Genomic DNA, 234,124 nt, shown 5'->3' with positions numbered 1-234,124 from the left:
CTTTAAAGGTGTCTGATTTTTTTTTAAAGCCATAAGTGACAAGTGGATTTTTATGTGCAATTTCCATGTCCATTTAATGTCAAAATACACAGAATGTCTTCACGCAGCTGTTTTTATGTACAACATCCCTATCACTTAAAAACCTGACTTTTATCAACATTTTATATATAACATGGTGATAGCAACATTTATTTAAAAAATAAATTATTTACAAATTATTTAAATTATTTACAATTTATTACAAATTTAATAATTTGTTAATTGTTATTTACAAATGTTTTGACTTTTGTTCTAATAAATATATATTAATATCTGTATTATGTACCAGGCCTTGTACTGAAATATACTGTAGATAGAAAGATATATTATATAATAATATCTCACAGCTAAATGTAGCTGTCAATCCACATACTTACTTCATCTGAGCTGCATAATAATCCTGTGAGGTGAATGTTCTTATCATCACAGTTTTACAGATGAGAAATCTGAGACAAAGGCTTATCAACTTAGCCAGATCCGTATAGTAAGTATCTGAAGCAGAATTTGAATTCAAGACTCTTCATCATCCACCCCAGCTCTGTTGTCCTACTTATATTCTAATAGGTCAAGGACAGGAATAACTGATACAGGAAATATTGAGCTAAGGGCAAAGACTGGAGTGCTATGAGATGTAAGAAAAAAGATACCCTAGGGAGAGGGAAGAACTGGGATGGAATGGGGAGGAGGGGAGAGGTCTAGAAAGGCTCCTCGGAGTTGGAGGCATTTTGAATGAAAAGAGGAACTTTGACCAGCTATGAGCTGGTACTGGAATGGAGTGGGTCCATTAAAATGCTGTCCATTCCAGACATGGGAAGTGGGCAATGCAAATGTGAACAAAGGAGTTGGGCAAGAGAAGGAAGGAATGACTTTTATATTAATGCTTCAAGATTCAAAAAGGGCTTTAAATATCATTTTATCCCAGTAGCAAACCTGTGAGTCAGGTGCTATTATTATCATCCATATTTTTTGGAAGAGGAAACCAAGGCCAAGAGAAGTTAAATGATTTTCACAGGTTCACATGGGAAAGGCATACTATGCAGCAAGACTGTGCTAAACTGCAGCTACATATAGAAAGCTGAGACACTTCTACCTCAGGAAGCTTACATTTCAATTAGGGTTCTCTAAACCATAAAAATTGGTTCATATTTTATGTTCAGTTCAAAACAGATTGAAAGTTTAGGGAATATTTAGTTAGACAAAGAAAATAGAAGGGAAGATTGTAAAACTGAGAGGATCCTGGAGAGTAATGGTAGGGCAAATGGTCTCCTATCAAGGGGATAGGAGATTCAAATATTAAAGTGGAATGAAGTACTGGGAGAGGTAGAGACTGAGTCAGCATCCACCTGACCTAAGCAAAAAGGTGGAGCATTCCAAATCTGTTGGGAACTGGGCATTGAATCAATAAGAGTTGTTAGGGAAGAGATCATTGTGTGGTTCCCTTAAGTGGCAGCCAGTATAGCTAGTTTATGTTGCTGTTGCTTACTGGTAGTCTGTTGAGCATTACAGAAGCTCATCAGCTCCCCACTTCTCTCTAAGGTACATGCAGATCCAGATTATTGGGTCTGGCAAGTGGAGGTAGACAAACAAGTAAATTGGAGTCTGTTTGGACTCCAAGTTAGAATGACTAATGCTAGAATCAAGAGTTTATACTTTACTCTAATTGCAATGTGGAGCCAAGGAAAATTTTTCAGGAGAGAGATTACATGAATATAGCAGTTCTTTAGTAAAATTATTACAGAAAAAAATTGCTCGAATTGCTGTGTGGAGGATGAATTTAGGTTAAAAGAAATGACAGCCTGAACCAAATTTTGAACCTCTTCACAGAACCATCTTTGTCAGAAGCAGGGCAAGTATTATTATTCCTATTTTATAAAGCTCAAGGACCCAGCCCTAAATGGTGGATCTTCTTTACTTCACTTTCTAATGTAATGGCCTCCATGATTTGACAAAGGGAGATTTGGATTAGAATTGTTAATCCCAGCAGTAATCTGTGTAAATAAAGGCAAGGCTTCTTTATTCTCTATATTCAAGACATTTAGAATACATGAGATTCTCCAATTGCTCTTATTCACAGATGACACTGAAATATTACATTGAGCACTAAGACACTAGAAAACCTCTGTGCAATCTGCAGTAATGAGAAGACTGGACTAACCATCTATTTAGAAAAATAAAGTGGGTGAAATTACATATGATGACACGGAGCTCATTGAATTAGTTCAACAATATATTGGATAGGTGCTATAGCTAAACAATGAACTGGCCCTAAATTGGGCAGGATTCTATAAATGGGCAAGATTGTTTTGGGGAAACTGAGGAATATTTTTTGTTTTTTTAAATAATCTTTTTCCTCAATTTTTTAACTTTTTCATAGAGTTCCAAATTCTTTCCCTCCCTCCTTCTTCTCCCCCCCACCTGAGATATTAAGCAGTGTGATTTGATTTATCGAACCATGTTTTTAATGATCATTGAGTATTTGCTCCTGCAAAACCCCATCTTTTCAGCCCCAATATTTTCCCTATATAGCTATGAATCATGGAACACTAGCACACAGTAGATGACAGATGAATGTATATGGAATGAATAAATAAACATTTTAATCTCAAAAGAATTTAAAACAACAAGTAGCTGCGTAGTCCTATGTAAACTGTACCATCTGAACCATGTTAACAATGATGACTTGTACATGAAAAGTAAAGGATTTCATTGGGGCCATGTAACAAGAATGAGAGACAAATAGGTTCACATTCTAATTGCTACACTGTTACTCCACAAGAGGAAAAAAAAAAAGAATAAAATTAAGGCTTCTGGATTATTGCCTGGATCCAGTTTGGAGAATTCATGGAAGGTAAAAAATGAATGTCAATCGCATGTGGTTGGCTTGAAATCCATGTCAGGGAAGGGTATGTTCACATCAATGGATAAAGAGGTAATAGAAGCACATAGAGGTGAAGTAATGGAGCTCTTCAGAAGGGTACCCAGGTAATAAGAAGAAGAGCCAACATTAGAACCCCACTTGACTGGTTCACAGTGCACTGTTTATTGGCTCTGTCTAATGGCCTCAAGTTCCCACATACTCTGGGCAGCAACATTCAGTCATTCAATAAAAACTGACAACTGCCTAACTGTTCTTTTCCCCATAAAGTCTTTTGGCTCCCTTTCCTTCCCTGCTGAGTTGAGTTAGTCAGCCTGGAAGAAATTTTAGTTAAATTCTACAAAGATACTCAGTCTCTACTACAGCCTCTTCAACAGACAACCCACACATTTCACTGATATCCACAGACTCTAACAAGCTACCTTTGTTTTTAATTGTGCCCAAGGAGGCTGCTGGTTTTCAAGGTCCTGGTACACTCTGGTCTAATTTTAGCCAAAAGGTTCTACATATGGGCCCGACTTTATAAAGAGTATCAAGGGCTCTATAAAATATCAGAATATTGAAATACTATATGGAACTAAATATTATATTTCATTTTTCTCTAGTTGTTTTTTTCTTTCCTGATGAAATAACTATTGATTTATGATTTTGCATGCATTTTCTTAAATATTCCAATTCTGGGATTATTTGAGCTCTAATGATTCAGATTAAGTAAATAGCATTTTTTTTTTCCTATTTTGGCTAGAAATCCTGAGTGTCTTCCCCTCCCAGATTGATTTTTTTTTTCTAGGTAAAAGAAATCATTCTTTGCCTCATTTCCCCTAGCCTAGCCTCAATCGCTGGATGTCGCCTAGAAAAACTGAGACCTGGGAAAGACCTTACATAGCTTAAAAATGACAAAGATTTCCAAATTGCATCTGGGACCCTCTCCAGTCCTTTTGATCTATAGCTTGTCACTGGACCCAAATGGTTCCTGAGGAGAGAGTGAAGGACTCCCCTCCACAGTAACACACAGAGACTTTTGTCTTCAAGAATTTATTTGAAGACCTCTTCTAAAGCCAGGAATCACACTACCTTATAAGGCAATTCAACACAGATCTAATGACTCTTCCTTTGTCCAGTTTTTCCTTTCTCAAATCATTAGTTCTCAAACTTTTTGGTCTTGATATCCTTTACACTCTAAAAAAAAATTTAAATGTTTTATTTATTTTTCCAACTACAAGTAACATAGTTTTCAACAATCAGTTTTAACAAGGTTTTGAGTTTTATATTTTTCTCCCTCCTTTCCTTCCCTCCCTCTCTCCAACAGAAAGCAATCTAATATGATAACCCTTTACATTCTTAAAATGATTGTGAATTATATAAATGCACATATAAACAGACTTAGATATTTTCTGTTTTAGAATTTAAGATGTCTTAGTATTATTTTGAAAATAATTTTGACCTTGGGGACAACCTAAAAGGGTCTCAAGTTTCTGCAAGGTTCCTTGGACCACACTTTGAGAATACTATTTTAAATCACCCTTCACAGTAAAATAAGTTTCCTAACGAACAAATCAAATCACATGATTTCTTCAAACAAGATAAACAAAATCTTCAACACCCACCATTGCCTATTTGATAAAATAAAAACTTTTTAACCTGGCACTCAGTCTTCCCTTACAACCACCTGGCTTCAAATAATTTTTCTAACTTTTTTTTACTGTTCTCCTCTTTATATACTTAACCTTCCAAAGTGATTTCACCATTCACTTCCCTGATTCTTTCTTACACTCTTTCTTGCAATCCTGCCATACCCAGGACAGATGTCTCTCACCTCCCCTACTTTTTTCAAAGATCAATTGCTACCTCTTGGAAGAGACAACTCTTCTGATCCTTCCAGATTAGAAATACCTCCTTTCTTGATCTCTTGGGTCACTCACATGCACTTAATCATTTTCAAATTTGCAATTGGTTAATATACATAGAGAGGCACATGAACATAGACACATAGGATCATTGTAGGAATTTTGAGGTCTTCAAGTCTAAACTCATTTAACAAATGATGAAACTGTGATCGAGAGCGGTTAAAGAATTACACATAGGAAACCAAACTTGGATTACAGTTCAGCCCTCTGATCTCAGATCCACTTTACCATATTTGTTGAATTAAAATGAAAAAGAAAAGTTATTTTGAGGTCATTTTACTTCATTTAATTTTTTTTGTTTAACCTAATTTTGCTTAACTTTTGCTTAAATTTATTTAGCTTCATTGTAATTTTCACTCATATATCAAAATATTCTTTCTTTTTCCAACCTGGTTTTTGGTTCTTTTTTTTTTTGTCCCTGGAGTCTAGAAACTTCTGCTAGAAACATTTTTGTGCCTCTGTCAGAAAGCAAGAGAAGAGAATGGGAATAGGTTTCTTCTCTATCACTTCCTAGATCAGAGAGCTAATGGAGATGGATTTTGAAGATAATGGTGGTATGATCATAGACTTAAAACTGGAGATAGTTCTTCCCACTAATCTCGTGGTACAGATGAGTAAACTGAGACCCAGAGAGGTTAAGTGACTTGTCCAATTTCTCACACAAGAAATAGACTCAGAATTCAAGAAGCCTAACTTCTAACTCCAAATTCAACAATCTCCAGTGCATCATGATGTCTATATCAAATAGGAATGGGTTCTTTACAATTCCTGTAGAAGTAGAAGACCACAGAATCTTAAAACTGTGAGGACCCTGACAGGTCACCTAATAACAATACTAAAAAACATCAACAAAAAGATACCATATGGTATCTTCTTAATTGTCACTATAATGAGATCATTTTTAAATATGGTCTATGATGCTGTATTACAAAATTAGTAGTTATGTTTACATTATGATTAAAAGCAGAGACTGATCATGAAAATAATTACAGTAATGAATTTTAATCATTTATCCTAGCAGTATTTCAACTTCCAGAATGTATATCATAAAAACAACTTCCTTCTAAACCTTAGTCAAATTCAGATTAGTTGGCTGTTTCAGATTCTATAAAATCTGAATTATACAGCAATTCCTGTTGAGGAAATGACTTTGTATTCTTATCTAAAGTATTAAAGCTCACATTGTTGTACTTTGCAATCATTTAAGTGGAACAGTGGTAAAAAAAAAATATGAGAGCATTTTTTAAAAAGAATGTTTAATGTGTAACAATTCTTCCATTAACATTTTGTTCAGATGCTTCATGGAGATCATAGGATAACAGATCTAGATTGGGAAGCAACTCCAGAGATTTTCTGGTCTAACTCATTTTTCACAGGAGGAAACAAGTCAAAGGAAGATAGGTGATTTGGCCAAGGTCATAGAGTATGTATCAGAAGCCGCCCCGATCCCACATTTGATTAACAATTTTCTAGTTGGTCCATTATAATAATGCTTCCTAGGCAGCTAGGGGGCACAATGAATAGAGTACCCAAACCTGTAGTCAGAAACTCATTTGTTTAAATCTGGTTTTGGACACTTATTAGCTGTGTGATTCTGGGCAAGTCACTTAATAGTTTTCTCATCTGTAAAATGTGGAGAAAGAAATGTCAAACCAGGGGTGGCTAGGTGGCGTAGTGGATAAAGCACAGGCCTTGGAGTCAGGAGTACCTGGGTTCAAATCCGGTCTCAGACACTTAATAATTACCTAGCTGTGTGGCCTTGGGCAAGCCACTTAACCCCATTTGCCTTGCAAAAACCTAAAAAAAAAATGTCAAACCATTCCAGGATCTTTACCATGTAAACCCCAAATAGGGTTTACAGAGAATCTAACACAAGTGAAAAATGGCTAATAGCAATAACAATAACACTGCTTCCTTAAGAACATAAAGGTAATACTGGTTTTTTTAAAGCTAAGCAGAGTGCAGGAATGATGGGACTACTGAATTGGCAAGACTTTGATAATGAATCTGGTAATAGATTGCATGTCCTTGTAGTCTTTGAATCAGCCTAGTTGAGTTTGGAGATGTTGATCATTTTCTTTTTGCTTGTATTCCTAACACTTAACACAGTGCCTGGAACATTATCTATCTTTCTTTTATCATTACTAGATTGATCATAGGGTGATGAATTTTTTGCAACAGTTGTGAAGACTATTCAATAAAAGTTTTAAAAAACTCTGATTTGTAAAAGTTAGGAAAATCCACACCAAGGAAATTACAGGTCCTTGACATTTTAAAGTATAAGAATTATGGGAAACAGTAGAGAAATCTAAAAAATGAAGAAGCACTCTTAGAATTTCACATTGCCATACAAGTCTTGAATATTACTAGAAATCACAAATGCTTCGATAGATTAAATATTCATTATGAGGTATTATTCTCTGATCACATCCCTTCAGTTCATTGCAGAAATCATTTCTTAGTCAGCTCTTTTCTTTAAAGATGAATTCTAGTAAATATGGAACTTTGAGTTTTTTAAATTGTCTTTATGACAAGTGAGATGGTATGTATGAAAGCATTTTGTAGACTGTGAAGGGCTATTCAAATACATGGTATCATTATTATTAATAACTTATCATTGTCATCTGATGTATCACCTTCAAGTATTAATCAACCTTAAATTACATCTTCTCTTGAATCACTCTTATGCCACTTGGGTGTTCAGACAAACACAAATAATAAGTAGGAGTAGTAATGGTGTTGTGTTAAGGTTTATAGTGCAACATCTATGTTTGTAACACATTTTACATGAGATTCCTGTCAGGTAAACTCATATTATTATCTAATATTGAAAGAGGCTCTTAAAGGTAAAGGACTTGGCTATGGCTCCTGTGAGTCAGTGGCACAGCTGTGATTAGATAGTTAAGTTCCTGATTCCAGTATTTGAACACAATGAGACAGATCACATTGCTTCCTGCATAAAGCAGATAAATGAGAAGAAAAATGTCCTAGTCATCTTTTATTATATATCATTATATTTTAATGTTCTTTTATTCTATTTACTCTATTTCATTCCTTAATCCATTTGTCTTAACTCCCTAAGTAATATCTAAAAAGCTAAAAGTCTAACTCCTAATTTTGTAGTATTATTCCTTCCTTTTCTAGATGAGGGGTAACTGAGGTTAAGTGAGTTGGTCATATAGTTAATAAGATGCAGAGGATAGGATTCAAACCTACTGTATTTCCTCATGTATAAGAGACATCTTAATTTTGGGACTGGAAATTTGAAAAAAAAATCAAAGTTATTGAATTCAAATTTTATTCATTATGAAATTCAAGGACCTTCTGCTCATAATTTTCAGGCATCTTTTGGGAAAGACTGGTGCATGGATGCATGCTTAGTTCATTCTGTTTCATGAACCTGAAGCACCAATTGTGTCCTCCTTTGAAATCAGTCACTTCTTTTTCATCAGCAATTCTTTTTGCCTTCCGCTGAACCATCTTTGTGGACACAGGAATTCTACCTGCCCTTTGCTTTTCAATCCATCTCTTCAATTCTATTAATCAGGCCATTTAACTGACTTGCCTCTTATGATCTTTTTCTGCTGCAGCGTTTTCAGTAAGGTTTCTTCTTCCCGTAGCCAGTGTCGGATTGTTTTCTCATTGACCAGACTTATGTTCAGCATCATGATTCCTATTCACTTTTGTAAACTGGATCACTCTGAACTTGAATTTAGCACTGTACAAAAATCTTTTCTGAACCATTTCTGGGCAGAATGTGGCAACATGTAACCTAATTATACAGGTAATGAATGCGAAACAATGAATGCAAGTACAAAAAAATGGGAAATACAAGTAAAAAAATCAACAGCCACTGTATAAGATACTTCTAGTTTTTAGACCCCAAATTTTTCGAAAAAGAGTGTCTTAACACATAGGAAAATACAGTAGGTTATCTGGTTCCAATACTATTTTGTCTCCTATATCATGCTGCTAGCTGCCTTTGAGTCGAACTCTACCAGTGAACAGATTTCTGGGTCAATAGTCATAAAAAAATTGAGCTTTGGCATGTGGCCCTGCAATTTTCAAAACTTGGCAATGTTTTGTAGTTATGACCCTTGGATTTACACAGTAATCCTTTGCTCAAAAAAGAACCCTCCTAGCTCTGATTGTAATGTTATTACAATGGTTTCAACATGGCTTCCTGATATTCCACAGCATCATATGAAGTTGTGTCTTGGTTTGCTCACATAGTGTTTTTGGTTTTTAGTAAAATGGAACAAGTTGGTCAGAATGCAGCAGTACTGAGGAGTTTTAATGGAAATGTTTTTTAGTTTGTAAGTCTAAATAATCAGTGTAGTGTTGTAGAGAGAATGGTAGATCTGGAGCAAAGAATATGGGTTCAAATCATGGCTTTCTCATTTCCTTCCAGAATGACCCTTTGTAAGTCTAGTGTCATCATTTGTGAAATAGAAGATAGAAGTCCTCAGATAGTTCTCTAAAGTCGTTTTTGGTTTTAGAGCAAAATCCAATACACTCATCCATTTATTTAACAACCATTGACTAAGCAACTATCCTTTGTATTATATTAGGCAACTAGGTGAAATAAAAATTTTTGTGGAACCTACAGTTTAGTAATAGGCTATACTTTGATACTTATAAAAAACTATACAGTAGCCATAATATAAAACACTGTGTGAGACTGAAGAAAGGAAACAATGTTCAATGGGCTTAGTAGAATGACTTAGTAGGTACTATATAAATGCTTTTTCCTTTCCTCTTTCCCCAGTGAGAATAATCAGGAAAGGTTTTTTTAAGAGATGGAATTTTATTTAATATCTGAAATGGGAGAACTAGGAATGGGCAAATCTATACTGAATATAGCATGTCATTCAAATTGGTGGTGATGCAAAGAATGGGAAAGGGAGTTGCATGAAAGAAGCCTGGAAAAGGAGGAAGGGGCTTCTTTTTTCTTTCTTTTTGCAAGGCAATAGAGTTAAGTGAATCAGAACCAATTATAGATTTAGAATGGATCCTTAATCACAGATGGTCAAAAAATGGCCTATTTTTTAATTTTTATTAAGAGCAAAAGGCCCAGGAGGCAGCTAGGTGGTGCCAAGATGCACAGGCTCTAGAGTCAGGAGGACAGGAATTCAAATTTAAACTCATATACTTGATACTTACTAGCCCCTCAGCTATCCAGGATGCTTCTTTTCCGTGGTAAAGTTCTGTTCTAAATCTATAATTGGCTTTGATTCAGTCCAAGAAAAATCCTTTGGTGTTCTAGTTTGGTCTAAATAAATAGCGTTTTCTAAAAAATCTAATTCTGAGTAGGAACTTAACCAACTTATCAACTAAGCTATAAGGAACCTTTGAATATATATGGCTAGCTTGGACTTGGAGGGTCTGTAGGTCAGAATTGATCCCTATGCTTCTTTTTCTTCTAATACCTCTAAAATCCACCTTATTCTAGTGGCTTACAAGTTATTAAGATACCTCATTCCTGCTACCTTCTTTTAAAAACTTTTCCTTTTTTGAAACTAAAAGTCTCTTACAGCTGATAATCTTAAAACCTACTTCAAAAGAAAGAAATGCAAAAATAGTCCTGAATTTCCTCATTCAATAGCCCCTTTTCTCTAATATCTCTCCATCTTTTATTTTCCTTTCAAATCTCATGCTACCCAGCTCAAAAAACAATCACCTTGGGGTCAATCAAAAAGTGAATCACCTACTTTTACTCATTGCTTTTGATTTTCCTCAACTTAATTCAGAATTTAACCTGTCGTTATAGATAAGTATTTGTTTCACCTGTAACTTAAAGGTCTGTAATGCCTTAGTTTTTCCCCTCCAAAATATATTTAAAAAGAGCAACAGAGGGTCTAGATTCTAGATTGCAGGAAGGGGAAGATGGGCTCTTAGGAGTCCAATTCTGCCTGGGTCACTAAAAAAAAACAAACCAAGGGGCGACTAGGTGGCGCAGTGGATAGAGCACCAGCCCTGGAATCAGGAGTACCTGAGTTCAAATTCGACCTCAGACACTTAATAATTAAGGCCTTGGGCAAGCCGCTTAACCCCATTGCCTTGTTAAAAAAAAAAAAAAAAACCTTAAATGAAAAAACTAAAGCCAAAGTATTCTGTAGCAATAATAACTCTCCTTTAAAAAGCCATACTTGTTAAACAATTCCTTTCTTGAACCAGCAAAATTGCTTACCCAATAATAATGGTAGTTTATAAGGTAAAGCAGAGATTTCACCTCTTTTTCTTTTTTCCACCCTCCCTTTCCCCTTAACTTCTCATTTCCCTCCTGCTCTCCAAGTGGTACAAACCACATTTTCTAATAGGCCCCCTCGTAAAGGACTATCCTTGCTTTCCGATCTCAGACCCACGAGGGACACCACTAATTAGACACAAATAAGATGCGACTAGCTGGAGACGATCAGCAGAAGAAACGCAACAGAATCAAGGGAAGATGAGGAAAAACTGGAAGGAAACAAAGCGGGATTTGGGCTGGCCCGTGAAGAACTGCAATAATCCTGCATTCCGGTGGTGAGCCGAGCACTCCGACTCGCCGGGGCTCATTTGCACCTCGTGATGACTGGCAGGAGGAGACAGGTGGGAGAGGGTAGGTAAGAGGGAGCGGGGCTGCGAGGGAAGCCTGTCGCATGGGCCTCAAAAGACGCGATCCCGGCCCTGCGTGTCTGAGGCACAGTGAAGGGTTAACGCTGCTCCTCCTCCTCCTCCTCCTCCGGGGGGAAACACCTCGCTGCCCAGCAGGGGGCGCGCTGCCAGGCCCGCGTCTAATTTTAAACCGCTCCAAACGGCGCCGGAGAAAACGAAACTGCCTCCGGGGCTGGGGGAGGGGCGGGGGCAGACCGGAAGTGACGCGCACGCCCGGGGCGGGCCAGGGGGAGGGGCCTGGGCGTCGGCCGGTCCCTCCCCCCGAGCTCAGAGCGAAAGTCGCCGCGGCCCGGACGCTATGTAGAGCGGGCAGCGCCCGGCCGCCCCGCCGCCTCCCCGCCCGCGAGCCCCGCCGCGGCCCCCGGCCCAGCACACGCCGCCGCCATGAAGAAACAATTCAACCGCATGAAGCAGCTGGCCAACCAGACCGTGGGCAGGCGAGTGTCCCCCCTCCCAGCCTCCCGCCGCGGGCCGCCCCGCCCTGGGCCGGCGTGGTCCCCGCGGCCCCGGCCCGCCACCCCCCACCGGCCGAGGCCTGCCTTCCCGCCTGCGCCGCCGCGGCGCCCTTTGGGGGGGCCCCAAGGGCTCAGCCCCGTGTCCCCCGGGAAAGAGGGGTTCAGCAGCTTCCAGAAAGTGGGGCGGGGAGGAGGCTGCCCGGCGGGCGCCGGACGCCCCGGAGATGCTGCGGGCCGGGGCGGGCTCCCGCTCCCGCTCCAGCCGCCGGGCCGCCTCCGGGGGGGGGGTCTCCGGTGATGTCACCTCAGGGCTTTGAGTTTTGTCCCCCCCAAAGGTGAGACTTTTCTGCCGAGAGACAGATTCCAGAGACCCGATGTTCTTGAGTTAACATTGAGCCTCGGAGGATACGCTGTTCCAGCCTGGTTTCTTAATGGTGCCCGGTGGTACAAAGTTTCTTGTTAAAAATTAAAGACAATTCAGATTTTTTTTTTCTCGAAATCCGGGGAGGGATTTTCACAGACGCTTGATGGGCGTGAAGTCGAGGCTGATTATCTCTTTTGGAAGATGACTGCTGCGAATGATTGACTTTAAAAATTGCTGAATCACAGATAATAGCGGGCAAAAACTTTTTTTAAATGTCAGATTTAGACAGATTCAACTTTTTTGCCCTTTTACTATTTTAGTGATGGTGTCACTGAATGATTAACAGGGAATACTGTAAATTATTAAGTGGCGGAGATGAAACACATTTGGAGAGGGCAGATTCTGTGATCAGGTATCTATTTGGATTGTTTTTTTTTTTTTTTTTGACTCTTGGAATTATGCGCTATGTATCTTAGATGTATGACAGTTGTCTTACTGCCCTTTGAATCGAAGGGACTATTTTGAGTGGATATACAGAATGTGTATTCTGTGTCATAATGGGAGGGGACCTTAGAAAACTGTCTGCTATCCAATTTTGCAGATGTTGTAACTAAGGTCTGTATAAGTGACTAAGTTTACAGAGCCCGTTAGTGAAACAACTAGGAGGAAAACTTGAGGTGCTTTCACTTCCATTTTTGACTACACCATACATAATAATATTCTTTATTCTGGAAAGTTACCTAAGTCTTTATTTTCATAACTCCTGTCTTTTATCAGTTAAATGAAAGTGACAATTAGGTTGCCTGCATCAAGTATGATAAGACTTTCGTCAAAATTTAACATTTGTTTAAAAACTTCCTCTGTTTTAATTTGATTTTTCACTGTTTCATTTCCTTCAACTTTTTTTTGCTTAGTTTGGTTGTTAAACTTTTCTCTTGCTCCACCCTGCTGTCTTGGTATGCTTCCATCTTATTTTCAGAATTAACCCCCTTCTTGTAAACAAATTTTGGTTGATTCCTGTTTTACTGGATGAAATTAAGGAAGGGTACATGTCACTTTCAACCGTTTGGATCCATTTTCCTTGTCTATATAAAGTGATGGTCTCTAAAGATCGTTCTAAATCTTAACATTGTGTGTTGTAACACCCCTTTTAGTTTCGTTGTTTTGTGACTTTTGAGTGTACTTTAAGAATTTGGTGGATTGCAAAACGTCTTCAGAAGTTCTGTTGACTAATTTTCTACAGGCTTTATTATTTATATCGCTTTTAAGGGTATTATTGCTGAGTAGTATGAAAACAGATTGGTTATTACTCAATTATCAGTTTTGGCCGGATTTGTTTTGTTCTGGGTTAGAGGTATCAATAATATAGGGAAAAGGATGCTACACTAGAAGCCAGGAGACAGGTTCTATTCCAAGTCTATCATTAACTAACTGTATTAGACAAATTGCTTCTCTTCTCTCATACCCCTCTCCTCCTTAAACTTAAATTGGGTTAGAAATTTGTAATCATTCAGCTCTATAAGTTTGATTCTAAATTTTACTGTTTCCTAAAGATAAGGCTAGTAGAAAGAGTAGTGGATTTAAAAACTGCTCTCCTTATTCCATTTGTGACCTTGATCACAAATTTCACTTCTTTTATCCTCAGTTTTCTCATTTGTAAAATGAGATTATCTCTAAGGACCCTTCCAGCTCCAAATTCTGTGATTGTGTGAAGTCTTGTTTTGATCTCTAGTTCTGAATCTGTTGTTAATTTACTGTCTGAACTTGGGAAAATCACTTGCCTGATTTGGGCCTCAGTTACTCTATAAAATCCATGATTGGACCATCTGTTTTAGTCTGAGGACACTTTTTTTAAGTGGCTTGCCCAAGGCCACACAGCTAGGTAATAAGTATCTGAGGTCATATTTGAACTCAGGTACTCCAGACTCTAGGTGTTCTATCCACTGTGCCACCTAGCTGCCCCCCCCACCTCTTTCTTAATAAAATAAAAAAAAATTCATTACTCACCAAGTAGAAACCGTTTTCTTCCATAATAGTATTTATATCAGTATCCCTTGATTGATAAAAACAATTGTGAAAAGCCACTATGAATTCAGTAACACTTTTTTATGTGATTTTTATCAACCACAGAGGAAGAAAGCAATTCATATTTTATTCTAAAAGTTTAGAAAGACATTCCCATCAGTAAGAAATGGGCAAAATTCATTGTACCACATGTTTTTTTTAATTAACTAAAGATGTATATATATATATATATATATACATATATATATATTTGATATATATATATATTTGATATATATTTGAATTCAGGTTTTTTTTTTTTTTTGCTGTAATTCCATTTGACCCATGGGTCCAGAACCATTGGACTAAATAATTTCCAGTGTCCTTTCCAGCTCCAGGATTTTGTGGTTATGTTCCTTAAGCATGTGGGAGAGAAGCCCAGATACCACTCTAAATTGGTTTAATACCCTTTGGGTAAGTAGGATGAGGAAGATGTTGTGCCTAGTGCTTCCTGAGATTTGAGACATTGTGGTTTAGCGGACAGGTTCCAGTATTCACCAGCTAGGTGACAATTGGAAAGTCACATCTCAAAGTTTCCATTTTTCCATCTGCAAAATGGGACTGTTCACATTTGCACTACCACACAAGGTGGTGAGAATGGTGTTTTTTAAAAGCCATCAAGTGCTTTATAAATGTGAGTTGTTATTTCTGGATTAGTACCAGTACTGTTGACCCAGCCTAATCGTGAGTTACTCTGGGAATATTGTGGCAAAAATGTATGAGAATTGTGGACTGCAGCCATGGAATGATTCATGGGTGGACCTGAAGCATAATTCTGGAACTTGACCTTTGACTGTTTCTATGAAAATAAATCTTTATTGCTAGATGCCAGCGGGAAACTGCAGCCATTGGAAAGTTGTTACGGGTGTGGCTCTTTCATTTTTATTTCACCAGAGAATCTTAAGTTTCTTTGAAATAAATTAGCATTTAGCAACTTAATTCAAAATATTCTCCAGTATTTGGTAAGATGATCAATTACGTGTAGATGTGGGAATTCACCTTGATGTTAAGAAAGATAGTGGACCTCTGTTGATCTAGAGTCATTGAGACATCCTTAGATTAGTCATTCAATGCTAAATTGAGAGACTGTCTTTGATTAATGAAGGGAGAGAAAACTAGAGAAGAAGTTGCATTGTGGTGTAGTGAACTGAGCCTGGATTCTTGTTTTAACTTTGCACTAATCTCCTGTGTGACATTGGGCAAGTCACGTTATTGCTTTGTAAAATTAGGTTGTTGATTTTTAAGTGAGTTTGTCCATTTCTGACTGATGTGGGGTCTTTTCCCCCATTTTTCTATAATTTTATGCAGAGATAAAGGGTGGAGAGAATGAATAAAGAGGTAAGAATTTTCTACTCTGTATAGAAGGTGGATAGTTCTTAGGGTGTAGGAATTCATCTTGGGAATAATATTCAGAAGGGGATCAAAGAATAGCCTTTTGGGTAATCTAGACCAACAGTTCTCAAAGTGTGGTGGTGGGGGGTCCACAAGGACAAATGGTTTTCATAATAATAGTTTAGCAATATTTTAATTTCTAATACAGTAAATATATAATCCCATATAAACCACTTTGGGTAATTTTTAAGAGCTTAAAGGGATCCTGAGACCAAAAAGTTTGACAATCTCTGATCTAGTCCAGTCTCTAGGTGAAGAAACTGAACTCTTCACAGATTATGACTTCCCAATTAAGTGTACTGGGATTCCTTAGGATCAAAGTAGATCCTTTAAGTGTTATTCCAGGGGGAAGATCTTTAGATTTAGAGGAGAGCTTTCTGTTCAGGACTTTAGTCCTGAACAGTGAATGAGTTTATTCCAAAGGGAGATAATGGGCCTTCTTCATAGAAAAAAGTTTCTGTCAAGAGGCATAATCTCAGAGAGAGAGGCATAGGGTTCACCTATCCCTGGGAAGACAGCTCAGAGGTTCTTATTCTTTCTCCTTAACTTCTCTTATCTTTCTTTTCCTCCTATTCCCTTCCTTTATTGAGAGCCACTCCCCTTGTGTCTCTGGCTTTAAATGGTCCAGTTCTGATTGAAAGTATGCCTTTCAATTTAGAGTTACTTTGTCCCTTTGCCAATTCTTGATTCTTTAGAGTCTGTAGGAATCAGGTAGACAGATAAGCAGGAATGCAGAAGAAATTGGCTCAGTTGTTGGTGTTTGGGGCAATGGGTATTCCTGAGTAAGGGTAAAGCATAATAGAAGTTTGTAGGTAAAGTAAGTACTTTAGAGTATGTGACTCTTGGGGTGGAGGTGGAGTGGGGGGGGGAGCAGGAGGTAATATTTGAAATTGGGGACCTTTTGTATGAAGATTTGATGATGACTTAGGCTGAATGCAGTAGTACTTCCTAGAGAGTAGATATCACACACTCCAGGTTGATTCCAAAATGAGTTCTTCACTTCTCAGAGATTTGAGAAACCATGTGGTAAATAGTAGAAGAAATGCCCACTAAAATCTATAGACCTGGTTTCTAATCCTAAGTCTTTGACTTGCTACTTGTAGGAGAAGGTAAGTCATTTCCCTTCGGCAGGTCTCTTTGAATTCTAAATTTATGTGATACTGTGACCTCTGGGTAGGGATTCACAGAATGTCCTGGGAGAAAGAAAACTTGGTTTTCAGGAACAGAGCTTGTCCTTGATGCCTGTCTCTCTAAATCTGATTTGGAACTAAACTGACCAATAAATTCTTGATTAAGTTTCTTTGAGGCTATGTTTTTGGAGTGATGGATGTCCTTAGATTTTGGTGACCTGATGTCAATAGCTAGTGATCACAGAATCATATATTTTAAGCTGGAAGAAAACTCACAAGCTCAGATCTAGGTCAGTTTTGGTTTACAGATGAAATCTGAGAGATTTACCCTTCAAACCTCTTTTAACTTTTTTCTTGTCATTGGCCATTCAGTCCTTCTGGGAGGCTCATTTGGCCAGGACCTATGACCTACAACTAGTTTATCTGATGCTTACCAGCCAGGCTGGAGTTCTGGGTACTAGAAGTAATTCCTTTGCAGAGGTAATGTGCCAGGATCAACTGAGGTGTTACTTTTCTCACAGACCTATGTGAAGGAATTTTGTAGTCCTCAATACCAACTTAACTTCTTAGGGCCAGAGCAACTCAGAAATAGCTAATACCTAGCTGGCCTCACTTAATGAGAAGACATGCTGTGTTCAACTGAGCCTTTCTCCATACTGAGTTGGAAGGGAGGGACATTGGAAGCATTCCAAAGGACATTGTTTCAGTGACATTTGTATTATGGAGATCTCACTGGTGAAAAGATACTTATTAGTCTTTCCTGGGTCGAAGCATGATATGTGGGATTTTTTTCTGGGTCATCTGTGATAAATCCATGTTACCTGGTTGAAGCCAAACTGGTATCCCAGAAAGAACATGGTTTGTAGGGTCAGAGGCCTGGATCAGAAAACAATGTACTCAATTTTCTATGTCATCCTAGGCAAGTCAATTTTTCTCTTCTCCAGGTTTCCCCTAAGTAAAATGAGACTAAATAAGCTCTTAGGTTCTAATACTCCATTACCTGATTTTTGGGAGTGGAGAGACAGAAATCCTTATATATTAGGGGCAAAGGGAATTCTTTTCTTATGCTTGAATACAGTTAAAAGGCATTCAAAAAGCCAATGCTTTTTGACACATTGTTTGTATGTTTAAAACTAACCATATCTTTAAAATTATAGCAGATTGCCTTTATGTTTATATAGTTCACTTTAAGATGAAATACATCTAATCTTGGTTCTTATTGATCCTACTAGCAGTTGATAATCTTAAGAATACTTGTAGTAAACCATCTCTGTTTTTTGTCCCTCTAACTTCCTATCCTGGGCCAGAAAGATGTGATATCAGGAAATAGCACCTCACTTTAGACTGGTGCTTTGCATTATTAGTCTTGAGAGGGAAGGTTGACTATCCTCTTCTAGATAGCTTCCTAGCTCCTGAGTCAGATCTTTGCATAGGGATTTTATTATTGAGTTTGAAGCACATGAAGTCCTCAACTTTGGCATGACTAGAGGTGATAAGGTCAACAAATTTACTACTGGGGAAGGAAGGGCACTCTCATATAGAAACATATGCCCTTTGGTGCATCAATGGCATACTTGCAGATGAAGATGCTGCATATAGTTCTATTTTAATGTGTTGTTCAGTAAGCACCAACCATGTCCCCCATCTTCCAGGAATTGAATCAGAGAAGATTTCATGTATGTGTGTGTGTGTGTGTGTGTATGATCTTAAACATACATAAAATCAAAAGTCATCTTGTGGGGGAGGAGGGGGAGGCACTAGAAATTAGGTGGAATTTGGGAGAGAGTTGAACTTTGAGGAAAAACTAGGACTTCTAAGAGGAAATGAGAAGGAAGTGCATTTTGTTTTTAGCCCTCTGAAAAGATGAAAATCACTTTGTATTTGTAATTTCCTTATTTTCCACTTTGTAAATAGTTCTTGGAAATTTTGTCAGAATTTTTTTGCTTAAGGAAAAAATAGATATAAATGATCATCAAGTTAACAATTTTCTAGAATCCTTAATAACTTTCCAGTCAGTCATCTGTCAAGCAATAATTTTAATTCTGGCATTTATGACCCCCTGAGAAGCAGCTGTTTTTCATGTAAGAAAATTACATGCCTTACAGACACCATTATACATTTCATTTCTCAACAGAGAGGTCTATGACAGAAACTTGTAGGTGAGAAAGATTGGCTAAATAAGTGTAATCTCAACCTGCTTTTTTTTTTTGTATAGTTGTTTGTCTTATTTTGTCTTTTGGAGCTAGACATGACTTTAGAAAAAATTTAGGTCAAATTTGCCATTTTAGCATATGGGCAAACTGAGTCTAGGGTGGAAAAGTGAGGTACTTATGAACACATAGAAAGTTTAGGATCGTTCTAAGAGAAGAACTTCTGAGTTCCTTACCTATTCCTTGTTCTTTCACCTCAACCTAATAGGGTGAAGCTTACACTTACAATGTGTAATTGGTGGTCATAATCTCGGGTAGAAAAACAAATATAATATGTGTACCTGGAACAGCCTACAACAATTCCCTAATTTCTGTACTAATAGTTCTTCCTAGCCTCCTTGATAAAGAGTCTCTGTGGGCTAGTATTTTGTGAGATAGATACATGCACACATGGACACATGTACTCTGCACATACACACGTGCCTAATAATTTCAGAATTAATTAATACTGGAGGAATAAATTTATATCGATGAAAACATATGCTTTTCTCTTTATATATCTTGTGATATAAATTATCAGAGCTTTTGACTCATATCTCCTAAACTTTGGAACTTCAAAGTTATTCACCACTTGCCCTTTTCTGGAAACAGAATTTTCCCCACCAGTGTGTTCGTAAAGGTCAAATCGAGTAATTTTGCCCAGAAAACAACATAATTATTTAATTGTACATATTTTATGAAGCATATGGTTAACTTAATCAGGTGGTCAAAAAGTATGTAAACTACTTTAAAATAAAAGCCTCATTGCATGATCCTAGTGCTGGGCCTCATTTCTCTCTGCTATAAAATGAGGATCGTGGATTACGGTCTCTAAAGTCTTTTTCACTTGATTCTATACTTCAAATTGAAGACTTAGAAACCTTGGTTTTTTGATACACTCTTTTCACCTGCTTCTGTCATTTGAGCCTGATCTTGACTTAGACTCTTATGACTTCAGAAACTCCCAAGCTGTTTCGAATTTGTAATTCTTCTTTCCTTTTGAGAACTCAGAACACTGATTCCTCATTAGGGACCCAGTATACAGAAGGGTTAGAAGACCTTAAATTCAAGTTCAGCCCCTAACATATTTTTAAGCTCTGTAACCCTGAACCGGTCACGTAAGCTCTCAGTGTGCTAGGCAAATTCTCTAAAGACTATAAATTGTAGAAGAATTATCAGGCTACATTCTGAAAGGGAGTTTCTAAGCCTTAGAGTTGCCAGACTTGATATAAGCTTAGATTCAGACAACCCCAAATGCCCTAAAACCTATGGAGAAAATCTGGTTGTCTTTTGTTTGCATTAGGGTAAACAAGGAATGGAAGGAGCAAGATGGGAAATGTGATGTAATTATTTCTTTACTTTCTTTCCTTCTCTGTATATATTATATACTCTTCTTTTTAGGAGAGCTTTGAAAATAAATTATAATAGACACTACTAGACTTTATACCCTCATTCTACTATAAATTTAGAAAGATTAAAGAAAACCATTCTATCTGTACAGAGCCAGTGTTTAGATAGTCTAGGAGTTCACATTAAGTATTGAAGCAATGCTTCAATGCTTAGTTTCAGTTTTCAAACTGAATTTGTCTCCAGAGATAACGAGCTTGTTTACTACAAAAGTCTATCTGCTATCTCTGCTTACTCTTAGGCTGCTAGTCTCCAAAACTTATAGTTTAATTTTAAAGGTGCACAGTTGCTCATGGTGAAAAGAAGTGTGGTTCTTTCTGTGATCAATTTTGATGACCATATAGAGAATATTTGCTTAATGTACTGACGACTTTAGCAGCCATTCAGTCACTTTTTAAAAAGCTTTAAAGTGGGAAATTTGGGAAGCCTTTTAAAAATAATTAATGTGTTTAACTAAAATAGTGTTCATTAGTAAAATCCTGTTTTTAATAGAAAATCTTAAGGATTATAAGTTTAGAAATTGTGTTTTTATTCTAAACTGGAAGAGGTTTACAGAATTGGAAAAGTGAGGAAATTGAGCTTTTCTAATCTAATATATGAATAAGCAAGAGGGAAGTAAAATTAGCTATACAAATCAACATCAAATGTAGTTTTCTGTAGAATAGTAGCATTTTGGGCAGCTAGGTAGCAGTGTATAGAGCACAAGTCCTGGAGTCAGGAGTACTTGAGTTCAAATCCTACCTCAGACACTTAATAATTACCTAGCTGTGTGGCCTTCGGCAAGTCATTTAACCCCATTGCCTTGCAAAAACCTAAAAAAAAAAAAATAATAGCACTTTGAGGCTAATTTTGTGTCCCTAGTACTCTATATTGCTTATAGGCTGCCTTTCATAAATATTTGTTAAATTAAATGACTTGACATAGTCCCTTGAATTTAACTGTTATATTAGATATTGAAATGATTTCTTTGAAGTCTCTTTTGTTAATCTGACTAAAATAGTTTAGACATTTATCCCATATAAATTTACCCTGGCCAGTGTTATTTCACACTAATATTTTTAATATGTATATAACCAAATGTCAGCTTAACGTCATGGGCCTTTGCTCCGGGTTCAAAGGGTCCATATCTTTCCTTATTCCTATGGAACTCGTTGTTCCATGTAACATATTTCATCTAATGTGTTTTTGTAGATCCAGCTGCAGGCATTAAATAGAGAATATCTGTGTGTGTGTGTGTGTGTGTGTGTGTATTTCTATTAAATTAGAAATATTCTATTAAAAGTAGAAAGTTTATTAGAATATTCTATTCTATTAATTGGTTATCTATGCTAAAAATTTTATTCGATGCTTAAGCTTTTTTTCTTTTAAGTTGAATAAAAGTATAATTGAGAGGCTATAATATGTTGTGAAGAGCTAGCCTCTGAATCAGTAATATCTACATTCAAGAGATGCAATTGATTGTGACTAGGAAAGTTATATACTAGAAAGTACTGTAAATTTCTTATGTTATAGAGGAGGTGCAGATCTACTTTGGTTGATAGCCCACCAAGATTTGACAATGGCCCTGAAAACTCAGATCTCATTCTAAAAATAACCCCCCCAACAGAATTTTTTTAAGTTTTCATTTTTTTAGATAGAAGAAAAATTCAAAATGTTATTAGGATAAAAAAATCTCCCAAATATTACCTTTAGAGTTTGAGTTGTTTAATCTATCAATGACTTAATCTTCAGTTGCCCATGATATGTATTGTAAGTTTATTATCTATACTACATTGAGATAATGTATTTTATATATATACCCTGGAATAGTGGGAAAATCATAGATTTGGAGCCAGAGGACCTGGATTCAAGTTTTAGTTTTATTTTTTGCCATTTGTGTGAACAACTTTGGGCTCCAAATGAGTACAATAGATTGAATTATACTACTAACTCCTGTGAGTCTGTCATGTATATCATCATACCCACATAATTCCTGTCACTTTTAGTAGGAATATTAACTGTAAAGAGTCTATCCAGCAACTAATGGCAAACTGACATCATTTTATTTTTAGACTTAATAACTATATAAGTGGATAAGGGAAATACTGATTTTCATGAAAACATTTGATAAAGTATTAAATGACACTCTTAATGGACCAAGATTGAGAGGTATGGACTAGATGATAAATTATATGGATTTGAAATGACTGATCCAAGGCAGTAATACCAATTGAATTGTGCAGAGATCTAGAAGTGAACTTCTCCTTCCATCTCTCATGACTTTCTGACTTTATTTTTTTATTTTTGTATCTCAGCACAGAGTAACAGTATTGGGATAAAATTTGTATTTTAGGACTTGTAGCATTTTACTCCCATGTAATTCTTACTGTTCCCTTCCATCTTTCTTACCAAGACATTTTGCAAGCTTGTCATTGTCTTTAAGAATAAGTTAGCATGGGGCAGCTAGGTGGCGTAGTGGATAGAGCACTGGCCCTGGAGTCAGCACTGCTTGAGTTCATATCAAATCTGGTCTCAGACACTTAATAATTACCTAGCTGTGTGGCCTTGGGCAAGCCACTTAACCCCATTTTGCCTTGCAAAAACCTAAAAAAAAAAAAAAAATAAGTTGGCATTATACAGGCATTGAGATAGAAGTCCTAACAATAAGGCAGTGTCTTTGTTAAGTAGGTTAATTGTCAAGAGGAGAGGAACATGGCCTGAATTGCATTTATTATACAAGTTTCCTCATTAAAAGTTATGTGGCATGAAGTAATAGAAAGAGCTTTAGAGGTCTTCATCTGCCACTTTTCCTCTAAACTTTACCGTACCAGTTTGTAGAAAATGTAATCTAATTCAATAATCATTAATTGGTTATTGCCAATTTACCAAGGCCAACCTTGCCACTGAGGAATAAATATAAAACTCTGCCTTCATGAAGTTTACAAATAACTTGGAATAGAATGTATAAGAGAAATTTGAGGAGAGGATATCTTGTGCCTCCAGCTAGATTGTAAGCTCTGTGAAGGTAGGGATTGTCATACTTCTTTCTTACCTAGTAGATGGTTCCCATTATCTCCGTCAGTCTACTGGACAAAGTCTTCCAGTTCTGACAGTTCTTTCCCATCCTGTCTTTCCACCCTTCAAAAAGTTCATCATATTTCAGTCACATAGGGACGTTTTATTTTTTATTTGATTTTCTTCCTTTTCAGTTCCCTCCCCCCCCACTTCCTTCCTGTCTTTTTTGTTTTTAAAAAATGGACACATCTGTTACGGGAACCTTGCTTTATCAATATAGATTTCAATCAATCTGCCACTTAATTGATAAATCCTAGGAAGTTGGTTGAGTAACAAAGAGGACGAGTGATTTGCTCAGGATCACATAGCTAATAAGTTTCAGAGCTTTTACTAGAATTCAGCTCTTTGTGATTCCAAGGTCAGCTTTTTTTTCCAGTAGAACTTTCTACTTCTTTTAATAAAATAATAAAATCTCCAGAAGGAGTTAAAACAATATCAGAAAATGACATACAATTAAACATTTCTATTAGTACCAATTGCTATAAGAAATTATGTAAAATTTTATTTTAACTTTAGGAAGAATAGTTAATTGGGTTCATTTTGACAGAATCATTGTTTGAGTTTGGATATAATTATCGCTAAATGTTATACTTTTTTTCTGTGGCACATAAATTTGTTTTTTGGGGGTGAATGGGGTTGTTTTACCAATTTTACTCTTTTGATAGTAATAAAGCATTGTTAGTGTAGTGTCTGTTAGGATGTGGAAATAACTTCATACTAAAGACCTGGATGTTTAGAAAACTTTTAGTAATCAAAGTTTTGTAGACTGCTTCAGTCTTGTTGCGGACCACAGACCTGCTGGGAAATATGGTAGTATCTTTGGAGCTCCTCTTTGGGGAATTGCTTTTAGGGTTTACTTCACATTTTTTTGAATAGACTTGGAGGCATGTGACCTAAGAAGAATGTATTAATAACATGGACAAAGAGTGTAATTGAATTTTACCTTTTTGGTTCCTCTGAGAAAAACAAACTTTTGGTAAGAAATACATAGAGTAGAATAAAGATTGTATTTATATGGTTTTACTAGTATTTAGAAATTACCTATTTATAACCAAAAAGTATATGCTGTTCACCGAGCATCAAAGTAGATCCTTGAGAGACTGATACTTGGCAACCCATAATTTGTTTCTTAGCTACCAGGGATCTTGTGCTTGGCCCTGTCCTGCTTAACATCTTTTAACATAAGTGATTTGGATAACATATATCAAGATTGCTTGCTCTCAGGGAGGGAGGAGGGGAAATTGGGACCTCAGACTCTTAGAAAAAAGGATGATGAAAACTCATTACATATTAATTGGAAAAAATAAAGTATTATTAAATGGGAAAAATAAAGTAGAAAATCAAAAGAGAAAAGAAAATACATCATTGATTTGACTAAAGATAGGGATGAAATGCTTATTAAATTGGCAAGTGACAAGAAACTAAGAGGGATAAGGGAACGTGTTAAATAACAGAAGCAGGATCCAAAAGATTATTTACATATAGGAACATTGAGCTAAATCTAATAAGATGAAATTGAATAAGGATAAGTAGAAAGATTTTGATTTGATCATAGAGCATAAAACATTAGCTTCAGGGTCAAATCCTGGATTCAAGTATATGCTCCATCATATAGTAGTTGTAGAACCCTAAACTGCTTATTGCTCCAGGCAAATCTCTAAGACTATTTTTGATCACATGTAGAGGAAGTCCCCCACATTCCAGTAGGACATTGATGTTCATTTTCTCCATTGTAGAAGTCACTTTTAAAAATTAACTTAAGCTCCATTAATGCAAGTGTAATATTCAGCACCAGAGAGGCTACATGTTCTACTTCCTTCTGATCTAGTAGGACTATGTCTGTAGTAGCTCCAGTTCTTAGCTTCTGGTGGGTTCCTAAGATCCTAAAAAATCCAAAAGACTTTTTTTAGTCCATTAATCTGTTTTTTTTAAAAAAATACGTGTTTTTTTTGTGTGTGTGTGTTTGTGTGTGTGTGTGTGTGTGTGTGTGTGAGAGAGAGAGAGAGAGAGAGAGAGAGAGATTTTAGAGATTTAATTTAGGGAAACCTGTAAGTTTTCTCGGAATGTTTTTAACCTTACCCCAATCATCCAAGAAGGAATTATGCATTAAGGCTGCCCTTTACTTTGCCCAAATGAGATTACATATGTATACTGCTTTGTGAACCTTTAAAGCACTATGTAAATGCCTATTATTATTATTATTATTATTATTATTATTATTAACTAGAAAAATTGGGATCATTATTTACCTTACCCTAATTATCTAAGTTCTGTCAAGCTTGGTGCTAGTTGGGAACTGGAGCATCATTTCTTCCTGTGAGACAGGAGGAAAGAAAAAAAGAATGGCAAAAGGTAGACTAGTTAAAAAAGACAAAGATTTTCAGTATGACTTTCAAGTATTTTATATTGTAAATGAAGGGATTGAACCAGAAGTTTTACTAAATGTTCTAAGGTCCCTTTTAGCTTGAATATTCTGTATGCTTATTCCTTTTACTTATGCAAAGCTTAGTATGTTTACTTCTCTCTTTTTGTTACTTTGTCTATGTGTTTATGTAATTCTCCAAAAACAAGATACTATTACCATGCCAAAGACCTGCCTCTGGTTCTTTTAACATTTAGTACTACATCATAGTGGCCATCTGGTATTGCATATGCTTGTGATTGGTCTACCATCTTTGCTCACTCATGCCTTTAATACTTTAGGAAATTCAATAGTATCTCTTTCCATTGCCATTTGAATACTTTTGAATTTGAGGTGTTCTTGATCTTAAAAAGATAGGCTTTGGAATCATTGAAGTTTATTTTTTTTTTTGTAAATGAAATTGAGTTGGTTTTCCTCTTATTTTGTTTTTTTCCTTTTTTATTGTTTTTGTTTAATATTTATTCTCATTTTGTATAATTTTTCTTATACATTAATAAAATATTCTTGTTTATGAGTAAGCAAAATACCCTCTCCCCCAAAAATATAGACTCACTTGGGTGATAAAGTAAAGAAAAAATTAAAATAAAAAAATAATAGTAATAATTGTTGGTATGGCCAGGTGGCGCAGTTGGACGGAGCACCAGCCTTGGAACCAGGAGCACCCAAGCCCATATCCGGCCCTGTACACACAACAATCACCCAGCTGTGTGACATGCAAGCCACCCCAACCTCACTGCCCTACATAAACCAAAAAAAGAAAAAAAAAGACCTAAAATAAAATAGTAATAATAGTAGGGGCGGCTGGGTGGAGGACAGAGCACTGGTCCTTGAGCCAGAAGCACCTGGGTCCAAATCCGGACTCAGACACCCAACAATCACCCTGCTATGTGGCCCCACACAGGCCATCCAGCCCCATTTGCCCTGCACCCCCTCCCCAAATAATAATAATAAAAAATGTGCTTCAGTCTGTGTTCCAACACCAACAACTCTGTCACAGGTGGATCACATTCTTTATGACAAGTCCATCACAAAAGTTAATTCCATATTTTTCTACCATTGCCATTGCTGATCGCAACTCCCTCCTTTCGTATTTCTCCACTACCACGTACTATATTTTCTCTCTCCTTTCACTGACTGCTGTAGGGTAGCTGAGTGGCACAGCAGACAGATCCCTGGCTCTGGGGCCAATAGGCCCCTCACCCCCCTCACCCCTTAGGCCCAACATCCACCTGGCCCTATGGTCCCGGACAGACCATCCAATCCCAGTCCCTTGCAAGAAATAAAAAACAAAATGTGTTATATCTGACCACTCTCCCCCCATGCTCCATCCTCTCCTCCATCACTCAGATCACCCCCCCTTCCCCCTGTCCCCCTTCTCTCCTTCTTACTACAGATGTCTATACCTCATTGAGTATATATGCTGTTTCCTCTCCTAATCACCTCTGATGAAAGTGAAGATTCCCCCTTGCCTTCCCCCCTTCCACATCATTGCAATAGCTCATTGAAATAAAGAAAAATTGGGGCAGCTAAGGTGGCCTAGTGGATAAAGCACTGGCCCTGGAGTCAGGAGTACCTGGGTTCAAATCTGGTCTCAGACACTTAATAATTACTTAGCTGTGTGGCTTGGGCAAGCCACTTAACCCCATTTGCCTTGGAAAAAAAACCTAAAAAAAAAAAGAAAGAAAAATCTTATTATATGAAATATCTTGGCCTATTCACCCTCTCCTTTTTCTTTCTCCCATTACATTTCCCTTTTTTCTATTGACTCCATTTTTACACCATATTTTTACCTTCAAATTCAGCTTTCTCCTTCTACCTGCTCTGTTAATTGAGAAGGTTCATATGAGTATTACCAGTGTCATTTTTCTGTACAGGAATATATACAGTTCATCGTCATCAAGTCCTCATATTTTCCCCTTCTCCAATTTCTATGCTTCACCTCAGTCCTGTATTTGAAGATCAAACCTTCTGATCAGCTCTGGCCATTCCAACAGGAACATTTGAAATTCCCATCTTTTTCCCCGGAAGAGGACATTCAGCCTTGCTGGGTAGTTGATTCTTGGCTGCATTCTAAGCTCTTTTGCCTTCCAGTATATTATATTCCAAGCTCTACATGCTTTTAATGTAGTTGCTGCTAAGTCCTGTGAGATCCTGATTGCAGCTCCATGATATTTGAATTGTGTCCTTCTGGCTGCTTGTGATATTTTCTCTTTGACTTGGGAGTTCTGGAACTTGACTATAATATTCCTGGGGGTTGGTTTTTTGGGATCTCTTTCTCGGGGCGGGGGGGGGGTCAGTGGATTCTCTCCATTTCTGTTTTGCCCTCTGCTTCTAGGATATCAGGGCAGTTTTCTTTTAGTAATTCTTTGAAAATGATGTCAAGGCTCTTTTCCTGATCATGACTTTCAGGTATTCCAATAATTTTTAAATTATCTTTACTAAATCTGTTTTCCATATCAGTTGTTTTTTCAGTGAGATGTTTCACATTTTCTTCTGATTTTTCATTCTTTTGGTTTTGAAGTATTGATTCCTGATTTCTGGTAAATTCATCAATCTCCCTGAGTTCTATTCTTTGTCTGAAGGATTTGTTCTCCTCAGAGAGTTTTCTTATCTCTTTTTCCATCTGGCCAATTCTGCCTTTTAAAGCATTCTTCTCCTCAATAACTTTTTGAACTGTTTTATCCATTTGACCTAAGCTGGTTTTTAGCATGCTATTTTCTTCAGCATTTTTTTTGGATCTCCTTGACTAAGCTGCTGACTTCATTTTCATGTTTGTTCTGCATCTCTTTCCTTTATTTTCCCAGATTTTCTTCTAACTCCCTCATTTGATTTTCAAAGTCTTCTTTGAGCTCTGTCATAGCCTGAGCCCAATTTCTGTTTTTCTTGGAGTCTTTAGATGCAGGAGCTTGTGCTTCCTCATCATCAGACTGAGTGTTGTGATCCTTCTTGGGCTCACAGGCAAAATATTTCTCAATGGTGTTCTTCTTGTTTCTCTGCTTGCTCATTTTCCCAGCCTAAGCCTGTTTTGGGGGTGCTTCCTGAGCTTTTGGGACACTCCCAAAAGGGTCTCAGTGTGTGAAGCTCTGTCCTCCCTCCTAGTCTGTGAATGACCACAAGTGCCCCCCTCTGCCACAGGACTCAGGTCAGGGGTGGCCCTGCTGTTCTATGGGGGGGGCCTAGACTGGGATCAGGATCTGAATGTGGTCAGAACCCCAGAGTCCTGTTCCAGGGGCAGAGGACAGAGCTCAGCAGTCTCCCTCTTCACTCCCCTCCCTAGGTTCAATGGGCTCATGCTCTGGGGGCTTCTGCTTACAGGCTTGCTTGCTTCTGTTTCCTGGATCTGGACTGCCTTGGCCAAGCTGCTTGTTATGTGCCCTGAGGGCTGGGCTTCATGTGCTTGCTCTGGCAGAAGTCCCCTGCTGTGCCCCCAATTTGTGCCTGGTGCTCCCCGGGGTGTAGCTCAGGAAACTCCCCCGCTTCTGTGAGCCTTAGCTCCCAGGGCCCTGGGGTTGCCGCCTTTTTGCTGTGGCGGGCCACCCCTCTGGTGGGCCGACCCTCCAACCCCAGGGAGCAGAGCCTTTCTGTTAGTTTCCAGGTTACCTTGAGTAGGAGAACTGCCTCCCTGGGTCCCTTTGTGGGTTCTGTCTCTTGAAAGTTTAGTTAGAGTCCTTAGTTTCGAAGATTTATGAGAGAGCGCCCAAGACAGGATCCGCTCTTGTGGCCATCTTGGCTCTGCCCCCTTTGTTAGTTTTTTTCTTTTAAAGATTTTATTTATTTTGTTTTACAATTTTTCCTCCTAATCTTGTCCCCCCCCCCCACAGAAGGCAATTTGCCAGTCTTTACATTGTTTCCAGGGTTCTTATTTAAATTTTTAGGGGGGCAAGGCAAAGTGGCTTGCCCAAGGCCACACAGCTAGGTAATTATTCAGTGTCTGAGGCTGGATTTGAACCCAGGTACTCCTGACTCCAGGGCCGGTGCTCTATTCACTGTGTCACCTAGCTGCCCCTCTTATTTAGTTTTGATCAAAGGTGCCCATAGACATTATCACCCCAGGATGTATTTATGTATTGATGGATTAATTCAGTGGGACATTTATCCAGCTCCATTCAGTTTGGGCATTATGTCTTCTAACTATCATAAATGAACAGGTTTCAGATCTATTAAAAAAAATTCAGACCATTAATGATGGGAAATTTGGTTGTGATAGCTTCATTTTTATTTCCCACAGTAAATAATACTCTCCTAGGTGTCTGCATTTTGGCACAGTTATATATGTGGCTATGTCTATTCTTATTTATAGGCTTTACAAAGCAGAAATTATACATTGAGGCTGCTTTTATAGTTTACTCAAATGAGAAAACAAATATACAGCTTTGGAACTTATTATTACTCAAAAGACTGGGGGAGGTAAGTTTTAAGAATATCTAAATTCTGTATTTACTTATGTACGTTCAGATACCTTTAAAGAAAACTTTGGTTGCTAAAAGGCTTTAGGTGATATAGGGGAAACTACTCAGCAGCTATTGCCTTTAGATGAATTTTGAAATAGAGAACCTCTGAAGCTATGCACAGGGTTAAACCTTGTTCTTTTTACTCTGACAAACAAGTTGACATCCTTTCAGTTTACTGTTTAATACACAATCACTCTCCAAAATACCCACCCTATAGGGGAAGAATACATGGGTAGGGGAATTTATTGGGGACTACTTCACAGAATCATAGGTTCATAAATCTAGAAGTGCAAGGGAACTTAAAGATTATTTTTCTGATCCTTCATTTTATAGATGAGGAAAGTTGGGTCCTGAGGGGTAGGAGATTTACCCTCAAATACAGAATAGTATATGGCAGAACCAGGGTGTAAACTTAGGTCCTCTGATTTCAAAATTCAGAGCCTTTGACATTGAATCACTGAAACTCAAAGTTGGAGTTACTCTTGGGTCAGTCCATCTAAACCATTTATGACCACAATCCCTTCAATCTTCTCTACATGTGGTTGTCTCTCCCTTGTTGGAAGACTTCCATTGATGGGGAAACACATTGCCTTTCAAGGGAAGTCCACATACTTTTGAACACATACTCTTTAGATATTTACATATTTTCCTTTCAAAATTAGGTAGAAGAGAGGAACTGCATGAGGAGAGTAAACAAAACCTTTTCCTCTGATAGCTGTGTAACCTTGGACAATTCACCTCATCTTTCTAGATCTCTGTGCTTTTCTTGGTAAAATGAAGAGTCTGGACTTAACTAGACAGTGTCTTCAAATACCTTTAAATAGTATTTAAATAGTATTCTGAGCTAGGGATGACAAGTGACTTTTTGGGCAAGAGTATTCCATCTTGCCTCAGAGTCTGTTTGGACTCCTGTTCTTTCTAGATCTAACTTCCTGTGATTTTGAGGCTTAGGAATGCTTTTACTTTATGTTTATATCATTTAAGGGCCTTTCTTAAGGGGATCTCTGTCAGCATGATTGAGATTATGGGAAAAACATTAGCAGATAGTTGTGGTTTGGTAGTTTACCTTAATTAAACATGGCGCATCATTTGTTTTTATTAACCACCTGGCCTTAAGCCTTGAGAAGACACAGGTTCATCCACTTTAACTGACAGGAAAACATTTGCTGTCCTTGGGAAAAGGATGCCTGTGATTGGCAGGATATGTGTAGATAGACCTAAATGTTTCTTTCTCTGCTGCTGCTGCTTTTTCAACCTACTCCTCAGCAGCTGTTCTTGGATGAAGAAGACAGCAAACTAAGGACCTGTCAGTTTTCACACAGTTGCTTTTCTTCCTGATTTCACTATTTTTTCTTTTGCCACTACATTCACCCAGTCTTCTGTGTTCAAAATCTTGATAATTAAATGTGTTAAAATACTCTTTATCTCTTTTATCCTATATCTTATCTACTTCCTTTTTGCCTCCCTTGGAACTCCCTGCAGTCACTGCCATCCACCTTAGGTATTACAGATTACAGTAGGTTTCTGCTTATAGAACTTTCCTCTGTGCTTCTGCCTGACTTAGCATCCTTGTTTGGTCATTTAATTCCTCTGTTCAAAAGTCTTCAGTGGCTTCTTATTTATGAGAAAGTTAGATTTAGGGCTTCAGAGAACCTTCAAGTTTAGTTCAGTCCCCTTATACAGATGAGGAAACTGAGGTCTAGAGAGGTATAGTGACTTGCCCACAAGTGGCTTGGAGTCTCAAAGACCTGAGTTGAAATGTGGTCTCAGATACTTAAAAAATAGATGACCCTGGGCAAATCATTTTTTGCTTTATTTGCTTCAGTTTCCAAATGGAAATAATAATAAGATAATATTCAGCTCTTGGCAAAGAGTCTGACCCAGCAATGTAAATATATGATTTCTTCACATCATCTTTATAGCATTTAACATAATAACATGATGAAGATGTGCAGTTAAGAGTTCATCTTCTTTACATTTCACTACACTGCTTCTATGCTATCTTTTGCCTACACTACAAATTCTTCACATTGTGATAGAACTCTATTCATTTAGACTTTTATCATATCACTCCCTCCCTTGTATTTGTGTTCTAGTTAAACTGAATTCCTCTCTGCATTACCTCCCTTCCTCCTTCCCCCTTCTCCAGCCTTCAGGCTCTTCTTGCTATTGTTAGTTCAGTTGACCAAATATTAAGGATCTACTCCTTGAGAGAGGGTACTAGGCTAAGTGCTAAGAATACCAAGATATAAACCAAGTAAACCTAGAAGCTTGTCCAGGGAGCTAGAGGGGGGAGGAGACAAGAAGCACAAAGCTAAGCAATAGAAGCTGATTTGAAGGGCCAAAGAGCATTAACAGCTGGTGTGATCAGGAAGACTTTGGTAAGAATTGGCTCCTGAACAGATGAAGCTTTTGATAAAGGTCAAGAGGCAGAGGGAACTCTTTTAAATTAGATTTTGGGCTGGATGACCATTGAGGTTCTCTTACAACTCTGAATTCTGTGACTCTTCATACAGTTTTCCCCCCTGTTCTTTGCACTTGTTGATAAACCTGATGGAAAATAATTTAAGGTAGGGATTAACATATACAGAAATAGAAGCTTAGCCTTTGGCATGGAGTAGGCACTAGTATAAGTTTTTAATAAAAGTTAGAAGAGTTAAAAATCATCATGAATTAGTATTAAATTGTTAAATGCAGTTTATTAAAATCACAAGTGAAATGCAGTTTGAATTGCAATGATGTGGGTTTCACTTCCTAGGAGAAAGTAAAGAGCACAAGTCTCAGTCAGAAGTTTTGTATTTAGGTCATGTGACTAGGCCATTACACCTCCATAAGTTTTTTCCACCCAGAACTAGGAGGCAAATAGATTTGCATTGCCTGCCTTGGAGAGTTACTGTGGAGAAAAACCTTTGAAAGTTGTAAAGTGTCCTAGAAATGTGAACTGTCAACTGTCTCTTGAGTGCTTTGTCCAATTACTCTGTCTTGCTTGTCTTTCTTCAAAGTTCCCCATCTTGACAAGACATTCATCTCTTTGGGTTTTCACTTACTGTCCTCCATTCCTAGAATTCATCCCTCATCTCTGCTTCCTGTTTTCCTAAAAGTCTCAGCTAAAATCCCACTTTCCACCAGAAGCCTTTCCTAAGTTTCATTCTGGCATCTTCTCTTTATTTCCTATTTATCCTGCATATAGCTTGTTTATACATAGTTGCTTGTATGTATCATCTATTAGATTGAAGTCCTGGAGAGCCAGATAATCTTTTGTATTCCTATTTTGTATTTCTAGCACTTAGGACAGTGCCTGTTTAAATTCTCATTGACTAGTGACTGACTGAAGGGAAGATACAATGGAAAAATTGGGGATTGAAGGATCTGAGTTTGAATTTTAATCAGGGTAATTAAGTCTCTGATTCTCAACTTCGTTGTTATTTTAATCTAAAATCAGGGTACTAGACTAAATGAAGTGTTTATCAGATTGTGGTATATGATTTTAGGAGACTTTGGTTTGAAAGAATGCATAGCTTTTGGGAATCAACTTTCTGGTGATAAAGATTCATTAAATTTAAGTGATATTAAAAGCCACAATAAATAAAATTGCAGGTGCAATTGAAGTTATTTAGATGTTCTTATTGACACTTCCAACCTGTCTTGAGTCTTAAATGTTTCTTAAAACTACAGGCTCCATTTTTCCCAGCTGTGATCAGTGGCCTTTCCTAATTTCTTCTGCTTCTGATATGTTTAATTTCTACTGTAAATTTTTTTTTAATTTTAGGTAATGGAGTTAAGTGACTTGCTCAAGGTCACATAGCTAAGCAATTATTAAGTGTCTGAGGCCTCATTTGAACTCAGGTCCTCCTGTCTCCAGGACTGATGCTCTATCCACTGTGCCACCTAGCTGCCTCTTAATATCCACTTTAAAAAAAAGGGGGGGGGAAGGTAAAGATAACTATGTTGGAGTAGGAAGTTAACATAGAAACTAATAAGCTAGTCTTCCTTCAGAATACTGAACTATAGACTGCTTGATGTGTCTTGTCCAAATAGTAAGACATTTTTGTGAACTGAGTATAATTTTAGGAAATGTTCCTGTGACAATTATTTGGGGAAAGGAGCAATGTGATCGACTAACCCAAGTGTATGGAGATAGATGATCTGGATTCAAGATCTGACTCTGCCACTCTGTGGGGTTGGAAAAGTCATTTTTGTGACCTTTCATTCTTCCTCTGTGCTTTTTCACTTGGAAATATATCTCTCAAAGGTTTATCAGCTTTTTTTGCAGACATTCTCAGATCTATTTGTCAGTCCTAACTTCTCTCCTGACTACAGTTTACCTTCTTTTACTGCCCATTAGATAATTCAAACTGGATGTAGTTAATTAATTTCAACATGTCTCAAAGTAATTCATTGTCTTAACCCTCCAAACCTTATCCTGTATCACCATCTTCCTAGTCATGCATGCATACAAGACACCTAGGGTTCATCCTTGATGAATCACTCTCTTTTGTTCTATTCAATTAGTGGCCAAATCACATAGATTATACCTTTCTGACTTTTTTGTTTCACCTTATATTGCTTCCACCTGGTATAGATCCCTCATCATTTTATGAATAGTCTATTGCAATAACTTGCTAGGTCTACCTTCCTAAATCTCTGCTGCAGCAATCCATTCTTCACTTAGCTACCAAATTGATCTTCCCAAAGCAGATCTGACCATTTTCCTTGTTCAAAATATTCCAGTGGTTCCTTATTGCCTCCAGGATAAAACAAAAACATTTTTTGTTTGGCATTTAGTGTACTTCATAACCTAGCCCCCCCTTTCCTTCTTCCCCTGCCCCTCCATCCAGTTTTCTTATACCTTAAACTCCCCCACCCCCACCCCCTTTGATCCAGTAACATTGGCCTTAAACAAGGGTATTTTGTTAGAGCATGGAACATTTTTTCTGCCTGACCCCTCTTGCCTGGAGCTTGCTCCCTCTTCATTTTCCCAGGTCCCTTCAAGTATCAGTTAAAGTCCCACATTGTGCAGAGAAACCTGTTCCAGTCCTCCTCAGTTTTAGGGCCTTCCCACTTTGCCCTGTATATATCTTTTTGGTGTGTTTTTTTGCACATGGTAGTTCCCCATTAATCTGTGAGCTTCTTGAGGGTAGAAACTTTTTAGCAGTGCCTTTTTCTGTATCTCAGGTATGTTGCCTTGCACACAGTAGTTATTAATAACTATTAGTTATTAATATTAATAGATATTAGTTATTAACATTATTAAATAGTAGTTTTTAGTTCTATTTGTAAAATGAGGTTAGACTACAAAGGGGATTTTAACTTTTTGGAGGTCATGGCACCTCATTAGCAGTCTGGTAAAACCCATTAGTCCCTTCTCAAAATAATATTTTTAAATGTGTAACATAATGTATAGGATTACAGAGAACCAGAATGCATAGCTTTTGGAGTCAACTTTCTGGTGATAGGGAAAGATTCATTAAATTTAAGTGATATTAAAAAACACAATAAAATTGCAGGTGCAATTGAAGTTATTTAGATGTTCTTATTGACACTTCCAACCTGTCTTGAGTCTTAAATGTTTCTTAAAACCAAACTGAAAGCTAGTGGTGATTTTATAACAGCCACTTGGCAACCATGACTATCTGTCTCAGGACCTCCTTTTCATTTTTCCTTGGGAGAGGCCTGCAAGAGATCTTTGATGAAAAGCATGTTAGAATCACCAACAGAAAAGCCTGAGCAATGTCATAAAGGAAAAGAGGGATTCTGAGGTGGAGGCCAGGACAGATTCAATTCCAGGGCCAAGGGCCAGAGAAGGGAACTGGAGTATGTGAGAAACAGACTAGAATCCAGTTGATCTGGATCACAGTCTGTGGGAGGGGAAGTAATGTCTAGTGGGACTGGAAAAATAAGTTGAGGCAGGGTTGTGCAGAGCTTTAAAAGCTTAACAGAATGTGAGGCTAATCTACAACAGTGACTTCATTAACATCGTATGCTCATCTCTCTAGAGTTAACCAGATCAGACTAGTTCAAAGGAGATCAATTTCCTGAAAAATAACACCAGTCATAATTGGTATCTTTTCCTTGTCCTTTCCCTTCTTTCTCCCCAACTCTTCTGCCTCTTTCAAATATTGGATGAGAAAGTGGTCAAAGGGAAAAATCTATCTGTAATACAAAGACTTACAAAGTAAAAAATTGACTTGAAGCAGCATAAGGCAGAACATGTGAAAGAAGAGTTGATTTCAAATATTTGTTCTGTTGCATATTAGTCTTGTGACTTCAGGCAGGTTGTTTCCACTTTTTGAAAGTGGGTGCAGTGAAATGTTCATTGTTAATGTGTAGACCTAGAATAAAACAAGTAGTATGAAGAAGGTAGGTTGAGGTGCCAGCTATCTGGAAGCACCCAGTTCAACACCTGCCTCTGACATCTCCTGGCTCTGTAACGGTGCCTGAGTCACTTAAATTTTCTTAGCCTCAAGCAACTCTTGACTATAAGTTACTGAGCTACTAATCTACATCTGCAAGTAGCAGCTAGTTGGTACAACAGGTAGAACACCAGCCCAGGAGTCAAGAGGACCCGAGTTCAAATCCCATTCCAGACACAATAATTGCTTAGCTATGTGCCCTTGGGCAAGTCATTAACCCTATTGCCTTAAATAAATAAATAAAAATTAAAAAAAAATCTCCATCTGTGAAAGATTTTCTTAACAGCTACAGACCAAAAAAATTTGGGATGGCAAGGGGATAAGTATAGATCAGAGTAACTGGACGTGATCATTGGGCTTCCTTATCAATGCATATACCTTGACACAGTCTGCTCCCCCAGCCCCCATCAAATATTTTCTTGAAATTAATTCTGAAGGACTCAAGATGAAAAATATTATCCACCTCCAGGGAATGAACTGATGAAGTCTGGATGCAGATGGAAGCATATATTTTTACTTTGTAGCTTTCTTGGTTTTTTTTGTCTGTTTTCTTTTACAATAACTAATGTGGAATTATGTTTTCCATGACTTCACTTGAATTATCTATATCAAATTGCATTCTGGGAGAGGGAAGGGAGTGAAGGGGGAAAGAATTTGGAACTTGATTTTCAAAAAATGATTTAATTTTTTTGATCTAATTGAAAAATAATGAATTAATAAAAATATATTGGGAACTTTTAAAAAAGAACGCAGCATATTTAACCATTGAAAGTTGCATTATGGGACAGCTAGGTGGTGCAGTGGTTAGAGCATGGCCCCTGTAGTCAGGAGGATCTGAGTTCAAATCCTGTCTCAGACACTTAATAATTGCCTAGCTGTGTGATCTTGGGCAAGTCGTTGAATCCCATTACCTTAAATAAAATTAAAAAAAAAGAAAGTTGCATTGTGTAGTCTGAAGGACCAAGAGATAGTATAATACAAGTTTGGGAACTAGAGGAACTGAGTTTGAACCTAGAATTTACTACTTGCTACCTAAGTGTATATATATGTCCTGAACCAGATTAAAATGTAATTGCAAAGTGTTTAATAAAATAAATAAGAATACAATACAAACCATATTAATTTGTGGTTTTATAAGTTACTGTAAGCCCCCCATCCCCATCCCAGGAATTCTGACCACTGGAATGGATGATTCCTAAAGATCTTTACAGATCTAAACCATCTAGGATCCTATGACCCTAAGTATTACATGAACTAGGATAGAAGTTATTCTTTTCAACTCCCCTGCAGATGTGAACTGCAGTTTATACATATTCTTAGTGTCCAACTTCCTAAAGGTAGCTGCCTAATTTAACTGGTCAGGTAGATCAGGGATTAATGGCATTGACTATCAGTTCTAATAGGGCCCATCAGTCATTAGAAAGGCAGAGTTCTGTATTTTTGTTTTTGCTTTGCTTTTTGCCTATCATTACTAGTTCCTGATTGGAAAATGTGAAAAGTCAAGTTAAATACCCAGTAAGTATTTTTTGTCATTGAATTTGCATAAGGCTTTAGTGGTCTTTTGACTTCTAAGGGAGTAAAGTTGCTGTTCTGGACTTGACCCTATTTGAAGCTCTTATGTGAGGAGAGTGTAACCTTCCATTGGCAAAACATGTCTGCAAGACTTTGTCACTGTTTAGGGAAGAGCGAGTTGGACTTCTTATGTGGTGTGATGGTTAGCTGCTGCAAAATACAGAGCTGTTTTTAGCATCTAGAACTGAACTGAACCCAGATTTGCTCATGTCCTGAGCACCAACCACCAAAACCTGAACACCACTGAGTGATTGTGAGGACCCAAATGAGGTTTCCTGGTGGTCTTCTATCTGTATTTATAATAGCATGGACTTGTAAATATGGTATAAAACAAGTTTTCAATCTTTGTGTCATAGACTCCTTTAGCTATCTGGTGAAGCTTATGAATACTTTGATAAATGTTTTTAAATGCTTTAAATATATTAACACCAGATTACAAAGGAAACCAGTTATAATGAAATAGTTATCAAAAGTTAAAAAAACAGGACAAGTTTGTAGACTTCAAATTAAGAACCCCCAAAAATCTAAAATTGATTAAGAGATATTTCATTCATAGTGTGTATATACCTCCAATGAATTTATTAGGTTATGTAACCTGTTTTGAGTGTATATGGTAGGTACTTAATAATCACTTGTTAAAAAACTGATTTTTAGATAGATCTAGCCATATATATATATATATATATATATTTATTTTAGGTTTTTGCAAGGCAAATGGAGTTAAGTGGCTTGCCCAAGGCCACACAGCTAGGTAATTATTGTCTGAGACCGGATTCGAACCCAGGGACTCCTGACTCCAGGGTCAGTGTTTTATTCACTGCGCCACCTAGCTGCCCCTAGATCTAACTATTTTAAAATTTTCCTTACATTAAACTGAAATACACCTCACTTGTAGCTTGTCTCCATTGACCTTTGTTTTGTCCTGTGAGGTCAAAGGCAAATAAGTATAAAATTTCTTTATGACAATCCTTAAGCCATTTGAAGAGAGTCATCATTTCTTTCCCCATTTTACCTTTACCAGCTATAAAATCCTTATATCTTTCAGTTGATTCTTTTTTTTTTTTAGGTTGTTTTTTTTTTTTGCAAGGCAAACGGGGTTAAGTGGCTTGCCCAAGGCCACACAGCTAGGTAATTATTAAGTGTCTGAGACCGGATTTGAACCCAGGTACTCCTGACTCCAGGGCCGGTGCTTTATCTACTAGCTGCCCCCAGATGATTCTTTAAAATAGAATTTTTGTATTTTCTTTTGATTTTTGTAAGTCATCTCTATATTCTGTTATACTCAACTAGCCTCTTGCTAGTTCTAGCTAAACTAAAAAAGAACCTTTTTTTTGTTTTGCAGCAGCTAAATAAGGTTAAACTATCAACAAAACATATTTTGACATTATATCTATATATAGCATTCTACAACAATAATTTCCCACTTCTCTCTTGTTTGAAGCCTTCAGTTAATTTAAAAAAATTTGGAAATTAAAATCTTACAAAACTGAATGTTAGGGGCGGCTAGGTGGCGTAGTGGATAAAGCACCGGCCCTGGAGTCAGGAGTACCTGGGTTCAAATCCGGTCTCAGACACTTAATAATTACCTAGCTGTGTGGCCTTGGGCAAGCCACTTAACCCCGTTTGCCTTGCAAAAAAAAAACCCTAAAAAAAACCTGAATGTTGAAAACTATCTTTGTATGTAATTAAGGAAAAAATAAAATACTATTAATTGAAAAAATTAATTAATAGATTGATTATGATATGATTCATAGTCTCAGCTTTGAATTTTAGGTAATAACAAGAATTTTCATAGGTTTTTGGACATTTCTTAGTCCAAGAATAAACAGACCATATTATGGTCTGAGAATCAAAAAAAGTATTTCAACATTTTTGTTCATAAACGTTTGGAAGAAATGAGTTGGTACTTTAAAGAACCTAGGTTTTATTTGTGTGGCTCCACTTCCACTAGTGCAAATCCCAACTCCTCCATTCTTTCATAAGAAGATTCTTCATGAATTGCTGTGGCTAAAAAAAAAGTTCATCCTCTAATGACTTAGCTCCTGGTGATGAACCCCTTTGTACTTAACTTGACTACTTAATAGATAATTACCAAGAACTTGAACTTCCTTAGCAAAGTCCATGGAACCAAGGGTTCCCTGAATAGCATAGGCATTATAATACATTAATGTAAGGAAATAATAACAAGTCACAGTGTAACAGTGCATAGAAACCATTCTCAAAGACAAACACTTTCAAGCAAGTAAGACAATGGATACACATGTGATTATGAAGGTAAGACATAAAGACTACAAATATAGTGTTAGACACCATGGTAGAGGAAAATGAGCCCTGGGCTTATAGGATCATTGATCCTCTTTAGTGCACCTCCTAGATCATTCAAGCTAACAGGGAAGGGAGGTACCTGGCCAGGATCACAAGGTAGTGAGCTAGCTAGCAGTGGTAGAATTTGAACCCAGATTGTTTCATTCTGGAGCAAATTCTCCTTTTTTCCATTCTACTGTGATGATACTAAATTGAGTTAGTCTAGATTCATTAAGCCTTGCCTTATTCATCTGTAAAATGAGTTTGATAATATACTTACTTTCTGCCTTATGGAGTTATTTTGAAGGAAAATAACATGGTTTGGTGCATAGAGAGGATTCATGTCCTCTAACACATCTTGGTTCTGTGTTCCTCAGTGCTCTAGGTAATCCTCTAAGATTATAAATTACAAGAGGCAGCTATGTAGGACAGGGGACAGTATGCCAGAATACCTGAGTTTAAATCTAGCCTTAGACATTTATCTAGTTAGGTGACCCTGAGCAAATCATCACTTATGCTCTCTCTGTCTTATTTTCCTCATCTATAAAATGGAGCTAATGATAACATTTACTTTTAAGGTGGTTGTGAGGATACAGCTGGTATGTAAGAGACTTCATAATGCTTCCCTTTCTCTTGAGAAGATTTGGATCAACATTAGTAGAGGGAATTTCATGAATGTGAATTTGGTTTTGTGGTCAGGTTGGGATCTGAGTAGGAAGCTGAAATTCTTTTCTAAGTGTGTGAAAAGCTTTCTGAAGATACTGGCTTCTAGGATTTTGAAGAATAATTACCTCTTTTTTAATCTCTATTTCCTTGAAATGCTTAGTATCTATGCTTAATTAAAAGAGATTCTGAATATGTTCTTACTTTTCCTGGATTTCCTTTTATCCTGCCTTAGATATAACAGATAACTATAAATCTGTTTCATATTTTATGTGGCAGAATGACATTGTAGAGAGAGCCAGTCATGTATTATCTGTATGACCCTGGGAAAGTTTAACTTCTCAGTGACCCAGTCAGCTCTTTGAAATTTTAAATGGTAGATGAACTGCCAATCTGAATGCAGAGAGGGGAAAATCTCACTAGAAATTACTGATGCCAGTGAAATCATTGATCAGCCAAAATAATGTTTCTAATTAAATAAATGGATAGAAGGGATCTTAGAACATAACCTGTCAGAGCTGAAAGGAACCTTGCAGAACATTCAATCCAATCTTTTTTTTTGACAGATGAGACCCAGAGAAGGAAAGAAACTTATTAAAGTTATTATATTTAAAGTTGGGGCAGAATCAATAATGAAATATATCAACTTGAACTATTCACATTGATGGATTATTGTTTGCTCATTTCCTTTTTTTAAAAAAAGTGTAAGTCAGTTTATTATAAATTACCTGGCAACTTCAAGGCTCTGATTTGAAGTTTACTTTTGGTTTAAATGGAATCACTGTGTAAAATAGAAACTAGCAATGTTTAAACTGAGAAGGCAGCTTCTATTTTGATTTCTAAGGGTAAGTTATTAGAGTACCCCACCCATGAACTTCAGGTTAAGCTAGAAGTTTGTGGCTGGAATGATATAGGTATAGTATTTGCCCTTCATAGGAGGATGAGCAAGGATAGAAGGACAAGCGTTGAAGGAGAAGACCTCTAGAGGTTTAGCCTTTGGACAGGGATGCAATACTGACATGCCTCTAAAATAGGAACTGAAACAGTAAAATGAAATGCAAGGCCTAATGAAGACAACTCTTAAGGATATGATCTTGCCCCAAGCAAGAGACTGTCCTGGCTACCACCTCACTTCAGAACTTCAGGATTAGAAGTCATACCAAAGATGTGATTGATTCTTGAAGCAGGAGATAGACTATGAAGTCTCTACCAGAGACTTGGGCAATGGACTGGCCCACACCTACTTCTGCTATAATAATAATTCTTTGACATTGTTAGGGTTTTTTTTTCTTTTCAGAAGATTTCAGATTTCCTGTTAATATTTTCCTAAGTCATAAAAAACCTCAATGCAGTCAGTAGTTCCTCTCACCCAGAATTTACCTTAATATAGTTTGTTTTTCTGTGAAGATGCTAACTGCATTGCAACAATTGACAGCAATAGTACAGTATGTAGCAATATCATTCAACCCATCTAGGAAGTTCAGGATTTGGCATGATGCTTTTATTGACCTCTGGAAAAGGACAGGTGATGATAGATGGACTTTGCCCCCACACAAAATTAGTTTATCAACCCAAAGCAGCCTTGTGCAGACTTCCTTTTTGGAATGCTTTGGTTTATAGTAATAACATCTCTCATTTCTGTACAGTTTTTCCCTTTCCTCACAACAACCTTGTGAAGTAAATTGTGTATTGTTATTTTCATTCTCAAATAAGGAAACTGGCCCTCAGAAAGGCTAAGAGACTTGCCCAAGGGATACAGTAAATTTGTAGAACCAGGGTGCTCTGTCTGAGGGCTTCTGAATCCAATGATTTTTGTACATGTACAAGACTACCTCCTTATTGTTTGTCTTAATCATGAAGTTATCTGAGTTGTCGAAATGAAACATGTAACAGAATCATTTGTGAATAGCAAATAGTTCTTAACAGTTTGTATTGCTTTGACAGCTAGTTTTCTAAAATAGAGAAGCAGCTTGGGGTGGGAGCAGTGGTTCTGGATATAGTCCATCCTCTGGTGCTCACCACCTTTGGGACCTGAGGCAGTTCCTTACTTAGTTTCCCCTTAGCCTCAGATTTTCATCCCTAAAATAGTCCAAGCTCCCTGTGAAGCCAGTGGTACAAACCAGATGTAGATTGTCATTTCATTTCAGTAGAAATCTGTCACTTGTAAGGAACTGTGCTTGGTACCATAAATTCAGAGACAGGAAAAGTGAGAAGCAGTTACTGTCCTCAAGGGCTTTTAATTCTACTGGTGGGGTGGAGAGGGAGGGGAGGAAATGATAAGTTGAAAGACCATAGATAAATACAAAATAGATTGAGGAACAAAAAACTTAATTATTTAAGAGGATCAACAAAGGCTTCTAATAGAAGGGGATTCCTGAGCTGAGCCTAGTTTAGGCTACTGATAAGACTGATAGGTAGTATTTCTATAGAACCTTAAAGTTTGTAAAGCACTTTACAGTGATCGCATTTTATCCTCAAAAACCCTAGGATGTAGGTACTATTATTATCCCTATTTTACAGATTAGGAAATTGTAGCAAAGGTAAGTGACTTACCCAGGGTCACACAGCTAACAGATATCTGAGACCACATTTGAACTGGAGCCTTCCTGACTCCTACGGCACCCAGTTGCTAATCAAGTAGAAAGATGAAGTGGAGTTCATTCCAGTGGCAGACATTCCCTAGTGATTGATATTTGTCTCACATACTTTACATTTGACTCATGCATACACATAGACTTTCACCTGCTTTGTGCCTACATTTTCCCCAGTTAGGTCCCGTTGATTCAGCTGGGGACTCAGATAGTCAGAAGAGGACATGGGAATTTTAGTGAATTATGAAATCAATAATCAGAAAACTTAATGGCATGGCAATTGTGAATAGTGTGAGAGATCTTCCCTGATCAAACTACATTTAGACTATTGTGTTTATTTCTCAGTCCTACATTTTAGACTTGGAGCTAGAGCTCCTGCAGGAGAATGTGATTGAGATATGAGTTGAAGGAACTGAGGATGCAGAAAGAACATTGTATTGGAGTCACAAGCTATTCAAAACATGACTTCGATGCCTATGGCATATTTGATCTTCATTTAGTCATTTAACTTTTCTGAGCCTTAGTTTACTCATCTGTAAAATGAGAACATTGACCAAATTGACCTTGAAGATCTCTTCGAGATCTGCTGTTAATTAAAGGAGGTATGTTATCCTAATTTTTTGAAGGGTTAGAAAATAAAAGGAAAGATTATTTTTGTTCCGTTTGGTTCTAGAGGACAAAACTCCAATGGGTGAAAATTACAGGTAAAACTTTTATTTTATTTTATTTTTTAGTTTTTTGCAAGGTAATGGGGTTAAGTGGCTTGCCCAAGGCCACACAGCTAGGTAATTATTAAATGTCTGAGGCTGGATTTGAACTCAGGTTCTCATCACTCTATCCACTGTGCCACCTAGCTGCCTCTAGGGTCACAAATTGGTACTTAATTTAAGAAAAAAATATTGTTGTTATATCCATCAAAAACAAGAATAATGTCAAGGATCAAAGACTTATACCTGAAAGGGTTTATTTAGGGAAGGGAACTTAGAGGTCATCTGGTATAGATTTAGTGCTAGAAGGCTACTAAGAAATCATGTTTACTGACAAGGAACTGAAGTTCACAGAGGAGCAGAGTGCCCAAATCTCAGGCACTGAGTGGTACAGACTGGAGTCAAGCCTGACTTCTGTGTCTAAATGCAGCTCTCCTTTTCCTCTACTATACTTCGTTCTAGTCCATCTCTTATTTTTGTGCGTGAGCAAACTGACTTTGAGAATCAAAATGACCTGGACATAGTCACACACACAGATTATTAATGAGAAAACTGGGTCAAGAGGCCAGTGCCTCTAATTCTAGAGTCATTGCTATTTTCACTCTACTGTACCCTACCCCACCAACCATTTCCAGGTAATGAATGAGTACTTTACCACTAAAGGTATTCAATTAGAGATGGTATGACTATTTGTCATCCTGTTCTTGTCATCTGAGTATCATAACAAGAGGTTCCACTCTGACCTAAGTGTTTCCAGTGCATATTGCAACCCCCCTGGGCTGAAGAAATAGACTGTTTAGTGAATTGTTAAAACCAAAATAAATTCATTCTTGGTTGTAGACATGCTGTTAATAACCTTTTTTTTTTTGTACTTGGTAGCATGATACTTAAAAGAGATCAGTTTGTCAAAGACTCTTATCCATATCCGCTACACATAGAATCCAGCATCACTTCCACACTATGATGGGAGTGGATTTTTATTAGAGGGTTTGGATAATTGATGATAGATAACTGAGACTGTATTGTTGGTAATTATTTTCAGTTTATTTGCTTGAATTCTTAAGAACTATGTGTTTTACTGTTATTTGTAGGCACTAATCTTTTTACAGTTTTTTTTTTTTATGAATCCTGAGTCAGGGAGACTTCAGCATAAATACTGTTTCATGCTTAAACTGAAATGACTATTTTCTTAAGATTATATTACTTTTTTTAGGTTTTTTTTTTGCAAGGCAGTGGGGTTAAGTGACTTGCCTAAGGCCACACAGCTAGATAATTATTAAGTGTCTGAGGCTGGATTTGAACTCAGGTACTTCTGACTCTAGGGCTAGTGCTCTATCCACTGCGCAACCTAGCCGTCCCATGATTATATTACTTTCAAAGGTACTTTGCCAGTTCTCATAGTAAAGTAACTTTAAAAATCTCAGCCTTCTGAATTATACACCATTTTAAATTTAAATTGGATTCAGTTAAAGATGTATACTTTTGTGTTTGGAGAGCCTAGTGTATTAAAGCACAGGACTTGGAATCAGAAGAACTGGGTTCCCAATCCAGACTTTGCCACCAACTTTGTGGTCCTGGGCAGTCACTTAAACTCTCCAACCTCCCCAACTGATTCAGGTCATCTACTCTTTGCTTAAGGCACCTTTATTGGCATATTATTAACCTTATGATACAAGCCAGCCTTCTGAACTCCTCTGTAATTTTCTTGTCTCTGAAATGGAGATATTAATCCCAACACTGCTTTCTTTTCAAGACTGTTTGGAAGAAGCCAATTCCTCAAACCTGCAAATGCCAGTTGTTATTCTTATTTCTGAACAAAGATTTTCATCTTTTGTTAGCCCACAGGTAGCTAGAATGAAAGAGAATTAAGCACCTCAGTATTGGGAGACTTGTAGAGCAAAGAGGAGTTGACTAAGGAAAAGTTTCTTTTATTTAATTTTTTATCAACACCTCTTGTTTTTACATAACTTTAATTTCTGAATTATCTGCTTTTTTCCCCATTACCCTGTGAGTTTTCCCTTTTAACAAAAAATTTTAAAGGAAGGGGTGGGGAGCAATTTAATGAAACCAACCACCATATCAATAAGTATAAACATAGATGCCATATTGTATACCCTAAGTCCACATGCACATAGCTCTCAGTTCTCAGTGCTTTTTGAGGCCCAAATTTTGGTCATTAACAGTTTCAGAGCATTTAGCCTAATTTAATTTTGTCATTGATCCAGGAAAAGTTTCTTTCAGAAGGTAAATTTTGAGCAAAGGTTTGAAAAGGAGAGGGTTATGACTTATCCATGAAAGGAAAGAGAATATTCTCAGCAGAAGACTAATGAACTTAAAGACTTGGAAGCCAAAATAGATAAACCATTTTTAGTGTCTCTATCAGGAGGGTCTCAATGTCTTAGAGTAAGAGTTGGAATTTGAGATGTGCTCTTCGGAGCTATTGTGGAATTATAACATAGCTGCTGACATTTGCAGGTATGTTGGCATACTTGATTTTAACCTTTCTTATACCCTAAAGAAGTGGTGTCAAACTCAAATGAAAATGAGTGTCAAATAGGGATCCTCACTGAACATGATGAGGCCTATGGGCCCTGTATTTGATACCTCTGTCCTAAAGCTTATTTAATTAATATCTTTAATTTTCATTATTGTAAATCTTGGTTCTATAACATATTTTCTGTTACCAGATTTTATTTGTTTTTAATCTTAGAGTTTATAAGCAAAACTTTTTTAATCTTCAAATCTATGTGTAAAACTTAAGCAGAAAGTATTTGGAAGTATAAATTTCACAAATGGGAATACATATATATAATATATTAGTATGTTGAAGTCTATGGGAAGCTAAGTTTGTTTAGCAAAATTGACCTGGGCCATTGGGCTAGGGAGAATCCATCTTCTTCAGAACTGTATTTGTAATGATAGCAGAAGAGAAAGAGATGAAGATGGTATAGTGTGGTATGATGTGGTATAGGTTTTTTTGGATGGGTAGGGTCCAGGTCAAACTGCAAGAAAATAAGACTATATTCCTGAAGGCTAGCATAGTGCCCAGTGAGTGGAATACATGAACATGCTCTTTCTCTTGCTACCCAAAAGACCACTATCCTCCTAGAGATTGAAAGGAATGCCCACCTTATGAAGAACCCAGAGAGCTAATGAAGCTTATGTTGGATGAGGAATATGTTGGATAATTTTCCTTTTATGGAATTATATTTTGGGTTACTCTGAAATTTCTAGGGGCTAATTTATTCAGTCTTTTAGTTGTTTTAATCACAATCATAGCTATTGAAATTTGGAGATTTTGCTCTTATTAAAATAATATTACATTGTCCACTTCTGTCTTTTCTCCACTTTCTCTTCTCACATCACAAAAAGTACAAATCAAAGTGGACTGGTCCTTTATACATTTTTTTTTCTTGGTGCAACTATTTTTTATTCAAACAACGTAAGATGACTGAGCTAACAGGAAATTTAAAAGTCATTTAATCTGAAACTATAATAAGAAAATTGAGGTCCTTGATTATAAATTCATTTAATGGCATAGTTAGGCATGGATACTAATTCCATTCACACCTGTTGCATGTTATGGGCTTCCTTGGTCATTATTTTCAGTTTTTTGAAAGATGTATACTATTTTCCCTGCATACTCCCTATCTTATTTTTCTTCTTAGTAATCTTGGAATAGCAGAAGATTTTATAGCTGAAGAAAATCTCAGATGCCATCTAGGCCAATGCATACCTGAGCAGGAATCCCTTCTATATCTATCCTTGAAGATGTTATATATACACTGTTGGGCAATGCAGAGCCTTTCAAGTTAACTGCTCCTTCTTGAACAGACCTGATCATTAAATCATTTTTTCTCTATCTTGAGCCAAAATCTTTGTCTTAAAAGCTGCCATGCACTGGTCCTAGTTCTTCCTTATAAACCCAGGTTGGACAAACCAAAATCCCTCTTCCAACTCAGTTCAATGGCAGACATTTAGGGAATGCCTACTGTGTGCAACCCTCTCTTCAGGAAGCTAAGGCAAGGACAAAGATAGTAAGAACAATACCTTTTGAATGAGTTTGCTTAGCTGCAGGTGAGCAGGTACAATTTTGAGAGTTGTGTCAGAGATAATAGGTTTAACATGTGATATGAAATGCCAGAAGAGCTGGCTTGTATTGAAGTTCTGTGATTCTTTAGGAAAGATAGTGTGCTGGTAGGGTCATAGGGCAGTGATATGCAAGGTGGTCAGTTGTACTTAATTATTTAAAAACTTGTATTTTTCAAGGGACTTGACATTTTTTCAGAGTTGATAGACAGGTAAAGCCCTTTAAAATGTTGGGGAGGCTGGTTAATGAATCATCCTTAATAATTTATGCAGAAGAAATTTTATAGCAGGTCTGAGCTCAAAGATCAAGGAAGGAGGAAATATATGAATGGGCTATGAGTGTTGTCACCAAGGAAATACCTTTCTGATTGGAACGAGTCTAAATTGGGATTAGACAAAGACCTACCATACGTGTGTGTGTGTGTGTGTGTGTGTGTAAATAATAATAATGTTTGTCCTTCATTCTTGAAGAAGTCCATGACATCAGAGAGGTGATGCCATAGCAAGCATGAGAATTGGATTTGAGTGAGGGGATGCTGCGCTAAATCATCAGCCTCTACTTTCTCCTCCAGAGCCATCTGGGTCCACTGGCCAGAAATGAATCAGGATGGTTAGATAGAGATGGCCCTAGATGTGAGGCAGTCAGTATTAAGTAGCTTACCCAAGGTCACACACCTAGTAAGTGTCAAATATTTGAGGCTGGATTCAAACTCTGGTCCTCCTGACTCCAAGGCCAGTGCTCCATCCCTTGTGCCACCTAGCACTGCATATAATCAGTTTTAGTTAATATTTTGATTAGTTTTTGTGGAACCAATTTTATTTTGCTTTTTAAATTCTGTTATTAGGAATGACTGGCTAAGGAAGGGATTGGGGAATGGATACAATCAGAAATGAAGGTGACTCAAAGAAAAGATATTAATAGAGTTAAAACTAAAAACTCTTCATTGAAATATTGGGAATTAGGATACATTATAAATTGAAATATGAATATAGAAAAACAATAACTTAGTGAAAGGTGTATGTATTTCTCATTTACTTTGTCATAAGAAAAAAATAGGTAAGGAGGAACTAAAGGGGCTTTTTAATGTTGTGCCATAAGTTTCAGAAAATTGTTTTCTCCCATGAGGGGGTCCAAAGTAATTATGAATCCCTGGAGCTGGGGAATTCTAATAATCATTGAATTTAGTTCTTTTACTTGGCTTAACTGTGTCCGTACTGTTTACTCTGAAGCACCCAAATTGACTAAGAGTTGTCTAGAACAAGCTTAAATAGGCAGAAAGCATGTAAGAGCAAAAACTTGAGATTGTTTTAACTCCCAAAAGTCTAATGGCAAGAAAGTTAGAAATTTCTGAAAATAGCCAAAATTAGATTGCACAGTTATATGATAATTATGAAGTTTGATAGGGGAAATTCCTTACAGTTTTTTTTTTATTTAACATGCTACTGGTGGTGGAATTGGTTTGGCTTCAGGTAGTCTGCAAAGCAATTTGGAATTATTCAAGAAAAAAACTTTCAAATTGTTTAAACTTTGACTTAGTTTAACTCAAGGAGGTTATTGATGGACAACTTAATGTGCAGAAAATTCATAAACAGTTTTGTTTTTAATACAAAGAAATTGGGAAATGACTAAAATAATTATTTTTTATGAAAAAGTTAATATTCAGATGAATGAATGGGGATTTTGTTGAAACATGTAAGACTTGTAGAACTGAAACAGAAAGAAGAGAGCAGAAACAAAAGAACAGAATTCATAGTGATTTAAAAGATGATGCATTGGACGGACCACTGGAACAAATTCAGGAAGACCTGATTTTAAATCCTGCCTCAAACATTTACTGCTATGTGACACTCATTGTCTCCCTGCCTCAGTTTCCTCATCTTTAAAATGAAGATAATAGCACTTATGTTATAGAGTTGCTAGGAAAGTAAAATTACCCACATATCTCTGTATATGTCTAAGCTATTTTGAAGACCTTAAAAATGCTATATTAATATTAGCTGTTACTGTTTTAAATGGAAACTTCTTTAAAGTGCATCCAATCTCGTGCCCCAGTGAATAGAACTGAGGCCCTGAAGTCAGGAGGACCAGATTTTCAAATCTAGCCTCAGACACAAGCTTTGTGATCTTAGGCAAGTCACTTAATTAACCTGTTTGCCTAACATCCTGTGAGGCTGTCCCCATTCATTCTGATTCATATCTGACCACTGGACCCAGATGACCCTGGAGGAGAAAGTGAGGTTGGTTACATAGCATAGCACCCCCCCCCCCCCAATCCAATTCCTGGGCATGCCTCCCTGATGTCATAGTCTTCTTTGAACAGATACCATCATTATCATCATCAATCTCAGATTTAGATTGTTTATTTGATTTCCAAATCCTTCCCATTATCCCCCATACCACATCTCATAATATCAATGCCATGCAGCAGAATAGACTAAATTAGAAAAAAGATAAGCCCAAACAACCATGAGAATTTTAAGGAAGTGTAATATGTTACCATTTTTGAATATTATACTTATTCTTAAATTATTGATTTTTCTTATATCATCTTTATCCACAAAATAACCAACCATCTTCTCCTCCCTCAAAGAGACATTTCTCTAACAAATAATTAAGGATGACGGGGAAACAGTCCATCAAGATTATCTGGTATGTTAAATATCTAATAAATATTTTCATGATTTCATACCTGTAGGCCTGCATCTTATTTGTAGAGGGAGGAAGGTGAATTTCTTCTTCTGTTCTTTGTGAGCAGAGATGGACCTTGGGGATGGTATTTTGGGGGTGGGGTAATGGGGAGAAAAAGGGAGGTAAGAGGATATTCAGGATCCTAGAACAGAGTTTAGGACACCCACAGTTAGGGCTTAAGGTATGATGATCCTGCAAAAGAGACCGAGGAACGATTAGGAAGATAGACAGAGAAGTGTCCTGAAAGCCCAGAGAGTAGAGGATTCAGGAGGAGAGGATGGTCAGCAGAGAGGTGAAGAATGAAGACTTAGAAAAGACTATCAGATCTTACAAGTTCTTTGGTAACATTGGAAAAGAGCTACTTCATTGACTTGATAAGATTCGAAGCCAGATTGCAAAGGGTTGAGGAATGAGTGAGAGAAGGTATAGAAGCAAAAAAAATGTAGAAAGCTTTTTCTAGGTATTGGGCTAAGAAAGGGAGTGAGAGGTAAAGAATTCTCTCCCTAGCCATAGCCATGAATAAGGTACCCAATGTGTTTTTCTCCTAACTTTTTTGGTGGAGTGACATTTAATATTCTGATCACATTTCCATTTTGTGATTGAGGTATAAGGTGTAAGATGTTGGATGTTTCCAATTCTTAATTTAGAAATCAAATGAATTGAGTAGTTTATAGTTTTTGAAGAGTATTTTTAAAAACTAAATCGGATAGCTTTTTGATTTCACTCCTGGCTCATGCAGTAGGATATCAGGAATTCTGGGGGGAGGAGGAGAAGAGTGTACTATTTCACTGACAGAGTAAAGAGTGGAGTCAGGACATTTACCCCAAATGGACAGGGAGGAAAGTGAATATCTCTGGGCTGTACTATGTTGTGGCTTCTCAGATTGGAGAAACACAAATGGGAAAATCTTATCCTTCCAGAAGCAAGGTGTTTTTAAAACTTGTTGAGAGCATAGGACTCCTTAGTCAAGGGAATGAACAGTATTTCAGAAGCCTAAATAGTCACTGGAATAATGGTCACAGAAACTTCCTTCCTGCTTAGCATTGTTTTTCCCATAAAATATTGTAAGTCATCAAGTAATATTATTTTACACAATAATTGCCCTAAATATTTTGACCAGATTAGACATGCAAAATAAATTCTATAATTATGAAAGCAAAACATCATACTTAGAAATTTTTTAAATGCCATTTGGTGAGATAGGAAAAATGATTTTGATCTTTTGATCCTTTTAAGTTTTAAAAAAATTTTTAAATATCAAGAAACAGTATTTCCATATACATAGCAAAATACAAAAAAAAAATCTGTTATGAAACATTGAATCTCACACCACCTTAAATTCTTCCATATCCAGAGAAAGAACTATGAAGTTTGCATGCAGAGTAAAGCATACTATGGTCACCTTTTCAAACTTCTTTTATGTTTTTTCTTTCTTTCTCATGGTCTTTTCTTCCCTTTGTTCTAATTCCTCTTTCACAACATGATTAATATAGAAATAATTTTTTTAGGTTTTTGCAAGGCAAATGGGGTTAAGTGGCTTGCCCAAGGCAGTTAGGTAATTATTAAATGTCTGAGACTGGATTTGAACCCAGGTACTCCCGACTTCAAGGCCACTACGCCACCTAGCCGCCCCTAGAAATAATTTTAAACATGATTGTACATGTACAACTTTTACCAGATTGGTTGCTGCCATGGAGAGGAGGAAGGGAAGGAAGGGAGGTAGAAAAATGTGGAACTCAGAAGCTTGCAAAAGGATGAATGTTGAAAACTATCCTTGCATATGATGGGGGGGGGGGATAAAATAAAAAAAATTAGTAAAATCTTCACATTGCTTTCTGTTTTGTCTTTGTTCTCTTCTGTGCCTTTTAAAAAATGTTTGAATAACATTCTTTTTTGGCATTGTTATTATTTTTATAACTTCTCTTTTCTCCCTCTCCCCACTAAATAATTGAGAGAAAGAAAGGGGGAGGGAGAAAGGAAAAAGCAGTTAAATGAATCCTTAGAGGGTCCATGTCCAAAAGTATATCTGTTACTTTTTATGCCTTGGAACCCCTTTTCCTCCACTTTATTCTTTTGAAAAATATCTTCACATACTTTTCTTTTACAAATGTTTTAATGCTTCCCTCCCTACTAGAACATAATGAAATATGCTTCAGCAGAATAGCCCCAGTAGATTAGGCATGACTGCATCTGTGCATCACGTTGCCTTTTTGAGAGGAGGGAGATGTGTTTCATAACAGTCCTCTAAATTTGGGGATGTTATAGACAATGATTTCTGTTGAGATACAGGAGAGAACTACATAGTTTCTGAAGCCCCTTCCAGCTCATATCTTTATACATCTTTAAATTAAACCAAAAGGCAATAAATAATAATTGGTTTTGGAATTCTCTTAACAGTGTAGGGAGAGGGATTATTCTATTTGGTGATCCATACTCAAAATTTTCCCCTCCCGGGAGACATGAAGATTCGTTTCCTCTTAGTGGATATGAGTGCCTGAAGTCTGGAGGATCTGCATTGAAATTTGTGCTCAGTCATTGCCTGTGTGATCCTTGGATAAGTCACTTAACCCTGTTTGCCTCAGTTTTATCATCTGTAAAATCAGACAGATGGAAGAGGAAATGGCAAACTACTCTAGTATATTTGCCAAGGAAACCTCAAAAAGGGGTTGCAAAGAGTCACACAGCTGAAATGATAGAATGACAAATCTTTGTAGTCCAAGGGAGAACTCCCCCTAGGAGGGGCCAGCTTGATTCTTAGATTCCTAGAATCTTATTAGAATTGGAAACTTCAAAGGTCTCTTAATCAAACCTTGCATCTCAGTAGGAATTCTCTTTATAATATCCTCTACAGGGGGTCATTCTGTCTCTGCTTAAAATCCTTTTTTTCTTCTTTAATATTAAATTTATTGATATCTTTTGTTTGTCTTTTTACTTCACCAGAATTTAATCTAAACCTTCTCCCTTCCAGAGAGCCATCGCATGTTAAAAAATATTTTTAAAGCGGGGAAAAAAGAGGAAGATGAGTACAATTGATCAATACAACTCAAGAAGTCTGAAAATATATGTAATTTTTATAGTAGTTGAACTCCTTTGCTCAATCCTTCATTTCCTTACAATGCAGCCAACTACTTTCCCTAAACTTTTACCTTATTAATTTAAAAGGATCTACTGATCATTTAATTTTAACTCCAAAAGAGTTTACTCATTATAAAGTGAATAAAACGAGGCCCAGAAAGATTAAGTGACCCAAGGTTATGTTTGTTTCTAGTGGAATTTGAAAGTCATTCTTCTTTATAATTTGAAAGATTAAATAAAGTTCTTTAAGAATTCTTAAAATTCCAGGGCAGCTAGGTTGTACAGTAGTGGATAGAGCATCAGCCTTGGATTCAGGACCACTTGAGTTCAAATCTAGCCTCTTAAAAAATTACCTAGCTGTGTGACCTTGGGCAGGTCACTCAACCCCATTGCCTTGAAAAAAATAAATTTTAAATTCCTTTAAGTCAGTATATTTTTTAAAAAATGAATCAATTATTCTATTGTTGGTGCTACTGCCCCACCAGCTACACACACACACACTATGTCAGCAAACTGATTCTACTCATATAGCCCTTCGTCTGTCACTTATCTGCAGAAAGAAGGCATATTTCAGTAGAGTCCTCTGGAAGAGATAATTTGTCCATTGCATTGATATTTGTAATAGTTAGCAGAACCATAAAACTCCACTTACTATGTGATAGGTACTTTCCAAACATTATTTAGGTAGATCTTCACAGCAACCCTGGAAGGTTGGTGTTAATTATAATCCCCATTTTACAGATAAGAAAATTAAGCTAAGTGAACAAATGAAACAAGTAAAATGAATTACCCCAAGGTCACACTGCTAGTGTCAGACTTCAGGCACCAGGATCTTCATATCCTTCTCATATCTCAGAAGAATATGTCTTTAAGTGCTTAGGCTGTGTATCTTTGTGCAGAGAGCTTTGTATTTGATGTCAGGAGGCCTGGGTTGGACTCCTGGCTCTGTCATTTATCAGTAAAATGATTTTTCTAAGCTTTAACTTCTGCATTTATAAGATGAGGTCAATTGTACCTTTATAGAGTTGTTAAGGTCTTTTTTAAAAATTTATTTGTTATTCCAACTACACAGAATGGCAGTTTTTAACCAATCTGGTTTTTTTTTGGGGGGGGGGACAAGATTTTAAGTTTTACATTTATCTTCCTCCCCTCCTTTCCCTCCCCTTTCTCCGACAGAAAGTAACCTGATATAGTCTTTACTATAATTTATAATACAATTCTTCATAAAAGTGTAAAGGGCTATTTTTCTTAGCTTGTAGTTTTTTTGTTTGTTTTAGGTTTTTGCAAGGCAAATGGGGTTAAGTGGCTTGTCCAAGGCCACACAGCTAGGTAATTATTAAGTGTCTGAGACTGCATTTGAACCCAGGTACTCCTGACTCCAGGGCCCGTGCTTTATCCAGTGCGCCACCTAGCCACCCCAGCTTGTTTTTTTTGAACAAAAATAATTGAGAGTTTTTTTAAAACATTCTTTCAAACATTAATTTTTTTTTTTTATAAAAATTTAGCATTTTTCTTTTTATTAAACTATACATACATGAATATGTCTAAAGAACAGATGAGTATTATATAAGAAACTGAACTTAATACATTTTTAAAAAAAAGTTAATCTGTTATACTTAAATTGTAGTAACAAACTTGCCCTGCTGCTTGTCTGTGTCCCCTTCTGAACTTGCTTCTTTCCTCTGTATTTTACAAAATATTTCATTGGCAGTCCTTTTTTTTCCTTGACTCACTGTCATTAACCAATTCCCTTTTCCAAATAGGAATCCTCCCTTATTGGTGTATTTAAGCAAAACAAATCCACCCATTATCCATGTCTGAAAATGTATCTTTTCACTTTATATTTTCATAATATTTTTTGCTGAGACATTTTCAGTTTGAGAAATTGTCACTCAGAAAAGTTTTAAAATGGCCTCTTAACATTTTGTAAATGACTTGCTTCTATGTGGAAAAAGGTGTTTCCTGGAATCTGTTTCCTGATTGGAAATCCTTTCCATGAGGAGTGCTCAAAACTATGACAAGGCTGTTGCTAGTATGGTTGGTGGTTCAACTCTGCTATAAAGTATGTGCTTCAGACACTAGTCATGTTGGCAACAGCCCTGAGGTTTCTTTAATGAAAGAAACAGCAGAATCTAGAACTGTCTTGACTGTAGGTTCTTGTGAGGAAAGTGCTTTACAACATTATAGAAATGGGAGTTGTCATCATCACCACCAGTTTGTCAGCTGTAACAGTTTCATCTTGTTTTTTGTGCGGACAACAAATTATTTGTCAGTCAGGGTGGTATTTTAAAATCCCAGATGTTAAAGTCTTTTTTTGCTCGCATTCAGAAAAAAAAGGGTGAGCAGAACCTTTCCATCCCTTAAGCGCTCTTATGTGACTAACACTTAGGATGCCAGGTACATGAGTCAGTGGTATCCACGTGAAAGACGAACAATAACTTTTTCTCTTGCAAAGACCTTCCAAATTTTTAAGTTCTTTGTACACATCAGAATTGAATTCTTGCTTTTTCCTAAGGGAAGAACCTACTCTTAAAGATTGATTTTGTATAACTACTGAGTACACTCCATGAGGCAGCATCTGGGAGTGGTTGGGTATCAGGAAGATGAAATTAAAAATTCATCTCTTGGAATGCTGGCTGTGTGATTAAAAACAAGTCCCATAACCTCTCCTGCCAGGACCTTGCTTTCCTCTTCTCTGCTTCTGAGATTCTTAGCTACCACTCAATTGCCACTTGTACCAGAAGCCTAGTAGTTCCTGCTCCTTCTTTACTCAAATCCTCTTGTCAATTTAATGTTTTATCACTCCAGTAAAAAACAGGCCTGAATGTCAAGAAGGGTCTTCTTGCTTTTGATTTTAATGTTTCCAATTTCTTCTCTTCCACAGTCAGAGATGTTTTAAAAGTGGTATTGAATACTCCCTCATCTTCACTTTATTCATTATAAAAATCGGGTGAGCAAAAAGCATTTATTAAGCTCCTACCATGCAAAGAGGAAGCTTTGATGGCTCATGGATAGAGTCCTGGGGTCAGGAAGACCTGAGTTCAAATCCTTCCTCAGACAATTATTAGCTGTGTGACCCTGTAAAAGTTAATTTTTTTATCTTAATATGATGGAGAAAAAAAATGGCAAATCACTCTAGTATCTTGCCAAGAAAACCTCATGATCAGTATGGTCCACGGGACCACAAAGAGTCAGATGTGACTGACCAACAACCATATATAAAGCACTAAACTGGGGTCTCAAGATATAAGGGCAAAAATGAAAGACTCCTTGCCCTCAAAGAGTTTTACATTCTCTTGGGGAAATTCCATATCTATAGACAAGTCAATTCAGTGGAGAAATAAGGAAAAAGGGGGGGGGGGAGCAAGAGGTGGAGCCCTCTCCTTGGAGACTGTTGTGAGACTCAAACATCTCCACAATGTATGAAGGATGCTGTCTAGCAGGAGGAATTTGCTTCAGTCTCTCTGAAGAGTCAGTGAATGGCAGAGCTAGAATAAATCTTAGAGAAATGAATGTCAGAGCTGGAAAGAACCCTCAAATGCATTCAACCCTGCCCGCTCCAGCACCCAGGGGGAGGCCAGGGAGCACTCCTAGTCAAGTATCCCTTCCTCTGGGTCATTGGAACTTAGGCGAGGTCAGCTACTTAGAGAATTCTGAAGAAATCATTTATTTAAAACATTGTACAGGTAGTGCAATTGATGAACTCTGGATTACAGTCTTAAGACTGATTTTCAAGTTTTAGTTCTTGACTCTGACTTGTGAAATTTAGGACAAATGACTTTCCCTTTCTGGAATTTAGTTTATCTCATCTGTCAAATAGGAGCAATGCTCTCGTACTACCCAGGTTTTTGTGAGGTAAGTACTTTAAAGTACTATCGAAATGTGTGAGGCCATCCTCATCATCAGTATCATAAAATCTGAATGAATTCAATTTTTGGCTAAAAGATGATCTTAAACTCAGATTCTCATATGTTTGGGAAATTGCTGTAGCTTAAAATAACTAGCTGGTCTTTTGACCCATTGTCTCTGTCCTTACCATTTATGTAGCCCTGCCAAAGGTCCTCAGTCCAGTCATGGCTGTATGTCTTGGCCAGTTCTCTAGATTTAGATTTAACCCCTGACTCATTTGATTTTGGAATGTACAAAGCTGACTTGGGAATGTTGTAGGCAGCTAAGCAGTGTTTAGGGGGCAGAAGGAAGTTGGGAAGTATCAAAGTACAAATTGCCCTTTATACCATAAAATTTCACTTGATTAAGCTTTTAAAATCAGTATTTCTGGGCCTCATCCCCTCCCCAAATTGCATGTTTAGGCATGTGTACATATTAGTTGAGTACCTATTGTGATAAGACACTGTTACAGGCACTGAGGTGGCTACTTAGGTTGGGTATGGTCTAACCCTAACCACAGGGGAAGATAAAAAAGGGTAGGGAAAGATAAGGCTATCCATTTGTATTTTGATAGTGTGAATTTGGGCAATTTGTCTAACCCCTAGGGGTCCACCTCTTCCTCTGCTGTAAAATGGAGTTGATCTAGATCAGGGCTTTGCAAACTACAGACTACCAGCTAAGAAGGGTTTTTTACTTTTTAACATAGAATTTTACAATTTTTCCTCCACAGCAGGCAATCTGATGATCTTTACATTGTTTCCATGCTATACTTTGATCGAAATTGAATGTATTGGGAGAGAAATCATCTCCTTGAGGAGAAAATAAAATATTAGAGGTAACAATATTATGTAGTACGTAAGATACTTTTTTTTTCCTAGGTTTTTGCAATGCAAATGGAGTTAAGTGGCTTGCCCAAGGCCACACAGTTAGGTAATTACTAAGTGTCTGAGATCAGATTTGAACCCAGGCACTCCTGACTCCAGGGCCCGTGCTTTATCCGCTGTGCCACCTAGCTGCCCCCATGAGATACTTTAAAAAAAAAATTGAATAGACTTTGGGCTTTGTTTAAACTCCACAATTCTTTTAATGTAGCACAAAGTCATTCTGTGCTTCTTCACACTCCACATGCTATAAAATTGTCCCTGATTATTGCATTGATGGAATGACCAAGTCCAGTAAGATTATCACCCCCATGTTGCTGTTAGGGTGTACAGTGTTCTTCTGGTTCTGCTTATCTCACTCAAGAAAAGTTTTTAAAAAGTGAATGTAGTGTTCATCATATTCTGAAGGGATTTTTTTGGTTATTGTTTTGTTTTTCTTCCTCTAGATGTGGATAGCATTTAGGTGATATTCTAAATATTGATTTTTCTCAGCTTTTTCAAATTAACAAAATCAATCTCTGTCTCTTTTCTCTATATCTCTCTCACTCTTCCTTTCCCACCTTTCTTTCCATCTCTTCCCCAAGCTTAATAATCTTAAACTAGCTGTACTAAGGGTTTGAGGACACCCCGTGTGTGTCTGTGTGTTTCTGTGTCTGTGTGTGTATGTAATATATATATATATATATATATATATATATATATACACACACACACACACACGTATATATATCCATACATGCATGTCTATTGTACAAAGATCCATTTGTACCACAAGACAGATAGCTTCAAATTTCACCTCTACCATTACCTCTGTAACTTTTGGCAAGTCATTGAAGATTTCTAGACCTCAATTTCTTCCTCTATGGAATGAGCACAAAAGGATCTTTTTTTTTTCTTTTTTTCACAAAAGGATCTTTGAAGTGCCTTTCAGTTATAATCTATGATCATATAATCTTCCTTTTATACCATAAATATAGCTTGTCAAGTTCATTGTAGCAGCAAGCATGGTAACACCAAAGGCACATAATGAAAAAACTTTGAAAGAGGCAAAGTAGTTTGTACTATATTATCAGAAGGGGAAAACCAAGTCTTTGCCCAAAAGCTATGGACAAAAACCTTTAGAAAACAAATAGTCTACAGTTAGAGATTTGGAAATTTTGCATTCTCAGACCCATTTGATTCTGATGCTATTCTCTGTAACACCTCGGGCAAGTTACCTAACTAAATTTACTGTGCCTGTTTTCTTACTTATTAAACTGAGATGAAAATAAGTATTTTCTATTAAGTTCGGAGTAAATGACTTTAAGTTACTTTCCATATGTAAATCCTGGCTTTCTCACCAACTCCATGTGTGACCTCTGGCAAATCACCTAGTCTCAGTTTCCTCATTTTTAAAAATTTACAAAATGGGCTAAATGATTATTAAGATCCTTCTAACTCTAAACTGGATGATCTCAGATCTCTGATTCCAGTTCAGTATCCCATGATCATATATACACACACACACACACATATATATATATATATATATATATATATATACGTACGTATATATATACGTGTGTGTGTGTGTGTGTGTGTGTGTATATATATATATATCAGATCTTGATGTGTTTCCCTTCCTAATATGGAATTGAAACTTTGCCTAAGAGTTCTGCCCTTTGACATACTTAAACCCTCTAGAGCTGACTGAATAGGGCAAGTCTAATCCCTCTTCTTTATATGGTGATTCCCCTAAGTCTTCTCTTCTTTAGGCAAAATACCGTGTGCTCCTTCTAGCTCTACCTTTTCTGGAATAGTCTCTTATTCTCAATATCCCTGCTGGATTGACTCCTGCTTGTCAGTGCCCCGATGCAGTTGGACAGAAGTAGAACAAGGCAGGACTGTTATTAACTCTAAATACTCTTAATGCAGCACAAAATGATTCTATGCCTCTGCACACTCCCTGATGCATGAATCTTAGAGCCCACCAAAGACTCTTTTCAGGTTTCTTTTCCCCCCCTTGTCTGGTAGCTCTATATCACAATATAGGTGTTTTTATATAGGTGTTTCATGCCCTTCTTTTCTTCCCTTTGACCCCTTGGAGAAGTGGCTCTTTAGATCTTTCTGTTCAGATAAGTCCTGGGGCACTGATGAGAATTTGACCAGTATTTCAGAAATCTTTTTTCCTCCTCAGGACGTTTTGTATTTCTAGTTTTGCTGTTCTTTCACACCTTTCTATGTAACCAGCTGAGCTGTCAAGTTATTTCTGCTGTTGCAAAAGTCTCCCCTTTGCTGTGGGTCCAAAGAATTTACTTTGCCTGGCTTTTCCTTTACTTCTGGCTTTGTGTGGTTGATTTTCTTCTCTTCAGTTTACTGGTTTCATTTTCTACACTTGCCCATTACTTCTGTGCTCTGTAAATCATGATGGGTGGATGCAGTTACAGACTTGAAATTTTCTCCAACCTTCTGCTCTGCTGAGGAGATTAAAGAATAGAATGTCATTCAGCTATTCCCCAATTGTTGGGTGTCCCTTCAATTTCCTATTCTTTGCCATACAAACAGAGCTGCTATGAATATTTTTGTACATGTGGGATTTTTACACTTTTTCATGATCTCTTCAGGATATAGACCCAGTAGTGGTATTGCTGAATCAAAGGGTATGCACATTTTTATTGTTCTTTGGGCATAATTCCAAATTGCTCTCTAGAAAGGATGGATGAGTTCACAACTCCACCAACAATGCAATATTAGTGTCCTAGATTTCCCATATCCTCTCCAGTCTTGATTATTATTATCCTTTCTGGTAGTATTGACCAGTTTGAGAGGTGGAGGTAGTACCTCAGAGTTGCTTTAATTTGCATTTCTCTAATCAGTAATGATTTAGAGCAATTTTTCTTATGACTATAGATAGCTATGATTTCCTCATCTACAAATTGCCTTTTTCATGTCCTTTGACCATTTGCCATTTAGAGAATGACTTGTTTCTTATAAATTTGACTCAATTCCCTATATATTTTAGAAATAAGTCCTTTGTTAGAAGCTTTTTAAGTTAATGTATTCAAAATTATCCTATTTGTTTTTTATAATGTTCTCTATCTCTTGGTCAAAAACTGCCCCCTTTTTAAAACCCATAGATCTGACAGGTAAACTATTCATTGTTCTCCTAATTTGCTTATAATATTGTTTTTTATGTCTAAGTCCTGCACTCAGTTTGATCTTATCTTGGTATAGGATGTGAGATGTTGGTCTAATCCTATTTTCTGCCACACTGTCTTGCCAATTTCCCTAGCAGTTTTTATCGAAGAATGAGTTCTTATCTCAGAAGCTGGACTCTTTGGGCTTATTAAATAGCAGATTACTATAATCACTTCCTGTTGTCTCTTTTCTATTCCACTGATCCACCACTCTATTTCTCAGCCAGTATCAGACAGTTTTGATGACTGATGCATTATAATTTAATTTTAGATCTGGTAAGGCTAACCCATCTTCTTCTGCATTTTTTTCCCATTAAATCCTTGATATTCTTGACTCTTTTTTTCTCCAAATGAATTTAGTTACAATTTTTTTCTTAGCTCACTAAAGTAATTTTTTGAAAGCTTGATTGATATGGCCCTAAATAAGTAGTTAAATTTAGGTAAGATTGTAATTTTTATTATATTAGCTGAGCCTGTTCATGAGCAGTTGATATTTGCCCAGTTATTTATATCTGATTTTATTTGTGAAAATTGTTTTATAGTTGTTTTCATAGTTTCCAAGTCTCCCTTGGCAGGTAGACTCTCAACTATTTTTGTTTTCTGATGTTATTTTTAAATGGGATTTCTCTTTCTAACTCTTGCTGCTGTATCTTGTTGGTAATATATAGAAATGCTAAGGATTTATGTGGGTTTATTTTATATCCTGTGACTTTGCTAAAGTTGCTATTGTTTCCAGTAGTTTTTTAGATGATTTTTTAGGGTTCTCTAAGTATACCATTGTGTCAGTTGCAAAGAGTGAGAGTTTTGTTTGTTCCTTCCCAATTCTAATTCCTTCAATTTCTTTTTCTTCTCTTTTTTGCTGAAGTCAGTTTTTCTTTCTTTCTTTCTTTCTTTCTTTCTTTCTTTCTTTCTTTCTTTCTTTCTTTCTTTCTTTCATTCTTTCTTTCATTCTTTCATTCTTTCTTGGCAGTGAGGTTAAGTGGCTTGCCCAAGGCCACACAGCTAGGTATGATTAAGTGTCTGAGTCCAGATTTGAACTCAGGTACTCCTGACTTTAGGGCCAGTGCTCTATCCACTGTACCACCTAACTGTCCCTGAAGTTAATATTTCTAATATAGTAGTAATAATGGGCATCCTTGTTTCACCCTGATCTTATTAGGAATGCTTCTGGCTTATCCCCATTGCAAATAATGTTTGTTGATGGTTTCAGATAGATACTGATTATCATTTTAAGAAACAATCCATTTATTCCTATGTCACATACCTCTTTTGAAATTTGTTCAGTATACTTCTGGTATCTGTGTTATAGATTAGTTTCTCTTATAAAGATCTGTTCTGTTGTTTGTATATATGCTACTTTAAAATTTGAAGTATTTTGTTCTTTTTTAAATAATATTTTATTATCCTCAATTACTTGTAAAAATACTTTTTAATGTTCTTTTTTTTAGGTTTTGAGTTTCAAATGCTATCCTTTCTAACCTCCTCTCTTCCCTTCCTGAGACAGTCATCAATCTTATGTTGATTATACTTCATAATTATATCATTCTTTATTACTTCAAAAAACCATTGATTTCATCTATATGTATTCCCTCTAGGATGCAGATTACAAGTTTCTCTCTGACTTACTCATAGCACTTCCATGAGGAAGCAATAGAGAGTAAGTTGGGGCAGAGATTTGTACTATCCACAAATAGAAAAATTGAGTTCATTCACATTTTTCTAGATAAAATAAAATCCCTTATTTTGAAATGAGAGGTAAAAAAATGGAAACATTGAATTACTGAGATACTTTTAGAGGCTTCTCACATCTGCTGTGATTTCTCTTACCTCTTCTTTGCAGTGTTATATTTGGGTAAACATAATAACTGTGAAAGGAATAATAGCTTTGGAGTGTGGATCTGGATTCAAAAGCTACTTTTGACTCTTTTGTGTCTAGGTGAAATCAATCAGTCTCTGGACTTCAAATTTCATTATCTATGAACTGAGATAGTTAACCAGATGAATTCTAAGGTCTTTTAGCTCTCGAGCAATGTTGCCCTAGCCTATCAGGCAGAGGTCGAATTTATGCCCTTAGAGTCATTAGAGTTGGGAGCCAAAGGTTATGGTTTCATAAATTCACCTTACAGCCTGGAAACTTATGTAGTTGACCACCTTGCACACTCCATCACTTATAGGAGTTAAAGGCTATAGTTTTTGTTTTCTGCTACCCTTTTTTTTTTATTTCTTTGTCCTCCTTTTTCTTTATTTTTTTTCATTAAATTTTTTATTCTCATTTTGTACAAATGCTTTTTTTTTTACATTAATAAAATATTCTTGTTTGCAAGTAAACAAAATACCCTTCCCCCATGAATATAGATAGACTTGCTTGGGCGAAAAAAGTAAAGGGGGGGAGAGAAAAAAAATTAAAATAAAAAAAATAATAGTAATAATTGTAGGTATGGCCAGGTGGCACAATGGATGAAGCACCAGCCCTGGAGCCACGAGCACCCGAGTCCATATCCAGCCTCGTAAACCCAACAATCACCCAGCTGTGTGACATGCAAGCCACCCGATCCCCACTGCCCTGCAAAAACCAAAAAGAAGAAGAAGAAAAAAAGACCCAAAATAAAATAAAACAGTAATAATACTAGGGGTGGCTGGGTGGCAGACAGAGCATTGGCCCTTGAGCCAGGAGCACCTGGGTCCAAATCTGGCCCCAGACAACCAACAATCACTCTGCTATGTGGCCCCAGGCAGGCCATCCAGCCCCACTTGCCCTGCACCCTCCCCCAAATAATAACAACAAAAAATGTGCTTCAGTCTTTGTTCCAACACCAACAACTCTGTGGCGGGTGGATCACATTCTTAATGATAAGTCCATCACAAAAGTTACTTCCATATTTTTCCAACGTTGCCATTGCTTATCGCAGCTCCCTCCTTTCTTATTTCTCCACTACCATGTACTCTATTTTCTCTATTCTTTCACTCTGACTCTGCTGTAGGGTCGCTGAGTGGCACAGCAGACAGATCCTTGGTCCTGGGGTCAAGAAGCCCTGAGCCCCCATACCACCCCTCAGGCCCAGAATCCACCTGGCCCTATGGTCCTGGACAGGCCTTCTAATCCCAGTCCCTAGCAAGAAGTAAAAAAGAAAATGTGTTATATCTGACCACTCTCCCCCCATGGTCCATCCTCTCCTCCTTTATTCACATCCCCACCCATTCCCCCTGCTCCCCACTCCTTCTTACTCCAGTTGTCTATACCCCATTGAGTATATTTGCTGTTTCCTCTCCTAGTCATCTTTGATGAGAGCAAAGGTTCCCTCATTCCCCCTTGCCTCCCCCCCTTCCATATCATTGCAATTGCTCATTGTAATAAAAAAATCTTATTATGTGAAATATCTTGGACTATTCCCTCTCTCCTTTTTCTTTCTCCCATTCCATTTCCCTTTTTTTCTATTGACTCCATTTTTTATCTTCGAATTCAGCTTTCTCCTGTGCTTCAACTATAAAAGCTCCCTCTTCCTGCTCTATTAACTGAGAAGGTTCATATGAGTATTATCAGTGTCATTTTTCTATGCAGGGATACATGCAGTTCATCCTCATTAAGTCCCTCATATTTCCCCCCTCTCCTCCAATCTCCATGCTTCACCTGAGTCCTGTATCTGAAGATCAAACCTTCCAAAAGGAACCTTTGAAATTCCCCTGGTTCATTGAAAGTCCATCTTTTTCCCTGGAAGAGGACATTCAGCCTTGCTGGGTAGTTCATTCTTGGCTGCATTCTAAGCTCTTTTGCCTTCTGGTATATTATATTCCAAGCCCTACAAGCTTCCAGAGTAGTTGCTGCTAAGTCCTGTGTGATCCTGACTGCAGCTCCACGATATTTGAACTGTGTCCTTCTGGCTGCTTGTAATATTTTCTCTTTGACTTGGGAGTTCTGGACCTTGGCTGTAATATTCCTAGGGGTTGGTTTTTTGGGGTCTCTTTCTTGGGGGGATCAGTGGATTCTCTCCATTTGTGTTTTGCCTTCTGCTTCTAGAATATCAGGTCAATTTTCCTGTTAATTCTTTGAAAATGATGTCAAGGCTCTTTTCCTGATTATGACTTTCAGGTATTCCAATAATTTTTAAATTATCTTTCCTAAGTCTGTTTTCCATATCTGTTGTTTTTTTCAATGAGATATTTCACATTTTCTTCTAATTTTTCACTTTTTTGGTTTTGAAGTATTGATTCCTGATTTCTGGTAAATTCATCAATCTCCCTGAATTCTATTCTTTGTCTGAAGGATTTGTTCTCAGAGAGTTTTCTTATCTCTTTTTCCATCTGGCCAATGTTGCTTTTTAAAGCATTCTTCTCCTCAATAACTTTTTGAACTGTTTTATCCATTTGACCTAAGCTGGTTTTTAGCATGCTATTTTCTTCTGCATTTTTTTGGATTTCCTTGACTAAGCTGCTGACTTCATTTTCATGTTTTTCCTGCATCTCTCTCCTTTCTTTTCCCAGTTTTTCTTCCAACTCCCTCATTTGATTTTCAAAGTCTTTTTTGAGCTCTGTCATAGCCTGAGCCCAATTTCTGTTTTTCTTGGAGTCTTTAGATGCAGGAGCTTGTGCTTCCTCATCTTCAGACTGAGTATTTTGATCCTTCTTGGGCTCATTTGCAAAATATTTCTCAATAGTCTTCCTCTTATTTCTCTGCTTGCTCATTTTCCCAGCCTAAGCCTGTTTTTTGGGGGTGCTTCCTGAGCTTTTGGGACACTCCCACAAGGGTCTCAGTGTGTGAGGCTCTGTCCTCCCTCCTGGTCTGTGAATGACCATAAGCGCCCCCCTCTGCCAAGGGGCTGATGTGGGGGGGGCTGCTGTTCTATGTGGGGGCCTAGACTGTGATCAGGACCTGAATGTGGTCAGAGCCCCAGAGTCCTGTTCTAGTGGCAGAGGACAGAGCTCCACAGTCTCTCTTCACTCCTCTCCCTCAGCTCAATGGGCTCATGCCCTGGGGGTTCCTGCTTACCGGCTCTGCCTGCTTCTGTTTCCTGGTCTGGGGGAAAGACCAAGCTGCTCACTGTGTGCCCCAATGGCTGGGCTCCATGTGCTCGCTCTGGCAGAGGTCCCCCGCTGTTCCCCCACTTTGTGCCAGGTGCTCCCTGTGGTGCAGCTCAGGAGACCCACGCTGCTGTGAGCCTCAGCTCCCAGCTCCCTGGGGCTGCCTCCGGGAGGCTGAAGTTCTTTGGCCCTGTCACGCCACCCCTCCGGCGGGCCGCCTCTCCGACCCTGGGGAGCAGAGCCTTTCTGCACTTTTCCAGGTTACCTTGAGTAGGAGAACTGCCTCCCTGGATCCCTTTGTGGGTTCTGTCTCTCGAAAGTTTAGTTAGAGTCCTTAGCTTATGAGTTTTATCAGAGAGCTCCTAAGACTTGAGTCGCTGTCTTGGCTCCGCCCTCCCCCCCTTTTTTTTTTAGAAAGCAATCTTGACAGTTTTCTAGCTTAAACTATCCCTGACTGAGAATCCTCTGTATCATTCTTGACAAGTGATCCTCTAGTCTTTCCTTAAAAATCAGTCAATAAGGAAGTGTGGCACAGTGGAAAGTGTATTGGCTTTAGAGGCAGAAAACATGGATTCAAATCCTACATTTGATACATGCAGTTTTGGACTGTGGCTCTGGATTCAAAAGCCACTTTTGACTTTGGGTAAGACACTTGACCTCCCTAAGTTCAGTTTCCTCAGCTGTAAAATGAATGAGTTGAAAGACATGAATCTTCAGAGTTCTTTTAGTTCTAGTTTGTGATCAAGTTATGGGGGGGGGGTAGCTTCATTACATAGAAAGGCAGTTAGATAATGGTACTTGACCCAGCGTCTTTAACACTGCTGAAGGGATCCTGATGACTAAAACTTAAGAGTTTGGCAGCCCGTAAATACATTTCTGGGAACAGCACAACTAAGCCAACACTAAACCAGTTCTTCTTTTCCTAAACTTTCAGAAAGTCCTCAGATCCTTTGGTCATTTCCTGCAGTTTAGTGGTACACAGACACCACCAGTCCCCCAGTCTTGCAGGACTTCCCAGAATTGAAGTCAAATGACCGGTTTGAAATCCAGATTGGTTTCCTCATGATATGCTACCATTGTCTGTTTATTTCCTTTATTTCCATGCCTCAGATATACAAGTTGTGATCAAGTTGTGTTGCTTATAGCATAGGAAGATCCATTTTAAGTCAGGAAGGGACTCTAGAGACCATCTAGTTCAAACCACTCATTTAACATATGAAGAAATTGAGGCACTGAAAGGTTAAACCACTTGTTTATGGTCACACAAGCTACCAAGTGTCTAAAGTGGGATTTGAACCCAAGTTTTTCTGATTGCAAATCCAGTGCCTTCTTTCTCTACATATCCTGTTATAGTTGATGTCACTTCTGCCTCTCCTATCTCTCCATCCCTTGTCTACTAGAGCTGAACAAAACAGGTGTGTCAGACATCTAGTGGTGTAATTAATTTTAGAATGAGGAAAGTACACACACCCCCTTCTTGAGAAGGATTTGTCTCACTGAGGAAAGGAGAAAGACTTATATTCTTAAAAATCACAAGGGAGTGGCCCATATCACAGTCATCTTTAGGTCTTGAGTAAACAGTTCCATGGCAGGCTTATGAATGGATAATGCAGGTATTCCTGAGTCCTTATGGAAACAGTCTTCAAGTTGGTTTTCTCAAATCTTGTGATTGTTCAGCAGGGTATAAAATCAGGAATTGTTAGCATGTCAGGAGATGTGATGGATGGCTGGATGGCTTTAGGTTGCAGTACATTGCCTGCTTCTGGCTCTTAGAACCCTGGGAAATAGGGAGAATGCCAACAAATCTAAGCAGTTATTGATTAATATGAAAATCATAAATACTTCAGGTGCCGGTTAAAGTCATACTCTTTACCAGAGGGTGAGTGCAAAGGATTGTTATACCAAGCTCAGGATACAGCCTACTTGCTACCTCAGCTCTGGGAAATATAATGTCTCCGAATATTTTGACCCATCTTTTTCTCTCTAGGCTCATTTTTATCATCCTAGTTCAAGCCCTCATTACTATCTAAACAGACATTCCTGTGCAGAGGCCATGATAATCTTATATTGTTTCAAGTTTTTTTATATGAGCACACTGATAGTATTTAGAATCTTCAAACAGGTACCAAACTTTCTTTCTAGGTTGTTAAAACTCTACTCAAAAGCCCCCAGTGATTTCCTACATCTACCAAATGAATTTCAGACTGCTTGGACTACCATTCTAGATCTTTTACCCTGCTCTGTCCATCTTATTTTCTTGCTGGTCCCTGTCAAACAGGTCTTTTCGCCCTCTTCTGTACATGCCCAGTGTTATGCTGGATACTGTTCTTAATCCTAAGAATGCCATGAGAGTGGAGCCCGACTCTGGCAAAGGCTACCCAATTGAAAATACACTGTGTACATGCGTGCCTAGGCATGATCAGTTTCTCTCACCCAATGACCCATCCTACTTAATTAGGTAGGTGTTTTTGAGGAATCCATTGACTTCTCAGTGACAGATTAATTCATGAACTCTTATCTTTTAAGGCTTAGAGGAGTTGTTGTCTTGAATTAGTGAAAGATTCACCCATATCAGAGAAATCTTGCATCCTTCAAAAGAATTGAAGTCCAGTTTAAACCGCAGCAGTTTGTGTGTGTGTGCGCGTGCGCGCGTGCCTGTGTATGTGTTTTAAAAAGTAAAAACAGTAGTTCAATCAACAGTTATGAGTGTTTTCTGTAAAATGAGTATATTTAATTTTTTAAGTCTCATTTTTGGAATTCTTTTTCCCTTTTGACCCAAGTGATCACATGTTTTTGATTGTTTGGAATCTAGACCAAGACTTAATATTTTGTTTTTGTTAACCATGGAAATGGAACTTAAAAGTAGATCTTCATTCATTGTATTCTCTAACAGAAACATGGGGGTGATGACCAACCTTTGATGGACTTGATCATTCCATCAGTGTAACAACCAGGGACAGTTTTGGGCTATCTGCAATGGAGAATACCATCTGTATCAAGAGAAAGAATTGTGGAGTTTGAACAAAGACTGTTACCTTCAGTTTAAAAAAAAGAAAAGTTATCTTATTATGTATTTTTGCTTTTTTTATACTTTATTTTTCTTAAGGATATGATTTCTCTCTCATCACATTCAATTTAGATCAATGTATACCATGGAAACAATGAATAGACTGGCAAATTGCCTTCTGTGGGGGGGTGGGGGAGGGGAGCAAGATTAGGGGAAAATTGTAAAACAAAATAGATAAAATCTTGGGGGAAAAGAAAAAAAAAGATATTCAGCATTATCTATCAACAAATACTTATTACACACTTACAATGCAAGTCTACTATTTTGAGTATAAAAGAAATAGAAGGTGTAGGTAGTTCCAAGAATTTCACTTTAGGCCAGGCCAGAGAAATAGCCCTTACATTAATATAATTAATATAGCAGGATTTCCATAAAGGGTACTGAGAGAAGATAAGAGAGAAATTTTTGTCCAGTTGGGAGAATGAGAGATGGTTTCAGGAGATGATAGCATTTGAGCTGAACATTGAAGGATGGGTAGGTAGCCAGTATGCGAAAGATAGGAATTTTTTGCATAGGAAATCAAGGAAAGAGTAGAGAATAAGTCACTTCAAGTAAACCATAAAGTAAGTGAATAGAAATTATGAGAGAAGAAAAGGCTGGCTAGTATTTTGGAGCTGGTGTAAGAGAATTGAATATCATTCTGAAGAGTTTGAATTTTAAGTCTTAGGCAATTGGGAGTTGATGGTTTTTTGAAGAGAAGATTAATGTAAATTGAGATGGATTATATTTGGAAGTCAAATTTAGTAGGGTTGGACTGTGAATTGGAAGATGAGGAAACTGGAGTCAGAAAGATCTATCACTATTTCAGTAGTTGTCAGTAGTTGTCATACTGTGGTCAATGGGAGTCGTGGGAGATTCTGAGACCCTTTTAGGGGGCCCACAAGGTAAAAAAAATTTTTATAATAATCCTATAATGTAATATGTCTTTTAAAATATTCCTCCTTTTTTCTATATGTATAGAAGGCCAGATTTTCTGCATATACTTCAAAGCAGTCACAGTCTATTGATTGATGAAACAGGAGATTCCATCTGTCTTCTATTAAGGCAGAAAGAATGATAAGCGAATATATAAGATATCACTCTTCTCACTAAAATGTTTTTTGAAAATAGAATTATTTTCCAGCCTCAGACACTTAATAATTGCCTAGCTGTGTGACCTTGGGCAAGTCACTCTTTTTGTTGTTGTTACTGGGTTTTTTTAGGGTTTTGCAAGGCAAATGGAGTTCAGTGGTTTGGCCAAGGCCACACAGCTAGGTGATTATTAAGTGTCTGAGGGGGGATTTGAACTCAGGTACTCCTGACTCCAGGACTGGTGCTCTATCCACTGAGCTACCTAGCTGCCCCAAGGGCAAGTCACATTTAACCCCACTTTTAAAGCCTAAAATTTAAACCCCCAAATTTAAAAAAAAGTATTTTTCATAAAAACTTTAACATGTTGTGTTTTTAATATTTTGATGAACTAATATATTAAAATTGTATTCATTTTCATTTTTAAAATAGTATATATTGATAGATATAACTCATATGTATGATGAGTCTCTGGGGTCCTCAGTAATTTTTATGAGTTTTTAGATGGGTCTTGAAACCAAAAAGTTTGAGAACTGATAGTACAGAAAAAGTCTCAACTAAGGTAGCAGCAATGCACATGGAGGAAATAGACTAAAGGAAATAGAGCAGGAAGAAGATGTCAAGAGTAGAATTGGAGGAAATTTGGAGTTTGTTGATGGGTAGGGAACATGTTCTTTCCTAGGACAGGGATTGTAGAAGGGAACTCTCATGGGTTGTCAAGACACAGATCAAGTGTTTTTGAACACATGTTTGTTTTTTTGAAAATTGTTTGTTTGTTTATAAAATTAGAATTAAAAAGGACTTCAGAAGTCATTACTGAAAGGGGAGAATTTTAGGTTCTGAGACCTGGGATGACTTTCCCAAGGTCACATAGGAATTAGAACTGAAATTAGAACCTTAGATTCCTTGACTCTAAAACCAGACATATTTTCTGTTCTACAATGATGATTCCACTCAGTTCCTGCAACTGAAAGAAATAATAAATCTTTATGTTTTTATTATGCTTTATAACGTGGATAACAAAACATAGAATTTTAGAACTCCTTCAGCCTCTTCATGTTACAAAGGAAAACAATGGTTCCAAGATAAGTGAAGTGACTTGCCCAGAGACTTCCTCAGAGCCTTCCTGCACAGTAATTTCTTTCTCTCCAGAAAATATTCATAAATATTGAAGAAGCCTGGAGAGATTTCTTTAGAGAAGAGATTTCTCTAATACCTTTCTCAATAATTATCACAGAAACACAGCAGCCATTAAGTCCAGTCTTCAGACCAGAAGAAGCCCTTCTTAATATATCTGACAAGGATTGCTGCCCAGTCTGTCCAAGAAAGTCCTGCCCCGGGATAAAATAGGTTGGCATTCACCACTTAGGGGTCCCCATTGTATGCCTTTTAGATGGTTCTGTTGGTTAGGATATTTTTTCTAACCTCTAGCTTTAGTTGTCCTATGCTACTATCACCTCCTCTTTCTTATTGATACTTCTTTACTGAGTACCTACTTTATATTCAGTTCTGGGGGTAGATGCTCTGGCATAAGAAAGAGGCTTAGGACATATGGTCACTTCTGCAATGTGCTGGATAATTGGGGATTCATGATAACACCTCCAAAGCATTTAGAGAGCATCAAAATAGATAAGCTCAAATCTCAAATGCATATGATTGGTGCCTTAGGAGTACAGAATGGGGAGGGATTGGTGGGGTTTGTGTCATTAGAGGTGACTTGACTAAAGTAAGGGGATTTAGGGTTGTACCTTGATGGTTGGATTACTTTTTACTTAAAGACTGAAGGTACTCCAAAGTGAAGAAACAAAGCTAAAATGCTCTAATCTTAATTGTTTAAATGTTTCTTCCAACATTGCATATGAAAACTAATGAGGTCTCTAGGTTTTTGCAAGGCAAATGGAGTTAAGTGGCTTGCCCAAGGCCACACAGCTAGGTAATTATTAAGTGTCTGAGACAGGATTTGAACCCAGGTACTCCTGACTCCAGGGCCAGTGTTTTATTCACTGTGCCACCTAGCCCCCCCTCTCCTCTCAACTCTTAGGCCAGCCTCTTTTCTATAGACATTGTATTTCATCTCTGTATGCCAAGGAAATTATTATATGATCTCTGACTTTTTACATTGCATCTGAGGGGCAGTGGGCATAGTGGATAAAATGCTTGAGTTTGGAGGAAGATCTGAGTTCTAATCTAGCCTTGAACACTGATAATTCTCATTACCTGGGTACTAAATATAGTGTTAGCTTTGAGTCCTATTGTAGGTACCATCTAGTTGTGGACAGATCATTTAACTTTGCTAGTTTCAATTTCCCCATTTTTAAAAGGGAATTGCTAACACCTACCTCATGGTTTATTGTGAGGTTCAAATATGATAATACATATAAATTTTTTTGTACAATTTAAAGTGCTGTATAAAGGGCTAGCTATTATTATAATCATGTTAATAATCTGCTGATACCCTCTGAATTTTAGCATTTGTTAAAAGCCCTGATTGTTCCATCTTTGTTACAACTCTCACAGTCAGGGGCAGCTTTTTGAAGTCTGAAACACTTGCTATAGAAATTGTTTTTAAACTGAGAAGTAGGGTGATTATGAGGAGTAAACATTGTTCTTGATTTTCTTTTTGAGTGGAAATTGGGGTAAGGAGGAAATGCTGGAGGAAATACGATTTGACAAAGTACTAAGTGATTTGTATTTTGCGCACACACACATTTAAAATGTGGAAAAATACTTATCACTGCGTGCTATTTGTCTATACGTTGAATTCTTCTAGGAAAAAGGTCTAACACTTGGAGAAGAGGGATTCAAAGTCTAAATTTCAAATTTTCAGTTATAGAATTCTTTCCCTTCCCACTCTCCTCAATTCTCAGCTGCTTCTTGGGTCAAATTGAGGTTTCTTAAAATAATAAGTTTCCCAAGACTGGATATATTCAAGGAGAGACCATTTGGAAGGAATTTTTTAGAGGGGATGCATGCTTCAGGTGGGGTAACTAGATAACCTCCTCATTTCCTTCTGTGATAACCAGTGATGGAGTGATGGCTGCATTTTACTATGCCCTATTCCTCTTTGCTCACATTGTTTGGAATCACCTAATATTTGAAACTTGGAGAAGTTGTGATTTTTATTCCTATCTGTAAACTACTTTTTTCCTTCTCCTTACAGAGCTGAGAAAACAGAAGTCCTTAATGAAGATCTCCTACAGGTAACAAAATGTCATTCTTCTTAAATGCATTATTGAAAGGCAGCAACTCAATGAGCTTATTTGATCCTTGTAGGAATGGGATAAATGAAGCCCTGTGTTCTTCCCCAGGACCAGAGAAAAGGACAAGTATGTTTATGAACAGGAAAGCAAAAGGGACTGAGCTGATAAAAGAGGATATAGAACAGTGAGACCATGTAATAGAATCAGAGGAGGGAGTTGTGAAAAGCCTGCTCTGTTGTGAAGCCGAAATCCTCTAGCTGGATTTGTAACAGGGTTTTTCAGTTGATTGTCTTTAAAGTGTTGTCCAGGATGAACCTTGTAGTCACCAGTTTCGTTTTTTATCTTTGCTTGGACTGGTTCGACTATTCTAGTTCTCACTCCTCCCAACATGAAGCAAACAGAATCTCTAAATGTTAGATTAGGAAGATATCTTAGTGCACAGCTCACTCATTTTAGGGACGAGGATATTGAGGCCTAAAGAGGGCAAATGATTTGTTCAGGGTCACTCAGCAAGTAAATGGCAGAAACAGTTGCTTGAATTGTGCCCTTCTGACTCCAGGCCAAGTGAGTTTTAAGATTTGCTAATAAATATTTATATAATTTATTTTCATTTTTTTCTTCACCCATTCATTCTAGCCGGTGTTTTGACAAAAAAAATGATATTGAGATTGTCTCAACTTGATCTCTCTATTCTTCAATTAATTTTTGATGTGGAAAAAAACAATTAACAGAGAGAAATTTCTTTTTTGTAATGGGAGAGATCTCTGTAGGAAGAATATCTTAGACTGTCATAGTCTTAGCATACAAGTTTACTAGCTGTGTCTCTGCAGGCCACCACTGAATCTCACTTTGTAATTTGTACATTGATCTTTCACGGAGTTTTCCCCAACTGTTCCCATGGAAATAATCTTCTACCTACCTCAAAGCTGTCTTGCTCCCAGTGACCCTTTTCTTATCTTAAAAATCAGATACTTCTGCAGACACCCTCAGGGACTGCTCTCCTGACCTCCCCTTATCCCATCCTGAAGGAAAGAGAGGAAAGAAATTAAAAAAAATAAAAATACCCTTTCAAAGGTTAAAATAGCTTTGTTTTACGAGAGAGAGGGCAAATTATCATTTTGCAAAGTATCAACCTTGCACACTAGAATTTACATGTTAAAATAGAAATAATCCTTGACTTGAGAATCAGAAAATTAGAATTTGAATTTGGATTCTTCTATTTGTTAGATGTATGATGATGTTTTCTAAGCTCTGTGAGACTCAGTTTCCACATCTATAAAATGGAAGTAATGATACTTATATTGCCTACTACACAGATGTGGGGAAAGCAGTTTTTAAACATAAAACATTTTTAATTGTTTAATTTTTTTTAAAAGATCCGGTTTATTCAAGTTCTCTTAAAACATTTTACAATAGAAATTATCAGACATGTTCTGTATTATGAACCACACACATTCTGCCATGCTTTGTCCAAGAACAACTCAAAACACCATGAAATGCCATTGATATCTTTAAAATTGTGTGTCTGATGGACAGCCGAGGAAGACGAGACAATTTCACCTTTCATTCAGATCCTAAGATAAATGAAATCACTAGATCCATTCATCCAACAGGTATTAGTGATGGGTAGTCAATAAAGGCATGGACAATGGTAGTGATGGAACAGTTCAGTAATGCTTTCAAAATAGGGATGGCTCATTTAAAAGTTCCAAGACACGACACTGGTAGAAAACACTGGTAACCAACGCACTGATTCTCATTTTGGGAGAATGGGCATCACAATCTCCTTGTGGCCGAAATGCTCCTGACCACTGGCACGTTTCTGGCCTGTGATTAGAATGTCCTTTTGAGTAAACAGTGCTAGCAGGGGTGGGCTGCAGCCTGTCAGTCATAGTGGATGGCAGTGTAAAAGATGATCCAAACAACTATAAACAATGCAAAAGACGTCATAAAACCTTCTTTTGTGAGCTCCCACGTCCTACCATAATCTTTTTCATCAATTTGTTGGAAGCTGCTGAAGTAGAGGTACAAGATTCCAGCATTGATCAGGCAGAATACTGCTATTCCCACGAAGCCCTTCAGTGGCACCACTCCCCAAATGACGCCCAGAACAACTGCAATGATCTGTGGGAACCAGTAGATCATGTCTAAAAATTCATCCTTGTCCTCCCAGGCCACAGTAGCTCCGCAGCTCTTTGCTCCAGGCCGAGCCCTTCGGGGCGCCGTTGGCCAGGTGCGGCTGCGGGGGCTCCTCCTTCCGCGGGGCCTGGAGCCAGGGAGCGGAGCCTCCCAGTGTGGGTCCCGCGGCCCGCCCCGGCCGGCTCCCACTGCAGGTGCCCTTCAGCTCAGCGGGCGACCTAATTGTTTAATTTTAAACTAAAAATAAGAGTTTTTGAACTAAAAATAAAAGTTTATATAGAAAATAAGTCACATAAAATAGTATTTATATGGAATCATGAATCTCCATTTCACATTCCTTGTTTTTTTCCCAAAGAAAAGATAATCAATACCCTGCACTTTTTTTAAATTTTTTTTTTTTTTTAGGTTTTTGCAAGGCAATGGGGTTAAGTGGCTTGCCCAAGACCACACAGCTAGGTAATTATTAAGTGTCTGAGCCCGGATTTGAACTCAGGTACTCCTGACTCCAGGGCCGGTGCTCTATCCATTGTACCACCTAGCTACCCCTCACATACAGTTTTTAAAGCTTGATTGCTTATATGTACTTCTGGGATTTTTTCTTTATATTAAAGAAAGTTTGTGTCCTTTTTTTTCCTTTCATATTACTATTTTTAAAATTATTTTATTATTTTTTTTATTATTGCAAAGCAATGGTGTTAAGTGACTTGCCCAAGGCCACACAGCTAGGTAATTATTAAGTGTTTGAGAATGCATTTGAACGGGGGTCCTCCTGACTCCAGGTCCAGTGCTCTATTCACTGCACCACCAAGCTGCCCCATTTCATATTACTATTGCTAACCTTCCCCTCTCCCCCACAAAAAAAAAAAACCTGAGAGGAAAAAACCCGGTACAAGTAAATATAATCAGATAGAATGAATCCACTCTATGGTTCTGTCCTATAATGTAGGTCTCTTTTTGCAACTTGTGTCTATTACATTGCTCTCTGGAGGTAGGCCATGTGCTTTAACATTTGTCTTCTGGAGTCATGGGTAGATCAGAGTTCTGAAGTATTTCTTGGTTGTTTTTCTTCGCAGTATCATTCTCCACATATAAATTTTTCCCTTGGTTCTGTTCACTTCACTCTATTCATACTACCCAAGATTCTTGAATATCATCTAATTTTTCATGGCACAATAATAATCTATATTCCTGTGCCATGGTTTGTTCAACCTTTGCTCATTTAATTCTAGTTCTTTTTCTCTTTCTTAATTCCTACTTCATCAGATTTCACTAGTTTGATTTGCTTGTGACCATTCTTTATTGACCTCTCTCTGGGACCTCTATTAACTCTTGTTTGCTGTAGGATTTGATTTAAGTCTATACTAAAGTAAGTGTGTGGAGGAGAAGGGGGAGGGGTGTGTGTATGCTGTTTGTTTCAGATCAGCATAAGTATACCTGATGCCCTTCCTCCATCCTTTTCTCCAGGTTTGTATACTCTTCTCATTCCTTTTTATACTGTGTTCCTTTTCCAATTCTTTTTCCTTTCCCATTTCAAATTCTCAGACCAATCCACTCAGATTCTGTAGTCTTTTTCAAGGCAGGATGCAAGGTTGTACACTGGAGTCTGGAAAATGGGAGTTTAAATGCAGCCTCAGACACTTGATTGACCCTTACTAGCTGTGTGACCTTAGGCAAATCTCTTAACCCTGATTGCCTTGCATCATAGGCCATCTCCAGTCGTTATGATTCATATCTGGTCACTGGACCCAGATGGGCTTCAGAAGAGAACGTAAGGCTACTGACTTAGCACAGCCCCCCCTCACCCAAATCCAGTTCACTTGCTTGTCATGCTATCAACTTCCTGTTGTCATGGACTTCTTCAAGAACTAAGGACAAACATCATCATCGTTGTCATTAGTCTTTTTCATAAGTTGTTGAAAGTCTTCTATTCCAGGACATCGTATTCTTAGTTCTATATTCATATCCTTTGCCTTTTGGAATATTGCATCCTAAAATTTTATTTCATTTATGGTTGAAATCACTGATTCTTGTGTGATCTTTCTAGATGCTTGCAGTATTTTTCTTGGACACATGGGAAATTCTGGATTTTGGTTGTGATAGTCCTATGGCTTTTCCTTTTTGGATTTCAGAAGGTGATCAGTGGATTTTTTTCTAGGCCTCTAATAGATCTGAGAAATTTTCATGTGTGATTTCTTGAAATAAAATTTCCTAGCTTTAAAAAATTGTGGTTTTTAGGGAGTCCATTGATTCTTAGATTCTCTCTTTTTGAACTGTTTTTCAGGTCAGCTGTCTTAAATGTTCTTGTAATTTTTTTAGTCTTTTGATTTTGTTTTAGCATTTTACTGACATGGGATCTGACTTTTCAGGTATTCTTTTATTTGAATAAGGTTTGCTACTTTCTCTTCTTTTTTTAATTTTTATTTGTATTTATTTTTTATTATTTTAATTATTTTTATTTTTATTAAAGATATTATTTGAATTTTACATTCCCCCCCCAATCTTGCTCCCCCCCCCCCCCCCCCCCCCCCCGGAAAGCACTCTGTCAGTCTTTACTTTGTTTCCATGTTGTACCTTGATTCAAGTTGGGTGTGATGAGAGAGAAATCATATCCTTAAAGAAGAGAAGTCTGAGAGGTAACAAGATCAGACAATAAGCTATCTGTTTTTTTTCTAAATTAAAGGGAATAGTCCTTGTACTTTGTTCGAACTCCACAGCTCCTTATCTGTATACAGGTGGTACTCTCCTTTGCAGACAGCCCAATATTGTTCTGGATTGTTGCACTGATGGAATGAGCAAGTCCTTCAAGCTTGAACATCACTCCCATGTTGCTCTTAGGGTGTACAGTGTTTTTCTGGTTCTGCTCATCTCACTCAGCATCAGTTCATGCAAATCCCTCCAGGCTTCCCTGAAGCTACTTTCTCTTCTAAGCTATTTATTCTGTTTCAGTCTTTCCCTTCAGTTACTTTTTTTTTTATCTCTTGATTAATATTTTATTAGACATTTCTGTAGTCTTAGAAAAATCCAATTTTAGTTATTGTTGAGTCCCTTTTTTCTTTTGCACTTATTACAGATCTATTTTTTTTTTTCTGGTCTGGATTTTTGGGCGTTGCTGGATCTTTAGTAACTTTTTATTCTAGTGTCTTCCTTAGCTACTTAACTTTTCAGCATTTGTTTCTGAACTGGAGACTCTCTGCCAACCTCTGTCTCCCTGCTGTGTTTTGAATGGGACCTTCAGCCCTGCTTGGTCCTGAACTCCTGCATTGAATTATCCCTTCCTCCTCCAGCCCCAAAATTAGACTCCCCTAGGATTTTTAAGGTTTAGAGCACTAGATCTTTTGAGGTCTCTCTTGTGTGACTTAGGATAGAAAATATTGTGGATCTGAGCAATGTGGTCCTGCACTGGTTGGTGGTTGATGTTCACTACCATGCCCTGGAGATTTCTTCTGAGATTCCCATCCTGGGACTTTCTGACTATGCTGAATCTTGCTAGATACACATGTCCTATCTCTAGTCACACTGATACTTGCTATTGCCCATGAGCTTTTGTTGAACTTTTGTCTTTATTCTGGGGTAGAAGAAGTCACTTGCTATATTTTGGGGGGGAAGATTGATCATTGTTGTCTGGTATGAACTCAAAGTTTTAATTTAGTGTAATGGGGGCAACACTAATCTAGGAGTCACGAGACCTGGATTGACTCTGGATTAAATCCTTCCTCATCTCTATGTATCTCTTTCCTTCTTTATAAAATGGGAAACTTAAACTGGATAACCTCAGACCTATTCAAGTGCTTTTCTCTGTTTATAAGCTATAGCTGAGCAGTGAAGAACTATTTGTCTTGGCAGGAAATCTTACTGAATGTATATTGAATTGGACTGAATTATTGACATCTGTAATATCACAAAAGTTATGAAATGGGGAAATGGGGAAATATGGAAGAATTTTCCAAATTCTACAGGGATTAGACAAGGGACTCCCTCATAGGTTTTAGGAGGAAGGTTAATAATTTAATTGATTTCACTGTAAGATGTGAATGACTGACAATGTTTTCCTTCTCTTAGCAATATTTCCAGTTATGGCAGTTCTCCTTTAAAAGTCAGATGTAGAGGGGTGGCTAGGTGGTACAGTGGATAAAGCACCTGCCCTGGAGTCAGGAGTACCTCAGTTCAAATCCAGCCTCCAGACACTTAATAATTACCTAGCCGTGTGGCCTTGGCACTCCACTTAACCTCATTGCCTTGCAAAAACAAAGCAAAACAAAAAGTCAGATGGAGGGATAAATTTACAGAATTTGTTACCCCAAGAAACATTACAGAAACAAAACAACAATAGCCTAAAAAAATAGTTCAGTCCAGTCATCTTTGACCGTACCACTGAAGATCAAGGGATGTTTGGTTTGTTGGTCCATCACTGAATTTGATTTCAAGGATAACTTGCCCATCTATTAATTGTGCTTTGCAGAAGGGAATTAAAGAGAATTTCCTTCCTCTTTACTGAGTCGGGTATATCACTGTTTTAATTAATTTCTACAACTAATTTTTATTGAACATCTACATGCAAAAAAATTGTGTCTTGTGCCCCAGAGATGGTGAACTTCTTGCAGGCAGGTACTACATCTTTAAAAAAGACTTCTAAATCTCTTTCATTGGTGCCTGGTGCCATGTTCTTCACAGCACAATGGTTAATAAATGTTTTATTGTTAGTAAAATTTACTTTTACATCCCTTTCTACCATTATCCAACCTTCTATCAGCTGTGGCTATACACTAGCCAAGCCTGCTATATTCTTCAAAATATTCCATGCTTCAGCATGGACGACTTACATCACATCTTCATTTCCCACTAAATCAAATCATCCTTTCCCTTAAGTGTAGTTGAAATCAGGAGGAAGGTAGATAATTTAATTGATTGTCAGTAAGATGGGAATGACTGACAGTGTCTTCATTCTCATAGCAATATTTCCTTTATATAAATAGATTGTCTATTAATTCAGAGATAAAAACAAAAGGAAAGCATTTATTATGGGAGAAGATATTTTGGGGCAGGGGGAATATCATATAGGTTAGCTTACCTGGAAAAATTTCCCAAGGATTGTTTCCTCTCCTTAAGGAAGCTTTTGGAAGTTTATTTTTCTTTCTACTTTGAAATTCATAGATACTATAAAGATTCCTTATTCATTGAACAAATATTTATTGGTAAATTACTGCTTGAAGAGCTCAGTATAAAGTTGTACATGGCACAGTTTCTACCCTCAAGTTAATACATCCGAAAAGTGTGGTTAGAACTATAAGAGGAAATATAGAAGAAATACAAAATAAATTTCATAAAATCAATATGATTTTGATAACATTCTACTTGACAGGTCCTGTGTGACTTATTTTTTTTAAAGCATCATCTTGTTAGCTTGAAGCCACCATTCCTACTTGGTGAAATATTTTTTGGATCCCAGTTTTATCATACAGTATAATAATGATTCCTCCTGGATTTTTTTATTTATTGTTTGTACATTTGCCCAAGTCATTGAAGATCAGAACAAATACCAGTCTTGTGACACTGAGTGAAAATTATATTTCCAGACTGATAACCTGTCCATTTATGACTGATAACGTGTAAGCTCCTTGAGGGCAAGGGATTGTTTTCATTATTTTACCTTTGTTGTTCCCAAACTGCATAAATATTTGTTGATTATCAGTGATATTTTGGTTGTGCACTGTCTTCTCAAGAAAACTAGCTATTCAGTTCAGTAATTCAATGAACATTTAAGTGTGCAATGCTCTGCCACAATCTGAAAATAAGTTCGAAAACTTGAAAATAGTCTCTGCCTTTGAGGAGGTCACACTTGAATAGAAATATCTATATATATTACATTAAATAAATGTAAATATCTGTATATTAAATACAAAGAATAAACCTGGCATCGAAAGAGGGGCAATAGGGTGGAGCCAAGATAGGAAAAAGAAAGGATCTTTTTTTAATTTAATGTTCATTCTCATTTTGTACAAATAATGGTTTTTTACATATTAATAAAATATTCTTGTTTAAGAGTAAACAAAATACCCTGCCGCCCCATAAATATAGATTCAGTTGAATGATAAAGGGGAGAGAAAAAATTAAAATTAAAAAATAATAGTAATAATTGTAGGTATGGCCAGGTGGCACAATGGATGGAGCCACGAGCACCCGAGCCCACGTCTGGCCCCGTACACCCAACAATCACCCAGCTGTGTGACATGCAAGCCACCCCAACCCCGCTGCCCTGCAAAACCCCCAAAAAGGAAAAAAAAAACCAAAATAAAATAAAATAGTAATAATAGTAGGGGTGGCTGGGTGGAAGATAGAGCATTGGCCCTTGAACCAGGAGCACCCAGGTCCAAATCCGGCCTCAGACACCCAACAATCACCCTGCTATACTGCCCCAGGCAGGCCACCCAGCCCCATTTGCCCTGCACCCCACCCCTAACAATAATAATAATAATAATAATAATAATAATGATGATGAAAATGTGCTTGAGTCTGTGTTCCAACACCAACAACTCTGTCATGGGTGGATTACATTCGTTATAAGTCCATCACAAAAGTTACTTCCATATTTTTCCACCATTGACATTGATGATTGCGACTCCCTCCTTTCTTATTTCTCCACTACCATGTACTATATTTTCATTCTCCTTTCACTCTGACTCTGCTGTAGGGTAGCTGAGTGGCGCAGCAGACAGATCCCCGGCTCTGGGGCCAAGAGGCCCCGAGTCCCCATATCACCCCTTAGGCCAAGCATCCACATGGCCCTGTGGTCCCAGATAGGTCTTCCAATCCCAGCCCCTTGCAAGAAGAAATAAATAAAATGTGTTATATCTGACCACTCTCCCCCACATGGTCCATCCTCTCCTCCATGACTCATATCCCCCCCTTCTGCCTGTCTCCCCTCTCTCCCTCTTACTCCAGATGCCTATACCCCATTGAGTATATATGCTGTTTCCTCTCCTAGCCACCTCTGATGAGAGTGAAGATTCCCTCATTACCCCTTGCCTTCCCCCATTCCATATCTTTGCAATAGCTCATTGTAATAAAGAAAAATCTTATATGAAATATCTTGGCCTATTCCTCCTCTCCTTTTTCTTTCTCCCATTACATTTCCCTTTTTTTTTCCTATTTACTCCATTTTTACCCTATATTTTATCTTCAAATTCAGCTTTCTACTGTGCTTTAACTATAAAAGCTCCCTCTACCTGCTGTATTAACTGAGAAGGTTCATATCAGTATTATCAGTGTCATTTTTCTATGCAGGAATACATGCAGTTCATCATCATTAAGTCCCTCATATTTTCCCCTTCTCCTTCAATCTCCATGCTTCAACTGAGTCCTGTATCTGAAGATCAAACCTTCTGTTCAGCTCTGGCCATTCCAAAAGGAACCTTTAAATTCCCCTGGTTCATTGAAAGTCCATCTTTTTCCCTGGAAGAGGACATTCAGCCTTGCTGGGTACTTGATTCTTGGCTGCATTCTAAGCTCTTTTGCCTTCTGGTATATTATATTCCAAGCCCTACGAGCTTCCAGTGTAGATGCTGCTAAGTCCTGTGTGATCCTGACTGCAGCTTCACAATATTTGAACTGTGTCCTTCTGGCTGCTTGTAATATTTTCTCTTTGACTTGGGAGTTCTAGAATTTGGCTATAATATTCCTGAGGGTTGGTTTTTTGGGATCTCTTTCTCGGGGGGATCGGTGGATTCTCTCCTTTTCTATTTTGTCTTCTGCTTCTAGAATATCAGGGCAATTTTCCTGTAGTAATTCTTTGAAAATGATGTCAAGGCTCTTTTCCTGGTCATGACTTTTAGTTATTCCAATAATTTTCAAATTATCTTTCCTAAGTCTGTTTTCCATATCAGTTGTTTTTTCAGTGAGACACGTTTCACATTTTCTTCTTTTTGTTTTGAAGTATTGAGTCCTGATTTCTTGTAAATTCAGCAATCTCTCTGAGTTTGATTTTCAAAGTCTTCTTTGAGTTCTGTCATAGCCTGAGCCCAATTTCTGCTTTTCTTGGAGTCTTTATATGTAGGAGCTTGTGCTTCCTCATCTTCAGACTGAGTGTTTTGATCCTTCTTGGGCTCATGTGCAAAATATTTATCAGTGGTGTTCCTCTTGTTTCTCTGCTTGCTCATTTTTCCAGCCTGAGTCTGTTTTGGGGTGCTTCCTGAGCTTTTGGGACACTCCCACAAGGGTCTCAGTGTGAGAAGTTCTGTCCTCCCTCCCTCCTGGTCTGTGAATGACCATATGTGCCCCCCTCTGCTATGGGACTGAGGTGGGGGGGCCCTGCTGTTCTATGGGGGGGGCTAGACTGTGCTCAGGATCTGAATGTGGTCAGAGCCCCAGAGTCCTATTCTAGGGGCAGAGCTTGGCAGTCTCTCTTCACTCCCTTCCCTAGGTTCAATGGGCTCATGCCCTGGGGGTGCTTGCTTCTGTTTCCTGGCTGGCCATGCTGCTCTCTGTGTGCCCTGAAGACTGGGCTTCACCTGCTGGCTCTGGCAGAGGTACTCCGCTGTTCCCCCAATTTGTGCCCGGTGCTCCCCCTGGGGTGTAGATCAGGAAACTCCCCCTCTGCTGTGAGCCACAGCTCCCAGTGCCCTGGGGCTGCCTCCCGGAGGCTGAAGTTCTTTCGCTCTGGTGGGCCGCCCTTCCGACCCCGGGGAGCAGAGCCTTTCTGCTCTTTTCCAGGTTACCTTGAGTAGGAGAACTGCCTCACTGGGTCCCTCTGTGGGTTCTTTCTCTCGAAAATTTAGTTAGAGTCCTTAGCTTATAGGTTTCATGAGAGAGCGCCTAAGACAGGATCCGTTCTTGTTGCCATCTTGGCTCTGCCAGGGATCTTCTATGACAGAGCTCAAAAAAGACTTTGAAAATCAAATGAGGGGGTTAGAAGAAAAACTGGGAAAAGAAAGGAGAGAGATGCAGGAAAAACATGAAAACGAAGTCAGCAGCTTAGTCAAGGAGATCCAAAAAAATGCTGAAGAAAATAGCATGCTAAAAACCAGCTTACGTCAAATGGATAAAACAGTTCAAAAAGTTATTGAGAAGAATGCTTTAAAAAGCAGAATTGACCAGATGGAAAAAGAGATAAGAAAACCCTCTGAGGAAAACAAATCCTTCAGACAAGGAATAGAACTCAGGGAGATTGCTGAATTTATGAGAAATCAGGACTCAATACTTCAAAACCAAAAGAATGAAAAATTAGAAGAAAATGTGAAACATCTCATTGAAAAAAACAACTGATATGGAAAACAGATTTAGGAAAGATAATTTAAAAATTATTGGAATACCTGAAAGTCATGATCAGGAAAAGAGCCTTGACATCGTTTTCAAAGAATTACTGCAGGAAAATTGCCCTAATATATTAGAAGCAGAGGGCAAAATAGAAATGGAGAGAATCCACCGATCCCCCTGAGAAAGAGATTCCAAAAAACCAACACCCAGGAATATTATAGCCAAATTCTAGAACTCCCAAGTCAAAGAGAAAATATTACAAGCAGCCAGAAGGACGCAATTCAAATACCATGGAGCTGCAGTCAGGATCTCACAGGACTTAGCAGCAAACACATTAAAAGCGTGTAGGACTTGGAATATAATATACCAGAAGGCAAAAGAGCTTAGAATGCAGCCAAGAATGAACTACCCAGCAAGGCTGAATGTCCTCTTCCAGGGAAAAAGATGGACTTTAAATGAACCAGGGGAATTTCAAAATGTTCCTTTTGGAATGGCCAGAGCTGAACAGAAGGTTTGATCTTCAGATACAGGACTCAGGTGAAGCATGGAGATTGAAGGAGAAGGGGAAAATATGAGGGACTTAATGATGATGAACTGCATGTATTCCTGCATAGAAAAATGACACTGATTATACTGATATGAACCTTCTCAGTTAATACAGCAGGTAGAGGGAGCTTTTATAGTTAAAGCACAGGAGAAAGCTGAATTTGAAGATAAAATATAGAGTAAAAATGGAGTCAACACATTTTCTTTTTTACTTTTTGCAAGGGGCTGGGATTGGATGGCCTGTGCGGGACCATAGGGCCAGGTGGATTCTGGGCCTAAGGGGTGGTATGGGTTCTCAGGGCTTCTTGGCCCCAGGACCAGGGATCTGTCTGCTGCGGCACTCAGCTACCCTACAGCAGAGTCAGAGTGAAAGGAGAGAGAAAATATAGTACATGGTAGTGGAGAAATAAGAAAGGAGGGAGTTGCGATCAGAAATGGCAATGGTGGAAAAATATGGAAGTAACTTTTGCGATGGACTTATCATAAAGAATGTGATCCACCCACGACAGAGTTGTTGGTGTTGGAACAAAGACTGAAGCACATTTTTTATTATTAGTATTGGGGGGGGGGTGCAGGGCAAATGGGGCTGGTTGGCCTGCCTGGAGCTGCATAGCAGGGTGATTGTTGGGTGTTTGAGGCCGGATTTGGACCCAGGTGCTCCTGGCTCAAGGGCCAGTGCTCTGTCTACCACCCAGCCGCCTCTACTACTATTACTATCTTATTTTGGGTCTTTTTTCTTTTTTTTCTTTTTTTTGGTTTATGCAGGGCAGTGGGGTTGGGGTGGCTTGCATGTCCTACAGCTGGGTGATTGTTGAGTGTACAGGGCTGAGTATGGGCTTGGGTGCTCCTGGCTCCAGGGCTGGTCCTCTGTCCACTGCACCACCTGGCCATACCTACAAATATTACTACTATTTTTTAAATTTAAATTTAAATTTTTCTCTCCCCCTTTACTTTATTGCTGAAGCGAGTCCATATTTTTGGGGGGTATTTTGTTTACTCTTACACAAGAATATTTTATTAATGTATAAAAACATTTGTACAAAATGAGAGTAAATAAATATTAAATATAATTTAAAAAAAGAAAGAGGGGCAAAAAGTATAATTGGGGTATTATCAAAATCCTCATAGACATAGTGGTCCCTGAGCTGGGGCTCTGAGAAAGCATGAGTAAAGATGAGGTACATTACAAACTAGAGGAACCACTTGTGCAAAAGGAGAAGATGAAATGTCCGCAATTATAACTGAAAGACTATGTTGACTGAATCAGAGTATGTGTGAAGTGGGAAGTTATGTAAAATAAAATTGATTGTCACGGTTGGTGGTTGGCTCCTTCTATCAGTTCTTGACAAACTCCGCTGTTTCCATTTTTGCATCTAGCAAGATGAATATTTCTCTCCTATTTTTTCTTTTTCTGAGCCAGGTCCTTAAATCTAATAAATAAACTCTTAATATCCAGTCTTATTTTTTTAAGCCTTTGGTGGGATGTTTTTGTCAAGGGTTTTGAAATTATAAATAATGGTTTCCCTTCTTCATGTGTATATTTACCCACCCAGGGAACCTTATGTGATTAGTCAGGCCTAATTTCCTGTTGTAGAAACCACAATGTCTTTTTTTTCTTCCTTAAGGTTATATTTACTTCAATGTGATTGGATCTCTAGTTCCACTACCTTCCCCAGTAGAGAAGTGAAATTTATTGATCCATAGTTCTCAGAATAAACCTAAAGTTATAACTTAGATTTCAAAATGAATTTAGAAATCATCTAATCTAATCCTTTCTTCTTACAGATGAGGAAACCAGGACTCTTTTAAAAAAACTTTATGAATCCTTCACAAACTCCATCCTATACTTCCAACTCCCTCTATTGCTCCCATATTTCTTTATCCTCCAAGCAAACTAGGCTACTTTCCTCAACAAATATTCCCTATACTTTTCCTCTTTGCCTTTGTATATGCTATTTCCTGTGCTTATAATTCTCTCTTTCTCTGTCTTACTCTGTTGAAATTCAATCCGTCCTTTAAAGACTAAGGCAGATAGCCCTGTCCTTAGGAAGGCTTTTCTCAGCCTTCTGTTTTATAATCAATGACCTAGCATTTATTAAGTTTGTTCTGGTGAGGGAGATGACTCTCTCTCTCTCTCTCTCTCTCTCTCTCTCTCTCTCTCTCTCTCTCTCTCTCTCTCTCTCTCTCTCTCTCCATATATATATATATATATATATATATATATATATATATATATATATATTTGCTTTTCTAGATCCATATATCTCTGAGAAATTACAGGAGCAATTTTTGTACTCAGGCCTCAGTTGACATTTATTTTGTGACTCAACTGCACATTATCATGTAAAATTATGTATTCTAGCTATCTCTTAGTGTGTTATTTAAACTTTGCATTATCCCACCTCACAAAGAACCACAACATTCATTTGGTGCCTTGTAAATGTTTCCTGTGTTGAATTAGGTTATATTTGATCTGAATTCCAGTGTAGCAGAAAGATCACTGGACTTAAACTTGAATTCTGACACTTCCTGTATAATCGACTACAGATCAATTAGCCTCTCAGAATCTTGGTTCTTCACCTATAAAATAAAATAAGAATTTTAAAAACATTGTTGACCTCACAAGGATGTTAGAGAAATACTCTAGCAACATGGTTCAGCCAGATTTTGCATATGTGTTTGTGTGTTTTCCCCTATTCCATACAAGGTTGTTTTCTACATTCATCCTTTTGCAAGCTTTTGAGTTCCACATTTTCAAATTGTTTCTTGATCATGAAATGTTAGAGCTGGAAGGAAACTTAGAGAATAGAGTCTAGATTATTAGAACTGGCAGTTTTGTGAGATATCAACTAGTCCATTTCAATCTTTTTTACAAATTAAGAAACTGAGGTCCAGAGAAGAGAAATATTACCTGTGACCACAGAATAAGATAATGGTAGTGCCATGTTTAAAACTCAGATTTCTTGATTCTTAGCTCTGCTTGCACCTGAATTGTCAAGCTTGGGGGCCTTCTCCTTCCTCTTGAATGATGTTTATTTTTTTGAAATATATTTCTCCCTTGTGATTATCTTTTTCATTTTGCCAGTTAGTCATGCTGTGCTACTTTTTCAAGCACCTGGTATTTTTGACCCTCATTACACATTCATACTGAACTTCCAATAAAGTATTTTTAAATAGTTTCCGATGAGTTACTAACCTTTTGAACTCTCCTTTTTAATTTTCACATTCTAGTGCTAGTATTTTGTGAAAGTTGATTTTTTAAAATTATGTAATAAATCACTACAGTAGGAATTTCTTTGACTTTCTTGCCAGAGGGGCACTTGGTACTATGATTACCAAGATTTGGTGATTTGAATTTGTGTTTTTCTCAGAATCAAGGTCAGGGTACTTTCCTTTTTGGGGAACTTAGAGAACTGAAAAGTGTCATTTTTTTTCTTTAAAACCTTGTCTTTACTACTTCTTGGTTCTGTTAACATTGATGTTTGAATTCCAGACCCTCAACTATTACTCCTTAATTCCAATTTGGAGTTTTCATCAGTTCATTTATTATGTCTATTCCAGGTTTCTTTAGACAAGATGTTCAGTAATATCATTTCATAGTATTTCACAGTATTTTTCTTTTTGAGAGGAGTGCAGTTCCTGTTGAAGAAAAAGGTTCTTTCTGAATTCAAGTATTGGATAAGTAAAAGAGTCTTTGTATTTCTGCTGTCACTCAAATAGAGTTACAGATTTAGAGCTGGAAAGGACCTTTAGCATAGTCTAGCCCAGTTCCTTCACCTAACAAATTAAACTCAAATTGACAAGCATTTTTCTTGGTATATGAAAAGACCAAATATATAGTCCCTTCCCCTACTAAAGGAATTTACTGTTTTTCCTCATGAGAGTGAAAATGAAATAAGGGATGCAACATATATACGGATAATTACGTACAAGAAAATTGGAGAGGGATAGAATATAACCAAGTAGGGAGAGCAGGGAAGGTTTCCACATGAAGTGGATGGTCCTAGTCTTGATTTTGACAGAAGCTGGGGTTCTAAGAGTAATGTGAGCAGAGCCAGAGACAACTGATAGACTGCTGAATCTTGGAACTAAAGAGCAGGCCTTTTTGGCAGTAATACAATGTAGAGAGTGTAAAGTAATTTGAAATATGCCTAAAAGGTAAGCTTTAGCCAGATTGTGAAGCTCTCTAAGTGATGAGTTGAAGAATCATAGTTGAGATTGGTTATGTCGGCGTAATAGATAGGAAATTCATCAAGGATGAGTCAAGGTTTGCCAACTCAAGTGACTGAAAAGATACAGACAGCCTAAACCAGGGTCTCCCTGCATGCCCACAGTATGATTTTATGTGGACTTTCTGTGGGTTTACTAATTGCTTTAGTAAAGGAAACCTAAGCTATTACAGCGCTCTCACTAAAATGGTAAATCAAAGTATATTGGCTATTGTTTTGATAAAAGCTTTTAAAAGTAAGGTTGGATAGCACTGACCTAAACAGAAGTTTGAAGGAGGTTGTGAGTTGGGTTTAGTCGGTCTCAGTCAGCAAGCATTAAGTGTTTACCATATGCCAGATATTCTGCTAAGCACTGAAATTACAATTAAGGAAAAGGAATGATAGCCCCTCAAGGAGCTAACATTCTAATGGGAGAAGAAAATATCTAAGAAGGAGATTAAAATACTGAGTAAGAGGGGAAATATTATTCAGGGGCAAAATGTCTGGAAAGTCATAAACACAGCCTGGAGGAAAATGAACCCTTTCCCAAAATGGAGACCCCAGAAAGACTTCACCAAGGGGAGAGGGTGGCTGCAGGTGTATTCTAGGACAAAATCACAGACACTGAGGAAAGGTTGTTTGTTTGCTTTTTAATTAAATTATGTTTATTTTTCCCACCCAATTCTACCTTCCAGAGTGAAAGAAAAAATTCCTGTTAGAAACATATATAGCTAACAAAACAAATTTCCATAGTAGCCATGTCAAAAAAAATTTGCCTCATTCAGTTTTCAAAGTTGTTTTTCTTTATTATATTGTTGACATTATGTAAATTGTTCTCATGGTTCTGCTGCCTTTACTCTGCATCAGTTCATACAAATCTTCCCAGGTTTCTCTGAAACCATTCCTTTCATCATTTCATGGTAGACATTAGTATTCTATCACATGTATATACCTTAACTTGTTTGTCCATTCCCTAGTTGTTGGCTTACCTCTTCAGTTTTCAGTTCTTTACTGTGTCTTTAAAATTTGTTTTGCTAATTTCTTCCTTAATGTAATCTCCCTCTAATTCCTTCTTCTCCCCCCCTTTTTTCCTATTCCCCTTGTATGTATTGTAGATATATATATATATATGTGTGTGTGTGTGTATATATATATATTTCCTTCCTTTGACCAGATCAGATGAGAGTGAGGTTCATGTGTCCATGAACATGTTCATGTGTCTAGTCTTCTACCCTTTCCACCCAGATTATGTGAGATAATTTTTCCCTAACCTTTTACTCTCTTCTTCTCCTTTGCATCCCTCATACCCTAGTGTATTCCTTTTATTTCCTCCCTTCCCATTCTTCTTATAAAATCATTAAGACATAATAGAAAAATTCCTAGGTTTTCTGTCTAATTAAACTCCTTTCCTGACCTGGAATGATGATGGGGTTCATAGGGTGACATATATATCATCTCCATGTGTTAGAATGTAAGTAATTTAACTTATTCGTGTTTAGTCCCTTATGGTTATTTTTCCTATTTACCGTTTCTTTCTCTTGATTTCTGTTAGCACTTCATCATTTATATGTGACTTGTTCTTTTCATCAAGAATGTTTGAAAGTCCATTATTTCATTAAAAATCCATTTCCCCCCATATGATTATATTTAATTTTTTTCTGAAAGAGTTATTCATGGCTGTTACAGAAGCAGGTGTACAGAAGTGGATGGTCAGAATTGTTCAGGAAGGGTGAGGGCTGAAAGAAGCCAATTACATTTATCTTTTTAAGTTTGCTATCTCAAATGGAACAGTTTCAGTTGAGTGATTGGTTCACAAACTGGTAATGCAAGGGGTTGAGAGGAAGTGAAAAGAGAAGAATTGGAAACAATTAACAGCAGATTACTTTTCTGAGATATCAGCTGTATCAAGGACCTTCCATCTGTTCTGTCACCCAGGCTCACCCTGTGTTAGGGAGAGGTGGGGAGTTCTCAGGCCAAAAAAAAAAAGAAATGTTTTTGTAGGGCTCTTGTCTATATAAATAATTTTATTTAGAAATACATTACAAAATTCATGGACTAGAATGAGGTGTGCTGATTTTTAAAATTTTTTTCATGCATTTTTGCTGTTTATTGTTCAAAATCAGCATGGCATACAAATAAAAATTATATACTTTTAAATTTAAAGTATGAATTTTATTAATGAGGATATCTTTTTTTTTTAAAAAGAAAGTGCTACTAGAAGTAATAGTTTGTCTTTCATCTCTCAGAAACTAAAGTATCAGCCTGGAATTGTGACCTTTAATTGGCCCCATCTTAAACATTTAGGGTCCTTTTTTTAAAAAACTTTTATTTAATTATACATATATTTATACATACATTACTAAAATAGTCTTGTGAGAGTAAACATAAACATAATCCCCCTCCCCCACAAAAAATAGAAAAACCTCATGAAAAATAAAGTGAAAGGAAAAGAAAATTGTATTTTAGTCTGTGTTCAGATACCATCAGCTCTTTCTCTGGGATGGATTGCATTCTTTATCATAAGTCCATCAGAGAAGTATTTCCCTCCATCCATTGGTGTACTGATTTATTGATGAAAATTTAAAATAATTAGTTTATAACATTCACTTTTTTATTAGAAGCATTGTGATTTAAAGTATTGAACTGTATAGACCACACAAATGATTCCTTAAATCCGGGATATTATTTTAGTCCACCTAACCACTTGCATTGTTACAGTTCTGTGCAGTTTGTAAAACCACTAATTGGTTAAAAAAAATGAATCTCCCCTTCTTCCTCCCCTCCCATTCATTCACAGCACTGTTCATCAAGTATTCAAGGAAAATGATTTGCGTGGTACAGGCTCCCTTCATTCCTACTCTGCCAGGTGCTGACTTGTCTGACTCCTGCTCTTCCTACAGTCCCTCAACAAATAGCCATTTTTGTGTTTCATTTTCAGAAAAAGTCTTCAGTATCAATTGATAGCTAATACTTGAAAGTTAGAGTACTTCACATATTCCACTCTCTATAATTTTTGTGCCTATTATGAGGGATGGGCTCTAAAGTCGAGGTCCAGGGCAGGACCCTCAATTTGCCTGAATCTAAAGGCATTGATTGCTCCTTGTCACAGGTTATTAACTGTCCTAAGCTTCTAATTCTTCCAAACGTAGCGTATCTTTCTTCTCCCTGTTCTTTTTTTCTACCATGATTAAGGGTTCTTATCCCTGAATGGAGCTCTATCCCTCTTTCTTTTCTTCTTTTCATCCTTTCCATTAACCTCATAACTCTTGATTATCTCGTCCCTCTGAGACACTCACGGTTTATCCCAAATAATTCAGAGAGCTGATCTGAATGGAAGTTATAGTCAGGTTATAGCCAATAACTAATGTAACATGCACTGTTTCCCTCAAAAGAAAAAAGGGACTAATGATACAGCAATAAATTATCACAAGTAGGATTTGAACCTGAGTCTTTCTAACTCTTAAATTCAGCATTCTGTCTGTTAGGCTATATTTTCTCCCCTGACAACAATTTCTTATTCGTGTCTTTTTTATTTTTCCCTATTACCACTCACCTGGACAGTTAAAATATTCTTCTGGCTGATCTTTAGCTTCTAGTCTTTAGTTTACTCTGGTCAATCTTATAGTGCTTGATTAATCTTTTTATTTTTGGGGGTTTTTTTTTAGGTTTTTGCAAGGCAAATGGGGTTAAGTAGCTTGCCCAAGGCCACACAGCTAGGTAATTATTAAGTGTCTGAGACAGGATTTGAACCCAGGTACTCCTGACTCCAGGGCCTGTGCTTTATCCACTGCGCCACCTAGCCGCCCCAATTAATCTTCTGTAAGTCTTTACAAGTTAACAATGACTATCAGTCAGTAAGCCTTTATTAAGTACCTACTTGGATCTGAGGATACAAAGAATGAAATAATTTTCTGCTCTCAAGGAGTTTCTGTTTTAATAACAGATGCCTTAGCCAGACACATTAAACTTCCTCCATAATCGCCCCTACAATTACAGTATTATTTTATACTGCTCCCCACCACCTAAATCTGTACTCCAACCAGACTGGATTGTTCTCTATTCCCTTCTATACTCTGCACATTTCAGCCTCTTATATGATGTTCACATCCTTCTTTATACTTTGTATGTATTTGTATGTGTCATCATTACCCTTTAGATTATAAGCTTCTTGAGGGCAGGCATGGGTAGTCTCCATTTGTGATGCAAAGATCTATACATAGAATACTTAAAAATGTTTTTTGAAGTGTTTATCTAAATTAAATTACAGCAGAGACTTAAATACAGGCATTACCTTACCATATGCCCTTGCATAGAAACCATCCCTTATTAAATCACATACTCCTTCCTCTCTGATGGCGTTTTTTTGTGGAGTATAGTGTGATCCAAGCATTTGCATCAGTCATTTCAGTTTTGTGCAATTTCTGTGGCTCTATTTGGGGTTCTCTTGGTAAAGATATTGGAGTGGTTTGCCATTTTCTTCTCCAGCTCATTTTACAGATGAGTAAACTGAGACAAAGAAGGTTAAGTGACTTGCTCAAAATCACACAGCTTCAAAGTATCTAAGGCCAGATTTGAACTCAAGAAGACAAGTATTCTAGAACTGGGCTCTATCTACTCTGCCACCTAACTGTCCCCTTACTATTTACTTAAAAATGGATAAGTCATAACCTTCTAAGTCTCATAGTACTGAAGATGTGGTGCTATTGTACCTGAGTCTGTTTCTTATCAACTCTTAGCCTTTATGTTCAGTCAGCTATGAAGTTTATCCACATAATTAAATGCCTTACTTCAAGGGTTACCTTTTTTTCCTTTTATTCCCACCAGAGTATTTTTTTTATGTTGGGGATTTGTGAAGTTGGCTTAGGAGACTTGGACATGCAGTTTACAAGATCAGCCATTTTTGTTGAGTTCTTTTGCAAGTTCAAGGTCTGATATGTTTTTTGTAATGGACAAGTTTTACTTATTTTATGAATGCTTCTACTTTAGCTACATATACTAGATTTAATAAAATTCGTTTTAAGTTTTCAAGTTTTTTTGATCTGCAGTAATATAACATAAGAAATTTTGTAATAATTCCTAGTAAAATTCATCATACCTTCTAAGGAACATTGAGAGGCCTGCATTGCAGAAAGCACTTTTCATAGAACTATCAACATAATTCAGTTGTAGGTGCTTAATAATGAAGAATTGTTTACTGTTTCTAGAAATTAGATTCTTTATAAAGATGCCTGTTTAATTTATTTTTATTTTATTTCATCTTATCAGGTCACTAGCAAATAAATTCACCTTTATATATAGTTTTCCTTAATCAAATTGAACCTATAATTTTCCAACTGAAGCCCAGAGAAGGAAATTGACTTGTCCACAACCACAAAGTTATTTAGGTTTTGCCATGTAGTTTAGTGAAAGTATCCTGGACTTTTGGAGTCTGAGCAAGGTGTGAGTATTGTCCTGTCCACATTTGATCATTGGTGTTACTTTTAATCTTGAATATTTTTTATTATTTCATTTTTGTTTTCAAAAATAGCCTCTCTCCTTCCCTTTTTTCACATAAAGAATAAAAAAAATGAAATCAGTCAAGTATTTAATACACTCTGCTAAGTGTTAGAGATACAAGGAAAGGAGGGAGAAATAGTTCTTACCTTTAAGGAGCGTACATTTTAATGAGTTAACAATCTATAAATACTTGGGTGCATGTAAATTGTATACAGCATAAAGTTAATCTCAGAGAGGACTGATGAGGGGTGGGTGGGGGGAACCAGGAAAGGCTTTCTCTAGAACAGGGTGGAGAAATTTTTTCTTCCATGGATCATGGACCATTTGGATATTTATAACATTGTTTGTGGGCCATATAAAATTATCAACTTAAAAATTAGCCTGCATGTAATTAATTCACCCCTAAAAAGCTTCTAGTTTTATTGTATTTTGAGTCCTGCCTGCTTTTCTGTGGCAGTGCCAGACCATATAATTTTTATACTTTTTTTTTTTTTTTTGCAAGGCAAATGGGGTTAAGTGGCTTGCCCAAGGCCACAACAGCTAGGTAATTATTAAGTGTCTGAGACCGGATTTGAACCCAGGTGTTCCTGACTCCAGGGCTGGTGCTTTATCCACTGCTCCACCTAGCTGCCCCCAGACCATATGATGTTACAAGCCTTATACAACCCACTGTGTGCACATTTCCCACCCCTGCTCTTGAAGGAAGGTCCTCTTAAGATAATAGGCTTTGAAGGAAGCCTTTGGAACTAGGTGGAGAGGTGAGATTACAGAGAACTTTTCTGACCTGGGAGACAGATAGCCTGTGCAAAGTCATAGACTTGGAACCTGCAGTATTGTGCTCAAGGAACTACAAATAAATCAGTATTGTTAGATGGTTGCATTTGTGGGAGTGAGGAATAAGAGAAACTTGGAAAGGCAGAAAGGTGCTAGATTATGAAGAGTGTTAAATGCATTTGGATCTCTATTTTCACTTCTGCACTGTTAGTGTTTCATTCATTTCGTTTCTTTGTATTGTCTGTTGCTATTGGGAAATTATACAAAACTGTCAAATACAGATAAATGGCCAATAATAAATATGTGGTTTATATACTTTGTGGGAATTACTATATAATTTGCAGTTGTGTGTCACATTAATTCATGGTATCACGTGGATACTGTTAGTCACTGCTTTGTATGTATCTGTGATCTTGTCAGTACACTTCAGTTTCCTCATCTCTGAAATGAGTACTTGGAACGTATTATCTCTGAAATCCCTTCTACCCTTAACAGTCCAGAAGTAAGTATTTATTAAACATCTACTATGTGCATGTTGTGCACTGTATTATACAGATCTTATTTCATTCTAAGACTGTGCTCTGACATTGTTTTATTAGCTCTCTCCTGAATTCACCTTTTGTGATGGATACTCTGTGCCCTAATATTCTTTGATCTATGAGACCACGAAGAAGCATTCACATTTGGAGACTTAAAAGATAAGACAACTATTGTAGGGAACATAGTCAGCTCTTCAAGTGTGAAATGCACCTTTATTTTTTGTTAATGACAAAGTACAGCTTTTTTTTTTTTTTAAATGTCTAGAAACTGGTCAGTTTTTGTCCCATGACAGTTCTGAGGGATGGAAAATCAGATGACATAAAATCTTGCCTTTGGAAGATTGGGAAGCTAAATTGTTTTGTTTTGGGAAAGTTGATTCTGTTGTTGTTACAGAGCCAGTAATTTGCATTGGTTTTCTTTGTGCAAAAAGCTGATTGCCATGGGTTTGAGGAGAGCTTGCAATAATGATCTTAATGACTAGTTTTTAAAAAAATGAGTATAACTTGTCTCCTTGGTAGGAGTTCTAATAAATGGGCAGGGACTGCAAAGATGAAATTCTGGTATCTTAGCGATCCATTGACAAAGAAGCACCAAATCATCTCATTAGTTAAAAATTTTATAGTTAAAATTTAGTCTTTTTTTTTAAATTTTGGGACCTTTCTTCAAAATAGAAAATCATCCCCAAGGGTTTCCTCTTGGTTTTAATGAGTCATGAAAATGAAGATTCACTGCATTCCTTTTTCAAATAGAGATTCTCATCTACATAAACAGTCTTTTCCCACCACCAATGTTTAGAGCATGGGCTCTTTATACACAAGTCTTCCAGCTTGGAGAAAGAGTTCATTTCACAAATATTTGCAGGGTCCCTCCTGTGTGAGGAACCCTTTTAGTATCTAGTAAATAAAATAATATATATTTAAAAACCTTAAAACTTTATAAATTTAGTTTTTATTTTTATTCTTCAGCAAGGTTTTTTAACTTTTAACTTTTTAACTTTGCTTTAACAGCAAAAAATTCCACAAAAAGGCACAAATTCATAATTTTAAAAATGCAGCCCAGTCTCTAAAGAGTTAATTTTTTTTAACACCATTTCCACTTTTCTTCTTAAGATATCTGATCACATCAAGAAGTAACAGGAAGAAATAAGGTAGCCCTAGCATTCCTTAAACTAGCAATATCTACTAACCAGTGAACAGAAAACTTGAATCTGAGATTTACGCCATTTTAGAGCTAAAAGGGAAGCCATAGTCACACAGACTACTGGATCTAGAGAACAAAGAAAGTACAAGGATCTGCCCCACCCCTGATTAGGTGTGTGACCATCTGTGACCATCATCATCTCCTGGAGCCACCTGTAAATGCCACTCTGCTTCCAGAGTTGTTGTGTTCAATATAAAATGTAAAATGCCATGCAAGTGACACTTAATGCCTTTGTTTCAGAATGGATGACGCTTTGCATATAACAGGTTCTTAATAAATGTTTTGACTGAACTGATCATAGGTAATAGGTGACATACCTAGTCAGGACTGTGTTTGGGGAAGGGATTAGGTTTGATAATCGGCCTGGGAGGGGCTACTCTGGGCTAGATGAGACCTTTCTCATATATTACAGATAGGAGAGAAAGTGCATGCAGAAGAGATAGAAAGCCTGTGTACAAAGCCAGAAAGCCCTGGATTCAGGTGTCTCCCTTAACATATACTGTCAGTGTTGTGACTGGAAAAATTGCTTCCCTTCTCAATACTCTTAGCAACTCTCTGAGACTGTATAAAAGTTTGATAGAGTTGTCCTTACCAGTGAAATTATAGGTTCAGTTTCTATTCCTATTAGTGGGGATTACTAGGAATTTAAATAAAAATTTTAAATGGAAATACCTGGTCAAGTTAAAGAAGATAAACAGACTAGAATAAGAATAATTTACAAGTATTTATCCAAATTAATCTTGTGTTTACTTAACTACTTACATGTTTTATTTTCCTTTAGAATGCAAACTCCCCAAGATTGTTACTGGGTTGTTTGGGGGATTGAATTTTGGGGGGGGTTGTCTTGGAAATACCTCAGCCTAACATAATGTTCTGTATATAGTAGCCTTCACAAATGTTTGGGTTGAATGGAATGTAGTTTCTGTCTATTGAATTTAACTATATCAAGGATTACTTAACCAGAGAGAAGATGCTCATTTCACAAAACTCAGATAGCCTTAGTTTTTAAAAACTGTGTTAACATAGACATAATAAATATTAAAAAGGGGGGGGGTTCATTGAGACTGAGTAAACCACTTTTTTTCCCCCCCACTCCCTTATTAGATTGAGAGACGGCTTGACACGGTGCGGTCAGTGTGCCATCATTCCCACAAGCGCCTCTTAGCATGTTTCCAAGGCCAGTTTGGCACAGATGTGGATAAGCGACATGTAAGTATTTGACCTTTTGGAGATGTGTGTTTGCTTTCCTCTCTGGCTTTCTTCTTCTTGATCAGGTGCCTTACCCCCAAGTCAGTGCATCTCGAGAATAGAACATGGCACTGTTGGTAGCCAGTAGGAAGCTTTGGGCTTGACCCTTTCCCAGCAGCGACATTCCTTTGCTGACAGTGATGTTGTGTCCTGAGCCCCACTCGCTCGCATTGTTTCCTTCCTCGTCAGTGATAGGTGTTTTGAAAGACTGGGTTAGCATTTGTCACGGACAGAAAAGAAAGGACTCATTCATTTCAGGGCACCCTGGAGTTCCCACACTACACCAGTTGAGCACAGAGGTGGCTTTTATTCACTTGCTTTGTAATCCATCTGCATTTCTCCCCTTTACTTTTTAAGTTCCTCGATTGTATGTGAACATTGAATCTCCTGAGCCTAATTAACCTTCCAATGGTAGTCATTTGTACATGGGAAAGAAGGTTAATTGTAGGATCATAGAACATGAGAACTAGAAGACACTCAAGATACTCCAGGCCAGTGCTGTTAGATAGAAACAGGATCATGAAACTGTACTTAAGAATCCCTGCTCAGATGGACTCAGAAAGCCACACAGTTAACATGGTCTTTGTTCTACTGTGTTTTTATGTATTTTTGTTAAATATTTTCCAACTACATTTTAATCTGGTTGGTGGAAGTGGTGGAAATAGGACATATTTGACTCCTGACCTAAGTTCAGCTTGAAAAACTCAGAGAATGTCAGAGCCTGAAGGAAATCACAAAACATAAAATGTCTCAACTAGAATGGAGTTTAGATCTAGAATGCTAATGCTTGAAAAGGCTTTGGAACATAGAACATGCATTGTTACAGCTGGTGGGGACTTTAAATTTGATAGAGCCAAGAATTTAGAGTTAAAAGGGATCAAAGAAGTGATATAGTCCAACCCACTCCTTTTCAAGAATTCTCAGCATTTTAGACCTGGTTGGGAACCATAGTACATAGAATGGCAGACTTTGGTGGAGAATTGAGAATAAGATATTAATTTTTAAAAGTGGCCTTAGGAATATAGAAAATAAAATATTAAAATTAGAAGGAATCTAGGATGTAGTTCAGAAGAGTTTAGGGCTGAAAAGGAACTGCAGTAATTGTATTGTCTGCCCTGCTTATTTTATAAATAAGGAAACTGAGACTCAAAGGTTAACGTGACTTGTTTTAAGGCCACACAGCTAAGTGGCACAAATGGTTTTCAAAATCATGTTTTCTAAGCCTAGCATTTTACCCACTACATTTTCTTTTGAATATACAAAGAAACAAGTAGTCTTCTTCATCGTAATCACTTAGATTTTTATAGCTCCTTAGAATTTTCAGAGCCCCATAAATATATTATTTTTTGCTCATAACAGTCCTGTGAGTTAGGTGCAGTTTTGCTTATTTAGTTCAGAGAAAACTGAGGCTAAGAGTGCTTAGGGATCTTTTCTCTCAAGGACGCAATAGATAAGTCCTTGAGGCAAACAAAATTCAAACTTTGGGTCTGACTTTAACTTTAGAGTCCAACCCTTGATCCCCTGTGCACCCTAGCTGTGTTAACAAGCAGAATCAAAGAAGAGGTGCCACATGCAGGCTACTTGTATCTTTCTTTGTTTAAATACCACAGAAAAGATTTTTTTGGATGGCAAACAAACTTGGCAGCATGGTTTCCCATTTTCTTGGAGTAGCTGCTCTTCTTCATTTTCACATGTCAAAAAAGAGGAAATATGAAATAAAAGCCATAGTACCAGTTGATTCTATTCAAATAAATCAATCAGAATTTAGCAGTAATAGTGAAAATAGCACTTGCCATTAAGAAGCATAGGTTCAGATGTTCACCTCTATCATCTGCTTGTTCTATGACCATAGGCACATCTCTGATCCTCTGTTTCCTTATCTGTAAAACAGGAATGCAAGTGTGTTCTTTGCCTCTCTCACAGGGCTAGTGGATATCATATAGCAGAATGAGTATGAAAGACAGTAGCACAAAAGAGTCACAGAAACATGAGATCTGTTACTAATGCTTAGAGCAAAGCGTCTCTTCTTTCATTAGCAATTTATTGAGTTGTTGTAGCCAAGAACCTTCATTGGTGAGTGACCCACCTTGTGGTGATGAGCCTTTCTGAATATAGAAAACCACCAGACAGGACAGAGTTTGTTCTCAGGCAGCAGAGGCTTCAGATATCCAAAGCTGCCCCTACTCTTAAGATGAACTGTCAGAGTTCTTTAGAAGAACTTTTAAATAGTATGAGGTAGAAGAACATTTGGATATACAAAACTGTCTTTGAGTTATTTTCTTTAATCTTAAAAATTAAATCAGTTTAAGAAATAATTGTGTTTTTTTAGGCATGGAGGATAGGAAAATGAAAGACTACAGTGTTGAGGAAGAAAAAGGGATAATACTTCTATACACTAGAAATTATATGAGATAAGATATATTAAGGTCATGAGAGACCCAGCCAAAGTTCCCAGTTGAGGGGCAGAATGGTAGATTCTGCGAAGATGGAGATAGTGACTTTAGAACCAGACCTTTAAAAGAAAGAGTAATTTTGGGGGCGGCTAGGTGGTGCAGTGGTTAGAGCACCGGCCTTGGAGTCAGGATTACCTGGGTTCAAATCCGACCTCGGACACTTAATAATTACCTAGATGTGTGGCTTTGGGCAAGCCACTTAACCCCATTGCCTTGCAAAATCTTAAAAAATAAAAGGAGTAATTTCAACAGATAGAAATGTAGAGAAACTATCTCAAGTATAGGCTTGGAGGTTTGGAGGAGGAAATGAGGAAGAACACAGAGTTGGGACAGGGAAATTTTACCCTAGAGAATAATAACTTGTAGGTTAATATGACTAACAAGAAGAGCTTCTGAAAAATGACTGGAAATAGATATTGGAACCTACTTGTGAAGAACCTTTAATACTAGGTAAAGAAATTGTTATTCTATCCTTTGTTTATTAGGGAGCTATAGAGAGATTCAGAGCTGAGAAGGAGCACGATCAGATTTGTGCATTAGGGAACTTGTTTTGGCAGCTATTTGAAAAGTGGATTAAAGAAGACAAAGACACTAGAGGCAAAGAGATGAGTATGGAATATGCCACAGTATCACAAATTGGAGGTGAAGTTAAGTGGTGGAAAACCAGGATACTTTTAGTGAGAATGGGAAAGAGCATGAATTCAAGAGAAGTCTTTGAGGTAGGCAGAACCAGTTGAATGATGAAAACTGGACAGAATCCTCAAGCCTAGATAACTGGGAATGCTAAGATTTTCTTCCTGATTGTTTAGATGGTAGGAATTAGAGTTGACTTCCTGGAGTAGGTTGGTCTTGAGGAAGGGCTTAAAAGAATGGCTAGGCTTCAGGTGATGGTTAATATTTGATTATTCAAAAAAAATTTTCTTCATTTAGTATGCAAACCCTCTAAATCAAAGAGCTTTAAGGTCTGTATATTTGTTGATTTAATATTTTGATAAATGGATTTCAATACTGTTGTTTCTTTTATAATCCTATATGTTTTTTGTATTCGAAGACATTATTCCTACAAGTAATGGGATTCACCATATTCGCAAAGGGGTTGGTGACAGAAAAAAAAGGCTAAGAGCTTCTGCTCTAAATTTGTTTCTACTTACTCAGCATACTTTTATAAAGAGATTATTTTATGCCATGTATTATGCTGGAAGATAGAAAGATAAATTATTATTCCTGTGACCACTTAGAAATAAGAGGTAAACAAAGTACTGTGAAATCAAGTGAGAGGAAGATCACTTTCACTTCTGGTAATTAGGGCAGAATTTATGAAGATAGTGACATTTGATATACCTTAAAGGGAAACATTATTTACCATGGGCAAGTCATTTTAACCTCTCTGTGTCATATTACTTTATGAGAATTTATAATATTAGCACTGCCAATATTGTTTTGAGAAAGTACCTTCTAGGGGTGGCTAGGTGGCACAGTGAATAGAGCAACGGCCTTGGAGTCAGGAGTACCTGGGTTCAAATCCGACCTCAGACACTTAATAATTACCTAGCTGTGTGGCCTTGGGCAAGCCACTTAACCCCATTGCCTTGAAAAAACCTAAAAAAACGTGCCTTCTAAAGCTTTAAAGACTAGAAATAGAATTTATTAATATTGATTATATTAATGCTCTTATTGCTAAAAAAATAATAGTATGATAGGCAGAGATGGATAAGTTGTTTGAGACTGCTTATCAAATGACTGTTATTGTATTGATCACCTGCCAAATAGAGAGACTTAGAAATCCATCTGAAAACCAAATTTCTTATTCAAAAGCATTGGCTTCACTTGGCTTACACAAAAAAGGAAGTAGTGTTTGGTTAAAGAAACCCTAAACTTGGTGTCAGGAAACCTGGGTTCCAGTTCCATCTCCCATACTTACTAGACATCTCTCTGAGCTTCAATGTTTCTTCTGTAAAATGTGAGACTTGGAACTCTATCTCTAGCATCTTAAGCTTAGACTTCCTAGTGTGTTCTCTTCTCGTGGCTTTTCCAACTCCAGTGTTATAAGTACTGATGTTTCAGAAAGTCCTGAAATTTTAGGGTGTGGAATCTCTAAGTTCTGAGAATATATAAAGAGTAGAGAAAATTATTATTTTTTACTTCTCTGCAGGGTTGGAAAGTATAGATGTGGAATTCTGCAAATAATGTAGGCTTGTTGTATTGATTAGTTTTTAGTAAAATGATTCTTGTTTTTCTAAGTCTTTGTCTCTCTCTGGGGAAGGGAGTGAGCATAATATTTGTAAGTAAAGGTGATGTAAAAACAAATGATCAATTATTTTTTTTAAAAGCAATAAAATGGTATTGAATAATAATAAAGCAAAAATATGCCTTCTGCTTTACAGAAAAAACTCCCTTTGACTGCCCTTGCTCAAAATATGCAGGAAGCATCTACCCAGCTTGAAGAGTCTCTTTTGGGGTAAGCATTCACATGATACTAAAAAAATGTGGTTCCTTGAAGGAACTAGAACTGGACATGAATTGTGACTGGCTATACAAAAAGAAGTAGTGGAATGATTATTTGACTTCTGTAAGATAAAAAGTATAATTTTTAGGGGAATGAATTGAACATCAAGGACAAGAAGAGATTACTTCATGATGTAGAAGTAGTCATTCTAAAGTTGGCAGGAAATGCAACTTAGCCTAGCTCATCTGAGGGTACTCTTGGCAAGCTCACTGGACTTGGAGAGCTCTGTGTCTGTGCAAGTCATTTAACCTCTCTGAGCTTCACTCTTTCTGTTAAATGAGAATTATAATGCTTCCCTTGCAGGAAGTATTTTGTAAAGAAAATCCATCAATGAAAACTTCAATTACTGCTGAGGTCATGAGGGAAAGCTATCCAAAGGATCCAAGGGTTGCCTTTGCTTCCATGGCAGTACATTGAAGGAAGAACAGTTTTAATAAATGTAAATGGTCTTATGTCCACAGCTGGCAAAACATTAAAACCATCATTTCAAATAATGTGTATTGAGTTTGCCTCTTCAAAGGGGACCTCCTGGAATAAATACCTAACCAACCCTATCTCAGAAAATGAAATTCAGCAAGCCATCATTGAACTCCCTAAGAAAAAATCTCGAGGGCCTGATGGATTCACAAGTGAATTCTACCAAACATTTAAGGAACAGTTGGTTCCAATTTTATATAAACTCTTTGGAAAAATAGGGGAAGATGGAACTCTCCCTAACTCTTTCTATGAAACCAATATGGTGCTGATACCTAAACCAGGAAGAGTTAAAACAGAGAAAGAAAATTATAGACCATATCTCCCTGATGAATATAGATGCAAAAATCTTATATAAAATCTTAGCAAAATGATTACAAGTTATCACTAGGATAATACAAGTAGGATTCATCCCAGGAATGCAGGGTTGATTCAATATTAGAAAAACTGTTAGTATAATCAATTGTATCAACAACAAACCTATCAGAAATTATATGATCATATCAATAGATGCTGAAAAAGCTTTTGGCAAAATACAGCACCCATTCCCTACTAAACACACTAGAGAGTGTAGGAATAAATGGGCTGTTCCTTAGAATAATTAGCAGTATCTATCAACAAGCATTATGTTCAATGGGGAGAGGCTAGAGGCATTCCCAGTAAGATCAGGGGTGAAACACGGGTGCCCATTATCACCACTACTATTCATTATCGTATTAGAAATGTTACCTTCAGCAATTAGAGAAGGAAAAAGAAATTGAAGGAATTAGAATTGGGAAGGAAGAGACAAAACTCTCACCCTTTGCAGATGACATGATGGTCTACCTAGAGAATCCCAAGAAATCATCCAAAAACCTATTGGAAACAATTAGCAATTTTAGCAAAGCTGCAGGATATAAAATAAACCTCATAAATCCTCAGCTTTTCTATATATGACTAGCAAGATACAGCAGGAAGAGCTAGAAAGAGAAATCCCATTCAAAGTAACCTCAGACAATATAAAATGCCTGGGAGTCTATTTGCCAAGGCAGGCTCAGAAACTTTTTGAAAACAATTACAAAACACTTCTCACACAAATTAAATCAGATCTAAATAACTGGGCAAATATCAACTGCTCATGGATAGGTAGACCAAGTATAATAAAAATGACAATTCTGTCAAAACTAAACTGCCTGTTTAGTGCCCTACCAATCAAAATTCCAAAAAATTAATGAGTTAGAAAAAGTTGTAAGTAGATTCATATGGAGAAATAAAAAGTCAAGAATCTCCAGGGATTTAATGGAAAAAAGTACAAAAGAAGAGGGCTTAGCCCTACTCAGTCTAAAATTATATTGTAAAGCATCAGTCATCAGAACTGTCTGATACTGGCTAAGAAATAAAGAGGTCGACCAGTGGAATAGACTAGGTGCAGTAGCAGGAAATGATTATAGTAATCTGCTGTTTGATAAACCGAAAGAGTCCAGCTTCAGGGATAAAAATTCTCTCTTTGATAAAAACTGTTGGGAAAATTTTAAGTTATTATGGAAGAAACTTAGATTAGAACAACACCTCATACCCTATACCACGATAACATCCAAATGGGTACAGGATTTAGACACAAAAAACAATACTATAAACAAATTAGAAGATCATGGACTAGTTTGCCTATCAGATCTATGGAAAGGAGAGCAGTTTATGACTAAGGAAGAGATGGAGAACATCACTAAAAACAAACTAGATGATTTCGATTACATTAAATTACAAAGGTTTTGCACAGACAAAACCACTGTAACCAAGATCAAAAGAAATGTAGTAAATTGGGAAACAATCTTTACAACTAATGGTTCTGACAAAAGACTCATTTCTAAAATATACAGAGAACTGAGTCATATTTTTTAAAAAAAAGCCATTTCTCCAATTGACAAATGTTCAAAGGATATGCAAAGGCAATTGACAGATGAGATCAAAGCAATCCATACTCATAGGAAAAATTGCTCTAAATCATTACTTATTAGAGAAATGCAAATTACAGCTTCTCTGAGGTACCACCTCACACCTCTAAGACTGGCCAATATGACCAGAAAGAATAATGATCATTGTTGGAAGGATTGTGGGAAATCTGGGACAGTATTACATTATTGGTGGAGCTATGAACTCATCCAGCCTTTCTAGAGAAAAATTTGGAACTATGCCCAAAGGGCAACAAAAATGTGCATACCCTTTGATCCAACAATACCACTACCTGAAGAGGTGATGAAAAAGGGCAAAAACATCACATGTACAAAAATATTCATAGCAGCCCTGTTTGTGGTGTCAAAGAACTGGAAATCAAGTAAATGTCATTCAATTGGGGGATGGCTTAGCAAACTGTGGTCTATGTATGTCATGGAACACTATTGTTCTATTAGAAACCAGGAGGGACGGGATTTCAGGGGAGCCTGGAGGGATTTGTATGAACTGATGCTGAGTGAGATGAGCAGAACCAGAAAAACACTGTCCACCCTAAAAGCAACGTGGGGGTAATGATTGACCTTGATGGACTCGTTCATTCCATCAGTGCAACAATCAGGGACAATTTTGGGCTGTCTGCAATGGAGAAAACCATCTGTATCCAGATAAAGAACCGTGGAGTTTGAACAAAGTCCAAGGACTATTTCCTTTAATTTAGGGGAAAAAAAACTGACATCTTACTGGCTGATCTTGTTACCTCTTAGACTTCTTGTCTCTTCTTTAAGCATATGATTTCTCTCTCAACACACTCAATTTGGATCAACGTACAGCATAGAAACAATGTAAAGACTGACAAATTGCTTTCTGTGGGTGGTGGGGGAGGGAAGTAAGATGGGGGAAAATTGTAAAACTCAAAATAAATATAGTTTTTAATAAAAAAAAATTTTAAATGGGGACCTCCTGCCAAAATCTTTCCTCCTCTGCCCTGCTTTTGACTGCCGTGACTGCCCTGCTCTTCAGATTCATTTTGACAGGTGTTCTACTCAGCTGGTGGTTTGAAACATACTGGAGATTTGTTACCTTGAAAATAAATTATCCTCTCCATGGTTTCATAACCCCATTGCAATGGATCTTTAGTTAGCTAGATCAAGTAATGTTGCAGCATTCTCAAAACAACAATGACATTATTATTATTATTATTATTTTCTCTATTCTCAGAGAAACTTCTTCTTAAGGAAAGAAGCATTCCAATGAAGAAGTTAAAAAATAAACCCAAAGCACCTCAGCCAGTAAATATAATCTCTGTGTTAGGCAAAGAAATATAGCAGTCAAGAGCAATAATAATTTAGGGTAAATGTAAAACATTAAAAAAGAGCAACAGCAAATTAGGATACGAGCTCATATGTAAAACATTACAAAAGATGATGACAGAAAATTTTGTGTTATATCATTTCTCAGCAAAAAATGAAAAGCAGTAGAAAGGAGAACTTGCAGATGACTTGGTATGAAACTCAACTAACAGTACTGATAAATGAAACTGGAAGAACAACAAGGAGAAGTAAAGCTGAACAGAATGACCAAGCTTTCTAAGGAGAACAATTCTCATCACAGAAAGCAATGAAACTGCAACTTTTGGACTTGAATACTACTATAATTGATTTCATATATAAGGAATTAGAAATCATTCTAGGAAATGCTGGACCTTCGTTTCCTCTTTGATAGCGACAGTTACTGATTATTTCACACAGGTGGCTTTTTTTTTTAATGTATAAATATTCACTCGTGTGAAAAAGAATGTTGGGAGAAAAAAGGAGATATTGCAGAGGAGGCAACAAAATGTTAAAGGCAGGAATTTATTTTCAGGATACTTCAAAGAAGTTACTCTTAAAAGCTTAGAAAAAAAGACCATGAACAGTAATATAACAATAACCAAGAAAGAGACTACATTAATCAATAATAGCCAATTTATATGCCAACTTTCTAAACTTTATAAAAATATTTATGGTAATAATATGTTTATCATTATCATAATGTACTTTTGTCCATTTTTGGGGCCAATAACTTAATTAGGTTTGAGTTGTTATAATTGCATGCAGTGTCTTCTTTCTTTTAATTTAATGTTTAGACCTTTGCTCTAATTAGACTAATATTCTGGTGTGGATTTTTTTTATCCCAAAGAGTAAGCTATAAATTTCATTTTAAAAAGTTAGCATTCACCATGTCTGATCTTCCAACTACCTTCTGAGAGACAGATGGAGAGTGTGTTTGTCTGAGTAAATATGTGTAAAATATGAGCCTTTGATCTCATTTCTTTGTCCTGAACCATATTTTCCAATTTTTAAATTGATTTGTTTTATTTTTGATATTTTTTCTAGTGTCCACAATTATCATGGAAGTCACTGAATATCCTAGTACATGTTGTCTTAATTTTGAAGATCTTGTTAGGTTCTTCATAGAATTGAGAGGTAGTATATTATAAGGGAATTCAAAGTGAATTTGCACTCAGACTTGTGATTATAGACCGGCTCTGGCATATGATCTTTATGACTTTGAACAAGTGATTTTACCTTTCCTGTCTTATTTTTCCTCAAATGTGAAATGAGGAGTTTAGACAGCTTGACCTTTGAAATTTTTTGAGAGTTTCACCCCTACGAACTTATGCAGTCTCCTTAACCTTATCTGTCAAATGTTTGTATGTTGATATGCAACTGAATTCAAAGTGTTCTCCTGGGCAGTCTGTATCCTGTATGCTATAAGACAGACAAATTGAGCAACAGTCCTTGGAAGAGAGATTTCTTGTTGCTCCTTACTCATATCATGAAACAAGTTCTGCTAAATTTGCCGTTTCTTTTAAGGGAACCAGTGAACTATCCTTTCTCTTAACTGCAACTCCTTCATGTTGCTTGACTTTATTTCAACTCAGAATATTCATATGGATGTGCTTTTGTTCCTTCAGTTCTGCTACTTTTAGCAGCAGAAAAGAAAACAATCTGAAATGTTGTCCATTGAAAAGTGTTGCATTTTTACCTTTCTCATGGACAGCTATGATCAAAGAATATATGATCTCATGCCTTAGTGACATAGCTTTCAAGAACTTGGTGCCATGCCGCTCTGGACCATGATGAAATGTTGGAACAAGATTTTACAGAGGATAGAATTTTACAGCTCTTCAAAAATTTTGGGTGGTTTGTTTTTGCATCACTTCAATTTGCAAATATTTCCCTCCTTTTTCTGCCCTGAAGATAATCCTTTATAACAAAGAATAAAATACAAAAAGGGAGAGAGGAGCAATTTAACAGAATTAACCAATAATATTCTCTTAATTTGAGAGTATATGTAGTGTTCCATCCCCATGGTTAGCCACTTTAGAAGAGAAAGGTGCATTTTCTTTCTTTGGATACATATTTGGTCAAAGTTAGAATTGGGTTTCCTTTATTTTTGTTCTTTTAATTTACAAGTTATGTTCCAATGTAATTTATTCGTAGCTCTTAATTTCTTAATGACTTTTATTTATTTTGGGGTTTTGCTTTTCCAGGAAAATGCTGGAATCTTGTGGAGAGGCCCAGAATCTCTTGGCTCAAGAACTCTCTCAACATGAAGTTTTTGTCGAAAAAGAGATCATGGAACCACTAAGTAACATTGCAGAGGTCAGTTATTTTGTATTATTGTATCAAAGAATAATGTTTTAATTATAAAAACAAGGTGATTTTTTTTGAGGAAAAAGACTTGATGGACTTCAACTTGGAATGAATGAAAAAGTTTATTTTGTGTTTATGTATGTATGTGTGTGTTTCTATATATAATAACACATAGACAAATTTCTTTCAGATTGGCTTATATGACATAATACTTTAGCAACCTGAAATTTCATCAGTGTATTTATTTGTCCAGCATACCTATATTTCATACCTTAATAGATGGTACTTCATGATTTGCTGAAGAAAAAAAATCCTTCATATAGGCAAACTTCATAGTGATATGTGGCTTTTCCAAGGTTAGTCTTTGGAGGGCAGACTCACAGCCATTGCCAGATTTATAGTTGAAGCCTCTCCTGCTGGGTAGCAACTCCTGGAACCTTTGGTCTACTGGTTTGACCTTCAAGAATCCAGAGGCATTTGAGGACTTTATTAAAAGTCTAAAATGGGGGTGGCTAAGTGGTGCAGTGGATAGAGCACCGGCCCTGGAGTCAGGAGTACCTGAGTTCAAATCCGGCCTCAGACACTTAATATAATTACCTAGCTGTGTGGTCTTGGGCAAGCCACTTAACCCCATTGCCTTGCAAAAGCCTGAAAAAAAAGTGTAAAATGTATTTTTCTACTCAGTAGCTTAAGCTGCTTTCTATTTTAACCTGAATTTGATAATATTTCATTTTTTTTTTATTTCAGGTGGATATTCCAAACATTCAGAAACAAAGAAAACAACTTTCGAAGTTGGTATTAGACTGGGATTCTGTCAGAGCTAGGTAAACATAGAAGATTGCTTTGTCCCATGACCCAAAACTCATGATATTTACTTGTAGACTAGGCCTTCATAATGACACTTGAATTGTGGATTTTGAATTTAAAGTTCAAAAAAACTTCATTATCTAGTCCCTTAGTCATTTGGTTCAAAGTGGGAGATTAAGATGTGTTAAACTAGGAAAAGGAAGAATGCTTTTCTCTGATGATTTTCCCATGAAAAAGACTCTGTTTTTGAAGCATCCCATTCTACTTTTAAACAACTCTGTTTAAGTTTCCCCCCCCCTCATTTAATCCAAATCTACCTCCCTTTCCAACCATTGTTCTGTTTTAAGGATTTGAAGATTTCTTTTATTCTTTCTCTTAAATTTTTCTTGTCTGAGCAAAATATCCATACTAATTTCAGCCGTTCTTATGTAATATAATTTTACATTTCATTGGTCATCCTTATTTGAACACATTCTATCCTTTCAGTGGCCTTTTTTAAAATGTGGTGCTCAGCAGTGAATACAGTATTTCAGATGTTATCTAAAAGGAAATGCTATGATTGAACTTTTGTACTTTTGGTATTATGGGTGCTAAAATACTCAGATACAAAAATTACATGAATGTTTAAAGAGCTGTCATTCCAGTGATCTATCCTTTCTCCAGGATGGTGTTGGAAAGATGGAAACTTGAGATTGCTAGTGTGATAAGGATTCCTAAACTGTGCATTATGGGGTACATGTTTTCATAGATGAGGGACTGTATGGTAAGGTTTTGGAACTAGAAAAGGGAATGAAATCAAATGGAACATTAGTTGCTCATGGGCAGGAACATTGACAGTCTTTCAGGATTGCCTCTAGGTAAGAGAAAAGTTGTTTTAAGAGTTTTTTCCTTAAGAAAATAGCCTGTTAGAAGAAAACAAATTTGAACTCAAAGTTGACTATCCTTGATGGTATTTATCCTATTCCCCACTTTCTCAGTTTTTTCTGAGATGTTCTGAACTTCCATACTGAAGGAGAAAAGACTTTTCAGGGTAGCTTGTGTCTCAGTAGGTTGGGGGAAAGGGGTGGTAAGTGAGAAATTTGTCAACATTGACCATCATTTTACAAACTTGAATGTACAAAGCTAAACTTGATTTAGGCTTCTTTGATTTGCAGGTGGAACCAGGCTCACAAGTCTTCAGGAACTAATTTTCAGGGGCTTCCATCAAAGATAGACTCTTTAAAAGAAGAGATGGATGAGGCTGCAAATAAAGTAGAACAGTGCAAGGTATACTAGTTTAATTAGCAACATTAGTTTGCTTTGTTAGAAATGTACTATTGAATGTAGTTTACAAAGGACTAAATTTTCCTGATATTTTATTTTAAATTGATTCAAATACAGAAAGTATTAAAATACTGTATTGCTCCCTTTCCTCTATGCCTCTGTCAAAGTTCTTTATTCTCTTTTACTTTTCCACAATGCTCACTATTAGATTGAATTCCATTCTTCTGGGACTTTATTTTGCATTATTTTATAAAGATCTTTCCCTATTTGTTGATATTCTTCATATTTTTTCAGTTGTAATTGCATTATGTATGATGTGGCATTAATATTTTAGAAGAAGAACCCCACCCCCCCCACCCCCGTTGAACATTTAGGTTGTCCAGATTTTTGCCTTCGCATATAATGCGACAATGAAAATTCTTGAACTTAGAACTCCCCTTTTTTGTTTTCATTAATGTTTTCAGAATGTATTCTCAGGAATTAACATATTGGGCACAAAGGATATCATTTATGTAAACTTTTGACAGATTCTTTCTTCTCCACTTCTTAATTCAGGATCAACTTGCTGCAGACATGTATAACTTTGTGGCTAAAGAAGGGGAATATGGCAGATACTTTGTTACGGTAGGTTTGTTTATTCTTCTTTGAAATGTTCAGTTTTACAAAAATGAACTGTCCTTGTTTGAAGACCATGTTTGTCCATTGAAAACAAAGATCACATTTCTATTGCTCAACCATGTTGTGGTGTGTTCATCAACACTAACATTGCCTTTGTTTTTGAATGTGGGTTCTGTTCCCAGTTATTAGAAGCCCAAGCAGATTACCATAGAAAAGCCTTAGCTGTCTTAGAAAAGGCCCTCCCTGAAATCCAGGCCCATCAAGGTAATGTAACTTGTGTTCTTGCCTTAATCTTCTCTCTGCCTTTGCCCTCTCTGCAGTCTTCTTCTTCACCTTGCCTCCTTTGCATGCAGTGCCTATCTATAATGTTCCTTTTTTTTCTGGGAAGTGCTATTTCCCAGCATACTTTCATCTCTTGCTGCTGCATACTCTGATTTCTTCCAAAGGTAGATTTATTATACTAACAAAACACACATTGCCTTTCTGAAACCTACAATCAAAGTCTTTTTTGTTTTGTTTGTTTGTTTTGAAGAAGCAGTATGTTATTCTGTTATCTTTTTGAGGAAGATATGGTGTATGATTGCATTATCTTTTCCATAATCTAATAGTTGAGTCGCTGCAGTGTTTTAACCCTAGGACTGAAACTTCCAAATCATTGCTTCCCAAAATATTACCCTAGAATTTTTTTGAATATTCTAAAAATCGATATTACACACCGGCACAGCTGGTAAAAGCTCAGCTTCTTGGGGAGGGACCAGATCAGAGCCATTTCTTCTCTACTCTGTTTCTGCTTTATGCTGAACTTCTTTCCAAAGATCATCGCAAATTTGCCCCAATCTTGGAAGATTGAAGATCATACTCCCAAATTATAAGGATTGTAGAAATTTACTTTGATGGTCACTTCTATGAAGGTTGTGTATTTGTGTCCGTGTCAGAGAAAAGAGAGATAGACCAAGAGAAGACAGACCTAGAGACAGACAAATATGAATGAATATGTATCATTGAGTTTGGTGCTTGGGATCAGGGTAGTGCTTTACTCATCCTTCAGCCTTAACTAGACCAGGAGAGCTGAGTTATACTTGAGCTCTAAACCTAGGTACATAAGTTTATCTATTAAATTCTGGAAAGTTATTATGGATTCCTGGATTGAACTGAAGCTTTTTATTTATAGAAATAGAAAGTCAGTGGTAAATTTCCAGATTGAGCAGTTTGGAGTTCTTGGCTGACCACAGTGTGAAATATTCACAAGACTATACACATGTGTGTCATCCTTTCTCCCAATGATGTGGTAAATTTCTAAGATGCCTGTGCTCTATTCTTGCGACCTAAATTTCCAAGTTTCTTATGATGGTAGTGCTAAGAAATGTACATTAAGTTGTTGGTATGTAGTGAACTAATGTATGTAAAGTTGATAAAACGAGATTTAAGACTAACCTAGTCAACTGAGCTTGGGAAAGTGTAGACTCTCATAGGAGTAATTTACAGGTATTAGTTCAGGCCAAACGTAGGCAGTGATGACCTGTGTATGCAGATATGGCAAATGAGAAATGTTAGGAGTGTTCAGTAAATCATCTGAAGAGAACTTTGAGTCAGTTAACAGTTAACATTTATGTAGAGATTCAGGGTTTGTTTGCAAAGTGCTTTTTTTTCCCTTAAAACTACCCACTGCAAATACCCCCTTATCTCTATTTTTTGAGTAAAGGAAATAGGCCTGAGGTTATGACTTACCCAAGCTCACATGGCTAAGTAACCATCAAGAACTATGTCTCAGACCCTGACTTGAATCCCAAGAGTCTCTGTGTCATTCTTCCTACCAGTGAAATTTAGAATAGGAAAAATTTTAAACCAATGACCTCTCCTGATTTTGAATATAATTTGTTCAAAATATTCATTCAGAAAGATAAGTTTAGGGGTCTGTCAAAGAAAAAGCTAGTAGCAGTGCCCTCCACAGGCCTTAACAGAGAAAACACGTATAGCTAGTTAGGAGATTGTGTGTGTGTTTGTCCATATATATATTTCTGTGGTCCCTTTTTGTAGTATTCCTTAGGAGATGCTTTTTAGAAGATCATCAATCAATGCAAATTTATCAAGGGCTTCTTTGTGCCTGGCCCTTTGCTGGTGCTAGGGAGATACATGAACAAAGAATGGTACATCTAGTTAACTCATTTTTTCCAAATGAGAAAACACAGACATAAAGAAGTTAGGGAATCACACAGGTAGTAGTAAGTGGAAGTTAAACCTAGCTCAGTGGTCTCACTGTTTCACAGGAATAACATAGGCATTCCCTCAGATACCATTTATTTCTCTGACACATCTTTGATTTCATCTCCTTGACTTCTTACCCTTTGCCCCTATTATATACATACTTGGGTTTTCTTATCTTGAAAAAAATCCCTGATGTCCTCTAAAATGATTGCCTTATTTTCCCTTCTTTTCATTGCTAGTCTTTACAATTATATACAATAGTAATATGTACCCATTATTTTTTGCAAGGCTCCAAATTCTACAGTCCCCCCCTTCCTTCCTTCCTTCCCCCCCCAGAAGACTGTCTGACAGTATCTACATTGTTTCCGTGCCATACATTGATGTAAATTGAATGTATAAGAGTAAACATAAGAAACATAGCTCCCCCCCAGAAGATGGGGAACCTCAAGGAGAGGAAAGAGAGAGAGAGAGAGAGAGAGAGAGAGAGAGAGAGAGAGAGAGAGAGAGAGAGAGAGAGATTGAGAATGAATGAGAATTTAGTCTGTGTTTAGATTTCAATGCTTCTGTCTCTGGGGTATGTTGCTTTCCCTATCAAGTCCACCAGAGAAGTTGCTTCAATATTTTTCCATCAGTTGCTATTACTAGCTGTACCTCCACTCTTATTTCTCCCCACTCTCATTTATTCTATTCTCTCTCTCTTTTCATCCTGGCCCTGTCCAAAAGTGTGTTGCATCTGAGTACCCTCTCCCTTGATCTTTCCTCTCTCTGTCAACCTATTCCCCCTCTTCCCTCCCCCCATTCCCCCTCATCCCATCCCTTTCCTCTTATCCTTCTCCAGGGCAAGACAGATTTTCTTACCCTAATAAGTGTGTGTGTCATTTCCTCCCTGAGCCATTTCTGTTGAGAATGAAGGCTCACTCATTCCCCCTTGCTTTTCCCCCTTCCTTCTGTTGAAAAAACTTTTTCTTGACTCTTATGTGAAATCTCAGCTTCTTCTTTATCTCTTTTTCCTTCCTCCCAGTATTTTCCCCCATTGTTCATTGACTCCATCCCTTTACCACATAATACCATTATATTCAGCTCCTTCCTATGTCCTGTCTACATATGTTCTTCTAACCGCTCTTATAAATGAGAAAGTTCATATGAGTTATCAATATCTTCTTCTCATGCAGGAATACAAACAGTTCAACATCATCAAGTTCCTCATAGTTAGTTCCTCTCTTCCACTTCCTCTATGGTTCACCAGAGTCCTGTACTTGGAGATCAAACTTTCTGTTCAGCTCTGGTCATCTCGTTAGGAAAATTTGAAAGTCCCCTGTTTTATTGAAAATCCATCTTTTTCCCCTGAAAGAGGATGTTCAGTTTTGCTGGGTAGTTGATTCTCAGTTGTAAACTAAGATCTTTTGCCTTCCAGAATATCATATTCTAATCCCTCCGAGCCCTTAATGTAGACGCTGCCAGATCCTGTGTAATCCTAACTATTGAGCCTCGGTACTTGAATTGTCTGTTTCTGGCAGCTTTTAGAATTTTCTCTTTGATTTGGGAGTTTTGGGATTTGGCTACAATATTCCTGGAAGTTTTTCTTTTTGGATCCCTTTCAGGGGGTAACAGGTGAATTCTCTCGATTTCTATTTTACCTTCAGCTTCTAGGATCTCAGGGCAATTTTACTGTATTATTTCTTGAAAAATGAAGTCTAGGCTCTTCTCTTGGTCATGGCTTTCAGGTAGCCTAGTAATTTTCAAATTATTTCTTCTGGATCTATTTTCAAGGTCAGTTTTTTTCCAATGAGATATTTCACATTTTCTTCTAATTTTTGACTTTTTTTTTGGAAGAGTTTTATTTCTTCCTGCTTCTTGCAAAGTCATCAGCTTCCTTTAGTTCCATTTTGCATTTGAAGGAGTTATTTTCTTCATAGAGCTTTTTTATCTCCTTTTTCAGCTGGCCAATTCTACTTTTTAAGGCATTCTTCTCATTTACCTTTTGTTTTGCTTTTTCCATTAGGCCTAAACTGATTTTTAACATATTATTTTCTTCAGTATTTTTTTGTATATCTTTCACCAAGCTTTTGATTTGGTTTTCATGATTTTTCTTCATTGCTCTCATTTCTCCTCCCAATTTTTCCTTAATTGCTTTTCAAAATCTTTTTTGAGCTCATCCATAGTCTGAGCTCATTTTCTATCTCTCTTGGAGGTTTTGGATATGGAAGCTTCAATTTTGTTATCATCTGAGTATGTGTTTTGATCTTCCATGGGACTGAAGTAATTCTCTGGTCAGATTCTTCTTTTTCTGTTGTTTACTCATTTCCTCAGCTCAAGGCTAATTTTACAGCACTTCAAGGCTTTGGGGTTGGTTTTATTTGGGGGGGGGACACCCCACTGGGACCTTTATTCCTCCAAGGTCTTATGCTCTCTAGCTTGTGCTTTGATATGTAGATGACCACAGCACTGCCTTCTGCCCTGGGGCTATAAGGCATAAGGCGGGATCCAACTATCTTAGTATGGAAGCCCGCACTGCAACCCTGGTCTGAGTGTAGGCAAACAGGAGAGTACTACCCCAGGGAGAGCAGAGAAAGCTCTGTAGACTTCCCTTACTGACTCTTGGGGTTGCAGGCTGCTTTCTCCCAAATCTCCCTGTGGCCAGTGCTCCTTAGTCCACGCTCACCCAGGTGCAGCAGAGTTCTCTCACGGCCCCTTCAAGCTGTTTCCTGTGATTTCTGGGCTTGGCTGAGCTGAGCCGCAGCTTTTTTCCTAACCCTTGGTCCTGGTGAAGCACACTTTTCCCGCGGAACTTTCCCTTGGAACTTCTAAGTTATCTTGGACTGGGAAAATATGTTACTCAGCCTTTCTGTGGGTTCTGCCCCCCCTAAATTTTGGCTAGAGCCATCCTTTGTTTTGGGGGGGTTTGGGGGGGTCAGAGTTCTCTGGGAATGCAGCCTTCATGCTGCCATGTTGGCTCTCATTGCTAGTCTTTCAAAAGAAGTATGCTGTACCAGAAATCTTCATTTAGTCATCAGCCTTACTCCCTAGACCAGTCGACTACAAGTGGGCTTATTTTCTCACAACTCTACAAAAATTGCTTTCTTGGGGGTCATCGGTGACCCAATTCTTCTTGACCTCTCTTCTCTTTAGGAAAACCTCTCAGGTCTCTCTTCCCAGGGCTTTGGTGATAGATTGCTTTCATACTTCTCCCCCTACTCTTGACTTTTCTCATTCCCTATTTCCATTTCTAGTTTTGCTGTTAAAAGTAGGCATTTCCTAAGGTTGAATACTAGACTCTTTATTCTCTCTGTAACATACAAACATCCTTAAGGCAGGAATTTGTAATTTATTTTCCTTTGGTTCTCCTGTACATAGCAAGCACTTAATCAGTCATTGTTGATTTAGTGACATTTGTATATGTCTTCTCTTGGAATGAACTTCTCATCCACAGCCATGACTTCAGCAACTCTGTTCTGTCCCTCAATTTTCAGTCCCTTGTTCCAACTGGCTTTCTAGTTGTCACCACAAATTTAGTACATAAAGGAAAATTTATTGTTTCCTGTCCTATTTTTCCTCTTCCCGAATCAAGCAAAATTTCTGTTTTTCATTCCAGTTTATCCATCTCTGCCTTTGATATTAGCCATTCTCCCAGGCTCAAAACTTGGAGTCATTTTTTAGATATTAAGCTATTGTGACTTTTTTTCCTTCAGAATGTCTCTGTCATTCCCTCTTCTATTTCTCTATCTTGAATCCAAATTATTTCCCACTCAGGACTTCAGGATCAAATCTTTTGCCTAGCATTCAAGTTTTTCACTGTGACTTCAATTTATCAGTTTCTAGTTAACAAATTAAAGGATCTGATTTTTTATGCCTTTCCACATCACATAGTTCCTGCCCTACCTACCATCCTAATTCTTGCTGCTAATGTTTAGGCATTTCAGTCATGTCTGACTCTTCCTGACTCCATTCAGAGTTTTCTTGCCAAAGATACTAGAGTGCTTTGTCACTTCCTTTTCTGGGTTATTTTACAGACAAAGAATTAAGGCATGTAGGGTGAAATGACTTGCCCAGGGTTATACAGCTAGTAAGTGTCTTAAGGCTAGATTTGAACTCAGGTCTTCCTGACTCAAACCTGGCTTTCTGTCCATTGTGCTGTCTAGCTTTCCTAATTCCTAACCCATCCTTCATGACCCAGCTCAAGTTCTACCTCTTCTGTGAAACCTTTAGTGATCTCTTTTTCCTCTAAAATCAGTTTATTGGCACCTTCTAAAAACAGTTATTTGGCACTTTCCATATATGCCCTTTATTGATATCTTTTCCTGTATGTCCCATCTTCCCAACTAAAAGTATCAGTTTCCTGAGGAGTAAAGACCAGGCTATCCTCACCTCTGTTTCTCCCGCATCAACTAGAATGTTATTTTGTATATAGTAGACATCGTGTAATGATCACTTGATGATTGAAATGTCAGAGCATCTCCTTTGGAGATTGTCCTAGGAATTATTCCAAGATAAAGGAACATGACCTAGGAGGAAAAAAAGGTCTCCAGGCTTAACTTTGTTTTAACCCAGGAACCAGGGCTGAGTTGTCTAAGAAGGGAAAGTCTTGTTTTAGAAAGAGCCCTTGCCCTAAGTGAAGAAGCAAGTCCCCCTAACTTCTCTTGACATCAGTTTCCTTATTCATCAAATGGCCATAGATTTATTTGACAGAACTTTTGGAAAGAAAGCACTTTGTAAACAGAATAATCTCTAGATGAGCAGAAGTATAGGAACTGGTCCCAGCATTTCCTCCAGAACAGTGTATACAAATCATTGCTGAGACTAATTGGGCAGGACACTGTAAGGGTGCTTCACAGTCCCCTATGCTTCCTACTCTCTTATTTTTCTTTCCATTTTCTCCATCCTTTACAATTATTTTCCCATCCTTCTCTAGTTAACATTTAATATTTTGTATTTAGTTGGCGCTTTGGACTTTTTTGAAACATGATAGTTTTCTCTGTTCACATACATTCAGTTCTTCTGAAGATTGCTGAGAAACTAACTGTATTTAGGAGAAAGTTGTGTAATAGCTTGTGGCAAATGGCTAGCTTTTTTTTTTTAAATTATTACCCAAGTGACTACAGTCCAGATTGTAAAGGCATAGCTAAGAATGTGAATGCTTCATGCTTATTTTTTTTTAAAAGAAAAACTATTTCTGATACGACCTTTCAACAATTAGTTCTTATATTCCAGTTATATCTTCCACAAGCATGTTAATGAAAGCTATATTTAATTCAGTGCAGTTCAACAAACATACTTTTCCTACTGTGTATATTATATTGCTCTTGTGCTGGAAACGTAGGGAAAGTTTTGAAAATCATCTGCTTAGAAATGATTGAACTGGGGCAGCTAGGTGGCATGGTAGTCTGGAGTACCTGAGTTCAAATCCAGCCTCAGACATTTAACAATTACCTAGCTGTGTGGCCTTGGGCAAGCCACTTAACCCCATTGCCTTACAAAAACTTAAAAAAAAAAAGATTGACCTAATGATCAATTATTAACTTAGGAGAGCAAGGAGAAGATGGGAGCCTAGTACCAATTCTTGAAGACTGCCCATCTTTATTTTGTAGAAGAATATGGTCTGAGGAGGTTGAAAGGGAGCAATCAAAAGAAAATCCATAGGGGCGGCTAGGTGGCATAGTGGATAAAGCACCGGCCTTGGAGTCAGTAGTACCTGGGTTCAAATCTGGTCTCAGACACTTAATAATTACCTAGCTGTGTGGCCTTGGGCAAGCCACTTAACCCCGTTTGCCTTGCAAAAACCTTAAAAAAAAAAAAATCCATGAAAAATCAGCGGAGAAGACAGTAATTTCACCAGGAAATAGATGTGTTCAGGAAGAAATGGGGTAAATGGCAGTGGTCAGATATTGCAGAGAGTTTAAGTAGTCTGAGAATTGAAAGAGGCCTTTGGATTAAGCAGGTAAGAAATCACTGATAAACTTGGAGAATTAGGTAAAAGAATTGGAAATCAGATTATAAGGGGATGAGGAATGGAAGGTACTGAAGAGGAAGTTATAGATAACTCTTAAGAGTTTGACTGAAAGAGATGAGAGTGTGACAGCTTGAGGAGAAGATCCAGGAAAACTCAAGTTCTGCTTTCTTTATGTAGTAAAACTCAGACCTTCAGAGCTACGTTTTTGTTAGAAATTATTTTCTTTCTGCCAAGTATTGATAAAGATGAACTAAAATAGACATTGCACATCATATTTAAAAGATCAAATGAACAGTTTTTACCAACTCAGAAAATTTGTGTCATCCAGATGGACTTCATTTACTTTCCTTGGAAAAGAAAAGGTTGAACACTGGATTAGAGAGTCAGAAAATTTCACCTTTTGAGTTCATGTAGCACCCTTTTCTTGAGCAAAAATCTGTTCTATCACTGAATCTCAAAGTTCGAAAATTCTTTAGAGGTTAGAGTTTAATCCACAATTGATCCAGAATTTTTACTGCAGCATCCCTAACCACTAAGTATCAGTCTCTTGAAGAATGTGCTAGTAAATGTCTTGTCTGACTTTGAAAGCCTTTGTTAGAAAGGTTTTGTTATTTCTGCCATCTTATGTGATGTATTCTAAGGTCTCTTCTTGCTCAATCTGTATAAGAAGCAGCTTAAATGAGATTCAGAGCAATGATCTTAGATGGGTACTTCTTTCACTTGTATGAATTTATTTACTTGGCCTCAATAGAACTCACATTGAGATGCATCTTTCCTCTAACTGGAAAGCTGGCACTAAGTTTTTTCTAGAGGAAAAAAGTAGATATTTTTTTAAATTTATTTTTATTAAAGATATTATTTGAGTTTTACAATTCCCTCCCAATCTTACTTTCTTCCCCCACTCCACAAAAAGCAATCTAGTACAGATATTTTTAAACCCCAAAACAGAAGGTTATGGAATGTCAGATCTGAAAATGATTTGGAGATCTCCTAATCCAGACTCTTATAGTGAACAAAATTGTGCTCCAAGTTGCAGTGAGATAAGGACGGATCCAGGACTGGATTCTTGGTTTTCTTATCTATTCCAGTTTTGTTTTTTTTATTTTGCATTTCTGGTGGGGGGTGGGGGTGGGAGGAGGCTGTTCTTCCCTGGCAGTCTCTTTCACTTCCATAATCTAAGGTTCCTCTTCTATACAGATGACCCCCCCCCTGAAACTTTATTTATTCAGACTTGACCTCTTTTATGTTATATATTTGTATCCTCAACTTTCTCTAGAATTTCTCCAGCTGTATGTCCCACCAGTTTATTAGCAAGTATTTATTAAGTGCCTGCTGTAAATGCTGAAATAGACAATGCTGCCAAGGAGCTTACTGGTAAAGGGGACCGCATATATCTAAACTTGGGTCTGTCCCAAGTAGAGCTCATTTTTCTTTTCCCTTTAACTAGCATTTCTGTCTGTGGCACACCCACCAATTCATGAGGTGAATGCTCTTAACCATGGTGTCATCTCCTTCATCTCTTGTGTCCACTCAATTACCAAGGCTCATTGACTACATCTCCATGACATCTTTGGCAATTTCCATTGCTGCCACCACCCTTGTTACTACTTCCTTGGGCTTTTGATCTTACTCCCTCTATTTTCTCCTCTAATCAATCATTCAAATGCATTCATTCAGAAGACTCATTTTTCTTATGTTTTTAAGTCTGACCACATCATTCCCCTGCTCAGAAGTCTTCAGTGGCTTTGTTCTACTGAGGCAGATCCAAACTCCTCCGTGTGGCATTTGAGGTCCTCCAAAATTTGGTCCTACCCTCTTCCCTTCTAGCCTCATCTTCTTGCACGTATCCCAGACTGTTCATCCCAATCTGTCCTCAGATTTGCATTCCCTTATTACATCTTTTGCCTCTGGTCCATCTGTTCTTTGTTCCTCGAATGTCTTTTGTTCCTCTCTTTGCCTGCCAAATTTCTGCCTGTCCTGTGAAGTCCAGTTCAAATGCTACCACCTCTGGGAAGTTCTCCTACTTCCATCTCCTCACCCCAGCTTCAAATAGCAGTTTATGTTGTGATTTTCTTACATATTTCTCATGTGTTTGTTTCATATGTCTGTGAGCTATAAAGGGAGGGGAGCCATCATTAAACTTTCTTTCCCCCAGGACCTAGAATAATGCCTTATATATTTGTACAGTAGGTACTTGATGAATGTTTTTTGTCTTTTTTTAATTTTCCTCACACTAGGCAAGCTAGCTTCAGCTTGCTGCTGACCCTGTCTTGTACAGGTGCTGACAGAAGGGGGGGTCATTATAATTCCAATGGAAGAAACTCAGAAATGACTAAGATAAGGCCCCAGTCTTCAAGGAATCTGAAGGTTTTTTTTAGGAATTTAAGCATTATAGAAATTATAATAATAGAAAATAGAGTAGAATTGCATTTTTAAAAGTACAAAGTTTTCTTTTTAGGAGGGAAAGACTATTGGCCCCATCTTTTCTGGGGAGTGGGGTTGTAGGGTGGAGTGAGGGAAAGCTTAATGAATAAAGTGACATTTAAGGTGGGCTTACAAAGATTAGTAGGATCTCATCTAGAACATATTTTTCTTTTCTTCCCAAAAACATTCTTTTCATTTCCTGAAGTTCATCTCTGGTGGTGGGGGAAGCAGATAGACTTGTGAAACTATAAATTATTGATTGCCTTCCTAAATGTTATGCTGCTTTAGATAAATGGGCAGAAAAGCCTGCCTTTGGAACTCCATTAGAAGAGCACCTGAAACGTAGTGGACGGGATATCGCCTTGCCCATTGAAGCTTGTGTAATGCTGCTCTTAGAAACTGGCATGAAGGAGGAGGTATGTGACTTTTACAGAGTACTGCAGCTCCTTCCCTGTGTTCATTTCCCTTTTCATTTTGTATCTCTTTTTCCTTTAACTTCTGGGAAAAAAACTGAGTACATCCTTTGTCCTATTCTCAGATTTTAAGTGTGTCTTTTTAGTAATATGACCTTGAAAAGTCTTTTCCCCTTATAAGGCCTCATTTTTCTCATTTTAAACTGAAGGAAATTTTTCTAAAGATCTTTTGTTCTAGGATTTCTTTATAAGATCTTTCTATGGTCTTTCCTTCTTTGTTTCCTTTCAGCTCTTAGACTCCTTCCAGGTATTGCTTATTTTGTTCTCAGGTCCTTTCTAGGTATGACATTGCAGGTTCTTAGGTCCTTTCAGCCTTGTCTCTTCATGCTTCTATAATTGTTGTTTTATATAGGGTCTTTTCAGAATCGGGGCTGGAGCATCTAAGTTAAAGAAATTGAAAGCAGCTTTAGACTGCTCTACATCTCAGCTGGATGAATTTTATTCAGACCCACATGCTGTTGCAGGTAAACTTGGAGTATATACTAAACCAGTATTATGTCATGGAACCTTTTGGCAGTCTGGTAAAAGTCTCTGGAACCCTTCTGAGTCCTGTTTTTAAAAGCATAAAAATATGCTTTTAATAATAAAAACCAATTAAATAATGTAATAATAAATTTAAAAGATAAAATATAGTTTACAAAGAAAACCAATTATATTGACATCCAATTGTCATAAAAAAATTTTTAAAAATCATAGATGTTGAGGGGCAACTAGGTGGCACAGTGGATAGAGCACCGGCCCTGGAGTCATGAGTACCTGGGTTCAAATCTGATCTCAGACACTTAATAACACCTAGCTGTGTGTCCTTGGGCAAGCTGCTTAACCCATTTGCCTTGCAAAAACTTAAAAAAAAATCATAAATGTTGGATTAAGAACCATGGGTTAAGTGATGACAATCTTAGACCAAGCTTCAGGATTGGTAAACAGATGAAAGGATCCATTTAACTCTAGGTTTAAGTTCAGTGTAAAACTGAAGATTCAGCCTGATCAGTTTTCCTGGAGTTCAAGCATTAGCTTGAGTTGACATATCTTATCTGATCACTTTGTAAAAAGTGAGGTAGAATTAACTATGGTATGTTTTTCTCTATTGGGAAGTCATTCTGATAGTGGGAGAGCACCAGGCTCAGAGGACCTGGGGTATAATAATCCTTGTCTTCAGGACAAGCTAGGTGACTTTAGCAGACTATTTCACATCCCTGTTTACTTTTTTACTGATTGATACTGTTAATAATGACACCTGATGTTTACAGGACACTTGAAAGCTTATAAAGCAGTTTCCTCACAATCCTTCAAGTGATTTTCTAATTTTACAAAGGAGGAAATTGAGATTCAAAAAGATTAATAGGCTTGCATTTATTGAACACCTAATCTATCATTATATAAGAGCAACTTTGTTGGGTTCTGGAAATACAGATGTAAAAGACAGTCCTTGCCCTCAGGGAGCATTCCAATGGTGGGGAAGGGGAGAATATGTAGATCACTTGCCTCACAAGGGAATGTGAAGAAAGTTCTTTGTATACTAGAAAGGACTTTGTCCCTGTGTGAGTAGTTGTTAACCTGTCTCCTTTGCCAGAAGTGCAGATGTGCTTGGAGAATTCATTATCTCTTAGGAGCTGCCTCTGGAGTATGCAGAGTATCTACTGTTCCCTCAATTTATTTTCAAGGAAACAGAGGGTTTCTTTTGGGGCTTTCTCCCCATCTCACCCTCATTATGCTTGCATTCTGTTTTAGAAAGAAGCAAAGTAGTCAGAATACTTAAAAGTTTTTGGATTTTTTTTTTATGTGAAGGAAGCCTCACTTGCGGGGGGAGAGGTGTGTGTGCACGTGCATAGATATACACATTTAGGGGAAATTGATATCATTTCAGGTGCCTTGAAGTCCTATTTACGGGAATTACCTGAGCCTTTGATGACCTTTAACCTTTATGAAGAATGGACAAAAGTGGCCAGGTAAGGTGATTGAAAATTGAGAGTCTTGGACCTTGAGTCAGCATTTGAGTCCTGACACTCTGATACTTGCTAACCCTGTTGCCTTGGGCAAGGTTTACTACCTCTCTGAATCCTGATAGTCTTATCTATAAGATATTCACAGACTTGTGAAGAAAGTGAATTTTAAACTGTGAAGTTCTGTAGAAATGTAAGGTTTTATTATCATCAATAGGTAAATACAATAAAAAATTATCCACTCAGAGCCTTAAAACATTATCTTATTATCCCTTTACTTTTCAAATTACTATTTATAAATAAATTAGTTTTTTGATACATACTCTAACACTTAAAAGTTATATGACCATGAGCAAGTCCATTAATCTTTCTGAATCTCAATTTCCTCATTTGTAAAATGAGAAAAATCACTTGAAGGATTGTGAGGAAACTGCTTTATAAGCTTTCAAGTGTCCTGTAAGCATAAGGTGTCATTATTAACTATCAATTAGTAAAGATTGATTAAACACCTATTGTATGTCAGTACTGGGATTACCAAGAGAGGAAAAAGACAATCCTTGTCTTTAAGAAGGAGGAAAAAGCATGCAAAGAAATATATAAAAAGCAAGCTATATATACCCAAAGAGCTGAAAGTAAAGGCACCAGGATTAAGAGGGGGTTGGGGAAGGCTTCTTATAGAAGGGAGAATTTTAATTGGGATTGAAAGGAAGCCAAAGAGGTCATTAGTTGGAGCAGAATAAGGCAAATTGGAGCAGAGGCATGAATCCCTGGAGTCAAGAGATGAAGTGTCTTGTTCACCTCATTTTTAATCAAAGAGTAGTTTGATAAATTTCATAAAATATGAACTTTTTTGCTTCAGTGTGCAGGACCAAGACAAAAAGCTTCAAGATTTATGGAGCATTTGCCAGAAATTGCCGAAGCCAAATTTTGCAAATTTCAGGTTTGTATCTTTGCTAGAGTTTTTACTGTGATCCAATTCCTATCTTATGGCAGCATAGCAAAGACATTTTAGAGTTCTTACAATAGATAGTGCTTTCATCTTAGATTTCTTGCTTATTCTGTTTTTATTCATAAGTTGTTTGGTGTCAGAAATGAATTGACATGAAAATACTGATCAGTTGGATTTTCTGTTTAACTGAATTAATCCATTCATTGAGTGAAGTTTACCTGTGAGTGGGAAGGCTGTTCTAGTTGAGAGAATAGTGACTTTGCCTTTGGAATTTGTTTAAGCTACTTTATGCTAATTCCCTACTCTTCATTAATTTATTCCTTTTTATCAAGTTCATTAGACAATCCATTAGCTTCAGGTTAACACATTTTATTTTGTTTGAATTTTTTTTTTATGTATGAATTTAATTAACAATCACAAACACTCATACACCAAGAACAACAAAAAGGAGGATTTCCCATGAAATTGGGATCTTTAATACTTCCATCAACACACTAGGAAAGACTCCTAGGCCTGGCTTTATTGCTGTCTTAGGTAGATAGACTCTTTGTTTCTTTGAACTTCATTTCATTCACCTATGAAATGCAGATGATGGATTAGATAATCTTGTAGGGATCCCACTGACTCTGTTGGTCTTTGCCCTTCTTAGACTTATGTGTCTATTTTTCTAGTAAGGACTAAGACTAATGAATGTAAACAAACAATAAGCTTAGAAAAAAGAATAAAAACTTTTTGCTAAGCTTCTGCAGAAATCTCTGAAAAGGACAACTATTTAAAAATAAATTGAAATTTAAAATGGTTCAATCTGACCAGTGGTTCTAAACAAATAATAATTTAAGAAAATTCTTGTTAAAATAATCGCTCACATTGAAAGAAGCAACCATAGGGGCTGCTAGGTGACACAGTGAATAGAGCACAGGCTCTGGAGTCAGGAGGACCTAAGTTCAGATATAGCCTCAGATGTTTAATAATTACCTAGCTATGTGGCCTTGGGCAAGCCTCTTAACCCCATTGCCTTGCAAAAACCTTAAAAAAAAAAAAAGAAGCAACCATAAAAGTCTAATTGACTTTACTCATTCTTGTCCTGTTAGCTGTTATACCATAATTTAGAAAATTAGTGGTAGTTTTTTTGTATCATAGTAAGAAGTAAAATTCTAATAGATATAAGTATATTTTACTTTATAAAATAGGTTTATTCCCTGAAATTTTGCCTTAGAGCAAATGTTTATAAAATGAATCATATTTGTCTTCCTGTATAAAAGTAGTTATGCCTCTCATGATATATATATATTTGACCATAGCAACTTATAAAACACATCCCTCAGACCCAGAGTGAATTGCAGTTCTCATGAGCAAGGGGAGGTGGGAAAGATGTCACTTAAATGAAATAATAAATCTTGTGAACTATTGCCATATTTTGAAGAGCCAAATCTTGTCAATATTGGCATAGAATGAGTACTAGAACTGGGGTCAGAAACCCTGGGTTCTAGTCCCAACTCTGACACTTCCTTGGGATCCTCTGCAGGTCATGTAAATTCTTTATAGCCCAGGAGCATATGGTTGTGGGAGGGGGTGTCAAAGGAACTTAACTATTACAGCCTGAGTGTGGGGCAGGTTCCAAGCTCTGTTTGCAGGGAGACTTTTACTCCTGGAGTTTTTCCATAGTGAATAAATAATCCTTTGTGCATGTATATGACATTTCAAATAAAAAGCTTTCTTTTGAATACACTTAACACTTGTGATGCTTGATGTTTCCTTTTCTTCTGTTTATATGTGAGGCCTACTTGGAGCCATGTTATAATCATTGAGGAAGGAGGGAAAAAACCAAGAAAAAATTCCTGCCATGATCAATGAATAGAATCTATTCTATTTTAGGCTGCTAGGAGTTCCTAGTTCTTAAATATAGACAGTAATCTCTTTTAAGGAAAATTCCAGTCTTTTGACACAAATCACAAAACTGTCTTTTACTTACATGATATGAATATTCTAATCAAATCAAGCTTTATTGTTTTGATGCTGTTGAGTAAAGAGTAGTTCTGACGGTGATTGCTTTTTTCCCTTGGCAGGTATCTAATCAAGTTCCTAGCAAAGCTTGCACAAACCAGTGATGTTAACAAGATGACACCCAGCAATATTGCAATAGTGTTAGGGCCTAACTTGTTGTGGGCCAAAACTGAAGGGTAAGTGACTGTTTCCCCCAAGCTTAGCACTTCACTTGTATCTTTGCTTCACAAAGGATTAAAGTCAAACTGGAAATTCAGTCTAATATAATGGGTACTCAGGAAACAGTCATTTGGAATCAGTTGCCCTCTTATCCACAATAACCATTGGAATGGCATCCTCTTCCCCATTCTCTGGCAGTTGGATCCTCCATGTTTTCCTCTCCCAATCTTCTACCACCATAGAAGCAAACCATTCACCAGAGTAGCCACCACAAGTTAGATGTCAGTGAGGATTTAGGACTCTCAGGACACAGGGGTTCCAGGAAGACTGGAAACTTCAAACCAATTTGTTTTTATTGCATCTATTTGCTCATTTTCTTCTCTCTTCTTAGCCTTTTGTAGTCTGACATCTGACCCTCCTACCTTATTGAAATTACTCTTTTTAACGTTAAAAATGGATTCAACTCATAAACTCAGTGGCCTTTTTCCTCAGGGTCCATTCTGCTTTATCCCCTACAACTTTTGACATTGTCATCTTCCCCTCCTAGACTCTAGGTGTTTTGGTGATCCTTTTGTTCCTTGCTTCTCCTCCTACTTGTCTAACCTTAGTTTCTTGTCCTTGAGTGGGCAGCCCCCAAGGCTTTATCCTGAGCTTTTTAGCTTCTCCTCGCCATAAATTCTACAGAGAAGATACTACCTAATATACTAGAGGCTTTCCTCTAATTGCTTAAAATATCTTTTCCTTAATTTTTTTCATTGAATAAAAATTAAGGATATGTTAAAGTCTTGTGCTAGGTGCTAGAGGAAAGGCACCAAGCTTATTGGCACTACCCTCAACAAGCTTATAGGCATTAATATTAAATGTCATTTTGAGGCTCTGCCAATATAGAGTTCAAGCTGTCTGACCCCTCTGTCAGCAGATCATTGTAACATACAGCCTATGATAAAAAAAGATTTGAACTAGGACCCTATTCAAAGGGGTTTCTTCCCATCTCTCCTTTAGAGAAGACAGTTGAACTAGTTTGCTTGAATTTAATATTTTCACTGCCTGCCACTAACTTTTTTCTCCCTTTTGAATTACTGAAGTAATTCTGCAGTGATGAATACAGATACCATTGTAGTGATTATTTATCTGGAATACTTGAACTTCTTCCATTTCTTTTCTAGGTCTCTTGCGGACATGGCAGCGGCAACATCTGTTCATGTGGTGGCAGTAATTGAGCCAATCATTCAGCACGCTGACTGGTTCTTTCCTGAAGGTAAACATTTTTGGTGGGAGGAGGGAGGGGACAAACCCCAGCTCCGACCCATCCTGATCTCCAGATTGTGGGTTGGATGATCATTGAGACCCTTCTGTGAAATTCTTTAGACAGCTGGTGCAGGGGCCATATACCTTCATGTATGTGTTAACTGTGTTTGTCTTTCTGCAGAGGTGGATTTTAATGTGTCAGGAGCATTTGTAGGTCCGATGTCAAACTCCAATCACTTATCCCATCCTGGGAATGACTATGACCCAGGCACACTGGAAAGGAAGAGGCCGGCCAGCATGGCGGTCATGGAAGGAGATTTACTCAAGAAGGAAGGGTAGGTTGAGTACACGTTCTCTCAGTCAAGAACAGATTTGTTAGGATTGATGAAAGTTATATTCCTTGAAGATAAGAAATATTAACCAATTAAAGAAGGCTTCTCCCAGTTAGGGATCCTGGAGTCTCAGCATTTGAAAGGGTCCTTATAGGTGCTCAGGTCCCATCTTCCACCCCTGCCTATTTGCCAGTCCTGCAAGGTGGACAGCCTGCCAGTCTTGGTGGAAATTCTTCCATTCGGTCTGGTTGTTGAGGATCATGCTTGTTCTGACTTTCTCAGAAGAGCATTCTTAATGAGTAGGCAAGTAAGGCCCTCATTATTCCTTTTATCCCCCCTGAATATATTCCATATGATACTTTTTTAAGCTGCAAAATCAAAAGTAATTTTTTAAAGTTTATGTGAAACGAAACTTGAAGCCTGGGAGCACTTAAAAGTGTTATCCTGTGTCTCTTCAAATAATTTCTTTGAAAATTAATTTTAAAAACCTCTTGGAACTGAAGTTTGGCTGTTTTACATTTTCATTTTAGTAGTTATTCCTTTTGATCTCCATCTAGCTTATTTTATATAACTCTCAAGTTGTCTTTATTTTCTTTTTATAAAATAAAATTTTACTCATGAGTTTTTTTATATTGCCTCATCCATTTTTTCTTGCTTAAAAAATTGCAAGTTTAAAAAATGTACAATTTGCTGTGAAACACATTAGTACAATTAATTTTATTTTTGCAGCTATTTCTTTTTATGTGAATTTTAGGAAATAGAATGTCATAATGCTTTAGTCAAACTTTTTCTTTTTTTGCATGCTTGTCCTGTCTTTATTGCCCTATAATATTCTTTAGCCATTTCCCTGTTATGCGTTTAGGATGCTTCTGTTCTCCTATACACATTTGTTTTTTTCAATTACAAATAATGCAACAATAGCAGCATTTGAAAAGAAAGTTCTATTTAAAAAGTTCTCTCAGGATATATTTACAATAGTGGAGTTACTGATTCCAAGACTTTAGTTTTTTGGTTAACATTTTACAATAACATTGCCAGAGTGCCTTCCGCAAAGATTCTATGAATTTGAATTCTCTCAGCAAATAATACATCCACCTGTGCTCCACTCCTCTTGTTATTTTTAATTATAGTCAATTTGATGAGTTTGAGGTAGGTAACTCAAATTTGTTTAGTTTGTAAAGTTATTTGATAATGAAAAATGTTATTAAATATTTTTCAAGTATTTCTGAACAATTTGTTTCCCCTCCTGAAAATTTTTTATTTATGCTTTCATTGTTAGCCACATAATAATCCTAATATCTTAATATAAAATAAGAATATCATTTTTGTTTTCAAGTTATAATTAACATGTATTTAGGTATTGTGTTATTTCATATTAATGAGTTAAGATTAATTATCATTTTCTTTCTCATTCTCCTACTTCCCTTTCATTTGTCTTCTCCATGGTTAGGTAATTTATCTGAAGCTTAGTGACAGGTCCTAGACTCTTTGAGATTGGGTTCATTCTAATTTCAAACCACAATTCACTATTATAGGAGAACATAGGGAGTGTCAAGGGAAGGTTGAACCTGACTGATACAGGAAACTCTTCATGAGGAATTCCCTGACCAACATAAGTTGGCATCTACTTTATAACTTGGGCCTCAGCAAGGGTCATGGAGACTCGAAATGATTTATCCAGGATCACATAGCTTTTGAGTTCTAAAAGCAAGAATTTGAACCCATGTCTTTTTTCTTTGTGGTTCTGGCTCTCTAATGTACTATGCTGGCCTGCCTTCCTGTAATATTAAATAGCCATAGCTTTCAGTAAATCAGAAATGAGGAGATGGCCTAAAATCTGTAGACTCTGTCTTTAATACAAACACTATCCATATTTATGTTGCTGAAAACAGCATTCGTTTTTAAAATTAAGTCCTAATGAGCTTGTTTGAGTTAACTATGCCTAGAGAAAGATGATCTATTTATAGTGGAAGAAAGTGCTTTGCCTTTCTTTCATTCACTACAGATTCATTGTGTAAAAGCAGACCTTACTTTAATCTCTTTCCACATTCAGTTTTATCTCTAACAGTAAAATATGTTATGACTAAAACTTCTTAAACTGTTCCAAGGTGGGGGCAGCCAGGTGGTGCAGTAGATAGAACACTGGCCCTGGAGTCAGGGGTTCAAATGCGGCCTCAGACACTTAATAATTACCTAGCTGTGTGGCCTTGGGCAAGCCACTTAACCCCATTTGCCTTGCAAAAACTAAAAATAGAAAAAAAAATTCCAAGGTATAAAATTTTTCTTGGATAATAATGAGATGTGGCACATTTTGATTACAAGTAAGTGATCATATATGAATTTTTGATCCAATGGGTTTTCCTACTTGGACACCTCTTTTGTTCAAACACGACCCACTTTAGTATTGGTTTAAGCCAGTTATTATTCCCAAAGTCATAGAATTTCAGAGCTATAGAAAGGGATATTAATCATATTTCTCTGGGGGTGGGGAGAGGGAAGCAAGATTGGGGGGAAATTGTAAAAATTCAAAATAAATTAAAAATTAAAATAATTATGTAGTTAAATCTGGGTGTGAAGCATGGATCTCATCTGTAGTAACTTCAAGAAGTGGTTACTTTCTTTGAATACCTACAGGGACAAAAAGTTCACCCCTTCTAAGGCAATCCATACCATTTTTGAAGAGCTCCAGTTGTTACAAAAGTTCTTCCTGGACTGGAGCAGAAATCTTCCTGTAATTTCTGCTCTTTGTTTCTTCATTCTTCCCCGCCAGAGCTGTGCTGAAAAATCTAATACTTCTTCCACAGAGCAGCCCTTCAGATAACTTGGAAGCAGTGACTTCTCCCCAAGTCTTTTCTCTCCCAATTATACAGTCTTAGTTTCTTCAGGATCCATGGAATATGATTTTAAGAGTCTGATATTACCATCAGAGAGATAAAAGGGTGGACATGGCTGTACCCCACTGGCAAATAGAAATTATTTGGGGACTCTTTAGGCTCTCAATCTCCTCAATGCATATAGATCATCTGAGGAGACTGCATCTAACCAAACTGTGTCACTGTATTTCCGACATAGTTGAGGCCTAGATGCTTGCTGTCGATGTGGCTCTGTTCGGCTTTTAAAAGAAAAGACAAACAGCCGGTCTCAAGGTCCTGGGCTTGCTACTTTGTTTAAGTCCAGATTTTGTGGCATGTTGTCTTTATCTCAGTCTGCATTGTGGGTAGGTGGGTGCTTTTTTTGTTGTTGTTGCTTCATTGCATGCTGGGCAACAAAGGTTGCTGTATTCCCCGTGGATTTTAATGTGGGCTTCTAGCTTGGTAGTTGGCTTGCATGGTGTGTTGACTCTTTCTTCTTTCTGTAGCTTTGGTGTGAAACTTATGGACTTCCAGGCCAATCGGCGATGTGGCACACTCAATAGAAAGCACACATCCCCCGCTTTCCACCCGCCACTCCCGCCCACGGAGGGCAGCAGCTTGGCTCCCCCAGGCTCAGAGCCACTCTCCCACAGCTCTGGGGCTGAAAACAGTGCAGGTGGTGTAGCTTTTCCACCCCCTGCTGGCTTACCTGAGCCAGGGTCCAGTCAAGGGAATGATGACAGCAGGTAAGGAGGCTGACTCCCATTGGCAAGGCTTCCCCATGGCCTCAGCCTTTTAAAGTGGTATTCAACACTGCCTTCTAGCAGGAGAGAATAGGAACCTTCTAGATCATCTGGTCTCTGCAACTACCTTTCCTATCCCCCATTTTGCAAGTCTAAAAGGTGAGGCCACCAGGAGGATAATGGATATCCACAGATAATAAATGCCAGAGGCAAAATTTATATTCCTGTTCTCTTACCTTAAACCTTGTGCCCTCTCTACTATACCTTATCAAAGGTGGAAGGGATTTAAGATGCTAGAACCTAAAATACCAGAGCTAGAAGGCCCCTTAGAAATCATGTAGTAGGGGTGGCTAGGTGGTGCAGTGGATAGAGCACCAGCCCTAGAGTCGGGAGTACCCGAGTTCAGATCTATCCTCAGACACTTAATAATTGCCTAGCTGTGTGGCCTTGGGCAAGCCACTTAACCCCATTGCCTTGCAAAAACCTAAAAAAAAAAATCATGTAGTGCAACCTCCTCATTTTCCATGAGGGAACTTCAGCCCAAAGATAGGTGAATGACCTGTCTAGGGTCACCCATTTAGGTAATAGTAGAGCTTTGAGGAAAAAAAATAGGTCTCCTGCCTCCTAGGCCACTTTCTCTATTTCACAATATTATTAGTAGTTGTGTTAACTGATATAAAATAAACATCTTTGAAATTTGAAACACAATTGTTCTTGGCATCATAACTTGTAATTTTTTGTTTGATACTTTTCATATTAAACATTCCCCATTAATAGCTCATCATTAATGAGCTCTTAATTCTAAGGACTTTAAGGGAAAAAGTACCATTGTTGAGGTTTAATTTTATACATCATTTACATATATTCAATTTCGAGAACAGATTTCTAAACAAGAATCCACTTAGGACAATTGATGTAATACAAAGAATAATTGATACTACAAGGGTTTTAGCCTAGAAAGGTTCCTATGTGAGACCTGTAGAGAGACTGGGGTGGGGGGAGCTAGATGGCACAGTGGATAGAGCACCAGTCCTGGAGTCAGGAGGACCTGAGTTCAAGTAATTACCTAGCTGTGTGGCCTTGGGTAAGCCACTTAATCCCATTGCCTTGCAAAAAAAAAACAAACCTAAAAAAAAAGAGACTGGGGGAGAAGTGGGAACAGTAGTCAACCATGAATCAGGATACCCAAATCTGCTTCTAGTGAAGAAAGCTACATCCTTGTCCCTGTTGTAAATCTGTTTCTTGAGATGTTCAGTGGCAAGGTTAATCCAGCCCATTTTTCTCTCCCAGGATTGATGTGGGGATCTAGTGAGATGAGGTAGGGGCAAGTAATTGACAAAATTCCAAATTGGTAGAGGATCATAGGTTTAGAGCTTGGATGGACCCTTGAAGTTATCCAGGCCATTCTCCTAATTTTTTCAGATAAGGAGCAGACCTGGGAAAATCATATCTGACCCACAGTCACACACATGGATACCAAGGGCAAAGCTAGGTTTCAAGTTAAGTGTCTCTGACTCCAAGCCCACCATTTATTCCTGGTATTCCTGATACTCTTATAAGGAATTTGTATTTAATGTGCATCTTATTGCTGGTTTACAATGAAAAATGATTAAAATGCCAAAATGTTGGGTTTATATACTGACATTTTCTCAGTCCTCATCCTTCTTGACTTCCCTATATCATTTGGCACAGTTGACCACCTTCATGACTCTCTTGTACTTCTCTTGTGGCATTCTTGGCCTCCTTCATCCTTCTCAAATCTACTAAATGTGGCTATAGCCCAAGGGTCTGTTCTGACCTCTTTTACTTGGTGGTATCTTTCACTCTCATGTCTATGTCAGTGACTTCCTAGATTTATGGAGCCAATTCTAGTCTCTCTGCTGAATTACCAGGAATGGTAATTCCATACTGTTGGAATGTTGCATGTTGGACAGTTCAAATGGAATGTACCAGAGGCATCTGAAATCTAATGTATCCATAACAGAATTTGTCACCTTCACTCCCAAATCCTTCCTTCCTCTGAACTTCTCACAAGCATCATCATTCTTCTAGCTTCCCAGGTTTGTAAGCCCAGTGTCTTTCAGAACACCTCACCTTCTCTCACCAGACTGATGTGGACCTTTACCACCTCTTTTCCAGACTCAAGTCTTTCCCTGCCTCAAGTCTCTTCCCTTTCAGATCTATCCTTCAAAAAGTTGTTAAAAATTTAGGTTCTGTCTGTCTCTATTTCTCTATATGTTCTGGCTGGCTTCCTTTTTCTCTGTCACACACACCTTTCAGTACACTCCAGTGTACCAAATATAAACTCCCTTGCCTGACATCCTAAGCTCTTCACGTCTTCAAAACCTGGCCAATCCTGTCTTCAGTATTCTTGCATTTTCCTCTTCCCTGACTCCCCCTCATGCCTGCTACTGTTTTGCCATATTCAGTGTTTGTCATTCCCCCATATTGTTCTCTTTCCCCATTCTTTCATACTACCTGTCTCCCAGGCCTGGAGTGCTCTCCCCTTTCTGCTTTCCTGAGAAATTCACTCTTTTGCACAAGAAACCTTTCCTGGTTCCCTCTAAAGTTATCTTTTGTCTGCTTTTCAAGTAGATGTTGTGTTACTTATAGATGTACTGTCATCTCCTCTATTAGAATATAAGCTCCCTGAGGGCAACAACTGTTGTGCTTTTGTCTCCCTATCCCCAATGCTTAGCTGCTTACTTGTTGCTTTATCATTATCATGATACTCATTATCATTGTTAATACTCAGAAATTCTACCTTATTTACCACTCCTATTAATATTAATACCATTGCTGTTAATATAATGGAAATCTTAGTATTTATTTTCCATGTAAACCATCAGTAATATGTATATTAATATTATTAACAGTAATAACAGACTATATTAGCACTTTATGGTTATAAAGTACTTTTGCCTCTCCTAGTTTATAGAATTCTCAAAACCACAAGTTCTTTTTCCTAACTTTCAAATGATCCCCCTGAAGCCCAAAAAAGAAATGCTGTTGGGTTAAGGTTACTATAAGTGGTCAAGTTGTGCCTTCAATCCAGGTCTTTCTACTAGTTCAGTATTTTTTCTATTACTGAACTTGTGCCGTACTAAATAATTGTATGAAAGTAGCTGTCCTCCAGCCTCCAGCCAGACAGAATCATTCCCTCCTCTCTGTAGGAGGCTGGCTAGGTAGGAGCAGAGGCCAGATGTTAGTTTTAGCTTTTCTTTCAAGGAACCCAACAATGTGTTGGCTGCTTAGGTCAGATTCTTTTACATTCTCCCGAATATCAAATTCTGATGCCTTATGAATCCATAGATTAAACTTGTACAATTTCTTGAAGTTCAAATTAATTTTTAGAGGGAGATGCAAACTTCAGTTTTACATTAGTACTTCTGGCATCTTGTTTACTTGTTTGTATTAATATGTTTGCCTTACATAACCAGTGTTGTTAATACAGGGTTTAGCACATGAAGAGGTGCTCAGTAAATTTTTGTTAATTTTTTTAATTTGAAGAACAGTTAGTAAATACAGACATATTATCACTTTTTCTCATGGTCATCCATGTTCTTATATTACAAGAGAGTGGTTAATTTTGACAGAAATCTAAATGGAATCTAACATTGATTTGCTGATTGTTCTTCCATGATAAGTATTCCTGTATTTTAGGTATTATATGTATCTAGGTATTCCTGTATAGATTTGTAAATGTCATTCACATTTTGTTATTATTCTTCCTATGAAAATGTATCCTGGGGCGGCTAGGTGGTGCAGTGAATAGAGCACCGGCCTTGGAGTCAGGAGTACCTGGGTTCGAATTCGACCTCAGACACTTAATAATTACCTAGCTGTGTGGCCTTGGGCAAGCCACTTAACCCCATTGCCTTGAAAAATCTTAAAAAAAAAATGTATCCTGAACTTATCACTAGTCTAATTTCATACACTGAATAAGCCCAGATCACAGTAGTGTGGATGCTAAGGTCTTGGTTAAATTCTTTACTGGAATTTGGATATATTAAATAGGGTTTAAAATTAAGTGGGTCCTTAGCTTTTAGTGCTTTTTTTTTTTTAATTGAGATGAACACGGAAGAGGGATTTGACTTATTGGGCTTTTAGTAGCTACAGTAAGTTTAAGAGAAAAGTCAAGTCTTTTGTGTAAAAACATATTTCAAGTCAAAATACCACACTTTCATGCATACACATTGAAATTTTTAGATCTTATTTTAGATGCATTATTTAAAATTTCCCTTGTGTTAGCCGATTTTGATAAAATATCTCTATTAGCCATAAATCATTAAAAATTAGGTTTTTCTTTATAGCTCTAATATTTATTTGTTTTTAGAGAAACTTTTCCTGTTTTCTAATGTCCTTTTTGCCTCTCCAGTTCCCCTAAACCTAAGGAGTCAGTGACAACAACAACTGGAGCAGCACCTGTGAGAAATGGGGCCCATGTCACCACAGGACAGAACCAAGCCCAACCAGCTGGTAGCTCTAATCAGCTCTTGGTTGGTCCAATTCAGAATTCAGCTGGTCCGAGCCCTCATACCCTGCGCCGAGGTAATGGCATTTCTTAGTTTGTACTTTTGATTGGGGGAGGATGAAGAGAAGGAATAAAACAGGATGAAGCAGGGATTCAAGGCTTAGTTCTTTGACAAAACCCCATCACTAGTATCTTCTCAGATGGTACTGGAAAGATCAGTCAGTGGAAGGAAAGGAGTATGCTGCTGTCCTTCATAGCTGAATTTTGCTCTCCATTCCTCACTCACCTCGTTAAGAGAGAGCTCAGATATACTGCTGGTCTAGGACTGTAAGCATATACCAACTCTGTCCCTTTAATTCACAAGTCTGATTTTCTAATGTCTGATTCTCTCCATGTAGTTTTGTATCCTTGGCTATCTTTAGCCAATTCCCATAGGTTGTCCTTTGGCACCAGATCTTGAGAATGAGGTTTTTTTAAAAGATAATATTATTCGCTGTCTTTCAACACCATCTTGAGGATTTCCCAACATTATGTTGGCATTTTTACCACAGCAACATCTTGGTTTTCAGAGAGTCAATCTAACAACCTGACCATGTTTCTAGCCTTTTCAGTTTAGTGGACCTTCCAGAATTTGCACAGCACTGTCATAGCCTTCAGGAACTTAGGGTTACCTCCTTTCGAGTCAGGGCTTTAGAAGAAGCTTGAAGCATAGTTTAATTTCCCAAGACCAATTAAGCTTATATATGTTCCAGAGGAAAACTAGGAGAATATCATTATAAAAGCCATGGGACAAGAAACTGCCAAGAAATAGGGCATGCAGTGGAGAATTCAGGGAGGATGAGACTTGAGAGGACATTAGATATTTAACTTGAAGAAAGTTAGTTAGAAACTAATAAGTAATTCAACCTCAGCCTTCTGACTGCAAAATTCTGCTTTTGCCTTTCTTCAGTTTGATTTTTGGTTGTTGCTTATATCTAAGGGTATCTATGACAAGATGGCTTTAGGAAAGCTAGGTGGTGGATCTTTAAGTACTAATGGATTGACTTTGTTGTTAAAGTAACATTTCATAAAAAGACTTTGCCTATGCTTGCCTAGCTGATGGTAACTTTTTAATTTTTCAAAAAAGTTTTTCAGTTAACAAAAAACCTATTTTCTTTCCATTTCCTCCCTTTGCTGAAAAATAAGAGCGATAAACAACCCTTATAACAAAAATGCATAGTCAACAAGACAAAAAAAAGTGTCTCATTTTGTAGATGTGTAGTCTATTACTTCTCTCTCAGGGGTTGGATAACATTCTTCATCTGCTATATGGTTAATTACTGCTTTGATCAGAGTCCTTAAGTTGCTCATTTTTATAATTTTTACTTTATCCCCCTGGTTTTGTTGACTTTATTCTGCATTATTTCTTTTTTGTTTGTTTTCTTTAGAAAGATTTTATTAATTTTGAGTTTTACTATAGCTTTTGCAACTAATCTATTTCACTGATCTACCACTATTATTTTGCATCGTTTCATAAAATTCTACCCAGGTTTTTAAAAGTTCTTCATCTTCATTTCTCACAACACAGAAGTATTCCTTTACATTGAAATAATTTGTTCAGTAATTCCCCATTTGACAGGCATGATCTTAGATTCTAGTTCTTTGTCACAACCAAAAAAGCTGCTATATGGGTCTTCTGAGAACTAATTGTAGTATCACTGGGTCACAAAGTATTTATTCCCACTTTGCTGACTTTGAACAGTTCTAGAGATGGTTTTTTGTTTTTGTGTTTTTGTTTTGCAAGGCAATGGGGTTAAGTGACTTGCCCAAGGTCACAGAGCTAGGCAATCATTACGTGTCTGAGGTCAAATTTGAACTCAGGTACTCCTGACTCCAGGACCAGTGCTCTATACACTGTGCCACCTAGCTGCCCTTTGGAACAATTCTAAATTGTCTCTATAATAGCTGTCCTAATTTCATAACTCTTATTAATGGGTGCTTTTGTGGGTTGTTGTTTTTTCCTCCATATACAGCTGTTAAAAAACCTGCTCCAGCCCCTCCCAAACCAGGAAACCCACCCCCTGGACAGCCTGGGAATCAGGGTTCTTCAGGAGCATCCCAGCAACCTCCTTCCATCTCACCAAAGCCAACCACTCGAAGTCCTTCTCCTCCAAATCACCATACAAACCAAGTACCAGGCCAGACCTCCACTGCCTCCCAACTCTCTGCACCCAGGAGGTACTCAAGTAGCCTCTCTCCAATACAGGCTCCAAACCACCCACCTCCACAGCCCCCAACTCAGGCTACTCCTCCACCTCAGACCAAGCTAAACAGTCAGGTGCTACCCCAGCCAGTGGCACCACCCAGTGAGCATGGACTGGAGCAGCCGGCTCATAGCCCACCCCCAACACCAACCCCTCCAGGGACACCGCCTCTAGGAAAACAGGGTCCTGCTCTTCAGACATCTCAAACCCAAGCAGCAAGTAACCCAGAGATTCCTCAGGCCCAGCATTCACCTCCTCACACTGGCACCTTACCAAGACCAAGACCAGTACCGAAGCCACGGAACCGCCCTAATATCCCCCCTCCTCCCCATCCTCCTGGTGCTCATCCTGTCGGGGATAGTGGCATTATCAACCCAACCCAGACATCCTCCAAAATAGTCACTGGTAAGTAGCAAATTTACACCTGTGTTACTCCCTCCTTTTCACATTTATTTGTAGACTGGGGTTAGTTCTGGATTTGTTGTTGGGAGGCTAAGTAGGGCTTTTAGACCTGCCCTACATTTGAATCTAAATTAGGTCACTGTTTTACTTAAAGATAATGGGCAAATGTAGCCTAATTATTCTGGCTGAAATACTTCATTTTCCTATAAGAAAGAAATATTTCCATTGACATTCCTTTCTGAAGGACCTTTAAAAATATCTTTTTAAAGAACCATTTTAGGGCACTAAGAAGAAAATAATTGTCCTATTTCTATTTCCAAAATGCTGGTACCTTGTGCTTTAAGAGTGAAGTTGGCAAAGAGACATTTTTCTGCTTACAACTGTGGAAACCTCTAGTAGGTTGTTGAATATCACAGATTTACATGTACTCCTGATAGATCAACAAAGATTTTTTTTTTAAGTGTGAACTATGAGATATCAAAGCAATATGCTACAGGCAACCTGGAATTCTAGATTTTTATTTTCTATTCAGTTTGGAGCATGATTTCAAATTGCTTTTCAGAAGAACTTAACCACTTTAACAGTGTGTTAAGTACACATAAGTATAGCCATATTGATAATGGTTATTCTTTTTTTCTATCAGCACTCAAGACTACCCATCCTCTACTGACTGTCTCTGAAACTTTATTTACTTTAAGATATTGAAATAAAAAAACTTACCATGCTTATGAAGAGCATTTAGTAGATAATCAGCATTTTAGAGCAGGATAGAGATTGTTACAGGAAAATCAAGGCCCAGAAAAGTTCAATGTCTTGATATGGGTACATAGTAGATTATTGGAAGGGCTGAAATTAAAACCCTTGTCTCCAGCTCCCAGGCCTTTTCTTTTTTATCTGACCTATGCAGCCTCCAAGCAGATGCTTGGTAAGGTTGTTGTTGTTTTTTTTTTAATCAATTTAGTCACATCAATCTTGACTGAAGCAGCATGGTATAATGGATAGAAAGCCAGCCTAGGAGTTGTGAAGGCTTGGGGTCAAATCCTTCCTTTGCTTTCACTGCAACCATAAGCATGACAATTCCTTAAATGCCCAAGGAAACCAAGACTGTAAGTCAGTTATTGATGAACTTCAGATCTGCATCAGTGTTTGGAGTTTCCTGTACCAGTGAAATCACAAATCTAGGGTAACTGGATCCTTTCCTCCTCCCCTCAAAAAGCCAATGAAAGTTTATACATGCACACATACATAGTAAATCTCAGTCATTAATTATCTTTCTTCATCACTGGACACTGGAAGTAGTAGATACACATCATTTTTGTTTGAAGTTGTGCATTTGACTTTGCAGCTGAAAATTAACCTATGTCCATATTTTGCTGTCTTATGCAAAAACTCCAGGTTTGCTGAAGCCTGTGGATTCTTCCAACAGATATTTTTAAATGTACAAAGCTGGAAAAGATCTTTTAAGGTCATCTGGGCCATCTCTCTCATTTTATAAGTGAAAGAACCTAAATTTTAAAGGGCGAACCCACATTTGGTTACCACATTTACTGAGCCACAGTTGCTTGGGTATAGTGCAGAAACAAAATTCGTGATGTCATTAATTGATTGGTTCCTTCATTAGAATGTGCATCTTTCACCAGCTTTTCAGGAGATACACGCTTTTCCTTAAAATATACTGGTTTGATTGTTAAATGATTAATTACTTTTTGATGACACTGCACCTTTCTGGAAAGAAAATCTATTTGTTTGGAGATGTCTAATAGATGTACTTCCGAATGCCTTCACAGGTTGGGAAGATGGCCAGGACTGAGGTTTGTAACAATCAGAAATAGCCTGCACTGTAGCCCCTAATGCTCTCCTTAGCTGTGTTGCCTGTATACATATTTTGCATATGTGCTTTTGACTCTGTGCTCATTGTTCCACTACTTGGCACCATATTGTGGTTATTCTTGTGGTGCCATTCACCCCATGATCAGGATGCATTATGTCTGCATTTTATAGTGGAACAGATGATAACAGTATATATACCTAAGTAGCACAAACAGCAAAATGCAGTTGATTGAAAACATTTCACCATGAAGAAATATGAAAATGGTCTCTGTCCTTTTTGTTAAACAAGCACCAACCAGGCCTCACTGCACCTTGTTGCTATTTATCTGTTTTTGGCTTCCAAAACAAGGTTTGGTTAGCACAGGAAACTGTGTTCTTTGCATCTTGAGCTTTTTACCTTAATTTTTTTTACCCTTAATTTGTATTAACTGCATGGAACCTACCCATGTGCAGCTTGAATTGCTCAGGACCAAAAAATATTTCTAATAAATCCCTTGCATTCTAAAATGCATGTCAGCATTTGCTTTTTTTTTTAACCATGTGACCTTTGTGAAGAATGTTATCTAGCTCAGCTGAACTATTCCCAGAGGATTTGTCCACACTAGTGTCTGGGGGAACAGTTCCCATTATGTCAAGGAATAGTTTTAATCAACCTTATTTCAGAAATAGACCTCAAGTTGTGTGGCTTTTATAAAAACTCTCCTTAGCGAAATGAAGCATAATCTGAGGCCCTGCAATGGATTCTTGTACAAATTCCAGTGACTTTTTTTTTTTCAGTCCAAGAGTGCAGCCCAGGAGGATACTACCACCCAGCCAGCCTTTGACTGCCTGCCCCATATTGTCACTGGTAGTTTGTGTGGGAGGTGGAAAATTGTGGTCAGTGCTAACATACCATCACCCTAGGGTGTAGAAACCTTTGTCAATGTGAGCTGGCCCCCTCAGAATCTTGTGGCTTGAGTGACAAGCACCAGAATGATGGACTTCTCTGTGAATGAAAATCAAATAAAATGAGCCTGAATCAGACTATATTTAATTCCATTGTTATGTGATGTGTTTATGTTGGGTATTGCTTTATATGATTTCTTAAAATTATGGTTAATTTACTGAATATAATTTGTTAGATAATCTGAGGAAGTTTATCAGACAGTAATTCTTTGAAGCAAGTCTGAAAATCCAGGAATTCTACATAACTCATTGGCTTTATATCACAAAATTAACATTGGTTTAAGAATTTGTAAAAGACTATTAGAGGTTGTCTACCTGTGGTCGAAATGCCAGTAGCATGTAAATCAGTCTTGTTATAACCATTCAAAGAACATTAGGATTTAGGACTAGAAAGAACCCTATAAATCAGAGATTCTCAACCTTTTTGTATATCATGGATCCCCTTGACTGTTTGTTAAAGCCTGTGAATTCTTTTTAAAAGCTTAACTTCAAAATACACAGGATTGTAAAGGAAACCTATTATATTAAAATACATTTAAGGGGTGGCTAGGTGGCGCAGTGGACAAAGCACCAGTCCTGGAGTCAGGAGTACCTGGGTCCAAATCTGGTCTCAGACACTTAATAATTACCTAGCTGTGTGGCCTTGGGCAAGCCATTTAACCCCATTTGCCTTGCAAAAACCTAAAAAAAAAAAATACATTTGTCAGAATATTAAAAAACTAAACCAATTTGTGAATCCCAGGATAAGAAGCCAGCTATGGTCACCTATTAAAGTCCCCTATTTTACAATTTGCAGAATGCTCTTCAAAGGAGCAAATACTGGGGGTGGCTAGGTGGCACAGCATATAGAGTACTGGCCCTGGAGTCAGGAGTACTGGAGTTCAAATCCAGCCTCAGACACTTAATGATTACCTAGCTGTGTGGCCTTGGGCAAGCCACTTAACCTCAACGCCTTGCCAAAAACCTTTAAAAAAAAAAAAAAAGTACTGCATGGGTAGTTCTGGATAACAAAGACTTGGACCCAGACCCTTTCGATTCCAAATCCAGGGAATTTTCCACTTGATCATGCAGTCCATTTTAGTCATTTAATGTACTCTTTGAAAGGGCCAATGGATATGAATAATGAAGTCAGTTATGAAGCTTGAGAGAAATGTATTCTTGAAAACAGTACTGAATTTAAAAGCTTTGAATTGAGAAATTCAAAACAAAGAGATGGTCCTCGGGTAGAGTAATAGATGCTGAGCAGACATTGACAATGACCTTGCAGCAGATACCACCTAGTGCCCAGGAATGGAAATTTTCTGATATGTAATTGAGAATCAGATTTTAATTGTTCCTCAAGCAAAGCAAACATGAAAAAGAGATTCCTTGCTTGAGTTTTTTGCCATCTTGAGTAAGATAGCAATGTAGGGGCATAATAATGTTAAAGTATCAGGCTATAGAAAAGAGATTTTTCTAATTGAACAATTTTATTAAATAATTTAGATGTATGACCTGCCTTATTCAGTAAGAACTGAAATTGGAAGTTTAATGGTAAGGAAAAGGCATATGATTGGCCAGAATATTCTTTGCTAATTCACGATCATACTTGTGCACAAGTGCCTGTTACTAACTGGTTATTCTAACCCTGCTTGCCTGCATCCCCACTAATAGTGCATGTCCTAAGGAACCGTGGCTTTATTTCATGCTTGCCCTGAATTAATGAGTTCTAAATATGTTCACAGATCTGTTAGCAGGTGTCCCTGAGGTTGACCTTACTGCTTCTTTAGTCTCCAGTCTGACTTGTATTAGTTGTCATTTAATGGTAATCTATCCTAATAACTACATTCAACAGCCACATCTGGTCAAATTGTGTGTAGCTTGTGCTAAACAGTTTGATATCTTTATCTACCCCTGACAGATCATAGTCTTTTGGAAGGAAAGACTTGTGTTACACTGACAGTAGGGCTTAAAAATACTCATACCTTGTATGACTTATCTAATGATTCACATTGAAGGGTTCCTTTACATTTATTATCTCATTGGAGCCTCACCATACACTTTTAAATAAGTGCCCATTTTGATGATGAGAAAAACATTTCCACATTAGCTAGTAAAAGAAAACTGTACATTTTATTGAGTCCTATCATCTCCCCCCCCCAAATCTGAAGTTTAGCCTTCTGTAACTAGTCAATGAGATAATACTTAATTTTAGCTTGTATTTAAATGATTCTGTGAGAATGGCACACTTTTGGGGGCAGCCTGGTGGTGCAGTGGATAGATCACTGGCCCTGGAGTCAAATCTGGTCTGACACTTAATAATTATGTGTGACCTTAGGCAAGTCACTTAACCCTATTGCCTTAAATAAAATATTTTTTTTAAAAAAAAGAGAATGGCACACTTTCCAGATATTAACTTATTTGACCTTCCTAACAACCCTGCTGATCCTTCACAGAGGTTCAAATTCATGGGAAAAGACCATAACCTTTAGCCTTAGTTAAAAGAAATTTTTAGGAGTAAATAGTTTACACCATCCCTTATTTTATTTTAGTCATTTTATTTGTCATCCTAGTCACAGTCACTTTAACTTTTACATGATGATCTGACAGTAAAGTATTAGGCCTAAATCCAAAGGCCATTTTTCTCTGTCTTTGGGTGAGTCTTCCAGATGTATGTTATTGAATGGAAAGAAGCAGTTGTAGAGAGGTCTAAAATCAGTGATTAAACTCTTCCCATTTTTTAATATCCAACCAATTGTTGAAATCCTTTTTTATGTGACCATCAGCAAAAGTGTGCTCCCATGAGTAGAGGGTATCATTGTCTAAAAGAGTGTTGCATTTTTATACCACAAAATCGCTGGGGAGTGGGGAGGCAGATTGGAGGGATGGAAAGTTGCTGGGCCCAACCTTTGTTCAAATGAGAATTTTAGGGGGGGAGGGGGAAGGGTGACTTAGTTTTATCTTTCTGGAACAGCAGCTCTCTTTCATCTCCCCACAGTACACTGAAGAGGGGAAGAACTGTCTTTTAAGGTAAAGCCAATTTCATTTAGGCAGGACCTGAAGCTTGGCCTCAGACAAGCCCTATTTTATAGAGGTACTTTCCCTGTGTTCACACATACAAAGTGGCCTTTGGAAAGATAGTTCTAGTTGAGATGGAGATCTGCCCATCCACCTAAGACCAATCAGAAGGGCATTTAGAAGGCAAGGTATCCCTTATCCACAGATTGTTGTTAGGAATAATCACAGACATTTCTGTGTAACTCAAGGTTTGTGTAGCAGTTTGTGAACATTATTCTATTTGAATACTGCATAGTAGATATTTCAGTGTCATCCCCTTTCTACAGAAGAGGAAACTGAATTTCAGAGAGGCTAAGTAACTTACCCACAGTCACACAGCAGCTAGCGAGCATCGGAGAGATGCTGAACTCCAGGTCTTCCAGACTCCAAGTCCAGGATTGAATACATTTTGCTAATTATGCAATTTGACCAATGAGGAAAAATGGTGAGAGTATTTTTTTAAACTAGTTATTTCATTAAATTAGCCAATAGGAATGTATCTGGTAAAACGAATTATGGAATGTAGTTTTGGTGAATGCATAAAAGGTTACCCTTGTGCGTTTCTGTGTAAACTCCACAGAAAATGCTGGCAATAGTCAATTATAAATTCTGATCTGTTAGGACACCCTTGAGAACTTCACACTTCTGAAGAGCCCTTTGGCCACGAGAAAACACTGGCAAGTTCTAAAATGTGGTGCAGAAGGGGGAGTTTTATTGTACATGTGGTCAAGTGCCTACTTTTATATGGAATCTGTGCTGGAAATAAATGGGGCAACAACCAACCTAAGTTCTTGCCCTTGAATTATTAATGCATTTCATAGGGTCATAGATTTAGAATTTGGAGGGTCTCTTAGAGATCACATAGCTAAAGTCCTGTAGCTAGAAGAGATCTTAGGAGTCTTCTAGTCCAATCCCCTCCAGCTTCATTATTTCACAGATGTAGAAACTGAGATTCAGTTAAATACGCCAAACTATTCAGTTTCTGTTAATAAAATTAATTAAGTCATTAATTGTCTAGTAGGCCAACAATCTGGAAGTCAGCAAAAAGTATAGGACTCATCAAGTTCTTTTTTTTTTGTTTTTAACTTTTGAGTTTTACAGTTTTTCCCCCAATCTTGCTTCCCTTCCCCCACCCCCCACAGAAGGCAGTTTGCTAGTCTTTACATCATTTCCATAGTATGCATTGATCTAAGTTGAATGTGATGAGAGAGAAATCATATCCTTAAGGGAGAAATATATAGTCTGAGATATAGCAGAATTATATAATAGGCCAACTTTTTCTTTTGACTCATCGAATTATAAAGGCATAGGGTTTAAAGAAGATTCCATAAACCATGGAAAGTCAGTGAGAAGTTTGAAGCTGGAGGGAAGGGAGAAGAAAAGAAACTAGAGAGAAGAGAGCAGTGTGGAGAAGAAATAATAGGGGAAAAGGAGGTGCTTAAAGCTGTAACAGGAGATGATGATTGACTGGGAAATCTAGGGGGGAAGGAAAGCCTTGGCCCACTCTCGTAGCCCCAGCAAGCCTGCACTCCGGTGACTTTACAGGTTCTTCTCAGGGTGATCCAGAAGGGCAGGACTCCTTGGGTTTTCTAGTAACTGAATTAACCTCGGGTATCATCTGTAGTTAAGATGGCGGGGGGGCGGGGGCTTGTTTAGGTACATTTAGGACAAATAATAAAGTATACCTACTGATTCACATACAGAGTAATAGATGTATGGATTATGTTCCTCTAAGAAGGTGTAAGAGATACAAAAGATAAAAGATTTCCCAAAAGTTGTAGTAGAGTCCAGAGAGTTCAGAGAACTCTAAAGAGTTAAGAGAAACTAGAATATTGTTAGTGTGGGTTTTCCTTGCATATCAAGGGGGTACTGTGGCGTATAAGCAACACTGGACTGCGACAAGAGTCCACCCAAATCTCTCTCTTGGTATCCTAGTGGTCAGTATGGCCTTTCCTCTCAGACCTTCAGCCATACTCCTCCTGGATCCCAGAGACTTTGGTTTTCCATGACCTGCCCAGTGGGTTGTGTGAATAATGTTTAGTCCATTGAGAGACAGACTTGGATATACTGCGTCTCACTACTTTGTCACCAAATGTCACATCCTGGTGCTTTGCCCAGCGTTGCTGACTCTAGGGAAAGTCATACTCCCAGGCCAAGGACTCCCACAACATCCAGACCATCACAAGCAGTTCTGTTTGCTATCACCTCAGGGTGAAATGGTTCTGGAAAAGGCAAATGGGACAAAAGGATGTCTTTGCACAATGTATCCCTCACTGCACAAAATACAATGTACAAGTCATGCCACCATTAACTTGGTTGGTGTGGTCCTCTTTAAACACAAAGGACAACCTTTATTAGAATATCATTAGCATTTCCTCCCTTTGTAGGTGATGTGAAGAGCTCTGTTCATCTACAACTCAGCCCTTGTTGATCTGTTCAGAGCTAGGAGCCTGACCCAGCACGGATATTCATACCAAGAAACAAAGCCCAGCTGCCCTTCCCTCCACCATTACCCCCAGCTTCTATTCGCCATCTTCCTAAGATGTGTTGCTGTCTGTCTTTTTTCCTAGTAATTCATTCATTGTTATTTTTGACATTTCCATAGCAATTTAAAACTTACAAGGCCCTTTACACATTATATGCAGCCTCTCTGTATAGCAAGTTGGAAAAGTTATTTCTGTGTTACTGATGAGAAGGTTGAGGCTTAAAAGGAGGAATAGGCTTACCCATTATGCCATGGTTAGTGAGTGGCAGTTTGAGGCTCAGTGACCTTTTATCCAAGTTCAGTGTTTTTCCCACCCTACCATGTTCCCCAAGTACTTTCCTTACTCTAAACCTGTGAGATGGAGATGACAAATATCTTTATCTTCTTTACCACTCCGTCCTCAAATAGCAGAAATAAGCCTATGGAGATCTTTGGAAGATTTGTTGGCAATTTTTAGCTTATTTAGGGAGGAATTAATTTTAGGACTTAATTCTTAGCACTTAGTTAATGCCTTTGTATGCTTTTGAAGACTGTAGCAGAGATATGCTGTTGTCCTACCACATTAAGAGAATCTGTTTATGATCAGATAACCCACCCTTTTTAGCTCTTATGAGCACTGAGTTCCAGTTTTCCTTTGGAGAATTTCCATTTGGCATCTTTGCCAGGTTTCTTCTGCCTGTTCTGGGGTAGAAAAGCATTAATTTTAATGACGACTATCTCAGTTTCTCATAAGTGAAATCAATCCTTTTCTTTGGCAAAAGTTGCCCTAAAGCTTCTAATAGAGCTGTTGACAAGAAGGTTCCCTTTACTTTATCCAAAGAGCCAGTTTCTAAGGGTTTTTCCCTTCAGTACTTATATATTTGCTAGCCTGAGCAGAACTAAGTGGAAAACAGACTGTGTTCAAATAGAGGAATATCATAAGCACTCCATATCTGCAGCTCGTTTTACCAATACATTGACCCATCTAATCTTCACAACAGGCTTGTCTGGCAATCAACAGGGATTTACAGAGTAGGAAACAACCTTGGTGGGGAGTGGTTTAGTTGGTGTGGCTAAAGTTATGAGGCTAGTGATGCCTAGTTACCCATTCTGTTGGTCAGTGGAGCAGGTATATATACATTGAGAAGAAGCTTAAGTAAACCATCCCCATTGCACTAATCATTAAGGGCCTGCCTTCTATAATTTATTGATGACATTGCTTTTTTCCTGTTTCTATCCAGACTCCAATTCTAATGTTCCAGAACAGCTCCGCAACCTCTTTCCTGAAATCCACATGGAACCAGCGAGCAAGGACCTGGCCAGTCGCCTATTGCTGGACATTGAGAATGATTCAGAGAGCACTGCTTTATGAAGAAAAGCCCTCAAGTGCTTTGACCTTTTTCCTTCTCTTTGAGTGGAGCAAGGAAAAATGAACTCTTCATCCAGACCAAACAGTGAAAAGCTTTTGGTGGAGATAAAGGCCCTGCTATGCAGGGTCTTTCCTACTGTGTAACAAGAAGAGACAATGGGGCTGTCACTCAAAGCTAAATGATCTGGGTCTTGAAAAAAATTGTATTTTCTTTAGTGAGAGGGGAAAAAACCCCACCTAGAAACAGGGCTGAAAGAATCTCGCTGTGGAAACTTACATAGGAAGCTTTACTTGATGCTGTTAATACAGCTGTTCCAAATGAGTAAGAAGCAATGCATTAACTATTTAATAAAATACACTAATTATGCAAGCCTCCTACTTCCTGCCCCCCTGGGCTTTTATTCCTGAACATTAGACCCTATGTTAGAGGAACTGTCTTATAAGAAATGTTACTCTGACTCCCTGCAGAATGATTTTTGTGTCCCCTGGTGGTGACTGCTGGATCTGTCACCCTGTAAAACTGGATGTATCTAGTGCCTTCTGGGACCTTTGGACTTTAGAAAGACATGTACTGTTCCTTTTTTTTTAAGCCATTTCATTGCTACTTGATAAGGACTGAGCATTATTCTAGCCTTATGGTTAATCTGAATTAATTGTACCCTATGGTTTATATGAAACTCATATCTCAAAGCAAAATGTTGGCTGTGTTCGCTTTTGTTGAGGTTCATCTAAACATCTTGGAATTTGGCATCTTAGAGAATCTTTTGATTTCTTGTGGCTCTAAGTCATAGAATTTAAAAACATCTATAATAATAACAACAATTACCTTTACAGAGCACTTTAAGGTTTGTAAAGTCCTCGGTAGGTATCTTCTCATAACTACCCTGAGAGGTAAATGCTTTTCATTACAGATGTGAAAGCCAAGGTCAATGAATGATAAATGACTTGCTCAGGGTCACACAGCTAATAAATGGCTGAGGTAGGATGTGAACCCAGTTCTTTCTGACTTTAAGTCTGTCATGCTTTCCCCCTAACCATGCTGTTTCTTTCCTTATTACAATTTATAAGGTCCCTAAAATTCATATCCCTTTTCTGTACCTCCCTCCCCATCTAAAATGATAATGTCATTCATTTCTATGATTTTATAATTCACATTATACTTTGCTCTTCAATTCTCTTAAGGTAGGTATTTGCAAGTTTTAACTCCATTTTATACAGAGACCTAAGGGATTGACTTGTCTTGCCTAGGCCCAAATGGCAGAGCTATTTAAATTCAGATCTTTGATCAAAGTACAAAGTTCCTGTGACTTATACTCATTTTTGGAGAATGTATCAGTAAATATTTCCCTTGATTATAGAATAAACAAAGGTTACTCTGCCTGCTGCTAATGGAATCTTTGGTGCCTTCTTGGAGGTATATTACTGATCCTCTACTATGTTATTTCTACAGATAGAAGCCTTAATATGAACTCTTAATAAGTCTTTACTGCCTTTAAAAATGCTGCTACCTGGTCTATCCCTGAGGAGGAAGCTTTAATCATCACTCCTGGAGAGAGGATCATATTAGTCACTTGACCTAGTGTTTGTTGAGTCTTCAGTCACATCCAGCTCTTTGTGACTCCATTTTTGATGGTTTCTTGGCAAAGATACTTGAGTGATATACCTTTTCCTTCTCCAGCTTATCTTAGCTGATGAACTAAATTAAACAGAGTTTAGTGACTTGCCCAGAGTCACACAGTTAGTGTCTGAGGCTAGATTTGAATTCATGAAAATGAGAGTTCTGAATTCAAGTCTAGGGCTCTGTCTACTGCATTTCCTAGCTGCTCTGACCTAGTGTTTGGAGTATGTTTAGTATTGCTGCTGCTGAGAAAATACAACAAATTCTTTTCCGAAATTCATACTCCCTTTAGAGTTCAGAACATTTTCCCCTGCCACTCCCAAAAAAGGTTAATTTTTTTCTTTTCCATATATATGTGTGTGTGTGTGTATATATATATATATATATATATATACACACACACACACATATATATAATCTCAAAACTAAACAATGTCCAGTGCTAGATGACGAACAAATTATTATGTTTCCTTAAGGTACTTGAAGAGCCCTTGTATTGAATTTGCTAATTATACTTTTATAGAATAGGCTGAATTGTTAATTGATATATCTGTGCGCATATATATATATATATAGTACATGTATAACAGCGCTCATTTACTGTGCACATATATTTATGTATATTTACACTTAGAAGTCTAGACTACCTTGATTACAGATAGCAATAATTAAAGTATTAGCTTAGTTCCCTTTCAAAACTAATTCAGAACTTCAAACATGCTGTCCACAAGGGAAATTCTAACATTCTAACACATTTTCATTCATTTATAAATACCAATAATATTCATGAATTGCTTACTATCTTTAAATTACATAAAGAAATCATAATGGAAATACACAAAATTCCTAACATTTACAGATTATTCTTCCCTGTTGAAGATAAGAGTTGATCTTATATTATTCTGAGTAAGATAATCTATTTTCATTAAAGTCATTAGTTCTTGAAAAGATATGGAAATATACTTCAACTTTCACAAGGAGTAATTTTGAGGCAGTCCTCATCTTTTCAAGGAATACAATGCCACTTGATTATGCTTACTATGTAGACATGTAATAGCCCTGATCAATGAATTGTTGCTTCCCATGTGTGAATGAGAATGACCATAAATACAAATTATGAGTGGCAGCACATTCATGAGTGTCTGTGTATTATCCCATTCTTTGAGCAAAATGATTGTTTCTCATAAATTACACTATTCTTTTCATTTGTAAATGATCAACCCAATACTCCTGAACCAGCAATTTTATACATACACATATTCTGGTTATTCCCTAACCTAAGATTGAGATTTGTAACACACTTTCTTCCCAAAGACCTGGGTACCTGTGTTGCAGATCATTAAGTGTAATATGTAGGAAGAGCAAAATTTGAAGTGTACACAACAATTAATGGTGATAGTTTGTGACCATGATACAGAAGTAGCTACTGACCTCCCTGTGTATGTTTTTCACTCTTCAGAATGCTAAAGAGCTTTTCTTGCAGTAACTTTTGTAGCAAACTCAATTATATTAATATTTTTATACTATACTTTGCCTTAGTTAAGCTAGCATCTTTTGTTTTCCCTCTCAGATATCAATTTTAGTTTTTCTTGAAAAGGGAGAGAAAAAAATGTAAAAAAGCTGGTCTTAGGGCTAGTTTTTTTAAGTGTAAATTAACTTATTCATATTCATTTTCCCTTTTTTCCCCCTTTCTAACATAGAAACATTGCCTTACCCTCTCATTTGGTACTTAGTGTCACATTTCTGTGGACAATGTTCATGCAGACTATATATTTCTTCGGTTCGGCATAGCAGGCAAGTGACCAGGCAGAGAAGTAGCAATAGCCTTTTGTGTTTGTAGGAATTGTGTTTACTAGGTTGACTAGCAACGATACTGTAGCCATAATTAGGCACACCCACATTTGTGATCACATCAGATTCTGTGATTGTTCTGTGATGATAAATTCTTATAGAATCAGAAAAATTTCAGAATTGGAAGGAAGAGACACCAGGGATCATATATCCCTTCCCATTTGCTTGAACAGCTCAAGTAATTATGCACTACCTACATCAAGGCGTAGCCCATTTGAACTTTGGACATAACTAATTTGTTCTTTATTCCACTGAAACGAATCATCTTAGTAGCCCTGAACATATATGTACATGTTTATTTTATCTGGTAAGAGAGTCAGTCTGCAAAACTAAAGAAATTTCATTCAGTAGTCCTCCCACCCTTTCCACACACAATATACTTCTGTAGTGTGTGTGTGTGTATATATATATTAGGTTTTTCCAAGGCAAATGAGGTTAAGTGGCTTGCCCAAGGCCATACAGCTAGGTAATTATTGTCAGAGGCTGGGTTTGAACTCTGGTACTCCTGACTCCAGGGCCAGCGCTCTATCTACTGCACCACCTAGCCGTCCCGTAAAATCTGTTGATAGCTCCTCCCAAAGCAATGAGGCCTTTCCTCTCTAGTGACCTTGAAGCAGAGATCGATTATTTGCTGACGATATTATAGAATTTAGATTAGAGTTGGGTTAGCCTGGGACCTGTAGTTCATTTTAAACATGAGATATTTTGCCTTCCCAACACACCAGAATAATGCTAGGATATTTACAATAACCTAAAAGGGATTTTTTAGCCTATTATTACACATTGGTGCCCATATCAGCAACTGACCAGTGTCACTAGGATGGGAAGAACTTACTTGTATTGATGCTTTCTCCTAGGAAATGTAATTACCACCCAAACTATTATATCTAGGTCAGTATGCGCAGTAGGAAGGTGTTTATCTGTGTAATTCCTTTGGGTTTCCTTAATGTTCTGATGTTTCTATGGAGTCCACCTTTGGATTTGGCCCTTTGGATTTTTTAATCTCTTGAGGCATTTTGTAAAAGCTGAATCAGATGTGAAGCTATTTGTCTATACATAGATTTATATGTGTGTATGTATATATATACACATAGATTTATATGTGTGTGTGTATATATATATATATATATATATATATTGTGTGTATATGCCTATACACACACACACACACACACACACACACACATCTCTGTGGTAACCTTACAACTTATTCTTTTATTTAGAACAGTGTTTGGTAATAAAGCCTATTTTCAAAGCCTCCTTTGGAGCATTGTTGAAATGTATGCAGTAGTTTGAAATGCAGAGTAGGAATCTCCTAGAAGTTCCATCCCTTTCTGAAACTGGGTCTACATTCATAGGAGCTTAAGATCATGGAATCTTGGGATTTCAAGGGATTTGAGAGATCAGACTAGGGAACAGAACCAGGAGAGTAGTGATATACCCAAGTTCACTCACACAGGTAGTAGATTGCTCTGGATTTGAGCCAAAGGTGGTTGGTCCCCTGAAAGACTGGAATGTGGAAACAGAAAAGATGGGAAAAATTGGTACTGCTGGGAGAGAGGGATGGGGCAGTTAGTGAGCACCAGAGACATTTAAACTGAGCCTAGAGCAACACTCATTGTCATCGTAGAGTTAATAAGAAACTTAAGCATCCCTCTCAGCTATAATGCTGTGATTTTAAGCTCCATGAGAGAGTTTGCATATTAGAGCCCATGATCCAAGAGAGGGAAGCCTCACCCAAAGCTTCACAAAGTGAGGGAGATTATCTCATCTAACTTGCTGAAGAGCAAGCTCATAGAAGCAACCAGAGTTGGTGCAGATTCCCACTCTACCCTTTTCCTCATCTGACTACCTCTATTTTATTATTGTTAATAGTAGTAATTTGAACATGTAAACCACTGCTGCCCCTACTAAGCAGTTGAATTTAGCTATTTCCTACACCCAACCCTAACTAGGTCTAATTTTCATACTTAACCATAGCTTCTTCAGTTGATCTTTATAAGGTACAGTCTCAATTTTTTCCATCATTCTGGTTGCCCTTCTCCAGAAGTAGTTGCTTTACAGAGTCCCTGCCTTCCACCCCCCCTCCCCTGCAGTGCTTTTCAGACATGGCTAGAAGCATTGTGGAGGCAGCCCTATGGGGAGCCAAACCCAGGAGAAGGCTGAGAGGGATTGGATTCACACTCAGGCTGTGAAAATAGCATCTCTTTTTTCTCTCAGTATTTTATTTTTTCCTAATTATATGTAAGATAGTTTTTAACAGTCATTTTTGTAAAACTTAACTTCAAATTTTTCTCCCTCTTTCCCTTCCCTCCCCCTCCCCCAAAACAACAAGCAATCTGTTACAGGTGAAACAGGATCTTTCAAAAGGTGTTTCCACCACTGTCTACTTCACACTTAGAAAGCATAAAGAATTAAAGGTCTAAAGAATTACGATCTGTTCCCTGGTCACCATTCCATTAAAGAATTTTTGGAGAATTACTTTTGTTTTTAATTGATGGTTTCCATTATTCATCAAGCAGTTGAGTGGACACTTGCACTTAGGCTCTTATCCATTTCCCCCAGCAGCCAAGTGTTTGGGGGCCAAGGCAGTGATAATAATGGGGTGTGGGGAGAGCTTTAGGTTTCCCTGTTCCATTCTGCTTCTTTCCTGAGACAATCTGGGCCTTCAGCCTGGATATGTGCCATCTCGGCTGACTGAGTAACCTATTCCACCTCTTCCAGGTATTTCCATGCAATTCCATCAGGACCCTTGGGAACCAGACTTATGGAATGGTAACCATGAGAAGATGCTCCAACCATTGAACTGGTTTTCTATGGGAAACCTGGAACAAAGGTCATGTGTCCCTGAGGACCACAAATAGTGTAGATTGGCTGATCCTTTTCACCCTTTCCTGACACATCCCCAAAGGGAGAAGGCAGGAAACCGAATGGGATTAACCTTAGAAATGTTTAGAATTTAGGGACAGCTAGGTGGCACAGTGGATAGGTTACCATCCCTGGAGTCAGGAGTACCTGGGTTCAAATCCAGTCTCAGACAATAATTACCTAGCTGTGTGACCTTGGGCAAGCCACTTAACCCCATTTGCCTTGGAAAAACCTAAAAAACATGTCCAAAATTCCTTAATTTTTCCAACAACTCAAACTTACATCCAGGGAACCAACTCATCTATTTCTCACTATTCATTTCCAAACCAAAGTTGCTGTGAGAATGAAAAGGAAAATCTTCCTCTAAGCATGCTTTTAAGTAATTAGCCTCAGGACTATAGAGACCTGAGTTATTTAGGCTTGGATGTGAGAATGCCTATTTCATGCTGTGTTAAGGAGTTCTGAGGATACTGGTGTGTGAGCTGGTAAGCATTTTATTTCAATAAGTCACAGACCACATATGGTCATTTTCCCATATGGATAAGACTAGAAAAAGAATCTGCTTAGCAGGTCTTTAGTCACACGTGGGTCAAGTAATAACATAAATGCGAACATAAACAGGTAACATACCTTATATACTTTCAGATGAGGAAGAGGACCTAGATCAAGCTAACAAGACATACACATGTGTGCACACACATTCTGTTCTCCAAAACAAGAGGAGTTTTTGCTAGTTAAGAAGTAGTGAATGTGTTCAGAGTAGTAGTGACTAATCATTAGCTTAATTAAGGATATAACCCAACAGTAGTGGGATAGGCAATCTTATATTAAATATTTTGTAGGATATAGAACTGGATTTTTGTCATCCTTTACACTTTTTTTCCTGGGGGAGAGCGAAGTAATAACCCTGGTTTAATTAAGTCTTTGAAGTTAGGAGACAGCATCTCTGGGTTCCATAATCTCTTGATTATGGTTTAGTGGAACATAATCTCCATCAATTCCTTAGATGCTATTTAAGCCTATCTGATTGAGAAGACTGACTGATGAAGACCCTTGATACAATCCGGTCAGAACTTGAGAGTATTAAAGATGGAAAAAGGATTTTTAGCAATCATCTAATCCAATCCTCTCTCCTTTCCTCCTTTGCACATGGACATGCTGTTTATATAGATGAGGAAAACAAAGCCCCAAAACAAGTCATTTTCCACAGATAGAAACAAGTGAATTTTCTACTTGGGTCCTGCTTAGAGACTGTACTTAAGATTTCATTGATAGATTCCCTAGTTAAGGAAGTTACCTTCTTGCCATATTCTCTATAATTTGTCTTAAGAGTTGCTCCTCTAAGTGAGAGGCCCCAAATAACAGCCAATATGTGTCAGACAAGACTTAAACTGAGTCTTCATGGCTCCAAAGCTTGCCTACTACCCATTATGCCAAATCTGCCTCTCAATAAATGACAAAAGTAAAATGTATAAAGCAGTAAAACAATGTGGTGCTCCATATCCCCTTCATTTGGGTAAGCTCCATCTCATTTCACATCTGATTTATGGGCACCTATAACAAAGCAAGGATAATTAACAGCCATGGATTTTTCTTCTGTCATTTAAAGTCTGTCAAATCACTGAACTATGTGCATTTTTTCCAGCAAAGGATTTTAGAAATGGAGATGACTTGTCTTTTTCATATCTTTGCATCGTTTCTCTCACAAAAATTGAATACCTAAAATTCATTTGTATTAAAACAAACACCATAGTGGTTTTTTAAAAAACAAAACAAAAAAACCACCAATCATTTTGTTTTCCTGAAATAAAAAAAATCAGGAAGAGTAAAACCTTAATACCCAGTTGACAGTTTTTTCCTTTTATCCCCAATACATCTTTAGGCAAAATAAGCCCAGAGAAAAATGGCAGTGCTAATACAGATGATCAGGTTGATATCCAGAATCCTTTTGACAAGAGAGTTTTCTTCTAAGGAAGTCACAATAGGTTCAGTTTTCTTCATAGATGCCTTACTAGCTTTAGTGTCCATTCCACAAAGCCAAATGATGGCTTTCTTCACTTTGGATGATTTTGTGGCAACATTACCTGAGAAAGACAAGCTACAATTTAAAAAAAAAATGACATGTTCTCCTCCTGGGTTGAAAATATAAAGAGCCCTAATGAACCACCACAGCTAACTATAAAATTCCAGTTTTGCTCCTGGGAGATAGTGAAAACTATGGATAGGAAATCCAGTGGAAGCTCTAAGGATAATGGACTCTCAGTTATAACTAACATGTAGAGGAATGTAGTATGATTTAGGGTCCTTAGTGAACAACTCCCTCTGCAACCAATGTAACATGACCTGCCTGGATCAGAAAAGACTGGCCAGGAGGACCAAGTTGCACTTCTAAAGGATTAAATTCAAGGTCCTAAACAAACCAATGTGAAGTCAAGGGAGCTTGGCTCCATGGGCTATAATCTAATATAACTCTTAGAACTGCTTCAAAAAATGGACCAGCTTGCTAGAGAACCACTTTTGAGAAGAGCAAGTCAAATTTCTAGAATTCGAAATGGAACTATGCACTTTCAAGTAATAAAAGTGATGAGAACTAGGTAAAGGGATATATCTCTTGAGGATGCTTGAGGGGACAGAAGAGGGATAATTTTTACTGGGTCCAGTGACTTCAATGCTAATATGAGAGAACAGTGGGGGGAAAAAAATTGAAGATATAGTTCAAGATCAAGAGATGAGAGAACAGGCTTATGTATTGACATTTCACATGTATATATTATGAATATTTTCTCCAAGAAGTAAATTGGAGGATGCCAGACATGAAGAACACCACAAAAATGAAACTAGTTCTTCCTGTCAAGTTGCTTTTTTAGTTTTGTCTGACCCTCCCTGTCCTTACTTGGAGTTTTCTTGGCAGAGATATTGGAATGTTTTGCCATTTCCTTCTTTAGCTCAATTTACAGATAAGGAAGTGAGGCAACAGTGTTAAGTGACTTGCCCTAGGTTACACAGCTAGTGAGGGTTGATTTGAACTCAGAAAGGTGAGTCTTCTTGATTGCAGAACCAGTACTTTATCCGCTATGCCACCTATGTGCCAAGAACAGCTGGACCAGACTAAATCAATACCACAGAAGGCCAGCCTGGATGTGATACAATTTTGAGATGATAGAGGATGTGTTCTTAACTTTTTTGTGTGTTATAGAACCTTTTGGAAGACTGATGAATCTATAGGCCCCTTTTGAGATGTGTTTTTATATGCTTGAGACACAGAATTACAAAGGAAATCAATCATATTGAAATATTTATCAAAATATTAAAAGAAACAAGTTCAGGGACCCTAGATTAAGATCAGTTTCCCAGATATGTGAGAGGGGATGATACAAAATGATTACAAAGTATCATATAATATTGCAGGAGGGGAAAGTAAGGTTATCATGACTACTGATTACTAGTTTCTTATCTTTAAAAATTCTTTAGAAAATAGCACACTTTTAAAAATACTGATGAAAATATAAGAGAATAAACAAGCTTTTGAAAATGTCACTCTATAGTCAATCATATCTTAATAGTCAAATATTTGGCTGAACAGTACTGAGAATAATAAAAATCTCACTGTGCTAATCGACTGTTAACCATAAAAAAAAATTGGATGAACAAAAAGCATCCTTAAAGTTTCTCCTCAAACAAAATGTCATTTATATATGTTAAGATCCTATAAGATTCCTTCCAAGATAGAACAGAGGTAACTACCTCTAGATCTGATATGATGTATCTGATTCCACAGAGGTTTTTACATAGTCATGTGAACCAACTAGAGAAGTCTATAAAGAATAAGGTCCTTGGGCGCAGCCAGGTGACACAGTGGATATAGCACCGGCCTTGGAGTCAGGAGGACCTGAGTTCAAAGCCAGCCTCAGACACTTAATTACCTAGCTGTGTGACCTTGGGCAAGCCACTTAACCCCCCATTTGCCTTGCAAAAAAACCTAAAAAAAAAAGAATAAGGTCCTTTAGCTGCTGGTTGGTGGATGATGTTCTGATTGCATTATGCCCAACAACAATTCAGAGCCTCCTAAATGAGATGATATTCACCCAAAGAATTTATACTAACCACTTATGTAGGAAAAACAAAACCGAAAATCTAAGGAAATAAAGAATACTTCTTGTTTATTGATAGCTACTTGCATGAATGAACCATTGAACTGGTCATCAGTATGTGTTTTGGAAAGAGACTGAAGATGGACAGTAAAAGACACAGAGTTGAACACTAGAAAGTATTCAACTAGATTACCTAGAAGAAATTTATAGCACTTTCAATGACCCCCCCCACAAGCTTCTCCCTAAAACAAAATCTCATCTTGCTAATACCAGCATTCTTCCAGTGATGCTAGATGGCTATGAGTCACGAAATAGTATAATTTGTGGGGAATCAAAATCAATCATAAGAAAATGGAGAGATGCATGGTGGACATAAATCATGACATCTGCATGTACAACATAGTGTAAAAGAGTTTATCCAAAAAATATATATGACTAAAAATGGAGCTGGACTGCTCCTATCTAATGGAATAAAAGATCTTTAGTCTTTGTGCTATACTGGTTCCCATGTATTGTTAAGAAGTCTATAGGAAGGCAATCAAGGCATTGAGTGGACCTCCCATGAAGCATATACAGATGACAATGCACAAGGGTGCCACACATCTCTGAGATCACAGATGCAATAAAATATAGAATAAAAAATAATTACTGCTACTTAAAGGATTTCATCAATATGGGCACTACCCCAGAAATGTAAACTTTTTATGCCTTTAGTAGATACTTTCTTGAGTTGTTGTATTCAAAAGTCATTACCATCTGCTGATCAGTCTTCTGGTGAAGAACTTCTTAATCCAGAGATATTCCAATGTCAGATTCTCAAGCAAAATTTTGCAGCTTGGAGTAGGTCCTGCTTTTGATACACTAGTGTAGCCTTCAAGAGCCTCTGAATACATTTGTCACATGGGTGTAGTGCTTTATAGTTTACAAGAGTCTTTCATATATACAAACTAACTTGTTCCTTCTAATACTAACCTTATTTTTTACACACGAGGAAGCTGAACCACAGAAAGGTTAAGTGACTTGCTGAGGTCCCATACATTCTGAGGCCAATATGATATCATTCATCATTGGTTAAAGGATTGGATGGTTAAGCAGTGTATCTTCTCTCTGGATAGTGATACCTGAGACCTTCTGTGATGATCTGGTCTCAGGGGCACCTAGTGGTGCAGTGGATTTAGCACTGGCCCAGAAACTAAGAGGACTGATTAAATTAACTGGGTGAGCCTGTGCAAGTGACTTAACCCTGACTGCCATGAAAGAATGAAAGGAAGATCTAATCTCCCATAAGAGAGATCACCAAACCCAAGGGAGTTGAGAGAGGACCCCCAAAAGTAGGAGTATCAGAACAAAAAGAGAGAAGAGAGCAATACTGCTGATGTTTGGGAAAAGATAGAGATTTGATCTTTCAGACTAGAAAGAAGAAAAGGCTGTAAAGGACTATATAAGAAGTATCCTACAAGAAATTTTCTCTTAACTTCCTTTGAGTTTGTAGTGGTCACATCAGACTCTGGGAATCTAGGAGGTGGAAGTTGCTGCCTGCTCATCTCTTATGTGATCAAATCTATAAAATAAAAAGTACTCTGGAAGAATGCAATGGATGGAGAAGCACCTGGTAAAGCACCAACTCTAGAATCAAGAGGACCTGAGTGCAACTCCAATATCACACAATTATTAGCTGAGTGACTCTGGGCAAACACTTGACCCTATTATCTCCAAAGGGGTTGGGGGTAGAAGAATGAAATGGATGAGCTGCCTCTAGAGGTCATGTCCTCACTGAAGGTTTTAAAAGAAGGTTAATGGATCACTCAGATATTGTTGAAGAGATTATATTTTAAATAGGTGATAAAATTGTGTGCCTGGAAGTTTCAGTACCTTGTGATGGGGTAAATATGCAGGGATGAAAATATGCATTCTTCCAAGTTTCTTGGTAAGAGAGGGAGAAAAGTTCTGAATATATCTGGGCCTTTTGGGTCAGGAAGAACTCTGACTCAAGGCTAATTTTGGTTTGTTTCAGATCCACGATTTCAATTTAGAGGCAACTCCTGGTGTAGAAATTTTTTCTGCTGTTACAAACTGACAAGTCTTCTGTACCTTACAGGCCTATCAGAGGTAGGATTTGAACCCAAGACTTCTTGACTCTAAAGCCATCCTGCTATGCTACACTATTTTTAAATTTTTTTATTTATTTAAAGCAATGGGGATTAAGTGACTTGCCCAAGGTCACACAGTAGGCAATTATAATGTGTCTGAGACTGGATTTGGAACTCAGATCCTCCTGACTCCAGGGTCAGAGTGCTATCCATTGCACCACCTAACTGCCCTATACCACACTATTAACGATAGTGTAATATGATATATATATATAATACAATATTATAGTGCACATACTAACAGGAGGGCTTAACCTTAGAAAAAGATTGTGTGTAAGTTTGTGAGGGCTTCTCATTTTTGTTTTTATTTCTCTTGAGTCCAAGAGTCCCCTTTTAAAGATCTGATTTAAATTTCAACTCTCAAGGCTTCAGGACATGGGAATAAATAAAGAAGGAATATTAGGCCCACTTCACAGAACAGGGACATTCTCCTCTAGAGAAGAAAGCACTTGCCTAATATACCCTTTCAGGTCAGGCCCAACTAAGAATTCTAAATCCTGGGTGCTATACCTAGGACAGTCCCTTGTGGCAGAAACAATCTATTTGAACCTCAGATCTGTGTCGTTAAGCAAAAAAATATTTTTGACCCTTATAAAAGTGGGAAGTTAAGGGTTAACTTACAGTTTTGAGGTTTAGAAGCAGTATCCTCAGTGATCTCAAAGTGATCACCGGTGCTGCTGCCCTCTGGGGTCACATTCTTGGAGAAGTTTGGGGGTAAAGCATCTGTTAATTCCTGTCCCTCCTGAATCAGGGGGTCATGGCGAGTGAACCAGGTCAGACGAGTGACCTATGGAGAAGAAGCACCCCATAAGGAATTTCTCTCAGGTTTTTTCCCAGCTCATATGGTCCATACATCTGACTTTGGGAGTCCAGGAGGTAGAAACTATTATCTGTCCTCCTCCCTAATGCCTCATCATCATTATCAGGATCACACTTTCAGGGCAGCCTTAGGTAGTGCGGTAGGGAAAGGAAGAGCTCCTAGGTCCACCTGGAGACTCTCTGACCTTGGCTAGTCTCAATACCCAACAGATCAGTTGGAGCCTGAATTTTGCAGCCAAAGTCAAACATACCATCTCTTTAGAAGGTGGCTCTGTGAACCAACTCACTGTAACCACAGTGACCAGTGTGACGATGGACAGGATCATGGAGAAGTAGAGGTAGTGAATGTACCTCACCACACCTGGGCGCTCATCGACTTGGTCACATCGAGGCTGCACATAGATGAAATCCAGCACCAGCCGGATCATGCCTATGAGCAGGCCAAACAGCAGGCCCCAGAAGGCCCCCTGTCAAGCAAAGAAAATTACCTTAGAGTTCAGAAGACCTTTGGTGTGCTCCAAATGGTAACATACAATGAAAAGCTCCCAGCAACCTTTGCTGATCTTCCATGTTATAAAGTCTTTTTTCAGCTTTATCATTCTGTGTGAGAGGCAGTAGATAGGGAGCTGGACCTGGAGACTGCAAGATCTCAATTCAAAATATACTTCCTAGCTGTGTAGCCCTGAGCAAATCATAGAACCTGCTTGCCTCAGTTTCCTCATCTGTAAAATGAGGGGAATAATAGCATTTTCCTCCCTTGTTGTAAGAATCAAATCAAATGATATTAGTAAAGCAATAACATAGCAAGTATTTAATAAAGGCTTGGTTCTGTCCTTTCTTCCAAGTTCTAAAATTTTAAGCTCTGTCTTGAAATTCTGATTCTCACATTTTCTACTTTATGCTCCAAAATCCCTTTTACTGAAATCCTTGACTCTATATTCTAAGGTTCCTTTCAGGGCTGACATTCTATGTTCTTTGTTGGGGAATGAGAAAAGGAAAAACTTCCCTAAATCAGTGAGCACCACCCCTCCCCCCACCTCCCTTGAACCAATCAACTAATCAAGCAACAAATAATTAATAAAGAGCCTACAAGAGGTGAGGCATTTGGCCAGAAATACAAAGACAAAAATTGAGATAATTTTTGTCTTCTAAGAGCTTACATTCTCCCGAAGGATTATTAGTATGTTCATGTATATGACATACAAAATAAATATAAACTTTTGCAAAGTTTTGAAGGGAGGGGCAGATGTGAAAAAGTCTTCAAGGTCAGATAACCACTTGATAAGTAGGTCATTAAGGGAACTACTTTTTTAGATATAGATTAAATTAGATAATCTCTTCTGAGATCCATTCCAATTTTGAAAATCCTGGTGCTTTATGGAGGTTTCTTCCTATTCAGAAGTTCTATTTTTTTTAAGTCCTTTCCAGTTTTGATAGACCCAACAGTTCTTAGACCCAACATCTCCGTTACAGCTATGATATTCTGGGTGCAAAGGGGCCTTTTCTAGTGGCTGCATTTGACATTCTTAGACTTTATTTCAACTTTGACATTAGACAATTCTACAAATGCAGATTCTATAAACTATACCTTTTCATTTGTTCGCTTCCAGAAACAGCCCAAGATGAAAACAATGGCCACTGGAGGCTGCAGGTAAGAGCTGATGGACTGGATATAAATGAAGAGCTGGCCACCTTGGCTTGCCTGCACCAACGGGATCCAGAGGATTGACACCACAACCAGCAGCAATACAAACACCCTGGATCAGCCAGGCCCCACCCAGAGAAAGGCCCAGTGTTAGTTCTCCCTTCACTCCCATTGCCCATCAGTGGGGAAAGGTTTCCCCTACCCACTGAGACAGAGATCTTGGAAATCAAGATAATAGTAGGTGAAGTGGGGAAGAGTGGGGAGGTGGTATCATGGCACCTTCCAAATCTGGGTTAGAGGTGCTTATTTGCAAGGTATTTTCATCTGTTTTACAAGTTATGTAGTTTTTAATGTGAAGATGCAGATATCTCTTAGTCTCTGTTCTCTCCCTCTCTCATGGTTAGTGGTTGCAACCTAAGATTGTCTCCTAGTCATAAACAAGATCTTCCCTATGCCTGAAAGAACTCCCTTCTACCCACTCCATGATGGCGGGGGCTGCTAAATGTTCCCATTCAATCATGATAGAAAAATTCCTCTTTGGGTTCTATCTCTAGGAACCTGAAACTGGTTACTATATCTTTCAGTTTTGTTTCCAACCTCCCATCCAGCATGGATTGCTCCCTTTCTCTCCTTCCAACAAGGCTAAAAGACTTCAATGAGGGTCAGGATTTGTGGGGTGAGGTCAGCATCACCCCCTCACCTGCCCACAATCATGAGTTCCCATTCAGAAGATTTGGGCCGGAAATGGAGCCAGAGGTCCATGGTGAAGATAGTACTGGAACTATTAAAGATGGAGGTGAGGGAGGACATCAGTGCAGCTACCATCACGGACATCATCAGTCCCCGGAGCCCTGAGAGGCAGAGGAAAGACCACAGTGGAACACAGGTTCCTTCTTGGTTACAGCTATTACTCTCCAGGTTTCTTCCATTCCTTACTTCTCTAACAGCCCCCAGGCCCTGGCAAGAGCCAGAGGCCCAAGCCCTACTTTTAGCAACCCCTACCATCATGGGGAGTAGGTAGAGAGTCCTTTGGGAAGATAGGAGAGACCTTAATCAGCTCCTCTTAGGATGAGGCCACTAGGCTTATCATCTGCCTTTTGCTTTGTCTTAGATAGAAAATGATACTTACAAGTGTCTTTGTCTTAGATAGAAAATGATACTTACAAGTTGAGTGCAGGTTAGGATGGAGTTTAGACTAATCTATAACCAGGACCCAGAATCAAGCAAAAGAGCCCACCTCCTTGTCCTAGTCTTCACTGGGGGAAGTCCCCATACCTATGGGCAGGAGCTCCAGAACAAGCTTGGGATATGCAATATCAGAGCATCCCGCAGGGTTGCCACAGACTTTCTGGCAGATCTCAGGGGTGGCACAGGCAATCAGATCTGTGAAGGAAAACATACGGGGAAGCGCTAGATAGACATGGTGTGGCAAAGGTTTAGGCAGCTTGAGTTCTGGGCAGATCCATAAATGTGGATGAAATACTATAAGGTGAGGAAAGAATGCCTTTCAAGCCTGTGGCTTAACCTTTCCATTTGTAAAAGGGGAATACTAATGATCTCTAGGCCAAGGATCTCACAGGCATGGTATGAAGATCAGGTAAGAGGGATTTTGGAAATTTCTATTCTGCACGACATTAATCTTTCCGTGCTCTGAGGAGGAGGTCTAGTGTACCAGCCAAATGTCACTGTCCCCACTTACATTAGCCTGACAAAGTTATGGATCCAGGACCAATCTTATAGTGATGATCCAGATAGAGCTCTGATTGTCATTCTGAAAATAGTAGGCCAAAGATAGAACCCAAGTCTCCTGACTCCCCATCAGAACTGAAGGGGAAAAAAGGGGTAGAAATAGCTGAAATCTTTCCCTTTGCTTTTGCACCATTCTTTTAATATTTAGAAGAATTTGGGCTGGAAATGGAGCCATATTTAGAGAATTCTGTTCTCTAAGGTAAAAAGAAGTTTTTGAACCTCATATATGGAGTTTGGCCATGTCTGCTATTTGCCAACACAATGGGCAAGGGTTGTGGGAACCTGCCCAGGAATTTTCCAATGATTGCTTTTTTTAGTATGAAACAGTCAATAAACAAGCATTTGGTAAGCATCTACTATATAGCAAGCACCATACCAGGTAATGAAAATACCAAAAAGAATCAATCCCTGCTCTCAAGCAAATTTTTATCCAGAAAGACAAGATGAACCAATTCCATTATGTACTAGATAAATACAAAGTAACTTAGGAAGGATGGTTAACTGTTAGGCTGAATGGAGTTCTCTGCACTGTGCCTTCTCTACCCTGCCACCTGCCCATGTATCACTCTGATCAAGTCATTCTACTCAAAACACCTTTAAAGGTTCCCCGGTAACTTAAAGGGCTCCAGGTGGCACAGTCAATAGAGAACTGATCCCAGAGTCAGGAAAACCCAAGTTCAAATCCAGCTTCAACTATTGATTAACTATGTGAAGATTGCTGTGAAGATTAAAAGAGATAGTATCTAAAGTGTTTAGCCCTTTAGGAGGCATAATAACGATGCTTATTCTCCTCTCCTCTCTCCTCCCTTCTCTAAAGTATGAAATGGCAAACTCCTTAAACTGCCAGCCAAAGCTCTGACCTCCCTCTATGATCTGATCTCATTCTATTCTCTCTGGATTGTTCACTATCCCTCAAATGAGTCCTACATTTCCCTGTTTTTGCACATCTGTCTATTCTTTTCCCTACACCCAAAATGCCCTTGTTTGTTTGTGTCCCCATCTATAAAATGAGATGGAGAAGGAAATGGCAAGCCATTCCAGTATTTTTGTCATGAAAACCCCAAATGAGTTCACAAAGAGTCTAGTATGACTGAAACAACTGAACAACAATAATAGCTAGTACAGTACATGGAAATTTGGATGAATGAATGAACCAATAAATATTTCAGTAGGAGTTTGGCTATGATGATCTCTTAAGTCTTCTCCAGCTAACTTTTCTGATCCTTATAAGACAAATAGTTTCAAGGAACATCAATTATAAAAAAAGACCTTTCAGATTTTCTAATCTCACCCCTCTTGGTTCATAGATGTAAAATCTGGTTAGCCTGACCCTCTAGACCAGGCAGCTTTCAAACCAATGTGCTTGTATATTTCTGCCTAGAGACTGTACCACCCATGAGTTAGTACTTACATAAGACCATAATATAATAAAAAAAAATGAGGGGTAGTTTTTTTTGGAGAAAAGTTGGTGACACTATTTCAGGGAAGCTACTGGACAAAAATTATTTCAACCACCAGCAACAGAAATTCAAGACCTCAAGACCAATTCAATTTCCTAGAATCATAGATTAAGAGCTGGATAGGTCCTTAAAGGATCATGCAGTCAGGCCATACCCTCCAATTAAAAAAAAATGTATTCTGAACTTAAACACAGACCATTTTTTCACATGCGGTAGAACATAAAAAGAGGATTCTATACAAAATCTTCTTGCCAGACTGTTGACTTTTAAAAATATGTACAATAATTTCTACATATTACTTTATTGTTTTTTATGTTTTAGCAAGGCAATGGGGTTCAGTGGCTTGCCCAAGGCCACACAGCTAGGCAATTATTAAGTGTCTAAGGCCAGATTTGAACCCAAGTACTCCTGACTCCAGGACCAGTGCTTTATCCACTGCACTACCTAGCCACCCCTACATATTACTTTAAAAACTACGCTATGTGTCTCTAATTCTTTGTGAATTTACTTTCGTCCTCTTTTGTGTGTTTTATATTGTCTTCTCATGTCATTTAAAAAAATGACAATGGCTCTTTTTTTCTTTTCATTTAAATTCATTTCTATTGCTATCACAACCTTCTTACCCTTCTTCTCCTCATTAAAGAGAAAGAGGTACAGGGAAATGTCATAAAAAAATAAGCCTAGTCAAGCAAAAATGAACCTACACTGTGTCCATGTCCGAAAGTGTTGGTCTCTTTCTGCACTTCGTGCTTATCTCCTCTTAGTCTGTAGGTAGGTAACATACTTCATCAGCTATCCTTTGAAGATATGCCAACTTTCTCATTTTACAAACAAGAAAATGAAGCCCATGTATATTAAATTATTTGACAGGTGTCACACAGATAGTTAATAGCAGAGCTGAAATTTGAATCCAGGTCTTCTGACTCCAAATACCATGCTCTTTCCAAAGTTTATTCTTTGATCACCTCAGTCAATGATCTGATCATGGCTCCCCTCCCACTCCCCCTCACCTGGAAAGAGGATTCGACTGATCATGCCAGGCATCACCATCAGGAAGAGAGGCAGCACCTTCAAGTAGGCAGCCATCAGCGAGCCCCCTTTGGCATGGGAAAGGTTTTTGGCAGCGAGAGACCGTTGGACGATGACCTGCAAACCACAGAGGGCGCTTGGGAGGGCACGGGAGCAGCTTTGTCAGGGGCTGCTTGCTCAGCCTGAGCAGTCTATGCAGGTGGACTGGAAGAGATGAGCGTGCTACCGTCTCCATCTTTTTTCATTCTTATTCTGAATGCAGCGTCCAAGCTGGCAAGGAACTTGAAGGCAAAGAGGTTTGAGGTTCCCTCTCTAGGGGAAAATTCTTCTAAGTCAACATTATTAATAATCACATTTCCATCATTTCTAACTCTTTTCCCATACAACTCCTCCAATAAAGTATAAGTCAGAAAGATGATAAAGAACCCTCATTGTCCACTACAGTTATTAATATTACCTCTTAATTATTTGTGGCCCTTCATTGTCCTCTAATTTCTCCTTTGGTGGCTATATTATCTCTCCACTATGTGAGGCTTCTTAGCATCATGGACTCCCACTTAGCTCTCCAGTCTTATTTCATGGGTTTCCCCCTTAAAATGGGCTCTATTGTAGTTGTCCTATACCTTTGCACTGGCAATGCCCTAGGCTTGATAGGCACCTTTTAATATTTTATCCTCAAAACAACACTGAAAGTACTATTTTAATTATCATTTTACAGTTGAGGAAACTGAGGCAGACAGGTTATGTGACTTTGCCCAGGGTTAAATAAAGTATCTTGAATTCAGGTATATATCTACCACCACACCTATCTCTAGAAGTTGGGGGGAGGGGAAGAGGGGAAGTCCTGAACAGGAGGGCAAGATGTGACCAACATGTCTCCTCCTACTTAGTGAAATATTTATGCTCTTGCTTCTTTGTGGCATTTAACATGCAGTGAACACATCTGTTTTCAAACATGGCAAAACACATTTCAACACTAAATACAGAGTATCTCAAAAGTCTTGCTGCAACTTAGGCTACTTAAACAATAAATGATGAAAACTTATGACTTTTGGGACAACCTGTTCTGCAAGGTTAGGTGTTTGGGATTATTAGCAATATTTTTGCTTTTCATCTTAGAGACAATGAGAAGCTTTAAATGAAATGAATTTTTTTATTGACATTATCACAATCTCAGCATATGAAGAAGTTATCTAATCATGAACTGAAAAGGAATTGCTTCTAAAATATTTCCAAGAGGGTCATCCAGTGACTCTTACATAACATTCAGTGTCAGAAAAACCCATTCCATTTTTTTGGATGGTTCTAATTGAACTGAAAGCAGTCTAGTAGATAAGAGAATCTTCATCTACTCATTTTAGTTTCGTCCTCTGGCTTTAAGCAGAATAAGTCCACATTTAATTGGAGGCGGCTAGGTGGTCCCATGGATAGAGTGTTAGACTTGGACACTGAGTAGAGGCAGTTGATGGATTAGTAGATAAAACATTGGACCTGGAGTCAGGAAGACCGGTATTTGAATTCAACCTCAGACACATCCTAACTATGTGACCTGGGCAAGTCATTTAACCTCTGGTTCCCTGACAAAAAGATCCACTAGAGAGGGAAATGGCAAACTACTCCATTATCTTTCCCCCAAAAAAATCCCATGGACAGTGGTCCATGAGGTCATGAAGAGTTGAATGCACTTAAACAATAACAAAAAATGGATCATATTCTTCTTGGATGTTTTCTGATTAGAACAGAATACAGAGGGATTATCACCTTCCATATTCTGAAGAACATGCTTCTATGATGAAGTTGAAGCTCACATTAACACTACCTCCCCCCTCCCTTTTTTTGCCCAGGGTCACACAGAACTAGCTTGATCTTTTGAGGTATTCTGACATTTTAGACAAAGATCCCATTGGAGATCAACCAAAATTCAAAGGGTTTGAGGCCATAGGTGATAGAGCTGGAAGGACCCCTCCCCACAAGATTACCTAATTTGCCTCCCCTTCCCTTCACCTCTCTCACTTTTAGGCAGGTAGATGGTTGAACCATCAGGATAAATGGTTGTCTAAATAAGAGGTGACAAGAACATGGCCAGCAACACTCCTGAGTGGGACTGAACCAGATTAAAATGTAATTGAGAAATATTTTTAAAGATAAGGAGCAACTAGGTGGTGCAGTGAATACAGCATGAGCAAGAGGACCTGAGTTCAAATTTGACCTCAGATATGTGACACATTAGCTGTGTGACCCTGGGTAAGTCATTTAACCACAACTGCCTCCCAAATGAATAGAGAGAGAAATAGATAGATAAATAAATGAAAATACAGTGTAATGTCAATAAATGTTAGTATATAGTTTTTAAATTCAAATACATGGTCCTTAGGGATCCTTATGAACAGTTCAGTGTCTGTTTCACACCACTGGCTTCTTCCCTTTTATACCTCGTCTAGCTAGAGAGATGACACAGATTTCACTCTGTGATGGATTCATCTTAATGATCATATAGTTCTTACATCTACCTGAAATCATTCTTGCATGGAGTTGTTTTGAATCTCATCCTATGGCCATTTAGCCCTTTCCTCCTTTCCTCTAAATCCCACATGTTTTTCTCTCTCTCCTTGGAGTCAGTTGTAGATGAATCTTTGCTGGAAGTATGAAGAAGAAAGTACTAGGAATACATTTTGGAATGCGTAAGTATTTGTGAATCAAATCTCATTTTTCCCATTTGTTTATATTATAATTTTAAGAGATATGTTCCCACAGGGAAAAAAATAACTAACCCTTGATTTATTTCAAAGAACTACGATTTTTATCACTGTAGGGAATCCCTCCAATAAGGCAGATTGCAGGCCTTTTCTAACTTAGAAAATTGATTTTGAGACTTGCTGTGGCTAAAAAAAAAATATTGCCCTATAGCTTTAGTTTAAATAACATAGTTATTGGATAAGAGACTAGATTACTAGACTCATATTTGGAGTCTTTTCAATGTTTCAGAATAGGCTGGGCTTGTGTTTTCTGATATAGCCTCTAAGAACCCAGAGTCATCTTTAGACCACAAAGAGATATCAGAGTAAGATGATAGTGAAAATTGACTCCCCTCAAAAAACAACCAAACTTAAAAAGCCATATTAGCGTGCAGCCAACCTTTTTAAAAGTCAGACATTTAACAAATAAATAACTATTCATAACATTTATAATTACACTCAAAAAAATAACTTAATGGGGCAGCTAGGTGGCGTAATGGATAAAGCACCGGCCCTGAAGTCAGGCAGACCTGAGTTTAAATCCAGCCTCAGATACTTAATAATTACCTAGCTGTATGGCTTTGGGCAAGCCACTGAACCCCACTGCCTTGTTAAAAAAAAATGTAAAAAAAAAAAGAAAAAACTTAACTAGAACTTTTTGCTCTTCGGGCAAATAGTACATGTTGGAGATCACAAACACTGCTAGGAAAGTTACACGCTTGAGAGGCAGGGCAGGAAGGAGCTTATCAAAACTATGGTTACTGAGGGAAACGAACTATTTTCAGAAAAACTGAGTCCTCTGATGAAGAGCCTGCTGAGGACATGGATGGGTTGACAGCAGAACTAGATGGAAAAGAGGGTATGCCTGCTTCCCTAGAGGTTACTAGGGAGAAATTGTACCTGGTCCTTTTTATTTTAATTATTCTTGCTAAAGAGACATTAATTTTATTTGTTCCTGTGCCCTCAGGTAGACTAAAAAGAATGACAGCTATCCAGGGCAGTGTCCCTGTTACCTGCCCTAATTATAGAATACTTTAGAAGAACTGAACTTAAAACACAGGCCTCAACAGTACCAGAAATTTAAAATATTGGAGAAATACATAGAACATTTTCAGTATTGCAGAAAATGCTTTCAAATATATCTATTTTGAATATCCCCTACCCCCAAAGTGACTTCTTTCCATCTAATTTTAACATAGATGGTAAAATTGTGTTGAAAATGCAACACTGGGGCAGCTAGGTGGCACAGTGAATAGAGCACTGGCCCTAAAGTCAGGAGGACCTGAGTTCAAATGTGACCTCAGACATTTAATAATTGCCTACTTGTGTGACCTTGTGCAAGTCACTCATAACCCCATTGCCTTAAATAAATAAAATTTAAAAAAAAAAAGAAAATGCAACACTGTTCATCTCCAAATGAAACGTACTGTCTTTTTAAGAATTATGACTCCATCTCTTCCCCTGTTTTGTTAAACTTGGAATATTAGGTTGATTTAAACAACATTAGGAAACTTAAAGAAGTAGGAAAAAAAAGAAAAGAAAGAGTAGAACTCCAAGAAGACAAGAGCAGAAAGAAATAGGAGAAAAGGTTTCTTTAAATAATATATAGTTCAGAGGAAAGATTAATTAACCTGAGCCAAATAATGACTGGTAATGATTACATTAAATCACAGAATTCAATGAATATGCTGAAATCAAAATATGCATAATGAATACACCAACAAGAGATGTTGACCTGTACCTGATCAGTACACCAGTACCAAAGTGAAGGGATTGACATTCCAAGAAGGATCCCTGGCCAGGGAAGATCAGAATTCACAGGGTCTCGGAAAATATGGAATGCATCATCTCTGGGCAACCCACAGCTGTTGTTGGCACTCCGGTTGCTGGCCACAGCTGCAAAGTACTTATTCTTCAGTCCTTCCATACCACCAACTGCAGCAAAACCTGCAATTTAGAGGAGGTCTAAATTACCTGTAAAATCAGATTGGCCCTCTAGTCCTGTTACACTTAATCCTGCAGCTTGCAGGATGGTGATTAAACATGAATTCATATGTCAACCCAAAGAGAGAAAAGTAGAAATATTAAATGCTTCTTTTTCAGACCATAATATGACAAAAATTACATGTAACAAAGGGCCACAGAGCCGTAGATTAAAAGTTAATTGGGAAAACTAACCCTAAAGAATGAGTGAGTCAAAGAACAAATCAATTAATTACTTCATTAAAGAGAATGACAATAATGAAACAACATTCCAAAAGTTTTGGGGCATAGCCAAAGCAGTAATAATGCATACATTAATAAAAGAGGAAGAGCAGCTCAGTTAATTGAGTGTACAACTAAAAAAATCTAGGAAAAGAACATTAAAAATAGCCAATTACATCCCCAAATGGAAATTCTAAAAATCAAACATAAGATTGATAAAACTGGAAGTAAGAAGTAAGAACTAATAAAACTAGGAACTGATTTTATAAAATAACCCAATATAATAGATAAATCAATGGTTAATTTGATTTTTTAAAAAAATCAAATTACCAACATCAAAAAATGAAAAGAGTATATACACCATCAATGAAGATAAAACTAAGGCAATTATTGGAAGTTGTTTGATTTTTCTTTTATTAAAGATTTTATCTGAGTTACAATTTTCCCCCCAATCTTACTTCCTTCCCCCCACCCTCCATCCCCCACGGAAAGCAATCTGTCAGTCTTTACTTTGTTTCCATGTTGTACATTGATCCAAATTGATGTGATGAGAGAGAAATTATATCCTTAAGGAAGAAACAAAAAGTATAAGAGATAACAAGATCAGACAATAATTTATCTGTTTTTTCCCCCTAAATGAAATGGAATAGTCTTTGAACTTTGTTCAAACTCCACAGCTCTTTATCTGGATACAGATAAAGACAACCCCAAATTGTCCCTGATTGTTGCACTGATGGAATGAGTGAATCTATCAAAGTGGATCATCACTCCCATGTTGTTGTTAGGGTGTACAGTGTTTTTCTGGTTCTGCTCATCTCACTCAGCATCAGTTCATGCAAATCCCTCCAGGCTTCCCTGAAATCCCATCCCTCCTGGTTGCTAATAGAACAATATTATTCCATGACATACATACATATACCACAGTTTGCTAAGCCATTCCCCAATAGAAGGACATTTACTTGATTTCCAATTCTTTACCACCACAAACAGGGCTGCTATGAATATTTTTGTACAAGTGATGTTTTTACCCTTTTTCATCATCTCTTCAGGGTATAGACCCAGTAGTGGTATTGCTGGGTCAAAGGGTATGCTCATTTTTGTTGCCCTTTGGGTGTAGTTCCAAATTTCTCTCCAGAAAGGTTGGATGAGTTCACAGTTCCACCAACAGTGTAATAGTGTCCCAGATTTCCCACAACCCTTATTGGAAGTTGTTTTGTTCACTTATATCCCAGTAAAATTGAAATGGAAAAATATTAATAAAAATATAAATTGTCCAGATTTACAAAAGAAAATTTTCCACTGATTCGCCTTTCTATTTCTTAGCCAGTACTAGGTAGTTTTGATAATTGCTGCCTTAATATAGTTTAAAATCTGGTACTGCTAAATCTCCTTCCTTTACATTTATTTCATTAATTCCTTTGATATTTTTGTCTATCCAAATGAATTTTGTTATGTTTTCTAGATCAATAAAATAACTTTTTTTGTAATATAATTGGGATCATTTTGAACAAGTTTAAGTAGAATTGTAATTTTTATTATATTGATTCTGTCCACTTATGAATGATTATTGTTTTTCCAATTATTTAAATCTGACTTTGTATTAAATAGTTTTATAATTATGTTCATATAGTTCCTAGGTTTGTTTTGGCAAGTGTACTCCCGGGTATTTTCTATTGTCTACAGCTTTTTTAAATGTGGTATCACTCATCACCTCTTAATGCAGAATTTTATTGGAGATAAATGGAAATGTTGGTGATTTATGTGGGTTTATTTTATATATTACTACTTTGCTAAAATTATTCATGTTTCAGCTAACTTTTTAGTTGAATCTCTAGAATTTTCTGAATTTATATCATCTGCAAAAAGAGATAGTTTTAGTACCTCATGTCTATTCTGACTTCTTCCATTTCTTATTCTTCTTATTGTTTTGCTATCATTTCCCTTAGAATATTGAATAATATAGGTAATAATTGGCATACTGGTTTTATTTCTGATCTTATTGGGAAAATTTTCACCTTATCTCCATTACAAATAATGCTTGTTAAGAGTTTTAGGTGAGTGCTTCTTATCATTTTAATGAAATTCATTTATACTTCTGCTTTCAAGTATTTTTAATAGAAATGAATGTCGTGTTTTGTCAGAAGCCTTTTCTTCATCTATTGATATAATCATTTGACTTTTGTTATTGCTATAATCAATTATGTTAGTAGTTTTCCTTGTTTTTTTTCTAGTATAAAATTTCTACTATAAATCTGAATTTCTAGTATAAATCTCATTTGGTCACCCATGCTTAATCTTTGTGATATTTATTATAATGTCCTACCTAGTATTTTATATAGAATACAAGTGTATTCTACCTAGCACTTAAAGAAAAATTAATTCCAATACTATATGAAAAAATAGGAGTGGCAGCTAGGTGGCACAGTGGATAGAGTACCAGCCCTGGAGTCAGGAGGACCTGAGTTCAATTCCGGCCTCAGACACTTAATAATTACCTAGCTGTGTGGCCTTGGAAAAGCCACTTAACCCCATTGCCTTGCAAAAACCTAAAAAAAAGATAGGAAAAGAAGGAGTCTTACAATATTTCTTTAATGATGCAAATATGGTTTTGAAACAAATCAGGGATAGCACAGAGAAAGAAAAGTATTAACTAATTTCCTTAATGAATATCAATGTAAAAATTTTAAATTAAATACTAGCAAGAAGATTGAAGCAATATATATAATAACAGATGGGATTTATACCAGGAATGCATAATTGGTTCAATATTAGGAAAACTCTCAGTATAACTGATCATATCAGTAATGAAAACAACAAATCATATGATTATATCAATAAAAGCAGAAAAAGGTTTTGAGAAAATACAATATTCATTCTTTTTTGAAACACTAGAAATCACAGGAATCAGTGGAACCTTTGTATCCAAATCCAAGAATAAACATTACCTATAATGGGGATAAACGGGTCCCTTTCACATAAATAAAAACAAATTTATACAATCAAATAAATATTAACTGCTCATGGGTAAGATGAACCAATATAATAAAATACCAATTCCACATAAATTAACTTATTCAGTGTCATATTAATTAAAGGACCAAAAATTATTTTATAGATTTAGAAATTTTTTTTTAACAAGATTCACCTAGAAAAACAAAAGGTCAAGTATATTAAAGGGGATAAATAAAAACAAATGTTAAAGAAGGTGGATTAGTAGTTCCAGATTCCAAACTAAATTAAAAATGGTAATCATAAAAATAATCTGATACTGGTTAAGAAGTAGAATGGTGGGTTAGTGGAATAGATAAAGGATATGCTACAAATAACCAGTGAAATCTAGTGTTGTATAAATCCAAAGGTTCAAGATTTGGGGGGTGTAAGAAATTCACCATTTGATAAAAATTGCTGGAAAAACTAGAAAGCAAGCATCTTATGCCATATGCCATGATAAAGTCAAAATGTATAAATGATGGAGACAAGGTGATATAATAAGTAAATTAGGGGAACATAGGAAAATGTACCTGTCAGAGCTATGGATAAGAGAAAAGTTTTTGACCACAAAAGATAGAGAGAATTTATTGTTGTCGTTATGTCATTTTCTGTTGTTTTCTTGGCAAAGATGTTGGAATGGTTTGCCATTTCTTCCTCCAGCTCATTTTATAGTTGAGGAAACTGAGGTAGACAGGGTTAAATGACTTACCAAGGGTCACACGCTGATAAGTGACTAAGATCAGATTTGAAATCATGAAAATAAATCTTCCTGTTTGCAGATCTAGCACACTCTCCATTGGTGGTGGAGTACTGAACTAATACAACCATTCTGTAGAATCATGTGGAACTATGCTGAAAGGACATACCCTTAGACTCAGCAATAAACATTACTAGGTCCTTATCCCAAAGAGATAAAGAAAAAGTATGTTTGTTTTTTCCCCAATTTTTATTTATTTAAGGTAGTGGGGTTGAAATGACTTGCCCAAGGTCACACAGCTAGGCAATTATTAAGTGTCTGAGGTCACATTTAAACTCAGGTCCTCATGACTCCAAGGCTGGTGTTCTATCCAATGCGACACTTAGCTGCTCCAAAGGGGTCTATTTGTACAAAAATATTCATAGCAGCACTTTCTGTGTTAGCAAAGCATTGAAAATCAAGGGAATACCTATCAATTGGGTAATGACTGAATGAATTCTAATGTATGATTGTGATGGAATATTATTTGTGCTATAAGAAATGATAAAGGGGGCTGATTTCAGAAAAACTGGGCTGTGTTATATGAACTCAGGCAAAGTAAAATGAGCAAAATCCGGAGAGCATTGCACATAGTAACAGTAATATTGTAAGCATGATCAACAGAGGCAGCTAGGTGGATAGGCCACCCACCCTGAAGTCAGGAAGACTGGAGTTCAAATCTGACCTCAGACCCTTAATACTTGCTTAGTTGTGTGACCTTGGGCAAATCACACCTCATTGCCTTGCAAAAACAAACAAAAAAGAAAGAATACTCAACTGTGAAAGATTTGTATACTCTGATATAAGACAATAATCCAAGTTAACTCCAAAGGACCTACGATTAAAAATGCTATCCACTTCCAGAGGGAGAACTGATAAGCTCTGAATGTAGAGTGAAAATACTTTTTTCCATTTTGTTTTCATTGTTGTTTATGTTTCCTTTTGCAATATGGAAATATTGTATACAACTTTATCTGTATAATTGATATAAAAGTGCTTGCCTTCTCAAAGTAGAAGATAGGTAGGAAAAAGGGGATTTGGAATTCAAAATTTTAAAAAATCAGTAAAAATTTTTTTTACATGGAATTGGGAAGCATTTAATGAAATAAATGAAGATACATTTAAAAATAATTTTTAAAAAATTTTATTTATTTAAAGGAAATGGGCTTAAGTGATTTGCCCAAGGTCACACAGCTAGGCAATTATTAAGTGTCTGAGTCTGGATTTGAACCCAGGTCCTCCTGACTCCAGAGCTGGTGCTCCATTTACTGCACTATCTAGCTGCCCCAATAATTATTAAAAAAAAAAAGTTCATAGACCCTAGGTTAGAATCTCTGTACTAGTTTCCTTCCAGTTCAAAATCTATAAATTATGCTATATTCTGTCATCTAATTACAAAGTAACAGAACAAAAGGATAAATATGCTTAAAAATTAGATGCAATAGCTCTCTGAACTGAGGGATGCAAGAAGTCTCAGCATCCAGGAAAAGATCCAAAATCATGATGTCTTGAGTGGAGATCTGCTAACTAGTGAAGGTCACCAAGGTCTTTAGATCTGGGTCTGGTACATCATGGAGATAGATATAAAGAAGTTTGTTGATCTCTAATTGTTAGATAAGAAAGCATGATAGCTTGAGGCTAAAAGCCAGTGTTCTCTGGAGCCAAACCAAAGAAGTGTTAGAATCCTAGGGAAGCTGATCAAGTTCAGCAATGTCAAAGACTCAGGGTTGAGTCCTGAGGTTGCACTGGTGGAAGAAAGGACAGTGAGTTTAGACAAGAATAGAAGGACCTTTTATAATTTATTCACATCATGATGACTCATGAGTGACTGAATGATTGGTCTGTTTAGTAGCAGAGATGGGGAGGGGGGTTATTTAAAGAGCCTGCCAGGAGGTGGGGGCTTGAATAAAAGAGCTATATGGAAGGAGGGAACTTCTTGGCCTAGGTCAATATGATCAATCTCCCAAGAAATACAGTTGCCATGGCAACAGCAGGAAGAGAAACATATCTTGGTTGTTTGTCTCAGTTACAATTGGCAATTTCCCAGGAGATAGCAAGAAGTCTAGTAAAGCAGAGGGCTTGAGTTATTTAAACTTTGTATAAGTTCCATTACTTTATTGACCATACATACAAACAATTGCTTGATAAATGTTTGTTGAACTGGACTGGATTATGTTTTCCGGAAATTACTCTCATTTTCTCATTTTCCTTAGGTAGCTAGTGAGACTTTCCAGGTACCAGGACAAAAATTCCAGATACCATATATATATATACATATATATATATATATATATATATATATATATATATATATGGATAGAGATAGAGATGATAGAGATAGAGATATATATATATAGACTCTGCTACAGGACTCATTGTAATCAATGATTGCATGGGTCAATTACTTTCTTTTTTAATTATTTTATTAGTTTTCCAATTATATACAATATTAGTTTCTATCTATCATTTTTGTAAGGTTTTGAATTTTACAATTTTCCCCCCATCCTCCCTTCCCCTCCCCATCCCTCCCACAGAAGGCAGTTTGACAATCTTTACATTTTCATGCTATACATTGATCTAAATTGAATGTGTTGAGAGAGAAATCATATCCTTGAGGAGAAAATAAAATATGAGATAGCAAAATTATATTGTACATAAGACACTTTTTAAAAAAATTGAAGGTAATAGACTTTGATCTTTGTTTAAATCCCACAGTTCTTTCTCTGAATACAGGTGGTATTCTCTATTGCAGTAACTCTAAAATTATCCTTGATTATTGCATTGATGGAATGAACAAGTCCATTAAGTTTGATCATCACCCCCATGTTGCTGTTAGGGTGTACAGTGTTCTTCTAGTTCTGCTCATCTCACTCAACATCAGTTCATGCAAGTCTTTCCAGGTTTCTCTGAATTCCCATCCCTCTTGCTTTCTAATAGAACAATAGTGTTCCATAACATACATATTTTGTTCACACTTTGTTCAGCCATTGCCCAATTGATGGACATTCACTCTATTTCCATTTTTTTTTTTTTTTTTTTTAGTTTTTGTAAGACAATGGGGTTAAGTGGCTTGCCCAAGGCCACAAAGAGCTAGGTTATTATTAAGTGTCTGAGGCTGGATTTGAACTCAGGTACTCCTGACTCCAGGGCCAGTGCTCTGTCCACTGCGCCACCTAGCTGCCCCCTCTACTTCCAATTCTTTGCTACCACAAACAGAGTTGCTATGAATATTTTTGTACAGGTGATGTTTTTACCCTTTTGCATGATCTCTTCAGGGTACAGACCCAGTAGTGATATTGCTGGATCAAAGGGTATGCACATTTTTATTGTCCTTTGGGCATAATTCCAGATTGCTTTCCAAAAAGGTTGGATGAGTTCACAGCTCCACCAACAATGCATTAGTATCTCACATCCCTTCCAACATTGAACATTTTCCTTTCTGGTCATACTGGTCAATCTATAGGTGTAAAGTGGTACCTCAGAGCAGCTTTAATTTGCATTTCTCTAATCAGTAATGATTTATAGTAATTTTTCATATGACTATGGATCACTTTGATTTCCTCGTCTGTAAATTGCCTTTGCATATCCTTTGGGTCAATTACTTTCTTTTTTTTTCTTTTTATTTTTTTAGGTTTTTGCAAGGCAAACAGGGTTAAGTGGCTTGCCCAAGGCCACAGGGGCTAGGTAATTATTAAGTGTCTGAGACCGGATTTGAACTCAGGTACTCCTAACTCCAAGGCTGGTGCTTTATCCACTATGCCACCTAGCTGCCCCTGGGTCAATTACTTTCAATCTTTCTTAAAGGCCATTTAAAATCCCTCCCCCGCAAATGTTTCAAATGTAATATTTCCAGGGCAGCTAAGTGGCTCAGTGGATAGAGCACCGGCCCTGAAGTCAGGAGGACCTGAGTTCAAATTCAACCTCAGACCCTTTAAAATTACCTAGCTGTGGGACTGTGAGAAAGTCACTTAACCCCACTGCCTTGCAAAAACCAAAAAAAAAAAAAAAATGTAATATTCCCAGTAAAATGACTTTTACAGAGAAGATTCTGAGGATGATTATTTGTATCAGATGACAGTTTGTGAAAGGTTAGGATCGCTATGATCATGTTTGTCTAAGGAAGGTATTATTGTATTTAAGTTACAAGTGAAAAATGGCAGAACAGCTAGTAGCTAAAAATAGGGAATTTTAACAGTTTTTGTGTCAAAAATTCCTTTGGAAGTCTGGTGAAGTCCACAGAACTCTGTTCAGAATTATGTTTTTAGATGCATAAAATAAAAGATAAAGTATTTCAAAGGAAAGAAACACAAGTTATCAAAAATTCCATTAATTTTTTTTAATTTCATGAACCCCACATTAAAAACACAAAACTCGAATTTAAGAGAGAAATGAAGGTCAGGTAAGACATTATCTGTGAACAGTTGAAAACTGATGAAATCTTTAAGTAAGATAGGATAGAGAGTAAAGAAGACACAGGACAAAGCCTAGGGAGATGCTCTCATTTAGCAGGTGGGTAAAAAGATGAGGATCCACCAAAGGAGACTGAGAAAGAATGATCAGATGAATAAGAGGAGAACCAAGAGAGAGTGGTATTATGGAATCCAAGGAGGGAGAATGTCCAGGAGTAGGGAATCAGAAATATCAGGAAGAATGAAGACTGAGAAGAGGCCATTTGATCTAGCAATTAAAGTATTATTGGTCATCTTGGAGGGCCCTTACAATGGAGTGAGGGGAAGAGATTTTTCGGTCAAAATGCAAAGGACTGAAAAGTAAATACAAAGTCAGGAAATTGGGGTAAAGATTATAAACAAGTCTTTTAATGGTTTGGTTATATAAGAGAGAAGTAACATAAAACAATAGCTTGAAAGGATGGTGGGATTGTTTGCAGGCATTTTAAATATGGGGGAAACCTTGGTATCTTTGTATATGACTGGGGAAAAGCAAGCAGACAAGGTGAGGATGAAGATTAGGAAAGAGAAGAAATGATCTAAGATCTAAAAGGACAAGTTTCCAAAAGAAAAAGGAGATATAGAATTAAGAACACAATGGAAGAGTTGGATTTGGCATAAATAAGGGCTGCCTTATCAACAGAAGATGGGATAAAGGAGGAGAGAATGGGATTGAGGGAGAAGTTCCAAACTGTGGCCAGCAAAACTAATGAGAAGACTAAACCAGATTGAAATATAACTGGGAAATGTTTACCAAAACAAATAAAAACATAATTTTTGTTGTTGTTGTTGTTCAGTAAGGTCTTACTCTACGTGACCCCATTTGAGGTTTTCCAGGCAGACACTGGAGTGGTTTGCCATTTCCTGCTCCAACTCATATCATAGATGAAGAACTGAGAAAAAAAAGTGAAGTGACTTGCCCAGAGTCACACAGCTAATAAGTATCTGAGGCCATATATGAACTCATTAAGGTGAGTCTTCCTGATTCTAGGTCTAACTATTCTATCTAATTGCCCTAGCCTTCAAGAGTCTGTTTCTATTTCAGTTGGATACTACTGGTCTGGGATACAGAATAGGAAGAAAAGGGAACTCACTAATCTCAATGGCCTCAGCTAATTAAGAGGCAAATTCCTCTAAGGGAGATATAAGAGAGTATAGAGAGATGTGTCAGAGATGTAAAGAAAGGGAATGTTTGGAATAGTTAGGAAGAAGAAAGGGTTCAGCAGTTGGAGTACAACTGAGATTAATTAACATACGTAACATAAACTGGAGTAAACTTAAGCTGTGAGCCTTTCTCTAGGAGCATTCAACCCCACATTTATGAGGAATGGAGAAAATGGATAAAGAGAGTAATCCAACTAGATTCAAGCCAGATAAGAGTGACAATAGAAGAGCAAGGGGCAGGTTTTTAAAGGTTCACTGGTCATCAAAGTCAAATGGATCAAAGAAAAGGCCAAGAGTGTGAAGAGCAGAAAAGAACATCAGCGTAAAGGTGATAGAAAGAGAATAAGAAGTAAAAGGACCGAAGCTCATGGGGAGCATGAAGAATAGATTTAGGAAGTATAAGGCAGAGGGAGAGACTAAAAGATGGAAGGTGATAGCCTTTGAGATGAATCTCAGAATTCTAGATCCTGAAAGTATAATAATTTGGGATGATGGCATGACCTATCCTTGTGTGGAGTGAAAAGTATGGTCCTAGAAATAAATGTTGGAGGTGAATGAAGAAGGCATATATTCTCTAAGAATGAAGGATAATATTTAGATACTATTTTATAATTTATAACTACCCTGTGAGGTTGTTAGTATAAGTATTATTATTCCCATTTTGCAATAAGGAGATTCAGAGGGGATTCCAAATTGGGTTCTTTCCACTAAACCGTTCTGCTGGCCATCTATTGCTACCTGGTTGTACCTCACCTCTACTTCTAAAAACAATTTAAAAAAAATATTACATTAATAGTACTTTAATGATGCTCAACTTGGAATGCCTGGAAATACTCACTGTATCCCATTAAAGTGAATGCTCCTCCCAGCATGATGATAGTCTGCAGAGCATCTGTGTAGATCACGGCTGCCAGGCCACCTGAAGGGAGAAGACAGAAAGAATAATGATGGAGGTAAGGAGGGATTTAACTCTGAGCCATGTCCAGGGCAGCTCTTAGATATTAAAAAGTATATTCCAAGCATAAGCATCCCAGCATAATAAATTTAGGCCAAATAATGCCTGGTGTTGACATTGAATTAAAGGGAAATGTTGGTGCTGGGCCAGATGACTTGTTATGCTTGAAGGGGCTGATTAGTGGGAGGGATAGGAGAATGCTTTCACTTTTTCTCACAGCTTTGGAATCATCTTGGACTCTTCTTTACATCTAATTCTAAAGTCTATGAATTCAACTCTAAAATGCCCTTTCTACTTCTACTCTAATTAAGGTCCTAACCCAGGATCTTTTCTCTTGTCAGAGCCTCTTAATCTGTCTCATTGCTATCTAGATCTTTAATCCATCTTTTACACTGCTTGCTACTCGAGTAACCTTACCAAAGCACTTCACCCTCACATAACTCATCTTCTCAGTGATTTCCCAGGGCTAGATCCAAGATCGTATTTGGGGAAACTGGGCAGTCCTTTCGCCAGTTCTCAAATTTTCACTGTGCTTGATAGCTTTTTAACCAAAATCCTCTTTCTAAGGCTATATAGTTCTGTAATACCAAATAGTAAAAATTTTGGGAGAACATAGTTTCAGGTGATCCAAAAGTTGATGATGAGACACATATATGGCAGCTATTACTAAGATGACTTGTAAGAGGGGAAAGGATGTAGGTAGGTTACATGGTGACAGTGAGAGATAATAGATGGATTTCCCATATGCTGTACTTGTGAAGTAGAGAGAAAGGCCCCGCTATTGCTTTACAAATAGCTCCTCATTTAATTCCCACTTTTACAAATAAGAAAACTAAAGGGGGGGGGGTCAGAAATTTGCCCAGAGGTCATATGGCTTGTAAATATCTGACTCCACATTTGAACTCAGGTGTTCCAAACTCCATTCCCAGGACTCTGGAATAGGGGAGTTATAGGTTCACCAAAGTTAAACCTACACCAAAAAGTTTATGGATCCATTAAAATATTTACAAATATTTTATTTATACAAATAAGTACAAAGAATAGATGAGTCCTAAGAAGAATAAAAAGAGGCAGCTAGGTGGCGCAGTGGATAGAACACAGCCCTAGAGTACCTGAGTTCAAATCCGACCTCAGACACTTAATAATTGCCTAGCTGTGTGGCCTTGGGCAAGCCACTTAACCCATTGCCCTGCAAAAAAAAAAAAGAATAAAAAGAAGGTAACTCAATTTAAATCGTCTTTATTAAGTTCTGACTATCCATAAGCCCTGGAAGATCAAGGACAGAATCTTGGGGAAAGTCTGCAGTTAAATGGAATGTTCAAGTAAAATAGAGAATAAATGGACCAGTTTGGCTGAAGTGGGGTGTTTATAAGAGAACAGCAGAAGCTAAGATTAGAATGATATGTGGGTGTCATATTATCAAGGGCCTTGAATAATAAAGCTCTGCTCTTTATTTTACTGGCAATGGGAAACTATTGAAATCCTCTGAGCCACTGCTTTAGGAAGATGATTTAGCTGCAATGTGTGAAATAAATTAGAATGAGCAGGGATTAAATTGGCAAGGATTCACTTTAGGTCATTTTCCATAATTCATTAAAAATACAACAGTATCCAGATTCTCCTTGGAACCATTATTTTGGAGATCTCCTAGTTCAACCCCTCCTCTACCTCCAATTTTGCAGATGAAGATTCTGAGGTACAGAAAGAGGACAGGCTATATCTGTAACCACACATGCTCAGGAAGAGGGGCTAATTTTAGGAAAGGTATGTACATATTTTCCCTTTAGATCATATAGAAGGGTGAGAGGACAGTGATTGGTTCCAGGTTTATCAAGGAAGGAGGTGATCAAACCAAAATCTTATTAAAAGACCTGGAGAAATGCTTTTGGAACCTAAAAATCTCTGAGGGCAATGTTTCCCTAGCTCATTGTACAAAGAAGAATGTAAATGGAGGGTGGGATTCTCCCCCCCTTTTTTATTTGTATTTCCAACTGGCACATTTAACCTCCAAAATATCTTTCATCTCTATCCTCTCATTTCCACTCTTACTACAAATACATGTAGTGTCTAATAAGTGCTCTTGAACTGAATGGAAGGTATATGCATCAGAATGGTAGACAAACTCTCTGAAGACATGTGTTGTATATATTCACTTTTAATATAGTAGAGTGACAAAAACATCCAAAAAAGGGTGGGGGGAAGGGTCTATTTGTTTAAAAATATTTATAGCAGCTCATTTTGTGGTGGTTAAGAATTAGATATCAAAAGGGAAATGTAATGGAAGAAAGAAAAAGGAGAGGGGGAATAGGACAAGATATTTCATATAATAAGATTTTTCTTTATTACAATGAGCTATTGCAATGATATGGAAGGGGGGAGGCAAGGGGGAATGAGGGAATCTTCGCTCTCATCAGAGGTGGCTAGGAGAGGAAACAGCATATATACTAAATGGGGTATAGACATTTGGAGTAAGAAGGAGAGAGGGGGGAACAGGGGGAAGGGGTGGGGATGTGAATGAAGGAGGAGAGGATGGTCCATGGGGTGAGAGTGGTCAGATATAACGCATTTTCTTTTTTTACTTCTTGCAAGGGGCTGGGATTGGAAGGCCTGTCCGGGACCATAGGGCCAGGTGTATGCTGGGCCTAAGGGGTGGTATGGGGGCTCTGAGCCTCTTGGCCCCAGGGCCAGGGATCTGTCTGCTGCACCACTCAGCTACCCTACAGCAGAGTCAGAGTGAAAGGAGAGAGAAAATATAGTACATGGTAGTGGAGAAATACGAAAAGGAGGTAGTTGTGATCAGCAATGGCAACAGTGGAAAAATATGGAAGTAACTTTTGTGATAGACTTATCATAAAGAATGTGATCCACCCGCGACAGAGCTAGTGGTGTTGGAACACAGACTGAAGCACATTTTTTATTATTATTATTTTTTTGGGGGGGGTTGGGGGGTAAATGGGGTTGGGTGGCCTGCCTGGGGTTGCACAGCTGGGTGATTATTGGGTGCCTGAGGCCGGATTTGGACCTGGATGCTCCTGGCTCAAGGGCCAGTGCTCTGTCCGCCACCCGGCCACCCCTACTATTATTATTATTATTTTATTTTATTTTGGGTCTTTTTCTTTGTTTGCTTTTTGCAAGGCAATGGGGTTGGGGTGGCTTGCCCAGGGTCACACAGCTGGGTGATTGTTGGGTATATGGGGCCGGATTTGGGCTCGGGTGCTTCTGGCTCCAGGGCCAGTGCTCTGTCTACTGTGCCACCTGGCCATACCTACTATTATTATTATTATTATTATTATTTTAATTTTTTTCCTCCCCCTTTACTTTATCACTCATATAGGTCTATATTTTTGGGGGAGAGGGGTATTATGTTTACTCTTAAAAAAGAATATTTTAGTAATGTATAAAAAATTATTTGTACAAAATAAGAATAAATAAATAAATAAATGGGAAAAAATAAAAAAAAGAATTGGATATCAAAGGCATGCCTATCAATTGGCAAGTGGCTAAACAAGTTGTGGTATATGATTGTAATGGAATATTATTGTGCTGTAAGAAATGATTTGCAAGATGATTTCAGAAAAACCCAGATTTACATGAGCTGATGCATAGCAACCTGAACAAAACCAGAAGAATGCTGTCCACAGTAGCAGTAATATTGTTCAATGAAAAAAAGCATGAATGACTTCGCTATTCTCAGAAGAACAGTGATCCAAAACAATTCCAAAAGACTAATGATAAAATACACTATTTACCTTCAGAGAAAGAAATGATATTGTTTAGTATAATGAAACATGCTAGTTTTCACTTTTTTCATTTTTCTTTTATTCTAGTCTTTTTTTATATAAAATGATTAATTTGGAAATGTTTTACATATATGTATATAAATATAAATATATATACATATATTTATATGTATGTATAACTTTATGATCTCAGGAAAGGAGGAAGAAATAAAGTTTGGATTTTAAAACTTTAAATAATTTTTAAAAATAGTCTAGTGGGGGCGGCTAGGTGGTGCATGGGCAGCCAGGTGGTGCAGTGGATAAAGCACCCGCCCTGGAGTCAGGAGTACCTGGGTTCAAATCCGGTCTCAGATACTTTATAATTACCTAGCTGTGTGGCCTTGGGCAAGCCACTTAAGCCCATTTGCCTTGAAAAAACCTAAAAAAAAAATAGTGGAGTGGGAGCAGCTAGATAGTGCAGTGAATAGAGCACCCGCCCTGGAATCAGGAGGACCTGAGTTCAAATCTCACCTCAGACACATAATAATTACCTAGCTGTGTGATCTTAGGCAAGTCACTTAACCCATTACCTTGGGGGGAAAAAATCTAACCTAAAAAAATAGTAGAGTGAAAAAAACATTAGATGGAGAGTCCTGGGTTTGAATCTCAGATAAGTTATATACTACCCTTGTGACACTGGAAAGATCACCTCACCTTTCTAGGCCTTGTTTTCTTCTTTTCATTATATAAATGTTTTATTTGTTTTTAAATTACATACCATGGTAAGCCCTGTTTTTTTTTTCCCATCAATAAAATAAGAGCATTGAATCAGATGACCTCAAGGGTCTCATTCATTTTAAGTCCTATGAACTTAAAGTCAAATATTTCTTATTATAACAGGGGGCATGGGGCAAATAAGTGACTTCACTAATGTGAGCTTCATGTCCTTACTCTGAAAAGGGATCCTGATACTTAGCTTGACCATTTCTCTTTCTTGCTCTCTTTCTCTCTCTCTCTGATTTTGCCTTATTAGGAAATTATTATGTATCTGAAGATGGATTTGAACTCAGGTCCTCCTGACTCAAGGGCTAGTGCTCTATCCACTGTACCACCTAACTGCCCCATGACCATTTCTAATAAATGATTTCACACTTCCAGTGTTGGGAAGGGACCCTGATTATCCTTCAGTTAACAGAGTTGTTTGGAAGGGCACAGATGTTGATTCTGGCAGAAATTGCTTGAGTAATCTGGACTGCACCATATTAATCCTAACCTGAAGCTTCCCAATGTCATCCCCAGGGGTTTCAGTCATACCTGCCACTGTATATAGAGCTGTAATTGCCAACAGCCCCACTACTGCAAGATATAAATCCAGATGTAGGGATTGCTGAATAAAGATGGCTCCTGCATAGATATCCACCTGAGGAAATAAGATTATGGAAAGTAAGATTATGGAGGTAGAGAAGTAAGTCTATTTTTACTAAACTTTATCTTTTGCATTAAGCCAATGAGTAAATCAACTGTTCAGCAACTCTTGACCACATCTTAGGAAGAATCTCAGTAGCCCTCTTCTTCTCCTATCCTGTCTTCCTATTCTTTATCTTCCCTACCCCTCTCCTCTCCTTTTCTTTTTATCCCTTCCTCTCCCATCCCATCTTTTTTCTTTCTTCTCTTCCCCACTGCCCCATCCCCAACTTCCTTTTCCACTTTCCTTTTGGTGTGTAGTTCCCAGTTCCATATGGGAAAGGCACTACTGGGAAATGAAGAGATGACCATATGGAGGCTACTACTATCTAAGGAAGAAAATGATTGGAACTTCATCTTTAATCTACTGATCATGCATACAATTGCACCAGTTGTGAATGATCCACACCTGGCCTTTGATAGTGACTCTATCTTTGTCCTTGGACAAAGGATGACTGATAAGGGAAGGCTTTAGGAAGGTTGTGTTCTTACGGAGATTTTGGTGAAGATGTAGATGAACAAATAGAGAATAGCCAAGAACAAGGGAATCCGTTTGCCTCCAAATCTCTTTCGTAAGTACTCAGGCATAGTGGTGACCTGGGAAAGAAGGGAAGGTAGATCTAGTATTAGATTGTTCATAATTTTTTGGCAATATTTTTTGGCTAACTCACAACTCACTAAAGTTAGGGTCCAGATTCACAGCAGAGTTCCCTTCTCTAAAACAGAGTGCTGGACTCTCAGCATTCAGAAAGACAGTAGCAGTTTCCCCACTGCTACAGAACAGATTGTAGAGGAAATGAGAAGAAATCAGAGGAACAAAAAAACACCAACTAGTTGTGTCTCATGCTTAACCAGACAGTTGGATAAAAAAAAAATTAGGGAGGAGGTAGATCTTCCATCTGGTACTTTAAAAAACAGCTTATAGGAGAGACAGAACCCACAGTTCTCCTACTCAAGGTAACCTGGAAAAGAGCAGAAAGGCTCTGCTCCCCAGGGTTGGAGGGGCAGCCAGAGGGGTGGCCCACCAGAGCGAAAGAACTTCAGCCTCCTGGAGGCAGGCACAACTTGGGAGAACGGGGGACCTCTGCCAGAGAGAGCACATGAAGCCAAGCCCTCAGGGCACACAGGGAGCTGCATGGCCACCTCAGTCCAGATCCAGGAAACAGAAGCAGGCAGAGCCCATAAGCAGGAGCCCCCAGGGCATGGGCCCATTGAACCTAGGGAGGGGAGTGAAGAGAAAGACTGCAGAGCTCTGTCCTCTGTCCCTGGAACAGGACTCTGGGGTTCTGACCACATTCAGATCCTGATCGCAGTCTAGGCCCCCCCATAGAACAGCAGGGGCCCCCCACCTCAGCCCGTGGAAGAGGGGGGCGTTTATGGTCATTCACAGACCAGGAGGGAGGACAGAGCCTCACATACTGAGACCCTTGTGGGAGTGTCCCAAAAGCTGAGGAAGCACCCCCCAAAACAGGCTTAGGCTGGGAAAATGAGCAAGCAGAGAAACAAGAGGAACACCATTGAGAAATATTTTGCCTGTGAGCCCAAGAAGGATCAAAACACTCAATATGAAGATGAGGAAGCACAAGCTCCTGCATCTAAAGACTCCAAGAAAAACAGAAATTGGGCTCAGGCTATGACAGAGCTCAAAAAAGACTTTAAAAATCAAACAAGGGAGTTAGAAGAAAAAAACTGGGAAAAGAAAGGAAAGAGATGCAGGAAAAACATGAAAATGCAGTCAGCAGCTTAGTCAAGGAGATCCCCCCAAAAAATGCTGAAGAAAATAGCATGCTAAGGGGACGGCTAGGTGGCACAGTGGATAGAGCACCAGTCCTGAAGTCAGGAGTACCTGAGTTCAAATCCAGCTTCAGACACTTAATAATTACCTAGCTGTGTAACCTTAGGCAAGCCACTTAACCCCATTGCCTTGCAAAAACTAAAAAAAAAAAAATAGCATGCTAAAAACCAGCTTAGGTCAAATGGATAAAACAGTTCAAGAAGTTATTGAGGAGAAGAATGCTTTAAAAAGCAGAATTGGCCAGATGGAAAAAGAGATAAGAAAGCTCTCTAAGGAAAACAAATCCTTCAAAGAATAGAACTCAGAGAGATTGATGAATTCACGAGAAATCAGGACTCAATACTTCAAAACCAAAAGAATGAAAAATTAGAAGAAAATGTCAAACATCTCATTGAAAAAACAACTGATATGGAAAACAGATTTAGGAAAGATAATTTAAAAATTATTGGAATACCTGAAAGTCATGATCAGGAAAAGAGCCTTGACATCATTTTCAAAGAATTACTACAGGAAAATTGCTCTGATATCCTAGAAGCAGAGGGCAAAATAGAAATGGAGAGAATCCACCGACCCTCCCCAGAAAGAGATCCCAAAAAACCAATCCCCAGGAATATTATAGCCAAGTTCCGGAACTCCCAAGTCAAAGAGAAAATATTAAAAGCAGCCAGAAGGACACAGTTCAAATACCATGGAGCTGCCATCAGGATCTCCCAGGACTTAGCAGCAACTACATTAAAATCTCATAGGACTTGGAATATAATATACCGGAAGGCAAAAGTACTTAGAATGCAACCGAGAATCAACTACCCAGCAAAACTGAATGTCCTCTTCCAGGGAAAAAAAGATGGACTTTCAATGAACCAGGGGAATTTCAAATGTTCCTGTTGGAATGGCCAGAGCTGAACAGAAGGTTTGATCTTCAGATACAGGACTCAGGTGAAGCATGGAGATTGAAGGAGAAGGGGAAAATATGAGGGACTTAATGATGATGAACTGCATGTATTCCTGCATAGAAAAATGACACTGATAATACTCATATGAACCTTCTCAATTAACAGAGCAGGTAGAAGGAGCTTTTATAGATGAAGTACAGGAGAAAGCTGAATTTGAAGATAAAATATGGTGTAAAAATGGAGTCAATAGAAAAAAGGGAAATGTAATGGGAGAAAGAAAAAGGAGAGGGGGAATAGGACAAGATAGTTCATATAAGATTTCTGTTTATTACAATGAGCTATTGCAATGATATGGAAGTGGGGGAAGGCAAGGGGGAATGAGGGAATCTTCACTCTCATCAGAGGTGGCTAGGAGAGGAAACAGCATATATACTCAATGGGGTATAGACATTTGGAGTAAGAAGGAGAGAGGGGGGAACAGGGGGAAGCAGTGGGGATGTGAATGAAGGAGGATAGGATGGACCATGGGGGGAGAGTGGTCAAATATAACACATTTTCTTTTTTACTTCTTGCAAGGGGCTGGGATTGGATGGCCCGTCCGGGACCATAGGGCCAGGTGGTTGATGGGCCTAAGGGGTGGTATGGGGGCTCAGGGCCTCTTGGCCCCAGAGCCAGGGATCTGTCTACTGCTCCAGTCAGCTACCCTACAGCAGAGTCAGTGAAAGGAGAGAGAAAGTATAGTATATGGTAGTAGAGAAATATGAAAGGAGGGAGTTGCGATCAGCAATGGCAACAGTGGAAAAATATGGAAGTAACTTTTGTGATGGACTTATCATAAAGAATGTGATCCACCCATGATAGAGTTGGTGGTGTTGGAACACAGAGTGAAGCACATTTTTATTATTATTATTGTTGTTTTGGGGGGGTGCAGGGCAAATGGGGCTGGGTGGCCTGCTTGGGGCCGCATAGCCAGGTGATCATTGGATGTCTGAGGCTGGATTTGGACCCGGGTGCTCCTGGCTCAAGGGCCAGTGCTCTGTTCGCCACCCAGTCGCTCCTACTATTATTGCTATTTTATTTTATTTGGGGTCTTTCTTTTTTCTTTTTTTTTGGTTTTTGCAGGGCAGTGGGGTTGGGGTGGCCTACATGTCACACAGCTAGGTGATAGTTGGGTGTACGGCTTGGGTGCTCCTGGCTCCAGGGCTGGTGCTCCGTCCACTGCACCACCTGACATAACTACAATTATTACTATTATTTTTTTAATTTTAATTTTAATTTTTTTCTCTCCCCTTTACTTTATTGCTCAAGCGAGTCTATATTTTTAGGGGGTGGGGGTATTTTGTTTACTCTTAAATAAGAATATTTTATTAATGTATGAAAAACATTATTTGTACAAAATGAGAATAAATATATATTAAATAAAAAATAAAAAAATAAAAACTCAAAAAAACCATATTATAGATTTAGAGCTTTAAAGGCTATTCCCTTTAAAATCCCTTTAAAATCCTATTCTCTTATTTTATAGATGAGAAAACTGAGGGTAGAGAGTTTATGACTTGCTCCATCACACAGTGTCTGAAATGAGATTTGAATCCAGGTCTTCCTGATTCCATTTTAGCCCAGTGTCTTATTCTTTATACCACATTGTCTCTCAGAATGCAATCTTCATCACAAATAAGGGGCTGAGAAGACTAAGTGAAATCAAAGGTCCTTTCCAATTTAAAATTGTTGATCATGTGATTTATTATTTCACCAGAGTGGAGAATTCCCAATGTGGAAATTCTTTTCATATATGCCAAAAAAGACCTATATGATTTAATAGAGAAGTCTCAGGAAATTTCCTCAAAGAAGTCAAGTCAACAAGTAATTTTGTACACCTACAATATGCTAGGCATCATGTCAAGTCCTGGAGCTACCAAGAAAGGCAAAGAACAGTTCTTTGTTCTGAATGAGCCTAATAGGGAAGACTATATCTAAACAACTATGTACATATAAGATTTAGACAGGATAAACTGAAGTAATCTAAAAGAGAAGGTTTTACTTTGAGGAGGATTGGGAAAAGTTTCTTGTAGCAGGTGAGACTTCACCTGAAACCTTCAGGGAAAACTGAGAAGTGGTGATGAGAGAGAGAGAGAGAGTTCAGGCATGGAAGATAGTCTTTGAAAATGTGAATAAAGACTTGTGAATTAAAACTGTTCATCTACTTGATGTCCTGTCTTCATAAAATGCATCAATAATTGGGGAAAATATGATTTCCTTGATAAGGAGCTCTCCATTGAGATAGCTGTCCATCCTTCCATTAGAAGACAAGGTCTTTAATTACCTAGCTGTGTGGCCTTGGGCAAGCCACTTGACCCCATTGCCCTGCAAAACCAAAACAAAAAAACAAAAACAAACAAACAAAAAAGAAGACCAGGTCTTTGTATGTAGGGATTGTTTCATTCATTGTCCTTGTACTGCCAGTGCCTAGTACAGTTATTGGTGCTTATTACAAAAGGTGCTTATTAATTGTTTGTTGACTGAGTGATAGATGGTACTTCATTAATTGCCATAACCAAACAAATTTTCTGGCAATGGATTTCTTTCTTTTCATATTTAGCTAATGAGGTCCACAGCCTCCCTTATTATGTAGAGTCCAGTTGTCTGCTTGCTTCCTTCAGCTACAGAGCTAGAAACCGATTTTTCTATAGTCAAAACCTATAACTGGCCCTTCTAAGCTGGTTAGTTTTCATCTTCCTTTCCAGGAGAGGAGGCATCTTTGTGGAGTCTCGAGGCACATTAGTTTTATTCTAGTGATGAACATCTGAGAAGTCTACTTGATGAGGATTCCCTCACATTGCAGCAATGAAAGGGAAAGTCATGTGAACTGATGGAAACAGTGCTGGAATTGGGGGAGGGGGACCTGTCCTGGACTTTTGGTCCTGATGCTAACTTGCTGTGCAACTTTAGGATTAATGTCGTTTCATATTGAAAGGGTTCTTAGGGGGCAGCTAGGTGGCACAGTGTATAAAGCACTGGCCCTGGAGTCAGGAGAACCTGAGTTCAAATCTGGGCTCAGACACTTAATAATTACCTAGCTGTGTGGCTTTGGGCAAGCCACTTAACCCCATTTGCCTTGCAAAAAAAAAAAAAGTATAAAAAATTTTTTTAAAAAAAGAAAGGGTTCTTAGAACTGAAGGAGCAATAATGTTGATCATATGCATCTCTGAACGAAGGGAGATAGTCAATATGCAGAAACAGACATGTTTGAACATGGACAATGGGGGAATTTGTCTTGCTTGCTTATAACTATTTATTACAGGGGCTTTGTTTTGTTTTTTGATATTTTTACTCCTATTTTAAGGAGATAAGAGGGAGATGGGCAATAGTGATGGGATTATCAAAATGAAAAAGAAAAGAAAAAATGAAGTCATTGAAGAATTTATTAAATTTATTAAAACAGATGAGTATGATGACTTTGAAAATTACATGAATTTATCCTATACTTAAAAGGAAAAGTAAGGTAATGCAATATAAATGTACAGTTTCATCCTCATTTTCTCTTCTATTTCAAGTATAAAAAATGCTCATTTTATTGGTGTTAAGGTCAGAATAAAAAGCAAATACTTTTTTTTAAAGGAAAGGAAATGTTAGCTATTGGCTAGTTATTTTACAGATAAGGAAACTGAGAACCAGAGAAGGGAAGTGTGCCCAAGTTCACATGGATAGTGAGACCCAGATTTGAAAATCAGGGGCAGCTAGGTAATGTAATAGAAAAAGCAGGGGCCTGAAGTCAGGAAGACTTCCTCCTGAATTCAAATTTGGCCTCAGATACTTACTTAGCTGTGTGACCTTGAATAAGGCATTTAACCCTATTTGCCTCAATTTCTTCATCTGTAAAAATGAACAAGGAAATGGCAAACCACTCCAGTATCTTTGCCAAGAATACTCCAAATGTAATCATTAGACTCAACTGAACAGCAACCACCAATTCTTACTCTAAGTTTTTTTTCCACTCCAATATGCTTTCTCCCTAGGGGATTAATAAATGCTTGTTGAATGAATGAACAAATGAATGGAAGAGGTCACTATCCCAATGTACTTTAACCTGAGGTCCTAATTACCCTCCTTTGTCTCTATCAGACTCACCCCTCCAGCAATGTAAATAGGAAGGAAGATCCAGCCCAGCATCAGCACCGAAAAGATCCCCTACGGAGGAAAGTACAATCAATCTTATTCCAAGCTCTTCTAGAAACGTATATACCTGAGATACTCCAAAAATAAGATATTTTCCCTGGGAATAGAACTGGGCCTAGAACTGAACTGGGAAGGAGGAGAGTGGTCTAGATTTCATTTGGAAAACTATAGTGTACTTTAGAGGATCAGAAATTTACAGCTAGAATAACGAAAGAAATAAGCATTTAGTAAGTGCCTACTATATAATAGGTATTGTACTAAGCACTTTATAAATATTATCTCATTTGCTTATCTCATCTGATCCTTATAACATGATTATCCCCATTTTGTAGTAGAAAAACCTGAAAGAGGTGAAGGGACTTGTCTAGTGCCTCATATCTAGTAAGTGTTTGAAGTTGGATTTGAACTCAGATCTTCATGATTCTAGGTCCAACTTCATCCAAGTAGTTCACATAGCACTTTGGATCTAAAGTAAGTACTTTGGTTTTTAACTAATATCAAAATATATCAGAAAAAAGTTTCCATGTCCTTTTTTACTGTTTTTTTCTCTCAGTTTCCCAGATTTGCCATTTTATTTCATTGATATCTTTCTCACATTCCAATTTATGGATTATTTAGCTATGTATATGTCTCCCTACTACAGGAGATCAGGTACTCAACAAACACTAACCAGTTCCCACTATAAGCACTACTAGCTTATAGTTCTTTTTATCTCCAGCATCAAGCATAGTTCCATATATACATATTAAACATTAACACAAAATGTTGAAATAATAAATGAAGAGATGGAGGGGGAGCAGGAATCTAAGGCCCTTTTCTTTTTCCTTCAAAATGATTCAGGTCATCATCGGGGTATACAAATAGATGGTCCCATTTTAACAAAGGTATAGATTTCAGAAAAACCTTGGAAGATATATATAAGAATTTGTGCTGATTGAAGTAAAAAGAATCAGGAGGACAATGACTACAACACTGCAAAGGAAAACAACTTTGAAAAATTTAAAGACAGAACAATGACAAGAACTAGTCATGACTCCAGAAGACTAATGATACATGGAAACTAAAGTGATGTTAAAACAACAAACAAACAAAAAAAATCAATAAAATTCTAATAATTTGTTGAACACTTACATTAAACTCATAAGCTGTTACAGAAATCCCCACGGCTGCTCCTGATCCAGCCAGACCAATGAAATGCCCACTTCCTATGTTACTGGCAAAGAGAGAAGCTCCCACCTGTGGGGTGAAAGGTATATATATCATCAAGGAAAGACTGAGCCCTCAGTGTCTTCAGGCTCAGCCTGGGATAGAGGGTTGAATAACCTAGTTGACTACTGAATTTCTCTTTAGTCTCTGGCCCTATCTTTACTGGTAGAAGAGGGCGATTTATAATCCTTGTTATCAGGAAGCCCCCAGAACAGGATACCCCATTGAACACTATCTGGAGAGTCACAAGTGGGAAAGAGAGGAAGAAGGTTAAATGGATTGGTCTCCAGGAGCTATAATTCTATTTATTACCCAAGTAGCTATGGATGTCAATGGGGTTATAATTGGGCAAAGCTCCCTTGCTCTTCACTGATGAATTAAGAAGTTTTGAGAGCTATTCTGACCCTGAGATCCATAATGATTTGTGGGAAAAACTCCATCCATAGGCTCCAGAATGCTGTTTGAGTATGTGTTAAATGATCACCTCTCACCAAATCACTACTGCTTGGGATTGCTCAGGATTTACTTGGGCTACCATACCAATGTGGTGTCTGCCCTTGGAGTTAGAGCCATAAGAAGGACAAGTTTTCTTATTTCCCTCTTTTCCCCCAACATATGCATTCCCTGGCTGAAGATGGAGATGCAGTGCTTACAGCCAGAGTACATTTAGTCAAAGTCTAGTGGATCTCTCTGCTGCCAATCCAGGACATAGCTACCTGTCTCCACTAAGGAGGCCTCAGCACTACTCACCGGCCACCATATCATGTCCCCTCCAGCCAGGAAGTAGCCTTGGACAGTGTCTCTCTTGGTCTTCCACATAGACTGAAATATAGGGAGAGAAAGTCCATTCTAGGTAAGAAAACCACTCCTACCTGAGATTAGTTGTCACAATGTGGTTATGTCCAAAACATGGGAGATGCAAGTGGCCAGGCTGTCTCCATGGAATAGGAATACCTTCTGATACAAGTGTTAAACTTGCTCTAAATCACCAGGAAGCCCTCCGCAATCCATTACCTAGAGCCCTAAATAGGACTTTTTAAGACCTAATGGACATAGTTATAGGAAATATAAAAATGGGGAAATATAAAGATGTAAAAATTCAAGCAAACCAAAGTAAGGGGCAAAGGCAGTAGTGGTAATGATGGAGAACTTCTATCTAATGCTCTCTGTTAAATCCCAGAGTACCACTTGGGGCCGAGGGAAAGATTCACCCATTCTACTAAACCACAGAGAGTGTGGCAAAGCTAGTCCCCCCAACTTCCCTACAAAAGCCCCTTCCCTAATCCTGGTTGACACTGACCCCCATTCCAACCCAATGAGAGAACCCAGAATTCTAATCAGACTTTCTCCCAATGGTGGTATAGGGTCCCTCTGTACTCCCTACCCTTGGTGCTCATGATCATAGGTGCTCATGAATACTCACACAACTTGGATTTGCATAAAGCCACAAATCACGAGCCTTCTAGTAAAAATCTCTTTCTTCCAGAAGGTCCCCTTAGATTGCTAGCTTGCTGAACTGACAAAGCCCTAGGGTGTGAAGGAATCCATAATCCTTGCCTTACCCAAAATCCTACACCTAGGACAAACACAAAATAGAGGACGAGCACCACAATGTCCACTGTCTCCAGTGCCTTGTCTGGAAAGGCCTCTAGGTCATCACGATGGGAAGGCAGGGGGCTGCTTCGAATCCTCTCCATGGCCTTTGTCTTTTATCTGTCCTGCAGAGTTGCATCTATCTGTAATAGATGGGAAATCACAGAGCCCGGTATTGGAGTCAGGAACTTTTGGCCCTGCCCTAGCCATTGGTAGGAAGCCCCTAGTCTACTGAACACTAACGCAAAAGCTGGTTAGGGTAGGGTGAACAAAACAGAGTGGACCATTTATCTTTAGGCTGCATTTGGAGAAGAATAGTTGCATTTCTCTATTCTCCTTATTGTTTATAAGGCACTCTATATATTGTCTTATAGGACCCTCACAAAACATGACCCTCTTCCTGTCTTTGGTTTAGTAGGCCCCAGGCCTCTAGTGCAATCCCTCCATATCCCACCTCCTTTGAATCCCTTACTTCCTTGCTCAAACATCACCTTCATGAAGCCTTTTCTGATCCCTCCTTTCTCCCCCCAGTCCACTATTACCTTCCTTTCCATGTCTACTTTAGATTCTTTTTTTGTACATACTTATATAAGTATATGTTGTCTCTTCCAATAAAATGTAAGTCTCCAGGCAGTAAAGTCATTTTTGTCTTTGTAATTATTATGCTTATCCCATAGTAAGGATAATAAACTAATAAATATTGTTGATTAGTTGAGGGAGATAACATATTTGTAGCAGGTAGGTAGTACAGTGGATAGAGCACTAGACTTGGAGTCATGATGATAAGAATTCCATTTCTGACTCTTTTTATTATTAGTGGTGTTGCTCTGGTCGAGTTACTGAACCTCTTTTAGCCTCATTTTTCTCATCTGTAAAATGAGGATTATTGTCCCTTTGTTACTATCAAAAGTAATTGCAAAGAATAAATAATGTAATATTTGTAAAGGAATTTGAAAACCTCTTAAAGCATTATATAAATGGTAGCTATTTATTAGAATGATAATTATTATTATCATCCCCATTTTATAGATAAGGAAATTTAGTCTCAGAAAAGGTGTCTTATTTATTCAAGATCACACAGTTAAGTCGCACTTCAACTCACATCTTTTGGTGTACTTTGTCATACTGCTCTCTTTCCCTGTTTATGAGGGTGTTTCTGGGTTTAGTGGAGTCTTTTATCTTGAACTTGGACCTTAGAAATTTAAAGGCCTCATCAAAACAAACCTGCTCAGGAGCTAGGCAGGCACTCCTAGGTGATTACAATTAGTTGTATTTCCAGGGTAGACCAACTGAATCTGATACCTGACCAGTATTCTTGCTTCCAATTCCCTTCCATTCTGCCCTCAAAACAATTGCTAGATTCACTTTCCTTTAACCCAGAGCTGATCATATCTCTTCTCCACTTAAAACAAAGGCTTTTTACTGTCATACATAAGTAAAGTTCAGATTTGCTTTTAGTCAGTCATTTGAAGTTTTCTAGCCTTTCCAAGGTTGGAAAGAATCATAGAGACTATTAGAACTGGAAGGTCTTAGAGTTTGGGGTTTAGATAAGAACCTTAGCATGTCAACATTAAGTGAAGAGCACATAGATAATGGCTTCAGAGTTGGGAGAACCAAGTTCAAGGTCAAACTTTGCTCTCCCAACTTTATCCCCAGCAAGGGAATGCAATCTTTTTTGAGTAGGATTTGTGCCTGAGTTCATCTTTGGATCTCTAACACTAGAGAAAATGTATCATACCTCATCAGTATTTTAAAAATCTTCTTGAATTTCACATAAATTACATACAAACAAGCATTTCTATGCTTTGCATCAGTATCTTGGGAATTTTTATTCTGAATAAATGACTTGTATGCAACAAAGCTGGTATTTGGCTAGTGAAGGGAGGAAGGCACAGCTTTCAGAAGTGGGAGCTAGACTTTGGGGAGGAAATGGTTACACATACACACACAGGCACAGAGACACACACACAGACACATGCACACACACACACGTGCACACATGCACAGACACATGTGCACACACACACACACAAATGCAATTTTCCTATATCTTCTCTACAGGAATATATACTATTACTTGTAATCATCCCTATTGCCATCATTTTATAGACATTCATTATTACCTTTCTAGGTGGTTTTTCATTTTTTGTTAATTTTAAATATTGATTTATATCTTTTGCTATTATAATCACCTTCATTTATATAATATTTTCCAGAAGGCTTAGTATAGTTTAAAACTTTAAAGCTTAAGACTGCATTAAGCCATTTGGGACACTTTCTATATCTCTAGGGTAGCTGGGTGGTATAATGGATAGAGCTTCATTTCTCAAGCCCAAAAGAATTCTCTTCTTAAGTTCAAATCCAGTCTCAGTCTCTTACTGGTTAAGTCACTTAATTAACCCTGTTCACCTCAGTTTTCTCATCTATAAAATAAGATAGAGAAGGAAATGGCAAACTACTCCAGTATCTTTGTCAAGAAAATCTCAAATGGGGGTCATGAGTCAGACAAGACTGAAATGACTCAATAACATTAGCTTCCACAGCTATATCCCTATCCTTCCCCCCCCTACCCACCAAGTATTCTTGGTAGCAAAAAAGTCTAAAAAGTAAAAAGGGGAGGAAAGCAGCTTGGTAAAACTAAACAATATATCAACTGTCAGAATATGCCTAGTTGCATAGACCCTGGGCAAGTCACTTAAGTTCTCTGTACCTCAGTTTCCTCATCTAGAAAATGAAGAGGATGAACTTGACAGCTTCTACCTCAACTTCTATAAGAAGGGTGTGTCCATACATTGCCATTACTTCTAAAACAGTACATTTACCTCTACCCTTCCAGTCTGCACTCAAAACTGTTTCTAGAGACTTCTTTAACCTAGAGCTGCTCATAGTCTTTATTCCAAACTCTGAAAAAACTCCTTATTGTCACACTTTAGTAAAATTTAGATTTCTTATCAGTCATTCAAGGCCTTCTAGCCTTTCCCAGTTTATCTTACTCTGCTCTTCACACCCACACCCACACCCTCACATACACCCAAGTCTTTCAATACTGCACACTCCAGAAAGCCTTCCAGATCCCCAGGCACCTTTCCAGGACACACATACACATTTGATAAACATCTTTCTTCTTTTCATTCTCAAAGCACAATCTACACTTTCTTTTACATATGCTATCTCTCCTCTAGCACAGTATTTGGCTGCTTAATAAATGATTATTTAACTGAATTGACTAACAACTTGAGGTTTCAAGGAGAAAAGGTTGCTAGTTTTCCAGGGATTAGGAGAGGAAGACAAGGGGCCTGAGAGCTTCCTCCACTGTCCCAATCTCTTCATCCCTCACTAGGATACAAATTTTCTTTCTTCCAGTAAGGGAGAAATCAGTAAGATCTTACTGAGGCTAAAAGTCAGCCTTGTGCCACTGATCCTCACAAACATTATGGCAATCAAGCCCTGGTCAGCTGTGCCTATTCTTTTTTTTGGGGGGGGTGTTGCAAGGCAAATGGGGTTAAGTGGCTTGCCCAAGGCCACACAGCTAGGTAATTATTAAGTGTCTGAGACCGGATTTGAACCCAGGTACTCCTGACTCCAAGGCCGGTTCTTTATCCACTATGCCACCTAGCCACCCGAACTGTGCCTATTCTTAATCTCAAATTCAAGAGTTCATTAGGAGCATCCCAGTTCGGAATCAGGTCATGAATCCCAGATGTGGAGCCAGAAAGGGGGGGGCGGGGGTAAATCATGAAAGACAGAGAAAAGCTTCTTTAGGTTAGGTGGGGCCCTCTTCAGGGACCCTAGACCTGATCCCACAAGGCTGGAACAGTCATCTCCCTTAGAGCTGGAATTGTCTAGAATCCTAGAATTTTCTTCACTATTTAATGAGTTGTCAACTGATGAAACAGAGAAGTCCTGCTATCTCCTCAGAACTCAGCCAGGTCTCCTACATTGTACTTCTTTGCCTCAGACCCACATCTAGTGTGCCTATCCATCCATTTTATTAAGTAAAAGTCTGACCATTACTAGAAAAAGACAACAAATGGAACAATGAGAAGGAGAATGTACTACAGGGGTTGGACTGAGGTTCAGATCTTCCTTTGGTCCTAGGCATGGTCCAGATGAGACTTTATTTCCTCAATAGCATAATGAGGGAAGAAAGAAGATGGGGGCAGAAAGAGAGGGAGAGGAAAAAGAGAAGGGTCGTAAGAAGGGAGAAAGACATAGGAAAGGGGAGGAGAAGAAGGGTTGCCAGAAGAAGAAAAAAGTAGAAGGAGAAGGGGAGGATATCCCCCCCCACTTTTTCTCCCTATATCCTCTCATCTCCTGGCACTGTAGGAGAATAAGCTTAGAAAAGATAAACAAATTAGTTATTCATCTCTTCTTTCTGAGCATTGAAGTGGGACCAGAAAATCTGGCACAGTTCCTAAATCTCCAGGATGCCCCTCTGGGACCTGATCCTAATTATGTAATGGAAAAGTCCTGGACTAGTGGATAGTATGTCTAGAGTCTAGTCATGCCTCTGTTACTATCTCATTGCAACTGGGAACTCAGTTTTCTCATAGGTAAAAGGAGGAGATTGGATTAGAGGAGTTCATAGATCCCTTCTAGAGCTAAGACTCTATGTTCTATGATTCAATCCTGCCCACAAAGCCCTGACAACCTTGAGGATGGAATTTTATCTCTACAGATCCTTAATTCCTTGGGGAATAAGGGGAGGGGGGCACAGGGAAGTGAATCCATTGCCATAGGAATGAGACTTTGGAAGATATAGTCTAATTTGTCTCTCTTTGCTTTCCTCGAAGCCTAACATAAAGGGTAGGAAGGACTGCTTTGTGGGAGTCTCTTATGAGAGAAGATAGTGGGAGTAGAAATTCAATATGATGAGGAGAGGCACACACAGTGAAGGATGGTCCAAGGGCATGGCAAGTGTTTGATTGTCTATGTCTTCTACATGAAAAATAGGCAGCTAGTGGGATGATGGATGAAGCCTGGAGTTGGAATCAGAATCATCTTTCTGAGTTCAATCCAGCCTCAGACACTTCCTAACTGTGTGACCCTGTGCAAGTTACCCTTATTTGTCTCACTTTCTTCATCTGTAAAATTAATAAAGACATGGCAAACCACTTCAGTGTATTTGCCAAGAAAATTCCAAATGGGGTCAGAAAGTGATTTAACAACAGCAAGAATGAAAGTTCACTGAAGGCAAGCATTCTTTCATTTTTGTCTTTGAACCCTGATCCCCAGCATTTTAGCACAGTGTTTGCATACAGTAAGTATGCAATAAATGCTTTTTGATCGACGGATTGCTTTGGAGAGTCACAATTTTATTTACAGTCTTGCTACTATTAGATATGGCTCTCCAGTTCATGCACTTCTGTATTACAGATGCGGAGTCAAAGTTAGAAGGGACCTTAGATACATCTAATCTAACTGTCATTTTGTAAACGAGCAGAACTAAACAAAACAAACCCCAAACTACAAAACGAGAAGTGTAACTAGACCAGAACAACTGGAACTTGTTCCTGAGCACCCAAATTTAGAGGGTGTTGATAATACTTCCAGGGCAGGACTTCAGCTATGTCAAAACAACTGAATTTAACAACCTAGTGATGGAGAGTACTGTAATTAAACCAAGTGAGCTCCTTCCAACCCGGACTTTCCTTGCCACCCAAATTATATTCTTTAGCTAAACTTTCTTAAGGAAAGTTAAGATTTTACTCTTTTGTTACTTAACCTGGTATAATTGGTACTTAATAAGTATGTGTCAAAATGATTGACTGAAGAATTAAGAAGTTGACTTCAGGGCATAACTTTGTGCTTTAGGTGTATGATAGGGCCCTGCAAATGGGGAAACTGAGGGTCAAGAAGATTAAGCAATTTGCTTCAGGTCAACAGAATAGTGCTTTGTGGTCAGGATTTGACCTTTCTATGCATAAGGAGAAATTGAGCAGATACTCTTGAAGGGGCAACCAACTCCTAGAGTAGGCAGGATACCAGGGTACTACCTTATTGGTTATTACATGTTAACTTTGGGGTCTTGAGCTTAAAGTAACTTAGAGGTTTATTGCGGAGTTGGAACCCCAAGCATGTCTTATTTGGTTTAGCATTCAGAATCTAACCACTTGCTAGTTAGGAGAGGAGTAAGTGATCCCTGGCAACATGCAGAGGAAAGACACAGGGAAATATCTGGGGAAAGACATGCTTGGATCCAGACGCTGAAGATTTACCTTGCTGGGATATGGAAAGGAAAGGGAAGCCATAGTCCATCAACTATTTTATAATTAGACATGGGATCCTATACTGAGCATGACTTGGGAGTCCTAGCCCAGGACATTATAGCTGTGTCTGTTAGGGGATGAAGATGGGGATGGGGTAGATGTAGAAAGGGAACTGTAGGTGGGGTGAAGAAAGAGATCTTGTTCCCCAGAGAAGAAGGTCAATGTATGCTCCCTTTCTCAGTTTCTCTCTCCCTGTCTCACTTCCTCCAGCATCTTGCCCTCCATTTCAAAGGCTTTACTGGCAACCTGCAATTCACTAGCTGATAAGGCTCCAGAGTTCCCTTTCTTTAAGCATATGCATTTTAAAAGAAAATTCTTGGAAATTGAGAAAGTTTTAAAGTGCACACACACACACACACACACACACACACACACACACACACAGAAACCCCATGCATTTCTAGTAGTGAAATTTCAGGGATCTGGACAGAATCAGAGAGAACAGAGCTAAAATAGATCTTTTAATCTAATTCAAAAACCTCATTTTATGGATGAAAATAAAAATGAGTACTGCAGACAGAGAATAATATGCCTTGATTACACAGTAAGGTCATAAGATCAACTTGCTGGAATGAGACCACTGGTGACCATTAAGATAATGGAATCTTAGACCAGAAAGAGACCTCAGAGACTATTTTCTCCCAATATTTCTTCACAGATTGGGACCTGGCATATATAATCTTCAAACATTCCAGCTTGGGAGTTATCTCCCAACCTAACCTTGGGGCCCAACCTAACCTACTAAGGTTAACCAAACATACCAAGGTTGAATTCAACATTCATCTGAAGTTCATGGTGGGAGAAGGGTCAAAAAAGTAGGGGACCAATGATCATCTAAGTTCCTAGAACTTCAAGAATAATAAATGGGAAAGCTGCTTTACACATAGGTGTTGTTAAAACTTCTGGGAAGAGTAAACTGATTGCCGCAATGGTCCAGCCAAACCCCTATTAGTACCGTGAGCTAGGGCTAGAATCTGACCTGCTCCTTAGGAATAGAATGAGAGGTGCCAGCTCAAAGTGGCTGATTGTTATATTTTCAGTATGAACATTTATACATCAGAGATCAACAAATTATTTATTATTTTGTTGGTTGTCTAGGTCTTAAAGTGATGGAGAAAATGTTAATCAGGTAGTCCAAACTAAACAGCATTTAGAAGAGTCCATTGTTAAACATTTACCAGCACACTACTGAATAGAATTATGGAATAAGAACTGGATAATACTTAAACGAATTGGTTAATACTTAGACCTTAGGATGCCATATCTAGAATATATACAATCAAGTCCAAACTTTCATTGTTCCAATAAAGAAACTGAGACCCAGAGATGGAAAATGGCATGTCCAAGATGATTCAACTATTTAGAGACAATCATTTAAACCTTGATCTTCTAAGTTTTAGTCCGGTGTCCTTATGCCTTAAAGAAATGGATTTCCAATGGTGGATTTTCAGGAAGTCTTTGCAGTACACCACACACCCTTCTAGCTGGGCAAAGACCAACCTCTGGAGAGAGAACTTATTCTTTGGATGTATTTGATAGATTTCCAATTTGGAAAAAGAGAGGAGAAAGAATACTATAGTAATTCCTATTTCAGGTAACACTGTAGTAATTCCACTTTCAATGCTAATGGAATTCTGGAAGAATCTCAAAATAGAATGGAATATTTTATCCTTGGAATCAATCTAACCTTAGTCTCTCATTCTATTGATACCTTTCAGAGCCCAATCTGGGACAGCCCCAAAGAGTGAGGCAAAAAGAGAGTTGCTTACCTTTTAGAGGACCTGTGAGCTGATCTGCCAGGTAAATCAACAGTTCCCCAGAAAGGCTGAGGAGAAAAAGGAGATGGGCAAGGAAAAATGAGATCTAGAAGCAGGCTTTCCTCTCCTTCCAGCCCTGAGAGACTGAGGAAGCAGGTAGCTCTGGACGCTGAGATGTTGCAGGTCAAACTCCAAACTCCAGCCTCTACTCAGCTCTCTGTGGGGGATGAGAAAAGGCATAATACCATCCTACAGTCCCAAAGGGGCAGGAGTCAACTGGGAGTCCCAGGGGGAATAGCAAGAACCTTGATCCCTGAAGCCATAAATCCATTCAAGAGGTTTCCACTTCATTCCCTCCATTCCTGTGGTTTACTCAAGACTTTGAGAAGGGAGGGAGTATTGCCCCTTCTAGTTCCCATAAGCCCATTCTTTCAGAGAGCTTCGGGGACTCTGACTCCTAGAGGTAAGATCCTTTTCTCTTCCTACAAGGCTATGACAGGAGAAACTGGCTGAACTAAATGCACATGGCTTCTGTTTACTCATCTCTATTCTCTTCCCCTCGCATCCTCCTAGTGCTGGGGACAGTCAGGGATAGGACCAGGGGTGTGGGGGAGGGCAGAGAGCAACAGATGTGAGGGAGGAAGAGATGCCTGCCTTTGAATGAAGCTAGACATGCCTTTAAGGGGAAAAGCTCTATGGCACCTGGAGGGGCAGGTGTGGCTTAGTAGAAAGAGAGATGGTCTTGGCTCTGAGTCCCAGATCACCATTAACTAGCTGTGTGACTTTGAGTCCATCATTTAACCTCTCTGGGTCTCGGTTTCTTCATCTTCAAGATAAAGCTCCAAGCTTCCTTCCATGCAGAAGAACTTCCAAATTCCATTTATTCCAGTGACAGGATCACAATTTCTTTCCTACACAATGAGTCCAAACTTATTCTGGTATCCTAAGGTTTTGCATAATCAGATCTTCTTTCATCTATCCGATTTTATCTCTCACTATTCCCCTATATGTTGTTTTTTTAATTAAAAAATTTATTAACAAGCATCTGCTCTCTCTTTTCTACTCTCCCCTCTTTTCCATTGGAAAAGAAAAACAAAGAAAAATAAATCCTTCTAACAAATACATAGTCAAGTAAAACATTCTCACAAGTAAAAATATTCTCATTGGCTGTATCTAAAACTGTATTTCACTTTGCATATCTCCTCTCTGTGAGGACAGTGGCATTCCAATGCATCAATACTATGAAACTGTGATTAATCGAGTTGATCAGAAATCTTAAATCCTTCAAAATTGTTTCTTTTTTCAGGATATTTTTGTTAAAAGTATAAATTGTCCCACTTCTACTTACTTCACTCAGCATCATTTCAAAATCATGTTCAAGTGATATCTGCTTCCCTGGCATTTTCTTCATTCATAAAATTTCATACACACACGCACGCACACAGACACACAATTTTCCTTTTAAGACAATCAAAACATAAAACCATTCCTAGGTCCTTCATATAAATCCTGCTGATAATAACCCAATTCTTAGGGGAAGCTCATATCATTCCTCTTCTGCCATTAAAATGTGTATACTTGGGGTGGCTAGGTGGTGCAGTGGATAAAGCACCAGCCCTGGAGTCAGGAGTACCTGAATTCAAATTCAACCTCAGACACTTAATAATTTTGCCTTGCAAAAAAAAAAAACACCCTAAAATGAATAAATAAATAAATAAAATGTATATATTTCATCTTTATAAAGTCTTTTCTGATTGCTCTCTTGTATTTACTTCTATATGTTGCTCTCTACTCCATGTTTGTATTTCAAAAATTCCTATTAACTAACTCTTTTGTCAACAGAAATTGGAAATTCTCTATTTTGTTAAAGATCTATTTTTATCCACTCTAGGCTATACTGGTTTTTTTTCTGGATAAGTTACTTTTTTAATTGTAAACTGGACCTGAATTCACGAAGAAGCAAATTCAATTTCAGTTTTGGATATTTATTATCTATGTTAGCCTGGCAAGGCATTTAATCTGCCCCTTTTCCCCTATATATATAAAATGGAGATAGTAATAGTACCTATGTCCCAAAGTTATAATGAGGATAAAAATGAGTTAATATTTATAAAGCACTTTGTAAACTTTAAATTTTTATTTGTGTTAGTTCTTATTATAATTACTATTATCATTATTCTTTGCTTTTTGGAATATCATATTCCATGCTCTCTATTCCTACAATGTAGTAGCTGCTAAATCTTGTGGGATCCTGAAAGTGGTTCTTGAGTTCTTAAACTCTTTCTTTGCAATCTATTTTTTTTCCTTTGACCTAGAAGCTTTGGATTCTGACTAATTGTGATATTTCTAGTTTTCCTCTGGGGAGATTTTTAAAAAAAAATTTACTTCATATTTTGAAGATTGAACCAATAGCTTTTTGCAAGGTTTTGAGTTTTATAATTTTTCTCCCTCCCTCCCATCCCTCCCCTCTGTACCCCCAACAGAAGGTACTCTGATATAGGCTTTACATTTACATCCATGATAAACATTGATCAAAACTGGATGTGTTATAAGAGAAGAATCAGATGTATAAGGAAAAAAGAAAACATTAGAGATAACAAAATGATATAATACATAAGACAACTTTAAAAAATTGAAGAAAAATAAGCTTTGGTCTTCATTTAAACTCTACAGTTCCTTCTCTAGAAATAGATGGTCTTCTCCAATATAAATCCCCTAAAATTTTCCCTGATTATTGCACTGATGAAATGATCAAGTCCATCATAGTTGATCATCACCATGTTGTTGGTAGCATGTATACTGTTCTTCTGGTTCTGCTCATCTCACTCGGCATTAATACATGCAATTCTTTCCAGGTTTTTTGAAATCCCTTCCTTCATGATTTCATATAGAACAATTAGGCTCCATCACATACATATAGACACTACAATTTGTTCAACCATCCCCCAAATGATGGGCATCCCTTTAATTTCCAATTCTTTGCTACTACAAAAAGAATTGCTATGAATATTTTTGTTCATGTGGGATTTTTACCTTTTTTCATGATTTCTTCAGGATACAGACCCCCCCCCCCCCGTAGTGGTATTGCTGGATCAAATGGTATGCACATTTTTATTGCCATTTGGGTATAATTCCAAATTGCTCTTCTGGATAGATTTCTTTAAGGAAATGACCCGTGTATGCCTACCATATTCACTTTATTCTCTCATTCTAAGAGATCTAGGCAGCTCTTTCATGGTTTCCTTGAAATATGATATCTAGACTTATTTTTTGGGTAATAACTTCCAGATCAATTGTGTTTTTTAGGGATATATATATATATATATATATATATATATATATATATATAATATGTATGTATATATTATATATATATATTTTTTTTTTTTTCCCCTTCTTTTAGTCTTTTGACTTTATTTCACTGTTTTTTGTTGTTTCATGGAGTTGTTCACTTTGGTTTTGTCCATTCTAATTTTCAGGGAATCTTGGGTAAGGATTTGTACCTCTTGTGTAAAGTTGCTTTTCAAGTTCCTAACACTCATTTCTTTTCTAATTTTTTTCTTCATCACTTTCATTTCATTTATCATACCATTTTAAACATCTTTAAAAAAAGTGCATTATTTCTCTGAGAAATTCTCATTGATTTTTGGTACAAGCTCTGTTTTATTTTGAGGTTTTGCTTGTAGGTATCTTGGAATTATGTCCTAGTTCCAGGTTTATATCTTAGGAAAACCTGACCTCAAAATAGTCCTTTTATCTTTTTGTTTACTTACTGTTCCAGAGATCTGCTCTGGAATTGTTTACCTATCTGGGGGCTTTTTAGGGGATGAGTCCATGATCCTGATCCTTCTGGGAGACATCCCTGAACTGCTTTCCTGGGCAGGATCTGCTCTGGGAGGCTATGTGGTATAGTGGGGAAATAATCTTAATTGTTCATATTTACAAAATATTTGAAAAAAATACTTTCCTCCCAACAACTTTGCAAGTTAAGTCATAAATATATTATTATCCCTAGTATTCTAATAGGGAAACTAAGGCTCTGAGAAGTTATGCCTTGTTGATCATCTGAAGCTGTATTCAAATCTAATTCTCCTGAATTTTCACTATTCCCTTTTAAAGGGCTCTGTCCCATCTCTTTTTACAAAGGCTCTTTCTTCCCAAGATACCTTTCTTATAACTTCTCCCCCAATTTCCTATCTTAACCCCTATTCCAAATCTTCTTCCTATTTAAAGTATGTTTTACTGAACCAAGCATAGTACAATCTCTTATCCTGTATTAGAGGAAATTATTATTCAAATCTGAATTGAATTAAATGACTTCTATGGTCTCTTCCCACTCGGAGATGCTGGGATTCTAATACTTTACACTCTTAGATTTGGGTTCAACTTCTGGGTCCTCCATTCATTTAATATGTGGCCTTGGGCACATTTGTACCTTTGTTGCCTTATGTTAAAAAATGAAGATAATAGTATTTATATGATATTCCATACAGTAAAGAAATATGCTGAAGGTCAAGTCAGTTAGGTGGCACAGCAAATTTTGCTGGACTTGGGGTCAGGAAGACCTGGGTTTAATCCCACTTTAGATACTAGCTCTGTGACTCTAAGGATGTCACTAAGCCTTGTTTTTCTCATCTATAAAATGGTGATAACAATTGTATCTATCTCACAGGACTATGAGGATCAAATGAGTTAACATATGTAAAGTGTTTTGAAAACTTTAAAGACATATATATATTAGATCTTATTATATTGTAAAGTATCATAAATATGAATTATTAATATAGAACAAACTTTAAAAAATTTATATACGGATATTTTATATTTTTTAAATCAGTCTTTAACTTTTTAGGATTATTGGTGTGTCCTTGGACAAGTCACTTAATCCTGATAGCCTCACTTTGGGGACCATCTCCAGTTGTCCTCATCCCTATCTGGCCACTGGACCTTGATGGCTCTGGAGTGAGGTTAGTGACTTTGCACAGCACCCCTCTCACTCAAATCTAATTCATTTACTTGTCATAGCATTCTTCCTGATATCATCTCTTCTAGAATCAAGGACAAACAACAATAATGACTCCACAATTTATCAGCAGATAGCCCACCTTTTGAAGAGAGGAGTCTCTAAGCTTAGCTAGGCTGCTCATCAATAGACAGATGTAACCAGTACTGAATTGAAAGACCTTTCAACTTAGTAGAAATTGGTCAAGTTGTGCTCTGCTGCCATAGCCTTCAAGAACCTGATTTGCCTCCATTCCCATTTTCCTCTATTCCCATGGAATAGAACTTTAGTGGAGGCTTGAGTAATAATAACTAAAAATAAAAAAACAAACACCTGAAAAATTATGAAACTTGTCAGAGGGTGGAGCCTCAAATCTATACTTACTGCAAAACATAGAGAAAGTTTCTTCATTTCTCTGATCCTTGTCATCATAAGTTAAATGGAATGAATAGAATTTGTAATACCTATTTCATAAGGCTGTTGTGGGAGAAGCACTTTTGTGCTTAAAGAAACGAGGATAATCCCACAAGAAAGAGGGTCTGTTGTTTACCAAGATTTTATGAAGCACCTATTTGACAGACTGTGTGTTAAGCATGGAGAAAACAAAGAAAGATAAACCAAGTCTCTGCCCTCAAGGACTCTGCATTTAAATAAGGGAGGAAACAACTATGTAAACGCCATATTACACTATAAATGGAAATAGCAAATGGGAAAGTATTTTGACAATGATCAAATGGTACTGAAATTCAAGTTCTGTATTTGGCTAGCTTTCTTAGTGACTACTGTGACTTAAGAATAGCATTGGTTTCTCTGTGGTTTCTCTTAGATCTGTTTGCTACAGAAGAAAGAAAGATGGCAGTAAGGATCGTAAAAACCCTCAACAACCAACAAAAGTTTTTTTCTACCAGATCACCTTCATTTGACTCTCTGTGTGAGAATTTTTCTTGGGGGAAACTTCCTCTTCCTCTGCCTGGTTGAATGCAATCTCTAATTGTGGTGAAACGCCTTTATATTTCTATTTAAAAATATGTTGATACATTTTAAAGTTAGTAAACATGAATCTATAGTAGGAAAGGTCCCTTTAAAAGAAAGCGAATCTTGACTTTTACTGAGCCCTATTTACATATTTGAACTTCTGAAGAAATGGTTAATTAAAAAACATGATCAGTGCATTTAAATTATTCTAAAAACAATAACCAGCAAATAAAGCCCACCTACATTTTAGTAATAATAATTACAGCATTTACATTTATCCTCACAATAACCTTAGGAAGTATTTCTATTATATCCCATTTTATAGATAAGACAACTAAGGCAGAGATGAAAGAACTTGTTTAGACTGGATCTGAACTCTGATCATTTTAACTCCAAGCCTAGCAACTGTGAAAACAGATGTTATTGCCCAGCACAGAGATAGAGAAATTCTACTTAAAATAGCTACAGATTTAAAAACTATTTACCTACCAAATTTGCATGTGAACTTTATGAATGCAATTATAAAATACTTTATGGGGGCAAAGACAGAATTAAATAATTGGAGAAATATTAATTATTCCTGGGAAGGGCAAACCAATCTAATAACTATACTACCTAAATTGATTTGTTTAGTTACTGTCATACCAGTCAAACTACCAAAAATTACTTTTGTAGAACTAGGAAAAAAATTATAAAATTTACCTGAAGAGCAAAAGATCAAGAATTACAAGAGAAATATTTTTTTAAAATTAGGGAGGGAATGGGGCGGCTAGGTGGCGTAATGGATAGAGTGCCAGGCCCTAGAGTCAGGAGTGCTTGAGTTCAAATCAGACACTTAATAATTACCTAGCTGTGTGGCCTTGGGCAAGCCACTTAACCCCATTGCCCTGCAAAAATAAAAAAAAAAGTAGGGAGGGAGGCCTAGCAATACCAGATATCAAATATATTGAAAAGCTGTGATTATCAAAATGATTGAGTTCTGTTTAAAAAATAGAAAGTTTGATCAGTGGAACAGATTTTGTACACAACATCCTGAAATAAATAAAACCAGTAGTCCAGTGTTTGATAAGCCCATTGATCTCAGATATTGGAATAAAGACTCATTATATGTTATAGCACTGGAATCTTGGGCAGATTTTGGGAAACTATTTGATTTAGAAAAATGTGATAAGCAAATTGAAGTGTTCTATTTAGGCTATAGAGAAAGACAAAGTTAGACTATGCAATGATTAGTGATTAGAAATAAGGATCAATGAGAAAGGTAACAAATGTATCATATGCTTATTTCTTTGATTTTTTTTCCCAGAATAATGTTCCATTAAAAAAACCCCACAGTAATTAGATTTACAAGATGATGTAATGGAAAGTGAATTGGATTTAGAGTGAGAAGACCTGGGTAGGGTTCAGATTCTACCATTTAGTAACCATCTCATTGGCAAGTCACCAAAAAAATAGTTGGGACAATCACTGTGGAGAATGAGAGGCCAACTGATTAGAGAGGAAAAGAAAGATTAGCTTGCTGTAGTGAGACCCCAAAAGGGAAAAGATAACAAATTTGTAGTGGATCCAAAAAAACACATAAAGATGAAGGACACCAAGGTTAGAGGTCATAAAGCATAGAGAAAAAAGAAATTCAAAGATTATGATCAGATAAAGAAATATCAGAGTTCATAAACATAAAAGTAGAATATAGTTCTGAATAATAGCAAGATCAAGATTATTACCACATCTCTGTAAGGTTGAGTTATAATGGAGGAAGTTACACCAAGGCAGGAAGAGATGGGCCATATTTTATTAAGCACTTGTTTAATTAAATATAAATACAACTAAAAAGAATGACAATTCCTGACTTCAAGCTGCTTATAATCTAATGGGGGAAGGGGATAACATTAAAATTAGTTGACAAGGCTGAGAGAGAGTGGTTGAATATACAGGATCTAGTGAGGTGTGGAGAAATCTGTAAGCAGAGCTGGGAGACCAGTGAAGCATGACTGGCCTGGATCCACCCAAAATGGTACCTTGGGAGGAACTACCAATGGGAGAAGAGAGTCACAGGCTGTTTGAGGATGAGAAAGGCCCAGGTAGTGAGGGGAAGTTCAAGGATAAAATATTAAAAAGACAGTGGGTTAGGCACTGAACTCATTAAGGAAAGAAAGAATCTACAAGTAAGAATTTTTCCTTTGGCAGTTACCAGTAACTGCAAAGTACAACTGCATTGATTGCCCATTTTAATTATAGAATTTGATAATCTATACTCTATGAAAAGCTTTAGTTTTTTTAACTGGTTTTAAAATTAGGACAACTGGAAAAGCCCTGGGGTGCCCAGTAGCATCTCACCACTGTCTTTCAGTTTCAAATCTGAGTCTTGGCTTTGTTGTTTAATTGTGTTTGACTCTTCGTGGCCCCATTTGAGGATTTCTTGGCAGATACTAGAGTGGTTTGTCATTCTCTTCTCTAGTTCAGTTTACAGATGAGTAAACTGAGACAAAGAGGGTTAAGTGACTTACCTAGAGATAAGTGCCCGAGGACACATTTGAATTCAGGTCTTCCTAACTCCAATTGGGTACTCTACCTACTGCTCCTCCACCTTAGTCATCTTGGCATCATTTGCACAATATTGTATCTTCCAATTAAAAGACTAAATTTGTCTTTGTCCAGTCTTCATTTATACCCTATTCTAATTGATCAGGTGGCTCTATCTTTATCTGTCTCCTATATTGGTACTTACTTTACCTTTTATCCCTTTTTTCTAGGTGCTCAAAGCCAGTACCCAAGCAATATTAGCAAGGATGGCTTGGAAAACTTTGAGCCATGATTTACTACCAAAGAGACTTCTCTTGGGCCATTGGGAATTCTGCAAAGTACAGGCATATCAGAGAAATGAGAGCAAATGCCCTATCAAGGCCATTCATTCCTCCCACCCACCCCAAACTCTTTCACTGTCCATCATTTGCCTATTCTTTCTGTTTATGGCTTCTATCTAACAACTTAGTCCTGGTCTATATCTGATTGTGGCTGCCATCTGCTGGCAGGATCAACAATATTATAGTAGGAAAGAGAGAAGAGAGAAAAGAAAGGAAAAGATAGTGGGAAAGAGAGGGAAGAAGGAAAGAAGAAAAAAAAAGGAATGAGAAAAGAAGAAGAAAAAGAAATAGGGAAGAAAGGGGAGGAGGAGGAGAGGGAAAGGAAACATAAGAAAAGGAGGAAGAGGGCAGCTGGGTGGCACAGTAGATAGAACACTGGCCTTACAGTCAGGAGAACCTGAGTTCAAATGTGACCTCAGACACTTAATAATTACCTAGCTGTATGTCTTTGGGAAAGTTATTTAACCCCCATTGCCTTGCAAAAACCAAAAAAACAAAACAAACAAGAAAAAGGAGGAGAGAAAGAGGGAAGAAGAGACAGAAGACAGGTATGGCCTAAGGAAGAAAAGAGGTGGTCCATAGGTTCTCACTCCTACTTGCTAAAAATGGCATCCTTCACCCACATACATGAATACAGGAAAAGAATCAGACTTTAGGACTGTCTAATTTTGAAAATGCAGACAGTTCTGACTATGAAGCTAATGGAAAAGGCTGCCCCCAACCACATGGCAGATCAATGAAAAATATTCATACATGAACCAAAGATTGCCTTTTATCCATTCTTTACATATCTTATGATCTATAGATAGATAGATAGATAGATAGATAGATAGATAGATAGATAGATGGATAGATGGATATACCTATGGGTATATCCATCTATGTAGTTTCCCATATTAGAAAACAAGACCTTTGAGTGAAAAAGCCATAATTTGCTTTATTTTATATCACTGGTGCTTAGCATATTAACAAATACTTAATGAATGATTAATTGACCCATCTCGACTTGTATTAGAATTTCATGATGGAAGCAGATACTTCCAATACAGTTAATGGAGCCATTTTTTCCTTAGGCTTACCTTCTATTTTTATTCCATCCTTTTGCCTTTAAAGAGTCATAGAATATCAGAGCTAAAAGGGATCCTAAGAGAACAGTCATACAACTCCCCTATTTTACAGAGAGGGAAACTAAGATCCTGCAAATTTAAATAGCTAGCAAATACGTGTTCAAGGCAGGATTTGAAAACCAGGTCTTCTGTCTCTTAAGTCTGGAGCTCTTTCCACTATGCTGGGTTTGGAACAAGAAACTCCTAGCTACCTGCGGTAGTTTTGGAGACCTGGCACCATTACTAAAAGGTCCCATGGCATCCTATTATAATGCAATCTGATATCCAAACCTGATTACCCAACCTGAATCAATACTAGGTCTAGTGGACTTTGTAATTTTGATCATTTCTAAGTCTAAATAGTTTTCCCAGTAGAATTTCAGGATTACCCTACTCGTAATTAGTAAAAAAAAAATTGTGTATGAAACAATGGATCTATTATATATAGCTTGTAATTTTAAAAGAATATAATAAATTCCCAATTAGTTTCAAAGCTGCCCTACTCATCAGAATCTTCTTCAGAATTACCTTTCTTCTGAGCATCTTTTAAAATGTTACAACAACCCTTTTTACTTTCTTTTTGCAATCTCTTTTGCTAGTTCCCCTTTCCCTTCCAATTTTTCCATTAAAAATTACTCCTTTATAACAAAAATGTATAAGGCAAAATAAATCCACACATTGGCCAAGACTGAAAATGTATAACTTAATCTGCCTCTTCAATGGCCTACTCTTGTCAGGTGGTGGGTAACGTGCTTATCATCAGTCTTTTTGAGTAGCGGTGACCTTTCTGTCTAGAATATCCCATTTCCATTTGATTGTAAACTATTAGCAGGCTTGTCTTTCCCTATTCCCTCAAATATTTATTATTTCCATCTTTTGTTATCTATGATGAGAAACTTATTAGTGAATTTGGATCAATATAACTTAATAGCTTTCAGTTCTTTAAAGAAATGTCTGTTTATATCTTTCAACTACTTGTCAACTTAGGGAATGACCTTTGCTCATATATTTGGGTTAGATATTTGAAGCAAAGTAATCAACAACTTTCCTTCTTGTCCTAATTACATTAATATTTTTTGGGCCCAAACTATTCAATTTAATAGAATCAAAATGATCTATTTTTTGTGGTCACCTCTATTCCTTATTTGAGGATGTCATCCATTACAGGAACTAAGAGCATATTATCACCACCACCCCCCAGTCTACCCCTATATACACATATACATCATGGAGTCCAAAGTGAGGACAGATTAAAGATTGAACTGGTCAGAAGTTGGGGATTTCTCAGAATGCCAAAATCTGAAGAAGTGAGACAATTTCAAAAGGAGAGGGCTAGGACTTTCAATCCAGGTAGATTTGTACCATGTTCTAAGAATTAAGTGTGAGAACTGAGTGAACCACATTAATTCCATCTTGTGACTTAATTCCAGAACTAGTGCAGTTTCCTTTCTATTTAATTGTGTCTAGTCCAATTTATCTTGTGAGAAAATTATATTCAATTATAGGAACTCTGAGAAAGGTTTATTGTATCGTTTGAACCTAAATCTGCATGGCTGAAAAGCTGTACTACCTTCTGTTGTTGTTTAGAGACCCTCAACTGAGAACCTAAGTTAGGTTGACCAGAAATCAGTCAGATTCTAAGACTGACCCAAGGAGTTTTCTCACAAAATGACATCAACAAAACCACTTATTTTATGGAATCTGTCTCATTAAATCTTAGATCTTTTTTGTATCATGTTGTATAGACACAAATTAGGAACTTTCTGTCCCTTCCTGATCCAGTCTTTCTGATGAGACTCCGGACAAAGTACATGGAGCATTGCATGTTCCAGAAGGTTCATGAGAATTTAGCATACGTTTTGAGCCATAACTAGGGCAGGGTAATCAAGACTTAGCAGCAGGACCCAGAAATTTGGAATTTTCTTTAGCTCCTTGGAAACAACTAAACTAAATTTCTTTAACTCATTAGAAACAACCAAGTTTTAGTACCTAGAAAAGCAGTAATAATCAGTAAAAATAAGAAGCTACCAGATGGTATACTGAGGACCATTGAGTGCTTCCACCTCCCCAGTAGAAAGTTGAGGACATTTTTTATTCTACTTTGTCCCAGAAGTAAAAATTACTAGTTATGATACTGACTATGCCAACTTGCACTTTGGCCACCTCTTGAGGTTGGTAAGTAGGTAGGAAGTTTACCATTTAAAAATCACTGGAGAATAGCATAGTCAATCCAGAATTTAGGTGGAAGGACTCTTAACAATCCTTCCTATGGAAGATCATGAAAGTTTTATCGGTAACCTAGGAGGATGACAATCAAGGTCAATCTCCAAGTAGTTTTTTATTTATGTAATAATAACTATCTCTTGATAGATTTGATTAAAATGCAAGAATAGATTGTTGGGGGTTTTCCCTCTATCATACCAACAAGCTGGGCACTGGGGAATGACTGATTGAAATATCTCTAGCAAACTCTCACTGAGACTCACTTTTTCACAGCTCCTCTACACTTTTGGTTTGGGGGAAGAAATTCTGAAAAGCTGGAAGGAATATTCTAGACCTTTCTCCATTGAACTTTATTGCAGAATTCCGGACTTAGAAGGGAGAGGCCCAGTGTTACATCTGGGTTCTCAATAATATCCTTAGGGTGATAGGGCAAGGCATCAAAACAATTGTTAAACAGCTGAAGTTGCTTTACTGAAAGGCCTTTTTCATAACAAACCCTTCTCCACCCAGGACAGAACAAAGAACTTCTACAGGAGACAGGCAAGGGGGTGGTCACCAGACAAACATAGACTGAAAATCCTAGTGTATGTCTTACCTCATCTTACTTTCCACTCTGTGACTGATTCAGACCACCAAAAGCACAATAGTGACCATCCTTATTAATCTATGGTCTGTCTCTGTTAGTTACCCTTCCCCCATAAATAAAAAAAAAAGGAAATTCATGATTGAAAAAAAAAGGAAAAAGATTCCATTTTAACTCTTAGAATGTCTTGTTTGGGGGGGCATCAAAAATTTTGGAGGGTTTTTAAGAGATCCATAGGACTGGGGTTTGTAATCTTTTGGGCTATCATGGACCCCTTTGGCAGTCTGGTAAAATCTAAGGACCCTTCTCAGAATGTTTTTTAATCCCTTTTTCAAGGTAATGAGGTTAAGTGACTTGCCAAGGTCCCATGGCTAGGTAAGTGTTAAGATGCCAAATTTGAACTCAGTTCCTCCTGACTCCAGGACTGGTGTTCTATACACAGCATTACCTACCTGCCCCTCAGAATGTTTTTAATGCATAAAATATAAAGGATCACAATAAAAAATAAATAAAAAAAACGTTCTTTTTAAAAAGTTCATAGACCCCAGTTTAATGAGAACTGTCAGGGTAGAGAGTTCAATAATGGGGACTATCCCTGTCTTGATAGCACAGAAATGCAGCCCAGATGCAATCTACCACTTGTTGCTAACCCAGACAGGGCATCTTAGCTTTGCCAACCTTACTGGCCAGGGTGCTGCCTGTTTCTTTGACAATACTCTTATTTAGGAGTCATATAATCCTACAGGTGAATCATCTCATTCAGGCTCTTCTTGAACAGTTGACAGAGAACTCATTATCTCATTAAGCCATTCATGCTTATGTCACCCATGTCTCCATAAGAATTTTTAATCAAATTAAGTCAACAAACATTGATACCTACTGGGTGCCTCCTACAAAGGAAAAATTGAGATCATCTGTTCTAACTTCCCTCTTTTTTCACCAATTCTACACTTCTATTTCCTTCAGTATTCACTCTATTCTCTCTTTCCTTTTGGAGAGGATCATTAGCCTTCTGATCACCAAGGTTTGGAACCTCTGAGTCACCTTCTACTTTAATCAGCCATCTCCTTGATACTCGCTTCCCACTCACTGACATCTGCTCCTCCTTTTCCTTCAATTTCCCACAACCATGAAACTTGGAGTCACTAGACTCTGAGAGATAAAATGCAGTATCTTTGATTTAGCATTTAAAGTCCTTCATGAACTGTCTAAAACCTGCCTTCCCAAGCTTATTGTACGCTATCCTTCATAATCCCCATGTTGTAGTCAACCTTTCTGACTTGCTCTTCTCAGCAATATTCCATCTCTTAATGTGTCTGTCTCCTTGAACATACAATAGCCTGGAATATACTCCATCTTATCTTGTAAAACCTATAGTTTCTTTCAAGGTTCCACTCAAATCTCACTTTTTTTTTTTTTTGGTGGTGAAAAGTCTTTTATTTTTTTTCTGATGCATTCATTTTATTACTTTTTAAAATTAAAGATTTTATTTATTTTGAGTTTTACAATGTTTCCCCTAATCTTACTTCCCTCCCCCCACCCACCACAGAAGGTAATTTGTTAGTCTTTACATTGTTTCCATGGTATACATTGATCCAAATTAAGTGTGATGAGAGAGAAATCATATCCTTAAGGAAGAAACATAAGTATAAGAGACAGCAAGATCAGCCAATAAGATATCAGTTTTTTTTTCTAAATTAAAGGGAATAATAGTCCTTGGTCTTTGTTCAAACTCCACAGTTGTTTCTCTGGATACAGATGGCATTCTCCATCGCAGACAGTCCCAAATTGTCCCTGATTATTGCACTGATGGAATGAGTGAATCTATCAAGGTTGATCATCACCCCCATGTTGCTGTTAGGGTGTATACAGTGTTTTCGTGGTTCTGCTCATCTCACTCAGCATCAGTTCACACAAATCCCTCCAGGCGTCCCTGAATTCCCATCCCTCCTGTTTTTTTTTTTTTTTTTTTAGCAAGGCAAATGGGGTTAAGTGGCTTGCCCAAGGCCACACAGCTAGGTAATCATTAAGTGTCTAAGGTCCCATTTGAACTCAGGTACTCCTGACTCCAGGGCCTGTGCTTTATCCACTGCGCCACCTGCCCGCCCTTCTCCTGGTTTCTAATAGAACAATAGTGTTCCATGGCATACATATACCACAGTTTGCTTAGCCATTCCCCAATTTAAAGACATTTAATTGATTTCCAGTTCTTTGCCACCACAAACAGGGCTGCTATCAATATTTTTGTACAAGTGATTTTTTTAAATTTATTTTTTTATTTTATTTAATATTTATTCTCATTTTGTACAAATAATAGTGTTTTTACATTAATAAAATATTTATTTAAGAGTAAATGAAATACCTCCTCTCCCCCATAAATATAGAACTTGCTTGAGCGATAAAGTAAAGGGGAGAGAAAAAAATTAAAATAAAAAAAATAATAGTAATTATTGTAGTTATGGCCAGGTGGTGCAATGGATGGAGCACCAGCCCTGGAACCACGAGTACCCAAGCCCACATCTGGCCCCGTACACCCAACAATCACCGAGTTGTGTGACATGCAAGCCACCCAAACCCCACTGCCCTGCAAAAACCAAAAAAAAAAAAAATACCCAAAATAAAATAAAATAGCAATAATAGTAGGGGTGGCTGGGTGGCAGACAGAGCATTGGCCCTTGAGCCAGGAGCACCTGGGTCCAAATCCAGCCTCAGACACCCAAAGATCACCCTGCTATGCAGCCCCAGGCAGGCCACCCAGCCCCACTTGCCCTGCACCCCCCAAAAAATAATAATAATAAAAAATGTGCTTGAGTCTTTGTTCCAACACCAACAGCTCTGTCATGGGTGGATCACATTCTTTATGATAAGTCCATCACAAAAGTTACTTCCATATTTTTCCACCATTGCCATTGCTGATCGCAACTCCCTCCTTTCGTATTTCTCCACTACCATGTACTATATTTTCTTTCTCCTTTCACTCTGACTCTGCTGTAGGGTAGCTGAGTGGCACAGCAGACAGATCCCTGGCCCTGGGGCCAAGAGGCCTTGAGCCCCTATACCACCCCTTAGGCCTAGCATCCACCTGGCTCTATGGTCTAGGACAGGCCATCCAATCCCAGCCCCTTGCAAGAAGTAAAAAAGAAAATGTTTTATATCTGACCACTCTCCCCCCATGGACCATCCTCTCCTCCATCACTCACATCACCCCCTTCCCCCTGTCCCCCCCCCTTCTTACTCCAGATGTCTATACCCCATTGAGTATATATGCTGTTTCCTCTTCTAGCCACCTCTGATGAGAGCCAAGATTCCCTCATTCCCCCTTGCCTTCCCCCCTTCCATATCATTGCAATAGCTCATTGTAATAAAGGAAAATCTTATTATATGAAATATCTTGGCCTATTCCCCCTCTCCTTTTTCTTTCTCTCATTACATTTCCCTTTTTTTCTACTGACTCCATTTTTACACCATGCTTTATCTTCGAATTCTACTTTCTTCTGTGCTTCAACTATAAAAGCTCCCTCTACCTGCTCTATTAACTGAGAAAGTTCATATGAGTATTATCAGTGTCATTTTTCTATGTAAAAATACATGAATTCATCCTCATTAAGTCCCTCATATTTTCCCCTTCTCCAATCTCTAGGCTTCACCTGAGTCCTGTATCTGATGATCAAAACTTCTGTTCAGCTCTGGCCATTCCAACAGGAACATTTGAAATTCCCCTGGTTCATTGAAAGTCCATCTTTTTCCCTGGAAGAGGACATTTAGCCTTGCTGGGTAGTTGATTCTTGGTTGCATTCTAAGCTCTTTTGCCTTCCGGTATATTATATTCCAAGCCCTACGAGCTTCCAATGTAGCTGCTGCTAAGTCCTGTGTGATCCTGACTGCAGCTCCACGATATTTGAACTGTGTCCTTCTGGCTGCTTGTAATATTTTCTCTTTGACTTGGGAGTTCTGGAACTTAGCTATAATATTCCTAGGGGTTGGTTTTTTGGGATCTCTTTCTCTGGGGGATCGGTGGATTCTCTCCATTTCTATTTTGCCCTCTGCTTCTAGAATATCAGGGCAATTTTCCTGTAGTACTTCTTTGAAAATGATGTCAAGGCTCTTTTCCTGATCATGACTTTCAGGTATTCCAATAATTTCTAAATTATCTTTCCTAAGTCTGTTTTCCATATCAGTTGTTTTTTCAATGAGATATTTCACATTTTCTTCTAATTTTTCATTTTTTTTGGTTTTGAAGTATTGATTCCTGATTTCTAGTAAATTCATCAATCTCCCTGAGTTCTATTCTTTGTCTGAAGGATTTATTCTCCTTAGAGAGTTTTCTTATCTCTTTTGCCATCTGGCCAATTTTGCTTTTTAAAGCATTCTTCTCCTCCATAATTTTTTGAACTGTTTTATCCATTTGACCTAAGCTGGTTTTTAGCATGCTATTTTCTTCAGCATTTTTTTTGGATTTCCTTGACTAGGCTGCTGACTTCATTTTCATGTTTTTCCTGCATCTCTCTCCTTTCTTTTCCCAGTTTTTCTTCTAACTCCCTCAGTTGGTTTTCAAAGTCTTTTTTGAGCTCTGTCATAGCCTGAGTCCAATTTCTGTTTTTCTTGGAGTCTTTAGATACGGGAACTTGTGCTTCCTCATCTTCAGACTGAGTATTTTGATCCTTCTTGGGCTCACAGGCAAAATATTTCTCAATAGCGTTACTCTTGTTTCTCTGCTTGCTTATTTTCCCAGCCTGAGCCTCGTTTTGGGGTGCTTCCTGAGCTTTTGGGACACTCCCACAAGGATCTCAGTGTGTGAGGCTCTGTCCTCCCTCCTGGTCTGTGAATGACCATATGCGCCCCCCCCTCTGCCACAGGGCTGAGGTGGGGGGGCTGCTGTTCTATGGGGGCCCTAGACTGCGATCAGGATCTGAATGTAGTCAGAGCCCCAGAGTCCTGTTTCAGGGGCAGAGGACAGAGCTCGGCAATCTCTCTTCACTCCCCTCCCTAGGTTCAATGGGCTCATGCTCTGGGGGCTCCTGCTTACCTGCTCGGCTCTGCCTCCTTCAGTTTCTGGATCTGGGCTGCAAGACCACTTTACTGGCTGTGTGCCATAAGGCCTGGGTTTCACGTGCTTGCTCTGGCAGAGGTCCCCCTGCTGTTTCCCCCAATTTGTGCTTGGTTCTCCCTGGGGTGTAGCTCTGGAGACTCCCCCGCTGTTGTGAGCTGCAGCTCCCAGTTCCCTGGGGCTGCCTCTGGGAGGCTGAAGTTCTTTTGCTCTGGAGGGCCACCCCTCTGGCAGGCTGCCCCTCCAACCCGGGGAGCAGAGCCTTTCTGCTCTTTTCCAGGTTACCTTGAGTGGGAGAACTGCCTCACTGTGTCCCTCTGTGGGTTCTGTCTCTCGAAAGTTTAGTTAGAGTCCTTAGCTCATGACTTTTATCAGAGAGCACCTAAGACGTGATCTTTTTTTGTGGCCATCTTGGCTCTGCCCCATAAGTGATGTTTTTAACCCTTTTTCATCATCTCTTCAGGGTATAGCCCCAGTAGTGGAATTGCTGGATCAATGGGTTTGCACACCTTTGTTGCCCTTTGGGCATAATTCCAAATTTTTCTCCAGAAAAGTTGGATGAGTTCACAGCTCCACCAACAATGTAATAGTGTCCCAGATTTCCCACAGCTCTTCCAACAATGAACATCAAATCTAACTTCTGACAAGAAGACTTATCCTTATCATAATGATTGTTATGATAATCCTCTTCCTGTGGAAATTACTTTTTTCTTATAATAATAGTAGCTAGCACTTCCATAGAATTTTAAGTTTTGCCAAGTGCTTTAAAAATTATCTCTTTTTATCCCAGAAATAGCACTGGGAGGCAGGTACCATCATTGTTTCCATTTTACAGAAGTAGAAACTGAGGCAGGTTAAGTGACTTCTGCAAGATCACACAAGTAGCAAGTGTAGGAGGATGGATTTGAACTGCGGACTTCCATCTCTAGAGTCAGTGCTCTATCTACTTCAGTATCTAGTTGTCTCTATGTTCATCTTTTCTCCAGGTAAAATATAAATTCCTTGAAGAAAGGGGCTATTTTTATTTTAGTCTTTTGTATGCTCAACATTTCACACAGTATAGATACTTAGTAGACACAGCAATAAATACATTCTCATTGAACTGGATTGAGTTTCTTTGTAAATGACTCCCAGAGCTATATATTGAACTCTAATCTGCTGAGCTCCAGTTTGGTATTACCTAGTGGAAATCAAACTAAATAAATCAGAAAAGAATTCCCAGTTCCTTCTGATAGCACTACCACTAACGCCACCCTTCTTCAAACAACTTTGTTGATGTTAGTGCCATCATTATTCTTCCAGTCATCCAGATTGATAACATTTGCATCATCCTCAACTCTTCTTTTTCTTCTTTCCCTCCTCCTCCATTCCCAATCAGCTGCCAAGTCTAACTGATGCTGCCTCCACAACTTATCCATTGCTCATCCCCCCATGCACTGAGGCAGCATGGTAATCTTTTCCTCTAGTATTGTAGAGGATGCCTGGTTTCCATATCCTCCCCTGTACAAGAATCCTTTCATATAATCTCCCTAAAGCATAACTATGACCATGCACTGCTCCTTATCTACATCTCTTATTTTTCAAAACTTAGCTCATATACCATCTCCTAAGGAAAAACTTTCTTTATTCTATTAGCTATAGTTGCTTTAGACTTCTTCCAATTATTGTGTCTTTATCATTTATCTGTTTACATGATGTTTCTCCCCAATATAATATAAGCTTCTTGAGGGCAGGGTACTCCTTTAAATTTTCTCTTTTTATCCCAAATACCAAGGAAAACACATTTGTTGTTGCACTGAAATGGATTGGAAAGAATTACCCAACCGGGGCTTGTTGGAAAGTATTACCCAACAGGAGCTTGTTGGGAAGTAACCATTGTGCCAAGACAAAGTTAGGACTAGGAACTAGGCCTGCAATTTAATTGACATAAAGAAACACTAGGCAACAAAACTAGTTCTACTGGTACAGATGATTAAATTAATATGAGGAAGCGCTGAAGTGACAAAACGCCCTCCTCTCAGAGTCTTTCCTTCAACTTGTCTTGTAGAATTGTCTAAGGCACTGAGAGGTTAAATGACTTAAAAGACAGCCAGCATGTATCAGAGGCAGGATTTGTATCCATATCTTTCTGGGTTTGGGGTCAGCTTTCTCTATCCTATATCACATTTTCTCTCACGAGGAAATGCATTAATAATTTTTTAAAAAAAATACATAAAATAAATGAAAATAGAAAATTTTACCAGGTAGATGACAATCCTTTATGATACCTCTAATTAGCCCTTTGCCAGCATCTTTCTTGGGCAACTACTATTTTATGTATCAGAATCCTAGGACTCAGAATTGAAAAGGACAGAAAAATCCAAAGTTCCTAATTTTTCCAAGTAAGGGAATTGAAGCCTGAAAGATTAAGTAATCAGTCCAGAGTCACATAGCTACCAAAGACTTCAGACAAGATGCCTGTGAGAAAGAATTATGTATTTGTTTCCAGGAGAATGTGGATCTAGAATGAGGAAAGTGCAAGAGTAAATCAGGTGTCTGGAGAATAATACATTACAAAAACCAGGATATCTGGTCTTTGTGGAAACTGAAAAGATGCCAGCTGTTCTACAGGAAGCTGAAGGATAGAGAAAAGGAAAGGCAATTAGAAAGGAATTTGACTAATTTGTGAGCCAAATGAAGCCCCTCAGTCGACTTCAAGTCACCTCAATGGGAGGAGGGGGTGAAAGTTGTGAACTAGCTCAAACTGGTGAGCCTGCTTAGTGGATCTGAAGGGAGGGAGTGTCCTAAGAATGCACCCCCTCCCCATGATAAGGACCTATCAGGACTCAGAGGGGAGGAGCAGGGGTCTTCTACTCTATATAATTTTGTACTTCATGAGGATTTAGGGTGTCTCTCGCTAAGGGCCACTCGTGTCTTGCAAGAGCCCTTAATACATGGATTAATTCTTCCCATACTCCAGTAAGCATAGTCTCCTTTCTTTTTCCATTTGGAGCCAATTACTCCTCCCCACAAATCAGCGTAGTAGCAGGAAAGTTTGGAGTAGTTCTCTAGGCTGCTCGAGCTATTTCCTCAGCTCTGCTGAAAGAGAAGAATATGTCGGCCTATTTATAACAGTGCCCATCATCAGTCATCCTTTTCTGAACATTATAAATAGGAATAATCTGACTTGATATACTCCAGAAGGCAGCTCAAGAATGGATCTGACTACAGTCATCTCATCACTGTTTATTCCAACTCTGATGCCTATAGTTCGAGGGCTTAGAAGAAATTCTAGTCATGCCTCCCTCTCTCCTGCCACTCAAGCCCCCCATGGTCATCATAGCCATGACTCACCTTAATGGATCCAAGGGTTTATCAGCATGAGTTGTCCTTCCACTAACACAGATCACACTTTTTTAATTCTGTGCAGATTCTTATTCTAAGCCTGTCCAACAGGAAATGCAAGACAATGGCCCTGCCCCTCCCATTTATAATCTCTCTTTTGCACTCACACTCCATTTTAGACTCAACTCTTGAGTGGCTATAGAATGGTAGTAGATACCCTATCCCACTATCTGATTGCCTTAAGTACCCAGGCGGTAATGGTGCAATCAGGACCATTCTCTTCAGCTGTTTGTGGTAGGCACTAGTGAGGAAGTGGGGCAAAAGGTAGGAACATCTCAAGGGAATAGATCCTTATGATAAGGATCTGTGGTTTCCTCTAACACTAACAGATTACAACCCATTTTTATTTTAGTAAATTAGTTTTATCGGATTCTAGAGACTCAGAGAGGTTAAACAACTTTATGGTCACTCAATGCAGAGATGGGATTTGTTCTCAGTTCTTTCCTTACTCCAAGGCTAGAATTTTATCTATAGTATCACATTGCTTCTCTACCAGGAGAGGAGGAGAAAGGAGAGGAGGAGTAAGTAGTAGTAATTATAAATACCATCAATATTGGCTTTTCCTCTTAACAAGGTATTGACTTCATCCTCTTCCATTCCCACTGACCCTTTGATCTGATATTGACGATTTGATATTGAAATCCAAATTGGGAGAGTGAACATGTAGCTATGAAATTCTTAGCTAATCCATCCTAGATATGATAAAAGTGAAAGAAAATACAGGAAGAATCAGAGCGAACTTAGTGGTATCAGTATGGGGAGGTGGGAGAGAGTGAGTGGGTTAAGTGGAGGTCTCTCATTCTGAAGAAAGAACAATCCCCAAAAGTAGGTCAACAGGCCCCCTTCTAAAAAGTAGGTCAGGGGGGTGGCTAGGTGGTGCAATGGATAAAGCACCGGCCCTGGAGTCAGGAGTACCTGGGTTCAAATCCGGTCTCAGACACTTAATAATTACCTAGCTGTGTGGCCTTGGGCAAGCTACTTAACCCCATTTGCCTTGCAAAAAACCTAAAAAAAAATAAGTAAATAAACAAATAAGTAAATAAATAAATAAAATAAAAGTAGGTCAGGAGGGCTAAATTTCTAAGAACTGGCTCCTGAGAGCAGGTGTCACCGCTGCAGTGGTTGTGACCACAAAAATCCCCCATGCTATTTATTGCAAAGCTCAAGACAAATCATTTAGAAGTTAACAGGAATGGGGGGGGGGGGTTGTGGTTTTTGCCTATAAAGCTTTGCTGCTAATGCTTGTTAGGCAGCCTCCAACCTGGGTGTCTCCTTTGTGCCTGGGGAGGGACTGCCTGCTTCTTGCAAGATTCTAATAAAAATGACACATTGCTCTGAACTTTGAGAAGCTTCTGAGTAGTCAATTTGAGTAGGGATCTTCATCATCCCATACAGTTTTGGGGGCTCATTCGGGATCTGGTGGTCTTCCAGGAGACAGTAACACACCCTTAGATGGGGACAGGTGCCCATGAAGAGATTTCTCCAGTAGTCTCCAGTCTTAGTGTGTTGCCTCCCTCCTGTTAGACAAATGGCTGGAGGCAGAGGAACTCAGTGAGGAGCGGAGTCTAAAAGAGAAAGTAGAGAGATCCTGAGGGCTGGCGCAGTCTGAAAAACCTACATGTGTAGCTCAAGGTAAGCACTCAGGAGTCTGGGGGTCTATTGGCAGGGTCAAGGGAGACCCGAGTGATTAGCTCCCTAATAAATTGCTGAAAGGACTGCTGTTGACCCCAGTGAGAAAGGACTCTCCAAGGGGAGCTCTTGGGTGACAGCTAGTGAGAGGGTAACCTCCACTGTAGAAAATGGGGAAGGCTCAGTCCAAAGCTCAAAGTCACGATCCTAGCCAGGATATTCCCGTGGACAGCCCCTTTAGGGAGTCGATTACAGAATTGGGAAGATTTCCTAAAATACAAAGGAAAAAGCAAAAAGAAAATGATTAAATTCTGCTGTTTTGTTTGGGGTGGCTATGACTTGGGAGGGGGTATAATTTGGCCAAAATTTGGCTCTACTGAGGACTGTGTCTGTCAGCAATTGAATTTATATGTAAATGAGAAGAGTCCCTTCTGCCCAGAGGAATCGGCTATGCGAGCCTCTGGTTACCGAAGGCTGCTAAGCTCCTCCTCGGTAAGGAGAGTGGGCAGCAAAAGGAGAAGAATACGAAGGAAACCCAAGAATTGGACAAACAGTGGGACCCCCTCAAAGCCCTCCGTATGCTCCCCCTTCGCCCATGATGCTGCCCATGGCACCACCAGTTGAGGGACCCTTGATAAACCTAGTTGTAGTAAGGGACACTGGGATTTGGGGTGCCCAGTTCTCAAAGCTAAGAAAAGAGTTACAGCAGTTGAAGCAGGATGTGAGGAATTTCCCTTTTAGAAACTCTGAGGGTGCATGTACAAGTGCTGAAAGTAAAAAGGAAGATTTGTTCCCATTAAAAGAAGTCCCAATGGGGGGACCACAAGGGGGAATAGGATTTGTTAATGCCCCTATTATGGGGGCTGAATTAATGAATTTCAAGAAAGACCTAGTTTCAATCATGGAGGACTCCGTAGGGACCCCCAGACAGATCAGTTTCTGGGTCCTAACATCTATTCATGGCCAGAGCTGATGCATGTTCTCAACATGCTATTCACCCATGAAGAGAGAGCAACAATTAGGACCACAGCCATTAGGGAGTGGGAAAGGAGACACCCACCCGCTGCGGGAGTAATACCAGCAGATCAGAAGTACCTGGTGGCTGACCCAGGTTGGGATAATAACAATCAGGACCATCGGCAACACATGCAGGACTTAAGGGAACTAATCATAGCAGGGGTCGGGGACTCTTTTCCAAAAAGACAGAATATAAACAAAGCATTGGAGATTAGGCAGGAGAAGGATGAGTCCCCCTCAATCTTTTTGGAAAGGCTTAAGACAGGCATGCGAAAATACTTGGGAATGAACCCCAAGGACCCCGAAATGGAAAGCACCCTGAAACTACACTGTTTCTAATTCATGGCCAGACATTAACAAAAAGCTACAGAAAATTGATGGGTGGAGCCACAAGCCCTTGGGGGAATTGCTGGAGGAAGCCACCAAGGTATATGTGAGAAGAGATGAGGAAAAGAAAAAGAGGCAGGACAGGAGGGAATATCACAGAAAAATGTTACTACAGACAATACAAGGGAAGCCATCTGTTGAGAATAGAGGAAATAATAGAAAATGGAAACCTCAGAGAGGGCCGCAGAAGGGGAAGAGGGAGAAGAGGGAGTTGACCTGTTTGACTTGTGGGAAGCCAGGACACTTCTCTCAAGAGTGCACTCGACAGCAGGAGGAAGAGAAGGTGTACTCCCTGGTTGAATTGGAAGGTTGGGGGGGGGGGTCAGGGGCTCACAAAAAAAAAATCCCCACCCGCAGCCCTTGATAAATGTAAGGGTGGGGCCATCAAGAGAAGAAGTAGTTTTCTTGGTGGACTCTGGTGCTGCCAGAACTTCAATAAGGTGGGAACCAGAGAAAGAGCAGAGTTTTAAACAACTTAGATCAGCTGTTATGGCAACCCCAGTACTGCTCCTACCATCCTTACAGAAGCCCTTTCACCTGTTTGTAAATAATGAGAAAGGGGTGGCCCTGGGAGTCCTAGCCCAAA

The 234,124-nt window shown here is 37.9% G+C and overlaps 2 protein-coding genes, 1 long non-coding RNA gene and 1 pseudogene across 8 annotated transcripts; 2 read left to right on the top strand and 2 right to left on the bottom strand.

Annotated features, from left to right (window-relative positions):
• Positions 1-11,696: 11,696 nt before the first annotated feature.
• Positions 11,697-162,645, top strand: ARHGAP17 (Rho GTPase activating protein 17). 5 transcript variants are annotated; one of them, XM_074196805.1, is made up of 21 exons: positions 11,697-11,915; positions 74,766-74,805; positions 100,062-100,166; positions 105,043-105,116; positions 111,103-111,214; positions 111,953-112,029; positions 113,167-113,278; positions 113,831-113,899; positions 114,076-114,157; positions 124,758-124,885; positions 125,295-125,406; positions 126,810-126,891; positions 127,745-127,825; positions 129,901-130,014; positions 131,164-131,255; positions 131,427-131,580; positions 134,936-135,175; positions 139,551-139,723; positions 141,659-142,294; positions 146,552-146,599; positions 151,808-151,896. In XM_074196805.1, the coding sequence occupies exons 1-20, from the start codon at positions 11,863-11,865 to the stop codon at positions 146,557-146,559; spliced, it is 2,544 nt and encodes an 847-aa protein (XP_074052906.1). In that variant the 5' UTR covers positions 11,697-11,862; the 3' UTR covers positions 146,560-146,599; positions 151,808-151,896. The 5 variants fall into 5 exon arrangements, with proteins under 5 accessions (XP_074052906.1, XP_074052904.1, XP_074052902.1 ...); XM_074196803.1 differs by lacking the exon at positions 146,552-146,599 and adding an exon at positions 144,079-144,102 and having other exon boundaries at positions 151,808-151,883; XM_074196801.1 differs by lacking the exon at positions 146,552-146,599 and having other exon boundaries at positions 151,808-156,491.
• LOC141495058 (GEL complex subunit OPTI-like) lies at positions 76,272-98,980 on the bottom strand (annotated as a pseudogene).
• Positions 156,583-230,536, bottom strand: SLC5A11 (solute carrier family 5 member 11). 2 transcript variants are annotated; one of them, XM_074196807.1, is made up of 17 exons: positions 230,455-230,536; positions 209,334-209,538; positions 201,265-201,438; positions 200,453-200,524; positions 199,628-199,732; positions 198,449-198,508; positions 192,125-192,229; positions 191,483-191,588; positions 186,333-186,413; positions 175,692-175,897; positions 171,197-171,332; positions 168,253-168,360; positions 167,678-167,828; positions 166,921-167,089; positions 165,584-165,799; positions 165,135-165,300; positions 156,583-160,356 (listed from the first exon to the last, which is right to left on the bottom strand). In XM_074196807.1, exons 3-17 carry the CDS (start codon positions 201,397-201,399, stop codon positions 160,151-160,153), a joined length of 2,022 nt encoding a protein of 673 aa, XP_074052908.1. In that variant the 5' UTR covers positions 201,400-201,438; positions 209,334-209,538; positions 230,455-230,536; the 3' UTR covers positions 156,583-160,150. The 2 variants fall into 2 exon arrangements, with proteins under 2 accessions (XP_074052908.1, XP_074052909.1); XM_074196808.1 differs by having other exon boundaries at positions 160,230-160,370.
• Positions 209,599-216,034, top strand: LOC141495466 (uncharacterized). Its single transcript, XR_012470791.1, has 3 exons — positions 209,599-209,784; positions 214,174-214,288; positions 215,150-216,034. It is a non-coding gene; the product is annotated as an uncharacterized LOC141495466 (long non-coding RNA).
• Positions 230,537-234,124: the final 3,588 nt, after the last annotated feature.

The sequence above is a fragment of the Macrotis lagotis genome, chromosome 8 (assembly GCF_037893015.1).
Source record: "Macrotis lagotis isolate mMagLag1 chromosome 8, bilby.v1.9.chrom.fasta, whole genome shotgun sequence".
Lineage (NCBI taxonomy): Eukaryota > Metazoa > Chordata > Mammalia > Peramelemorphia > Peramelidae > Macrotis > Macrotis lagotis.
This window is presented reverse-complemented; position numbering and strand designations above follow the sequence as displayed.

Excerpts from the sequence above, each read along its gene's own strand:
- ARHGAP17 (XM_074196801.1), top strand. The coding sequence starts at position 11,863 with ATGAAGAAACAATTCAACCGCATGAAGCAGCTGGCCAACCAGACCGTG. Across the intron at positions 100,167-105,042 it reads CAGATGTGGATAAGCGACAT|AAAAAACTCCCTTTGACTGC; the intron begins GTAAGTATTTGA and ends TCTGCTTTACAG. Across the intron at positions 105,117-111,102 it reads CTTGAAGAGTCTCTTTTGGG|GAAAATGCTGGAATCTTGTG; the intron begins GTAAGCATTCAC and ends TTGCTTTTCCAG.
- SLC5A11 (XM_074196807.1), bottom strand. The coding sequence starts at position 201,399 with ATGGAGAGGATTCGAAGCAGCCCCCTGCCTTCCCATCGTGATGACCTA. Across the intron at positions 168,361-171,196 it reads CAGTCGAATCCTCTTTCCAG|ATCTGATTGCCTGTGCCACC; the intron begins GTGAGGGGGAGT and ends TTTCCTTCACAG. Across the intron at positions 165,800-166,920 it reads GGAAGCGAACAAATGAAAAG|GGGGCCTTCTGGGGCCTGCT; the intron begins GTATAGTTTATA and ends TTTGCTTGACAG.